Source organism: Chiloscyllium punctatum, chromosome 48 (assembly GCF_047496795.1).
Source record: "Chiloscyllium punctatum isolate Juve2018m chromosome 48, sChiPun1.3, whole genome shotgun sequence".
Classification (NCBI taxonomy): Eukaryota; Metazoa; Chordata; class Chondrichthyes; order Orectolobiformes; family Hemiscylliidae; genus Chiloscyllium; species Chiloscyllium punctatum.
In genome coordinates this window covers 18176898-18458149 of record NC_092786.1, presented here as the reverse complement: position 1 = coordinate 18458149, position 281252 = coordinate 18176898, and the positions used below count along the sequence as shown (strand labels likewise).

At 42.8% G+C, this 281252-nt stretch overlaps 1 protein-coding gene across 1 annotated transcript; it reads left to right on the top strand.

Annotated features, from left to right (window-relative positions):
• Positions 1–143660: 143660 nt before the first annotated feature.
• Positions 143661–273217, top strand: LOC140468760 (hepatoma-derived growth factor-related protein 3-like). Its single transcript, XM_072564782.1, has 6 exons — positions 143661–143808; positions 213369–213445; positions 218594–218732; positions 247773–247931; positions 261699–261854; positions 272704–273217. The coding sequence occupies exons 1-6, from the start codon at positions 143725–143727 to the stop codon at positions 272716–272718; spliced, it is 630 nt and encodes a 209-aa protein (XP_072420883.1). The 5' UTR covers positions 143661–143724; the 3' UTR covers positions 272719–273217.
• The last annotated feature ends 8035 nt before the right edge of the window (positions 273218–281252 follow it).

The following is a 281252-nucleotide window of genomic DNA, read 5'->3' as shown; positions in this document are numbered from 1 at the left end:
CCCTGCTGGTAGTGATGAAAGATTTCACGGCATTGTTCCAAATAGGGCAGGGGAGCTTTTCCTGACATCCTCGCCAATATTTAACCCCAAACAATCTCATTTTAAGTAAAAATTATCTAAATCATGATCGCATTTCTGTTTGTGGTAGATTACAAAAACCGTTTCTTATTGTTACTGTTTAGAAAAGGCTGTCAAGAAATGTGACAATTGTGTCACCAGATTGCCTACTGTAAATACCACAAGCTTCTAGAAATTCCTCAGCTCAATGCTGCAACTAACTAGCAAGTGCTCTCTCAAACACACATAGAGTTATAATTAAGCTGCCATCTTTGTTGGAGCTCACTGCTTCCATTTTGTTAATAATGGAATACAACACACTACAGCACAGGAAGAGGCCCTTCAGCCCACCAAGCCTGCACCAATTGTTAATCCTTATTTAGACCCGCTACTTATTGCCCATATGTGATTTCTATTCCTATGTTCATCTCCCACTCATGTGTCTATTGAGATAGTCCTTAAATGTTGTTAATGTGCCTGCTTCCACCACTTACAGGCACCCACCACCCTCTGTGTGAAAAGGTTTCCCCTCACTTCTCCCTTAAACTTTGTCCCTCTCACCTTGAGCCTGTCCCTCTTGTAGTTGAACTTACCACCCTGAAAAGAAACCTCTAATTATCCACTATATCTATGCCTCTCATGATTTGGAGATGCCGGTGTTGGACTGGGGTGGAAAAAGTTAAAAATCACACAACACCAGGTTACAGTCCAACAGGTTTATTTGGAAGCACTAGCTGTCAGAGTGCTGCTCCTTTTCCAATCACCTGGTGAAGGAGCAGTGTTTCGAAAGCTAGTGCTTCCAAATAAACCTGTTGGACTATAACCTGATGTTGTGTGATTTTTAACTTTATGCCTCTCATAATTTTGTAGACCTCTGTCAGGTCCCCCCATAAACTCCGTCTTTCCAGTGAAAGCAATCTGAGGTTATCCATCCTCTCCTCATAGCTGAAACCCTCCAGACCAGGCAACATGCTGGTAAACTTTCTCTAAAGCAACAGTGTCCTTCTGGTAGTGTGGCGACCAGAACTGCAAACAATATTCCATATGTGGCCTAACTGAAGTTTTGTACAGTTGTAACATAACTTGCCAACTTTTGGGTTTGATGTCCTGGCTGATGAAAGCAAGCGAACCAAAGAGCTATAATAGTTGAATAAAATTTTCACAGTGGTGTGAGACCCCCCCAGACATCATTCTTGCTAACATTTGTTCCTCACTATTTTGTATCCACTGTAGTACTCCATTTCTAAACGTTCACATTGAATTTGAGTGCTCAAGTCTTTTTTCTCTCACTTCAGGATTACAATCATGCAGTTTGGCAGAAGGAGTGGAGAAAGAAAATGATACTTTAAATCCGAAAGAAAAACAAGCCTTTCTTCGGAAATTAGCTGTATTTAATTAAAGGAATGATCTATAAAGCTGCTTGTGGTTGTTTAAAGTCACATTACATCATCATTACATCCATAAGTTGGGTTGACCATGATTAAATTAATTTGTTTACATTGGCAGGAAATATATTTCACGTGAAGAATTTCTAAATCCTAGTCATTTTAAAATATACTATTATTAATAATTAAATATAGTTAAACCATAGACAGCAGGACAGCCATTGGAATTACGCTTCAAACATATTGTGCAAGTCATATTGATCATGAACTCCCAATATGTTTGAACAAGATGATTTCATTCAAATATATGAAGTTCTGCCAGGATTGGACAGATTGAGCTGGGATGATGTCTCCCCTGTTCAGAACAAGGTGTCATGGTCTCAGAGTAAATCTTAGGCCATATGGACTGAGATGTCTTCACTGAGAGAGTGGTGAACCTGAGGAATTGGCTGCCAGGTCTAAATACCAAATATGTTTAAGAAAGAAATACATTGATTTCCAGAAGTTAAAGGTGTTGAAGGGTATTGGGAGAGAGTGGGAGTATGGCATTGAGATAGACGATCAACCATGATTATGTTGAATGATGGAGCGAGTTAATAGGACAATGCTCCTGCTCCTACCTTCTGTGTTTCCATGTTTCTCTAGTCATAAATGAAATTACTTCTGCAAAATAGTGCTTAGTTCATATTTTACTGAGGAATATCAAAACCTGACTGTGACTACCTTATTTCAAAATAATTAAGTTAAAGTTGTTTTAGAGCCCTGATTGAAATACTTCAATTACCAGAAATTTAATAGCCAGTCTTTTTTTTTCAGTCAGTTGTAATTAAAGTAAACTTAGCCCAAACTTTCCCTTTTTAACATAAAGTCAAATGTTTCTGCACATAGAATCATAGACATCAAGAGCACAGAAAAAGACTGGTCCATTGCATCTGTGACAGTCCAAAACAACCACCTAACTATTCAAATCTCATTTTCCAGCACTTGGCCCATATACTTGCATGCTTTGGCTTCACAAGTGCTCATCTAAATACTTCTTCAATGATATGAGGGTTCCTGCCTCTTCATTCTTACAGGCAGTGAGTTCCATAATCCCACCACCCTCTGAGTCAAAAGGTTTTTCCTCAAATTCTTTTGCTTCTCACTTTAAATCTATGCCGCTGGTCATCGATCCCTCCATCAATGGGAAAAGATTCTTCCTGACTGCCTTGTCTACACCCATTATAATTTTATGCATCTCCATTATGTCTCCTTTCAACCTCCTCTGCTCTAAGGAGAACAGCCCTAGTCTGTCAACTCTTCCTTCATAACTGAAATGATCTAGCCGAGGCAACGTTCTGGTAAATCACCTCTGCACGCTCTCCAGTGCAATCACATCCCTCCTATAATGTGGAGTCCAGAAATGCATGTGTTACTTTTGCTATGCACTTGGAGTTATGTTTAACCCACCTCCCCTCCTCCCTCCAACCAGACAGGAATAGTTGGCAAAATTAATAAAATCAGAAACAAAAACAGAAATTGCTGGAAAAGCTCGACAGATCTGAGGAGAGAAATCAGACTTAATGTTTTGGGTCCAATAACCCTTCCTCAGAACTGATGATAGCTAGAAAAATGTTGAGATTTATGCAGAAGGGGAAGGGATAAGGAATAAACGATAGGTGGACATAGAGTCCAAGGAGAGAGAGCAGTTGGACAGAGAAAGGAATGGATAATGGTCTGTCCAGGAGAATGAATGGCTGCTCATGGGGACTGTTAGTTGCTAACAATGGGGTGTGTATAATAACAGAGCATGTGATGATAAGGCCTGTTGTGTGGGGTTTAAGGTAAGGACAAGGGAGAAGGTGCCTCAAACCCTAAGTTTGTTGAATTCTGTATTGAGTCCTGAAGACTGTAAAGTTCCAAAGCGAAAAACGAGGGGCTGTTCTTCCAGCTCGCGCTGAGCTTCACTGGAGCACTACAGCAAGCCTGAGACAAAGATGTTGGCCAGGGAACAGGGTGGGCTGTTGAAATTGCAGGCAACTGGAAACTCAGGGTCTTTTTTTGCAATCAGAACGTAGATGTTCCGTGAAGTGGTTACCAGTCTTCGCTTTGTTTCCCCAATGTAGAGGAGACCACATTGTGAGCAGCGAGTGCAGTAGACTGGATTGTGAGAAGTGCAGGTAAAGTGCTGCTTCACCTGGAAGGTATGTTTGGGCCCTTGGATACTGAGGAGGGAGGAAGTAAATGGGCAGCTATTACACCTTCGGGCAATTGCGGGGGAAGGTGCTGTGGGGCTGTGGTGGGGTGTTGGGAGTGAATGAAGAATAGACCAGGGTGTCCCAGAGGGAACAGTCCCTGAGGAATGCTGACAAGGGAGGGGAGGGGAATATGCTGCTGGAGGTGGTAGAAATGGTAGCTAATAATTTTCTGAATGTGGATGCTGGTGGAATAGTAAGTAACGTTAAGGGGTTACCCATCACTGTTGTTGGAGGGATGAGAGGAGGTGAGGGTTGAAGTGCAGGAGATAGGCCATACCTAACTGAGGGCCCTGTCAACTATGGAGCTGGGGAACCCTCAGGTGAGAAACAGAGACAGACCGCCTTCTCGAAATTGGCATCACCAGAACAGATGAGGTGGAGATGGAGGAACTGGGAAAATGGAATTGAGTCTTTACAGAAAGCAGGGTGTGAGGAGGATTAGTTAAGGTATAGTCAAGGTTTGATAGTCAATCACTTGACCTGTCCACGAGCTGTGGAGTTGGTGACAATCCTATTGCAGTCAATTCAAGGAGTCTCTTTGGGCTTAGATCCCAATCCTGAAACTTGCTGCGCTGCTGTTGAGTTTCTTGGCTCCTGCCAAGGGACATCTCCCAGAATGAGTCTTCCCTGTGAGGTGGTGTCTGCCTCTGAGAATTGAGATTCAACTTGAGGCCGGTAGCTCTCTACTACTAACAGCGCCTTTGAGTGTGAGTGGCCACAGGTGGTACTGCAGTAAGTCGAAGGATGAGGAATGACTTGGAGATGCCAGTGTTGGACTGGGGTGTACAAAGCTAAAAATCACACAACACCAGGTTATAGACCAACAGGTTTAATTGGAAGCACACTAGCTTTCGGAGTGACGCTCCTTCATCAGGTGAGTGTGATGAAGGAGCGTCACTCCAAAAGCTAGTGTGCTTCCAATTAAACCTGTTGGACTATAACCTGGTGGTGTGTGATTTTTAAGGATGAGGAATGTTGCATTGGAATACAGGAGAGGGGGGAGTGGGAGGCAGAATCGCTGAGGTTGGTCAGGGAGCATCCAGGCAAATGAGGAATATGGTGAGAGTGAAGGGTTGGACTGCCTTTCTGCATATCGCACCCCAAATACAAAGGACACATGTATAAATGGCAGGGTTTGTTTATCTGTTGATAAGGTGTGGCTCCTAATGTTTCAATATGGTCGACTTTTCTACACAGCCTGTTCTGCTATAACATGGTAGTTGTGTTCTCGTACAGCCTTGTGTTAGAGAAAAGTGCACTATCAAAATAACAGGATCTATGGATATATCAGGGTTGGGGCAAACCACCAAAAATATCAGTATATATCAAAACAAAAATAGTAGTTAGCCTAATACAAATGATAGAACAGTCTAGGTAAATGTTAAAATCATATATTTTAATGAAATAGTATAATAAATGTAACACTTTAAGGGGTTTCTGAGTTTGCTGAGTGACAGTACTGTATTAAGACAGGGGCTGAGGGTCATCATCAGCACCATCATTCCTTTCAGATGCAGTTCTGGGTGCAGGGTTACAGCGAAATAAAGTATTTAGTCCAGAAGTGGGTGGCTGTGGTTCATTGTCGTCAGACTGTTTCTTGGGGGTTGGCTTAAAAAAGGCATCTTGTTTTTGCTGCTTTGCCATCTTCTTTCATGAAGAAGTTGCTCAGAGGGGGCCAGATAAGACTTTATGCCACAAACTGCTGTCCTGATGCTTTCTGCATTGTAGTCATTTCCTTCTAAGAGCTGCAACTGCTTCTCAGCTTCCCTCAGGATAGAAAACAAAAGGTAAGTGGAAAGCTCTCATGGTGCTGCACCAAAGACTTCTTCATCTTCATCTTGCGTTTCAATTTCCCTCGCAGTAACAAGTTGTTGTAGATCAGTCTCCACTTCTTCAAATCCAACTTGCTTTGCAAGAGCGACACAATGTTCATTGATTGCTGGGAGCTCCTTTGACAGTTCAATGCCTTTAAAATCATGAAGAAAATCTCGGAGCAGCTTCCACTAAACTGCATGCAAGCAGTCTTTACTGACATCTGCCCAGACCTCTACAATGATGTCAGTAGGATTCTTAGTGTTAAAACTCTTCCAAAATTGAAGAACACTGTCCTCATTATCCTCCTCAGCAGCTGCAATCAGCTTCCTGAATGTGCGTCTTAAATAATAAGCTTTAAAAGCTGCTATTGTACCCTGGTCCATGGGTTGAATGAACGAAGTTGTGTTCAGAAGTAGAAATGGCAGTTTGATGTTTTCTGAAAGCTCACCAATGGTGGGAAGTTGGCTTGGTATATTGTCCAGAATGAGGAGAATCTTGAAATCCAAATCTTTTCTTCCTCAATAATTTCTAAAAACATTCTCGAAAACATCAACAATATGGTCAGAAAAAAATTGCCCCGTCATCCAACCTGTCCTGCTTGACCTGAAGTAAACACCAAGAGTGAACTGAAGGGAACCGGGGATAGAATCGCTTAATAGCCAATGGGAGTTAGCGTTTTAAAAAATCATTCCCCAATTCACCAATCGCATTACAGCCAAATCATGTTGACAAAACATGCATTATAGGAGAATGGCCTGTATTCCACTAAGTATATGTCCAATCTACTCAACATCTCCTTACAAGATAGTCCCCTTATACTTGGTATTAGCCTAGTGAACCTTCTCTGGACTGCCTCCAATGTCAGTATATCTTTCCTTAGTTAAGGGGCCCAATTGCTCAATATATTCCAGCTGTGATCTGACTAGTGCTTTGCACAGTTTTAGCTCTGTAACCTCTTTCAGCTCTAACCCTTTCGAAAGCACTTTGTCTTCTAATTCTGGTCTCTTATGCATTACTTACTTCAATCCACTATTAGCAGCTATTCTTTAAGCTGTCTAATGCCTGAATTCTGGAATTCCCTTTGCAAACTTTTCTGCCTCATCTCCTTTGAGGTATTCCTTAAAATCAACCACTTCAGCCCAAGCTTTGGCCACCTTTCTTAATGTCTCCTTTTGTTTTGGTTTGAAGGCAGTCTTTAACTGACTGCGATCCTGTGAAGCATCCTGGACATCACACTAAAGGTACTTTATAAAAGCAAGTTATGATTGTTTTAAAGAATTCTCACTCTCCACAGATGCTGTCTAAACTGCTGGGTTTATTTTAGCATTTTCTGGTATTAGTTCAGACTCCCAGCCTCTACAGTATTTGGCTTTTCAAGTTATTTTTGCCTTTGAGTTTGTCTCCCAAATATTTTGTTATATTAAGCCATTAAATGCACACTATCAATCTATTCTTATTCTACAACTGTTTCCGTCTGTACAACCTTACGTTTACTAATTTAATTGCATGGTTATGATTTAGCAAAGGCTGTTGTTAGGGTTAGTTACAGTATGGTCACTGTTTTGCAGTAAGCCATGAACTTGGAGAATTCAAAAGATGTGTGACTATGTGAAAAGTGAAGATTTGAGCCCCCTGTTCCTGTTATTAGTGCAGCAGTCTTATTACAGCTGTGATACCTGTAAGTGATTAGCTGCCCATTCATTTTTGACATCTTTTGATGTGTCCCTCTCCCAGTGAGGTTCGCTTCAACTCTGCAAGCACTGGAACCCTTAGAACAAAACATCTAGATACTGGGAGGAGGGAGTCGCACAAAACCCTCTTATGAAGACATCAAACACCAATGTGCTAGCGTGTTAAATCGAACTAGCATTCCACAGTCTGTGTTGCAGCCAAGAAAGTGCACATAAATGTGGAAATGAAATGCATGAAAATAACCAAATGAATCTTTTCGAGTGGCTTCAAGAACTGATTGTAATTATAACCACCTGCACAGCAAGCATTCCACATTGGGGAAATGGAGAGACTCACTCTGTGCCCTGTGTTCGTGTGAACTGTCTATCCACAGTAGCTGTTCTTTTTTTTAAACACACAATGTGTCATCCAAATATATATTGCTAACAGAACTCATGATTGCAGAAGATAGATTGAGATATGAGGATATAATTTGCTGAGTAACAAAGATTTCTTTGTTCCTTTGCTCCCCCATATTTCAGGTCAAATATGTAATCAGCACAAACGTATTACCAGCGTGATTTAGACTCTGATTTGAATTGTACATGGAAAACACTCCAGGCAAAAGTATTCAAGTGAGATCATGCGCAACAGTGATACTGTCTTTGCAAAATCATTGCTCTTTTAAAAGCACCTTCTGACTTGTAGCATGTAGATTTTTTTTAATATCCTTAATCTACGGATTGTGTAAAATGATGTTTCAATTCAGCCGTAGCAGATTTGCATTGTTGTCTTTGATGGGATTTACACAATGGATAGTGGGCTCGTTAATGGTGATTGTCACGTTGTTGCATGGAGATTAAAACACAGTGCACTGGCATAATACAGGGTCAGAGGCCCTAGTTTGGATTACTGGTCAGAGTCGTGCCATTTTTCTTCAGAGCTGTCAGAAGGACAGAAGCATCAGTCTAGCTCCCTGCTCCTGAACAGTATGTAAAGATTGTTACATGTGAGTGTGTATGTATTGGGGGTGTAGGGGGGAGTCAGCGAAATGACTTAGCTCCATTGTTCTAGTCTCTCTGAGCAACTCCAACACAAGGGGTTGGACTCTGATCCAGAAAGTTGTAGGCCGGAGAGCTGGACTGCAGCAGTTTGAGAAGGCAGATCAGCACCAGCTCAAGGACCAATTGTGTTAGACAACAAGGATTAGCTTTGCTGGTGTCGCTTCCCATGAAAGAAAGTTCTGGCTCCAGGCAAGAGTCATGAGAATGATAATTAGACTGACACGCTGGCATTGCCAAAAGAGGGCCACGCTGTGGGAGGTACCATTTTTCATTGCCGCTTTAAAATAAGGCCTCTTCTAGCTTTTTGGGTGGGTGTAAAAGATCCCACAGCTCGATTTCAATGAGTAGGGCAAATTTGCTTGGACCCATAGAGTTATTGAGTTATACAGCGTGGAAACAGACTTTTCAGTCCAACTTGTCCATACCAATCAGATATCTAAATTAACCTAGTCCTGTTTGCCAGCACTTGGCCCATACCCCTCGAAATCTTTCCTATTCATATACCCATCCAGATGCCTTTTAAATGCTGTAATTATACCAGCCTCCACCACTTCCTCTGGCAGCTCATTCCATACATGCACTACCCTCTGTGTGAAAAGGTTGCTCCTTAGTACCTTTGAATTTTTTACCCCCTCTCACCCTCAACCTATGTCCTTTAGTTTTAGATTCCCCGAAGCTGGGAAAAAGACCTTGGCGATTTACCCTATTCATGCCCCTCAAGACTTTATAAGCCTCTATAGGGTCACCTCACAGTCTCCAACATTCCAGGAAAATAGCCCCAGCCTGTTCAGCCCCTCCCTCTAGTTCAAACCCTCCAACATCCCTGTAAATTTCTTCTGCACATTTTCAAGCTTGACAACATCTTTCCTATAGCGGGAGACCAGAATTGAATGTAGTATTCCAAAAGTGGCCTAACCAAGTTCCTGTACAGCTACATCATGACATCCCAACTTATATACTCACTGCACTGACCAATGAAAGCATGTGTCCCAAACACCTTCTTCACCACCCTGTCGACCCATGACTCCACTCTCAAAGAACAATGCACCTTCATCTCTAGGTCCCTTTGTTCAGCAACCCTCCTCAGGACCCTACCATTAAGTGTATAAGTGCTGCTCTGATTTGCCTTTCCAAAATGCAACACTTCACATTTATCAAAATTAAACTCCATCTGTCACTCCTCAGCCCACTGGCTCATCTGAACAAGGTCTCATTGTATTCTGAGGTAACCTGCTTTGTTGTCCACTCACCAACAATTTTGGTGTCACCTGCAAACTTACTAACCATATCTCCTATATTCACATTCAAATCATTTATATGAATGACAAAAAGCAGTGGACTCAGCACCAATCCTTGCAGTACACCACTGGTCACGGGCCTCCAGTTCAAAAACAACACTCCACCACCACCCTCTGTCTTGTACCTTCAAACTAATTTTGAATCCAGTTGATAGTTCCCTCGGATTCCATGTGATTTAACCTTGCTAACCAGTCTAATATATGGAACTTTGTCAAACACATTGTTGAAATCCATGGCTTTGCCCTCATCAATTTTGTTTATCACTTCTTCAAAAAACTCAATCAAGTTAGTGAGGCATGATTTCCCATGCACAAAGCCATGTTGAATGCCCTTAATCGGCCCTTGCCTTTCCGAATGCATGTAGACCCTGTCTCTCAGAATCCCCTCCAACAGCTTACCTACCACCGATGTCAGGCTCACCAATCCATACTTCCCTGGCTTTTCCTCACCACCTTTCTTAAATAATGACACCACATTAACCAACCTCCGATTTTCCTCATCTATGGTTATGGATGATACAAATATCTCTGGGAGGGGCCCTGCAAATCTCTTCCCTAGCTTCCCACAAAGTTCTGGGATACACCTGATCAGGTCCTGGGCATTTATCCACCTTCAGCACCTCCTCTTGTGTAATATTGACAATTTTCAAGATATGTCTATTTTGCCAAGTTTGTTAGTCTCCATTCCTTTCTCTACAGTAAATACTGATGCAAAATACTAGTCACCCATCTCTTGTGGTTCCACACATAGATCGTCTTGTTGAACTTTAAGGAGCCCTATTCTCTACCTAGTTCCTCTTTTTCCCTTAATGTATATGTAGAAATTTTTTGGATTCTCCTTCATCCTATTTGCCAAAAATATCTCATGTCCCCTTTTTGCCCTCCTTATTTCCCTCTTCAGGATACTCCTACTGCCCTTATAGTCCTCAAGGGATTCACTCATCCTAGCTGTCTATATCCTGACTTATGCCTCCTTTCTCTAGAGCCTCTAGCATTTCCTATACCTTACCAGCCTTACCCTTCACACTAATATACATACTGTCTCTGAACGCTCATTATCTCATTTTCAAACGCCTCCCACTTTCCAACGTTACCTGTGAATGACCTCTCCCAATCAACTTCTGAAAGTTCTTGCCTAATACTATCAAAATTGACCCTACTCCAATTTAGAACTTTAACTTTTAGATCAGGTCTATCTTTTTCCTTAACTATTTAGAACTAACAGAGTTATGATCACGGGCCCCAAAGTGCTCCCCCACTGACACCTCAGTCACTTGCTCTGCCTTATTTCCCAAGAGTAGATCAAGTTTTGCTCCTTCTCCAGTAAGTACATTCACATACTGAATAAGAACATTTTCTTGTACACACTTAAAAAATAGCATATACAACGTAGAACATAAAACAATACAGTGCAGTGCAGGCCCTCTGGCCCTTGATGTTGCACTGACCTGTGAAACCAATCTAAAGCCCATCTAACCATCTAACAGTAATTCATTATCATCCACATATTTATCCAATGACCACCTAAACGCCCTTAAAGTTGGCAAGTCCACTACTGTTGCAGGCAGGGCTTTCCATGCCCTTACTACTCTTTGAGTAAAGAACCTCTGACATCTGTCCTATTATCTATCACCCCTCAATTTAAAGCTATGTCCCCTTGTGCTAGCTATCACCATCCAAGGAAAAAGGCTCTCACTGTCCACCTATCTAATCCGCTAATCATCTTATATGTCTCTAGTAAGTCACCTCTTAACCTTTTCTTTCTAATGAAAACAGCCTCAAGTCCCCCAATGTTTCCTCATAAGACCCTCCATCCACACCAGGCAACATCCTGGTAAATCTCCTCGCCTGAAGAAGGGCTGATGCCCGAAATGTTGATTCTCCTGCTCCTTTGATGCTGCCTGACCTGCTGCGCTTTTCCAGCAACGCATTTTCAGCTCAAATCTCCTCTGCGCCCTTTCCATACTTCCCATAATGCGGTGCAGAACTATACGCAATACTCTAAGTGCGGCTGCACCAGAGTTTGTGGAATCCTGCTGTGCATGGAGTGGCTGGCATGCTTACTACATCACAACAGGCTGTAAAACATGATGGGCGATCCTGAGTTGTGGAAGGCGCTGTACGCTAATATTCATTTACTTGGCTCAAGCATGGAGATACCCAAGAGTGGCAGCGCCAGCAACTGCCAGAGGGGAAGAGAAAGCACTGGGGGAAATGAGGAACAGTCCTCCTCAGTAACTAATCATTCTTATAATCTCGGCTGATTATTGTTTGGTGGGAACTGAAATCTGCTGTATGGTCAGGCTACCATCAAACAAACTATCTCGTTTCACCATCTGAGTCAAGTGGCTTGGACTAGACATTAAATCATAGCTTTAAGTGAAAACTATTAGTTTCACTTTTGTTAACATTTAAATGGACTACAGGTACTTGGGTGGGCTGAGAAAATGTTGAGGTGATTTATAACATCCCCGAGGTTACCCTACTCAGATGTGAAATTTAACACCTGCTTGCTGTGCTCCTTATAAAATTGAATTATTCATTGAGTAGAGTACAAATTAACTAAAGCTCCTCTGCATTCCTAATGGAAGTTGCTGTTTGCTGCCTCCTGTACCTGGTGTCTTGTGCAGTAGAGGGTATTTTACCTTCCAAGACTTCCTGGAGTCTCTAGGAACTGGCGATCAGTCTCTCAGACAGTGTTGCGAGCAAGCCAGAAGACAAATCACTCCTCCATCAAAATCAAATTCTATTGAGTTCAAAGTTCTTTGACTGGCCAGATGGTATTTTGACTGAGGAACATAAATCACCCAGTTGGGTTAACTAAGCTCTGAATGCTAACCTGCAGGAGCACATGGGTTTGTCAGTGGATGGGAGGCTAAAGCCAGTGAAACTGACAGCCAGTACGTCAATTTCAGCAAAGAATTGTAACAGACTGGATGGTGCATGACCAACCCACTCAAGGGGGCCAGATTGTCAATGTGAATACATCAAGTGGTTCAGATGCACAATCATTAACATGACTTTTGCAATTTAACTGTGGGTCCGTGGCTTTACTGGAAAAGGCCAGGTAAAACAAGGCGAGAACACAGCGGCAATTGAGACAGCCAAAGACCTGACATGGAACTACACCAACAATTACAGAAACCTTCAAGCTGTTTTCTTGCCTGCTTGTGTGCACAGTTCACAGTACTTTTGCTGAGAGGTTATTTTACAACTTTGGAGACATTGTACATCTGATCTGTACTTTGCAACTCTGCTCAATCAGACCATCCATGGGAGTTAGTGACGCAGCATTGCTTGGGACCTCAGATGGACACCAAGAATGGCCAGCAGCAACAATGTCAATTATCAGGCAGAGCCTTCACAGGAACAGCCATAGCCTGCTCCTGATAGATCCACATCTGTATGGAGGGGAGGTGATCAACAGAGAGGTGGAACTCACAGAAACTGATAACCACAACACAAGATATAAAACTTGTGGAGGCACTGCCATAATATTAATATTACTAAACTAGCAATTGAGAAGGTAAAACAATGACTGCACATGCTGGAAACCAGAATCTGGATTAGTGGTGCTGGAAGAGTACAGCAGTTCAGGCAGCATCCAAGTAGCTTCGAAATCGATGTTTCGGGCAAAAGCCCTTCATCAGGAATAAAGGCAGTGAGCCTGAAGCGTGGAGAGATAAGCTAGAGGAGGGTGGGGGTGGGGAGAAAGTAGCATAGAGTACAATGGGTGAGTGGGGGAGGGGATGAAGGTGATAGGTCAAGGAGGAGAGGGTGGAGTGGATAGGTGGAAAAGGAGATAGGCAGGTAGGACAAGTCTGGACAAGTCAAGGGGACAGTTACTGAGCTGGAAGTTTAGAACTAGGGTGAGGTGGGGGAAGGGGAAATGAGGAAACTGTTGAAGTCCATATTGATGCCCTGGGGTTGAGGTGTTCCGAGGCGGAAGATGAGGCGTTCTTCCTCCAGGCGTCTGGTGGTGAGGGAGCAGCGGTGAAGGAGGCCCAGGACCTCCATGTCCTCGGCAGAGTGGGAGGGGGAGTTGAAATTTTGGGCCACGGGGCACTGTGGTTGATTGGTGCGGGTGTCCCGGAGATGTTCCCTAAAGCGCTCTGCTAGGAGGCGCCCAGTCTCCCCAATGTAGAGGAGACCGCATCGGGAGCAACGGATACAATAAATGATATTAGTGGATGTGCAAGTAAAACTTTGATGGATGTGGAAGGCTCCTTTAGGGCCTTGGATAGAGGTGAGGGAGGAGGTGTGGGCGCAGGTTTTACAGTTCCTGCGGTGGCAGGGGAAAGTGCCAGGATTGGAGGATGGGTTGTTTGGGGGCGCGGACCTGACCAGATAGTCGCGGAGGGAACGGTCTTTGTGGAAGGCGGAAAGGGGTGGGGAGGGAAATATATCCCTGGTAGTGGGGTCTGTTTGGAGGTGACAGAAATGTCGGCAGATGATTTGGTTTATGCGAAGGTTGGTAGGGTGGAAGGTGAGCACCAGGGGCGTTCTGTCCTTGTTACAGTTGGAGGGGTGGGGTCTGAGGGCGGAGGTGCAGGATGTGGACGAGATGCGTTGGAGGGCATCTTTAACCACGTAGGAAAGGAAATTGCGGTCTCTAAAGAAAGAGGCCATCTGGTGTGTTCTGTGGTGGAACTGGTCCTCCTGGGAGCAGATCCGGCGGAGGCGGAGAAATTGGGAATAGGGGATGGCATTTTTGCAAGAGGTAGGGTGGGAAGAGGTGTAATCCAGGTAGCTGTGGGGGTCGGTGGGTTTGTAAAAAATGTCAGTGTCAAGTCGGTCGTCACTAATGGAGATGGAGAGGTCCAGGAAGGGGAGGGAGGTGTCAAAGATGGTCCAGGTAAATTTAAGGTCAGAGTGGAATGTGTTGGTGAAGTTGATGAATTACTCAACCTCCTCGCGGGAGCACGAGGTGGCGCCAATGCAGTCATCAATGTAGCGGAGGAAGAGGTGGGGAGTGGTGCCGGTGTAATTACGGAAGATCAACTGCTCTACGTAGCCAACAAAGAGACAGGCATAGCTGGGGCCCATATGTATGCCCATGGCTACCCCTTTGGTCTGGAGGAAGTGGGAGGATTCAAAGGAGAAATTGTTAAGGGTGAGGACCAGTTCGGCTAAACGAGTGAGAGTGTCAGTGGAAGGGTACTGTTGGGGACGTCTGGAGAGGAAAAAACGGAGGGCTTGGAGGCCCTGGTCATGGCGGATGGAGGTGTAGAGGGATTGGATATCCATGGTGAAGATGAGGCATTGGTGGCCAGGGAAACGGACGTCTTGGAGGAGGTGGAGGGCGTGGGTGGTGTCTCGAACGTATGTGGGGAATTCCTGGACTGGGGGGATAGGACAGTATTGAGGTAGGTAAGTTGGAGGTTTTAAGCTATGGGGAAAGGTTGAATACGCTAGGGCTGTTTTCCCTGGAGCTTTGGAGGCTGAGGGTTGATCTTATAGTGGTTTATAAAATCATGAGGGGCATGGATAGACTAAATAGACAAGGTATTTTCCCTGGGTGGGGAAGTCCAGAACTTGAGGTCATCGGTTTAGGGTGAGAGGGGAAAGATATAAAAGACACCTAAGGGGCAACTTTTTCACGCAGAGGGTGGTGCATGTGTGAAATGGGCTGCCAGAGGAAGTGATAGAGACTAGTGCAATTGCAACATTTAAAAGGCACCTGGAAGGGTATATGATTAGGAAGAGTTTGAGGGGATATGGGCCGGGTGCTAGCAGGTGGGACTAGATTGGGTTGGGATATCTGGTCAGCGTGGATGAGTTGGACCGAAGGGTCTGTTTCCATATTGTACATCCCTATGACTCTATGACTACTTGTTCTGCTGTTGATGCCCTGCTTGGGGTTATTTTATCTGGTGTCAGCTGGGTTCCATGAAGCCTGAAAGGAAGAGGTGCCCAGCTGATCTCTCCCATTCCCATAAAGAAAACACTTGTGTTGTGTTCAAAGTGAAACCTAATCCATTCTTCTTGAAGAGTGATTGAAGGAACATTTCAATATTGTATTTCCCGAACAGACTGTGTGTGAAAGACTCCATGAACAACTGTGTGTGATCAGTGACTTGGCCACATGTGGTACCACATTGTAGCAACAGCTCTCGAAGCATTTATCCTTTTATCTTCCAGAATAACCCATTGGCCAAGTTGTCTCAGAACCCTTTCATAAAGTCAATCATTGCAGAGAAATCCATTTTTCCTTCTTTTGCTGAAGCATATGTCTATGACCTTTGGGTTATTTAATGGGATTAACATTTATATTTCTTTATGGCCAATTCTGTATGTTAACTGATTTCTTTCTCAATGAATAAGTTTTGTTTTAGCAATAAACTAATAATTGAGTCATTAAGAAATTTGGTTGATAGGTATTTAATTAGAATTTGATATAATTAATATCTTTAATGGACCTTCTGAGTAACTGGACAGCCGATGTTTATATGATATTATGACCAATGGAGAAATGGAACGAGATCAATAGTGCACTTCTTCAGTCTCAATGAGAACAATATGCACAAAATACCTAGAAAGCTTTCATCCTGTGGCAGTTCATTGGCCTCAGTCTCTTCCCAACTTGTAGTAGGTTTACCAGCTAGTTATTCAAAGCATGGCTGATGACACCCTGGGATGATTGCAATAAGCGAGGTCTAATGAAAGCTTACAATGTCAGTGTACAAGCCTGTGAGATGCTTGGTAGACTTGGATGTGTCGTTCAATATGCACCGCTGAGGGTCTCCAGAATCACTGTAATGTGCAGTCTTCCACACAACATCGTCCTGACATTTAAACCTACAGGAGGAACAAGATGAAGGGCACAGAATCTCTTAAGAGGAGAAGGAAATGGAGCATGACATGGCCGAGACACTGGCAGAGAGATCCAAGACCCAATTCTACAAAGGTCCAGTTATCCCCTTTATAGTGAGTTTCATAAGGGGCAAAGATGGTACTGTGGCGTTGTCACTGGATGAGTAATCCAGAAGCCTGGGGTAATGCTCTGAATCCTATCACGGCAGATGTAATTTGAATCCATTTAATAAAATCAGTAATTAAAAGCTAGTTCCTGTTGTCAAAATAACCCCATTATTGTTCATTGGAGGGAAACAAACATTTGGTCCCCTAATGTCTTTTCTGAGAAGGAAAATCTGTTGTCCTTATCTGGCCTGGCCTACACCTCATTCAAGGCCAAAGCAATGTTGTTGACTCTTGGTTTCCCGCTGGAATGGAATAAAAACCCATTTTGTTTAATGGCCATTAGGGACGGACAGCAGCACTCATCCCATCAGTGATGCCGATATCCCATGAAAGATTAAGAAGTTAGGTTCCACCAGTGAAGCCGCACATGCAAAGTCATTTCTTCCAGCATACTCATTCCCATTCTGAATGTGTAGCGCTCCTGCAAATAACCAAGTATCCCTTTCAGCCTCCCCCCTCCCCTCTCCCGCCAATCCCCTGCATTGCTTGGTATCAATTCTTCTCTTACCATCCTCTTCATGAAAAGGCTATTTGCAGGAAAGAAAGAATAAATGAGGTGGTGCATCCAGAAACAAAAACAATAATTGCTAAAAAAAAAGCTCAACAGGTCTGGCAGCATCAGTGGAGAGAAATCAGTGTTAACGTTTCAGATCGAGCGACCCTTCCTCAGAACTAGTTTGTCTCTGATTTAAGCATCCTCAGTTTCTTTCAGTTTTTTATACGGTGCATCCAGAGTGTGTGAGCTCCTTTGAGGATACATTATTGTCCTCTCAGACCCCTCCTTTGGTGGCCGCACAGGAGATTAAAGACATGAATTGTAACCATCAGAACAAAACTGTATTAAGCAATGATTATCCCCACTTGCTGCTGACAACTGAGTTAACATGAGTAATAGTCGCATGCCATATAATTCTTTCACCAAATAGCTTCCTCATCTCCCCATGTCCGACAGGCAACTACACAGTGCTGTTGACATCCTGCACCCTCTCCCCTGCAGCTGTGAGTTGGGATATGGCCATAGCCTGAACATCTCACAGTGAGGGGTGTTTATGTAATTGCCAACGTTTAACAGTTTGATTATGTAGCTCGGGGTCATATTCCCTTGTGATCTGAACTGAACATTTTCCCATGTTTGTTCCTTCACTCTCAACTCCAGCAAACAGCTGGGGAGCCATCGCCAGATTTTGAAGTTATTCACAGCTGGTGCATGTAAAGCAACAGATAGGATCAGAGTCATTTTGTTCAAACAACATACTACAGTTTTGCCTATCAAGACAAAATAATCAACATGCTGCACTTAGACAGACTAGGGAATCATCTTATTCGTTTTGAGTAAAATAACATCTAACTCCCATTCTGCGGACTAATCTAACAATACTGATCAGCTGCTTACTCAAAAATACAAACAGAAAATGTTGGAGAATTCAACAGATCAGGCACCGTCCGTGGAGAGAGAAACAAAGTTGACGTTTTGAGTCCTGTATACCCTTTCTAAAAATTCTGTAGAGTCATGGGACTCAAAACTTTTAACTGGTGTTTCTCTCTCCACCGATGCTGCTTTTCTCCATCTTTTGTGTTTTTATTTCAGATCTGAAGCATTTGCACGTACTTTGCTTTTATTTGAATGCTTTGTTACTTTCTTTTGAAAGGCTGACTTGACTTTGTAGGCTTGACTGGAGCTGACCATGCGCCTGTATTTTTGGTGCTGTTGCTAATCACTGCTCACAGCCAGAAGAAAGCAGAGGCTTCAACACATAATAACTCCGAGACTGATGGCGCAGTGCCTTTAACACGAGTTGACAATGGATGCAGAGGGTCCAACATGGAGGTGCAGCATTTTTGTCCTCAGTCTGTGACAGGTATACTCCATGTGTCACTTCTGTGATTGGAAATCCGAAGCCCAACATCTGTTTCAGGATTCCTCATGAGGATTTGATTGTGACTGACTCCTGTAAATGTCCTGCAGTCAATGTTCTCATGCAGGCAAACAAAAGCCAAACCTGGGGGACTTTGAAGGGATAACAGGAGGATGCCAACACTGTGGAAGTTAACATTTTCTTGTCTCTGATTTGCAGCAGCCGCAGTTTTTCGGTTTCTATTTTATTGAATTTGAAGCAGGAGGTGATGGTTTGATTTATGCCGCGTCAATATAACCAGAATGGTTTGGAGATGCTGGTGTTGGACTGGGGTGTACAAAGTTAAAAATCACACAACACTAGGTTATAGTCCAACAGGTTTAATTGGAAGCACTAGCTTTCGGAGCGATGCTCCTTCATCAGGTGGTTGTCCCACAATCACTTGATGAAGGAGCGTCACTCCAAAAGCTAGTGCTTCCAATTAAACCTGTTGTGATTATAACCTATGGTTGTGATTTTTAACCAGAATGGTTAATGGTTCAAAAGTCAGCTGGTTTAGTTATTTGAAAAACAGTTATTTACAACAACTATAGTGAGTTGTATCAACATGGTACCTTCAACTAAAAACATCACCAATAGCGGAATGATTAGAATTGGGAGTGAACTTGGGCAGAGAAACGATCTCATAGTGTTGGAAAATGTCGCAGAGGGTGAGCCATGGCAGAGATTGAAAAGATGGATGAGAAGTTTGAAGATTGAAGCATCACTCAACTGGGAGCCACCATAGATGAGTGAGCACATAATGGGTGAATGGGATTTGGTACATGTTAGCACATGGACAGCAGGATTTTGGATGAGCTTAGATTGCTGGAGGGTAGAAGATGGGTAGACAGCCAAGACTGAGTTGAAATGGTCAAGGCCTGGGGGGCTTCAACAGTGAATGAAGTGAAAAGGTGGAATGGAACTATTTCAGAGGTGCAAGTCGCTGGATACAATTTTGATAATATAAATAAAAAGTACAATTGGCCAAGACATTGTGGAAATATTAGGATGATCAGAGAGATGGGTTGTGAAGAAGGTCCTAGATCTATATGGACTTCAGTAAGGCTCCTCATGACAAACTGGTGAGCAAGGTTAGATCTCATGGAATACAGAGAGAACTTGCCATTTGGATACAGAACTGGCTCAAAGGTAGCAGACAGAGGGTGGTGGTGGAGGGATGTTTTCAAACTGGAGGCCTGTGACCAGTGGAGTGCCACAAGGATCAGTGCTGGGTCCTCTACTTTTCATCATTTACATAAATGATTTGGATGCGAGCATAAGAGGTATAGTTAGTAAGTTTGTTGATGACACCAAAATTGGAGGTGTAGTGGGCAGCGAAGAGGGTTATCTCAGATTACAACAGGATCTGGACCAGATGGGCCAATGGGCTGAGAAGTGGCAGCTGGAGTTTAATTTAGACAAATGCAAGGTGCTGTGTTTTGAGAAAGCAAATCTTAGCAGGACTTACACACTTAATGATAAGGTCCCAGGGAGTGTTGCTGAACAAAGAGACCTTGGAGTGCAGGTTCATCGTTCCTTGAAAATGGAGTCGCAGGTAGATAGGATCATGAAGAAGGTGTTTGGTATGCTTTCCTTTATTGCTCAGAGTATTGAGTACAAGAGTTGGGAGGTCATGTTGCGGCTGTACAGGACATTGGTTAGGCCGCTGTTGGAATATTGCGTGCAATTCTGGTCTCTTTCCTATTGGAAAGATGTTGTGAAGCTTGAAAGGGTTCAGAAAAGATTTACAAGGATGTTGCCAGGGTTGGAGGATTTGAGTTATCGGGAGCGGCTGAATAGGCTGGGGCTGTTATCCCTGGAGCGTTGGAGGCTGAGGGGTGACCTTATAGAGGATTATAAAATCATGAGGGGTGTGGATATGGTAAATAGACAAGGTCTTTTCCCTGGGGTCGGGGAGTCCAGAACTAGAGGGCATAGGTTTAGGGGGAGAGAGGAAAGATATAAAAGAGACCTAAGGGGCAACTATTTCACACAGAGGGTGGTACGGGTACGAAATGAGCTGCCAGAGGAAGTGATGGAGACTGGTACAATTGCAACATTTAAGAGGCATTTGGATGAGTATATGAATAGGAAGGGTTTGGAGGGATATGGGCCGGGTGCTGGGAGGTGGGACTAGATTGGGTTGGGATATCTGGTCGGCATGGACAGGTTGGACCGAAGGGTTTGTTTCCGTGCTGTACACCTCTGTGACTCTACGACTCTAATCAATTCTCCACTATGTAGGAGCTGAACGCATGCTTTGCTATTTCTTTACATTAGTAATGTTTACTGGGCTGAACAAACACATTCTCTGAACACTGGCCTCACTATTCTTGGTAAAAGAATCACAGAAATGTTATGTCACAGAAAACGGCCATTCAGCCCATCTTGTCTGCACCAGTTCTTAAGGAGCACTATCAATTTGTGCCATTCTATAGCATTTTCCCCATATCCCTGAGTGTTGTTTCTTATGAAATAATCATCCAACACCCTCCAGAAAGCCTCAGATGAACCTGACTTCCAGGCACAGCATTCCGAATCCGAATCATGACAGAGGTTTTTCTCCATGTTACTTTTGCTTCTTTTGCACTTTATGTTTAGGGTAGAATCTTCTCAGCCAATAAGCAACATGGATGTTGTGTAGAAGATCGCACAAGATCGACAGAAGGTGATGCCTGATTCAAGAGCAAAACATCCGATTTTCCAATCAAGTGGTGAATGGCTAGATAAAATGCTTGCTAGCGAGCAGTGAGAATCCTATCAGCATGCATTAACATCTCATTGTTCAGTTATCTTGCGTCGTTGATCCACAGGCTCCCACTCTCCCACCCATCGGAAAGGAATGGGACTGACAGTTCCCAACCTTGAAAGTTAAGCAAGTTCCTGGTGACTCTAGCCCATCATTTGCTCCTCTGGCTTTCCATCTTGGACATGAGTCCCACTATCTCCTCGCATGTTCCAGAGCATGTTCCTGGCTTGTTCCAATGCATGCATTGTCCATCTGTCAAACCTTCTAAGTCCTCATCAGCAGCGCAGGCTTCCAGTTTCCCTCTGTCCAATTTATTTGGGGCAATTGACATGAATCATATGAGATGGCTGCAAACTGGCAGCACTTGTACCCAGTGCACTACAGGGCTTTAAGACTGGCACTAGCCGCAGGAATCCTGGGAGATCCGGGCAGCAGCAAATACATCCGCCTTGGCGAGTGAGAAAGGTAATGAGGCCATTTGGGAAGAAAGCATGGGAAACCTCACTAGGGTTTGCAGGATCAATGAAACTGATCAAAATTGTTCTTAATCCTTTCGATTGGGAACAGTTTCTCCCTATCTACTCTGTCTAGCATTATACCCCATCTCCACTCCCCATGTTGCTGAAATCTTCCTCCTCTTAGCCTTCTTTCCTCCAAGGTAAAGAGTCCCAACTTCTCCAAGCTGTCTTCATAACTGAAGCTTCTCTTTCCTGGCATCATTCTCATCATTCTCATTGTTCCTTCTCCAACGTATGCATTACCTTTCTATGTGTATGCATTACCTTTCTATAGTGTGGTATCCAGAACTGTACATAATGCTCCAAAGTCAAGTCTTAAACAACTTCAGCATAAATCCCTTGCCGCTATTCCTTCAGCCCCAGTGGCCTAATGGATAAGTCACTGGCCTCCTGGGCCAGGGACTGTTGATTCATAATCCCATCTGGGGGGAGGCAAATTTTACAGTGGTATGGTAGCTCAATGGTTAGCACTGCTGCCTCACAGTGTCAGGGAACTGGGTTCAATCCCAGCCTCAGGCAACTGTCTGTGCAGTGTTTGCACATTCTCCCCATGTCTGTGTGGGTTTCCTCCCACAGTCCAAAGATGTGCAGGTTAGGTGGATTGGCCATGGGAAATGCAGGAATATGATGGGGAGTTGGGGGTTGGGTTTGGGAAGGATGCCCTTTGGAGGGTAAGTATGGACCTGATGGGCTGAACAGCCTGATTTCTCACTGTAGGGATTCTCATTAAATTTGCCTGTTTTATTAATTGCTCTCCCTAATTGTCTCGCCACATTTCGTGACTAATGCACATAAAAATCAGGCCCCTCTGTGCCTGCACAACCTGAGCTTAGTGTTTAATAGTGTACCTCCATGTTCTTTCTACCAAATTGTATCACTTCACACTTTCTTGCATTGAACTTCATTTGTCACCTCTTTGCCCACTCCACCAAATTGTATTTTGATGCAGTTTTATACAGTCTTCCTAGAGTTATAGAATCGTAATGTTCTACAGCATGGAAACAGACCCTTCAGCCCAACCTGAACATGCTGCCCAATTTTCACAATTAAACTAGTCTCATTTGCCTGTGTTTGGTCCATAACCTTCCAAACCCATCCTAATCATGTACCTATCTCAATGTTTCTTAAATGACAAAATTGTACTTGCTTCCACCGCTACCTCTACCATTCACTACCCTCTGTGTGAAAATATTGCCCCTATGGGCCCTTTTGTATCTCTCCCCTCTCACCTTAAACCTATGCCTTCGAGTTTTCCATGAGGAAAAGCTGTCTGCTATCTTATGTATGCATCTCATGAATTTATATGACTCTATAAGGTCACCCCTTGGACTCCTATGCTGCAGGGGAAAAAAGTTCCAGCCTATCCAACCATCCAACCTCTCCTTATAACTTAAACCTTCCAATCCAGGTAGCATCTTAGTAAATCTTTTCTGCACCCTCTATGGTTTAATAACATCCTTTCTGTAGTTTGAAATGCTCATAGTTTTGAACCTGTATAAGCTTGGAAATTATTTCCTGCATACCAAGATCAAGATCATTAGGATATATCAGGGAAAGCGAGGGTCTCAATCCTGATCCCTGTATAATCCACTACAAGCATTACTTCAGCCCTAAAAATATCCATTAATCAATGTTCCCCATCTCCTGTCACTCGGCCAATGTTGTAAGTATATCTCTGCTGTCCCACTTATTCCAGGAGCTGTAACCTATCTCAAATCTGTTGTGTGACATTTGGAGGTCCATTAACACTGCCTTTGTCAACTCTCATTGTTATCTTACAAAAAGCTCCACCAAGTTAGTTAGTCACAACTTTCCCTTAAAAAATCTTACAAATCAACCCACCTTTTTCCATGTGACTATTAATTCTAACCCAAAACATTACTCCAAGAAGTTTGTACACCACTGAAGTTAAACTGAGTGGTGTGCTGGGCTTATCCCTATCAGCTGTTTTGAACAAGGGTGTTACACTTGCAATGCTCCAGTTCTCTGGCACTATCCCTGAGTCTGGGGAAGACTGAAAGTTTGTTGCTAGTTCCACTACAATTTTCTCCGTTTCTCCTCTGTCACTGCCCTGGGCAGCACCTCCTTCCTTAATAAAGACAGATTAGAATGTATTCATTTACTACATCAGCCAGGCCAATGCCTCCAAGTGTAATTTACATACTTGGTTTCCATTTGGCCCTACACTTCCTTTTACCAGCCGTTTACTGTTTGTGGCCCTATGCATATCCCTACACATGACGTTCACCTTTTTAATTAGCTTCTCGCCTTTACTTATATTTCGTCCTCATTACTCTTATTCCCATTTGCTGGCAGTTTACAGATGACTCCAGACAAGGTAATTACACAACTTTTGTTCATTAATTCTAACCAAACCAAGTTTGTCCTTGAACCACTTGGGGTAGCTTCTTTCTACAACACTTCTTAACCAATACTGCAACTCAATAGACAATAGGTACAGGAGAAGGCCATTCTGCCCTTCCAGCCAGCACCACCATTCATTATGATCATGGCTGATCATCCTGTTCCTGCCTAATCCCCATAACCCTTGATTCCACTATCCTTAAGTGCTCTATCCAACTCTTTCTTGAAAGTATCCAGAGACTTGGCCTCCATAGCCTTCTGGGGCAGAGCATTCCATACACCCACCACTCTCTGAGTGAAGAAGTTTCTCCTCAACTCTGTTCTAAGTGGCTTACCCCTTATTTTTAAACTGTGTCCTCTGGTTCGGGACTCACCCATCAGCGGAAACATGTTTCCTGCCTCCAGGGTGTCCAATCCTTTAATAATCTTATACATCTCAATCAAATCCCCTCTCAGCCTTCTAAACTCAAGTGTATACAAGCCCAGTCGCTCCAATCTTTCAGCGTAAGGTAGTCCCGCCATTCCGGGAATTGACCTCGTGAACCTACGCTGCACTCCCTCATTAGCCAGAATGTCTTTCCTCAAATTTGGAGACCATAGCTGCACACAATATTCCAGGTGTGGTCTCACCAGGGCCCTGTACAGTTGTAGAAGGACCTCTTTGCTTCTATACTGCATGCTTGCTTTCATTGACTGATATACAAGAACACCTAGACCTTGTTGTACTGCCCCTTTACCTAACTTGACTCCATTTAGGTAGTAATCTGCCTTCCTGTTCTTGCCACCAAAGTGGATAACCACACAGTTATCCACATTAAACTGCATCTGCCATGCATCTGCCCACTCACCTAACCTGTCCAGGTCACCCTGTAATCTCCGAACATCCTCCTCACATTTCACCCTGCCACCCAGCTTTGTGTCATCAGCAAATTTGCTAATATTACTTTTAATACCTTCATCTATATCATTAATGAATATTGTAAAAAGCTGCGGTCCCAGCACTGATCCCTGCGGTACCCCACTGGTCACCACCTGCCATTCTGAAAGGGAGCCATTTATCACTATTCTTTGTTTCCTATCAGCCAACCAACTTTCAATCCAAGTCAGTACTTTGCCCCCAATACCATGCGCCCTAAGTTTGCTCACTAACCTCCTATGTGGGACTTTATCAAAGGCTTTCTGAAAGTCCAGGTATACTACATCCATTGGATCTCCCTTCTCTATCTTCAGAGTTACATTCTCAAAAAATTCCAGAAGATTAGTCAAGCATGATTTCCCCTTCATAAATCCATGCTGACTCTGACGTATCCTGTTACTACTATCCAGATGTGTCGTAATTTCATCCTGTATAATTGACTCCAGCATTTTTCCCACCACTGAGGTCAGACTAACTGGTCTATAATTCTCTGTTTTCTCTCTCCCTCCTTTCTTAAAAAGTGGGACAACATTAGCCACCCTCCAATTCGCAGGAACTGATCCTGAATCTATAGAACATTGGAAAATGATCACCAATGCATCCACGATTTCTAGAGCCACCTCCTTCAGTACCCTGGGATGTAAACTATCAGGTCCCAAGGACTTATCAGCCTTCAGACCTAACAGTCTCTCCAACATCATTTCCTGCCTCATATAAATTCCCTTCAGTTCAGGTCCTTCAGCCACATCAGGGAGATTGCTCGTGTCTTTCCCAGTGAAGACAGATCTAAAGTACCAATTCAACTCTTCTGCCATTTCTTTGTTCCCCGTAATAAATTCACCCGTTTCTGTCTTCAAGGGCCTAATTTTAGTCTTAACCATTGTTTTTACTTTTCACATACCTAAAAAAGCCTTCACTATCCTCCTTTATATTTTTGGCCAGTTTACAATTCGTACCTCATTTTTTCTCTGCATATTTCCTTTTTCGTTATCCTCTGTTGTTCTTTAAAAGCTTCCCAGTCCTCTGATTTCCCACTCATCTTTGCTACACTATACTTTTTCCCTTTTGTCTTTATATGGTCCTTAACTTCCCTCGTCAGCCACGGCCATCCCTGCCTCCCCTTAGGATCTTTCTTCCTTTTTGGAATGAACTGATCCTGCATCTTCTGCATTATACCCAGAAATATCCGCCATTGTTCCTCCACTGTCATCCCTGCTAAGGTATTGCACCATTGAACTTTGGCCTGCTCCTCCCTCATAGCTCCATAGTTCCCCTTATTCAACTGAAATATTGTCACTTCCAATTCTACCCTCTCCCTCTCAAATTGCAGATTACATCTTATTGTATTGTGGTCACTATCTCCTAATGGCTCCTTCACTTCGAGGTCCCTGATCAAATCCGGTTCGTTGCACAACACCAGATCCAGAATTGCCTTCTCCCTGGTAGGCTCCAGCACCAGCTGTTCTAAGAATCCATCTCGGAGGCGCTCCACAAACTCCCTTTCTTGGGGTCAAGTACCATCCTGATTCTCCCAGTCTACCTGCATATTGAAATCCCCCATAACAACTGTAGTAATATCTTTGCGATAGGCCAATTTCAGCTCCTTATTCAACTTACACACTACATCCAGGCTACTGTTTGGGAGCCTGTAGATAACTCCTATTAGGGTCCTTCTACCCTTAGAATTTCTCAGCTCTATCTACACTGACTCTACATCCCCTGATTCTAGGTCCCCCCGCGCAAGGGACTGAATATCATTCCGTACCGACAGGGCCACCCCACCCCTCTGCCAGTCAGTCTGCCCTTACAATAGCACGTATAGCCTTGAATATTCATTTCCCAGGCCCTGTCCACTTGAAGCCATGTCTCAGTTATCCCCACAACATCGTAACTGCCAATTTCCAAATGAGCCTCAAGCTCATCCACCCCATTTCTGATGCTTTGTGCATTCATATATAATATTTTTAATTTGTTACTCCCCTCACCCTTCCTATCAATCCCTATTTCACTTGACCTTATGGCAAGATCCTTTTTTGAGTTTTCTGCTCCATTGATTCCGTTGTCTTTCTAGACTTCTCTTGTTCTAACTTTCCGTTTAACTTCCTTCTTAAACTTGCAGTTTGTCCCCTCCCCCACCACCCCCCCCAGCTGTGTTGCAGTGGCAAACCTACTTGCCAGAATGCTTGTCCCCCCCCTATTAAGGTGCAACCCATCCCTCTTGTATAATTTATCCTTACCGGTAAACATACCCCAGTGATCCAAGAATTTAAATCCTTGCTTCCTGCACCAGTTCCCCAGCCACACATTCAAGTCCATTATCTCCCTGTTCCTGTCCTCTCCAGCCCGAAGAACTGGAAGCAAATCGCAGATAACCACCCTGGATGTCCTGCTTTTCAGCCTTCTTCTGAATTCTCCGAAGTCCCACTGGAGAATGTCCCTCTCTTCTTCTTCCCGACATCATTTGTGCCGACATGCACCACCACGTCTGGCTCTTCACCTTCGCCCTTGAGGATTTCCTGCACTCTGTCTGCGATGTCCTTAATCCTGGCACTAGGGAGGCAACACACCCGCCTGTTGCCGCAGAAACCCCTTTCAGTCCCTCTCACTACGGAGTCCCCTATTACCACGACTCTGTGTGATGTCTGACTCCTCGGCTCTGCCTCCAATTTCTGATTGGCAGATCTGACCGCCTCTCAGACTGGCAGTGACGTCTGTCTCTACGGTTTCCAAGAGATTCAACCTGTTCCTGACAGGTACTTCCTTCTCATTTTGTCCTTCCGTATCTTTTCTGAGCAGCTTGCAACCAGGAATATTTAACAGCCAGTTCTGCACTTGAGTCATGTCACTGCTATTGACACAACGTCATAGTTCCTCACGGACGTCTGCACCTGTAGCTCACCAGTCTTATTGATTACAGCCTATGTATTCACATACATGCACGGAAATGTTAACTTAAACTCAATTTCTTTCTTCTTTTCTTCAATTTCACCTATTAACATACTATTCTTTTTCTCCAATGCTGTCTCTCTCTCTCTCTCCCTCCAAATGTTTTGTGCATCTTGGTATTACTCTCTAAAATATTCCATTGGTTTCTGGACTCCCTACTATAGCAAAGGTGTTGTTAAATTTGAAAGGGTGCAGAAATGATTTACAAGGATGTTGCCGGGGTTTGAGGGTTTGAGCTACAGGGAGAGGCTGAATAGGTTGAGGCTGTCTTCCCTGGAGCATTGGAGGCTGAGGGGTGACCTTATAGAGGTTTATAAAATCATGAGGGCTATGGATAGTGTGAATAGCCAAGGTCTTTTCCATATGGGGTAGGGGAGTCCAAAAGTAGATGGTTTAAGGTTAGAGGGGAAAAAAATTAAAAGGGATCTAAGGGACACATTTTTTGGAGGGTGGTGTGTGTATGGAACAAGCTGCCAGAGGACATAGTGGAGACTGGTACAATTGCAACATTTAAAAGGCATCTGGATGTACACAAATAGGAATGGTTGAGAGGGCCAAATGTTGGCAAATGGGACTAGATTAATTTAGGATATCTGGTTGACAAAAATGAGTTGGACCAAAGGTTTTGTTTCCGTGCTCACAACTCTATCACTCTAAGTTTAAAGCTCCCCAACAGGATAAGTGAAACACTCACAAGGAACTCAGTCCCAGCTCTGTTCAGGTATCACTCTTGAAGGGGGTTATTTCCCCTAGTGCCAGTCTCAATGATTAAAAGGCCTCCCTCCTGCACCAAGTTCCATCTGTCTTGTCCTTCTATTTTTATACTCACTTGCACGTGGCACTAACTATTCCTTGTTTGACTCTTTCAGCGAGTGCTACTTTTGAGGTCCTGCTTGTTAACTTTCGACCAAACCTCCTAATTTCTGACACAAGGTCATGACCCCTTTTTACCTGTGCTGTTGGTACCAATGTGAACCATGACCTCTGACTGGTTATCCTTCCCCTGAAAGAACATCCTGCAACTGTTCTGTGACATCCTTGACCCTTGTGTCATACTATCCTGGAGTCACATCTTTGGTCACACAATTGTATGTCTATCCCCCAATCTAATTATCCCTCTCATGACTGCTCTGTCACTTATATTCCTTTCCTCTAGAGAAACTAGGCCACATGTGGACGCATGGGTCTTGCTGCATTCCTCCAATGAACCTTTTTTTTAATTCATTCATAGGATGTGGGCATCGCTGGCTGGGTCAGCATTTATTGCCCTATCCTTAGTGCAGACCTCAGGGGGTTCCTGCATTACCTGCCTGATTGTCTTTGCCTGCTGGTCACCCAGCTGGCTGCAAGCCCCTACCCTACACTGTAAACACCTCTCTGGATGGGCAATCCATGTAGCTGTCTGCCTCCTGCATGCACCAGCAGCCACTGTAACACTGAAACCCATAGCTTATGCTTGTGCAGCCAGCACCACTTCCTACACATCTGTTTGCGTAATTTGTATGAATGGTCCACAACTCCCCACATACCGCAGGATCGGACTTTCACCTGACCGGGCTGCCCCACCATAGCTGGGCACTCAACAGAGATCTTTGTACCCTCTCTGTATTGATGTAAGCACCATGGTGGGGCGACTTATAAAATTTTCCACTATACATTTCATGTAAAAGCACAACAGATAATAAATTACTATTCTATTCGATGCATCTTACTTGGGTGCTGTTCACTAGAAATTTATCTTTCTTACGCTAGGTTGTTTTTAAAACTTTTTGGCAGTGCAGAACAGCGGCAGTCAAAAAGGAACACCTGCTCTCCCCCCTCCCCCCACACCAGTGGGACTGCCTGTCCGTTCAGGTCTGGCACTTAGACACACTTCTGTTCTTTCATTCTCACATTTCAATCACTTAATCTGAACTGTCAACATCCTTTCTCCCCCAGCACTCCAACCCACTACTGTATTGCACAAATGCTGTCACCTCCACACTTCACCTTAGCTCTGATGAGGAATCATCTAGACTCGAAACGTTAGCTGGACCCTCTGTGATCTCTAGCACTTTTTGTTTTCAGTCCCCATTCAGCAAGTTTAACTTCTTGTGATAAACCTTGCTTAAAACATCTCTTTCCCTTTATATGCTGAATGCCCAGTTTGATTCAAATTCTCCAAATACTCAACTCATTCCAGTGTAGTTTGACTGTGCACCCCTCATAGATGGTACATTTTTTAAAACCCTGGGAAAGGGCGATGAACTGGGAGTATAGCAGGTAGGAACCCACTGGTCACTTTGTCATGTTGGTTTTGTACTTCAGCCCAATTGGATTTGGTGCTCTATTAAACTCTGGCTGTTGCATACACGGGGGGAGGCAATGGCCGAGTGGTTTTATCACCGGACTGTTAATCCAGAGAGCCGGATAATGTTCTGGGGAACCTGGCTTCAAATCCTGCCATGGCAGGTGGTAGAATTTGAATTAGGTTAGATTAGATTAGATTCCCTACAGTGTGGAAACAGGCCCTTCAGCCCAACAAGTCCACACCGACTCTCCGAAGAGTAACCCACCCAGACCCATTTACCCCTCACTAATGCACTTAACGCTATTAGCAACTTAACATGGCCAGTTCACCTGACCTGCACATCTTTGGACTGTGGGAGGAAACCAGAGCACCCGGAGGGAACCCACGCAGACACGGGGAGAATGTGCAAACTCCACACAGACAGTCACCCAAGGCTGGAATCGAACCTGGGTCCCTGGTGCAGTGAGGCAGTAGTGCTAACCACTAAGCCATTGTGCCATCCCAATACATTCTACAAAATTCTACAAAAAAAGGGGTCTAATGCTGACTGTGAATCAATTGTTGGGAAAATCCCATCTGGTTCACTAATGTCCTTTGTGGAAGGAAACTTCCATTCTCACCTTCATGTGACTGCAGACCCACAGCAATGTAGTTGACTCTGAGCTGCCTTTTGGGCAGATTAGGGATGGTGCCTAGCCAGCGCCACCCTCATCCCGTGAATGAATAAAGGGGAAGATAACATGCATTAAGGTGGGGCTGTTGTTGGAAAGAGATTAAATGACATTAGACTTGCCAAGTACAATGACTGAATGGTCTCCCTTTTGTCTGGAAAAGAAATGTACAATTCTATAATACTCAAGTAAAGACTTTGAACATTCCTTGTATAGTAATCAGTGTTAAACATTGATAGTCAAGGGTTAGGGGTGAAACACTGGAGGCTACATCATAAATGTAAAAGGTTGGCCTTGTAACCAGAATAGTTGATTTTCATGAAGAATCAATTACTTACATCTTGAAATGTAACTTGGCCTGTAGCTATGTAACATAGAGATGTTTTCAGCAATCATGACCACAACTGGTAGTTACTCATAGGTGGCTTACTTCCACCAGTCAAAATCACTTCAAAGTCTCCATTTTCTTTTCAACAGATAAATACAATGGAAAAGTTTACATTTCACTTCATGTGAAAATGTATCCGAAAAGCTGTTCATGATTATGGAAGTGCCCCTAACAAAATTGCACTGTCTGTGCCTGGCAGGATTCATAAATGTATATCCAGGCAATGTGCTGAAGCCCAGGTAACCTCTCGAAGCTGCAGGATAAAATAAACTCGAGTGATTTAACTCGACTTTAATTTGCACATTTTGGGCTTGCAGCCCACCATTGGGCTTGCTCCTGGTATCATTAACTTTAAAGTTTCATACCTACACATTATCATTTTATCGATGTTGACACACATAGTCATTAGATGGGGCAAGTTACACCTTTTTCAAATTTTTAAAGCCTAAATCTAGATTTTTTTTTTCTTTGCAAAGGTAGGAAAATGGATGTGAGGAATATAGGATCAGCCATGATCCTATTGAATGGTGGAGTCAAGAGGCTGAACAGCATATTCCCGTTCCTATTTCTTATGGCCTTAACGTAGGTCATTTTGCATTTTACTCTATTTTAGTCTTTATTTTCTTGTATACATCTTTGCTTCACAAGCAGAACCAGACAAAACTGTCTTATTCCCTTACTTTGCAATTCCCTCTGCCTGCTTTTCTGAGGGACTAATTGTTCTCCTTGTGGAATAGAATCCCTACAGTATGGAAACAAGCCCTTCAGCCCAACAAGTCCATATGAACCCTCCAAAAAGTAACCCACTTAGATCCATTCTCCTACATTTACTCCTGACTAATACACATAACCTACACATCCCTGAACACTATGGTCAATTCACCTAACTTGCCATCTTTGGATTGTGAGACGAAACCAGAGCACCCGGAGGAAACCCACGCAGACACAGGGCAAATGTACAAACTCCACACAGACAGTCACCCGAGACTGGAATCGAACCTGGGTCCCTGATGCTGTGAGGCAGCAATGCTAACCAGTGAGCCACCATGTCTTCAATTGCACCCATTCTTTATACAACAAAGTCCATGCACAGGAATCACTGATTAAAGAAATCAGCAAAAATTAATGTCATTCAATGGGCTCTAATATATTTTCTCCTCTTTCGTGGAGACAGTGAAAAATATGCTGCACTTAAATAAGGAGATAGAGTGAAGAGTATCTGATTCTGAAGAGGAGTGTCCAATGTCATTAGGTGCCTTACCCTATGCAGATTTTGTTTGAGGGAATTTTAATTACACACTCATCAGGAAATTGGTAGGATTGAATGGAGTGCTAATTTTACATCCTAAATGACTTTTCTCTTCATTTGTTCCTGAGTTTGGGGTATTGCTGGATGAATCCCATGTGACTTGGAGGGGAGCTTGCAAGTGGTCGTGTTGCTACGCTCCTACTGCCCTTGTCTTTCAAGGTGGTAGAGTTCACAGATTGGGAGGGCAAGTTGCTGCAGTGTGTTTTATGAATGTGCCCCTACAGCAAAAGTGAAAAGTTCAAGGCTTCTTCGTCCTGGATGGTGCCAAGCTTCTTGGCTGTTGTTGGAGCCATCTGATTTACTAATGTCTTTTGGGAAGGAAACTGCCATCTTGAACCTGATCTGGCCTACAAATGATTTCATACCCACAGCAATGTGGTTGACATTTAACTGCCCTCTGGGTAATTAGGGATGGGCAATACATGCTGACCCAGCCAGTGCTGCCCTCATCCTGTGATTGGATGAAAGAGAACGCACGGAGACAAGGTTCTTGTTGAGACATGTCTTGAAGTTTATGACCAACACTAATTATTTACATTTCTAGAATATCACAGACTTATAGACTGTGACTGTTTTTTTACTGTACAATACATACAAATAACTGTCTCACTGAAGGCACAACACTGAAATAGTATATTGAACAAACTTGGGTTGTTGTTAAGCTTTTCATCTTTTAGAATGGGTTGCGGGTTTTGGTTCATTAATATGTAAATCTCACAACTTCTTTTTAAGTCACCTTCCCGAGATAACTTAAGGTTTTATACCAAAAGGTGACATCTCAGCTCAGACCTGAGACATGGTATACTGGTGAGACCAAGCAAACATTACAACGGACACTGCACAAAAATCACCAGACAGGGCTGCTCCCTCCCAGTTGGGGAACACTTCAGCGGTCAAGGACAAGTGGCCTTGGATCTTTGGATGACCATCCTCCAAGGCAAAGTGGCCGAGCAGAGGCTGATAGCTAAGCTCAGTACCCATGAGGATGGTCTCAACTGGGACCTTGGGTTCATGTCACACCACAGGTGACCCTCATTACACTATACACTGTCTCACACACGTACATACAAGCACACATACATACACAGTCTTACATGTTAACACACTCACGCAGATCCTCTCTCACACACATGCTCTCTCTCATACACACCCACATAAACCCCCCACACACACCCTCTCACAGGCTTATACTCCATCACACACACACACTTTGCCAAGCTTTCACACATGCAAACACACACTCTGTCACGTGCACTCATACTCACATGCACACACTCACTCTCTCTCTCATGCACGCGCACACATATAGGTCTATGGGGTGAAGTTGTATTTGCCGAATTATATTTGCAAATATGTTCTATTTTGCACAAAAAATGCACAATCTGCAGGCAGTCAATCCATGTAATATTTTGTAAATTTCACTTTGGAAATAGAGCCAGTCTGACTCAAGGTTGGGACACAGACAGACTCTGACCTCACACCTTTAATGCATTGTCTGAGCTGAGATGTCACCTTTTGTTAGAAAACCTTAAATTATCTCGAGAAGGTGACTTAAAAGAAGTTCTGGGATTTACATATTAATGAACAAAAACCTATAACCGATTCTAAACAACCCATTCAAACTTAACAACAATCCAGGTTTGTTCAATATATCATTTCAGTTGCATCACACTGTCACCTTTTGCTATAATTTCTGTGCCTTATGATCTTACACTCCACAACCACCTGATGAAGGAGCAGCACTCTGAAAACTAGTACTTCCAAATAACCAGATGTTGTGTGATTTTTAACTTTGTCATGTAAGGGTCTTGCCTGCTGGGAATTATTCAAAATGTGTCATGTATTTATAGGCAGGCTCTACAAAATTTAAACTTTAGTTTCTAGATGAGAGTTAATAGAGAGTTGGTGAAGTCTTAGATAGTATCAAAACGTGCCTCAAGTCCTACTCAAGCCAACAGCAGCAAGTGAAAAATGAAATCTCAATGTGGATTGAAGAAACCCAGGTTCAAAGATAGGAACGCAACAGTTAGTTAGATTAGTGTCCACCATCCTAACAATCTAGGTGAAATTGCACATGAAACAGAAATGCAGAAACAGATAAACATCAAAACATACACATGTAGATGTCAAATGAGGACATGGTCCTTCATGTCTCCACAGCCAAGTATCCCCACTGTACAATATCATATAATGAATATAGGTCATTGAGTGAAATATCAGAGAGTGACTGGTGCCTGTGAAGTAACTCTACAGTACAGAATCAGCCCCAGCCACACAAGTACATGTACTACTCACAGCTGATATTATTTTTCATTGATTCATTTATGGGTTGCAGGTGTTACCCTTGAGAAGGTGACAGTGATCTGCCTTCTTGAACTGCTGCAGTGCACCTGCTGTGGGTTTCCCCACTATGTCATTAGGAAGGAAATTCCAGGATTTTAACTCAGCAACAGTGACGAAGCGGTGATATATTTCCAAGTCAGGATGGTGAGTGGCTTGGAGGGGAACTTGAAGGTGGTGATGTCCCCATATATCTGTTGCCCTTGTCCTTCTACATGAACATGGTTTTGGGTTTGGAAGGTGCTGTCTGAGGAACTGCAACAATGCTCCTTTGACAGCAAGACCCCAAGCTACCATCAAGTACATCGAGTACATGAGACGACCATCACTACCAACTGCCTCTCCGAGTTATTACAACAGCCCAATTTACACGCACATTAACATTATTCTCATCATCTCTTCATCAAAGTCTCAGAACCCCCTAAGTAACAGAACATTGAGAATTGGAAAGGTATGGAAGATGAAACCTGCTATCATGTTCTGAAGAGCAACTAGAAATCAGCATTGTCTTTGACAATGGAGTCCACATCTTTCAATTTTGTTTTAACATTGGTGAGTAAAACAGCAATAGCTTAAAGTAACAAAACCTTAAAACATTTGGTTTGGTGTGCAATGTTTTATGTTTGACATTCCTTTTTGACTGCTGGCCTAATTGTCAATTTGCAAAAGTTGGAATAAAATTAACAGTCTCAATAAATACAAATTATTTATACTGGGTGTCCTGTAGCTTTCTTCATGAATTTTGAACCACTACTTTCAAAGGTGTTCTATTCTGCAATGATTACTTTTTAATCCAAGTGATACAGTGAGTCTTATTAATTGTTAAAAAGGTTCAATAATACAGAAAGGGAAAGGGAAACAATATGTGAGGCATGCAGCGTTGATGGATTGGGCCTTCATTATAAGAGGCAGCTGAACCCTGAAAAGTAAATATTAAAGTGAATTTTACTTTTCCTTAATGTACAAAAGGTAAAAAAAATACCTTGGAGCAAATCCTAATGAAGCCACGAGAGTATTCATCAGGCAGACCATTACAGACTGCTTCTTTATCCTCTTGCTGTGCGTCAGTGTCCCTTGTTAATAATTCACGTCGGCCAGAATTTGCGACTTCTTCAAAAAATCGATTTATGGTTACACTACATAAACAATACAAAATCAGCAGCTAGGGAGTGAGTCGGACAGAAACTGAGCTTATTCTCCATTACACTGTTCATTGGTTATCTCTGGGTAGGCATAGAGAAAGGGGACTGCAGTGATGGAGTTTAAATGAAATAAGTTTGTGTGATAATGCAGTAGTTATTTCCAAAAGGCTAGACTTGATGCATTGGCTGATCGGACCAGGTCAGGGAGCTTGATAGTACTTTCTGCTGGTGTCAGATAATGGGGTCTATTTCAGCATGACAGTGACAATAGATGATATGTGAATAATGTTCACCCATTTATAAGTCTGGTTCAAACCATTGCCATGATTTGAACATGCCTGGAAGTGCGCAAACAAACAGTTCTACCTTTATCATCTGAGCATTGATTAGAAGCTGTTTTCATCCCTCTGCATCATCCACATGGCCACTTCTGCTGAAGACATTGAATGAGACTCAACGGAATATTTCAATGTAGCTTGTGGAATGAGGAAGAATGTGGGCTAGTCCCTGAATGCAGGAGTGGGGATCCTGGAGGAGGAGGTTCAGGAAGATAAACATCCTGCATCTGATGAGAGCATGCACACTTCAAAATTGTCTTGAAATATTCATATATCCATAGAAGAAGGAGAAGTAGATCAAGTGCAAGAGTTCAAGTACTTAGGAAGCATAGCTGAAGACAGAAGATGTGACAAAGCAACAAGAACGAAGAAAGCAGCGGGGAAAGCCATATTTGGTTGCTAACCATAAAGTTGAAGGAATAGCTTAAAAAAAGGGAGTTTGATTTGGAATATTGGTTTGTACGTGGACCTTATGGAAGGGATGACCCAATTGTTAAAGAGTTTGAAATGTGCGTTTGTAGGAGATTGAAAAGGATCAATTGAACAAATCAAAAATGACAAAGTGCCATGAGAAATTTGTTGCTTAGGGGAAGCCAGACCAAGAGCATGGCATTCCAACCAGAACTCTATCAACAAACACATCGAGTTAGACCCCATCTACCACTCCCTGAGAAAAGGAACAGGAAGTGACTTCACCACAGGAAATGACATCACCAACCCACGGAACCCCAAACATATAAATAGAAAGCAGGAATTTTCAGCATTGCTTCGTCTGAGGTCCACTGAAGATGTTACCTAGTAAGGCAACGAAATGTTTGGAAATAAACCTTTCAGCTCAGCGAGCAAACCTACATCCAAAACCTCGAACCTGAGCTACAAATCTTCTCAAAACTCACTAAGGCAGACCAATTGGGTAGGGCACATTTTAAGAGAAAATGGATACGTAAGAGACATTCTGAAGGGGAGATTTGAGGGAAAACATGGAAGACGAAGGAGATAGTATTAATGCTGGATACTTGAAAATTGATGTTAAGTTAGTGGCAAATGAAAGGATAGCACAGACATGGAAATATCACAATGAACCAAGGAGCTGCTTTCAAATAGATCACATAGAATGCTGAGGAGGCAGCATATCCTTCATTCATTACATTTACAAATAGTCCATTGGCTCAAACAAGTGATGCGACTGTCAATGTTATACAGGAGCCTAGCCCAACACTGCCTCACCTCACATTAGCATCACAACATCTTATTTATTTCATCTGTGTGTGATTATCTGGCCTCCATTTAAATGCAACTCACCTCAACCTCTCACCACTACTGAGATCAACTTTCCAATCATTAAGAAGTTTCTCCCAAATTCCTTGTAGGATTTATGACTATGTCGTATTGTAACGGCAGTTAACAAATGAATAATATAATGTAGCTCCAATGTTTTATAATAAAATTTAGAATCTAGGCAAGTACAGTCTGTAAAATATGTAAAAGAGTCATATAGTCAGATAATTTCCATAATTTCCCTCTAAAAGGATATGGTATCCAGTAATCACAGAACCAATCGATGAACATATGCCCAACTCATTATTCTGTCTCGAAGATATCTCAACCTTTCAAGATTCTCATCCAGTTAAGTTAGATTAGCAGGAAACTTACCTTGAATAATGTTGTCAAGCATGGAATGAGACATCGCCTGGAGTAAGAGGAGCTGTTGGAAAGATTTCTGTCTCTTTCTACCTCTGCAACGTTACAGATAGAAAACCCACTGCCCTGTGGCTAATGAGACGTCACTCATACAAGGCAAAAGAAAAATGTAATTAGTGGGCTTTTTGTTCCCCTAATGGAGCCAACCCATAGGCAGGGAGACTGACAGAGGAGTATAGAAATTAAGATATTTTTCTATGAGGTTTCTGCAAAACTAGGTAGACACGAGTGGAAAATGCTATGTATTAGAAAATCTGGAATTACTAACAATTGTCCCATTTTCGTTTTCTTATGTTCCTCACAATTGCACAGCTTGACTTGAGGGACTGATTTTCCTGCTTGTTGGTCATAAGACATATTGTGGTGATTTTGCTGGATCAATCAACTTGCAATACTTCTCAGCTGTTAAAAATGAATTTTAAAACATAAGGTTCCTGCTGAATGAACATTTTTGATTTGTTTTTCAGGTCAGTGAACAACTGCAAAAGTTCAATCCAGCTGTGGAATATTTTATTAAATATAGCTCAAACATTTGAATTGAGGAAGTAAGTTGTTCTTTTCTTACTTGATCGACGACCAACTTTTGTTTGATGATTATTTGCCATTGAAATTGGAACATTGACGGAGTAAATTCTAAATTTCACATCTGCACTGGAATCTATCAATGACTAAAGTTATATCAGAAAACACGGAGGTAAAAATTGACAGCATCCAAGCAGTCAGCAAAAGAGACCATTTGACCCATCGTGCCAATGCCTGCCAATGGAAGACCCAAACATTTAGTCCCGTTACCTCTTGACGACACTGCCATAAAAAAATAGGAGCTGGATAAAACCATTCAGCCCCTGAAGTCCACTCCACCATTCAATAGGATCACGGTTATTCTGACATTCCTCATATCCACTTTCCTGCCCTTTCCCCATGACCTTTGGTTCCCCTATATTCAATTCCTCCTTGAAATTATCCATCACATCTACTTCCACTATCCTTTTGGGGTGCACATTCCAGACCATGATAGATCACAGAGGGAAAGAAAGCAATCTGCTCCTGATTACTAACCCTTCTGTTAACCTTGGAGTTCTGCTGGACATTCCCAGGGGCATTTGTAGCCAGAGGGTCAAGACAAGTTGAGAGGGTCTTACCCAGATGTAGGTTCATGCTCCCTGCCTTGAATTCTCTCAGGGTTGAGTGTGGTAGGTAGGGGAGAAAGTGAGGACTGCAGATGCTGGAGATCAGAGCTGAAAATGTGCTGCTGGAAAAGCGCAGCAGGTCAGGCAGCATCCAAGGAACAGGAGAATCGACGTTTCGGGCATCAGCCCTTCTTCAGGAAGGTAGGTAGAGGAGTCAAGTATCACTGAAGTGTATTGAGAAGAGGTTTTGTGGGGGCTTAATGTAGTTCCTTCACTGGCTGGATGCCCATTGGCATTGCTCTGTCTCCTTGTGAGGAAGGGGCAGCTGAAGTGAGGTCAAGGGATCTCGGCCCCTTGTCTCTTTGCCATAGAGTCATAGAGTTTTACAACACAGAAGCAGACTCTTCAGTCCAGCTTGTCCATGCTGACCAGATATTACAAAATAATCCCATTTGCCAGCACTTGGCCTGTATCCCTCTCAACTCGTCCTATTCATATACCTGTCCAGATGCCTTTTAAATGTAACAATTGTAACAACCTCCACCATCTTCTCAGGTAAACTCTTTCCAAACATGCACCACCCTCTATAACAGAAAAGGTTACCTCTTAGGTCCTTTTTAAATCTTTCTTCTCTCACCTTAAACCTATGCCCTCTACTTTTGGACTCCTGTACCCTGGAGAGAAAACCCTTGGCTATTCACCCTATTCATGCCCCTCATGATCATATAAACTTCTACGAGGTCGCCCTCAACCTCCAACACTCCAAGGAAAATAGCTCCAACCTATTCAGCCTCTCCCTATAGTTCAAACCTGGCAACATCCTTGTCAATCTTTCCTGAACCCTGAAGGCTGGAAGAATAGAGTGCAGGTCAACGCACTTTACATTGAGCAGATCATGAGGTTGCTGGACTTAGCTCTCCATGTCAGATACCAACCTGTCTACACCAGGCACTCATATGCTGGAGGCAGCATGGTACAGATAGCTACAGTGAACTCCTCCAATGTTCAATTCAGTTTGTCCAGTGCTCCGACAAACCTGCCTGCTGCTCCTGGTCTACTTGAATGAAATTATTAATGGCTAACCCCATGGGGCCTGAGCTGATGAAGTGCCTGTTTCTGGCAGACCTTGAAGTGCTAGCGACTCAGGCATTTCCTCCTGTACCAGCTGTGGAGACATGGCAGTGATCTGTTCATCAAAACGTGCTCCTGATTCTAATCAGTGTACACATCCTCCGGGTGTCAGTACCTGAGCAGGTGAATGGCAGATGAGATGGCCATGCTGATGCATCCTGGGAAGAATCTGTGGCTTCTTCCTCAGAGGTGATGATGTCTTGAGGGGCTTGTGTCTTCAGCTGTTGGTGTCTGCTGGAGAAGGAGAGAATGGGCCACAAAGTCGAGGTGGAGGTTTGTTCATGTTGAGCCTACCTTTACAGTGGAGGCAATGTGAAGGCAGCTCAGAAATGGACAATGATGCTTACTTCACTGCTGGGTTATGGAGGTTTTGCCATCACCAGATGAGCAGTCACGATCTCTCCTGCTAAGGCCAGGGTCTTCTCCTTGTAGGAGGTCAGGAGATGAATATATATTACCCCACCCTCCTATCTCTGCTGGAATGAGCTAAAGGGAAGGATTGAGTGGGACAGAAGTGGCTGGCACAGTGTTGCTAAAAATGGAGCAAAAGTGTTGAGGTGCCCCGCGTGAGTGCATAGATGACACTCAGGATTAGCAGTGTAGGGATTAAAGTGGGTGAGAGTGAGTGACAGGAGACATTGCATGTGATAGTGGGAGTGGTAGATGTTGAGCCTTGGTGGGCAGTAGGTGCAACAGCAGATATTGAGTGAGGGTGAGGCAGCAGATTGCAGATGATGCATTTACTCTATGGAGCGCAGTTAGCTTCTTCCCACAGTGACTGGCATTCCTCCAGCATGTGGGCCCTGCACTTACCCAGCTGCCAATTTCGGACCAACAGGTCTCCTTCCATAATCTTCAGGAAATAAGGTGACTTTCCTCTCCATCACCCCTTTCCATTCCACCACAAATGATTTAGTTCAGCAACTTATTTATTAAAATACAGTAAAATGGGTAGAAGTCACCGTAATTAATCCAGCGCCATTCTAATTACATGAATGATAAATAAGAAATAACGCAGAACAATGTTAAGACAAATTTCATTTTTTGGTCCATCCAGGGCTCCTTGATTTCCTCAGTAGCTGCTGGACTCTTCCTTACTCTGCAGCCGCCAAAGATGTAACATCAAAGAGGGAGCACGCTGAAGCAACCCCCCGCTGCTGCTGACTGTACCCAGAGCACCGCCTCTGCCAAAGCTGTCTCATCACTGCCAATTGTCCAAACTCCCAACACAGCCTGGACCCTGTCCAACTCTCGAGGACTGGAGCCCATTCTCAACTTCCGAGGATAAAGGGACCGTTCAAATGAATTCCCGAGGGATCATTCACTCTGCCATGGTTTTGGATGTCGCCAAAACACCAGGAAAAGAAACTGACCCCAATCCATCGACGCTGGAGCAGTTGCTCAAGCCGTGACCTTCATCACCACGAGGAATGGACCAGATCCGTCACTCAACAGCTCCCCACAACCTCTCTCCACAGCTGCAGAAAGAAGAAAAGATTAATTGGATTCAAAAGTTAATCGTAGAAAAATAAAATTTTAGAAAGTGATGCGAAAGGGAGCAGACAGGTCAGGAGCCAAAACACCTTCTATCTTCCTGCCACCACCATCTTGAAAAAGAGGTATGAATTTTAAAAAGTGACAACTTGCCTCGGTTGGTCACTCTCAGGACAATTCCTTCCACATTGCAACTGGTCCTGGTTTGTATGCATTGAGCTGGTCACAGCTGCTGTTTAAACTTGGCCCCAGTGATGGGAATCTGAACAATTCTGGCATTAGCAAGTAAGGTTATAAGTTATGACACTAAGACATTGGAGTAGAAGTAGACCATTCAGCCCATCAAAGTTAGAGCCAAAAAAAACCAGCAGATGCTGGAATCCAAAGTAGACAAATAAGAGGCTGGAAGAACACAGCAAGCCAGGCAGCTTCAGGAGGTGGAGAAGTCAATGTTCCAGAGTCCTGAAAAAATGTTATACCCGAAATGTTGACTTCTTCACCTCCATTCAGCCCATCAAGTCTGCACCACCATTCAATGAGATCATGGCTGATCCTCAACTCTACTTTCCTGCCCTTTCCCCATAATCCTTGAATTCTTTACTAATTAAAATCTATGTATCTCAACCTTGAATATACATAATGGCCCAGCCTCAACAGCCTGCTTTGACAAAGAATTCCACAGATTCACTATCCTCCAAGAGAAGAAATTCCTCCTCATAAATAAAGTACCACTTACTCTGAGATGATGCCCCACAAGGGAAAGCAATCTTTCTGCATCTACCTGTCAATACCTGTAGTAGTTCTACTGTTGATAAATCTCAGATAGCACAAGGGTAGTGTCATAGAGGTATGGTGCATCGGGTCATAGAGTCATACAGCATGGAAACAGACCCTTTGGTCAAACTAGTCCATATTGACCATGTTCCCAAATTAAACTAGTCCCACCTTCCTGAATTTGGCCCATATCCCTCCATCAGGATTCCTGATGAAGGGCTTTTGCCCGAAATGTTGATTTTCCTGCTCCTCGGATGCTGCCTGACCTGCTGTGCTTTTCCAGCACCACACTAATTTTGACTCCAATCTCCAGCATCTGCAGTACCCACTTCCACCATATCCCTCAAAGCCATTCCTATTCATGAACTTATCCAAATATATCCACCATTTTCTTTGGAAATTCATTCCACACGTGAACCACTCTGTGTGTAAAAACATTGCCCCTCGTATCCTTTTTAAATCTTTCTCTTCTAACCTTAAAAATATGCCCCCTCTTTTTGAACTCCTCCACCCTTGCGAAAAGACCCTTGTCACTCACCTTATCTATGTCCCTCATGATCTTATAAACCTCAGTAAGGTCACCCCTTAACCTACTATGCTCCAGTGAAAAACATCCCATCCTATCGTTATAACTTAAACCCTCCATTCCAGGCAACACCCTGGTAAATCTTTTCTAAACCTGCTCCAGTTTAATAACATCTGTCCTATAACAGGGCGACCAGAACTGGACACAGTACTCCAGAAGAGGCCTCATCAAAGTCCTGTACAACCTCAACATCATGCCCCAACTCCTATACTGAAAGGGCTGAACAATGAAGGCAAATGTGCTAAATGCTTTCTTAACCACCCTGTCTCCATATGATGAAACGTTCAAAGAATTTGTTTAGCCTAAACATGGGAGAAAAGCATCAGAGCCTTGATTTCATGTTGCGTGTACAGGTAATTTCTTTAAGGACCCTTTGATAATCTTTTGATTGGCTGCATATGAGAAAGACGTGTGCACGGCCAGATTCAGATCTTTGGTTGTTGTGTGACACTGTATCCTAACAGGTAAAAGTATCTCATTGAATCACCAGCTTTCCAGTATCTGTACAATCACTGGTGAGACCACATCTGGAGTACTATATAGAGCTTTGGTCTCTCAATTTTAAAAAAAGATATAATTGTTGTAGAAATAATTCAGAGAAGGTTCACTCGAACCATTCCAAAGATGAATGGCTTATTTGACAAAGAAACATTGAACAGATTGAAGCCATACTTGGTGGAGCTCAAAAGAATGAGGAGCAATCTTACTGAAACATATAACATCTTGACGAAAAGGTGGACGCACAAATTATACTTCCTTTTGTGGGGGAGTTTATAACTGTGGGGCATAGTTCAAGAACAAGCAAGATCTCTTTTAAGATAAAAGTAAGAAGGTCTTCTCAGGGAGGATCTTCAGAGTGTGGAATTATCTTCTCCAGAAGTTGGTAGTGTTTGGGTCTTCAAATTGATTGAAGGTCGATTTCGATACATTCTGATAGACATGGAAGTTGAGGGCTATGGGCTTGGGGCAGAGGGGTGAGGAAGGCACATAGAGAAAAGAGGAGCTGGGATCAGAACCAGAACAACCATGAGCTTACTGAATGTGTGGGATTGAAGGACCTTCTCTTCCTCTGGTCCTAATCAATCAAGTGTTTTGCTTGGCAAAAGCAACCTTCTGCAGAAGAGATTATTAAAACCTGAGTTTTGCCTTTAAAAGGCAAGCTGGGACCAATTGTTGGGAGTGGTGGACATCTTGTGTTATATTAGGTGATGAGATACAGCCAGGATTATTAACATGAATTATTGTAAACTCCTGACGTTTGCCTGATTGCCTTTGGGACTTTGTGAAAAATTTGGTATTAATTTTGTTTTTCCCTCTCTGGCTTTTTGTCTTTTCAGAGGGGAGGTCCATCAATATTGGGGAGGAGCATTAATGATAGTCAGGCTCTCTGGCCTCGATGGAGTTTCCTGTCCTTCCTTCTCTTCAGCTCAAAATTCTGTACTTTAGCATTTATTAAACAGTGGCAGGGACTCAAAGATAATGGCTAGTCAACTACAGACTTACGAAAAGGCAGAATAATTCTAATAGTTACAAAGGTTTCAGGGAAACAAATACAGGCCTTGATTTTCCAACGTCCAGATAATCATTTCTGCAATGTGGATGGGAGGTGTGCATGTGGACCCTGAGGAATCCCCGTCATGGCATACTCTGAGGGAATTATCCCAGAAACTACTTACATAACTTGAATGAAATCATCCAATTCTCCAGTTAAAATGGAGACTTCCTTCAGCAACTCCTCTGCGGTTGGAACTATCTGGAAGTCTCCATTTTAACTGGAGAATTGGATGGTTTCATTGAAGTTAAGTAAGTAGTTACTCAGGAAAGGTTAGACTGTTATAAACCTAATCTAATTCCTGGGAAACTTTTAAACTGAATTCCAAATTACTTCACAGCCGTCCAAGTACATTTCCTTCAGACTCATTTCTACTATCTGCCCCTCCTCCAGATCTTGATCCAAAACCTTCTTCTAACTCCAAGACTCAAAGCCATAGCCCCCTTCATTGGATCTGACTCTACCCCTCTTCCCTGAAGACTTGACACCCTCCCCCCCTCACTCTAGATTCAAAGTCCCTACTCTCTGCCCAGAACACAACATCCCCTTCACCTCCCCAGGACTCAAAACCCTCCTCTCCCACCTCAACCCAGGATCAAATAATCCCCACCCTCTCCCACCAACCCCACCACCACCACGGACCACTGGACCCAACGCACATCCTAACTCACCCAGAACCTAAACCCCGTTTCCCCTGAGACGTGACACACGCCTCCACTCCAACCCCACCCCCACCCCACCTGAAATGCAACAACCTGTGCCCCTCAGACCGGACAACGTCCCACTGCCCTTGTTCCATAGTGTCCAATAGTAACCATCCCCCAAAACATCCTCACTGCCTACCTTCTCTGATCCATGAGAAAGACCCCCATCATTTACCTAACATTGACCTTGCCACTTTCCACTCCTGGTACCATATCCACATGGCAAGCTATTTACCTGGCCTCTGGCACCTTCCCCAGCCTGGTTGCCTACCCTCCTAACCCTCTAACCACTTATATGCTTTCCCTTTCACAGGAGATGGCTATGATTCTGGGCATTTAATTCACAGAATATGGCGACTGACTGCTGTGAAAAGGAGGATGTGATTTGCCTTGCTCTTGAGTATCTTGCACCATGAGGGATTTGTCAGATTTAAATCATTCTCTGCGTTTCTGAAGGAGACATAATCTGAAATCTTTTTAACGTAGCAGTGAAGGAATGGAGGATAATTGTCAGTGGTCAAACATTCAGCATATATTGATTGCGTTGACACTTTTGATAATATAAAAAATCTCGTCAAATATTAAACTCATCAAAATAATGAAATAATTAAGGAATTTGCACAGGGCAAGTCCCAAAAACAACACTGAACTAAATTAGCAAATTATCTGTTTTATGCATCAGCTGAACATTGAATATTGGCCAGAGATCTTCTATATCTACCTGAGAGACCAGGTAGAGGCACAGATATGGGATGTCCTGATGAATTCACTTAGTAATGCACTGTGTAAATCTCAAACTAAATTGTGTCCTCGTCTCTGCAGAGGGTGACTTGGACTCACAAGTTTCTGACCCAGAGTTATGTTACTACTGGACAAGTTGGATCCCAGACTGAAATCTTGTTACTAGACTGTATTTTGTTTCATTTTTTTATTTAAGAGGTGGTCTTTCACTGAAACAGAAGCACATAATGCTGCAGATTTGGTTTTAACAACGAAATCAAAGTTTATTATACAAAAGAAAAAGAGATAAAATAAAATAAACCAAACTATTTATACATAACACAATTTGAAAGATTTTGACAGTAAAAATACAATTGTATCTGTTTCAACACCATCACTTTAGAGGTGCTACCAGAGATAATTTTTTTCTCTATCATATCTATAGGTTTAACTTATTTGCTTCTCTGATTCCTGTTCTTGAGTGTTTGATAGCCTTTTTCTTGATTAGTCACCCAACTGAGTTCAAACTTTCTTAGCTTCAAATAGCCCCTTCATGGTTCTACCCAAAAACCTCTGGTCTTGAACGTTCAACCTAAACACTTACATCAGATAACCTATTTCCTAACTGTTCTAAATAAATTTCTTTCTCAGGAGAAAGTGTTTCTTAATTCTAACTTCAACCAGGACTTGTCTAAACAGCAACCAAAAATCTTTTTAAGTTATGGGATTTCCCCCTGAGCAAACAAATATCCTCAATCTTCAAGCAATGTTGGGGTAAGGTACCTAAAGCACTAAAATTATTGAACTTGCTATTGAGTCCAGAAGGCTGTTGAGTCTTTTACTCTTTCTCCAGTATATCAATGATATATTGGTGCTGCTTCCCCCTCTCATCCAAAATTGGAAAGCTTTATCAATTTTGCTTCCAATTTCCACCTTGCTCTCACCATCACCTGGTCTAAGTCTGACTCCTCGCTTTCCTTCCTACCCCAACTCCCAGGCACCAGGCCTGGTCTGCTATTACACACAACCCACTGTTAGCCACTAATAGTCACCATTAGTTGCTATTCATTCTGCTGACTGACCATTATCTATTCCTTTGTCTGTCCCAACTACTCTTCTCTCTCTTTAGGCTCTATCCCCACCCATCATTTACTCCTTATCCCCTCCCTCCATCCTATCTTCTGCTAAATACCAACCTTAGATTGAGGTGGATGGTGCAAGTTACTCTCATGCTACTCTGAAGGCCAGTAAGAGGGAAGGGCTCCATAGCTTGGTGAAGTGTTGGTCCAGTGAAGTCCAAGCATCTGGCAAAGCAGTCACGTAGTGACAACACTCACAGACAGAAAAATTGCTTTTCAAAGCAGTCCCTCACCTGGACATGTCTCTCACTCCTCTGTGTAAATGGTCAAAGTCATTACAGCTTAACTGAGGAAGGGTCACTGGATCTAGAACATTACACCTGCTTTCTCTCCACAGATTCTGCCGGACCTACTGAGCTTTTCCAGCAATTTTGGTTCTTGTTTCTGATTTACAGCATCCACAGTTCTTTCATTTTTTTTGTCCAAGATTATACATATCATTTTTGCACAGAAGTTAATAAGCAAATTGTAAGTGATTGCATATTAGAATTTGTTTTTTGTTAAAGAAATTTTTGTGTCCAGATCATATTATTTCTTCCATGATTTCTTTGCTTCATCCCAAAAGCCATGTCTTAGCAAAATACATTCCACTATACATAAACATAACTATCCTGCTTAATAAAATGTATTGAATCTTACAGTATAGCATCATGGTGGCAATACTACCTTAGGATACCACAAATATAATCACATCAGTAACTGGGCCACTCAGATGAATTAATTAAGGAAAAATAAAACTTTTTATACAATGTAAGTATTGATGCATCTCAGTACCGATAGGCCAGTATGGTATATTTTTACAGCTCATGTATCTGACCAGAAATAACACATGTGGCTGGTGTGTATGTTATTTGTACACTCATCATCTGACACCAGTAACCATGGAACACGCTATGCATAGCTTCAGTGAATGACTTGACCTTGACTCCCCATGAGGAATAAAGCTGTAAGAAGGTTTTCATGTTTGTGATAGGCTTGCAGATATACATATGGAGAAATCCTGCAAAGCAATGTTCCCAATTAACATTTTACCATAAATGCAGACCACCTGTATAAACTATACATACATTCCTCGACTGACAGTCCTTCCAGTTAATGAACATCAATTTCTCAGTCACTGGGGAAAGTGGTGTTCTGCCCCTGAATTAAGAACATTCAGACAAAAACATTGGGCAGAATTTGTTCCGTAGTACAGCTACTAAACCAGAAATCCTCTTACTAAGGAAAGTTACAAAAGCTGTTGAGCAACCACATATATTTCACATACATTTTGCACAATTCTGCATGTTAAACCTTTTAATTGTTCATCAGTTAACACAATTTCGCTCTATTCATTGCCCAAGTTTCAAGTTGAATATCCTGCAGTCTATGTCAATGGCTTGCTTCATAATTGTTGGATTGGTTTGAATTGGTCGAACACTCAATCTGCACTGGATACAGAGTTGTTAAATCATTTGCAGTTTACATAAGAACATAAGTACGTAGAAAGCGGGAGTAGGGGTAGGCCATCTGGCCCCTTCAGTCTGCTCCACCTTTCAATAAGATCATGGCTGATCTTTTTGTGGACTCAGCTCCATTTACCCATCCACTCGCCATGTTTTTTTACTGTTCAAAACTCCAAGTGGCTTTGCCTTAAGTACATTCAATGAAGTAGCCTCAATTGCTTCACTGGGCAGGGAATTCCAGAGATCCACAACCCTTTGGGTGAAGAGGTTCCTTCTCAGCCCAGTCCTGAGTCTTACTTTGAGGCTATGCCCCCTAGATCTAGTCTCACACGCCAGTGTAAACCACCTCCCTGCTTCTGTCTTATCTATTCCCTTCATAAATTTAAATGTTTGTCAGGTTGAAGTCTGTGAACTGATTATTGCAGAATATACATTTAAATAGTATAACTTGGACACATCAGCAAGGTTTAAGAGGGATACTGCAAGAATCTACTTTGAGACATCTCAGCCTCACTGACTGACCAGAGTTAGGAAAATTCGAATTGACTCAGGATCTGAACAAGCGTCCAGATCTCTTGGTAGAAAAGAATATTGCAGATTGTGCACTGCATTTAGATATGAAAGCTGTTGTGACACAACACAAGGATAACATTTTATTAAGTCAGTAAACTTAGTGCATTCAACTGTTCTACAACATTTCCAGCAGGCTGAAAATAAAATAATATTTGCTTAACAAGCTCATTCATAGTGTGATATGAACTAATAGGTTAAAAAGATACATCTAAAACTCTCTACATAGAGATGTACAGCACGGAAACAGACCCTTCGGTCCAACACTTCCCAGATATCCCAACCCAATCTAGTCCCACCTGCCAGCACTTGGCCCATAACCTTTTAAACCCTTCCTATTCATATTCCCATCCAAATGTTGTAATTGTACCAGCCTCCACCACTTCCTCTGGCAGCTCATTCCATACACGTACCACCCTCTGCATGAAAAAGGTGCCTCTTTCTGTGAAACAGTTACCTGTTTCAATACAATTTGTACATCAGAGCTTGGATAGTTTGCATTATTTGTGGTTTAGGTCTTCCGACAGAACAACCCCATGAATACTGAAAAGCAGTCAGAAATGTACAGTATGACACACAGTTAGGGTTGGTAGACCTTCCAGCCTAGAGGTAGAGGCACACTACTGTGTTGCAAGAGCTGTCATGCTGTGGAGTATGGCTAGACTAAAAATCTCTCTCTTGATAGTGGTTTATCTAGATAACTGGCTATCAATTATCAATGTACAATCAATGGGATCTAGGAATTTGTAATCCCAGAGATTTGTAATCATGCTCGCCGTCTAAAATGTTAAATACAAAAGAGCAACGACAGATAAGAAGGAGATCATGCAATCTCTCAAGTCATTTACCTTGTAGTCACTCTGTACTTGTTTTTAATTCCATTTATTTATGGGATGAGGGCATTGCTGGCTAGGTCAGTATTTATTGCCCACCGCTAACTTCTGTTAAGGGTCAGGTCTTCATTGCTGCAGGTCAGGAGTCACCTGTAGGCCAAACCAGGTAAGAATGGCAGTTTCCATCCCTGAAGGACATTAGGGGGACCAGATGGATTTTGCCTGATATTCGAAAATGGATTCATGGTCATCATGAGACTGGTAATTCCCGATTTTTTTTAAAAATCTGCCATGGTAGGATTCGAACTTGGGTCACCAGAACATGACTGGATCTCTGGATTAATCATTCAGCAATCCAGGGAGGAGTGTACAACAGTCAATATTGCTGTGAAACAGACCAGGAGGAGTGTGCAGCAAGTTAATATTCCAGTCAAGTGGGCAGGAGAAACTCCGTATCAACTAATATATGAGTAGAGCGGTGAAGTTGGTAAAAAGCAGTGCAAATGGAGAGTGGTAAATACGATGAGCTAGTGCTGCTGTGGGGGAGAGGGAGGAGATAGAGCTGTGGGGAGGAGGGGGGAGAGAGTGCTGTGGGGGGAGGGAGGAGAGAGTGCTGTTGGGGGGAGGGAGGAGAGAATGCTGTGTGGGGAGAGTGTGCTGTGGGGGGGGAGAGAGAGTGCTTTGGGGAGGGGGGAGAGAGTGCTGTGGGGGGATGGAGGAGAGATTACTGTGGGGGGGAGGGGGAGAGAATGCTGTGGGGGTGAGGGGGAGAGAGTGCTGTGGGGGGGAGGTGGAGAGAGTGCTGTGGCGTGTGGGGGTAGAGAGTGCTGTGGGGGGGAGGGAAAGAGAGTGCTGTAGGGGGGGAGAGTGCTGTGGGGGGGAGAGGGAGGGGGAGAGAGTGCTGGTAGGGTGCATCTTTACATAGCTCTACATTAAAAAGCATCCAGAGAACGGTTAGGTGAATACTTCTACATTTTGTACTGATTAAACTCCTGCAGTCCCTTAGCTTCATAAAGAAAGGGAGGGATTTTGGACTGGTAGTGGGAATGTCTGGAGTGGGACAAGGTCACTAGCATATTTATTATTCTTTAAAGGGTGTAAATAAAGGGCTTAGCCAAAAAAAAGTTCTGGCCAGCAGACCTCGTAAGTGTGATGTATTCCTCCTGCTCTACGTAGGAAGTCATGGACACCTCCTGTGTCTCCAGTGACCGTATGTGCAGGAGATGTGTCCAGCTGCAGTTATTGACTATATCTCAGAGCTGGAGTTGCAGGTTGGCTCACTGTGTAAACAGGATGGGATTACACCTGGGCAAGACTGAATCAATGGCCTTGGGAAACTGTTTGCTAATGGTACTGGGGAAGGTTTAAACTAGAATGGCAGGGCTTCACTATTTTTTTTAAAAAAGTGATCAAGTTGATTTAAATATCTCAGCCAATTTATATCCTTCTTAAGATAAACATTTATATACAGAACAAACAGAAAAAGTTTTATAACTACTCACAGTTGTCAATCAAACTGGAAAGTGCAGGCCTCACACTGCAATAATTCCAGGTTATGGAATCAGTCACAAATACTAATCAATTGTGGTCTCCTTGCTGTAGGAAGATGTTGTGAAACTTGAAAGGATTTGGTAAAGATTTACTAGGATATTACCAGTGTTGGAGAGTTTGAGCTATAGGGAGAGGCCGAACAGGCTGGGGCTGTTTTCCCTGGAGCATCGGAGGCTGAGGGGTGACCTTATAGAGGTTTATAAAATCATGAGGGGCACTGATAGGCAAGGTCTTTTCCATAGGGTAGGGAGTCCAAAACTAGAGGGCATCAGTTTAAGGTGAGAGGGGAGAGATACAAAAGGGAGCAAAGGAGCAAATCTTTCACGTAGAGAGGGAGTGGAATGAGCTGCCAGAGGAAGTGGTGGAGGCTGGTACAATTACAACATTTAAAAGGCATCTGGATGTGTATATGAATAGGAAGGATTTGAGGGGACATTGCTAAATGTTCGCAAATGGGACTAGACTAATTTAGGATATCTGGTTGGCATGGATGAATTGGACCGAAGGGTCTGATTCTGTGCTGCACATCTTTATGACTCTATGACTCTAATTATTCGAGGTTTTGGTGGGGCATTTTGTTGACAGCTGGGATGATGTCCTAAACACCGAGCTAGGCCTTTTCAACAGCCACCAGCAGATACTGTGGCAGTCTCCAAATCCTTTCACGGGGCATTGGGCCCCACTCCCATTAAAATCTGCTCCATGACCACACACTGCTGAATCAAACATCTGACTGGGCCACTTTCTCCTGAGTCTGAACTGGAAACTTTCAGTCTAAAGTAACAAAAGCAAGCTTCAGATGGAGTATTACAGACACTGGAACAAAGGGTCAATGTTTTATACATTGCACAGCTGTATTGGTTGTGATTTGTCTCTCGACAGCAACTATCTGCTCTACCTGTGAACATTGTGATTAATTCCTAACAAAAATCTTACTCTTAGCTCCTCTGTTCATGAGCCACAGACCCACCTCCTGCTTTCCTTTCCTGTCCAGTGTACTTGAACACATTGTGATTTCCACAATCTCTGGCAATTACCCACACAACATTTAACTGAGTTGCCTCACTTAGATTTCCATTCCTCCCACAGAAATAATTCAGGAGCAAGCAAAAGTCACAAGTGATGTTCTCTGTCATTGTCAACTGCCAGGCACCTTATAAAAAGGGAGAGGATGTTCATGTTATGCAGTGGATATCAGTCCTGCCTTTGAGCTTGAGACAAAAAGAAATGGCAGATGTTGGAATCCAAAGTAGACAGGCAGGAGGCTGGAAGAACACAGCAAGCCAGGCAGCATCAGGAAGTTGACATTTCGGGTGTAACTCTGCTTCAGGATTGAGCTCGCAGCTTCAGATTCAAGTCCCATTCCAGGACCTGATAAAAACTGAAGGTGCATTTGGGATGTGGCCAAACAGGTTATCAATCTGCAAATCCTCCAATATGCCTGTGACAGGCAGTAAGGCCTGAGTCTCCTGGTCAGCCAGAGCCCTTTGGTAGCTGCAGCACAACAGGGCACATGAAAAGACTCCACTTGTATGTTATTGCCTTGCCAGCAGGGTCCTTGACCAGGCCAACATGCCCAGCATCGAGGCACTGACCATCCTCAATTAGCTGCGATTGACTGAGCACATCGTCCTCATGACTGACACGAGACTCCCCAAGTAGATCTGTATTCCCAGCTCCGAAACGGCAGATGGACAGAGACCCTCAGGGCCTCACTGGTGAAGAGCAACATTCCCACAGACACCTGGGAATCACCAGCCCAAGTTTGTCCAAAGTGGAGAAGGAGTATCCGGGAAGGTTTCGAGGACCTTGAGACTTGCCATTGGGAAAAAGTGAAAGCTTGCTGAAAATAGCAAAAGTAACATGGTGCCACACCAACGCCCCACCCACCCCCTTCCCATGACCACCACCTGCTCCAAGTGTACCAGAGCCAGTGGAAGCCGCATTGATCTGTACAGCCACCTACCAACTCACCATGAGAATGGGAGAGAGTCATCCTCATCTGTGAGTGACCGCCAATGAATGATTGCCATGGGATGTGCACCATAGCCAGAGTCCTTCCAGCTTTCAGGGATTGGCAGAGACAGAGTACAGAAAGGGACAGGGAAGCTACTGAACATCAGAATCTTTGAATAATTGAGAGAAATTGGATATCCAAGTAGTTGCACAGAGTAAGGACTTTCCTGATCTCTTTGCCAAAAAAGTGTGGCGCTGGAAAAGCACAGCCAGTCAGGCAGCATCCGAGGAGCAGGAAGGTTGACATTTCAAGAATAAGCTCTTAATGAGGAATGCTGCTCCTGTTCCTCAGTTACTGCCTGACCAGCTGTGCTTTTCCAGCACCACACTTTTTGACTCTGATCTCTAGCATCTGCAGTCCTCATTTTCTCCCAGTTGATCTCTTTGTCAGCCACATGATGCCGTAAACATATGGGAAGCAGTGGAAAGTGGCTCCTGTTTAATACAGTGTAATTTGGCTTTTGAAAGTCAAATGTTTTATGTTATTAATTAATAAAATAAAGTTTGATACTTGTGATATGTAACAGGTTTGTGAATTTTCTAAACTTTTAGAATTAATAACTTTGCACAAGATCTGATGTAAAAATACTTGTAATATTCTGGGATCGAGTTGTTAATTCAGCATGTTAAGTCATTGGTCATTGGGGAAACTGATGTAACCGCTATCGTTATTATTCATCTCTTTCCAAAACGTATTTCTCTGGGATATTTCTACAACCAACGCAAAATAGCTCCCTAAACTTGCAATATGTTTAACAGTGTTCTCTGAATTCCGTCTAAAACTTAATCAATCGTCGTGTAAGATTTTTAACTGGATGCATGCCTGCTGCATGAGCAATGATACTAATGAATAACACACTCTATAATAAATAGGTTTGCTTCCTTATGCCAAAATGCAGGCACAGTCAACACAAAATAATTTCTGTTCGAACATTTCTCACACTGTCCCAACTCTGCTTGTTCCAAAATTGTGAATTTGTTGAATGTTTTGTGAGGCCAACAATGAGGGAGGCACAGTGGCTCAGTGATTAGCAGTGCTGCCTCGCAGGGCTAGCGATCTGGATTTGAGTCCACCCTCAGGCAACTGTCTGTGGAGTCTGCACATTCTCCGTGTGTCTGTGTGAGTCTCCTCCGGGTACTCTGATTTCCTCTCCTGGTCCAAACATGTGCAGGCTAAGTGGGTTTGCCATGGGGAATACAGATAGGATGGGGTGGTGGTTCTGGGTGCGTTGCTGTTCAGAGGGTTGGTGTGGACTCAATGGCCTGCTTCCACACTATAGGGATTCTATAATGATTCTACGATATTTTAATGGATTGACTTTACTATATTTAGCCCAGGAATGAGTTTGGCCATTGAACTGATATGCAATTTCTCACAGACCTTCTACAGGTTTGTCAATAAGAGATCTCTACTCTGCTGGTGTCTGTTGGAATGTAGCATCTCCACAAGCATCTGTGATATCTTTGAGCAGCGGGGAGGCATCTCAGCTGATCAGGTTGAGGCACACAACCTGCAAAGGACAAAGTAAACTAACAATTATAAAATATTGTACAGAAAGCAAAATAAATGTTGGGATATGCACATAGCATTTAGGTAAAATATAGATGATTAAAAACTACATTAAGACTAAATCTACAGCTTTGTTTTTCCCTGAGAGAATTGAGATTCCACACTTGTAAAATTGATTGTTCAGAGTTAGGGAGGTTTGCTGTGTACGTGCTGATGATGCTCGAGTCATAAAGCACAGAAACAAACCATTCAGTCCAACCAGTTCATGCCAATCATAATCCCAAATTAAACTAGTTCCACCTGTCTTGCCCCTTATCCCTCCAAACTTTCCTATTCATGTACTTATCTAAGTGTCTTTTAATTGAGGTTATTGCCCTTTTTACTCAGGAATAACAGAGTGATAGCTTGACAATTATATATCTGTCGTAAATGGAGAATCATGTACTCACTATGTGGAGGTGCCAGTGTTGGACTGGAGTGGACTTAGTCAGAAGTCTGATGACACCAAATTATAGTCCAACAGGTTTATTCGAAATCACAAGCCTGTGGAGCGCTGCTCCTTCTTCGGGTGAAGTGACAGAGCCCCATGGAGATGCTGCATTCAAACAGATACTCGAGAGGTAGCGACCTCTGCTCATGGCTCAGCAAAATGCTTGTGGGAAACTATACGTGAGGTAAATCAGGAAAGAATTCCTTTGCTCTTCACAGGAAATCAGAATTATTAAACGGTACGCAATCAAACTATTGTAGTCACAGAAAATTAATCAAATCCGTAACTTTGGAAGTCAACAGAGTTGAAACACTATAGAATGTCCTGGCAGAAATTTTGACTTAACAACGTCTGCACACTGACATAAAGCAATAGTCCCTGCAAATTATAGGAAAACTTATTCATCTGGATCAGTGATGATATTCCAATTAGAAGTATCCAACAGGTATATAAAAAAAAGGCCAAAAACATTATCATGAATCTAAAAGCAGTTTGAATTCTTGAAAAGATTCTTCTTTCTCCCTGACTATTTGAAGCTCAAACTGTTACATTTTTTATTGCTTTCTACGAGTTGGCTTGCTAGCAAGGATCACGCATGGATATACCATATGGAGGGTACATAGCTTTTTGTTGTTTTTGTGTCTAACCAGGCATATCTTTGATAATGCGTTTTATGAGAGCAGTGAGCAATATTTACTTTGTAAATTATTTTTGAAAAAGATGTCTTCACCATTTTTAACCAGTCTGGGCTTTGCTTGTTTGAGATAAACCAAAGTCCTTTTGATCTGAATTGAAATACAGGTCAATATAATACTGTTTTGAATTTAGTTCTATCCTCCTTATGCACCGAAAGGAGAAAACAAACAAAAAAAAATCAATCCCATGTACTGATACTTTTTTTACAAGTGGAATATAATCAGAGCAGTGCTTGACTAACTGGTTTGGATGGAAGCCACATTATATTGATGCCCATTTCTGTTGTTGGATCCAAGTTGGTGAAAATGTCAGCAAACCCACAATTGAAGAGATGATGAAGAATTAATATTTTCATAGCAGTATCATGGTATCACCGTATCACCGTACTTCATTTCCACTCCCACTGATTGGATTTGGAGGACTTGTTACTTTAAGTTAAGATTTTTGGCTTAGTGTAATAATTCCTGTTTTAACATAAATTTCTCAATGATTCAGGGTGAAGATGTGATTGACAAAGCTTTGTTCCCAGACTATAAGAAAGAAGTAATGTTCTGTGTACCTGGGTTTGAATCCCATTGATCTGAGTATAGATGGCCATGTTATCAGTGAGATTAGTAGTGCCATCTCTTCTAGTTTATTGCATTCTTCCCCAGCTTCATCTCACCCTGTCCACCATAGCAGCAGACGGAACATTCTGGAATACTGCAATCGACCAACAACTGGGATTTGGTCAATAAGCAACTGGGATTGCACCAAGCTGCACTGAAGTCAAACCAACCATTGATCCACCATACAGTGGATAATGAGATAGACATGTAATGCAATCAAATATTAAGACATTGAATGACAAATAACCAAAATCAATGCCATAACTAACCAAACACAACAGCCAAAGTCATTTGAACCATCTCCAAAACAATGATTGTGAAAATGAGCATGAATGTGGCTAAGGTCTTCCCAGCTCCATGGCAGCTACTGTCCACTTGTATCAATCCAGCCAAAACTGTTGGTTACCCCAATTCCAAAGCAATTGCTGTCAGTCAGTCCTAAAGAACAGCACAGAGATAATGTCAGTCTGCAGCGAATTCCAGGTTGTAATGGAGTAATTGACATGCTTTAGATGGTTGAGCAGTAAGGCAAGTCAAACCTTGTAAGCTTCAGGGTTAATCAACATTTCAGACTCCAATTTTGAGTTGACTGGTACAAGACTTCAGCAGGAAATGTCAAAATACAGCATTCATTGCACCATAATGTTGACATTAAAGCCCAGCACCTAAATGACCAGTTCAACTGAAAGCCAGTAGGAACTAAAGAGGGTATTGTATTCATCTCTCAGATGGGTATCTCCACCCCCACCCACTCTTCCACAATGGGTGCAACAACCAAAACCTTGTGACCTGTTACTCCTTCATCCTTCACTGATGTTTCTATTGAAGCTGTCCTCTGTTTTGGGCTAAGCTAGCATGCAATTCCTAGACACCACTCTCAGCCATTGGAATTTTCATGCCTTCCAGAGTCAGTGACTAATTTGTAAGAGTGTGGGATAGCTCTTTCTTGCTGTCTAGTAAATCATGCAGGCAAGTTCTGCAGAAAGAAAACACAGCAAGGACTGCTTCCTCTAAGGTTGCAATTGAGATGGTTGACTTTCTGATACCTTAGTAAAGGAAGCTAGATAAAGCAAGCCCGTTTTATTATAGGCCTTATATTAAATATGGTACATTAGAAGCAAAGTATTGGATAGATCTGTTTTTGATTCTTAACTCATGGGATGTGAGTGTTGCTGGCTAAACTAGCAATTTTTGCCCATTCCTAATTGCCCTGGGGAAGTTGGTGGTCAGCTGCCTTCTTCAACCATTGCAGACCTTATATACACCCACAATACTGGTTGAAACAGAGTTGCAGAATTCTAACAGAGCATCACTGAAGGAATGGTGATATAGTTGCAAGTCAGTATGGTGTGTGGTTTGGAGAAGGACTTGCAGTGCTGGTGTTCCCAAATATCTTCAGCCCTTGTCCTTCTGATTGGTAGAATTTGCGGATTTGGAAGGTGCTCTCAGAGCAGCCTTTGGAGTTACTGCTGCACACCTTGTAGATGGTACACATTGCTGTTACTGTGGGTTGGTAGCGAAAAGAGTGTTATAGGTGGTAGATGTGGTGCCAATTAAACTGGATGCTTTATGCAGAATGGTATTAAGCTTCTTGAGTGTTGTTGGCGCTGCTCTCATCCAGACAAGCGAAGAGTATTCCAACACACTTCTGATTTGTGCCTTGTAGATGGTGGGCACTGATTGGGTAAATGGAGGTGACTTACTCACCACAGAATTCCCTGACACGGATCTGCTTTTTATAGAATAATAGTATCCCTACAGTGTGGAAACCGGCCATTTGGCCCATTGAACCATCACTGATCATCCAGAGAGCATCCCACCCAGACCCATCCCCCACCCTATAACCCATGGCTATCCCACATACCCCTGGACACTACGGGCAATTCAGCACAGTCAATTCACCTAACCTGTACATCTTTGGATTGTGGGAGGAAACCGGAGCACCCGGAGGAAACCCTCACAGGGAATGTGCAAAACTCCCCACAGACAATGAGGGTGGAATCCTGAGGGTGGAATCAAACCCAGGTCCCTGGTGCAGTGAGGCAGAAGTGCTAACCACTGAGCCACTGTACCATCCCTGTTGTAGCCATAGTATTAAGATGATGGATTCAGTTTAGTTTCTGATTAATGGTAACCCTCAGGATGGTGAGAGTGAGAGAACATTGACTTTAATGCTATTGAATAGCAAGATTAGGTTGTCTCTTGTTACATTGCCTGGCACTTGATTGTGTGGGAGTTATTTGCCACTCATGAAACCAAACATGGGACTGCTCCAAGCTTTTCGGCCAAACATTTGCAGAAAACTTCTTCTGGTCTTTGCAAATTGATGTCCTGTGGTATAGAGTCACATGATGCGGTGGGAGGACATTCAGCCCAGCATGCCTTCTTTCAAATATAGTCCAGCTCCCCAATCTTTCTCTGTTGCCTGGTGGACGTTTTTCTTATTGTGCATGATCAATAAATAGCACTTGGCATTGAGTTTATAGAAATTGAATACTTTATTTGGCTCCCTACCTAGTAATACAGAGTTGTTTTAATTATTAGATTAGATTACTTAGTGTGGAAACAGGCTCTTCGGCCCAACAAGTCCACACCGCCCCGCCGAAGCGTAACCCACCCATACCCCTACATCTACATCTACATTTACCCCTTCACCTAACACTATGGGCAATTTAGCATGGCCAATTCACCTGGCCTGCACATCTTTGGACTGTGGGAGGAAACCGGAGCACCCGGAGGAAACCCACGCAGACACGGGGAGAACGTGCAAACTCCACACAGTCAGTCGCCTGAGGCGGGAATTGAACCCGGGTCTCAGGCGCTGTGAGGCAGCAGTGCTAACCACTGTGCCACCGTGCCGCCCACAAATTTAAGCATAAATGAAAGAGCCAGCATTTGTGCTAAACTCCAACTGTCCTTAAGAAGGTGATGCTAAGTAAATATTATTACAACACTGGCTAGAATCTCTTCTGCAAGTAATTTGACTTTAGCACTATTAAACCACACTCTTCCTGTATTTCCAATCCATGGTTGTGAAACATCCAATTGACTCATTTATGTCAATGACCATCTGGTTCCCTACAAGGGGTCTACTGGCACAAATCCATATTTTTAAGGTGCCAAACTGTGATTATGATTGGTTTGCTGTGACTGTGCTGCATTTAGTGCACAACTTGAGGCAGCTGAGAGGAAATAGCTGAATATTTCCAAACATTTTGAGGAAGAGTTAGGTTTGAGTTCACAACCCCACACTTTAAAACTTGCCCTTCAGGTCCTTAACCACTCTGTGATGAAGAAACATTGTTTTAAAAAATTAACACGTTTGAAAGGAAAATCAAATAACAGTAGTTAATTGGAATATGTTCATTTTAAAGCTGTAATTAGATTTGAAGGCTTTGCCCCTTGTTTTAACATCTATTCATTTGGTTTACAAAAATCATTTGTTATCCTATATAAAGACCAATGAAATATTTCTGTTCTCTATTGGATTCTGGCCAAATTCAAAGCAAAATATTTCACTTGCCCCATCAATCCTTTTTAAAACTCCCCTTTGAAGTCAAAATGGGGAATAGGAAAAATCATGGTAACAGTAAAAATGTCCCAATGGATTAAGATCTCACTGGATTAAAACTTAAACCTTATCAGTTAAAAGCCTAAATTTGTATAGTGCCTTTCAGAATCTTGGGGCATCCTTTAAAAGCCGACGAAATATGTTCTGAAGTGCCAATGCTGTCATGGTGGAATACAGAGCAGTCAAGTTTTTTGCAATGATAATACTTTTAGAGTCATAGAGATGGACAGCCCGTAAACAGACCCTTTGGTCCAACTCATCCACGTCAATTAGATATCCTAACCTAGTCCCACCTGCCAGCACCCGGCCCATATCCTTCCAAACCCTTCCTATTCATATACTCAACCACATGCCTTTTAAATGTTGCAGTTGTACTAACCTCCACCACATCCTCTGGCAGCTCATTCCATACATGTAGCACCCTCTACGTGAAATAGTTGCCCCTTAGGTCTCTTTTGTATCTTTCCCCGCTCACCCTAAGCCTATGCCCTCTATTTCTGGACACCCCCACTGCAGGGAAGAGACTTTTTCTATTTACCCTATCCATGCCCCTCATGACTTTATAAACCTCTATAAGGTCACCCCTCAGCCTCCAACGCTTCAGGGAAAACACCCCCAGCCTGTTCAGCCTCTCCCTATAGCTTAGATCCTCCAACCCTGGCAACATCCTTGTAAATCTTTTCTGAACCCTTTCGAGTTTCACAACATCCTTCCGATAGTAAGGAGACCAGAATTGCACGCAATATTCCAACAGTGGCCTAACCAATGTCCTTTACAGCCACAACATGACCTCCCAACTCCTATACTCAATACTCTGGCCAATAAATGAAAGCATACCAAACGCCTTCTTCACTATCCTATCTACCTGTGACTCTACTTTCAAGGAGCTATGACCCTGCACTCCAAGTCTCTTTGTTCAGCAACACTCCCCAGGACCTTACCATTAAGTGTATAAGTCCTCCTAAGATTTGCTTTCCCAAAATGCAGAACCTCACATTTATCTAAATTAAATTCCATCTGCCACCTCTCAGCCCATTGGCCCATCTGGTCCAGATCCTGTTGTAATCTGAGGAAACTCTCTTCGCTGTCCACTACACCTCCAATTTTGGTGTCATCTGCAAATATACCTCTTGTGCTCACATCTAAATCATTTATATAAATTATGTAAAGTAGAGGACCCAGCACTGATCCTTGTGGCATTCCACTGGTCACAGGCCTCCAATCTGAAAAACAACCCTCCACCACCACCCTCTGTCTTCTACTTTTGAGCCAGTTCTCTATCTAAATGGCTAGTTCTTCCTGTATTCCATGACACCTAACCTTGCTAATCAGTCTCCCATGGGGAACCTCATCGAACGCCTTACTGAAGTCCATATAGATCACATCTATTGCTCTGCCCTCATCAATCTTCTTTATTATTTCTTCAAGAAAACTCAATGAAGTTTGTGATACATGATTTCCCGTGCACAAAGCCATGTTGACTATCTCTAAACAGTCCTTGCCTTTTCAAATACATGTACATCCTGTCCCTCAGGATTCCCTCCAACAACATGCCCACCACCAATGTCAGGCTCACTGGTCTATAGTTCCCTGGCTTGTCCTTCCCACCTTTCTTAAACAGTGGCACCCCATTAGCCAACCTCCAGTCTTCCGGCACCTCACCTCTGACTATCGATGATACTAATATCTCAGCAAGAGGCCCAGAAATCACTTCACTAGCTTTGCACAGAGTTCTAAGGTACAGGTGATCAGGTTCTGGGGATTTATCCACTTTTATGCATTTCAAGACATCCAGCACTTCTTCCTCTGTAATATGGACATTTTTCAACATGTCACCATCTATTTCCCTACAGTCTATATCATCCACATCTTTTTCCACAGTAAACACTGACGCAAAATATTTGTTTAGTATCTCCCCCATCTTCTGCGGCTCTAGACAAAGGCCACTTTGCTGATCTTTGAGAGGCCCTATTCTCTCCCTAATTACCCTTTTGTCCTTAATGTACTTGTAAAAACCCTTTGGATTCTCCTTAATTCTATTTGCCAAAGCTATCTCATGTCCCATCTTTGCCCTCCTGATTTCCCTCTTAAATGTTGTGGTTCTGTTCGCTGAGCTGGGAATTTGTGTTGCAGACGTTTCGTCCCCTGTCTAGGTGACATCCTCAGGGCTTGGGAGCCTCCTGTGAGGCGCTTCTGTGATCTTCCCTCCGGCATTTATAGTGATTTGTACCTGCCGCTTCCGGTTGTCAGTTCCAGCTGTCCGCTGCAGTGGTCGGTATATTGGGTCCAGGTCAATGTGCTTATTGATTGAATCTGTGGATGAGTGCCATGCCTCTAGGAATTTCCTGGCTGTTCTCTGTTTGGCTTGTCCTATAATAGTAGTGTCGTTTCGTGACTAGTTGGTGTTCATGGATGCGGATCGTTAGCTGTCTTCCTGTTTGTCCGACACGACCAGCTATCCTTAGTAGCCACACATGCAGATGACAAGCAACATGAGTTCGACTGGGACAACACTACTATTATAGGACAAGACAAACAGAGAACAGCCAGGGAATTCCTAGAGGCATGGCACTCATCCACAGATTCAATCAATAAGCACATTGACCTGGACCCAATATACCAGCCACTGCAGCGGACAGCTGGAAAGGACAACCGGAAGTGGCAGGTTCAAACCACTACAAATGCCAGAGGAAAGATCACAGAAGTGCTTCACAGGAGGCTCCCAAGCACTGAGGATGTCACCTAGACAGGGGACGAAACGTCTGCAACACAAATTCCCAGCTCAGCGAACAGAACCCCAACAACAACAAGCACCCGAGCTACAAATCTCACAAACTTTGAACTCCCTCTTAAATATGCACCTACTGCCATTATACTCTTCTCAGGATTCATTTGATCTATGTTGTCTATACCTGACATATGCTTTCTTCTTTTTCTGAACCAAACACTCAATTTCTTTAGTCATCCAGCATTCCTTGTACCTCCCAGCCTTCCCTTTCACCGTATTGGTTGAAACCTTATTGGTTGAAATCCTCCCAAGCAGCTGTAGCAAATCTCCCTGCCAGTATATTAATCCCCTTCCAATTCAGGTGCAATCCATCCTTCTTGTACAGCTCACTTCTACCCCAGAAGAGATTCCAATGATCCAAAAATGTGAATCCTTCTCTCATAGACCAGCTCCTCAGCCATGCATTCATCTGCTGTATCCTCCTATTCCTACTCTCACTAGCTCACAGCACTGGGAGTAATCCAGATATTACTACTCTTGCAGGCCTACTTTTTAAATTCCTGCCTAACTCTCTATATTTTCCCTTTAGAATCTCATCCTTTTCCCTTCCTATGTCATTGGTTCCAATGTGTACAATGACCTTTTGCTGTCCCCACTCTCCCTTGAGAACATTCTGCACCCTCTCTGAGACATCCTTGACCCTGGCACCAGGGAAACAACACACCATTCGGATTTTGTTTGCTGCTGGCCACAGAAATCTCTGTCTGTGTCTCGGATTAGAGAGTGCACTAACACAATCGATCTCTTGGAACCCAAAATACTCTTCATTACATTAGAGCCAGTCTCAATACCAGAAACGTGGTTGTTCGTGCTACATTCCCCTAAGAATCCATCACCCCCTGTACTTTCCAAAACAGCACACTTATTTGAAATAGGGATAGCCACAGAAGACTCCTGTACCACCTGCCTATCTCTCTTACCTTTCCTGGAGTTAACCCATCCTTGTGACTGTATCTGCAACTTTTCCCCCTTGCTATAACTGCCATCCATCACACCCCCTAGGTCTTGTAAATTCTTCATTGCTTCTAACTGTCTCTCCAACTGATCCATTCAATCTGATAGGATTTGTAACCAATGGCATTAATTGCAGATATAATCCTCAGTAATCCTTGAACTCTCCCTAAACTCCCACATCCAAAAAAAAGAGCATATCACTCTACTAAAGGCCATTTTTGCTTCTTTCAATCTACAGACCCAGAAAATAGCACTGTTTTATTCCTCTACAAAACACTGCTCCAGGCTAACGTAATACTTCTGGCTTATGTTTTTAAATTTAATCAAGAGAAATATCTCAATTAAACATATAATCAAGAAAGAACCCACTCTACTCACTACTGCAGACTTACTGTAAGACCACACTCAAAAATATTCACTTACCTGTTTCTGGGCTGTGACCTCTCCCAAGCAGGTTCCTCCAAGATTAGTTGTGAATTTCACTGTTTGTTAATTTTCCCAGGCATATTCCAATGTCCAGCGATACATGAATTCAAACAGCAAAGGCATTAACTGCATAGGTTCACTACTGTGTCAGGGAACAATGTGGGTTTCTTTCTCTCTCTCTCTCTCTCTCTCTCTTGCACGGACTGACCACGTGCTTCCTTTGTCTGTTCCTTTCCCTTTTAAAAATGATGTTGTTTTCACTTTTTTTTTCCAAAGTTCCAAGACAATGCCACGGCATCTCAAACAGTAATTGCTGCTCCTGGAATTCGAGGATATCACTTCCAACTCCTAAAATACCTCAAAAAAGGAGCAGCCTGTTACAGCCAGAAATTGTTGCCATCCTCCATCTTGGCTTACCCAGAATTCTTCGTTGTGAGTTGTTATTTCATACTGAATTCCTGTGAGACAGTGCTCGATCTAAAGACTGCGGGGGCAGTTTGTGTTCATGTTTTCAAGTTCCTTGAGCCAGACCACCTGAGTTGAAGATGTTTGCTTCTATTTTTGCATTCTTCTGCATTGACTAAACCTTAAGGTCCCCACTGAGGCAGATTGTCCTCATAACCTGCCAGCCCTTCGATTGACAACAGCATAGAGATTCGAATACAAGCAGGACTTTGGAAAAGGCAACGTACCACCTTTTCAGCTAACCCGTTACAACTGATACATGGAATTCTGGAAATGGCATATGATAAAATGACTCACCCATTCACAGCTTAGCAAAAAACTAAACTTGTGCACATGTCTTCAACTTTGCGAGAAAGCCAGTTTCCATTGTAATTTCTCATATGAATTAATTTGCCACTAAAGGAGCGAAAGATTGAGATACAAACACGTTTTCACTTTCATCCGTAGAACGAAAATATTGCTTTTGATTTGTAATTTGTTTCAGATTTTGAATTGTAAGATGGAGCTATGCAGAAGCTACTGAGTGATAATTAGTGATATCTAGAAAACTGGTCACTACATGTCAGGAAATAGACAAGTGAGCATGGCAATCCATGACAGGTTTGTGTCTTCTGGTTGGGAATATGTTATTTTTCTGCATTTTCAAATGAATCTATCGTATCTCTTCTCAACACTTGTGATTTGTAGTTTGACTTATGCAGTCATGCTCAGTGACCACGGCAGGTGCAATGATCTTTTGTGTTTGTGGCTCTGAAGCAACGATGAGTTGCTCATTTGTGTTAAAACTGAGGAGAGTCAGTGCTCTCACTGGATGTCCCAGTAAAGCAGCCCAGATTTCATAGTCTAAGCCAATGTTGATTGTAAAAAGAAAGAAGGAAGCATTGTTAATGGGGGGGAGGGGGTGGTTTGAGGGTAGGCATGGGAAGAAGTAGGAGAGGGAGGGAGGAAGGATGCTGGTAAATTGATTAAACAAAAAGCCAGTTCAGCAACCACATAAAGCAGGTTCAAGCCCAGTGAGAGGACTAGGGTGGATTTGAAAGGAATTTAAGGAAGAGTTTCTAACAATTTGAGAGAGGTAGCACATTGTAGTGCACATTGTTCTGAGGAAGCTACCACATCAGTTAAAATACAGAACCTGTATCCACACGTCTATGTGTTAAATCTCTCTGTAAATCCAGTTTGCTGCAACATGCCAGCCATGGAGGGTAAGATATTGAAGTGTTCACAAATGTAAATTGATGGGTCACACTAATTGCAGCACATATGGCAATGAAAAGGAATGGAAGTGTACTGATCCCATGAATGAACAGAGATTACACATCCTGTCAATTGATGCCGTTTAATTCTCTATTCAAAGGCCAAATTGGCAAACGGTAAAGCACTGAGGAGAGGCCTAGGAGGTGGATCAAACACTCAGAGCGTGTTGAGCCAAATGAAAGAAGGATGAAGTTGCACCTGCAGACAGTGCAGAGCCGAGATTACAGAGTGATCCGAGCTTAATACAGCAAACAGCTACCACACTCTCAATACAGCTCCAAACATGGTACACAGCACAGGCAGTGCGCACAAGAGTTTGGGTCATGAGCTGAGTAATAAAAACCAATTGCAAGAGTTTACTAAGGGAGGACTGACATTGTACCAAGTGCCTAATAATGCAAGAAAAATGTTTTCAAAACATTGGCAATAATGAAAATAAGAGAGCACCTTTCATGACCACAGCATATCCCAGAGTTCCTTACATCTAAGGAAGCATGTAATAGGTTTTGCACAGAGATTGCACTAAGGGAGCACTGCACTAGCAGACGTGCCATTCTTTGGATGAGGCATTATAAAGGACCCTTTTCAGGTGGTCTGTAATTGTCCTGAAGGGATTCATGTTGGAGACTGCATTAAATTCGGATGACTGCAATCTGATAACTGCTGGGTAAGTGTAAGAGGGACTATTTTAAGATTGAGTGGAGCACAGAATACTCTCCCCATTGTCTTAGCATCAAAATTGGGTTAAGTACAGAATGGTAAGGTCCTAGGGAGTGTTGCTGAACAAAGAGACCTTGGAGTGCAGGTTCATAGCTCCTTGAAAGTGGAGTCACAGGTAGATAGGATAGTGAAGAAGGCGTTTGGTATGCTTTCCTTTATTGGTCAGAGTATTGAGTACAGGAGTTGGGAGATCATGTTGCAGCTGTACAGGACATTGGTTAGGCCACTGTTGGAATATTGCATGCAATTCTGGTCTCCTTCCTATCGGAAAGATGTTGTGAAACTTGAAAGGGTTCAGAAAAGATTTACAAGGATGTTGCCAGGGTTGCAGGATTTGAGCCACAGGGAGAGACTGAATAGGCTGGGGCTGTTTTCCCTGGAGTGTCGGAGGCTGAGGGGTGACCTTATAGAGGTGTACAAAATTATAAGGGGCATGGATAGGATAAACAGACAAAGTTTTTTCCCTGGGGTCGGGGAGTCCAGAACTAGAGGGCATAGGTTTAGGGTGAGAGGGGAAAGATATAAAAGAGACATAAGGGGCAACATTTTCACACAGAGAGTGGTACGTTTATGGAATGAGCTGCCAGAGGAAGTGGTGAAAGCTGGTACAATTGCAACATTTAAGAGGCATTTGGATGGGTATATGAATAGGAAGGGTTTGGAGGGATATGGGTCAGGTGCTGGCAGGTGGGACGAGATTGGGTTGGGATATCTGGTTGGCATGGACAGGTTGGACCGAACGGTCTGTTTCCATGCTGTACATCTCTATGACTCTAGACTATAATACTCTCCCCATTGTCTTAGTATCAAAATTTATCTTACTAATCGTACCCAATTGCTGTCATACAATGAGCTACATCTTGTTAAGAAAATAGCCTTTCCTCATGAAGACCTCAGAGAGGTTCATAGAATCCTCACAGGGTGGAGCAGGCCATTCAGCCCATTGAGTCTACACCACCTCTCCAAAGAGCATCCCACCCCCTTACCCTATCCCTGCATTTCTCATGGCTAACCCACCTAGCCTGGACACTGTGGGCAAATTAGCATGGCCAATCCACCTAACTTGCAGATCTTTGGACTGTGGGAGGGAACCTGAGCACCCAAAGTAAACCCATACTGACATGGGGAGAATGTGCAAACTCCACACAAAGAGTAGGTTGAGTATTGGGCTTGGGTCTCTGATGCTGTGAGGCAGCCGTGCTAACCACTGAGCTACCATGTCGTCCTGTGAGGCTGTTCCTGTACCACTGTGAACCAAGTGGGCTCTTAGACCCAGACAAGGGGCAGAGGGCTGGAGTCAGCATCTTTCTACTCATAAATACCACAGTCAGAACATCATAGATAAATGGAACAAAACAAGAATCAACAAGGAAGAACACCCGAGGGAATTTCTAGGGCAGGGAGGATAGTGTGCCATAAGTAATGAACTCAAATGCCACTTCACAAACTAACACAATGAAACTCACAGAAGGAGAATGTCCCAAAAACGCCATTGCACATCACAGACTAGGATGAGTGGCTGCAGCTGTGGAGAAAGTTATGTCAGATAAATACACAGATTAAAATGGCAGTGCAGGCATTTTGATGTTAGAGGAACAGTTGACACCAATGAGGGTATCAATCTTACAACCCCTTACCTCAGGGGCTGGAAAATGTCTGGGAAGCACCGGAGTTGAAGGCAAGAACAGCGAACATCAAAGAGGTGAGTGTGTCTTTCTTTTCCTGATGTTGACAGTTAGTGATGTTATCTCCACTCCTGAAAGCTGGCCCCAGTGACAGAACAATGGCACATGTTTGGAATAGTTACAGCAAACTCTTGTGTTATTTTCCAACAAGCAGCAGCCTGAAGCTTTAGACTGAGGAGTATTGTACACACAAACTCTAAGCACACTGCAATCTCTGAGGGAGTCACTATCTGGTTGAGCTCATTGCTGTTTTGTCGGCAAGGTTCGGAAAACTAATAAACATCTTCAAACTATTTTGGAATGGTATACATTCAGAAAGCCGAAAGTGTTGCATTGGACAGAATTTATGTTTAATGGTCCGAAACTTGTTTAGTTTCAAGTGAGTTTTGATTTGAACCAACTATCCAAACTTACTCATCACTAATAACTCAATAAAGGCAATTACTAGATATTCTGTTCATCTTCTGTCGAGAACAGAGAACAGTATTTTGTTCTTTGAAAATGTTTGGTTTCTGCAATGAATGGCAGCATTCAGTTTTAGCTTCACTATCTCCAAAATGCTGAGGTCTCTATCATTCGTCATAGCACCTGTCGACGCAACTTGTAGAACCATGATCAGACACCACGAAACATTTTTGGATAAGAATTTTCCGAGGTCGCTGGAGGGAGGTTTGGAGGTGTGATGGCTGGGGAAAGCTATCAGCGAGCAGGCGAGGATCCCAAGTCTTTCCATCTTAGGTTAGACCCGAGGTGGGAAGGCAATTGTAGTCAGTTAGCAAGCAATTAAAAAGGACTTTATCCTTAGATTCTCTCTTTCCCAATGGGGGATCAACCTACAATATGGCTCTGAATAGACAAGCTGGAGAAGCATAGAGGGAAGAGCATCTTCAGTTATGACCATTTACACTGAGGAGTGAGAGACATGTCCAGGGCAGGGATTGCGTTGCAAAGCAATTTTTCTGACTGTGCGTGCTATCACTATGCAGATACTTGGAATTCACTGGACCAATACTTCAGTTACCATGGAGTCCTTCAGAGTACAGAGACCATAGAACAGCACAGCACGGCACAGGCCCTTGGGCCCTGGATGTTGTGCTGGCCTTTTATCCTACTCTAAGATCAGATTAACCTACATACCCTTCAGTGTACTTACTTCCACTTGCCCATCCATGAGTTGCTTAAATGTCCCTGTGAGTAGCATGAGAGTAACTTGCACAATCCACCTCAATTCACCAGTGCATTTCATGACACTCTTGTGAAGTGATTAGTGTTGTTTACTACATTCCAGGCACTTTATAAATGCATGTTCACGTTCATGCTCATGTTCACGTTCATGATCATGTTCAAGTTCATGTTCATGTTCACCAGTTCATGCCCATGTTCACGTTCATGCTCATGGTCACGTTCATGTTCATGTTCACGTTCATGCTCATGTTCACCAGTTCATACACATGTTCACGTTCATGTTCATGTTCACGTTCATGCTCATGTTCACGTTCATGCGCATGTTCACGTTCATGCGCATGTTCACGTTCATGCTCATGTTCACGTTCATGCACATGTTCACGTTCATGCTCATGTTCACGTTCAGGCTCATGCACATGTTCACGTTCATGTTCACGTTCATGCTCATGTTCACGTTCATGCTCATGTTCACGTTCATGTTCATGTTCACGTTCATGCTCATGTTCACGCTCATGCTCATGTTCACGTTCATGCACATGTTCACGTTCATGCCCATGTTCACGTTCATGCTCATGTTCACGTTCATGCTCATGTTCACGCTCATGTTCATGTTCACGTTCATGCCCATGTTCACGTTCATGCTCATGTTTACGTTCATGCCCATGTTCACGTTCATGCTCATGTTCACGTTCATGCTCATGTTCACGTTCATGTTCATGTTCATGTTCATGCACATGTTCACGTTCATGTTCATGTTCATGTTCATGCTCATGTTCACGTTCATGCTCATGTTCACGTTCATGCTCATGTTCACGTTCATGTTCATGTTCACGTTCATGCACATGTTCACATTCATGCTCATGTTCACGTTCATGCACATGTTCACGTTCATGCTCATGTTCACGTTCATGTTCATGTTCATGTTCACCTTCATGCTCATGTTCACGTTAATGCTCATGTTCACCAGTTCATGCCCATGTTCACGTTCATGCTCACGTTCACGTTCATGCTCATGTTCACGTTCATGCACATGTTCACGTTCATGTTCATGTTCACGTTCATGCTCATGTTCACGTTCATGCGCATGTTCACGTTCATGCGCATGTTCACGTTCATGCTCATGTTCACGTTCATGCACATGTTCACGTTCATGCTCATGTTCACGTTCAGGCTCATTCACATGTTCACGTTCATGTTCACGTTCATGCTCATGTTCACGTTCATGCTCATGTTCACGTTCATGTTCATGTTCATGTTCATGCTCATGTTCACGTTCATGCACATGTTCACGTTCATGCCCATGTTCACGTTCATGCTCATGTTCACGTTCATGCTCATGTTCACGTTCATGTTCATGTTCATGTTCATGCTCATGTTCACGTTCATGCACATGTTCACGTTCATGCCCATGTTCACGTTCATGCTCATGTTCACGTTCATGCTCATGTTCACGTTCATGTTCATGTTCACGTTCATGCCCATGTTCACGTTCATGCTCATGTTCACGTTCATGCCCATGTTCACGTTCATGCTCATGTTCACGTTCATGCTCATGTTCACGTTCATGTTCATGTTCATGTTCATGTTCATGTTCATGTTCATGCTCATGTTCACGTTCATGCTCATGTTCACGTTCATGTTCATGTTCACGTTGAGGCTCATGCACATGTTCACGTTCATGTTCAAGTTCATGCTCATGTTCACGTTCATGCTCATGTTCACGTTCATGCACATGTTCACGTTCATGCTCATGTTCATGTTCATGCACATGTTCACGTTCATGCCCATGTTCACGTTCATGCTCATGGTCACGTTCATGCTCATGTTCACGTTCATGCTCATGTTCACGTTCATGTTCATGTTCATGTTCATGCACATGTTCACGTTCATGTTCATGTTCATGTTCATGCTCATGCTCATGTTCACGTTCATGCTCATGTTCACGTTCATGTTCATGTTCACGTTGAGGCTCATGCACATGTTCACGTTCATGTTCAAGTTCATGCTCATGTTCACGTTCATGCTCATGTTCACGTTCATGTTCATGTTCACGTTCATGCACATGTTCACGTTCATGCTCATGTTCACGTTCATGCTCATGTTCACGTTCATGTTCATGTTCACGTTCATGCTCATGTTCACGTTCATGTTCATGTTCACCTTCATGCTCATGTTCACGTTCATGCGCATGTTCACGTTCATGTTCATGTTCACGATCATGCACATGTTCACGTTCATGCGCATGTTCACGTTCATGTTCATGTTCACGTTCATGCACATGTTCACGTTCATGCTCATGTTCACGTTCATGTTCATGTTCACGTTCATGTTCATGTTCACGTTCATGCACATGTTCACGTTCATGCACATGTTCACGTTCATGCTCATGTTCACGTTCATGCTCATTTTCACGTTCATGTTCATGTTCATGTTCATGCTCATGTTCACGTTCATGTTCATGTTCACGTTCATGCTCATGTTCATGTTCACGTTCATGCACATGTTCACGTTCATGTTCATGTTCACGTTCATGCTCATGTTCATGTTCACGTTCATGCTCATGTTCACGTTCATGTTCATGTTCACGTTCACGTCATGTTCACGTTCATGCTCATGTTCACATTCATGCGCATGTTCACGTTCATGTTCATGTTCACGTTCATGCTCATGTTCACGTTCATGTTCATGTTCATGTTCATGCTCATGTTCATGTTCATGCTCACGTTCACGATCATGTTCATGTTCACGTTCATGCTCATGTTCACGTTCATGCGCATGTTCACGTTCATGCTCATGTTCACGTTCATGTTCATGTTCATGTTCACGTTCATGCTCACGTTCACGATCATATTCATGTTCACGTTCATGCTCATGTTCACGTTCATGCACATGTTCACGTTCATGCTCATGTTCACGTTCAGGCTCATGCACATGTTCACGTTCATGTTCACGTTCATGCTCATGTTCACGTTCATGTTCATGTTCACGTTCATGCACATGTTCACGTTCATGTTCTTGTTCATGTTCATGCTCATGTTCACGTTCATGCTCATGTTCACGTTCATGCTCATGTTCACGTTCATGTTCATGTTCACGTTCATGCACATGTTCACGTTCATGTTCATGTTCATGTTCATGCTCATGTTCACGTTCATGCTCATGTTCACGTTCATGTTCATGTTCACGTTCAGGCTCATGCACATGTTCACGTTCATGCTCATGTTCACGTTCATGCACATGTTCACGTTCATGCTCATGTTCACGTTCATGCTCATGTTCACGTTCATGTTCATGTTCACCTTCATGCGCATGTTCACGTTCATGTTCATGTTCACGTTCATGCTCATGTTCACGTTCATGCTCATGTTCACGTTCATGCTCATGTTCACGTTCAGGCTCATGCACATGTTCACGTTCATGTTCACGTTCATGCTCATGTTCACATTCATGCGCATGTTCACGTTCATGTTCATGTTCACATTCATGCTCATGTTCACGTTCATGCTCATGTTCACGTTCATGCTCATGTTCACGTTCAGGCTCATGCACATGTTCACGTTCATGTTCACGTTCATGCTCATGTTCACATTCATGCGCATGTTCACGTTCATGTTCATGTTCACATTCATGCTCATGTTCACGTTCATGCTCATGTTCACATTCATGCGCATGTTCACGTTCATGCTCATGTTCACCTTCATGCACATGTTCACGTTCATGCTCATGTTCACGTTCATGCTCATGTTCACGTTCATGGACATGTTCACGTTCATGTTCATGTTCACGTTCATGCTCATGTTCACGTTCATGTTCACGTTCATGCTCATGTTCATGCACATGTTCACGTTCATGCTCATGTTCACGTTCATGCACATGTTCACGTTCATGCTCATTTTCACGTTCATGTTCATGTTCACGTTCATGCACATGTTCACGTTCATGCTCATGTTCATGTTCATGCTCATGTTCACGTTCATGCACATGTTCACGTTCATGCTCATGTTCACGTTCATGTTCATGTTCATGTTCATGTTCACATTCATGTTCACGTTCACCAATTCATGCACATGTTCACGTTCATGCTCATGTTCACCAGTTCATGCCCATGTTCACGTTCATGCTCATGTTCACGTTGATGTTCATGTTCACGTTCATGCACATGTTCACGTTCATGCTCATGTTCATGTTCATGCTCATGCTCACGTTCATGCACATGTTCACGTTCATGCTCATGTTCACGTTCATGTTCATGTTCATGCTCATGTTCACGTTCATGCGCATGTTCACGTTCATGCTCATGTTCACGTTCATGCGCATGTTCACGTTCATGCTCATGTTCACGTTCATGCTCATGTTCACGTTCATGCGCATGTTCACGTTCATGCTCATGTTCACGTTCATGCGCATGTTCACATTCATGCGCATGTTCACGTTCATGCTCATGTTCACGTTCATGCGCATGTTCGCGTTCATGCTCATGTTCACGTTCATGCTCATGTTCACGTTCATGCGCATGTTCACATTCATGTTCATGTTCACGTTCATGCTCATGTTCACGTTCATGCTCATGTTCACGTTCATGCGCATGTTCACGTTCATGCTCATGTTCACATTCATGTTCACGTTCATGTTCATGTTCACGTTCATGCTCATGTTCACGTCATGTTCATGTTCATGTTCACGTTCATGCTCATGTTCACGTTCATGTTCATGTTCGCGTTCATGCTCATGTTCACGTTCATGTTCATGTTCACGTTCACGTTCATGCTCATGTTCACGTTCATGCTCATGTTCATGTTCACGTTCATGCTCATGTTCACGTTCATACTCATGTTCACGTTCATGTTCATGTTCACGTTCATGCGCATGTTCACGTTCATGTTCACGTTCATGTTCATGTTCACGTTCATTCACATGTTCACGTTCATGCACATGTTCACATTCATGTTCATGCTCCTGTTCACCAATTCATGCTCTTGTTCACGTTCATTCACATGTTCACGTTCATGCACATGTTCACATTCATGGTCATGTTCACCAGTTCATGCACATGTTCACGTTCATGTTCATGTTCACATTCATGTTCATGTTCACGTTCATGTTCATGTTCACGTTCATGTTCATGTTCACGTTCATGTTCATGTTCACGTTCACCAGCTCATGTGGAGTTAAAAATCCATGATCTTGGGACCTTTCTTTATTGATCTAAGAATCAAATATTTTAGAGTTTATTAAAATTCTGTCCAGCTTAAAACTAGATTATCACAATATTTAAAACATTAATAGGTAATCAGTTTCTTCACATCAATTTCAGGCAAATCCGTTTGCAAACTATTAAGACAATTCCAGCTTTCACAGTGTTGAGAACAAATCATTTCTTTTCAAGGGATGTTGGATAATTAATTTAAATTAAGACAAGAGAGCTGAGTCCATTGAAGCATTGATCACTTTGAAATGCCTGCTCAGAACACTTCAGCTGATTAACCCATGATTGGCTATACATTGTATTTTCCAAATTGAGAGTGTGGTGCTGGCAAAGCACAGCAGGTAGGAAGCAGGAAAATTGACTTTCAGGGAATGAGCCCATCATTAGGAAGAAGGTATGTGAGCCGAGGGGGTAGAGAGATAAATGGGAGAGGGCTTGGGCTTGGGGGAAGGTAGCTGAGAGTGTGACAGGTGGATGGAGATGGGGGTAATGGTGATAGGTCAGAGAGGCAGGAAGGAAGATAAACAGGTAGGACAGGTCAAGAGGGTGGTGCTGAGTTGGAAGGTTGGAACTGGGATAAGGTGGGAGGAGGGGAAATGAGGAAATTGGTGAAGTCCACATTGATGCTCTGGGGTTGAAGGGTGGAAGATGAGGCGTTCTTCCTCCAGGTATCGGGTGGTTAGGGTGTAGCGTTAGAGGAGACCCAGGACCTGCATGTCCTTGGTGGAGTGGGAGGGGGAGTTGAAGTGTTCGGCCATGGGGCAGTGGGGTTGGTTGATGTGGGTGTCTTGGGGATGTTCCCTGACGCGCTCTGCAAATAGGCATCCTGTCTTCCCAATGCAGAGGAGACCACATCGGAGCAATGGATACAATAAATAACATGTGTGAAAGTGCAAATAAAACTCTGATGGATGTGGAAGGCTTCTTTGGGGTCTTGGAGGGAGGTGTAGGTGCAGGTTTTGCAATTCCTGAGATGGTAGGGGAAAGTCTGGGAGGGGAGGGTGAGTTGTTGGGGGGCATGGACCTGACAAGAGAGTCGTGGAGGGAATGGTCTTTACGGAAAGCAGATAGGGATGGGGAGGGAAATATATCTCTGGTGTGGGGTCCGTTTGTAGGTGGCGGTAATGGTAGAAGACGATGCAATGTATTTGGAGGTTGGTGGGGTGGAAGGTGAGGACTGGGGGGCGGGGTTGGGGGTTCTGTCCTTGTTGTGGTTGGGGGGGTGGGGTTCAAGGGCAAAGGTGCGGGAAGTGGATGAAATGCGCTGGAGGTCATCATCAACCATGTGGGAGGAGAATTTGCGGTCTTTGAAGAAGGAGGCCATCTAGTGTGTTCTGTGGTGGAGCTGCTCCTCCAGGGAGCAGATGCAGCCGAGACGGAGGAATTGAGAATAAGGGATAGCATTTTTACAAGAGGCAGGGTGGGAGGAGGTGTACTCCAGATAGCTGTGGGGGTTGGTGGGTTTGTAGAAGATGCCCATGTTGAGTTGGTCACCGTTGATGAAGATGGAGAGGTCCAGGATGGGGAGGGAGGTGTCTGAGATGGTCCAGGGGAATTTAAGGTTGGCGTGGAATGTGTTTTTGAAGTTGATGAACTGTTCAACCTCCTCATGGGAGTACAAGGTGGCACCGATACAGTCATCGATGTAGCAGAGTAAAAGATGGGGAGTGGTACCAGTGTACTATGGAAGATGGACTGCTCTATGTAGCCGACAAAGAGACAGGCTTAGCTGGGGCCCATACCGGTGCTCATGGCTACCCCTTTTTGCCTGGAGGAAATGGGAGAATTTAAAGGAGAAATTGTTGAGGGTGAGGACCAATTCAGCCAAACAAATGAGAGTGTCAGTGGAGGGGTACTGGTGGCGGCATTATAGAGGAAGACACGGAGGGCTTGGAGGCCCTTGTCATGATGGTTAGAGGTATATAGGGACTGGTTGAGGTGTTGATGGCTAGGGAAACAAAAGTCTTGGAGGAGGTGGAGGGTGTGGGTGATGTCCCGAAAGTTTGTGAGGAGCTCCTGGACCAGGGGATAGGACAGTATTGAGGTAGGCGGAGATGAGATCGGTGGGGCAAGAGCAGGCTGTGACGATGGGTCGGCCGAGGTGGTTAGGCTTGTGAGTCTTGAGAAGGAGGTAGAATCGGGTGGTGCAGGGTTCCCGGACAATGAGGTTGGAGGCTGTGGGTGGGAATTCCCCAAGGTGATGAGGCTGTGTACAGTCTAGGAGATGATGGTTTGGTGATGGGGGTGGGTGAGGTCATGGTCAAGGAGGAAGATGTGTCTTCAAGCTGGTGCCTGGTTTCAGTGGTGTAGACGTCAGTATGCCAAACTACCATTGCTCCCCCTCCACCCCTTGTCTGCCAGTTTGATAGTAAGGTTGGGTTTGGAGCAAGGGGAGTATAGGACTGTGTGTTGTGAGGGTGAGAAATTGGAATGGGTAAGAAGGGTGGACAGGTTGAGGTGGTCAATGCCCCGGCTTTGGGGCACAGTGATGGTTTGGCGCACTGACCTCCACACTGCTGAAGACTTGTCCTACCTGTCCATTTCTTTCCCACCTATCTGCTCCACCCTCCTGTCCGATCTATCACCTTTACCCCCACCTCCATCCATCTATTACACTCTAAGCTACCTTCCCCCCACCTTCTCCCATTTATCTCACCGCCCCTTGGCTCACAGCTTCATTCCTGATGAAGGGCTTTTGCCCAAAACGTCGATTCTCCTGCCCCTGGGATGCTGCCTGACCTGCTGTGCTTTGCCAGCACCACACTCTTGACTCTGATCTCCAGCATCTGTAGTGCTCACTTTCTCAGAGTTTTCCAACATAGTCATTAAAAAACAATTCAAATGTTGCGATTTTCGATAGACCCAACTGAAGCCTTCATCAGCTGAATAATTGTTCGGGTGGGATGGAAGGATTTCAGCTCCCCTTTGGATAACTGAAAAAGTCTACGGAGCTAGTTGATGGTATGCTGTGGAGAGTGTGTCAGGTGATAACCTTTCCAAACCATTTAACATGTTATATGGAGGTCAGGTTGTGCAGTGTTTTTTATACTTGAGTCTTTTCAGTTTCTTCTTTGCTGAAGTGATTAATAATTCCACAAAAGCTCTGAACAAAGGAATGATGATCAAATTTCAGACATCTGGTAGGGCCATCAACTTCCACCCCCCACCCCCCCCCCCCCCCCCCCCACCCCCCACCCACCCCCCAGTACCTCCAGTGAGGTCAGCAAGGAGCATGCTTATAACCTCCAGTTTGCACTTGAAATACCCACCGAAGAATATCTGCAAATAAACAGAAACTGATTGATATCCATCATGTAGTATCACAGTCATATGATGGACTTAAAGACTGCAATACCAACGTACCAATGCAATGAATAGGAAAGCTGTGGCCATGCTATTTATTGACCTTCAGCAGGCTTAGAAGGACTCTATTCAGGATTTGTCCCAATGGTACAGAACTGATAGCTTGCTGGCATTAGGATGACTGAATATTCCTTCAACGGGTTGGAAAGATAGATTCCATGGAGTCAAGCCAGACCAAGTTCATCAGAAAACCCCAACCTACAGTGGTGCCCTTGAGTCTTTGAGATGTTGCAAAACTTGCCTCGTCTCGAATAAGAACTCAACACACCCAGATGAACAGGTCACACTGCTGTTTATAATATGCTGAGCTATAGAAAATCAGTGTCAGGATAATGAAGACATAGCTCTACATTTGATTTGAATGAATGATAATGTATCGAATGTGAACACATAGAGTGTGAACTTGCAGTGTGGGAAGGTGAAACTTTTTCAGTATGTTTTGAATCATTGATATAAACCATAGGGAAATGCTAATGGCCAACCAGCCACAAATGTTATTCAATATTCTGACACATCTCTGGAATTGTACTGTTGCCAATGAAAGTAACTTCTGTGGCCACATTGCAAACAGCAGTAATCTTCCGAAATGGGACTTTAGCCCCAAACGACCCAGCAAAGACCAACCAGATAAGCAATTAAAATGCTTCACGCTAATTAATCAATGGAAAGCTGCCCATTTCCTCTCTTTCTGATTTAAAAATGCTCTCCTCCTCAAGCTCTCCTGATCTGCACCCCCAAAGCTAAGATCCTCTTAAATTATAAATGCTGTTGGGACAGGATCTGATGATGCCACTGTGCTTTGATGACAATTTCAACTTTGACTTACTACAAAAATCTAGAACAGAGGGATCTAAGGATTCAGGTATCTAATTCTTTGAAGTTTATGTCATATGCAGGCAGGGTGATTAAAAAGGTGTTTAGTGCACTTGCTTTCATTGCCCAGTCCTTTGAGTATAGAGGTTGGGAAGTCATGTTAAGGTTATTCAGGATATTGGTGAGGCTTCTTCTGGAATACTGTGTCCAGTTGTGGTCACCCTGCTATAGAAAGGATATTATTAAGCTGGAGAGGGTTCAGAAGAGATTCACCAGGTGTTGCCAGGTGTGGAGGGTTAGAGTTATAAAGAAAGGCATAGGTTGGAACGTTTTTCACTCTACCCTAGGAGGCTGGAGGGGTGACCTTATAGAGGTTTATAAAAATCATGGGAGACCTAGACAAGGTGAATAGCTCAGGTATTTTCCCGAAGGTGGGGGAGCTCAAAACTAGGGGACATATTTTTGAGGTGAGAGAAGAGAGATTTAAACAAGACATGAGGGTCAAATATTTTTACACAGAGGGTAGTTTGCGTGTGGAATGAACTCCTTGAGGAAGTGGTGGATGTGGATACAGTTACAACATTTAAAAGACATTTGGATAAGTATAGAGATAGGAAAGGTTTGGAGGGATATGGGCCAAGTGCAGGCAGCTGGGACCAGTTTAGTTTGGGATAATGGTCAGCACGGACTGGTTGGACCGAAGGGTCTGTTTCCATACTGTATGGTTCTACGACTCTATAATGGCTTTTCCCCAACAGGTGAAGGCCAATGTGAAGAGGATTGTAGCTTATGATGTCTTGGGATTCTAACATTCTATGATGAGAAGTTTCCTTTTTGAGGTTGGATGGAAGCAGTGATACAGTGCTGAGTTAGTAATCCAGTAGCTACTAATCTGGAGTCAGGGGTTCAAGTAGCAACTGGGAAAGTTTGGACTATTTCACTAATGAAAACCTGAATCTAAAAAGTAGTGACCATACAGTTCCCAGATTATTGCAAAGGGCATCTGATTCACGGATATCCTGGAGGGAAAGGGCACTCTGATCTTAACTGTTTTAGCTTATAAGTGACTCCAGCTGGTAGAATGGAATTCAATTAATAAAATCTGGAATCGAAAGCTTGTCTCCGTAATGGTTACCATGAAACTATCATCGATTGCTGTAAAAACCCATTTAGTTTACTAATATCCTTCAGGGAAAGAAAGCTGCAGTATAGGCAGTTCCTGGGTAATGAATGGGTTCAGTTCTGGAGTCCAATGGCAGGTTGTCATGCCTTACTAAAGAGCTACCATTATTTTTGTCTTTATACCCAACCCTGCCACATGGTATCCCGTCTGTCACAAATGTCCTGTACCTTTACTATTCACATATGTCTCTTTAAAGGCTATATCAGGGATGCTCATTAGTGCAGAATTGGAGAATCTCAAATATCTTCAAGGATTGTGGTGCTGAGGGAAATCGCACAGATGTGGATGGACAAAGGACATTGCTTTTAAAACCAAGACCTGGTGAACCAGAAGCCAATGTAAGTCAGCAAAGTTCAAGGTTGATGGTAAAGGTTGAGATTTGAACAACAGAATTTTCGTTAAGCTGAAGTGAATCCAGGGTGTAACAGGAGGAGAGGCTCAGTCATATTTCAATCTGCTTTCTCTGGCCTTGTTCAGGCCAATGGACAGCAAGACTCTACGACTGGTCTTTGATCATCTCCTTTACCCCAGGCCAGCTTCTGGTTTGCTTCTTAACTGCACTATGTAGGATCTCCCTTTTATTCAGGTCTCACCTTCTTGTTGAATCTGGTGGCATCCATTCAACTGCCACATTGGCAAGGTATGGATTGGGTGGAGAACCATGTGCCCTACCTGTCTCAGTCATCGCTCTGTCATGATGTCCCAAAGATGCCTCTGGCCAGTCCTCTGTAGCATTCCTTCATTGGCAATAATGCTATCTCTTTTACGGATGTCATTCTCCACATCACTGGAGATGTTGCTTCCTGCACAAGGGAAGTGATTGAGGTCCTCAATGCTCTGATTTCCAATCGTGATGGGTCGGGGTGGGGGTGGGGGTGGCGTGGGGGGAACCTTGTTGCCATCAAGCCATCATCGTCTTGGTCCTCTTGCAGCCAATGTGTAGACCAGTCTTGGTGTCACTGCTGTTGACCATGTCTTGGAGCAACTTCTTTGGCCAGCAAGACAATGTCATCTCTAAATTCCAGCTCTATCGACTAGTGGTAGTGCCATGGGATGCCAAAGTCTGCACCACCGTCACCTTCCTCAACATAAAATCAATAATGAAGAGGAAAAGAAATTGATAGAGTATGTACTCTTGCTGGGCTATTACAACTGAGATTGGAGGAAGGTACTCTACTGATCTAGTCGCACCACTCCATTGGTCACAAGATATATGTAAACTATTTACCCAGTTATCAATGTGACCAATTGTATAAATTCTATATATTAGATTCAGAATAAAATGATCCATTAACCATATTTCTTTGAAAAGCAACAAAATTGTTGATTTATTATAGCAAGACTTACTCAACAAAGAAACAAGACTGCCTAACACATAGCTTGGAATATGAAGGCATGAAAATTTAATTTTCTAAATAACCTCAATGTATGCACACACACAAAAACACTTATATGTACACATACACACACATAAACACATCCAAACACATACTCTCTCACACACATACAAAAAAGTACACTCAAACACATATACAGTACACATACATAAACACACTCAAACACACCCACAAAAAGCACATATAAAAACATAATACTCAAAAACATACACACACACCCATACACACACTCACTCTCTCAAACATACACACTCAAACCCATACATAAACACACACAAACACTCCTATTTTCTTTGCAAATATTAACTTTGGTAAAGTTATTTTAACTAAAATAATTGTCATTTATCAAAGAATAAATGGATAATATATCAAGTGTTTCCAATCGCTTTCAGTCTTGTGGCCTTGTTAATGTAGACAGGACCACTGGACACAGACAGATGTCACTAGTTGCATGTTGGTGTGCCTCAAAAATGTCTTCAGATGCAGTTCATTCAGCAGATTAAAAAGACAGCTTCTCGAGGGCTTCCAAGAAGAACAGAAGCTTTGGTTTATCAGGTCTTGCCTGGGCTCCTGGAAAAAGATTTCTCAGAAAGGTGGCAAAGGTACCTTAATGCTTTATACCCTACTCCCCAAATGAACTATTTAAAAATGCCACTCTCCTGATGGCTGTAAACTCAGACACGTGACTTCCAATAAACCCAAGCAGTCAGCTGAAGACTTGACTTCCAGGAAGTGTCTCTTTTTTTTTAAGACAAGTGTTGCACAATATCTATTTAGTGACTTGAAGAAGAAACAGGTTCAGTTGTCTTTTCAGTAATCAAAATGAATCAATTTCCAAAATCCTTTAGATGTGAATCCTCAAAACAAAAATCACGAAAAGGAAAAACCTTCACAATAGTATTCCTGCATTGACATTGAAGGAGTGTGTGCTGCTTGTGCTGGTCACGACACAGCAGTTGGAGTTCTAGCATAAAGCTTTGAAGCATCCCGCTACAGGATGCCATGCTGTCTTGTGATAATCTGGAGTGACTGCCAATGGACACTATCAAAAACCTTCTTGGAATCAATGAAGTTTTTAACAAGTGCTTTGAGGTCAGTTCAGTTCTGCAGAAAAAGCAAGTAGTGGCCATTGATGCATTCATGTGAAATTCTCAGTGGGTTATTTAAATTACAGCTTTAAGCCACTTCTTTTAAAGAGAAAGTTGTGGCAACAGCTTTCTCCTTCCAGGTACACTTCAAAGAAACTAAACATGCTGCAACAGTCCATCTGGCTGAGTTTTATTTTTTTGTCAGCTCTCAGTGGTTTGTTTCCTGTAAACTTACTCATTTTATTCTTAATTATTTTGCCCTACTTTTTGCCATTTTCCATTATCTGCCTATTTTCTGTATAATTTCATCTTCAATTTTCTTCCTTGCCAAAACCAAAATCAAGGAGAACAGATTTCCTGGTTATTCATCCATTCACTGTCTGTGGGACGCATGCTGAGTGCACATTGACTGCTATGTTTGCTGACGGAACAGCAATGACTGCATTTCAGAAAATAATCAATTGGTTCTGAAGTGTTTTGATATGGCAGTGTAACAATATAATCCATAAAGGTCAGTGCAATCAACTGGGGGGGGGGGGGCAATTCATAAATAATGATCGTGGGGGGGCGGTGTCAGTCTGGAAGGGGAGAAGGGATTCTGTAATTAGGAAATCACAGCCATAAATGAGAGAATGGTGATTGGAAGGTTAAGGAATAGTTGGCAATGTTCACTGCTCTTTGAATGTAGCCCTCCAGCTCCTTATTCATGTAATTATACTATAATCACTTACACTTGTGGGTAGCAACCTGCAATGGCTCCTTTCAGAGAGCCCCAACCAGGTCATATTTAAGTCCTGTTTTCCAATGTGTAGGCACCACAAACTATAGAGCAACCAAAGTTACAGCAGAGGCTTCAAATAGATGTTAAGCCGCTAATGTCCATGTACCAAGGCATACACACATCTGACTGTAAGCTACCTTATTATCTTTCACCAATGTAGCACAAAACACACATCTGGGGTTGTAATGGTGGGAATTTCCTATCTGACATTTTGAAGAAAACAAAATCCAAGAAACAAACCCCTCACAATCAACTTTCTCAGCCATTAGATCACAAGACAACTCTTTACACATATTGACAATTTTTTGGGAAATCAATTCTACCATTAACAATTTGTTTTGGAAACTCCATAACCTTGATGGCTTTGGCAATTTAAGGCAGATAAACATCATCATCAATGAGAATGTTTCAACTGTTCCCTAACAGAGAGAAGAGTTGTCCTGACCAGATATTTCTACATTTACTTTCTTAAAAAGCTTTGATCTTCAAGCTGATCTTAAAAAAACTATTGCTCTCCAGGCAACGATTGGAAAACTGAGCAGAAGAAATCTGTCTGAGGGGGGTAGGGATACACATCTATTCAAACTAGGTCATCAATGTATTCCCTTGATTTGAATCTCACAATCTGTTAGAACTCTCCAATTTGAGAATGCAGCATTTACACTGCAGAAGGCAATTATCGTGCAGATTCACAACAGCTGAATGTGAACAGCCAATGGGGAGCTATGTTGCATAATAAATCACCATCATGAAGCATTCATTCACTTTTCTGTTTACAAACCCAATTACAGGCTGGAAATTTAGTGTAGGGAATGGGAGTTTTCAGAGGGACCTCTGGCCACACTAAAGATCCACAAGGCAGACTTAGAAAGTTCTATTGAGAGTCTGCATGGCACTAATACAATGTGCTTTCTGAATAAATAACATTAAATGTCAGAGTATGATCTTCATCACTAAGAAGAGTACTTTGATCAAAGGGTCACTTTGCTCACTTTCCCTTCTTTTGAAGTCTCTAAAGGGATTACTTGTGTTAACCCAGAACAGCAACTCTGAGGGCTACATTGGTGAGCTTGAATTATTGCTGAGGTTAGGAGAGAAAGGGACCAGCCTTGAGCATTGGGTCAATGATAGAGAGGGCTGAGCCCATGCAACATTCGGTGGTCTGTCAGGGATGTTCAAGACACTGGGAGCATCCATGAGTGGGGTCATGGAGGAAGAGGTTGGAGATGATGTCCTGCCCTTTGGAGTGTGAAGCTTCTTTTATTATGAAATTCAACATGAGATCTATACCCCTTAACATGCCCCTGGAGAACTGGGCGTATGATAAGTTAGGTGCCCAAGAATTTTCCTATCTGCTCCCATTACTGGTGAGGCTCTGCCCTGCTGTCAGTCGCTGGGGAAATCAGCTCTTAGAGCTATCCTACCATCACATTGATTTGAGCACAAAATGGTGAAGCATAGATGCATGTTGCTAACAATGTGAACAGGAACTTAACTAACTGCCTTGGTTCTCTAACAGTGCTTGTGTTACATTTCTGAACAGTTGTATTTGATTTTTCTGACCATGTCATTGTTTGTCAAGCCACAAAAGGAATAAATAGCTCTTCTTCCATGCATCAAAAAGGATGTTATTTTTGTCTGGAAGAGAAGCCAAAATGCCGATGTGTGGTAATGTAATGAGACTGTGAAGGAATGTAAACATTGTCCCTAGTGTATCATAACAGTCTGTCACATAGACACTGCAATTTCATCTTAAGTTTGCTCATTGTCCTGTGTATGGATTACTGATGGTGTGATTTACCTCGATTTACATCACAGGAGGCCATTCAATCTATCGTACCTGTGCTGGCTCTGTCACAGTTATCAAATTAAACTGATTTCTGATGTTCCTTCCCCACAGCTCTGCAAAGTTTCCTTTTCAAATGTACGACTCCTTCCACATTACAATTGAAACTGTTTCTGACTCTTTTCAGTCAAATCATAATAACCTGCTGCGCAAAGAAAATACCTTCCTCATCCTCAGTTCAGAGGTGCCTTGCCAATTGTCATAAATGTGTGTCCTCTGGTGAGTCTCATATAAGGTACACAATATAGGGTTCGGTTAGCTCAGGTCATTGGTTTGCAATGCAGGGGATCAGCAATAGCATCAGTTCAATGACTGTACTGGCTGAAGTCAGCCTGAATGTCCCACCTCCTCAACCTTCAGATTAAAACACCACCAACACTTTTCTTTCTAATGAATTGTTCAGCTTTCTGGGATGTTAGCAATGTTAATAGACATGAGAGGGTTAGTCTCGGAGCTGTAGAGAAGCTTCACCCACTCTGATATATAACAGAGCCACTAGGTGGAGCACCGGGCAGTTTTAGGCTTCTGTGCAGTTGAAGTTGGACACAGACATTTCTTCTATTAGTCATGTGGCTCAGCAGTTAGCACTGCTACCTCACAGCACTAGGGTCACAGGTTCAATTCTAGCTGTGGGTGACTGTCTGTGTGGAGTCTGCACATTCTCTCCATGTCTGTGTGGGTTTCCTCCTGCAGGCTAGGTGAAGTGGCCATGCTAAATTGTCCATAGGTGTCAGGTGCATTAGTCAGAGAGGGGTGGGTCAGTGTGGATTTGTTGGGCTGAAGGGCCTGTTTCCACACTATAGGGAGTCCATTCTAATAATGTAACCTGTATGTGGTTCCTAAGATTCACTAAAATATATCTTATTACATAAAGTAAGTGTTTTTTTCTGCAAAGACTTATTTATGGTTGATCCTTCCCTATAAACCAGTGGAAAGCCCCTAAAGAAGCATAGGAAGAAGGATTGGGACAATGCTCTACCCAATGCACCAGGCCTTATAGTTAGAACAGTTGCCAACCCACACACTGACGGATATAGGATGCTCCTGGTGTTCTTCCATATCAGCCTGGTTGTGAAACTAGTGAACTGTAACTCAGAACAATCCTTATTTCAACAGAAGGTTCAGAGCAGGCTCTTTTATACAATATAAAGTCATGCAATTGCCTACCAGTCAAGCTAGTGCACCAGGGAAGAAATCCAGATCAAAGACACCTGGCCCAGAAACACCATTCCCTCCAGTTTTTACTGTCAAAAACCTCCAACAAAAATGCCTTGCATTCATGTAGCACTTCTAACATATCAAATGGCCCCACGGTTTTTGGAAGATGCACAAGGAACATGTCCCTGAATCCACAGCCCAGTGTTTGTCAAGATTTTGAAGTGAACCATTCTGGCAATGCAGGTGTTGCCTAACCTCTGGTATCCATCACCATAGATTGTTTGAAGTGGTAACATTGAAAATAATCAGAGTGAAAGACAGGAACACACATACCATTCAATGAGGTTGGCACAGCAAGCGAGTCTGAAGCTGCTTGATATCTTGTATTTGGAAGAATGATGCTGATGGGTTTGTGAATATGGATTGTTAACCAAGTGCGCGGAACTTAGACTTAAACACCTAGAATTGAACGGAGGTCCTCAACAACCTCCCTTTCCTTCTCTACCAATATTTTGGGAAATAATGGATAATACTTGGCTTTTTGTCTGAATAAATTAAAAATGCTTTGAATATTTCTTGTTCCTATAATAGATTTGCTTAATATATAGATGTAAAAATACATATTACAGTTTGCAACTATGATAAAATATGCTGGTTACACAAATCATAATGAATTTATGTTTAGTCAACTCAGGCAACTTAATAACTTTCCACATTTCAGATTGACAGTCCAGCAATAAATGAGGATCTACTGACCTCTCCTGGTGGTGTCGACTTAAAAAAAAATCTCTATCAGAATTTTTCAAAATATACCTTTCACAATTTAATGGACAATTGAAGATGTTTTACAACCAACTTTACATAGTTTTATGGGTATTTTTCTATGTAAACTCTTTCTTTTTCATGTGTTTATTTAACTCTAATTGGATAGCAGTATTTAAGACATGATTGAGTGAGTCAATGTATTTTAAAAATAGGTGAAATGCTTTTTTTCAAGCAATTTAATTAAGTTACTTTTGTGGGTTTTGATTAGTTGGGAGGGGGTTGGGGGAAGAGTTATGTTGGTTACTCCATCTTCATTAGTTCCTTATTGTAGTTTCATTACTATCATTGAAGAAAGTGGAGTCACAGGTAGGTAAGACAGTGAAGGAGCCTTTCCATGGTTACGCTGTCCTTTATTGTTCAGAGCATTAAATACAGGAGTTCAGAAGTCATGTTGTGCCTGTACAGGACATTGGTTAGGCCACTTTTGGAATATTGTTTGCAAGTCTGGTCTCCCTCCTATTGGAAGGATGTTGTGAAACTTGAAAGGGTTCAGAAAAGATTTGCAAGGATGTTGCCAAGGTGGAAGATTTGAGCTATAGGGAGAGGCTGAATAGGTGGCTGTTTACCGTGTAGCGTCAGAGGCTGAGGGGTTTCCTTATAGAGGTTTATAAAATCATAAGGGGCATGGATAGGATAAATAGACAAGCTCTTTTCCCTGGGTTGGGGGAGTCCAGAATTTGAGGGCATAAGTTTAGGGTGAGAGGGGAAAGATTTAAAAGTGACCTCAGGGGTAACATTTTTACATAGAGAGTGGTACATGAATGAAATGAGCTGCCAGAGGAATTGGTGGAGGCTGGTACAATTACATTTAATTGGCATCTGGATGGGTATATGAATAGGAAGGGTTTAGAGGGATATGGGCCAAATGCTGACAAATGGGACTAGATCAGGGTAGGATATCTGGTTGGCACGGATGAGTTGGACTGAAGGGTCTGTTTCCATGCTGTACATCTCTATCATTCTATGTGTAGACCATTCAGCCCCTCAACCATGCTGCACCATTGATGGCTAAGCTGATTGTGGCCTTAACTTCTCTTTCTGCCCACTCCCATTAACATTTCATTCGCTTGTTCATCAAGAAACAATTTACCTCTGACATAAAAGTATTCAGTGGCCCTGTCTCAACCAGTCTTTAGGGAAGAGAATTCCAAGGGCTCACCTCCCTTTGAGAGAAATAAAAATCTCCTCATAGCTGTTGAGAAGGTGGGTGATATTTTTGCCTTTATTTGTCAAGGCATAGAGTTTTAAGATCCGGGAGGTGATGCTGATAATCTATAAAATGTTGGGTAGGACACAGCGAGTGCAGTTCTGGAATCCACATTATAGGAGAGATTAGATTAGATTAGATTACTTACAGTGTGGAAACAGGCCCTTCGGCCCAACAAGCCCACACCGACCCTCCGAAGATCAACCCACCCAGACCCATTCCCTTACATTTACCCCTTCACCTAACACTAGGGGCAATTTAGCATGGTCAATTCATCTAACCTGCATATTTTTGGACTGTAGGAGGAAACTGGAGCACCCAGAGGAAACCCACGCAGACACGGGGAGAATGTGCAAACTCCACACAGACAGTTGCCTGAGGTGGGAATTGAACTCAAGTCTCTGGCACTGTGAGGCAGCAGTGCTAACCACTGTGCCACCATGCCGAGAGATGAGATAGCTCAGGACAGGGTGTAGAGGAGATTTACCAGGATGTTGCCTGAACCGGAGAATTTAGTTATGAAGAGAGATTGTACAGACTAGGGTTGTTTTCTTTAGAGCAGAGGAGATTGAGAAGGAAACATGATTGAGATGTGTAAGATTATGAGGGGCATAGATAAAGTAGACAGGAAGAAATATTTCCCCTTGGTGGCCAGGATCAATGGCCATGGGGCATAGACTTAAGTCAGAAGGTTTATAAGAGTATGTGAGGAAAATAGTTCTCACCCAGAGTCCCCGAATCTGGAACTCACTGCTTGGAAGGATGGTAGGTGCAGAAACCCTCATAATATTGAAGAAGTATTTAGATGTGCACTTTTGAAGCCAAAGCAGAGAAAGGTATGCACCAAGTATTGGAAAATAGGATTAGAACAGTTGTTTTTAGTCAGTTGTTTTTGATTGGTGCAGACTTGATGGGCTGAAGGGTCTTTCTCTGTACTGGAGACCTCTACGGCCCTAAGGCTTTAGTCATCTTAAATAGGGGGCCCCTTCTTCTAAACTTTGTCTGCTAGTTCCAGTTCTTCCACAAGGGAAACGCCCTTTCAGTATTTACCCTGTCAAACATTTATCCTCAGAATCATATGTGTTTCCATTAGATCACCTTCTGAATTCCAATGGATATAGTGTGCAACCTTTCTTCATAACATAACCTTCCCATTCCAGGAATCAACTGAGTAATCCTTCTCTGAACTGATTCTAATATATATATAATAAAATACACGTTTTAAAAACAAGAAAACCAAAACTGTACATGGCTTCCAAGGTGTTGTATTCCTAATATCTTTTAGAACTTAGAACATAGAACAATACAGCGCAGAACAGGCCCTTCGGCCCTTGATGTTGTGCCAACCTGTGAACTATTCTCAGCTCGTCCCCCTACACTATCCCAAAGTCATCCATGTTACAAAGGCAACAAAACAACCCTACTGCTTTATTCCATTCACCTTGCAACATTTCATTTGCCTTCCTAATCACTTAATGTTCCTCCTTTTTAACTTTATGACTCAAATTCCAAGACCACCAGACCCCTCTGTTCTTCCAAGTTCTGCCTCATTATTGCCCTTATTTAAAATACTAGTCTTAGAACCATGTTTCTCTCCCTCAAGCTGAATGTGATATTCAGTCATGTTACGGTCTCTGCTACCTTGGGACACCTTGAGTATGAGGCCATTTCTTAGTCCAGTCTCGTTCTACATTATTAGCACCAGTATAGCCTGCTCTCTGGCTTACTCTAGAATGTGCTACTCTAATAAACTTTCCAGAAACACTTCATTAATTCTTCATCTGGTCTGCAGTGTGGTTCAAGAAGGCATCTCACCACCACCTTCTCAAGGGGAATGAGGGACGGGCAGTAAAGGTTAGTTGGCCAGCGATGCCCATGTCCCATGAACAAATACTAAAAGGTTGCCAATCTGATTCATTCAATCTAAATATGGATTAAAATCACCTTCAATTATTGCCACACTTTTCCAACAAGAGTCTATTATTTCTGTCCATTTACTACATCCTACAGTTTAGTTGCTGTCAGGAGCCCTATAAACCACTGCACCAAAACCCTTTACTATCTTCCATCGCGAACAACTCAATCATTCTTTAAGAACTTAATTAAATGGCAGATCTTTATGGTCCTATTGTACTGAAAACTGTTCCCTTTTTGTGTGCATTTGATATATTTTATTACTTTTCTTGGGGTTAGTTAGCAATAAAATTCCTTTCTCTTTCATTCAAGAAAACCATATAATTAGCTCCTTATAATTAATAAATTAATTTTGACGAGTACCCCATTTTAATTGAAGCGAGATACAGCTGCAGGTAATAAAGAATAAAATACATTTGTTATGTCTCACCCAGGAGATTAAACAGAGAGGCCAACCCCTCTTCTCCTAGTCATAATGATAAGTGAGCTGTTAACTGCAACAGAGCATTGTGACATGGTTTTTAGGATCACAAGTGGGCCTTTTAATTTGTCATTTAAGACTCAGCCTAGTTTTACTTAAAGCAATTACAACAAAATTAGTTTTAACAGGCACCTTACGAACTGCTATTCTTGATAACTCGGCAAAACATTATATACCTCGAGTGCCATGAAATTTACTGTCCAATTATTATAGCATTTAATTTATTTATTTCATTGTAAACATACATGGTGTTCAACCGAATGGCCACATGAAATGTCAACAGCTGATTCAATTTTGAGTTGTAGAGTCATAGAGACGTCTAGCACAGTAACAGACTCTTCGGTCCAACTTGTCCAAATATCCCAAATTAATTTCGTCCCATTTGCCAGCACTTAGCCCATATCCCTCTCAACCCTTCCTATTCATATACCATTCAGATGACCTTTAAATGTTGTAATTGTACCAGCCTCCACCACTTCCTCTGGCAGCTCATTTCATACATGCACCATCCTCTGCATGGAAAAGTTATCCCTTAGGTACCTTTTATATCTTTCCCCTCTCACTTTAAACCTATGCCCTCTACTTCTGGACTCCTGCAACACATGGAAAAGACTTTGTCTATTTGTCCTATTTATGCCCCTTATGATTTTGTAAACCTGTATAAGGTCATCCCTCAGCCTCTGATGCTCCAGGGAAAATAACCCCAGCCTATTCAGTCTTTCCCTATAGGTGAAACTCTCCAACCCTGGCAACATCCTTGTAAATCTTTTCTGGACCCTTTCAAGTTTCACAACGTTCTTCCTTTAGGGGCGAGACCAGAATTGCCCTCAATATTCCAAAAGTGGCCGAGCCAACATAATGTACAGCCACAATATGATCTCCCAACTCCTATACTCAATACTCTGACCAACAAAGGAATGAATATAAAATGCCTTCTTCACTATCCTATCTACCTATCAAGGAGCTATGAGCCTGCACTCCAAAGTGGAAAAGGTTGAGACTCTGAAGGGAGATTACAGAGAGCTAGGCAGAAATTTAAAAAGGAGGTCCTCGAGACTAGTAATATCTGGATTACTCCCAGTGCTATGAGCTAGTGAGGGCAGGAATAGGAGAATAGAGCAGATGAATTCATGGCTGAGGAGCTGGTGTATGGGAGAAGGATTCACATTTTTGGATCATTGGAATCTCTTTTGGGGTAGAAGTGTTCTGTACAAGAAGGATAGATTGCACTTAAATTGGAAGGGGACTAATATAATGGCAGGGAAATTAGCTAGAGCTGCTCGGGAGGATTTAAACTAGTAAGGTGGGGGGTGGGACCCAGGGAGATAGTGAGGAAAGAGATCAATCTGAGACGGGTACAGTTGGGAACAGAAGCAAGTCAAACAGTCAGGGCAGGCAGGGACAAGGTAGGACTAATAAATTAAATACAAGGGGCCTAACGGGGAAGGCAGATGAACTCAGGGCATGGTTAGGAACATGGGACTGGGAAATCACAGCAATTACGGAAACATGGCTCAGGGACGGGCAGGACTGGCAGCTTAATGTTCCAGGATACAAATGCTACAGGAAGGATAGAAAGGGAGGCAAAAGAGGGGGGGGGGGAGGGGGAGGGGGTGGCATTTTTGATAAGGGATAGCATTACACCTGTGCTGAGGGAGGATATTCCCGGAACTATATCCAGGGAAGTTATTTGGGTGGAACTGAGAAATAAGAAAGGGATAATAACCTTATTGGGATTGTATTATAGACCCCCTCTAATAGTCAGAGGGAAATTGAGAAACAAACTTGTAAGGAGATTTCAGCTATCTGTAAGAATAATTGGGTGGTTATGGTAGGGGACTTTAACTTTCCAAACATAGATTGGGACTGCTGCAGTGTTAAGGGTTTAGATGGAGAGGAATTTGTTAAGTGTGTACAAGACAATTTTCTGATTCAGTATGTGGATGTACCCACTAGAGAAGGTGCAAAATTTGACCTACCCTTGGGAAATAAGGCAGGGCAGGTGACTGAGGTGTCAGTGGGGGAGCACTTTGGGGCCAGCGACCATAATTCTATTAGATTTAAAACCGTGATGGAAAAGGATAGGCCAGATCTAAAAGTTGAAGTTCTAAATTGGAGAAAGGCCAATTTTGACAGTATTAGGCAAGAACTTTCGAAAGCTGATTGGGGGTAGATGTTTGCAGGTAAAGGGATGGCTGGAAAATGGGAAGCCTTCAGAAATGAGATAACAAGAATCCAGAGAAAGTATATTCCTGTCAGGGTGAAAGGAAAGGCTGGTAGGTATAGGGAATGACTAAAGAAATTGAATGTTTGGTTAAGAAAAAGAAGGAAGCATGTGTCAGGTATAGACAGGATAGATCGAGTGGATCCTTAGAAGAGTATAAAGAAGTATACTTAAGAGGGAAATCTGGAGGGCCAATAGGGGACATGAGATAATATTGGCAAATAGAACTAAGGAGAATCCAAAGAGTTTTTACAAATACATTAAGGACAAAAGTGTAACTAGGGAGAGAATAGGGCCCCTCAAAGATCAGCAAGGCCGCCTTTGTGTGGAGCCACGGGAGATGGGCAAGATATTAAATGAGTATTTTGCATCAGTATTTACTGTGGAAAAGGATATGGAAGATATAGACTGTAGGGAAATAGATGGTGACATCTTGCAAAATGTCCATATTACAGAGGAGGAAGTGCTGGATGACTTGAAATGCATAAAAGTGGATAAATCCCCAGGACCTGATCAGGTGTACCCTAGAACTCTGTGGGAATCTAGGGAAGTGATTGCCGGGCCCCTTGCTGAGATATTTGTATCAACAATAGTCGCAGGTGATGTGCTGGAAGACTGGAGGTTGGCTAACATGGTGCCACTGTTTAAGAAGGGTGGTAAAGACAAGCCAGGGAATTATAGACCGGTGAGCCTGACTTCAGTGGTGGGCAAATTGTTGAAGGGAATCCTGAGAGACAGGATGTGCATGTATTTGGAAAGGCAAGGACTGATTAGGGATAGTCAACACGGCTTTGTGCATGGGAAATCATGTCTCACAAACTTGATTGAGTTTTTTGAGGAAGTAACAAAGAGGATTGATGAGGGCAGAGTGGTAGATGTGATCTATATGGACTTCAGTAAGGCATTCAACAAGGTTCCCCATGGGAGACTGGTGAGCAAGGTTAGATCTCATGGAATACATAGAGAACTAGCCATTTTGATACAGAACTGACTCAAAGGCAGAAGACAGAGGGTGGAGTTGGAGGGTTGTTTTTCAGACTGGAGGCCTGTGACCAATGGAGTGCCACAAGGATCGGTGCTGGGTCCTCTACTTTTTGTCATTTACATAAATGATTTGGATGCGAGCATAAGAGGTACAGTTAGTAAGTTTGCATTTGACACCAAAATTGGAGGTGTAGTGGACAGCGAAGAGAGTTTCCTCAGATTACAACAGGATCTTGACCAGATGGGCCAATGGGCTGAGAAGTTGCAGATGGAGTTTAATTCAGATAAATGCGAGGTGCTTCATTTTGGGAAAGCAAATCTTAGCAGGACTTATGCACTTAATGGTAAAGTCCGAGGAAGTGTTGCTGAACAAAGAGACCTTGGAGTGCAGGTTTATAGCTCCCTGAAAATTGGAATTGCAGGTAGATAGGATAGTGAAGAAGGCATTTGGTATGCTTTCATTTATTGGTCAGAGTATTGAGTACAGGAGTTGGGAGGTCATGTTGCGGCTGTACAGGACATTGGTTAGGCCACTGTTGGAGTATTGCATGCAATTCTGGTCTCCTTCCTATCGGAAAGATATTGTGAAACCTGAAAGGGTTCAGAAAAGATTTACAAGAATGTTGCCAGGGTTGGAGGATTTGAGCTATAGGGAGAGGTTGAAACAGGTTGGGGCTGAGGGGTGACCTTATAGAGGTTTACAAAATTATGAGGGACATGGATAGGGTAAATAGGCAAAGTCTTTTCCCTGGTGTTGGGGAGTCCAGAACTAGAGGTTTAGGGTGAAAGAGGAAAGATATAAAAGAGACCTACAGGGCAACTTTTTCATGCAGAGGGTGGTACGTGTATGGAAAGAGCTGCCAGAGGAAGTGGTGGAGGCTGGTACAATTGCAACATTTAAGAGACAGTTAGATGAGTAGGAAGGGCTTGGAGGGATATGTGCCGGGTGCTGGCAGGTGGGACTAGATTGGGTTGGGATATCTGGTTGGCATGGATGAGTTGGACTGAAGGGTCTGTTTCCATGCTGTACATCTCTATGACTCTATGACTCCCGAGGACCTTACCGTTAAATGTATAAGTCCTGCCCTGATTTGCCTTTCCAAAATGCAGCACCTCACATTTATCTAAATTAAATTCCATCTGCCACTCCTTGTCCCATTGGCCGATCTGATCAAGATCCCGTTATACTCTGAGGTAACCTTCTTCGCTGTCCACTACACCTCCTATTTTGGTGTGAGTCAATTTCTTCTCAAATACCATGATGTCAGTTGAGGGTGTGAGTGAGAAGGCTGTCTGCTGGTAAGTTTTATTTAAGGTAAAGTTGCATTACTATTTAAGCGATTTATGCTGTAAATAAACTACAACAGTGACATGTGTACTTCCTGCATTAAGTTTCTATCATGTCGTGTGTGTTTTTATGTTGATTACGTGAACCTCTTGATTCTCCGGAATATTTGATCAACCAGTACACTCCTGGTCCCATAGATGCCAGATAATAAAAAGCTCCCTGTACTTTATTTCAAGAAGCTCAATCTGACAATATTTCACTCTGGTGTTTTACAAGTATGATCATCATCAATAAGATGGTTGAACAGTGGCATCGTGGTTAGCACTGCTGCCTCAGAGTGCCAGAGACCTGGGTTCAATTCCTGCCTCAAGCAACTGGCTGTGTGGAGTTTGCACATTCTCCCTGTGTCTGTGTGGGGTTTGCTCCAGTTTCCTCCCACAGTCCAAACAGGTGCAGGTCAGGTGAATTGGCTGTGCTAAATTGCTCATAGTGTTAGGTGAAGAGGTTAATGTAGGGGAATGGGTATGGGTGGGTTGCTCTTCAGAGGGTCAGTGTGGACTTGTTGGGCCAAAGGGCCTGTTTCCACACCGTAAGTAATTTAAATCTAAGATACATGCCTACAAACCATTTCTTGAAGAGTGTGGTGCTGGGAAAACACAGCTGGTCAGGCAGCATCCGAGGAGCAGGGGAGTCGACGTTTCGAGCATGAGCTTTTCAAGAGCTTATGCTCAAAACGTCAATTCTCCTTCTCCTCGGATGCTGCCTGACCTGCTGTGCTTTTCCAGCGACACACTTTTCGACTCTGGTCTCTAGCATCTGCAGTCCTATGAAACATTTCTGCCTTGCCTCATTACAGTGCTTATGGTGTAGATTTCTACACTTCCCATTTAACAGAACATCCAATAACACTGCCCCCTGCACCCCTGCCCCCCAATTCATGGTTTGGCCGCTTCTGGAGAGACACTGACATATTTAATTATTTTATTGTTCATTCACAGAATGAGAGCATCACCAGCCAGGCCAGTATTTATTGCCCGTCCCTATCATTCTCAATAAACCATCAATAGAAGATCTTCAGTTCTTGAAATGAACTAGACGAGATGATAAAGCGACAAAAAGTTTGAAAACGTCAACCCAGAAAGCTGACTGATCAAAAAATGACCCATTTACCTTCTGACCAATATTTTGAAGGAGGATTTTTCAAAATTCTTTCAGTGCTGGAATCCTCAGAGGGAGCATCACAGAAAAGCTGTGCCTGATGGGCTATGACACAATGCTATTGGCAGCATGGTTCTTGTTTTGTGAGTACTGTACGCATATGCATGGGTTTGCAAACCAGAGCGGTGAGCCAACTCAACAATGGATTCTTTATCTTCATTCATGAGATGTGGGTGACACTGGCTTGGCTAACGTTTATTGCCCAGCCCTAGTTGTTCTTGAGAATATGGTGGTGAGCTGCCTTCTTGAACTGGTGAAGTCCATGTGGTGTAGGTTGATGCACAAATGCCATTAAGGAGGTACTTCCAGGATTTTGACCCAGTGGCACTGAAGGAACAGAGATATATTTCCAAGTCAGGATTGTGAGTATCCTGGACAGGAACTTGCAGAGTGTGGTGTCCCGTTGTACCTGCTGCCCTTGTCCGTCTACATGGAAGTGGTCATGGGTGTGGAAGATGCTATCCAAGGAGCTTTGATGAGTTTTGCAGTGCATCTTGTAGATAGTTAACACTGCTGCTACTGAGCATTGGTGGTGGAGGGAGTGGGATGCTTGTGGATGTGGTGTCAATCAAACGAGCTGATTTGTCCTGATTCCTGATGAAGGGCTTTTGCCCGAAATGTCGATTTTCCTGCTCCTCGGATGCTGCCTGACCTGCTGTGCTTTTCCAGCACCACTCTAATCGTGTCCTGAATGATGTCAAGCTTCTTGAGTGTTGTTGGAGCTGCACTCATCTCAGCGTTGGGGAATATTCTAGCAGATTCCTGACTTTATAAGTTCATAAGACATGGAAGCAGAATTAGGCTATTCAAACATGACTGATATGCTCCCCACCCCCATTTCCCTGCCTTCTCTCCACATCCCTTCAACCCATTACCTATTAAAAATTTGTCTAACTCCTCCTTAAATTGACTCAATGTCCCAGCATCCAACACACTTTGAGGTAGCAACCTGTGCCTTGCAGATGGTGGGCAGACATTGGAGAGATTTCTTCTAGCTGTTTGTGAGATTCTTGTTTTTTTTTGGTGCTTTCCATTTGTCTGAAGTTTGAAAAAATCTACAATGAGGTGAGTGTGACAGCTGCTGGTCTTGAAGTTTCTGCACAAACCAGTTGCTCCCTGACTTGGACACATGGGTAGGTTTCCTCCTGGGAATAGAGTGCGCAGGGAGAAAGAGCAGAGGCCATGCAGATCAGGACGAGATACTGGAAGAAGGAGTAGGAAGAGAGGGAGAAGCGTTGTTTCCAGTGAGTGATGAGAATGCTCACGGATCCATTTACCAGTCTGAACCACCGAGACAAACAATGTGTGAGATATTTGAGCTTCAGTAATGTCATTCATTTTTAAAATTTGTCATTTTGCTGCCACCACAATAGCAAAAATAGATTTTTTTAGTATTACAACAAATACAAAACAATACAATTCAAAACAATACAAAGAAAGAACTCGAAAAAAGTTTAAAAATCCCAACCCGCCCTCATGTACAAATGTATAAATATATATTGAAAAGTATATAATAAAAAACCCAACTAACTATTTAACTAAATAAATGATAATAATCAACACCAAACTAATAGTTAGTAATAACTCAACTCAGCCAAACATGACACTCATATGTTCCTCCTCCCTGGATATTGGACTTGTAAAACACAGTCGTTACGGTTATATAAAAGCCCTTGTTAGTGTGGCAGATAAATCTGTGACCAGGTACTCCAAAAAGGGCTGCCATGTCTTATAAAAATTCTCAGTTTTGTGGTGTACCATACTTGTGAGAAAATACAAAGGAATATGCTCTCTAACAATCTTCCGTCAACCCGACAGGCCTGGGGGGGTTTTGGGTGAAGCTCGCAAAATATTCTTTCTTGCACCAAGAGTGGGGATGTTGAAAAGTTTTTTTCTTATGAGCATCTGCAGGGAACACACTGGGCAGGCCCAGAAGAAGAGAGATCAGGTCCTTCGCCACCTTTACACCCAAAATCCTCTCCATTTGCACCCGCCACAGTGCTCCAGTACGTTTGAAACCTACTACAGGACCAGAGTCAATAGGTAAGAGTGCCCATACAGACCTTGCACTTGGGTCATGTTGAAGATACCCCTGGTTTGAATTTTGACAAGTGGTATGGAGCCAAGTGGACCTTGTGGAGAATCTTCAACTGTAAAGCATGGGTCCTATTGAAAATTGATATCTTTCTTGGGTTTTCCCAAATATCTTCCTATGCCTCTGAGGGGACCTTAACACTGAGCTCTCTCTCCCACACCCTGCAGAGTCGATCAAACTCATCTGAGGGGCACTCCCCAATTGATGATATAAAGTGCTGACTCTTAGCACTGAGCACCCTCCTCTCTATGTTGGATTTGTAGGGATCAGTCAAAAGTGTAGTCTTTATTTGAATAAAATCCCTAACTTGAGAAAAACGAAAGAGGTCCCTGTTAGATACTCATATTTTCATGCTAACTGATCAAAAGACATCATTGTGTCTCCCTCAAATAAATTGCCCATGCAAGACACACCTCTAGCTGCCCAATGTTTGCATCCTGAATTTATCATCGCCAGTTAAAAATCCAGCATACCTTCTATGGGTGTAAGAGAAGATATTTTGCCAATATTGCCTTCCCTCTGCTGAACTGCCCTCCATGCTTTAATAGTATTGATATTTATTGGGTTATGGCAATATTGCCTAACTGTCCTCATTTTGTCCAAAAACAGCAAGCTAGTAAAGGGGTACCTTGCCTGGAAGGTTTCGATATCTAACCATATTGAAAGAGGGTCCCCACAAGCCCAATCACTCACATAGGATAAAAGCAGGTCTAGTTGGTAGCTTTTACTGTCGGGAGATCCACTTCCCCCAATCTGTGAGGCAGTTGAAGTTTAGCTAATTTAAAATTGGGGGGAGCATTCGTATTTGGGGTATAACAAATGGGGGAGAATATTCATCTTAATAAGCACGATCCGACACAAACCTGAGACCGGAAATGCCTCCCATCTTTGAAGATCTTGTTCAATTTTTCCAAATAATTGGATAAAATTGGCTTTGAACAGCCAATCCAGAACTGGATTGATGAATATACCCAAATATACAAAATCCCCCTGTGACTACTTAAATGGGAATAGATATTCGCCCTCAAGGCTTAGCTCCTTCATAAGACCACCCATCGGCATAGTCTCTCATTTTTCAAAATTAATCTAGTACCTCAAAAAGGCACCAAACGCACCTGATGCATTGTATCAGGTGAGGCACTGAAACTGCTGGATTTGACAAAAAAGTTAGGACATCATCCATGTACAACTAAATCTTATGTAATTTTGACCCCACTTCTGGAGCTGATATATTGGGACCCCTACAAATGGCCTCTGCCAACGGTTCAATCACGAACGTAAAAAGCAATGGTGAAAGGGGACAGCCCTGCCGGCTGCCCCTAAAAATATTAAAATTGCTTGATTGCACCCTATTGGTGATGACCGCAGCAAGAGGGTCACTGTAGAGAACCTTTACTCATCCTATAAAGAGTTCACCAAGCCAAAACGCTCCAGATTATAGAAAAGGTACAGCCACTCAACTTGGTCAAATGCTTTCTCTGCATCTAGAGAAATCACCAATCCCTATATTGACTGTTGTTGACATGCTTGAATTACATTAAGCAGCCTGCGAACATTATTGGAGGATCTGTGGCCCGTTATGAAGCCCGTCTGATCCTCTTTAACAATAGAAAGTAACACTGTCTCCAGCCAAAACGCAAGAGTCTTAGAGAGAATTTTAAAGTCCACATTTAAGAGTGAAAAGGGCCTGTACGAAGCACAGTCCTCCAGGACCTTCCTTTTTTAAGAATAAGCGAAATATTGGCCTCGCTCAGAGATAGGGGAGACAATCATGGCTATGTGAGTCATTAAACATGTTGAGCTTCAGGCCTGACAGTATACTTATAAATTCCTTATAGAATTCACTAGAAAGTCCATCAAGACCGAGCGCCTTTCCACTCTGAAACTGCTTCACAGCCTCTTGTCCCTCTTGCTCTGATAAGGGGGCATTGAGAAAGGACTCTTGATCGGGGGTCACGCCCGGGAGTTCCAGATCCTTAAAAAAAGACTCCGTTTTGGCTCGCCCCTCCTCAGATTGGTATAACTTAGAGTAAAATCTCTGGAATGTCACATTTATTTTTTTGGAGTCATCTATTAAGTTCCCAGACCTTTCCCGAATTGCCGTCATGGCTTGAAGGGCATTCCTTTTCCTTGTGAGATATGCTAAGTATTTACCTAGCCTGTCACCATGCTCATATAACCTTTGCTTTGCAAAAGTAAGCTCCTTCTTTGCTGTCTGCATGAGCATGGAATTCAATGCAGACCGCTGCGCCGTAATCCTCTGTAGCTTGTCCAACGAGGGCCTGTCAAAGTAAGCCTTCTCGGCTGCCTTCAACCGTTCTTTGAGGAGATGTTGCTGCTCACCCTTCTGCCATTTCCTACTGGCAGAGTAGGAGATAACTAACTCCCAAGGCATAGGCTTTGGCAGTTTCCCAAAGGACGGATGGGCTACTAACCGAGCCTGTGTTAATGTCTAGGAACACCCGAAATTCCCTAGAGAAATAATCCAAAAGCTTATTACCTTCAGGATAAAGGGATCCATTCGCCAGTGCCTTGAAACCACTGTAACATCCTTAATCTTAACCAACAGGTACACGGGGGTGTGATCACAGATGGTAATATTACCAATCGTACAAGATGCCACCATGTCCAGGGTTGCCACGGGGTCAGAAAAAAAATCAATCCTGGTGTGACATCTGTGCGGATTGGAACAAAATGTAAAATCTCTGCCTGTAGGGTGGAGACGCCTCCAGACGTCCACTAACCCTAACTCCCCACACAGATTCACTAAATGTTTGGTTTGTTCAGAGAGTATCGGAGGGCCTTTGGGCAACCTGTCTACTTTGCAATCCATGAGACAGTTAAAATCTCCCCTTATAATGATATATCTCCCCGGGACTCAAATTTAGAGAACGCATCAACCAAAATTTGAGGGGATGGGCAGAGGGCAATAAACATTTAAAACACCATATTCTTCCCTGTTTATCAGGGCTTTGAGAATTACAAGCATCCTGTGTGTGTCTTTAACACACTCTAGTAATTTAAACGGGAGATACATGGGAAATAACCAATATAGCCACTCCCCTACTTCTGGTATTAAAAGATGAAAAGTAAACCTGATCAAAGCTATTCTGCTGTAGTTTCAGATGCTAGTTGTCATCCAAGTATATCTCCTGTAACAAAGCAATATCCACCTTCTCCTTTCTAAGACTCAAAAGTACCTTCTTCCTCTTAATTGGTATGTGACTCCCCTTGCTAGTCCAGGTACATCATGAGCCATAACCTTCTGCATTAACATTTAAATTCCAGAGAGGAGGAACTGAAACCACAAATCACTGAGCCTTAGTGACACAAGATCCATCAGACTTAAAAACTACATAAACTAAAACCACTACATTTAACTACATTCTTTTCTGGATCACCGCCACTGAGAAGTCCTGGAAGAACATGATCTTAGAGCCCTTGTAAATTAGCGCCTTCGCATCCTTACCCTGGATTCTGGAAGCTTCCACGATTCTCTCCTTATCTCTATAATGATGGAGCCGCACCAAGAGAGGACGAGGACATTGAGCCAGACCTGACATCTGCGCCGTGACCCGGTGAGCCCTCTCAATCTTCAAGCCTCTCATTCCAAACTCCAAGTTAAGGAATTTTGGCAACCAATCCTCAATAAATTCCACCGGCCGCTCACCTTCCTTACCTTCCAGCAGACTGACGATCCAAATATTTTTTTCTCCTGTTCTCAAGATCATCCATTTGGTCACACAAATTACAGACCTGCATCTCCAGGGCTTGGATCCTATCCTTAGAGGAACTGGTATCAGCTTCCACCACTGTGACACCGAGTTCAACTTCATCCGCCCTTTTCTCCAGGTCTCCCAGCTGCTGTTCACGCTTCTGCAGCATGATAGAGATCGGGGCCAGCCTCTCCTCTATCTGCTTACCCAACATCTCATGAGATTTCGCCAGCTCCTTCACCAGGGCCTGGTAGGTAATCGAGTCCGAGGATGGGCCATGGGCCTGGCCTCGGACACTCCTCCTCCCTTCTTTGACATCTCTGGATGGCGAAAACGCAGGTGAGTTGATTTTTCACAGTTTCCTGAGACTCCATGACCTTTCCAGGGTATCGCAATGCTCCGGGTTGGGTGGGTTAGAAGTTCAGAGTGGTGCTGGAAAAGCACAGCAGGTCAGACAGCATCTGAGGGCTTTTGCCAGAAACGTTGATTTTCCTGCTCCTCGGATGCTGCTGACCTGCTGAGCTTTTCCAGCACCGCTCTAGTCTAGACTCTGATCTCCAACATCTGCAGTCCTCACTTTTGCTGAGTTAGAAGTTTGTCCCACTTGTGCTGTGGTGCGAAGCTCTGCAACGCGATCCTCCTAGATCACCGCCATCTTGGATCCCCCCATCCTGATTCTTTTTAAAAGAGATGTTGAACGTGAGGTACCAAGCTGTCTGTAAGAAAGTAATCTGCTTGTGAGGACTTGGGGCTTTTTTTAAAAGTTGGAACGATAGAAGCAGCCTGAGTGGGTGTGATTCAGCTCCCACAGAGCCAGCGATTTAGCCTTCAGTGGTTGCTATTGGGGTCTTGAAGAAGCGGATGCTATTTTTTCCCACTTTCAATTACAACTGGGGGTTCTCTGCCTATTTTCTGATTTTGCGTTTTTTCAAGGGCGTGTTTATGGGATATTACTATATTAGAACAATTAATTAGTAATATTCTGTTAAGTTTTCAAATAGATTTAAATTATTCCAATTCCTTCTACTTATGTTTTATTTTAACTATAATGGATGAATAAAGTATGTTTTGCTTTAATCAGCATTTTTCGCATAAGCCCTTCATCAGGAATGTTGGGGGGGTGGTGAGAGGGGGATAGGGGCTGGGAAATAACCAGGAGGTGGGAGTGGGGCTGGGGAGAAGGCAGCTGGGAAGGCAATAGGTAGATGGAGGTGGAGGATGATGATGCTAGGTCAGAGGGGAGGGTGAAGCCGATAGGTGGGAAGGAAGATGGGTAGCTAGGGCAGTTCAAGAGAGCAGTGCTGAGTTAGAGGGTTGGATCTTGAACAAGGCGGGGGGAGGGGAATTGAGGATACTGGTGAAATTGACGTTGATACCGTGTAGTTGAAGGGTCCCAAGGTGGACGATGAGGTCAGGATAGTGAGTGATTTGGAGGGAAAGATGCAGATTGTCATGTCCTATGTACCTGCTACCCATGTTCTTCTTGATCTATGTGTTTGCAGGTTTGGAAGGTGCCATCTAATGTTGAACTTCATTACTGCATCTTGTAGATAGCACACGCGGCTGCTACTGAGCGTTGGTGGTGAAGGGAGTGGATGTTTGTAGATGTGGTGCCAACCAAGCGGGTTGTTTTAACCTGTAAAGGGCAAGTGGGGAAGATATCACACCACTGCCTTGTGTCGAGTAGATGTGACAGGATTTGGATAATCAAGAAGGATTCCTAGCCTGTGACATGCTCGTGTAGCCATAGTATTTAAATGGCAAGTCCAGTTCAGTTTCTGATCAATGGTAAGACCGAGGATATTTGTAGATTGAGGTTCATAAAATGAGTGATGGTAATGCCATTGAGTGTCAAAGGATTCTCTCTGTTGCTGATTATCATTGTCCGGCTCATGTTTGGTGCAAATGTTACTTGCTGTTTGTCAGCACAAATCTGGATATTATCCAGGTCTTGGTGAATTTGGACATGTACTGTTTCAGTATCTGAGGAGTGGTGAATGGTGCTGAACATAATACAATCATCAGCAAACATCCCCTACTCTGTCGTTGTGATGGAGGCAAGGTGACTGATGAAGCAGCTGAAGATGATTGGGCTTGGGATGCTACCCTGAGGAAGTGCTGCAGAGCTGTCCTGGAGATGAGGTGCCTGACCTCCAACAACCACAATCTTCTTCTTTTGTGCCAGATGTCACTCCAACCAGCTGAGACTTATATATCCCTGATTCCAATTGATTCCACCACCATGTATAGAATAAGATTGCAGAGGTGAGGTTTAATCCATTGGTTGTGGGATGCCTCTGCTTTTGCAACTCGGCCCACAAGTAAGTCCATATTTTAGTTTCATCAAGTTGACCCCTCATTTTCAGGAATGCCCTGGTAATGCTCCTGGTATGACCTCCTACACTCTTCATTGAAATAACATCGACTTTAGTTTTGCCAATAGAATTGCATCTGGAACGCAAGACCTTACATTCGCATGTCAAATAAGAAAATGTTAGGGTCTAAACAACGTTCTGAATATTTTGGCCAGTTTTGGTCTGGTCCATAACAGCATGAACAGCATTGCCAATGGGCATATGGTGGTGACCATTCTGATGGGTCATTCAGCATCTGGCTAACCTGAAGTTTATATGGGGGATATTAACATTACCATCTTCTAATTGTACTGAGGCTCTCTATTCAATGAGGATAAATTCATTTCATTCCTTCTTGTGAGATACACACAGACAGAGAGAGCATGACAATTTCCCATGATTGTAGGATCCCCCAGGTGAACATTGACAGAGTTCACAGGTGAGGCATACCAACGCTGCCATGACCATTGTTAGCCCATCATTCAGGTCAATGCCCTGTATCAACACCCTGTGGGCAGCACGGTGGGACACAGTGCCAGGGACCAGGGTTTAATTCCAGCATCGGGCAACTGTCTGTGTGGAGTTTTCACATTCTCCCCGTGTCTGCGTGGGTTTCCTCCGGGTGCTCCGGTTTCCTCCCACAATCCAAAGATGTCCAGGTTAGGTGAATTGGCCATGCTAAATTTGCCCATAGTGTTCAGGGATGTGTCTGAGATGCATTAGTCAGTGGAAATGTTGAGTAAAATGGATGGGATATTCTTCAGAGGGTCAGTGTGGACTTGTTGGGCCAAATGGCCTGTTTTCACACTGTAGAGATTCTATTCTATCCTGGCAGCAATTGTGATTTCTTCATTCTGTGGCAGTGCCAACTAAGCAGTAAGTAGTTTATGATCCCTCAAAATTGTGTCGGTGGCAGTGGAGGGTCTTTCCTGCAGCTATTCAAATGTATCAGCAAGAGCACTGAGCTCTTAAACGGCATCAAATCAGAGTTACACGCTAAGCAGGGAGATGATTTGCATACTTCCAGCTGGCATTACCTGCCCACCTCAACATATCTCACATCTCACATCAGAAGCGTGCATGCACACTTTGGGCATCATTTTAGATTCCCAGTGAATCCGAATAAACAGACTCCACGACACCTAATTGTTAATGGCTGGTAACTGCACCAAGGTAAGTTGTGTGTATGAGCATCCTCTGCTGGTAAAAATGGTTAAGTATTTCTGGACAGTACTTCTGTCCAGGTTTGAATCAGATGCTGACGAGTTTATACAACTTTACCAGAATATCTATTTCTCCTTGAACACAGGGAATGTCAAAGCCCTACGGATAACTCTTAAATATCCTCTGAAATGGCTGAGCAAGCCACTCAGTTGTAACATATCATTTACAAAATGTCTCAAAGCGATTAAACCAGACAACGACCAGCATCAACCTCAGCACCAGAAATGCAAGGGCAAAGGCAGCCCCCTTACGACACTGTGTAAAACCCTCCTTTCTGTCCAATGAGGGCTACAGCCATAATTGGGAGAGCTGTCTCACAGACTAGTCAAGCAACAGCCTGACATACTTACAGAATTATACCTGACTAATCATGTCTGAGCTATCCCCAGCACTGAGGGTGGCAAGGATGCAAAATGTACTCTGGGTAGGTGATTTCAATATCCTCCACCAAGAGTGGCTCGGCAGCAGTACTGATTGAGCTGGTCAGGTCCTAAAGGACATAGCTACTGGATTGGGTCTGCAGAGGGTGGCAAGGGAAACAACAAAAGGGAAAAACATACTTGACCTCACCCCCACCAATCTGTCAGTTGCGAATGCTTCTGTCCATCTCAGCATCCATTAGATTGATTGCTGTACAGTTCTTGTGAAGATAGAGTTACATTTTCAAATTGAGGATCATTTGTAGTATTACCACATCCTAAATTCAGCAGATGTCAAACACCATCAAGCTACTCAAATCTAGACATTTACAACTGATAGTGAGCCATCAGCAGCAGCAGAATTGTACACACACAAATCTGCAACCTCATGACTCTCCCTCTACTGTTATCATCAAGTCAGGAAGTCGATGTTATTTCAATGAAGAGTGTAGGAGGTCATACCAGGAGCATTACCAGGGCATTCCTAAAAATGAGGTGTCAACTTGATGGAACTAAAATATGGACTTACTTGTGGGCCGAGTTGCAAAAGCAGAGGCATCCCACAACCAATGGATTAAACCTCACCTCTGCAATCTTATTCTATACATGGTGGTGGATTCACTTGGAATCAGGGATATATAAGTCTCAGCTGGTTGGAGTGACATCTGGCACAAAAGAAGAAGATTGTGGTTGTTGGAGGTCAGGCACCTCATCTCCAGGACAGCTCTGCAGCACTTCCTCAGGGTAGCATCCCAAGCCCAACCATCTTCAGCTGCTTCATCAGTCACCTTGCCTCCATCACAACGACAGAGTGGGGGATGTTTGCTGATGATTGTATTATGTTCAGCAGCATTCACCACTCCTCAGATACTGAAACAGTACATGTCCAAATTCACCAAGACCTGGATAATATCCAGATTTGTGCTGACAAACAGCAAGTAACATTTGCACCATACATGAGCCGGACAATGATAATCAGCAACAGAGAGAATCCTTTGACACTCAATGGCATTACCATCACTCATTTTATACCTCAATCTACAAATATGTTCGGCCTTACCATTGATCAGAAACTGATCAGCCATGATCATATTGAATGGCGGTGCTGGCTCGAAGGGCTGAATGGCCTACTCCTGCACCTGTTGTCTATTGTCTATTGTCTATTGAACTGGACTTGCCATATAAATACTATGGCTACACGAGCATGTCACAGGCTAGGAATCCTTCTTGATTATCCAAAGCCTGTCACATCTACTCGACACAAGTCAGTGGTGTGATATCTTCCCCACTTGCCCTTTACAGGCTAAAACAACCCGCTTGGTTGGCACCACATCTACAAACATCCACTCCCTTCACCACCAACGCTCAGTAACAGCCGTGTGTGCTATCTACAAGTTGCACTAACAAAGTTCAACATTAGATGGCACCTTCCAAACCTGCAAACACATAGATCAAGAAGAACATGGGTAGCAGGTACATAGGACATGACAATCTGCATCTTTCCCTCCAAATCACTCACTATCCTGACCTCATCGTCCACCTTGGGACCCTTCAACTACACGGCATCAATGTCAATTTCACCAGTATCCTCAATTCCCCTCCCCCCGTCTTGTTCAAGATCCAACCCTCTAACTCAGCACTGCTCTCTTGAACTTCCTTCCCACCTATCGGCTTCACCCTCCCCTCTGACCTACCATCATCATCGTCCACCTCCATCTACCTGTTGCCTTCCCAGCTGCCATCTCCTGAGCCCCACTCCCACCTTCTGTTTATCTCCCAGCCCCTATGCCCCCCCAAAAAAATTCCTGATGAAGGGCTTATGCACGAAACTCCGATTCTCCTGCTGCTTGGATGCTGCCTGATCTGCTGTACTTTTCCAGAGTCATATTTTTTTGACTGGAAATATATTGCCATTCCTTTACTATCGCTGGTAAAAACCCTGAAACCTTCTCCTTAACAACACTCTGGGTGTACCTACACACCCTGTAGTGGTTCAAGATGGCAGCTCACCACTGCCTTCACAAGGACAGTTACGGATGGGTTACAAATGTTGATCTAGCTAGCAATGTCCACATGCCAGGAACAAATAAGAATGAATGTCATCAAGAAGGTAGGTCCATCAGCAAAGAAAGCAGAACCATCAAAAGGACAGGAAAATTCTCACTGACTACAGTAAACACTGGAGAGATGGATGGAACACTACCTTGAGTTAATGTCTCCGGAGTACACTGTTATTGAGAAAGCTCTAAATGCCACTGTAAGCCTGCCTGTCTTGACAGAGTTGAATGTTGACCCAACAGTGGAGGAGCTGAGAAAACCATTGATCCTCTTGTTTTGGACAAAGCTGAAACTATACTACTAGACCTCACGAAGCCCAGAAACCCAACACTGCAAGCTCCTCTGTCTCTGCAGCAGTAAAGGGGCAGTCAGCCAGTACTTAATTGATGCAAAGTTATAGAGCCCTTTAGTTCAATGGCAATTGCAACATCGATTGAGGACACTCCCAGCTAAGTACTGTGGGGAAGGTATTTGCATGTCAGACTGCAAAGCCTGGCTGAATGCTCCTATCCCAAAATCCCAGTGCAGTTCCAAACTGGATGTTCCACTGTCAACATGATCTTCTCATGTCACGCAACGACAAAAGAAAGTATCATGAACAAAGGACAGTACTATATATCACTTTTTAAGGTGGATGACACATCCAGTGAGGTGCATGGATATCTTGTGATACTGGCAGGAGAAGCTAATCATATCAGAGCAGGCAGGGGGCACAGCTAGATAAAGGACAGAACTCAGGCCTTCTACTCACTGTCCTAATCAGAGGGCCAACCCCTCTACTGTCATAGGAACGTGACCTAGAGAGGTGCCACTGCTAAGACAGCAGAGAAAACCCCAGTGAGAAAACTCCATGAAAGCCGGTATTCCATCACCAAGTCGCCCTTTATTTAAACATGCAGAGGGTATGACACTGACCCAGCTAGCTCAGAGCCAGCTTCTAGAGTGTTTATATCTGTTTATATCTGTCACTCCTGTGCATATCTGTCCACCCGGGATCCCTGATTGAACCAGGTTAACAGCCCCAATCAGGGAACTCATAATCTATGAGATTCACCTGGTTGACAGCATTACAATCGCTACACCTGGAGTGCTGTTCCATAAGATGTCCAAAAATGTGCAGGTTACGTGAACTGGCCATGCTAAATTGCCTGTAGTGTTGGGGGCAGGGGTAAATGTAGGGGAATGGGTCTGGGTGGGTTGCGCTTTGGTGGGTCGGTGTGGACTTGTTTCCACACTGTAAGTAATCTAATCTAATCTAATCTATAAGGTATTGGTCGTGGAAACAGTAATGTTGGAGACCATATAAGCACCACCCAAAATACCAATGCCTAAACCTATTAATGTAGCTTATACCTTAATACTATTATGCAATAAATTCCAAATTGTTTAAGACAAAGGCATCTTGTTCCAAATCACTAGTGCTTTTCCCCCAGAAGGCCTTTAGACCTACCCAAGGAGAGAGGATAGTGGCAGCAAACTATCTGCACCATAGGCTGATAGTGATTTGCAACGTATGGAATTGATCCCTCCATTCACACAGTTGGCCAGAGTTATTTCTTATTGCTGGAAAAAACTGGCAGGTCCTGATGATTAGAGGGAAAGCACCTTCTGTAACAGCATCAGGCTGTGAAGGATGAACTTTGGGTGTGATTGACACATGGAATTTTGAAATTGCTGCAATCACAGAGGCTTGGTTGAAGGAGGGTCAGGATTGGCAAGTCAACATTCTGGAGTACAGGATTTTCAGGCAAGTCAGGGAAAAAGAGGACATGGTACTGCATAATTAATTAACGAGTCAGTTACTGCAGAAAGAACGATTGATACCTTGGAAGGGTATTCAAATGAGGCTTTGTCGGTAGAGTTAACAATTGAATGGGAGCAGTCACACTCCTGCGATTCTATTATATGTCCCCAAAGGGTCAGTGGGCAGTAGAGCAGCAGATAGGTGGGAAATTCACCAAGGTGTGCAAAAACAATGATACAGTAATTATATGAGGTAATTTCCACCTCTCCAACATTATTGCATAGTAGAAAGGATTTAGAGGAGATGGACCTCTTAAATATATTCAAGCAACATTTTTATCTCATCATGTAGAGGGTCCATTCAGGGCTGGCCTAGTGCTGGACCTAATTCTGGGACCAAAATCAGACACTATTTAGCAATAGTGACCACAACGTAGTATGATTTAAGCTTGTTATGGAAAAGTAAAAAGATAGTCTGCACAAAAGTACTATTTTGGATTTGGGGAAGGCAGATTTCATTAGAATAAGGCATGATCTGACCAAAGTAGAGTGGGAACAGCGTCTAGCGAGAAAATCTACAGCAGAACATTAGAGGAATGGGGTGGTGTCATCAAAATGGAATTGGCTCGAAATGTTCCCTCAATGACGAAAAGTAGGAGTAACATAGTCAGAGAACCTGTGAGGAGTTAGGATTCTGCATTAGTGGTGCAGGAAAAGCACAGCAGTTCAGGCAGCATCCAAGGAGCAGCGAACTCGACGTTTCAGGCAAAAGCCCTTCATCAGGAATAAAGGCAGTGAGCCTGAAGCGTGGAGAGATAAGCTAGAGGAGGGTGGGGGTGGGGAGAAAGTAGCATAGAGTACAATGGGTGAGTGGGGGAGGGGATGAAGGTGATAGGTCAGGGAGGAGAGGGTGGAGTGGATAGGTGCAAAAGGAGATAGGCAGGTAGGACAAGTCCAGACGCCTCAGCTGAGGGCCACACTCTCTCAGAATTGCAAAGGACCCACTCTGTACTACATCCTCAGGAGAATTCATACTCTCAACAAACAGTATTTCAATTCCACCTCCAGTGCTCCTCAAACATTCCAGAAGATTCCCCTGGCCTCGGAATCTACTCAGACGCCATTAGCCATGCGGCTGATGCAGCTGCCATCCCCACGCTGATTGATGATGTCACTTCCACCCCCATCATGGCCACTCCCACAACCACTTCCACCCCTCACAATTCCTCATGCATCACACGTGACATCACTTCTGCCCCTCACATCATCGCTGATGCCACACGCTCAGTGACTTCTGCCACACCTACTGCTGTGGTCACCACCACTTCCACCCCCACCAGCGCCACTCACCTGCATTCTGCTGACACACCCCCCACAGACCCCACTGTCACTATCCCCACCCCCCCAGAACCCCGAGGGGAACGTATACCCCTGCTCCTGACTCCACCCCCATTCCCCCCACCATCACACCCACTCCAGTTACAGGTTCTGCCCCCACTCCCAGCTCTACACCCACACCAGATCCCAGCTCCCAGCCCTGCCGAGTTTTCACCATCCCCCCAGACCTCCCTGTCACTGAGGACGAACGATCAGTCCTCAGCAAAGGACTCACCTTCATCCCCCTCCGTCCACGCATCAATGAATTTAATACACGCCGTGACATCAAACAATTCTTCTGTTGCCTCCGCCTCCAAGCTTACTTTCACAATCAGGATTCCCGCCCACCTTCCGAGGACCCCTTCGACCATCTCCAACACACTGCATCCACCTGGACACCCCGCGCTGGCCTATAACCTGCCCTCGACCTCTTCATTTCCAACTGCCGCCAGGACATTAACAGCCTCAACCTGTCTACCCCCCTCCCCCACTCCAACCTCTCACCCTCACAACGTGCAGCCCTCCAATCCCTCTGCTCCAATCCCAACCTCACCATCAAGCCAGCGGATAAAGGGGGCGCAGTGGTAGTCTGGCGCACTGACCTCTACACCGCTGAAGCCAAACGCCAACTCGAGGACACCTCTTCCTACTGCCCCCTTGACCATGACCCCACCCCCCATCACCAAACCATCATCTCCCAGACCATACAGAACCACATCACCTCAGGAGATCTCCCACCCACAGCTTCCAACCTCATAGTCCGGGAACCCCACGCTGCCCGGTCCTACCTCCTTCCCAAGATCCACAAGCCTGACCACCCTGGCCGACCCATTGTCTCAGCATGCTCCTGCCCCACTGAACTCATCTCTACCTACCTCGACACTGTCCTATCCCCCCTAGTCCAGGAACTCCCCACATACATTCGAGACACCACCCACGCCCTCCACCTCCTCCAAGACTTCTGTTTCCCCGGCCCCCAACGCTTCATCCTCACCATGGATATCCAATCCCTCTACACTTCCATCCGCCATGACCAGAGCCTCCAAGCCCTCTGTTTTTTCCTCTCCAGATGTCCCCAACAGTACCCTTCCACCGACACTCTTATTTGTTTAGCTGAACTGGTCCTCACCCTTAACAATTTCTCCTTTGAATCCTCCCACTTCCTCCAGACCAAAGGGGTAGCCATGGGCACACGTATGGGCCTCAGCTATGCCTGTCTCTTTGTTGGCTACGTAGAGCAGTTGATCTTCCATAATTACACCGGCATCACTCCCCACCTCTTCCTCTGCTACATTGATGACTGCACTGGCGCCACCTCGTGCTCCCGCGAGGAGGTTGAGCAATTCATCAACTTCACCAACACATTCCACCCTGACCTTAAATTTACCTGGACCATCTCTGACACCTCCCTCCCCTTCCTGGACCTCTCCATCTCCATTAATGACGACCGACTTCACACTGACATTTTTTACAAACCCACCGACTCCCACAGCTACCTGGATTACACCTCTTCCCACCCTAACTCTTGCAAACATACCATCCCATATTCCCAATTCCTCCGCCTCCACCGTATCTGCTCCCAGGAGGACCAGTTCCACCACAGAACACACCAGATGGCCTCCTTCTTTAGAGACCGCAATTTCCCTTCCCATGTGGTTAAAGATGCCCTCCAACACATCTCATCCACATCCCGCACCACCGCCCTCAGACCCCATCCCTCCAACCGTAACAAGGACAGAATGCCCCTGGTGCTCACCTTCCACCCTACCAACCTTCGCATAAACCAAATCATCCGCCGACATTTCTGCCACCTCCAAACAGACCCCACCACTAGGGATATATTTCCCTCCCCACTCCTTTCCGCCTTCCACAAAGACTGTTCCCTCCGTGACTACCTGGTCAGGTCCACGCTCCCCTACAACCCACCCTCCCATCCTGGCACTTTCCCCTGCCACTTCAGGAACTGTAAAACCTGTGCCCACACCTCCTCCCTCACCTCTATCCAAGGCTCTAAAGGAGCCTTCCACATCCATCAAAGTTTTTCCTGCACATCCACTAATATCCTTTATTGTATCCATTGCTCCCGATGCGGTCTCCTCTACAATGGGGAGACTGGGCGCCTCTTGGCAGAGCGCTTTAGGGAACAACTCCGGGACACCTGCATCAATCAACCACACCGCCCCGTGGCCCAACATTTCAACTCCCCCTCCCACTCTGCCAAAGACATGGAGGTCCTGGGCCTCCTTCACCGCTGCTCCCTCACCACCAGTCGCCTGGAGGAAGAACGCCTCATCTTCCGCCTCGGAACACTTCAACCCCAGGGCATCAATGTGGACTTCAACAGTTTCCTCATTTCCCCTTCCCCCACCTCACCCTAGTTCCAAACTTCCAGCTCAGCACTGTCCCCATGACTTGTCCGGACTTGTCCTACCTGCCTATCTCCTTTTCCACTTATCCACTCCACCCTCTCCTCCCTGACCTATCACCTTCATCCCCTCCCCCACTCACCCATTGTACTCTATGCTACTTTCTCCCCACCCCCACCCTCCTCTAGCTTATCTCTCCACACTTCACTGCCTTTATTCCTGATGAAGAGCTTTTGCCCAAAACGTCGATTTCGCTGCTCCTTGGATGTTGCCTGAACTGCTGTGCTTTTCCAGCACCACTAATCCAAAATCTGGTTCCCAGCATCTGCAGTCATTGTTTTTACCTCTGTGAAGAGTTCGGAGCCAAGTTAAAAAGTAGGACCTCAAAGGTAGTAATCTCAGGATTGCTACCAGTGCCACATGCTAGTCAGGATAGAAATGAAAGAATAGGCAGGATAAATGCGTGGCCTGAGAGATGGTGCAGGAAGGAGGAGTTCAGATTTTTGGGACATTGGGATCAGTTCTGGAGGAGGTGGGACTATTACAAATTGGACGGTTTACACCTGGGCTGGACTGGGACCAATGTTCTTGGGGGTGCTTTTGCTAAAGCTGTTGGGGAGGGTTTAAACTAATGTGGCAGGGGGATGGGAACCAAATAAGGAGGTTAGTGGACAGTAAGGAGATAGTAACTAAAGCCTGTAAGGTTCTAGATAATGAAGTCAGCGTGACTAAGGGGAAGAATATACAGGAAACAGATGATGAACGCAAAGGGACTGGTGGTCTGAGGAGCATTTGTTTTAATGCAAGAAGTGTAGTAGGTAAGGCAGATGAATTTATGGCTTGGATTAGTACCTGGGAGTAAGATGTTATTGCTATTTGTGAGATTTGGTTGAGGGAAAGGCATGACTAACAACTAAATATCTCAGGATATAGATGCTTCAGGTGGGATAGAGAGGGAGGTAAAAGGGGTGGAGGAGTTGCATTACTGGTCAGAGAGGATATCACAGCTGTGCTGAAGGAGGGCACTATGGAGGGCTCAAACAGTGAGGCAATATGGGCAGAGCTCAGAAATAGGAAGGGTGCGGTAACAATGTTGGGGCTGTACTACAGGCCTCCCAATACTGAGTGTGAGATAGAGGTACACATATGTAACAGATTATGGAAAGATGTAGGAGCAACAGGGTGGTGGTGATAGGAGAATTTAATTTTTCCAACATTGACTGGGATTCACTTAGTGTTAGAGATCTAGATGGAGCAGAATTTGTAACAAGCAATCAGGAGGGTTTTCTAGAGCAGGATGCAGATAGTCCAACTTGGGAAGGGGCCATACTGGACCTGGAGTTGGGGAATGAGCCCGGCCAGGTGATTGAGGTTTCAGTAGGGGATTACTTTGGGAATAGTGATCACAATTTTGTAAATTTTAGAATACTCATGGACAGGGTCAAGAGTGGTCCCAAAGGAAGAGTGCTAAACTGGAGGGGGGGGGGGCAACTATAGCAAAGTTCAGCAGGAGCTAAGGAATGTAGATTGGGAGCAGCTGTTTGAAGGTAAATCCACATTTGATATGTGGGAGGCTTTTAAAGAGAGATTGATTAGAGTGCAGAAGAGACATGTTTCTATGAAAATGAGGGATAGAAATGGCAGGATTAGGGAACCATGGATGATAGGTGAAATTGTGAGACTAGTTAAGAGGAAAAAGGAAGTGTACATAAGGTTGAGGTGACCGAAAACAGATGAAGCTGTGGAAGAATATTGGGAAAGTAGCACCAATCTGAAATGAGGAAGTGAGAGGGCTAAAAGGGGTCATGAAATATCTTTTAGCAAACAGGGTTAAGGAGAATCCCAAAGCCTTTTATTCATATATAAGGAGCAAGGGGGTGACTAGAGAAAGGGTTGGCCCACTCAACAACAAAGGAGGGAAGTTATGCGTGGAGTCGCAGAAAATGGGTGAGATTCTTAACGAGTACTTTACATTGATATTCACCAAGGAAAGGGACATGGCTGATGTTGAGGTTAGGGATAGATCTTTGATTACTTTAGGTCAAGTCAGCAGAAGGAGGGAGAAAGTGTTGGGTATACTAAAAGGCATTAAGGTGGACAAGTCCTTAGGTCCAGATGGGATCTATCCCAGGTTACTGAGGGAAGTGAGAGAGGAAATAGTTGGGGCCTTAACAGATATCTTTGCAGCATCCTTGAACATGGGTGAGGTCCTGGAGAACTGGAGAATTGCTAATGTTGTTCCTTTGTTTAAGAAGGATAGCAGGGATAATCCAGGTAATTATAAACTGGTGAGCCTGATGTCAGTGGTAGGGAAGCTGCTGGAGAAGATGCTGAGGGATAGTATCTATTCCCATTTGAAAGAAAAGGTGCTTATCAGTGAGAGGCGACATGGTTTTATGCAGGGAAGGTCATGTCGTACCAACTTAATAGAATTCTTTGAGGAAGTGACAAAGTTGATTGATGAGGAAAGGGCTGTAGATGTCATATACATGGACTTCAGTAAGACGTTTGATAAGGTTCCCCATGGTAGGCTGATGGAGAATGTGAAGTTGCATGGGGTCCAGGGTGTACTCGCTAAATGGATAAAGAATTTGCTGGGCAGCAGGAGACAGAGAATAGTAGTGGATGGGAGTTTCTCAAAATGGAGACCTGTGACCAGTGATGTTCCACAGGGATCCGTGCTGGGACCACTGTTGTTTTTAATATACATAAATGATTTGGAGGAAAGTGTAGGTGGGCTGATTAGTAAGTTTGCAGATGACACTATGATTGGTGGAGTAGCGGATAGTGAAGGGGACTGTCAGAGAATACAGCAGAATATAGATAGATTGGAGAGATAGGCAGAGAAATGGCAAATGGAAACGTTCTGGTGAAAATTGACGTTCAGGTCCATTGTTCCATGAAGGTGGCAACGCAGGTCAATAGAGTGGTCAAGAAGGCATAGGGCATGCTTTCTTTCATCGGACTAGGTATTGAGTATAAGAGTTGGCAGGTCATGTTACAGAGTTTGGTTCGGCCACATTTGGAATACTGCGTACAGTTCTGGTCACCACATTACCAAAAGAATGTGGATGCTTTGGAGAGGGTACAGAGCAGTTTGGTATGGAAGGTGCTAGTTATGAAGAGAGGTTGAGTAGATTAGGATTATCTTCATTAGAAAGACGGAGGTTGAGGGGGGACCTGACTAAGGACTACAAAATCATGAGAGGTATAGACTGGGTGGATAGGAAGAAGCTTTTTCCCAGAGTGGGGGACTCAGTTATTAGAGGTCATGGTGAGAGGTCTGAGGGAAAGGTTTAGTGGAGATATGCATGGAAAATTCATTACGCAGAGGGTGGTGGATGCCTAGAAAGTGTTACCCAAAGAGGTGATAGGGGCAGACACGATAGTGTCATTTAAGATATATCTAGACAAATACATGAATGGGCAGGGAGCAAAGGGATACAGACCCTTAGAAAATAGGCAACAGGTTTAGATAGACGATCTGGATCGGCACAGGCTTGGAGGGCCGAAGGGTCTGTGCCCTATGCTGTAATTTTCTTTGTTCTTTGTTCTTAACTCTGAATGTCTAAAAATAATCAGGACTGGATAACTTAGCTCAAAATGGGAATTGTAGTCTACATTCAGAAGGAACTTGATTTCAAACCAGGGGGAGAATCTGGAGGAGGACTGGAGTTCAGCGTTAGCATCACATGGTCAGTCCACTTTCTGGTGAACAGCTTTGTGAAAGGTACAGTGCTGTAGTCAGTGATTTTAGTATTAAAGTGTTACATTTCCTTAAGATATATGATTTCAAGATTTAATTAGACTGTGCTATCGTTTGTGTTAGACTAACTACTATTTTTGTTTTGATTTTTACTGATATTTTTGGTGGTTCACCCCAACCCTGTTTCTCCAATAGGCCCCATTATTTCTATTGCACAATTTTCTATAACATGGTGTTGGACAAGAACGCAACTACTGCGTTATAGAACTACCTGTACCCATTAGGCACCAAGGATGCAATCTGTCCTTGGAGCCACAGGACTTTGGTAGGGTGCGAAGTGAAAACCTCTGTCTTCACTCAAAGAAGGAGGACATAGCTACAGAATTTGGGAAGAGGGACTATGGGGTTCTGAGCAAATTGAGACAGGAAGTGAGGAGCGTTTGGACGTTTAAAAGTGGACAACTCCTCAGGTCCAGGTGAGCTGATTTATTTTTGTCACACGTACTGAGATACAGTGAAAAGTTTTTTTTTGCATATTATATAGGCAGATCATACCATACAAAGTGCATCAGGGTAGCAGAGCAAAGTGCAGAATAGACTGATACAACCACAGGGAAGGTGCAGAGAGAGAGAGATCAGAATTAATATTTGAGAGGTCCATTTAGGAAGTCTGATAACAGTGAGGAAGAGGCTAGTTTTGAATCTCTTCCTATGTACATTCAAAGCTTTATGTCTTCTGCCCAATGGAAGAGGATGAAAGAGAGTTTAATTGGGGTGGGAGGAGTCTTTGATTATGTTGGTTATTTTCCCAAGGCAGTGGGAAGTACAGATGGAGTCAATGGATGGAGGGCTGGTTTGTGTGATGGACTGAGCTGTGTTCATGACTCTCTGTAGCTTCTTGTGATCTTGGGGGGAGCAGTTGCCAAACCACACTGCGATGCATCCAGATAGGATGCTTTCTATGGTGCATTTACAAAAACTGGTAAGAATCCTTGTGGACATATGAAATTTCCTTAGCTTCTTGAGGAAATAGAGATGGTGTTGTGGTTTCTTGACCATCACATTGATGTGAGTGGACCAGGACAGATTGTTGATGATCATCACTAGCAAGAACTTGATACTTTTGACCATCACCACCATTGATTCAGACAGGGGTGTGCCCTCCACTCAGCTTCCTGAACTCAGTGACCAGCTCTGTCATTTTGCTGATGTTGAGGGAGAAATTATGGTCTTTACACCCTGTCGCTAAGCTCTCTATTTCTTTCCTATGTTCTAACTCTTCATTGTTTGAGATCCAACCCACAATGGTGGTATTGTCAGCAAACTTGTAAATGGGTTGCATCCTAGATGAGTTATATCCCAAGCTGCAATGGGACGTGAGGGAGGAAATGACAGTGGGTCTGAATCCCTCTCTGGTCATAGAGGAGGTCCCAGAAAGCTGGAGGACGCAAGTGTCCTTCCACTTTTTCAGAAGGGTGGTCAGGATAAACCAAGGAATTACAGACCAGGAGAAATTGAAGACTGCAGATGCTGGAGATCAGAGTCCGGTGCTGGAAAAGCACAGCAGATCAGGCAGCATCCAAGGAGCAGGAGAATCGATGTTTCGGGCATTCCCTTCATCAGAATAGACCAGGGAATCACAGACCAGTCAGTCTCACATCAGTGATAGAGAAATGATTGGAGAAAAGTCTGAAGGAGAAAATTAATCTCCAAATGGCAGTGTAAGGTTTGATTAGGGATAGTCAGCATGGCTAAGTCAGAGGGAAGTCATGCCTAACAAATTTGATAGAATCTTTCAAGGAGGTGATCAGGTGTGGAGATGAGGGTGGTGCCATTGATGTAGTTGATCTGGACTTCAGCAAGGCCTTTAACAAGATACATATGGAAGACCTATAAAGAAGGTAAAAGCAAATGGGATCCTGTGCAATTAAGCAAGTTTAGGTCTAAAATTGGCTTGGTCGTAGGAAACACAGGGTGGTGTTTGAAGGCTGTTATGTGACTGGAGGTCACTGTCCAGTAGCATATCACAGGGATCAGTACTGGCTCTATTACTGTTTGTGATAGATATAAATGATATAGAAGAGAATGTGAAGGGGATGATAAGTAAATTTGCAGAAGATTCGTTGGACAGTTGACAGTGAGGAAAATGTCACAGGTTACAGGAGGGTATAGCTTGGTTAGTCAGATGGACAGATCAGTAGCAGATTGAATTTGACCTTGATAAATGTGAGGAGATGCTCTTTGGAAGAATTAATAAGATAAGGGAGTACTCAAGGAATGGCAGAACATCAGGAAGCTTGGAGGAAGCTTGGATATTTCTTCACAGATCCCTGAAGGTGGCAGGACAGATTAATAAGGTAGTTAGGGCATACAGGACACGTGCCTTTACCAATCATGGCGAGATTGTAACAGCAGGCAGATTATGTAGGGATCCTACAAAACTTTGGTTAGACCTCTGCTGGAATATTGTGTGCAGTTCTGGTCACCACACTATGGGAAGGATGTGATTGGAGTGGAGAGAGTGCCGAGGAGATTCACTAAGATGTAACCTGGAATGAAGCATTTCAGTGATAAAGAGAGGCTGGATAAGCTTGTGTTGTTTTCTTGAGAGCAGAAAAGGCTGAGGAGTGACTTGATCGTGGTGAATATAATTATGAGGGGCATGGACAAGGTGGTTAGAAAGCAGCTGTTCCCCGTAGTTGAAAGGTCAATAATGAGGGAATATAATTTTACAGTGAAGCACAAGAGGTATAGAGGGGATTGAGAAAAGGTTTTGTCACTCAGCGGACAGTGAGGGTCTGGAATGCACTGCCAGGGAGGGTAATTAATGCAGGAAAACCTCACAATCTCTAAAACATACATGGATGACTATTTGAAATGTCATAGCATTCAAGACCATGGGCCAATTGCTGGAAAGTGGGACAATGTAGATAGGTCAGTGCAGACTCAATGGGCCTCATCTATGCTGTGTGACTCTAGGAACTTGCCAGTGGAGAGTTCCACTTTGAGTCACAGAGTTCCCAGCTTCGATGGATTTGCCAGTCTCTCTTGGGAAACCTCAAGGGGAACTGCCACCTTGCAGTCATGGCTTCCCAATGTATCAAGTTGGGGGGCAGTTAGTACAGTTCTTCCTCAGTAACTCAGGAAAAGAACCTTCGATTGAGTCTTTAATTGTATTTGATGGTCAGGAGAAAATGAGGACTGCAGATGCTGGAGATCAAAGTCGAAGAGTGTGGCGCTGAAAAAGCACTGCCGGTCAGGCAGCATCCGAGGAACAGGAGAGTTGACATTTCGGGCATAAGCCCTTCATCAGGAATGTTGTCCAAATGCAGGTGGCTGAGTCAATGCCATTCCCAGCTCTTGAAAATAATTCTCTGCAGTGTCTCTTTGTGGGAGCTGTCCCAATATTACAGGATCAAACAAACCTCACGGTTACCAAATATCAATCCAGTGGCAGATTCTCATTTTTCATCCATTGGGTTAGTTACTAATTCAGGTGAGTTACAATCTCTATTAGATCTGAGAAGTATAAGCAGCCATTTAATTGGAAATGGAATATTAGCTGTGATTCTCATTTCGGTGTGTGTCATTTCTGCTCTGGAACTGCAGTGAATCGAAAGGTTAATAGTGGCTCTTGCAGCAATGCTCAAAGTCAGAGGAAGTGTGTGGGATTGTTTGGGTTTGCATTTGAAAAAAGAGGAAACTGTTTCTAGTTAATCATAAATGCCTTGCAGTGTGAATAAGAACATGGTGGCTTTGAAGCCTCCCTTCCTGAGCAGTTTTGAGAATTTATCATACATTATACACAGAGATGAACTATGATGCAGTAAGTTTTCAAAATAAATCCATTGCTTTGTTAATTATTGCTGAATATGAATCTAGTGCACCATTACACTAACAGTTAAATTGATTTGTATGGCACAAATTAGAAACCTGATTAGTTATTTAGAAATCTGACTATTGAGTTTATTACCAAGGAGAGGAAATAATATCAGTCTTTCCTCATCTTGTTAAATTATGTTGATGTTTTTTATCCCTTTGTCAATTAGTCCAGTTTGCCATATCTATGGAAGTTCTGATATTATGCTTACTGAAAGAGGTCATTAAATATACAATTACCCCAGAAAATGTAAGAGCTGACACTGCCAAAAGTGAAATGAATTATTTGGAGCCATAACATGCCTTGACCTCAATGAGGCCCAAGTTGGTGCAAAAATGAATCCAGTTTTCTGTGCTATTGTAAAGAGCATATCTTTTTATTTTTCTGCATTTTGACTGTGGACTGAAATGGGGGAAATACTGTGTTGAAACGAAGGATTACTGCAGTCTTTAAAAGCAAGTTAACTGACACTTGAAAGTGTTGTTTACACTGTTGAATGTTCAAACAGTGGGGGAAGTCTATCTGCTGATGAGCTAGAGACGTTGGGGATGTGGGGTGTCTGAATGGAGATTCGGCTGGCAACAAGGATCTGATTGGTCTGGGGAATGTACCTTATTGTTGATGACAAGGGCCTTCTGCCTGCCAACAGCTATATGATTCGTTCCCAGGTAGCAGAACTGCTTATGATTAGTCAGAAGCCATCAGACCTTCTAAAAGGAAGGAGCTGTCCTTTTTAGAACCATAGAATCCCTTCAGAGTGGGATCAGGCCATTCAGCCCATCCAGTCCGCCCCAATCCTTCAAAGAATATCCCACTCACACCGTCTCTGCATTTCCATGGAAACTTCACCTAATCTGCACATGTCTGGACTGTTTGCTTTGGAGCAGTGAAGATTGAGATGGGACATATGGAGGTGGAGGACATTGATAGGAAGATAACTTTTGTTCCTCCTCCCTTAGTAGTGCCAGGCTTCCTAGATTGTAGGCAAGTACTATTTGGCTCAGAGGAGAATTGAGGGGTATAATGCTTTCCACTCAGAGGGATGTGCAAGTTTGACATTCACTTCCTGAAAGGCTGTTGGAACCAGGAACAGTCAAATCATCAAAGCAGTATTTCAACTTTCAGTGGGGAGTACCCAGAGGAAACCCATGCAGACATGGGAAGAATGTGCAAAGACCACCCAGACAGTCGTCTGAGGTTGGAATCGAACCCAGGTCCCTAGTGTTGTGAGGCAGCAGTGTAAACCACTGAGCCACCATGCTGCTGCTGCAGGTTTTCGCTGCTGTATAAACTAAATAAAACCTGAAGAAAGCCACTTTATTTGCTACAGGCTCAAAGTGAGCCAGGTCTAAGAGCAGCCAGGAAAAGAGAGAAGCAGCCTGTCATTGGATGAACTGCTCCTCACTGACTCCAGTTCTGAAGAAGAGTCTTATTGGAGTGGAAACATTAACTCTGCTTCTCTCTCCACAGATGATGATAGAGCTGCTGAGATTCTCCACTATTCTCTGTGTTTGTTTTAGACTCCAGCAACTGCAAAATTTCATGTTTATTCTTCACTGATTCCATGTGTTCCACCCACAGTGGGTGGCTTTTCCCTCGTTGGTTGCACCAATGAGTGACTTTTCTAGAGCGATTTCAGACAGATTTGCCCTCCATTACTGTTTGTTTCAAGTGTTGCTTCAAAGGTTCATTCACCTATTAAATGTATGGTCAGTATAAATTGTTTTTGCTTGTCATTGCTGTTGCAGATATGATGCAATTGCAACCAGCATCCAATGTCGGAGCTTCATTGGCAACAACAAGATATTTATGCAGCTCCATTAATGGAATAAAGCAGGTTCACAGGGACTATTAGAGAGCAGTAATTGAAACTGAGCCACAAACAACAATTTTGAGGTACATGGCCAAACAAATTGGCCAAAAAGATAGATCTTAATTGAGATGGTTTGTCCCCAGAATAAAGCTTGCCAGAAAGGGACTTTGCTTTAGAAATAGTTTGTCCTGACAACGCATATTGCACTTCAGATTCTGTGTCAACACGAAGCAGTTTTTGGCTTCACTTAGCCATTGTATGCATTGTGGGGTGTGCATCTTTAAATTGTCATGGTTCATATTTTCTTTGTTTAATGTTCTCTGTTGCTTTTAAGCACTGACATTTTTTATTTGACATTTTCTTATGTTTATAATTAATATTTAGTTTTTGAGAAATAAAAGGGATGATTTTGTCACTCAGTGCGAAATGTCAGGAAATCAACAAAATGTCGGACAATGTCAACCCAAGTCCTCTTGCTGCCTTAGTTTTTTATACTGTTTACTTGGCAGTTCTTTGGATCACCAGCCATTACTCCAACAGGAAACCTGGAGAATTTCAGGGCCTTAGTCATCACACTTCTGAGAATATTGTACTTCAGGGCAAGGTAGTATCAAGATGAGAGTGGGAACTCTGAAAAGCTTCACAGACTCATAGGTATTTATGGCACAGAAGGAGGCCATTCAATCTATAATGTCTGTACTTGTCAACAAAGATCTGACTACACTCATCCTATTTTCCAGCCCTTGGCCCAAAACCGTGGAGGCTATGGCAACACAACTGAATATCAAAATACTGCTTTGATGCTTCAAATGTTTCTGACTCCACCAGTCTTTCAGGAAGTGAGTTCCAAACTTCCACCACACTGTGAATGACAAAAAACCCTCTTAGTCATATACCACTTATCTTAAATCTACACCCAATGGTTATTGACCTTTTTATTAATGGAAAAGAAAACTATTGTTCTATCCACCTGATCAAAGTCCCTCACCTCCATATGGTCCCCTCAACCTTTACTGCTCCAAGGAAAACATTGCCAACCAATCCAACCTTTCCTCAAAACTCAGCTCCTCCAAGCCAGGCAGCTTCCTGGGAAATCTCTGCTGTACTCTCTCTAGTATATTGACATTCTTCATATAACGTGATCAGATATGCACTCAGTACTCCAGCTGTGAAAAGTTGAGCTGGAGCCTAATTATATCTGCAAATTGTGGATGTTCAAACTGCCAAATGTCAACAACAATTGCCTCAACTTGTTCTGTAACAAGAGGGTGACTGACTGTGTGGAGTTTGCACATTCTCCCCGTGTCTGTGTGGGTTTCCTCCGGGTGCTCCGGTTTCCACCCACAGTCCAAAAATGTGCAGGTTAGGTGAATTGGCCATGCTAAATTGCCCGTAGTGTTAGGTGAAGGGGTAAATGTAGGGGAATGGGTCTGGGTGGGTGCGCTTCACCGGGTCGGTGTGGACTTGTTGGGCCGAAGGGCCTGTTTCCACACTGTAAGTAATCTAATCTAATCAAGAGGGCAAGACTATGCAACAAAGGGAAGACTGCACAAAAGTCTGGAAAAATCATTGCTACCCTCAACTGTTGTGCTTTTTGAAGCAAAATGCTGCAGCATCAATGAATATAATCTCCAAATAAAGCTCAAACAAGTGACTGATATATTAATTCTTACTGGGTGCACTTACAACACCCATTGCACTAAATCAAATCAAGGTGCTGTTCAGAGTGATTGCAAAACTGGCAAGGATCAATGATTATGTTCATACGGTTGGTGCCACCAAGTTTAAAGTCTTGAATGTCCATGGAAGGTGTGAGTATTGAAGATCCGTCATTTATACATTGCATCTTAAATAAAGGATGACCATGATATCCAACTACAGAATTGGGTTTTGCATAGATTGACAATAAATATGGTCCATGCTGCATTTGGTGACATGAAAACCTGGATTATCTATTTGGTAAGTGACATTTTTAGATATCCTGTTCATAATCAATCTCTTATCTCCACAGCTTGTGTTTGTGAACAATGATCCATTGCTACTCACTCACTTGTGAACTAGTCCATAGGCATAAGCCATAATTACAATGGCTCTTAGATTAGAAACTCTATATTCTCCGAGATGGGCCTTACTACTAAGAAGACATCTTTCTTTAACACCACATGTCAACAACAATTTCAATAGCTTGATCAATAGCTTGATTAACAACAATTTCAATAGTTTTCAAAAGCTTGATCAATATTCGTAACTCTATATAACTTATCAAATATAATTTTGTCTTCTCTATCAAATTCCACACAAGTCTCATTCTGTTTCTAAGTTTCTTAAATTTCTAAATGTTTACCTGTGTGGCTCGAGCACTACCTCATTGGTTTTAAGAATAGCCGTCTTCACAGTATCACAGTGCTGATGTGAAAGTAACAAATTTACTTGCATTGTTTTCTTCATGAGTACACTTCACATTAATGGCAATCAACTTCCCTTTGCCAGTATAATGTTGCAGCAAGTTTCTCAAATGAAACCAAATAATTTTAACTCAGCCCTCACTCAATTTAGACATCAAGTGGATTTGCCTTGTCATTTCAAAACCAATGGTTAAATCTGATTGAAAGCAGAAAACTGTGGATGTTGAAATCTGAAACAAACCCAGAAAATGCTGGAGAAATTTGACAGGTCTGGCAGCATCTGAGGTGAGAGAAACAGAGTTAATTCTTCAGAAGTTGGTATGACGATTCTTCAGAATTTCAGAAACATACTAAACAATTGGTTATGTTTCCATGCTATCCCTATACATGTAATCTAATGTAACTGAATCCTTTGCTTTATCTAGCTCAATTTTTTGGGTTCCGACTGTCTTTGCAAGTCAATTTTTCTCCACCCTCTCCTCTTTAAAATTCTAATTCAGATTTTATTTTATTCATCTCTCTTCTGCATGTTTTTGCCTTTCACAGTCAACATTCAATGGTTACATTTTCAACTGAATTCTAGCTAACTCTCAACCTGTGGCGCTATCAGGATTGCTTTTCTTTTTCCTCAATGTTCAGACGTTCAATCCTTCATCAATTTCTGCCTTTTTTGTACTTTCTTTCAAATCTACTTCTAATTCATCAAAAGATCCTCCCTATTGAACAACACTTCAGCAATATAAATAGCTTTTAAAATGAATGCAGAAAAGGTATCTGTGAAATCTTGTTCATTTAAACTCTGGAACATTCCTCTGTTGTCATCCCAGACCCAGGAGCCCTCCGTGTTGTCATGAACCCTGTTGAGATTAACAATTTAAACCAGAGGTTTCAACTCCCAATGATCAAATTAAAGGAAATACTTACCAAGATTTCTTACATTTTAAGACTTTTACTGCAGAAGATCAATTAAATACAACATTGACTAACTATAACTTAGTATGATTTGGAGACGCTGGTGGTGGACTGGGGTGTACAAAGTAAAAATCACACAACACCAACGCTGTTCCCTCATCAGATGATTGTGGAGAATAAGATTATAAGACACAGAATTTATATCAAACATTTACAGTGTGATGTAACTGAAATTATATATTGAAAAAGACCCAGATTGGACCTGGATTGGTTACGTCACACTGTAAACTTTTGCTAGAAATTCTCTATCTTACAATCTTATTCTTCACTACCACCTGATGAAGGAGCGCCGCTCCGAAAGCTAGTGCTTCAAGTAAACCTGTTGGACTATAGCCTGGTGTTGTGTGATTTTTAGCTTTATAACTTAGTAAGCAGCTAATAAATGTTAAGCATTATGAATGCTTTAAATCAACTGATAATTCCATACTGCAGTCATATACATTATAACATGCTTTCCACAGTATACAGCCTTTATAGGGAAAACTCCACATCCACTCCCAACTTCCATTGGGTTCACATCTCACTGTTTTGCTGAGTCATAATATTGTGAAATTGTGATGATACTATGGCTTTAAGAGTTGTTTTTTGTTCTTTTGTTTGAAGAGATGTTTTAAGACAGAGGCACTGAGCAATCTATTTGAACCCAATAAAGCAATCAACTTGTGAGGCCTTGGGGTTTTTTTAGAGTTGGAATAGTAGACGCATCCTGAATAGGTGAGGTCAAGCTCCCACAGACCTAGGATTTTTAGTTCTAGCTTTTTTCAGGAGCATTTGTTGCTGTGTTCTTGAAGGTGGATTTGAAAGCTGTAGTACATCTTTCCCTGCTACTCTCTCTCTCTCAGAGCTTTCTCTTGATGTTTTTCTTCTCAGAATAGATAATTACATGTGAGAAAATCTATTTTTTCTGAACTTGACTTTGCCAAAAGTATGTTTATGAGATTTTACTGTATTGGAACAGTTAATTAATAGTAGTTAATATATCTATTTTTTTGTTATGCATTTCAATTGAGTTGCAGTTAAGCTAAGTCTTTCTTTTATTTTGTCTGCATTTTAACTGTAGTGTAAAAATGAAGTTAAAAATCACACAACACCAGGTTATAGTTCAACAGGTTTATTTGGAAGCACAAGCTTTTGAAACGCTGTTTCTTCATCAGGCAGTTGTAAAATGAAGTGTGTTTTGCTTAATTTTGAGTAGTTTGACCAATCAAATTGCACAACACCTTACACTTATCTTTAAAATAAGAAAAGGTTAGAGTCTAGACTATCTTTTGAATATATTTTGAGGAGTTTTTTTTTATCTATAGCAGTGACCATCTGAATAATTTCCTTCAGTGAATTTTTAACCGACAACAATTCCTCCTTTTAGCCTGACCAAGGCAAATCTTCCAAAATCATTAGATTGTCACAGAATGAATCTCTACAACAAAAGTCCACCTTTCCTCACAAGTTCTGACTGGTAGCTCACAGAAAACTGGAAGATTTATTCTCCCTGGTGATTATAGCAGTCACAGTCTCTTGTCTCTCTATGTGACTTCTGTTTCTCTGCTGTATGCAAACCTCAAGAGATGAAAAGTCTATCCACAGTTAGTTCAATAGCTTCTCTTGTTGTTAAAGGTGTGGATGTTTGCACCTCCCTTCATGTGTGTTTCAACCTGTGCATCCCTGTCCCCATGGTAACCATGCCACACAGATTTCTTATTGGACAGGGCTATGTCTTTCCTACTGTATTTTACTTTAATTTCTAGGGATGGTTTAAAATATCACAATTTTATAAATTCTCAGATTCTTCTTGGGCAAGACTGTTTTTTGTTCATTTACAAGTTTCTTTGTTATCAATTAGTTTGCTACTTGTTTGATGGTAATCAGTGCCTCAAGATTATTACCTTGCATAGCCTGAAGCAGATAGTCAAGACTCCTGTTTCTCCAAACAGTGAATACATTGCTTATGAATGCTGATTATCTGCAGGATGATGATGTTCCTTCACATGGCCCTTATTGCACATCTGCTGTGCGTGCATGTGTTTGTGTGTGTGTGTATGTTTCTCACCAGAATCGTGAGCCATGTCAGCAGTATATAATCCTTCTGGTCCATTTGTCAGCCACTAACCCAGAGTCCTGATGATAGTACAGAGGTTCAAAGTTTGGGAGAAGATTTGTAGTTCGGGTGCTCGTTGTTGTGGTTCTGTTTGCCGAGCTGGGAGTTAGTGTTGCAAACGTTTCATCCCCTGTCTAGGTGACATCCTCAGTGCTTGGGACCCTCCTGTGAAGCGCTTCTGTGATGTTTCCTCCGGCATTTATAGTGGTTTGTCTCTGCCGCTTCCGGTTGTCAGTTCCAGCTGTCCACTGTAGTGGCCGGTATATTGGGTCCAGGTCGATGTGTTTGTTGATAGAGTCTGTGGATGAGTGCCATGCCTCTAGGAATTTCCTGGCTGTTCTCTGTTTGGCTTGCCCTATAATGGTAGTGTTGTCCCAGTCAAATTCATGTTGCTTGTCATCTGTGTGTGTGGCTACTAAGGATAGCTGGTCATGTCGTTTCGTGGCTAGTTGGTGTTCGTGTATACGGATCGTTAACTGTCTTCCTGTTTGTCCGATGTAGTGTTTTCTGCAGTCCTTGCATGGGATTTTGTACACTACATTGGTTTTGCTCATGTTGGGTATTGGGTCCTTCGTTCTGGTGAGTTGTTGTCTGAGAGTGGCTGTTGGTTTGTGTGCTGTTATGAGTCCTTGTGGTCGCAGTAGTCTGGCTGTCAGTTCAGAAATGCACCTGATGTATGGTAGTGTGGCTAGTCCTTTGGGTTGCGGCATGTCCTCATTCTGCTGTCTTTCCCTTAGGCATTTGTTGATGAAATTGTGAGGGTATCCATTTTTGGCGAATACCTTGTATAGGTGTTCCTCTTCCTCTTTTTGCAGTTCTGGTGTGCTGCAGTGTGTTGTGGCCCTTTTGAATAGTGTCTTGATGCAACTTCGTTTGTGTGCCTAAGGGAAAGACAACGGAATGAGGACATGCCGCAACCCAAAGGACTAGCCACACTACCATACATCAGGAGCATTTCCGAACTGACAGCCAGACTACTGCAACCACAAGGACTCATAACAGCACACAAACCAACAGCCACTCTCAGACAACAACTCACCAGAACGAAGGATCCAATACCTAACATGAGCAAAACCAATGTAGTGTACAAAATCCCATGCAAGGACTGCACAAAACACTACATAGGACAAACAGGAAGACAGCTAACGATCCGTATCCATGAACACCAACTAGCCACGAAACGACATGACCAGCTATCCTTAGTAGCCACACACACAGATGACAAGCAACATGAATTCGACTGGGACAACACTACCATTATAGGGCAAGCCAAACAGAGAACAGCCAGGGAATTCCTAGAGGCATGGCACTCATCCACAGACTCTATCAACATACACATCGACCTGGACCCAATATACCGGCCACTACAGTGGACAGCTGGAACTGACAACCGGAAGCGGCAGAGACAGGCCACTATGAATGCCAGAGGAAACAGCACAGAAGCGCTTCACAGGAGGCTCCCAAGCACTGAGGATGTCACCTAGACAGGGGACGAAATATCTGCAACACAAATTCCCAGCTCAGCGAACAGAACCACAACAATAATACAGAGGGCACAAATGACTGCCATGGAAGAAAGAGTTGCAACTGTTGGCAATATTGTGATGATACTGTGGCCTTAAAAGTTTATTTTGTCCTTTTTTTAAAAAAAGGAGCGATTGGGTGACAGGAGAAGAGCAGTCTATGAGAGGACAAACAACTTTTGAAGCCTTGGGTTCTTTTTTAAGCTGGAACAATAGAAGCAGCCTAAATGGGTGTGGTCAAGCTCCCACCCAAAGAACCAGAGATTTTAGTTTTTTATTTTTCAACAGCAGTTGTTACTGCGGTCTCAGCAGGTTTGGAAGGCAGTGAATCACTTCCAGCTGCTACACTCCCTCTCAGGATTGTCTTTTGATGTTCTTTCCTCCTGGTTTGAAGAATTACATGTGAGACAATCTGTTTTCTGAATTTGCCTTTTGTCAAGGGTGTGTTTATGGGATGTTGCTATATCGGAATAGTTAATTAGTAATAGTTACTGTATCTATTATTCTGTTAAGTTTTCCAATAGAGTTATTATTCCTATCCTTTCTTTCTTTTGTTGAATGTTAACCAAATTGTATGTGTATATTGTATTTTGCTTAATGTTGATTAGTTTGACCAATTGAATTGCAAATGGAATCCAGGCCCCTCATGATTTTATAAACCTCTATAAGGTCACCCCTCAGCCTCCGACGCTCCAGGAAAACCAGCCATAGCCGATTCAACCTCTCCCTATAGCTCAAATCCTCCAATCCTGGCAACAAACTTGTAATTCTTTTCTGAACCCTTTCAAGTTTCACAACATCTTTCTGATAGGAAGGAAACCAGAATTGCATGCAATATTCCAACAGTGGTCTAACCAATTACCTGTACAGGTGCAAAATGACCTCCCAACTCCTGTACTAATAAGCCCGTCTTAGAGAAATTTAAAGCAAGGGTCACCTTAACATCCCCAGATAATGCTGCCCTTGTACATCTAGGTGGTAGAGGTCATCATTTGAAAGATATTGTCAAAGGAATCTGGGTGAGTTGCTGCAGTGCACCTTGTTAATGGTGCTCATTGTTGTGTCTCTGTAATGGTATTGGAAGGAGTGAATGCTCATGGTAGTGCCAGTGAAGCAGGTCGCTTTTTCTTCAACAAAGTCAAACTTCTTGAGTGTAGCTGGAGTTGCACTCATGGAAGAAAGTGGAGAGTATTCTAACAGATTCCTGACTTGTGTCTTCTAGATGGTGGACAGCCACGGGGTCTTCGGAGTAATGTTGCCTTTAATCTACATCGCCACATGGCCACAGAGCAGCCATTGCTCCTCAGAGCCCAGACACATTGATTGGCAGCTGAAACACAACATCTCTGAGGTCCATGCAGTGGTAGGAAATGTTAGAAGGAACATAACTTAGAAGGTGAGACTTGCAGCACAGAATTCACAGCATCTGACCTGCTCTTTTGGCACAGATCTATGTGGATGGTCCAGTTCAGTTTCAGATTAATGGTAAACCTCTTACCTTCCATAAAGTGTTGAAAATAGGGAAATCAGTACTGGTAACAGAATTACATTTAAAGGGGATATGGTTATTTCCCTTGTTGGAGATGATCATTGATTGGCACTTGTGTGGCATAAAAATTATTTGCCACTTATCAACCCAAGCCTGAATACTTTCTAGGTCGTGCAGCATTTGAATTGGGTTTTGTCACAGCCATATCCATGATACAGAGAGCCACCTCTTTCTTAAGGCTCAGGTAATGCAGATATCTTTATCTTCTCATTGGTCTGCTCATTGTGTGATCTGCAAAAAAAGTAAAAGTGTCAATGATTTCTTGCACTCTTTTTGAGTGATGCACCTGCCACAGCTCAATAACTAAAGGCATGAACAAGATATGGGAGCCAGATCTGATACTGGCATCACTGCAATGTATGTGAGTGTGTGATGGAAGTTTCTAGGCTTTTCGTATGACTCCTCAGTGCCAGTGACTGGTGGTGGGTAAGTAATTGTGCATTGAGCTGCATGGGAGGTTAATGTAACAATGGGTAGAAACCATGGCTAAAAGTTTTGTAAGCCAGTGCTCATTCTCTCTCTCTCTCTCTCTCACACACACACATGCAGACACACACACGCTCCCTAAGCCAGTATGTTATTTACTCTTGTATTCAGCACTTTGAATAACATGCCTGTTTTCTATTTCATATCAGCATGTAGTAATTGTAACAAAGTCAGCCAAGTGGACCTTATAGAATATGAGTTCCCTGACTGGGGCTGTTAATCTGGTCCAATCAGACAGTCCTGGCTGACAGTTATAAACAGGAGTGTCAAAGGCTCTGTTCATTCTGAGTGCTGGCTCTGATGAAGCTAGACCAGTGTCAAGTATTATGTACGTATAAATAGAGGGTGACATAGTGACAGGAAATCAGCCTCTTTGGAGTTGCTTCAACTGACTGTAATCTGGTTGTGCTGGGTCTTACGTAATTGAAGGAGAAATGGTACATTGTCTGAAGAACTGTTTTGTGGATATGAGAACAGGAAGACAGAATTGGAAAACAGTGACCAAGAAACAAATGTTTGTTAAAGTTCTGCAAAGAAATTTTGACACAGATTGCAGATGTGAGACAATTGTACCCCATTGTTTCCATGACCATTAGTATGCCTCTCCACACTGGTATTGAAGACTGGCAATGCATTTTGAGGTTACAATCCAGACATAACTTGAGCATAACTTTGAGAATAAGATCAGAGAAATTGTATCTGTAATTCTCCATATAATTAATATGGGTAGTTATGGTAATTATGGATAGTGCTCACTGCTGTTATTTGGGATTGGTTGATTTCTTAACTTCCTGAGGTTTCTCATTAAGTTACGTCTCTGCTTACCTGTCCTTATTTCACACTTACCCCCTCCTTTATACAGGTACAATCAGAAATTCCAAAGAATATGTTACCTTGCTGATTCTATGAGATTCTGTTTTTTTATGTAAAAATTGCTATTGGGAGAAGTATGTTTGAGATTGAAATAACTGCACAGAGGCCAGTATCCCTTCATCAAGTCATCCTTTAATTATTTGTGCTCAGTACACTGGCTATGGCCAGCCAGCTTGGAGTCAGTCACCTGAACTGAGGAGCTTCTAATCTCCTGGTTATATTTTATTATACAATTAACAGTTAACATTAACAGCTGTATACAGAGAAACAGCAATTTTACAAAGGAGAGGAGCAGCAAAACCATGACCCAAATCCTACCATTCAACTAGTTTTCAGGGAAATGAGGACAAACCTCAAATCCTAGATTCAATCATCACAAAACAGTAACAATGGGGCCAATTACATTTTTAAAAAGTGCATATAATAGTCCCCTATGGCAACTAAGCAAACCACCCATCCCTCCCACTGGGCGGCACGGTGGCACAGTGGTTAGCACTGCTGCCTCGCAGCGCTGGAGACCCGGGTTCAGTTCCCGCCTCAGGCGACTGACTGTGTGGAGTTTGCACGTTCTCCCTGTGTCTGCGTGGGTTTCCTCCCACAGTCCAAAAGATGTGCAGGTCAGGTGAATTGGCCATGCTAAATTGCCTGTAGTGTTAGGTAAGGGGTAGATGTAGATGTAGGGGTATGGGTGGGTTACGCTTCGGCGGGGCGGTGTGGACTTGTTGGGCCGAAGGGCCTGTTTCCACACTGTAAGTAATCTAATCTAACCTAATCTTCCGACCACTCTAAGGCAACCTGCCCATACGCCCCTTCCGGCTCTCTCCTGGTTTTGTTTTGTTTTTTCTAATCTTTTTTCTCCACATTACCGCCTAACAGCAGTAGTGCTTATATTCTCCTATTCATACATATTTTTCTTTTTTTTTCCAAACCAAGGAGACTCTAAATCTCCTGGTTATAATTGTTTTTTCTAGGTTATTTTTTTTTTAAATCCCCCACACTACCACCTAGGTAGTGCCTTTTCTCCCCCCAGCACCCATGTTGTGTGTGTGCAAGTGTGAGACACAGTAAAAGCTCTCCTGGTTATTTTTTAAAGATGTTTAGCACCCACTTCTTTTTTTCTCTCTTTTTTCAGCTCCCTCAGAGGCAGCTCTCAAGAGTGAACAGAACCTCTGACCCTCCTGTTTTTTATTCATTCTTTTTTTTTGTTTATTTTTCCACACTACCGCCTAACTGCAGTAGCGCTTATTTTTCTCCAGCATTCATGTCGTGGGTGTGCAGGTGTGAGACACAGTGAAAGCTCTTCTGGTTACATTGGTCAGCCAGGGCTTTTCTGATATGTCCCGGTTAATAATCCCAATCAACAACCTCTTGGTCAATGAGGTCAACCAGGTTCCAATCACTGCAGCGATCATGCAGGAATTTGAATGGTGGGCATAACACTGAATTGTAATAAAGTTCAACCATTGAATCTGCCTATCCAGCACTTAGCACATCCTTTCATATGTGCCAATATCTCACAACTACCAAAGCCAAGTAATCTACTGGGAGAGTGAAAACAAAAGAATAGAAAAGGGGAAAAGCATCATCCACTTTAGGAAAAGAAAACTCTGGCAAATTGCTTTCAAACCATTGGCAGTTGATCCTGGAGAACACCAGACTTGACATCACGAGCCCATTAAATGGTGATCCCTCCCATTCACCAAAGTTCCGTGGACAGCAGCTTCCAACCCCATGACCTCTACCTAACCAGAAGAACAGGGAAAAAGATGCATAGAAACACCACAGCCTGCAATTTCCCCTCCAAGCCTCTCCTATCCTGACTTGGAAATATATCACCAATCCTTCAATGATGGTGAATCGACATGCTAGAATTCTCTTCCTACTAAAATTATGGGTGTCCTTACACTCCAAGGAACTGCAGTGGTTCAAGAAGGTAGCTCACCACCACGTTCTCCAGGACAAATAGGGATGTACAATAAGTGCAGGCCTAGCCAGCAAGTCCCCCTCCCCATGTGTGAATATAAAGAATCCTGTCAAGGTTCCTGATTAATGCCTGCAATAATTCAATGTTCACTAACAGGTCTAGAAGGTAGTCCTTCATAAAAATAAACTTACCGGCATCTTATCTAATCCTACATAACTGTAGCTTAACTGATGCACTTGAGTTCTTCTGCTTATCTAACTAAAGTAACCCATTAACCTGAACAGAAGGATTGAAAGTACTGATTTCTCAAGATTCTCCTGATAACAAAGGGTTTTTAAACTAGATACAATCTTTCATGAATCTTTCCTGGAATCTTTTTAAATCCACCACTATATGAAGAACCCACAGCTGGAGCATCTATCCTAGAGGCGGCTTGATTAGATACTTTAGCTTTGCCTTTATATGTCCCAGGTAGATGTAATAACATTATTTTGCTCCCTTTACAGTGTCTATCATCAACCATCAATGGCTCATTAATTGCAATCAAAGCTCATTTTCCTACTCTCTTACTGTGAACACAGACTGTTGCCAATATGTAGGTGCACACAAGAGCAATGATCCTAACATTGCGAGATACCATTCATGACCATCTCCCTGTCAATCAGTTGCTTCTACTTTAAAGTCAATGCTCCTTGTTGATTTATCCTTCAACATAACTAATTCCTGAAAATAGATATAAAATTTAATAATGTCATTATTATTTGGATGGAACAGCTCTTATTGGCAGCCTATGCATTTGGCAGGCACTCAAACTACTAAGATACCTGGTTTGCACTCAGGGTGAGTTATTTATGATAATATGGGTCATAATTTCAGGTGGACATCTTTTAAACAAATATTCATCTTTTGCCTTTCAGATGTTGCTGGACACCTAGTATTTCCATAGCATGTTGCTCTTTTTATTTCAAATATTAAAAGGCAAAGTTGCTGCAGCCCTACTGGGCCATAGGATTGTTCTCTCATTGGAGAGAGACAATCGGTGGTGCTTTAACCTGAGCAATACTATGTTTCAGGTGAAGGGTGCAGCTAAGAAGGAGAATTCTTCATGAAAAGCCCTTCCTCAATCAATGCAGGAATTTAACCCACACCATTGGTATCAGTCAGAATTACAAACCAGTCAGCCAGCCAACTGAGCTAACCAACCTCCCTGTAGAGATGAGGTTCTTGTGATGCTAGAGTAGCTTAGTAGCAATCCTCATTCACACATTTGAAGTATATTGTGGGTTGCTTCTTCCTCTTGAACCATGCCTAATATGTGCCACAATGTCAGAATAAGGAAATGGTCATTTAGCTCTGAAGTCCGGAAACATTTTTTCACCCAGAGGATTTATGGACATTTATAATTCTCTAACCCAGAGTGCTGTGGATATTCGGTCATTGTGTTGATCCAAGACATAAGCCAATAATCTTTTGGGTAGCAAGGGAATTAAGAGGTATGGGGAGGGTGTTGGAAGATGAAATTGAGGATAAAGATCAGCCACAACTGTAATGAATGGTGAAACAGGCTTAAAGCATTAACTGGCCCACTTCATTCCCACTTTGTAAGTTCTTATGTTTTGTGTCTTTGTTAAGGAGGGGCAAGAGAAAAGAAATTACACTAAAAATGAGTTAACTGCCACTTATGCAAATATACACTCGAATACCCCTAACTGCAGGTATTCTGGTTTCTCTTTAGAAGAGCAATGCACACATCCAAGTTCTGTTAGTAATGGAGTTTTTAATACTGTAGCTTTATTGCTAATTGCCTACTAAATTATGAGAAAGAATATTGAGCATGCATAAGCATCCATCAACTTGATGCATGGGACATATTTCACAACAGACTTACTGTTATCACAAGCTGGTTCAAGCCAACATTGCCTTCAGAAGCAAACTATCAACCAAAAGGAAAAGACCAGAAACAAGGGAAGTAAAAGTTTATTAACTGTACCTATCAGAAATGCAAGCAGACTTCTAAAGAAAATTTGAAGTTAGGCACTTAAGTACTCTGACTCTGGACAGTAATAATAAAGTAGAGCAAGAAAAGTTGTTGAAAATCATTGTATAAGAAACAATTGCTACATTGGTTAGTTTCTTAACTAGAAGAAACCAAGATTGCTTTGGTGGAAGTGACATGGATATCCAAAAGCTTTTTCAAAATGGCCACTGCAGCTTTACTAGACAACTTGGACATTCTGATGACCGGGCTACAAAAGCAACTTATTAGGAAATCCTAGAACAGTAGGCAAACTAATCTCCCAATCATCCAAAACAATTGGTGGACATTGTTTAACCATAAGACCATGAGATGTAGAGGCAGAAGTTTGTCTGACATAACGACTTTGCCCTGTTGTTCAATGAGACCATGTACAATCTGAAAATTCTCAACTCCACGTTCCTGCCTCCTCCCCATAACCCTTGATTCCCTTAATGATTAAAACTCTGTCTATCTCAGCCTTAAATATACGTATTGTCCTCACGTCTACACCTCTCAGTGGTTAAGAATTCCATCGGTTCACTACACTCTAAGTGAAAATATTCCTCATCACCACTGTTTTAAATATGTGACCCCTTATTCTGAGATTATGTTTTCTTGTCCGAGACTCTCCTGCAAAGGGAAGTAATCTCTCTGCATCTACTCTGTCAAGTCCCCTAAGAATCATTATGTTTCAATAAAGTCTCTTCCCATTCTTCTAAACTCCAATGAATACAAGCCTAATCTACTCAATCGCTCCTCATGACCAAGTCCCTCAATACCTCGAATCAACCCAACTGCACCTTCTCTGAACTGCCAACAATGTATTTTCTTTGATGACAGGTCCAAACTGTTCACAATATTCTAAGTGAGTTCTGACTACTGTCTTGTATAGTTTTAGCAAGACTCCTCTGTATTTATAATCCATTCCCTTTGAAATAAAAGCCACAGTCCATTTACTTTCCCTATTACCTGCTGAACTCAGATGCTGGCTTTTTGTATTTCATGCATGAGGACTTTCAAAATCTTCTGTGCTAAAGCTTTCTTCAGTCTTTTCCCATTTAAATAATACTCACTTCTTCTGTTCTTCCTGCCATGGAGCATAAGCTCCCACTTTTCCTAACATTATATTCTATTTGCCAAGTTTTTGCCATACATTGCTTATGGACGTCTCTGGGCTCTTCATGTAATCCTCACCACTTACCTTTCCACCTATTTTTGTGATGTCCACAACTTTTTGGGTATGGTGTATTCACTTCCCTCATCTAAGTCATTAATATATTATAAATAACTACAGATGCCAGTGGCATTCCAATTGTTACAGGTTACCATTCTGAAAGTGCCCCTCTATCCCAACTCTCTGTCTTCTACTAGCTAGCCAATCCTCAACCCATGCTAATATACCAACATCATGAACTCTTATCTTAACAGCCTTATATGAGGTACATTGTTGAACACCTTTTGGAAATCATTATATGCTACATCCAATGGTTTCCTTCTATCTATTCTGCTTGTTACTTCCTCAAAGAACTCTAAAGCATTTTCTGAAGTGTGATTTTCCCTTCAGGAAGACATGATAACTCTACTTGATTATATTACATACTTCTAGATTCTCTGCTGTTACATCCTTGATAATAAACTCCAACACTTTGGGAGGGAACAAAACATATGGTGATATAAATATCTCGTAAGAAACCTTGAGATCTGGACCATCCTTGCATTAAACCTTTTGTTGACAAAATCCTTCTCACAGATAATGTCCAACTTGTGTCAGTGGTCACAACATTTACAGCTTACTTGATCACCACTGCTTGGTGCAGGAGCTGTCCATTGCAAAGATCTCCCAGAGGGAATTGAAATCTGAGCTGGATGAACCACTAACCCATGATCACCACATACAATTGAATCCACTTAAAGACCCTGAACTGAATAAGACTCTAGCCAAAGTCTATTAACAAGGAGGAGACTGTATCATTTCTCTGTTATGAACAAAACTTTTAAAACTTGCCTATTGGCGCCTGTGCATCTATGAAAATTAATACAATTTGATGAACATTTCCAAATCACTGCAATCAACAGGAATCCTATAATGTCACCCTGCGGTATGGCCAGTTTAACAGATGTAACTAGGTCTAGATGAACTGAATCTGGTCAGTGCTGTCTCCATGGTGTCTGCAGTAATGGCCAGCAAAAGGTCATCTACTTTCTCCCGTTTTCCAGGTTAAATGCCACCTTGCTACCTCACACTCAGTCTATCTCTGTACCCTCATCATACCAAGGTCCTACCAGTCTTACTATTGCATTTAACATCTTCCCCCACTTCGATTCATTCCCTGCAAAGCTCCCATGCCAAGAATCCTGCAGACCTTCTGTGCTGCCATCTTGCTTACCCATGACGCCTTTTGACCAGCTGCACTAGCACTAATAGTCATGGCACCCAATTTTATCTCATTTCAGGAGAAAACAGCTAATGATAGGGTGTAAAGAGCCAGGATGGGTGAAGAGATGCCCAACATCAGGCTCCTCACCTATTCAGATCAGAGTGGTGCTGGAAAAGCACAGCAGGTTAGGCAGCATCTGAGGAAAATCAACATTTCAGGCAAAAGCCCTTCATCAGGAATAGGGACAGGTAGCAAAGACTCCCCCCCTCCCCCATTTATCTCTCCACCCTGGAGACTTCCTGCCTTTATTCCTGATGAAGAGCCTTTGACGAAATGTCAATTTTCCTGCTCCTCGGATGTTGCCTGACCTGCTGTGCTTTTCCAGCACCACTCTAGTTTCCAGCATCTGCAGTCCTCACTTTTGCCTAGTTGATCCTCAACTATTCAGTACTGTCCTTTACAGGAGAAAACCTGGTCTACTCCTGTGGGGATGCCAAACCATCCATGTCCTGCCAAATGAATAAGTACCATTCATCATTCCATTGCAACTCCCACATTAACTCTGCTGTTAATGTTTTGTTACGTTTTTGTCAGGATGCTGGGCAGAACATGACACTATATGTGAAACCTGAACTCAACAAGACTAATCAAACTCAATGTGAGTTGATTCCAGTTTTGCCAGAGCAAACTTGCAAATGAGTAATGAACTTGTACAATAGTTTTAAATAGTCTTGAAGGACAAATGGTGTTGGTTGAACTGTAAAATTGTCAAATTATTCAAGTGTCAGCTGTTTGAAAAATGTTGCAAAACTATGTTCTAACAGGTAGATTTCAGAGTATCTTTAAGCATTATGAATGATTAGGTACTTTCCACAATCTATTATTATCACAGTGGGGGCATTGTAATTTCACATTGTGAATAACAGTTCAAAGTGTTTTTGAAGGATTAGCTGGTTTTGATATAGGGTTACAAATACAAATATTTGTTTCCATATGGCATTAAGTACTTGAGGGGAGTTAACTGTGTTGAGTGGGCTTTTGTGAGTGAGATATTTTTATATAGTGAATTCTGTGTTAGCTATTTGAGCATTATTCTATTTCATCTCAGCAAAGGTTTACCTGAGCTTTACCTTTGGTGGATATTGAGTGAGTTAGTACAGAGATAGTGATGCCAATAAGTGAAGAATGAGAAGACATTAATTGGTTTGGGGTTATATGGGGCAATAGGGATGGATGGGAGATCATCAGCTGGCACTAAGTTGACATGGGGACTAGGAGGGGCATTTGATGTGGAGGATGTGAGGGGACCTGGAGTGTGGATAGGAGAACTGTTAGGTACACAGGTTATCAGAGGCAGTTGGAGAGAGTGAAGGCACAGGGTTGGCATGAATTGGCAGGTATGAACGAGGAGTGGGGATGTTGTTGAGGAGCTGTCGGGATAAGGGCTAAAGTTTAAGAAAATAATAGGAACAAAACCTTTTAACCAGCCAACCTGAAGCCTGGTAGCTGCAGTAGCTATCTGCAATTTGAGCCCTGGGATGGTGGCATCATGGCCACACCTTTCCTGTTCAGGTACATCGTCATTAATGTAAGACTTACTGAGAATACAAAGGCGGTAAGTGTGTTTTTTCCAAACTTAAATTTCACTTCTAAATACTTTACATTGATATCACTTTATTCACATGTGCATCGTGATTATTTGTTGAGTCCAGCTAAGAGTAATGCACACATTGGTAGCTACAAGGAAATGAACAACATCTCGATTGAGGAGGAAACAATTGTTGTGGTCGGTGTTCACTCTTTATTGATGGTCCCATTAGTGTCCAGTGTTATACTCAACACACTATGGGACATTGCTGACTTGGCACACTCAGTTGGCCCTCTGTTCTACATATTACAAGAACATGATCTGAGATCACTTTCAGTGGATATAATTATAATGGTGTAGATGAACTCAAAACTCTGAGATGCACCAGAGATGTACAGTTTTGATACTATTAATTACGTAATTAATTTATTTTCCTTGATGGACTACCCTGCAAATCCAATTCCATTACCAGGCCCAACCCCAGCACAGTGGCCCCCATCTCCAACCCAAGTACAGACCCCTCCAGTCTAGTTATTGAGTACTGGTAAACTCCCACCTCATTGGTTTCCGCCGCACCCTGAACACAGGGTCTTCCCACTTCACACCTTCATGAACCTACCCCACCCTCCGTCTTAGATTCCTTTTCTAGTTCTCCACAACCATCCCCTGCCCTCAGAACTGAGGCACTCCTGCCAGTGCCAAGGCTTCCATGCAAACTGCTGTGCGCCTGCTCCCCTCCCTGTGCTATAGACTTCAAGGACAACCATAATCTCAAGCACAATGGCACAAAGCCAACTCATGCACACCATTTATAAACAAATGTGAGCCTGGTGTGACGAGATTCTTTTGCATCACTGATGCTATCTTCAAGTTAGATCTTTATTAACAATATGAATTTTCATGAATACAAATTAACTACAAGTAAGCAATACCGATGCCTGACACACCCTAAACATGCCATTGACTTCATCTCTGGCCAACAGGATATCCACATCTTGCATCCCACCTCATTAAGTCACCTGTTTATCACACTTCCTGCTAATGGGGGGAAAGCACCAAAATATCCCCTTCCCAACCATGTCAATATTTCAGATTAATGCCCTTTCATCAGAATTTGTTTTATCCTTGCTTAATTGAAATTGAGTGTCAATTCTGACGCAAAGTTCCCAGCTCACTGTTTCTTACTTCATTTATTTAATTGCAAACACAACCAACATTGAATCATTACAGAGTTGGCTTTACTGTCGAGAGATACTCGTAATTTATTCGATTACACCTCTCTGAAAGAGCACAATTAAATAGATGATCCTGACTCCAGAAATCTTGAACGACAAAAGGCATCCCTCTTTGTTTATGACGGTGTTCGTGTAAACGTTACTTCCTTGACACGTCTGAGCAATTGTTTTTTTTTGAAAAATACAAACTGCCTCGAACTGGGTAGAAATAAACCCTTTCACCTCTCGGGCGAGGATAGAAAATAATAATTAGAGGAACAAAAAATCGCCTCCGACTGAGTTTGGACAATGCTTTGGGATTTTTTTGTGTGTTTGGGGGGGGGGGGTTGAAAGGAAACTTGTCAGGAATGAGACAAAGGCAACATTGTAACCAAACATAAAATGTTGCAAAATAAGATCAAAATAGTATCTCCTGAAACATTAGCTCTGGTTGTGTGTGCCTGAGAGAGAGATCTGATGTGTTTTTTTCTTCCAGAAAAGAAAGGCGAATGAATAAGCGCATGCGTTTGTAGTGAGGGGGGTTGGAGGGAGATGAGAGAGAGAGAGAGTCCGGCCGCTTGTATCTTGGAGCGGGCACCGACTGTACCGTCTCGCCGCCAAGGCAGCTCTCTGCATTCTAGGGGAAATCAAGGAGACTGGGGTGGGAGAAGACCTTATTTGTTTTCGAAAAACAGATTAAGAAAATAAGGTGTTGAGGGGAAGCTTTTGAGCCAAGGCCCCCCCCCCTTGTCCTCTTCATCCAAGCCTGTCTCCTTAGAAGTGGGTCTAGTCGCTCCGTGAAACCCCTAGTGTCAAGGCGAAGGTGTGTTTCTTTTTGTTGGGGGGGGGAGGGGGGTGGGGAGAAATACACACACACACACACACACACACACAGATGGCGCGACCGAGGCCGAGAGACTACAAGGCTGGCGATTTGGTCTTTGCTAAGATGAAGGGTTACCCGCAGTGGCCGGCGAGGGTGAGTACAGGAGTTCAAGGAGGATGGGCTGGGGGGGTGGGTTGGTGAAGCTGTTTGACCGCTTCTGGGGGCGGGGGACACGCTTGTCGGGGGAGGTGAGTGGATGGGGGTGGGGGCTGGAGGCGGACAGCGACTCTGCCTTTCTCCGTTCCCCTCGGCCACTGATGCTCTTCCGTGTTGGAGCTGACGGGCCAAGCTGCTCCCTCCCGTCTCTCTCCTCTCGGTTGACATATTTTCTGTTGTTGTTGTGCGAACAAACGATTATATAACCATTAGCATCTGGAGTGGTCGAAATGATCTTGAGCAAGGAGAGGGTTGAAACGATTGGGCGGCGTTGAACTGTGTGTGTGTGTAAGCTTGCTTAATAACAACTGCAACTGGGGGGATAACGTGAGCACCCCAGCAAATGCATCAGTTCATATGACTCATTCTCACAATTGCTGTACAGTCTACTCGGCTCTGAAATAAGTATGCCTGTAATTGAATCTAGTATTCCAGGTTTGTTGGTAGTCACAGCTCCCTAGCAGGTATGGCACACATCTTGGCCTGGCTCCCAATTTGTATGGCACTAGAACCAATCCCGTAGTTGTCAGGTATTTTCATTGGTCCTGGGTAAATAAAGATGGTGATTAAACGTTGCAGCGTTCAGTGGGTGTAGTAATGTTTTGGAACATCATGTGTAAACGTTGTCGTGTGTGTGTGTGTTTTTGTTCTGCTTTGACAAGTGGTAAACAAGAAGCAAGGTAGGGTGTTCATCATTCTGAAATCAATATCACGTTGCTATGACTCATGTTGTCACACACAGAATGCTTGCAGTCAGGTGTTGTTGGCAAGGTGGCGAGGAAGTGTGACCGAAAAGCTAACATCAATCCAGGAGACATGATGTTTGAGGCCAGCTTTTCCTGACAGGAGTTCAGTGTCTGTTCTGTAATGAGGGGAGTAGAAGAATTTGTCTCCCAGACAGCCAGACTTAATGTAAAGTGTGTCGTGCAACTTACTCACCAACCTTTCCCACTTTAATGTGTAAAACAGAATGTGAAAGAGCTTATTTGTGTGCATTTAATCATTCAATTGAGGATGCTGATGTATTATTTTCAGAATTTACTTGCCTGTCTTGTCAAACACTAATTTTCCACCTTCAGATTAGCTGAAGAATTATTGATTTCCTGAGGTGATATTAATATTCAAGGTAATTCAGAAATATCGAGACACATTTTTGTAAAGTTATAGAGGTCCTTGGACCTTTATAAATGGTTGGCAGGACCCAAATCCATTCGAGATGGCGATAAGTTGGCATAGGGTCTGTAAGGGGCCGTGGGGCTATTGGAGCATGAGTTGTCATGTTTTGGCATGTGTGAACATGGGGAAGGGTGGGATTGTGAGGAAGCCAAAGACTAAAGTACCGAGACTGATCTCTTTGGCATACCATTGGCTGCACCTTACCAACCAGAAAAAGTCCCATTTACACCTACTCCCTGTTTTGCATTAGCTAGTCAATCTTATACCTATGGAGAAAGTGAGGACTGCAGATGCTGGAGATCAGAGTCAAGAGTGTGGTGCTGGAAAAGCGCAACATCCACAGAGCAGGAGAATCAATGTTCCAGACAAGAACCCTTTATCAGGAATGAGGCTTGTGAGCGAGGGGGGACAGAGACAAATGGGAGTGGGGTGGGGCTGGGGGAAGGTAACTGAGAGTGCCTTGTAGAGAGAGGAGGAGAACTTCTTATACCTATGCCAGTGTGACGCCATGACATTTTGTTGTCTGCAATAAAATTTGAAATGGCATTTTGTCTAATGCTTTGTCGTAATCGAAGTTCGGTGTATTCATCGTTTGTGAATAGCACATTTTATTTCCTTAAAAAAACTCTAAAAGAATGGTTAAGCAGGAATTCATTTTCAAAAATCAAGTTGACTTTCCTTGGTTACCTTGAATTTATCTCATTGCCCTGCTGTAACTTACTATATAACAGCTTCTACCATTTTCCCTGTGCACTAAATGGCCTGTAGTTTACTGCTTTCTGTCCTCCATTTGCTATCTTCCAATTTAATTGGACCTTCTCCTCCAAATCTAGGAAGTTTCCAAAAATTAAAACAAATGCATTGACTATATCACTTGCTACTTCTTTTAAAAGCCAAGCATGTAGTTCCATCAGGACCAAACCACTTGTCAGCCAACCACTACCAACCAAACAATTTACTTATTATCACTCCTCTGATGATTGCTGTTTTTCTGAGTTTTTCATTTCCTGATTTAAAAAAAATGTTGTAGGATTAGATTTCCTACAGTGTGGAAACAGGCCATTTGGCCCAATAAGTCCACACTAACCCTCTGAAGAGTATCTCACCCAGATCCATTTCCCTCTGACTAATGCACCTAACGAGGTAAAAACAATGACTGCAGATGCTGGAAACCAGATTCTGGATTAGTGATGCTGGAAGAGCACAGCAGTTCAGGCAGCATCCAAATAGCTTCGAAATCGACGTTTCGGGCAAAAGAATAAAGGCAGTGAGCCTGAAGCGTGGAGAGATAAGCTAGAGGAGGGTGGGGGTGGGGAGAAAGCAGCATAGAGTACAATGGGTGAGTGGGGGAGGGGATGAAGGTGATAGGTCAAGGAGGAGAGGGTGGGTGGATAGGTGGAAAAGAAGATAGGCAGGTAGGACAAGTCCGGGCAAGTCAAGGGGACAGTTACTGAGCTGGAAGTTTAGAACTAGGGTGAGGTGGGGGAAAGGGGAAATGAGGAAACTGTTGAAGTCGACATTGATGCCCTGGGGTTGAAGTGTTCCAAGGCGGAAGATAAGGCGTTCTTCCTCCAGGCGTCTGGTGGTGAGGGAGCGGCGGTGAAGGAGGCCCACGACCTCCATGTCCTTGGCAGAGTGGGAGGGGGAGTTGAAATGTTGGGCCACGGGGCAGTTTGGTTGATTGGTGCGGGTGTCCCGGAGATGTTCCCTAAAGCGCTCTGCTAGGAGGCGCCCAGTCTCCCCAATGTAGAGGAGACCGCATCGGGAGCAACGGATACAATAAATGATATTAGTGGATGTGCAAGCCCGAAACGTCGATTTTGAAGCTATTTGGATGCTGCCTGAACTGCTGTGCTCTTCCAGCACCACTAATCCAGAATGCGCCTAACACTCTGGGCAATTCACCTGACTTGATATCTTTGGACTGTGGGAGGAAACCCACGCAGACATTGGGAGAATGTCTGTGTGGCGTTTGCACAGTCATCCGAGGCTAGAATCGAACCCAGGTCCCTAGTGCGGTTAGGCAGCAGTGCTAACCACCTGAGCCACCGTGCTGCCCTATTGTAGTTACTTCTGAGGTATTACTTCTATCCTCTGTGATAATAACTGATACGGAAAAGCTTTTTCTATTACCTCTTTTTTTTCTGTTTTCGAAAGAAAAATATTCTTGAGTCTCACTTTCTGTAAGACGAATGCTCAGGGCATCATGATATGTGTCAGGAAGGCTGCTTAAGCAAGTGCCATTCACCTTGTGTTCATTGACCTGTGGCTTCCAGTCAAACAATTACGTGATTTGAAAATTCTCATCCCGTTTACTAATCCCTCTATAGACTCTCACCTCTCTATCTTTTGTATGCTTCTCCAATCCTACATGCATCATCCGTGCCTGTACAATTCAGGCAATTCCCTGATTTATAGGGGGTGTTACTTTTATTGTCTGTAGTGAAGACTGCATAAAATAATTTTCCAATTCATCTGCTGCTTTGTTTTTTCGAAAACAATTCTCAGGACTAGTGCTCACTTTGTTAACTTGCTTTTAAATTCTACAGAAACTCTACTTGTTTTTATATTGCTCTTGTACACTAAATCTCTGATCTTAATCACTTGTGATTGGATGGACTTGCCTTTAATCTACCCAGCTGTACGTTTTGTGTAAAACTTCAAGTAAATGACTAATTAAGTTCTAAAACTCTCACTTATTACAACCTCCACCTCTCTTTTGTCACACACCACTTTGCACACGTTTTTTATCATCTGCCCTACAGCTCCTTAAGTGGCTCAGAGTCAGATTTTGTTTGCTCTTATCTGGAACAGTTTACTCTTTTAAAGACATTATATAAAAGCAAGTTGTTACTGTTTGTTATTATAAATAGCTGTTTCCATACCAGCAGTTATAGTACTTTCATTCTCATCGCTCCAAAGTCAATCAAACTTGTCGTCCTTGGAGAATGAGGCCACTCAACTGAGGCTTATAACCATTGCAGTTGGAAGCACAGAATAAATATCGTGCAACAATCAGAATTATTAGAGAGTACTTCATTAGAATATTGACACAAAGCTCCAGAGGCCTGTTACAGTGAAATCCTTTCATTGTACAGTCATGCAGAACAGTAGGAGGCCATTCAACCTATCGGTTCGGTGTTGGCTCTTTGAAAGAGCTATCCAATTAATTCACAAGTTCACAGCAACATAGGAAATGGGAAAACAAATAGGACATTCAGCCCCTTAATTCTGCTCCACCATTCACCTGGATCATGGCTAATCTACCTCAACTATTTTTTGCACTATTCCACATGTCCTTTAATACATAGAAATCTTGACAATACTCAATGATTGAGCCCTCACAGACCCTGGGGTAGAGAATTCTAAAGCCTCCAGATTAACAAATGTCTCCCCATCTCAGTCCTAAATGGCTTGTCTTTTATTCTTAGACTCTGTCCCACAGTTTGAGACTCTTCAGATGAGGTGGAAGAGCATTTCTTAATCTCCCCAGCTGAGTCCTGAAAGAATTTTACATTTTATTCTCCTAAATTCTGGTGAATTTAGACTGAGGGTCTTCCTGTGGGACGGTAATGCCATCCCAGGAAGCAGTCTGGTGAACATTTGTTGCACTTCTCTGTGGCATGTATATCCTCCCTGGGGTGAGAAGACTAAAATTGTGCATGATGTTCCAGGTGCAGTCTCACAATATCAGCAAGACTTTTGTTTTTACTCCTGAACTTGCATTGGGTGGACAGCAGCTAAGTTACTCGCTGCAGATGTTTGCAGGCTCTGACCTCCTATTGTAGCATATATTTACAGAGCCACCTCGGTTATCCGAACACCAATTATCCAAGTCTCCGATTATCTGAACAAGGTCTCAAGGTCCCATTAAAAACGTTTTCCATTATAGGAACAATCAGTTATCCGGACAAAATGCTCTCTGTCCGTCTCATTCAGATAATCAAATAAGTTCTGTATATGGCCAGTACAGTTCAGCTTATGGGCAGTAGTAACCCCCAAGATGTTATTAGTGAGGGATTCAGTAATGTCAAGGGGCAATGAGTTGGTTGTGTGGTGCAAAGTCATAGATGGGGTGCTGACCAAACTGCATGCTTTGGCCTGAAAGGTTTTGAGATCCTTCAGTGTTGTTGGAGATGCATTCATTCGAGCAAGAGGAGAGTATACTTGAGTTCAGTTGAGGCTTTAGGAAGTCAGGAGGACACATACTGCAACTTGGTCCCGCATCAAGAAAAAAGCTCCATAGATTTACTAGTCAGTTTTTGGTACTTGAATGTGAGTTTATTGTTTCCCTACCCTGGTTTGTTGTGTATTTTTGCAATGCTATCTAGTGGTTAGAGTATGTGAGGTGATAGGCAGTCAGCTGTTGACGGGACCCTCTTCGATTGAGGCAGTGCAAAACATCCTTTGAGTGGAGTCACCTGGTGTCTATCACCCATGTGTGCTGATGCTGTGACTACTCAGTCCTGCTGCCCTCTTACATTATTTTAGCGTCTGGAGCTAAGTGGAGAATGGCAGCAGAGTTCATGGGATCAGTTTTTATTACTTTGCAAGTTTGAGCTATACCAGCTCCTGTCATGTCCCTTTGCTGAACATTCACTCTCATGTGGTTGTGATGTGCAGGAGGAGACTGTTGGGAATGTGGAACTTTGTTATGGCTCCCTCCATCCAACTTGTCAACATATTCAATCTGGCTATGATTAGAGACACCTTATAAATGACATCTGTTGCTGTTGTAGGTACATGGTCTCAAGCTAAAAACCTGATCATACTTGAGCGATATTCTGTTTATATGACCCTGTCCCCCTGGGCCTTACTCTTGATGCCTATAAAGTTGCAGCATGACAAACATTGGACTACGTCTGCAAAGCGACATGGAATATGTTTTGCTTTTAAGGGTGTTATATAAGAAAGAATGTATGTTTGTATATGTACCGCAACATGGAGACGTTTGAAAATCTTTTACAGACAATGACATTACATGTTGCTACTACCTGTCCATAAAACTGTACAGAGTTAGGAATGGTCTTCACACTCCCCAGTATACCTTTTACGGGGTTTGGTGGACAGTGACAAATTACTCTAGATCTTTTTTCTCAGAGTGCGTTCTTGTTTTCCCAAGAGGCTACTAGGGATCTGATTTCTCCCAGGAGAGAACTGTGCTCCTCCACATCCCTTACTGGCGACATTTCACTCATGTTTGATGATTCACTCAAACCTCTCCATCCCCCATCTCTTTCATTTGCTTATGTGCTGCTGTTCTAAGAAATTGGCTTGTTCTGACTTCTACTTGGTGTTCTTTGAGAACAACAACCAATATTAGAATTCTGCACACCGAATATTACTATGTCCCATTAACAATAGCTGAAGTCCTATCTGCTGAAGTAAGGCAGGTATAATGTTAAATAGTTAAAGCTAAGAGGACAAGGATAGAAATGGCTCTTTCCCTGCTTCCGTTAAGTTCTCTTCTGTTATTTACAATATATCTGGAACAGAGGCAACAGCTGAGATTTCTTGTCCTTCTTTTATGTGGGTTCACTCTCTTTGATGTAAATATAAATATTTGCATTTATATAGCGTCTTTCACAACCAGAGGAGATTCCAATGTGCTTTGCAGTGATATGCACTGAGTAGCTGATGTTGTAAAGAAAATATTTGAGCTAATTGATACACCGGTAGCTCCCACAAACAGCAGTGTGACAATGACCACATCATCTGTTTAGTGAAGCTGATTAAGGGATAAATATTGGCCAAACGCTGAGATTGACTCTCTGCCCTTTGTCACAGTAGTGCTGTGGGCTCATCTTGTGCCCATCTGAATGGGCAGACAGAATGCCGACAGGACAGCATTCACTCAATAATATACCAGGGTATCAGCATGGAGTTTTGTGTTGGAGTAGAACTTGAACATACAGTTTTATAACTCTGAGAATGCTACCAACTGAGCAGCCTGGTGCTGAAAGTGAGAGAGTAGTATTGAGGTATGTGCAACTACAGCTTTCAGAGCAAATGTCCATTCTATGTCAAGGCATATATGAATTGCAGATAGATCATACTACTGCCTTGTTTTATAAAATATAGTTGTGGTGCTCTTTCCAGTATAAGCCATTCCAGTATTGGCTGCAGTGAGTTCCCTTCTGTTTATGCTCTTGCTTGGTAAGGTTAGCTAAAAACTCTGCTGAGCAGCCTAAGGCAAAAGTCAATCCAGAAAGGTTATGAGGAATTTTACTCATCTAGTTAGTACAGAGCTGTCTTAGCGCAACTTGTGTCTTTTGAATAAATCCATGTATCCTCTCAAGTCGAAATTTAAAAAAAAAACCCACAACACTTTTTTTCAAAGCAGAGCAAAGGTATTCTCCCAATGACCTGGCCAATACTTATCCCTCCACCAACATCAATAAAAACAGATGCTCAGTTCATTCATCATATTAGTGTTTGTGAGAACTTACGGTGTACAGTTTGGCAGCAGTGTTTCCTCTGTCACAAGAGGGAGTATACTTCAAACGTCCTTCAACATACAATACTGAATACTTCATTGGCTGTAAAGTTCCTTGAGCTTGTAAAAGGACCTATATAACTTCAGCTATCTATTTTTATTATGCTAAGTAGTTTTCAACTCTGGAAACTGCATTTGGTCTATCTCTAGGGTAGCTCAGATTTATTCTTGCCATATAGGGTGTAAGTTTGCTCGCTGAGCTGTAGGTTTGATATTCAGATATTTCATTACCTGGCTAGGTAACATCATCAGTGGTGACCTCCAAGTGAAGCGAAGCTGTTGTCTCCTGCTTTCTATTTATATCTTTCTCCTGGATGGGGTTCCTGGGGTTTGTGGTGATGTCATTTCCTGTTCATTTTCTGAGGGGTTGATAGATGGCGTCTAGATCTATGCGTTTGTTTATGGCATTGTGGTTGGAGTGCCAGGCCGCTAGGAATTCTCTGACATGTCTTTGCTTAACCTGTCCCAGGATAGATGTGTTGTCCCAGTCAAAATGGTGGGGTTTTTTCATCTGTGTGTAGGGCTACGAGGGAGAGAGGGTCGTGTCTTTTTGTGGCTAGCTGGTGTTCGTGTATCCTGGTGGCTAACTTTCTTCCTGTTTGTCCTACGTAGTGTTTGTGGCAGTCCTTGCATGGAATTTTATAGATGATGTTGGTTTTGTCCATGGGTTGTACTGGGTCTTTTAAGTTTGTTAGTTTTTGTTTGAGAGTGTTGGTGGGTTTGTGTGCTACTAGGATTCCGAGGGGTCTTAGTAGTCTGGCTGTCATTTCTGAAACTTCTTTGATGTATGGTAAGGTGGTTAGGGTTTCTGGCTGTGTTTGGTCTGCTTGTTATGGTTTGTTCTTGAGGAATCTGCACACTGTATTTTTTTTTAAGTATCCGTTCTTCTTGGATACGTTGTCTAGATGGTTGTCCTTTGTTTTTCCGAAGTTCGTCTGTGCTGTAGTGTGATGTGGCTCGTTGGAATAGTGTTCTGATACAGATTTGTTTGTGTGTGTTGGGATGGTTGCTGGTGTAGTTAAGTATTTGGTCAGTGTTTGTCGGTTTTCTGTATACACAGGTTTGTAGTTCTCCGTTGTTCTTTCTTTCGACTGTGATGTCCAGGAATGTGAGTTTGTTGTCGGTTTCTTCCTCCTTGGTGAACTTTATGCCTGTGAGGGTGTTGTTGATGATGTTAAATGTCTCTTCTATTTTGTTTCGTTTTGTGATGACAAAGGTATCATCTACGTAGCGGACCCAGATTTTTGGTTTGATGGTTGTTAGGGGGGGCTGTTTGTTCTAGTTCTACTACAAACCTTCACAGACCTTGCAAAAAATTCTTGCCATATCTTCGTCCTAGTTTTGCCACATTGAAGTCTTGAAAGGAGGGTCTAACAGGGTGTTGAACAGTATAACCGTTCAGTCACAAGTCCCGTGTTGGTGCTCGATACACTCTTAGTGAACAGCCACTACTGTAGTACCTAAACAGACGCCACATTTCTAATTATGTTTTTATTAAAATACCAGTCGTGCGATAACAATGAATCTTCTCATTGTGCACATTGTAATCTTGCAAATCCTCATTTATTCTGTACTTTGGAAGATGAGCTGATTACCACTCTAGTGAGTCAAGGTCATTTGTAAACCTACACCCTGATATATTTTTACAAAAAGAACATGAACAAACAGAATACCATTTGAGTGAATTTCGAGCCATTTCTCAGAAAATAACAAAGGTATTGCAATATCCTTGCCTGCCTCTGATAATAGGTTAAATTCAAAACTACAGACTAACAACAATCCTGAACCTAGTTGGATCTAATCTCCTGCTGAGGTGATCAGAGTAATCAGTGATTGGCCAGCTCAGCACCAGTGGAATCTCTTGCTCCATGGGTTCCATTGGCAGCTTTTGTGTCACTGGACTGAAATGAATGGAACCGTCCCAACATTGGCTGTGTGAATGATACTTAAAAGGTATTAATCAACCTCTGTCTCAACCTGATGTGATATGTAAGAAATACAATTTGAAGGTAGACCTTTTCGGAATGTAGCCCTTACTTAGCGAGTTTTGAGAAGATTTGTAGCTCAGGTTGAGGTTCTGGATGTAGGTTTGCTCGCTGAGCTGGAAGGTTCATTTCCAGATGGTTCATCACCCTACTGGGTAACATCTTCAGTGGGCCTCAGGCGAAACTTTGGACGTTACCTAGTAGGGTGACAAAACGTCTGGAAGTGAACCTTCCAGGTTAGCGAGCAAACCTACATCCAGCAGTCCTACTGTCAGCCACTTGTGTGGTTTTAACCCTTGAGGTTCATGTACCTTAATGAGGGCAGGCTCACTTTTTTTTTTCATTCACCTGCTGTGAACTTCACTGGCAAATCCAGTATTGATTTCCATCTTAATTGCCCATGGGAAAATGTTGGTGAATCACTTCGTTGATGTGCTGCAGACTGTGTATAGGTGGGGAGTTGAAGGAGAAACATACAGGTGATTGTGTTCCTACACATCTATTACCCCATGTTGTTCAAAATTTTAACCTCAACTCCACATTTTCACTTAACTCCAAAAGCCTTTCGCACCTTTGCTCTCCAAAAATCTATCCACCTTGGCCTTCAAACTATACGAACTCTGCTGTTTTTGCGAAAGAGAATTCAAAAGGCTGGCGACCCTCAGAGAGAAAAAGCTCACCTCTGTCTCAATGACCTCCTAGTTTTAGATTCTCCACAAACAAAACAAAACGACCAGGCACCCTTTCAAGCCTCCTTGGGATTTAAAAAAAATGTATTCATGGGATGTTGGCTAGACTAATATTTATTGCCCGTCCCTAGTTGAGAAGATAGTGGTGAGCTGCCTTCTTGAATCACTGCAGTCCTTCAGGTGTATGATCACCCCCCACCCAATATTTTCAATCAAGTCATCTCTTGGACTTGCTATTCTTGAATTGCCTTTATCTTCTGTTTCATAACTATTCTGAATCTAGCTAAATAATACCACTAAAGTATTCTTTCACTTGTGTTCTTTCTGCCTGTCCAAATTTTTTCCCCAAACAGTGTCCAAAGCTGTTCCTCTTACCAGGTATTAGCTGTGGAGATTCTTCTGGATGAATTTGAAGGACCTTTTACACTCTGTACCTTTTTCCACTAAATATATTCCATTAAGATTAGAGTATCTGAAATCCCATACTCTTACAACCTGCTTATTTTTGGATTTTTTTATCAATTGGACTGCATATTTCCTCTTCCACCTTTTGGCTATTTAGGGATCTATACTCCCAGACACATGATTGCCTCTTCAAGTTCAACTCTTTTTGGCTTTGTTTATTCAACTGATACTGTTCTCGCCACCCCCACCCATCCAAATGGAAAAGTCAATGTGGTGGCAACCGATCATAGAAAAGTCTTTCCCATAAGTAGAGCTGTCAGAATCTCTGAGGAGCTGCTGCTCTAGTTATAGGCTGGTTCTCTCTCACACATTTACTGCTGATAGGTTCACTATGAACATTCTATGAATGTGGGAGAGAACCAGCCTGTGATTGGAGCAGTGGTAAGAAGGAATGTCAGCAAGGCTGGGCACAGCAGAGTGAGGGAAAGAGTGGAGCTGGGGAAACATAGCTGTCAAGGCAGCACCCCAAACAGTGAGGTTATTGGAGGCAGTGACTAGGAGAAAATGAGGACTGCAGATGCATCTGACTGCAGATGGATCAAATAATGTCCATTCCTGATGAAGGGCTTATGCCCGAAATATCAATTCTCTTGCTCCTCAGATGCTGCCTGACCTGCTGTGCTTTTCCAGCACCACATTTCGACACTTTTTGGAGGCACTGGGGCTTCAGAAAGGGGTAATGGTCTGAAAAAGGGGGAAACAGTTTTAACATTTTCATAAAGGAAACTCTGCTAACTGGGAACAAGGAAAACAGGTTTTGAATTAATTGCAATTGGATGTGGAGCCTGTGGCTTAATGCTGCAAGGGTTCAGGAGGTACTATATGGGGAAAATGTAGTGGGCGCTGTTGCAATGAGCACTGTGTCAATTAGATAATTTAGTAAACAGCGTCTTTTATAAAGATTTGTGTTTTTATGTTGTCATAGTTCAGAGTGTCTCATACTGTGATTTACTTCAGGGACAGTGACTCATTGGAGACAAAAATGCAACCATTTGGTCACTATATGAGTCTGCAGAGAGATGTTTTGGGTGATGGCTTTTTGTATTTGGAGTGGGCTAGTTGTTTTACATGAAAAGCAATTGTTGCTAAATTGTGGTTGTAACCTTGGGATATTTGAATACTATGATGTCAAGAGAATTTATGCTTTCCTTGTGTGTTGTGGCTTTACACATCAGGCAGCATTGATTAATTACTGAGGGCACAGAAAGAATTCATCAAAATATAATGCCCTTTACATCACAAATACAGATGGTATTTTTACAATGTGACTACATCATGCAATGAAGGCATAGAAAGAGTGAACATTGGGGCCCCTCAAACCATGAATTATCCCTCCAGGAATTAAATGTCACACTCGAGAAATGCCCATGAGAAGCCCTTGGGGCTGGGGGTGGATGGGGAGAGAAATGGACTTTGTGCCCTAGATACCGATTATTTTTGAATCCCATCTGAAAGCCCTGCAGCCAAGAATGCTGAGCTGCTAATCCTTCCCTTCTTTAAGTTAGATTAAACATTACTGCTGGTGGATTATCTGCTGAATAAACAGGCTGTTTTACTCAAGGATGGAAGCAAGTTCCATGAATAATAAATTTTTACTAATGCTGGCAAGTGGGAAGTATAACTCTCCAAACTGAACTTTCGCTACAAAAATGAAGAAAAGACGTTGTGGCGTAATGAGTTGGGAATTTTGGAACAAGAGTCATTTGGCCTTTGTGCCTCACCATTAAGTAAAATCATGGCTGATCTGATTGTGGTCTGAGTTCTGTTTTCCTGTCTCCCGTGTCCTAGCCCTTGACTCCTTTATTAACCAAAAATCTATCTAACCCTACTTGAGTAAATTTAAAGATCCAACCTCCACTATCATCTAGGAAAAGGAATTCCTAAAGACCCCTTGAGAGGAAAGAATTTCTCCTCATTTCTATCAACTTTTTCTTCAACTCTGTCTTCTAGTTTTAGTTTTCCCTAAAAGAGCAAACATTCTTCCAGTGTCCAACTTGTCCCGTTCCATCAAAATCTTGTGTATTTCAATAGGATCACCTTTCATTCTTCTAAATGTCGGTGGATATACGTCATAACTGTTCAACCTTTCCCTGTAAGACAAGATGCTAAAGGAAAGATGTTATGAAATTTGAAAGTGTGCAGATGAAGATTTACAAGGATGTTGCCAATGTTGGAGGGTTTGAGCTATAGGGGAATGACGAATAGGCAGGGGCTGCTTTCCCTGGAGCATCGGAGGCTGAGGAATGACCCTACAGTGGTTTATGAAATCATGAGGGACATTGATAAGTTGAATAGTTAAGGTCTTTTCCCAGGGTAGCCGAGTCCAACACTAGAGGGTGTAGGTTTAAGGTGAGAGGGGCAAGATATAAAAAGAATCTAAGGGGCAACTTTTTCACACAGTGGGTGGTATGTGTATGGAACAAACTGCCAGAGGAAGTGTTGAAGGCTGGTACAATTGCAACATTTAAAAGGCATCTTGATGATTACGTGAATAGGGAAGGTCTAGAGGGATATGGGCCCATTGCTGGCAAAAGGGATGAGACTAGCTTAGGATATCTAGTTGGCATGGATGAGTTGGACTGAAGGGTCTGTTTCTATGCTGTACATCTCTTTGACTTTGAGTCCTTCATCTTAGGAATGAGTCAAGTGAACTGCTTCTAAAATAACTTTTTTTTTCAGAGAGAAAAACAGCGTACAGTAGACAGTTCATGCTGTATTCTGCATTCAAATGTTTCTACTTTGACATGCCATTCCCTTTTCAATAAATTACAACATTCCATTTGCCTTCCTAATCACTTGCTGTATCTACATAATAACTTTGTGATTTGTGGGTATCCCTTTATACTATTGAGTTTTGCAATCTCTTTCCATTTATATGGTATATTGCTTTTCTGTTCTTCCTGTTAAAGTGAACATGTTCAAGTTTACTCATGTTAGACTCCATGTGTCACTTCCACTCTCTTAACCTGTTTGTACAACTTTGCAGACTCCCTATCCTCTCCTATTGACAACTTAATTTCCTAACTATCTTGATGTCATTGGAATATGTAGGTACTGTAAGTTTTGATGCCTTCCTCCAAATTGATCCCTGTGGCATTCCACTAGCTGTGGCTTGAGAATCCCAAAAAAAATCCATTTATGTCTAATCTGTGCTTCCTATTAGTTATTCAACGCTTTATCCAAACAAATATGTTACCCTCCTTTCAATGTGCTCTTGTGCAACAGCTTTTTGATGCAGCAACCTATCAAGTATCTTTTTGGAATTGAAGTATATCACGTCTATTAGCTCTTTTCTATCCACCATACGTATCAAATAATTTGTTACTTTGCCAAATAACTCTAATGAATTATTTAAACAATATTTCTCTTTTACAAAATATTGTTTGCCCTCCCTGATCATATTGTGATTTTCTAAGTATCCTGCCATATTAATGGATTCTACAACTTTTTCAGAAGTTAGGCTAACTGATCTATAGTTTTGTTTTTTTTATTCTTTCCTTTCTTGAACAAAGGTGTTACATTAGTTGGTTTCTAATCCTCTGGGTCTCTTCCAGAATCTGAGAAATTCTCTGAAGATTTTAATGAATTCATCTACTATCTGCAGTGTGACTCTTTTTTTTTGAAGATCCCTGTCACCCTTTTGCCTACTGTCTCTTCCATGGTGACAGTAACTGTTCTTCCCTCACTCTCACCCCTTGATTTTCAGTCATCTTTGGGAGGTTCTCCAAGACTCTCATTGAAGATGGGCACAAAATTTTCAAAGCCTGTTCGGAGCTTCAATCATTTGTTTTTTTTGTTTACCATTATCAATTCCCCAGAGCCACTCTCTGGGGAAACTAGCTTTAGCTACTCTTTTACTATTCACATACATGTAAAAAGTCTTACTATCTGTTTTTGTACTACTAGCTAGCTCATACATTGCCATCCTGTATATTCACTCATACCCTGCTTTCTGCTTTTGCTTTTTAAAGAAGAAATAATTCTTTGTTCTGTAAAATCCATCCAATCCTCTGACAATCTTTGCAGATGTGTACGATGTTTTCTTAAAAAGTTAAGGATAGAGTTATAGAGTCATAGAGATGTACAGCATGGAAACAGATCCTTCGATCCAACCCGTCCATGCCGACCAGATATCCCAACCCAATCTAGTCCCACCACCAGCACCCGGCCCATATCCCTCCAAACCCTCTTTATTCATATACCCATCCAAATGCCTCTTAAATGTTGCAGTTGTACCAGCCTCCACCACTTCCTCTGGCAGCTCGTTCCATACATGTACCACCCTCTGTGTGAAAAAGCTGGCCTGGAGGTCTCTTTTATATCTTTCCCCTCTCACCCTCAAGCTATGCCCTCTAGTTCTGGACTTGCCGACCCCAGGGAAAAGACTTTGTCTATTTACCCTATCCATGCCCCTCATAATTTTGTAAACCTCTATAAGGTCACCCCTCAGTCTCCGACGCTCCAGGGAAAACAGCCCCAGCCTGTTCAGACTATCCCTATAGCTCAAATCTTCCAACCCTGGCAACATGCTTGTAAATCTTTTCTGAATCCTTTCAAGTTTCACAACATCTTTCCGAGTGTTAAATTTATTTAGTCGTAGATATAATATCCTCCTCCCTTCCTTTCTCACTGGGACGTACCTTTGCTGTTATTAAATATTTCCTTAATAGTGTCACTACAAATCTACTGTCTTACCTTTTTAGCCTAGTTTTCCCATTCACCTTAGCTGGCTGTGTTTTTATACATTCGACATTACCTTTATACACCAGTCATGGACCACACTTATCCCTTTCTGAAGGGAAATGAACATGAAATTCTATCGTGGTGTGATCACTGTCACTTAGGCTCCTTTACCACGTGGTGATTAAATAATCCTGTCTCGTTGCAAATTACCAGGTATGGGCTGGATTGCTCCCTGGTTGAGTTGACAGTTCACTGTTTGAAGAAATTATCTCAAAAAAAACTCTTGATTTTCAGGTTACCTTTGCAGGATAATTCTTCCAAGCTGCATAAAGATGAAAGTCCTCAGTGATTATTGTGTTGCCTTTCTTACATGTCCCATTTATTTCTCCCCGTATGTTCTGTACAACAGTGTAATGGTCTATTAACTACTCCCACACATGACCTCTTAGTTTATGTAGTGATGGAAATACTGATTGTACAACTTGATCTTTAAATCTTATTACTCTGCTAATAGCATCCTTAAGTAAAAGAGCTATCCTGCCAAGTGTTTCTTGTTTTCTGACATTCCAACATGTCAAATAACCTTTGATATTCAGGTCCCAGGCTTGGACACTTGTGACTCAAGTCTCTAATGCCTATCAGGATATATAAATTTATCTATGTGTGGTAACAAATCATTCCTTTTGTTACAAATGCTACATACATTCAGATACAGGGTCTTAAACTCTGTTACTTTTTACAATTTTTATAATTTCTGGCCTTATCTGTGATTGTGCTCTTACATGCGTGGTTCTGTCCCTTCCTGTCTCGTTCTAGTAAACACGATCCTGATTTTTGCCCTGCTGTGTTTGGGAGGCTTGCTGACACAGTGGTTAGCACCACTGCCTCACAGCGCCTCGGCCAACTGTCTGAGTGGAGTATGTACATTCTCCCTGTGTCTGTGTGGATTTCCTCCAGGTGCTCCAGTTTCCTCCCACAATCCAAGGATGTGTAGGTTAGCTGGATCTGCCATGCTACATTGCCCCCTAACAAGGATGTGCAGGCTAGATGAAAGTCTTCACCTTGTCATATTTAATCTTGAACACTTTGAAAAATGATTGACAGGGACCTATTGTAAGCTGCACCCAGCACTCCTAATCTTGGATGATTCCATTGAGAGAGTAGGTATCTCATACCCACCTGCAATATTTGTGGAGCCTGGCTAGCTTCTCAAGGAAACTTCACAAGGCTGTTTAAAAGGCCTTACTTAGGCCTCTCCATGCCCACTGATCCAGTATGAACTATGTACAGAACCAGAGAGTCCAAAACTAACAACAAAGTTTTGAAATGGCAATGAAAGAAATTGCCCATTCAGAAACTGAATTTAAATATTAATTATAAAATTAATTACCAATTAAAAATTACTGCTCTTATACCTCTACAACAGAGTCAACCAAGCATTACCTTTCACAGTTCTAAAACAGAAGTTTTATCCCTCATCATACCGCTTAATCTTATGCAATAAATAATAAACAATGCACGCAATGAAAATAAAGATGAGGAAAAAAATAATGTATCATGACCTCAAATATGTCAATCAATCAAAGCTAACACTCCAGTTCTTCATGTATAAACAAATCGCTGCTAAACCAATCCATTAGAGGGCCTTGGAGCTCAGCCAAGAATTCATAATGAGGCCATCTGGAGAAACATGTCTGGCTGTCTATTTCTGTTGATATAAATTCCAAGTTTGTTATTGAAAATACAGCTTAAAATATTTGTTCAATATCTGTGCGATTTCTTAATTCCCATAATAGTTTCTACAGTGGGTGTTTAAGGGAACAATCATGACTTTAACTATTTTATTATTTATGTATAAAATCTCTTACAAACATATATTTTATATTCCTGTAATTCCTATATGTTTTACTTTTTAGCCTAGTTTTCCCATTCACCTTAGCTGGCTGTGTTTTTATACATTCGACATATAAAATATTACAGGAATATTTTATATTCCTGTAATTCCTATATGTTTTACTTTTTCCCTTTTTAATGCCTTAATAAAATTTTGTCTTCTTTTTTCCATAAGATTCTCAATCCTCACTTTTATTATTTTTATTCACAGAATTCTGAGTCTTTTAATCTCGTATTATCCTTTAATGGTCTTACTAAACCATGATGGATCTTTCTTACTGAGTTTTTGTTGTGGGATGCTTTTTTTTAACATTTCAAATTGTTTCTTTAAATGTGCCCCATTGTTTACTTGGGGCCATGCCTTTTCATTTTAACCAATCAAGCATAGCCTGTTTTCCCTTCATGCCTCTGAAAATGACTTTGTTTTTAAATTTAAGGGTTTGGTTTGTATTTGGGCTATGTTCCTTTCGATCTGAACATCACATTTACTTGTATTATGATAACTAGTACCAAGGGGATTTTTTTATTTTGAGGTTACTAATTAAGGCTGCCTCATTACAGAACACTAGATCTGAAATAGCTTTATCCCTTGTCAGTTCCACAATACATTGCTCCGGGAAACTGTCACAACAATATCCTGCAAACTCATCTTCTGGAACATGCTTGCCAATTTGATTTGTCCGGTCTTCATGAAGACTAAAATTTCTTACAATTGTTATGTTACCTTTATTACATGTTTCAGTAAATTGTTGTTTAACATTTTGTTCAAAAGTACAAAGTAAGGGGTCCAGAATTGTTTCCCACAAGTGTTTCTAATGCTTTATCTTACTAATCAGGACCTATACTGACATGATCTTCTGAACTAAGATCATTTCTTAATCCTACCCTTACGTCATCATGTACTATCATGACTCCCTGTGTTCTCTTGCCATTCTCTCTGTCTTTTTCAAAATATTTATGTCCTGGAGTATTTATTTCCCAACCTTATAACCTCAAAACTATGATTCTGTACTGACGATTAGATCTAAAGTTAGATAGCTAGTTGTGCCACTCGTTCATCTACCTTCTTGTGAATAGTTCATTCATTCAGATAGAGAGCTTTTCAATTTCATTTTTTACTATTATTCCTTGCATTGATCTTACTTTGTGTACAGCATTTTTATTTGCACCATACATTGTTAAACTCTCACAGAAGATGTTATTTATAGAAGCATAGAGATATACAGCATGGAAACAGACCCTTCAGTCCATGCTGACCAGATATCCTAAATTAATCCAGTCCCATTTGCCAGCATTTGGCCCATATCACTCTAAATCTTTCCTATTCATGTACCTATCCAGATGCATTTTAAAAGTTGTAATTGTACCAGCCTCCACGGATAATTCTGCACATGCACCACCCTCTGTGTGGAAAAAGTTGCCCTTGGGTCTCTTTTAAATCTCTCCCCCCTCTTTCCCCGCCACCCCCAAAAAAAACCTATGCCCTCTAGTTTTGGGCTCCAAGAAGACCTTGATTATTCACCCTATCCACGATTGTAATGGTTTTATAAGCCTCTGTAATAGTCATACAGTCCTACAGTACGGATACAGACCCTTTGGTTGAAATTGGTCCATGCTGACCAAAATGCCCATCAGTGCTAACCCCATTTCCCTGCACTTAGCCCATATCCTAATCCTTACCTGTCCATGTATTTGTCCAAATGCCTTTTAAATGTTGTTAATGTACCCACCTCAACCACTTCCACCGGCAGCTCATTCCATATCCGCACCACCCTCTGTGTAAAAATGTTGCCTCTGAGGTTCCCTTTTATTCTTTCCCCTCAACTTTAAACTGATGCCCACTGGTCCTTGATTCCCCAACCCTTGGATAAGGACTGAGGTCACCCCTCTGCCTCTGATGCTCCATGGAAAACAATCCCAGCCTATTCGGCCTCTCGCTATAGCTCAAACCTTCCAACCCCAGCAACAGCCCTTGTAAATCTTTTCTGAACCCTTTTAAGTTTCACAGCATTTCTCAGGTTAGGTCTGTTGTTTTTTAAGTGCACCACAACAAATGGATTCTTCTTTTTCGATTTCCAAGTTCATTCCCAGCTGTGAGGAAATGTGCTTGACCCTGGTGTTAGACAGACCTTAGAGTCATCAGAAGTCTCGGAAATGGCCACACTAAGCTGTCTGTTTCCAGCCTCTCCTCTCCCCAGTCACTACCATGTTACTTTGATTCCCCCTCATTTGAATGGCATCCTGAATGAGAGCATCTTAGCTCATCCATCCAGCAGTCTTGTCTCCTCATCTATATAAGCTGCAAATAGATTGTTGCTAATGGTTAAAATCCAGGGCTTCGGCTCTTCCGTCACTGTCTCCTAGAATACTGTATTTAAGGAGAGGTGACAGCATGGTGGTATTGTCACTGAACTGTTAATCCAGAAGCCAAGATAATGTTCTGGAGGACCAGGTTCAAATCCTGCCATGGCAGGTGGTGGGATTTGAATTCAACAAAAATCTGGAATTAAGAGTCTAATGATGACCATGCATCCATTGCTGATTGTCAGGAAAGGTTCACTGATGTCCATTAGAGAGGGAAACTGCCTTCCTTACCCAGTTTGGCTACATGCGACTCCAGACAAATAACAATGTGATTGACTGTTCACTGCCCTCTGGACAATTCGGGGTGAGCAATAAATTCGACACCTTCAGCAACCCAAATCAGCTACAGCTTCCTCCCCCGAATAAATAAAAAGCTTTCCAGACTTGCAATCTCTGTCCTGTCCCTTTTCCAAATTTGCGTGAGCTCTCTCTCATTATTGAGTATTTTCAAGGTGTTCAATTATCCAGAATTATCCTTATTTTTAATCATAGACTTTAGCAATTCCCTGACATCAAGTGTTGAGCTAACTGGTTTATACTTCCTTGCTTTTTCTCCTTTACCTTCCTTGACCAACAGATAGAAGCATTTTCCCAATCTAGTAGAGCAGTTTAAAGATACCCTAACTATAATCTTCCAGTGTATCTACATTTATACACGAACATTGCCAACATTGCTCAGTTAGATCTGCTTACCACGTTACTTTGAATCAGTAACTGTATTTTTTGTTGCTCTTGACATTCCATTCCAAAGCTCTTTAGGGGCATCTGTAAGCTTTGCTCTAGGACTGACTGGAGCAAGTACTCGCAACACCTAAGGCCATGTTACATCAAGATGGCACCCAGCAGGACAAAATTCCTCAGATGGGTCCTTCCAATTTGGATATGGGCCAAATACTGGCTCAGGGATTAATTATTCTCAAATTTTTAAAATGGAATCAAGCTAAGAAGTTGCTGGTCATCTGACATTGAGCCATATGCTAATCAGATGCCAAAGAGAAGGAATATCGAGTTTTGAGAAGATTTGTAGCTCAGGTTGAGGTTCTGGATGTAGGTTTGCTCGCTGAGTTGGAAGATTTGCTTTCAGACGTTTTGTCATCTTCATTCGGAGGCTCACTGAAGACATTACCTAGAATGGTGATGAAACGTCTGAAAACGAACCTTCCAGCTCAGTGAGCAAAACTACATTCAGAGAAGGAATACGTTGGAATGAAGCATGGCCATCATTTTAATACGTTGACAAATTGATTTCGGGCAGGTTGGGGGAGCTACAATGTTAAAGTTTCCAAAGAATTGAGAGCTGTAGCATACCTTCCAGCAGGTTTTCCTGCTCGTTCTCCTGTGTTGTCGGTGAAGTATAATGTCACAATGCTACAGATATTCCCTGGTACATGAATTAGTGCTCCACTCACATTGAGGAGAAAAGATACAACAGGAGAAAATTGCCACAACGCAGGGAAACATACACAGCTCACTATAAGCTCCTACCATTATGCAGTGCTTTGGGCCTATCACCAAAGAATTGTGTACTGGAGACTGATAGATGCCTTTGAGTATCTCTGCTTAGTCCATCTGTCTCGTCTCATTTAAAGTCCACTCAAGTGCCATACCAGTTTTTTTAATGCTTTATCTTCACTTCTTTCTTCCCTCAAACTCTGTCACAAGACCTCTCCTCTCCCCCCTTCCATATCAGCTCCACAAACAATATTCATGTCTGTCTGCTTGAGTTTACCAGCTCACTGTTGCTAAGTCTTAGTTAGGGCTAAGATCATCCCTGATCACTTGCCCAATATTCTGCTGAAACTTGCTTCCTTTGTGTCAGCTCTCAAATGCTCCCTGTTTACTACAAAGCACATTCTCAAATTGCCAGTCATCAAGCCCTTAGTCTTTTGTGTACTATGACATGTCTGCGATTACCAATCTGCACAATCGCACCTCCTCTCCACCCTGATTCCCATTTAAAAGCTTGTTCCCTTTAGTCCTGGCTGTTCCTCCAGTGTGCTATTTGACTCCACTGTCTTAAATTCAAGAGCTGCAGAAGTGAATGGATGTGCCTATGATGGCTTAGCCATTCACTATCAGGTCTAACTGAACCATGTAAAAGACAATCTGCCCTGCTCTGTCAGTGAAAACTGCTTTCTATTCCAGGATGAATTCAAATTCAAAGAACACTTGGCTTTTGTCCCTTCTGCAAGTTGTCTTCTTAAGCCTTGTCACTGTCTCATCCACCCTCTGTTCCAACAAGTGTAATCATGAACTCAATGATGCCAAAGTTCATTTATCCACCTCTGCCTCTGCCACTTCCCTCCCTTCCCCAACCCACTTTGTCACATTTCTTCAGGACACTTTGCAAGAACTAACAGCATGAAGAGAAAACTCCTTATACTGTGTGAAGTGTATTTTGGTGAATTGCCCTGATGAGTACAAAATGGAATGTTGCAACAAAATACATATTTTTAAAAAAATTTGATCTTGCAGCTGATTGATAAAACCATCAAATATTGAACTGACACCATTGGGTGAGGGTGCGCATAGAGAGTCAGTCATTCCAGCCAGTTTTATCATCAAGTAAATCCACAAATCATATTTTGTGCTTGTTCCAGGTCGTGGTCACAAACCGACCCAAACTGGTTACACTATTCCCCCAAAATTATTCAAGACTGATGTAAATGTGCACAGCATCCTGACATCCTAGCTGCAAAATTCTGGATGCAATTTGAAGGAGTTTTGTATTGTTTATACAGTACCATCCAAAAATGATTCAATGATTAATAAGATATTTTGGCAGGTACAGCTTAATTGTATTGTTTTATTGTCTACTTTATGAAATCCTTATTGATGGGTTTTGCTACCTACTGTCGGGACAGTCATTTGGTTTAATATTAGATATTTGATTGTAGGAGCTATATATGTCTATAAAGTTCAGTAAACTTGATGTTTTATGTATGGCTCATTTATCATTTAAGGGCTAAACTGGGCTGATTGTTTTCAGATTTCCAGCATCCACAGTATTTTGCTTTTACTGGTCTGATTGTATGTTGTTCCCACCTAAAAAAAATACAGAAGTCCAATATTAAAACCATATAGTGCATGAATTTCTGAAGTTTATTTTTGCAAATGATATGGAAAACGCTGAGAATATACAGGATGTTATGATCCCAGCAGCTGGTAATACTGCACCAATCAGGTTTCAGCGTGAAACCTGGCTTAATAGAAAATGTAGTTTTTTAAATTTGTCTACCTGGGTGGTCAGTCACTGAGCATGTTCACATGAGGCTGTCAGTGTTCTTTTAACAGAAGAATGTAAATGTATTACACAAAATAAAAATAACACAACACAAAGTTATATAAGACCGTTTAGATCAATTGGGTCAATGGGTTTAGGAGGGGCAGTTGGAGTTTAATTTGAATAAATGTGAAGTATTGAATTTTGGTAATACAAACAAGGACAGAACTTATGTAATTAATGGGGTGCAGATAAGTAATTCTTTGAAGTTTGCATCACAGTTTGACAGGTAAGGTCGTTAAGAATGCATTTAGCATGCTTGCCTTCATTTCTCAGACTTTTGAGGATAGAGTTGGGCCCTTTTGCTGAGGTTATACAGGACATTGGTGAGGCCTGTTCTGGACTATAGTAAGCAGTTCTGGTCACCCTGTTAAAGGAAGGAAATAATTAAACTGGAGAGGGTCCAGAAAAGATTTACCAGGACATTGTCGGGAATGAAGACTTTGAGATATAAAAAGAGACTGGAAAGGCTGAGACTTCTTTTGCTGGAATATGGGAAGTTGTAGGGTGACCTTATTGAGGTTTATGAAATCATGAGGAGCACAGATAAGCTGAATGAAAAGGTCTTATCCATAATCTGCAGGAGGTCAAAGCTATGGGACACATTTTTGAGGTGAGAAGAGAGAGATGTTTAAAAAAAGTTATGAGGGGCAAACTTTTTATAAAGTGTGTGGAATGAACTACCAGAGAAAGAGATGGATGCAGGTACAGTTACAATATTTAAAAGGCATTGAGCTAAGTTCATGAATCGGAAAGGCTTGGAGGAAAGTGGACCAAATGCAGGCAAGTGGGACTAGTATAATTTGGGAATGTGGTCAGCGTGCATTGGTTGGACCAAAGGCTCTGTTCCCATGCTGTATGATGCTGACACTCTATCATCATAACCAGTTAAAAGAAATGTTCAATCCCTTTCCCAGCAATATCTTTTACAGACACTCAACCCCAGTGATCTATCATTCCTGATGGGAGACAGTAACGGAATGAGTTACACCTGGTCACTTTTTTTAAAATCTAATATCTCATCGGGTGGAACACTGGTCTAAATCCCTCCCTGATGTCATTGTATTCTCTTTAACAGAGAGTAAAATTTGGCAAGCTATAAAACTAGCATTTCTTTCCCACCCTGTGGGCACTCTCGACTGATTTCTGGAATTAGAGCTCCTACAATGTGGTTGTCAGTATCCGTTAGAGTTTAGAAGAATGACAGGTGATCTCTTTGAAGCATAAAATATCCTGAGCAGACTTCACAGGGAGAATGCTGTCAGGATGTTTCTCCTAGGGGCACAGTTTCAAAATAATGGATCTCCCTTTTAAAATGAAGGATGAGATTAACTTTTCTTTTCTCTCTGAGCATCATAAGTTTGTGGCACTCAGCACCCAAGGGAGGCTGGGTCATTTAGAATTCTTAAGGCGGAGTTGGATAGGTTGTTGGCTAACCAGGGAGCCTCGGGGTAACAGGAGATTGGAAAGTGGTGTTGAGGCGACAGTCAGATCAATATGATCTTATTGTATGGCAGAAATTAGGCTTGAAGTGCTGAATAGTCGATCTTGCCCCAATTCATACACCTCCTCAGATTACAATTGCCCAAACATTGTTTATTCCCTTGTTATAGAGTCATGGAGTTATAAGCCTGGAAACAAACCCTTTGGTCCAACTTATCCATGCCTGGTCTTTCTTAATTGAAATCTGCTGAGTATTCAAATTTGCCGTACACAAAGTGCTAAATTATCAATGACATACTAAATTGACCATTTCTTTGTAACTTACTATTCAGATGAGATTCACTGCTGTGATAGAGAGATGATCAGCCTCAATGTTAACCTCACTATACTTGTGGGGGAGGATGGAGTGGATGGGAGCCGTCATTGGGAGAGAGGGTTTAAAAAATGAAACACATAAGATGCGATCCCAGTGCACCAACCATTTTCCACGTGGAAAGTGGGGCATTCGAGTGTCTCGCGGTAAACTTACAAATACAAATAACTTGCATTCCTGCGGTGCAGCTGAAATATTGCAAGGTAAGGCAAGTATCAAGTCGATGTTTTCCCTCACGCTCCCAGTAGATGTGTAGAGGAAGTTTCACTTCCAGCCTCCTTAGTAATTTAGGTTCGGACAACTAGTATTTATTATCTGCTGAATTGAACAGCTCCAAATGCAGGAGACAAAGGCAAGTATACAAGAAGCTAGAAGGATTGGGCCAATGGGCGGAGGAGTGGCAGATAGAGTTTAATTTAGATAAATATGAGCTGTTGCATTTTGGTAAGATAAATCAGGGCAGGAGTTATACAATTAATGGTAAGGTCCTGAGCAGTGTTGCTGAATAAAGAGACTTAGGGGTGCAGGTGTATAGTTCCTTAAAAGTGGAGTTGCAAGTAGCCAGGGAGGTGAAAAAGGCATTTGCCTTCATTGGTCAGTGCATTGAGTGTAGAAGTTGGGATGTCATATTGTGGCTGTACAGAACATTGGTGAGGCTAGTTTCGAATACTGCATTCAGTTCTGGTCTCCCTGCTATTGGAAAGACGTCTGAAGTTCTTAAGAAGATTTGTAGCTCAGATTCTGGATGAGGTTGTTGACCTGCTTGCTGAACTGGTAAGTTTGTTCTCAGACGTTTTGTAACCATACTAGGTAATATCATCAGTGTGTCTCTGGTGAAGTGTTGGTGTTCTGTCCCTCTTGCATATTTATATGTCCCGATTTGCTGAAGTGGGTGGTAGCATTTCCAGTTTTGTTTTTTAGAGGTTGGTATATGGAGTATAACTCTACATGTTTGTTAATGGAGATCTGAGTTGAGTGCTAGGCCTCCAGGAATCCTCGTGCATGTCTTTGGTTTGGCTTGTCCTAGGATGGATATGTTGTCCCAGTTGAATTGGTGTCCTAATTTGCCCATTGTGTATGGACATAAGTGATCATTGAGTATGACTCTTGGTTGCTAGTTGGTGTTTGTGTACCCCGATGGTTAGTTTTCCTCTGGTTTGCCCTATGTAATATTTGTGGCAGTCTTAACATGGTGTTTTGTACAGAACGTTGGTTCTGTTAGTTGTGGCTCCTTAATACTCGTCAGTTGCTGTCATAGTGTAGTTGTCAGTTTGTGAACTACTATGATACTTTGGGTCGGAGTAATCTGGTGGTCATTTCCAATATGTCCTTGATGTATGGCAGGGTGACCGGTGATTCTGGACATGGTGTGTAGGTAACAGCGGGCTACACTTTTTGGGTATAGGTGTGCTTCTTTGGCTTTGTGCAGCTGTGGGGTGCTGCAGTGTGTTACGGCTCACTTGAACAATGTTCTGATGCAGCTTTGTTTGTGGTTGTTGGGATGGTTGCTGTTGTAGTTGAGTACTTGGTCTGTGTGGGGGGCCTTCCTGTGTACACTGGTCTGGAGCTCACCATTGGCCTTGTGTTCAACCATTACGTCCAGGAAGAGAAGTTGGTTGTTGTTCTCTTCCTTGGTGAATTTTATGCTAGTGAAGATGTTGTTCATGAGTTGATGGGCTTCTTCCAGTTGAGCACATTGGGTAAAGACAAAGGTGTCATCCACATAGCGGATCCAAAGTTTAGGTTGGATAGTGAGAAACGCTGGCCATTCTAGTCTTTGCATTACAACATCTACTATTAATCTTGACATTGGTGACCTATGAGTGTTCCGTTATTCTATCTGTGACTCTGGCTGTTGACAATGAAGTTGGTCGTGGGGCACAGATTCAGTAGTTTGAGGGTGCTGTCCTTGCTGATAGTATTGGTGTTGTAGGGTGTCTGTATCACTGGTCTGTCTAGTAACGAGGCTAGTGTTTCCTTGGCTAGGGAGATGTCTGTAGAAGTTAATGGTGCAGTTACGTTGAAGGAGATCATAACCCCATTATCCTCTATTCTGATGTCTAGATGATGTTGAGGAATCCTTGGGCAGAGTGGATGGAGTGGGTTGAGCTGTTTACCAGGTGTTTCAGTCTCCTTTGTAGTTATTTTGCTAGTCTGTACGTTGGTGTACCTGGAAGGGAAACTATGGGTCTGGGGAGGGGGGGGGGACTTCTGGGGAGTCCATAAAAATGGGGTGTGTTGGATCCCTCTGGCTTCACATTTTGATGATCAATCTTGTTAATAAAAGGATGATGTTGTTAAACTTGAAAGGGTTCAGAAAAGATTTGCAAGGATGTTCCTAGGTTTGAAGTGTTTGAGCTATAGATCCTGAATAGACTGGGCCATTTTTCCCTGGAGCATTGGAGGCTGAGGGATTACCAGATCTTGAGGGGGTATGGATAGGGTGAATAGCCAAGGCCTTTTTCACAGGGTAGGGGAGTCCAAAACCGGAGGGCGTAGGTTTAAGATGAGAAGTACTATGGAGCAGACCAAATCCCCTCAAACAGTTCAGAAGATAGTCTAGACCCCAACTTTTTCTTATTTCAAAGATAAATATAACATGTTGCATCCCAGATGCAATTCAGTTGATCAAACTGCTGGATTTAAAGCAAAACACACTTTATCCATCCACTACAGGTAAGATACTATAATAAAAAGAAGGAATTAGAATAACTTAACAGAATAATAGATACTGTAATTATTACTAATTAACTATTCCAATATAGTAACATCCTATAAATACACCCTTGGAAAAGACAAAGTCAGACACAGATTGTCTCACATGCTACCTGTATAGCAGGCAGAGAACCCCCAGGATTTGGCTGTAACCGAGAGAGGGACAAATATAGCTTCCACCTCTTCAACATCCCAACAGTAACTGTTGAAACCAAAAACTAAAAATCCTCATTCTGTGCATGGGAGGTTGACCACACCCATTCAGGCTGCTTCTATTCTTCTACCTTTTAAAAAAGAAGACCCAAGGCTTCATAAGTTGGTTATCTTCTCATAGACTCCTCATCGGCTGTCCCCCAGTCTCCCTCGACAAGAAACCAGGACATACCTCTTAAAGCGGGGACTGCAAATGCTGGAGATCTGAGTTGAGAGTGTGGTGCTGGAAAAGCACAGCCGGTCAGGTAGTATCTGAGGAGCAGGAGAATCAACGTGGTTTCCTGATGAAGGGCTTATGCCTGAAACATCGATTCTCCTAATCCTTGGATGCTGCCTGACCTGCTGTGCTTTTCTAGCGCCACACTCTTGATTCATATCTCTTAAAGTCACAGTATTGTCACAGAGTGGGGGAAAGGTTTAAAAGGGGCATGAGGGGCAACTTTTTCATGCAGAGGCTGGTGCATGTAAAAAGCAAGGAAGTGGTGGAGGCTGGTACAATTCCAACATTTTAAAAGGCATTCGGATAGCTATACAAATAGGAAGACTTTAGAGGGATATGGCCCAAATGCTGGCAAATGGGACTAGATCAGTTTAGATAGCTGAGAATCAAAGTTTCGGGCAAAAGCCCTTCATTAGGAATCTTCCTGATGAAGGGCTTTTGCCCAAAATGTTGATTCTCCTGCTCCTCAGATGCTGCCTGACCTGCTGTGCTTTTCCAGCAACACCCTCTCGACTCTGATCTCCAGCATCTGCAGTCCTCACTTTTGCCCAGTTTAGGATATCTGTTCAGCGTAGATGAGTTGGACCAATGGGTTTGTTTTGGAGCTGTACAACTCTGACTCTATAACTATTCCCATCCTGCATGCTTCTGCAACTCCTGTTCAATTATACAACAGCGAGATTCACAACTTATTCCATCAAACCTCGAGATGATGGAGACAATATTAAGAACACCAAAAGAAGGACTTTGGTCTACTGTTTTTGTCCTAAGAATAATTTATTCAATATTTTAACTAAACCAGAATAACTTTCATATAAAGAGCACCCTGAACATGTCAAATGTTCTCCAAACCAAGCCACTTTAGGAGATATTTAGATAGATAGTCATAGGTTTCAAGGAGCATTTCAAAGGAGCGATCAAGCTCTGCGTGTGGGCTAAATGAGCTCCTGGTGGGACTTCTCCCTCTCACCAGGGGGAAATCCCACCTTCAGGAGCTGATTGGCAGTGTAGAACTGTTGGAGCTGTGAGCCAGAGTTCTGTATTGGGTGCATCTGGATCCGAATGCAAAGGCTGCATGGATTCTGGAGGAATGCAAGTCTGGGGTTTTGGACAGGTGTTCCTCAACAGCTTCAGGAAGAGGAGAAAGATGTGGATTTTATACGATAGCAGTGTTAGAAGGAAGGGGATGCTATCTTTTTGGGGTGTGTTCCTGATGGGCAAAAGGTGCATTACAATGTTAGTAAATCCCACTTCCTTCCTGTCCTTTTAAACACTTTTTTGGTAAGAAAATAACCTTCCTGCTCCTGGCTGTCTGTCTGTAACAACCATTTTACGACAGGAGCAGTGTAATATTGGGGTCTTGAACTTTTACTGAAAATGTGTTGCTGGAAAAGCGCAGCAGGTCAGGCAGCATCCAAGGAACAGGAGAATCGACGTTTCGGGCATCAGTCCTTCTTGAACTTTTAGTAAGCTTACTGGAACCTTCCTTCTTTATTTCCATATGGTGTACAGCTGCTGATTTCTGTGCGCCATCACCCCCCCCCCCCCCCTCCGTCTGTCCAATGTCGATGAGTTTTGGTGATGGTGGGAAGGTGCTGGGCCAGATGCGGCACGGTGGCTCAGTGGTTAGCAATGCTGCCTCACAGCACCAGGGACCCAGGTTCGATTCCAGCCTCTGGCGACTGTCTGTGTGAAATTTGCACATTCTCCCTGTGTCTGTGTGGGTTTCCTCTGGGTGCTCCGGTTTCCTCCCACAGTCCAAAGATGTGCAGGTTAAGTGGACATGCTAAATTTCCCATCGTGTTCAGGGATATGTAAGCTTGGTTCATTAATTGGGGAATGGGTCTGGGTGGGTTTCTCTTCGGCGAACCGGTGTGGACTTGGGCCAAATGACCTGTTTCCCCACAGTAGGGATTCTATGATATATGTGCCCCTGAGCATTGGTCCCTTTAATTTTCCTTAAGGTCTGTGTGAGGCAGCACCAGAAGCTAATGTGTTGGTACCCTGGCATGGGCATAACCTCAGTGTAGAGAGGGCACTGCACCTGAGGGCGAAGGAGAGAAAATCAACCAAGCATCCTGTACCCTGCTGATGCCGAGCTGGATGTAAAGTGGGTGGCTGTCCGATGAAAGCAAGTTTGCATTTGGATGTCGCCTTATTCTTTACTTGCTGCCACATGAAAATAGCATAGTGACAGTGATTGAAACAGTACAGGATTTATTCACTAGCCTTTAATTCCAATAATTTGTAGACAGCTGTAAAAGAAAAAGTATTTGCACGATAAGCTGTTTCTTTAGAGCCAGTTAACACCCAGGTCCAGTGTATTGGGCAGGGATGTGTGGGGAAGTATTTGAGTGTAACAACCCCAGCCATATTTGACTGAGGCATGTAATATCCAGCCCATGCCAGATTTCAGAATTTGCATTGCTACAAACTGCAAATCTAATACTAAGAACATTTGAATGAACCAGTAATTTCTATTAAATGACTTTGACCAGGTTCGATTCCAGCCTCAGGCGACTGTCTGTGTGGAGTTTGCGCATTCTCTCCGTGTCTGCATGGGTTTCCTCCGGATGCTCCGATTTCCCCCCACAGCCCAAAGATGTGCCGGTTAGGTGATTGGCCATGCTAAATTGTCCATAGTGTTAGGTCCATTAGTCAGAGGGGGGTGGTTGCTATTCTGAGGGTCAGTGTGGACTTGTTGAGCCAAAGGGCCTGTTTCCACACTGTAGGGAATCTAATCTAAAAAAGGAGTCCGACAGGGCTTTCAACTTGTTGTCACATTCCTTCTAATCTGAGATTGGACACACACCGTGCACAGCAGATCAATAAGTGACTTTTAATAATGAAAACATGGGTGTGACAATTAATAACCTGATTTGGATGTGTGTGTGAGCAGGGTAGATATTATTCAGTTTTCCAAAATGTTTGAATGAGATTTGTTGGATAAGAACAGGAATTAGTGTGCAGTCTGTGGAACTTGTTCCAAATTCAGTGAGGTGATGGTTAATCTGTGAAGAACTCCACATGCACCTTAATACATTTGGATAACAAACACTTCAGAGTTGAAATGAAGCATTGCTATTTGCTGAAGTGAATTCCAAAACAACACAGTAAACAGTGAACAGAGACCCAAAGAGAGAGAAACAATCCTGTATACACAGCATTATTCAGACTAATCAAAAATTAATCGTAGGAAGAATACAGGGTGTTGAACACTCTGGTGAATTTCCTTCCACCTTCTCCTGTTCTATCAGCATAACTGTAGAAAATTTTGTGGTTGAAGTTTCAGTGATGTGCAAGAGGACTCAATGAATTTCACCCCAGGATACTGTTTTAAAATTGTTAAAGTTAGTTGAGATTAAAGGTTGACAAGTATCCGTCTTCATAAAGTTAGGTCACGTGGCATTCAGGGTGAGCTTGCCAATTGGATACATAATTGGCTTAACAGCAGGAGACCGAGGGTAATGGTGGAGGGCTGCTTTTCGGACTGGAAGCCTGTGACCAGTGGTGTTCCACAGGGATCGGTTCTGGGTCCTCCTCTGTTTGTCATTTATGTAAATGACTTGGATGAGAATTTAGAAGGCGTGGTCAGTAAGTTTGCAGATGACACCAAAATTGTTGGCATAATGGACAGTGGGTTTTCTAAGCTTACAAGGGGATCTTGATCAAATGGTCAGTGGGCTGAAAAGTGGCAGATGGTGTTCAATCTGGATAAATGTGAAGTATTGCATTTTGGTACAACAAACAAGGGTTTGGCTTATACAATTAATGGAGGGGCCTTGGGTAGTGTTATAAAACAGAAGGACCTAGGGACACAGGTACATAATTGAAGTTTGCGTCACAAAGAGAGAAGGTAGTTAAAAAGTTGTTTGGCACACTTGCCTTCATTGCTCAGTCCTTTGAGTATAGGGATTGGGACGTCATGTTGAGGTTGTACAGGATATTGGTGAGGTCCCTTCTAGAACACTTTGTCCAGTTCTGGTCACTCTATTATAGGAAGGATACTGTTAAGCTGGAGAGAGTTCAGAAGAGATTTACCAGGATGTTGCGGGGTATGGAAAGTTTGAGTTACAAAGAAAGTCTGGCTAGGCTGGGACTTTTTCACTGGATCCTAGGAGGTAGGGAGGAGACTGATAGAAATGTTTCAAATTATGAGGGGTATCGATAGTGTTAATGGTAGGTGTCTTTTCCCTTGGATTGGGGATTTCAAAAACAGAGGGCATATTTTTAACATAAGAGGAGAGAGATTTTAAAAAAAAAAGACACGAGGGTCCGTTTTTTTTAAAACAGAGGATAGTTCCCATGTGGAATGGGCTTTCTGAGGAAGTGGCAGAATTACAATGTTTAAAAGACATTTGGATAGGTACATGAATAGGGAGGGTTTGGAGGGATATGGGCCAGGAGCAGGGAGGTGAGACGAATTTAGTTTGGGATTATGTTCAGCATGGGTTGTTTGGACCGAAGGGCCTGTTTCTGTGTTTTATGACTCTATGACAGAAATTAAAGAAATATTTCTCGGACTTGCCAGTTTTCTGCATTCTCCGAGGTATTCTTTTGCATTTATGCAGAGGGAAAAGGAGTATTCACCATTGTCACAGTGCAGCACAGAATTAAACAACAGCATTCATTTGTCTCATTTCATACACTGTCCTTTATTTCACCTTGAATTTAACTGAAAATCAGAAGCACAAATTGACAGCTTAAAATGGTAAACTTAATTGTTAAATGTTTATAACAAATCTTTTATGGTTCATATTAGCATATTTTACTATATTCTGCAAAGTTAATGGTTGTCACTTTTGTATATCCATTGTGCTGCTCGCCATGTTGTATGTGGTCCCTATAATATTACTCAGTCCTGCTACTATTGAGTGACAAAGCAGCAGTGGGAGGAGGGGGAGCGTGGGAGAGAGTTTATGGGGAGCTGCTGAGTGGTGGGATATGGCTAGTTCCTCATGTTAGTGGTGGTCACAGGTTGACCAACTATTCCAGTGTCAAACTGAGGTCAGTTCTTCTCCTCTGGTGTTTCGGTGGCTTCTGAAACAGTGGCAGAGTGATTAATCCCTCTGTCCTCGCGAATTAATTTGAATGGTCCCTCTATACCTCAGAAGTTGAGATGGTCTTTGAGAGTAGGGACAGTCTCCTGAATGTGACAGCAGCTGGAATATTGACAGCGATGAGATGGCTTTGGCAGAGATGTCATTCTGAGTCCAGTCCGCGATGGCAGGGGCTGGTTCAGCATGCATCCCCCCCCCTTGCTGTTGTGACCTCAGGGATAGTTCTGGAGGCTGTGCAGTTAGACACGTCCCATAGCCACTTAAAAAATCAAGAAAGCATGAATGGAACAAAAAAGTAATTTGTCCTTATGTTGTGTGAATTATTTCATTTTGTAGTTTATATAATTAAAATGGCACTGGATTACGGTGATTTATACACATTTTACTATATTTTTATGAATACAAGTAATAATAAATTACTACCCAATATATTTCAACTTCTCAGATAACGAAGCAGTCTGTAGCCAAATGCAGCAAGACTTGGACAATATCCAAGTATAGGCTGACAAGTGGCAAGTAACATTCCATAAGTTGTAGGAGCAGAAGAAGTCGGTCATTTCCCCACTACTGAGCCATTCAGTGAGGTCATGGCTGATTTGATTCGCACCACGCAAATGCCAGACATCGGCCTCGTCAATAAGAGAGAATCTAATTATTGCCTCTTGATGTTCAATAGCATCATCATCGTAGAAACCCCCACTTTAAAGTGCTGGGGTTACCACTGTCCTGAAACTGAACTGGACTAGCCATATTAATATTCTGGCTACAAGAGCAGGTCAGAGGCTAGGAATACTGTAGCGAGTGACTCACCTCCTGTCTCACCAAAGCCTATCCAACATTAATAAGGCAAATGTCAGTGTAATGGAATACTAAACAAAAAATAATAGAAGAACTGCAGATGCTGGAACTCAGAAACAAGAACAGAAATTGCTGGAAAAAATCATCAGGTCTGGCAGAGAAATCAGAATTAATGTTTTGAGTGCAATGACCCTTTTTTCAGAACTCTTGCATTACCTGCAAGTTCCCCTGTGAGCTTGAATTGGAAATGTATTGCCTTTCCTTCAGTGTCACATGGTCGCATATCTCGAATGATAATGTGGATACCTAAGACAAATGGACTGCAGCAGTAGGACTTTAAACTTCTGAGTTGGGGGGAAGGGAAAGTGAAAGCGACAGGGAGTATGGAGTTAAATGGAAAGATAAGCGGCAGGATAGCATATGTGCAGGCAGATTTAAACTTGAGACAGACTGGGAATGCAGCAAAAAGGAAGGATAACTTAAGACATCTTATGACTTTCAATATCTCTAATGATAAGAAAGTTAGTATTAAGGCACTTTACCTGAATGCTCGTAGCATTCGTAACAAAGTAGATGAACTAATGGCACAGATCATCGTGAATGATTATGATGTGGTAGGCATCACAGAGACATGGTTACAGGGGGGTCAAGGCTGGCAGTTAAACATCCAAGGATTTTCTACTTATCGAAAAGACAGGGAGGTGGGCAGAGAGGGTGGGGTTGCCTTGTTAGTTAAGAACAAAATTAAATCTATGGCACTGAATGACATAGCGTCGGATGATGTGGGTGGAATTGAGGAACCACAAAGGCAAATAAACCATAGTGGGAGTTATGTACAGACCTCCTAACAGTGGTCAGGACCAGGGGCGCAACATGTACTGGGAAATAGAGAAGGCATGTCAGAAAGGCAAGATCACGGTGATCATGGGAGACTTTAATATGCAGGTGGACTGGGTAAATAATGTTGCCAGTGGATCCAAAAAAAGGGAATTCATGGAATGCTTACAGGATGGCTTTTTGGAACAGCTTGTCATGGAGCCCACAAGGGAGCAGGCTATTCTGGACCTAGTGCTATGTAATGAACCAAACTTTATAAAAAATCTTAAACTAAGGGAGCACTTAGGAAGCAGCGATCATAATATGGTAGAGTTCAGTCTGCAGTTTGAAAGAGAGAAGGCAAAATCGGATGTAATGGTGTTACAGTTAAATAAAGGTAATTATGAGGGCATGAGAGAGGAACTGACAGAAATCGACTGGAAGCAGAGGCTAGCGGGAAAGACAGTAGAGCAAAAATGGCAGGAGTTTGTGGGTAAAATTGAGGACACTGTACAGAGGTTCATCCCCAAGAAGAGAGAGATTATCCGGGGAGGGATTAGACAGCCATGGTTGACAAAGGAAGTCAGGAAATGTATCAAAGAAAAAGAAAGATCCTGTAAAGTGGCCAAGAGCACTGGGAAATCAGAAGATTGGGAAGGCTACAAAAACAAATAGAGGATAACAAAGAGAGAAATAAGGAAGGAGAGGATCAAAATGAAGGTAGGCTAGCCAGTAATATTAGAAATGATAGTAAAAGTTTCTTTCAATACATAAGAAACAGACGGCAGGTACGAGTAGACATTGGGCCACTTCAAACTGATGCTGGAAGCCTAGTGATGGGAGATAAGGAAATAGCAGGAGAACTTAAGTACTTTGCATCAGTCTTCACAGTGGAAGACATGAGTAATATCCCAACAATTAAAGGGAGTCAGGGGGCTGAGTTGAGTATGGTTGCCATTACAAAAGAGAAAGTGCTAGAAAAACTAAAAGGTCTTAAAATTGATAAATCTCCTGGCCCCGATGGGCTACATCCTAGAGTTCTGAGGGAGGTGGCTGAGGAAATAGCGGAGGCGTTGGTTGAGATCTTTCAAAAGTCACTGGAGTCAGGGAAAGTCCCGGATGATTGGAAGATCGCTGTTGTAACCCCCTTGTTCAAGAAAGGATCAAGGCAAAAGATGGAAAATTATAGGCCAATTAGCCTAACCTTGGTTGTTGGTAAAATTCTAGAATCCATCATTAAGGATGAGGTTTCTAAATTCTTGGAAGAGCAGGGTCGGATTAGAACAAGTCAACATGGATTTGGTAAGGGGAGGTCGTGCCTGACAAACCTGTTGGGGTTCTTTGAAGAGGTGACAAGTAGGTTAGACCGGGGAAACCCAGTGGATGTGGTCTACCTAGACTTCCAAAAGGCCTTTGATAAGGTGCCACACGGGAGGCTGCTGAGCAAGGTGAGGGCCCATGGTGTTCGAGGTGAGCTACTGGTATGGATTGAGGATTGGCTGACTGACAGAAGGCAGAGAGTTCGGCAGCCAGTGACAAGCAGTGTCCCACAGGGTTCAGTGTTGGGGCCGCAGCTGTTCACATTATATATTAATGATCTGGATGAAGGGACTGGGGGCATTCTAGCGAAGTTTGCCGATGATACAAAGTTAGGTGGACAGGCAGGTAGTACTGAGGAAGTGGGGAGGCTGCAAAAGGATCTAGACAATTTGGAAGAGTGGTCCAGGAAATGGCTGATGGAATTCAATGTGAGCAAATGCGAGGTCGTGCACTTTGGGGGAAAAAAGAATACAAGCATGGACTACTTTCTAAACAGTGAGAAAATTCGTAAAGCCAAAGTACAGAGGGATCTGGGAGTGCTAGTTGAGGATTCTCTAACAGTAAACATGCAGGTTGAGTCCGTGATTAAGAAAGTGAATGCAATGTTGTCAATTATCTCAAGAGGGTTGGAATATAAAAGCACCATTGTGCTACTGAGACTTTATAAAGCTTTGGTTAGGCCCCATTTGGAGTACTGTGTCCAGTTTTGGTCCCCACACTTCAGGAAGGACATACTGGCACTGGAGCGTGTCCAGCGGAGATTCACATGGATGATCCCTGGAATGGTAGGTCTAACATATGAGGAACAGCTGAGAATCCTGGGATTGTATTCATTGGAGTTTAGAAGATTAAGGGGAGATCTAATAGAAATTTACAAGATAATTATATGGCTTGGAAAGGGTGGACGCTAGGAAATTGTTTCCGTTAGGCGAGGAGACTAGGACCCTTGGACACGGCCTTAGAATTAGAGCCGGCAAATTCAGAACAGAAATGCAGTGACGTTTCTTCAGCCAGAGAGTGGTGGGCCTGTGGAATTCATTGCCGCAGAGTGCAGTGGAGGCTGGGACGCTAAATGTCTTCAAGGCAGAAATTGATAAATTCCTGATGTCACAAGGAATTAAGGGCTACGGGGAGAATGCGGGTAAGTGGAGTTGAAATGCCCATCAGCCATGATTGAATGGCGGAGTGGACTCGATGGGCCGAATGGCCTTACTTCCACTCCTGTCTTATGGTCTTAAGGCAGCTCATCACCAACCTGCCAAGTAAAAAGGGATGGGCAGTAAATGTTGGCCCAGTCAACATTGCCTGTGTCCCATGAATGAATAAAAAAGTCGCTATATGGTAGAATTTTTGCCACAATTCTCGTTCTGGACTTGTTCTGGTGTGACGGGGAAAACCACTTTGTAGTCTTCTGAAGAGGCTCTTGACTTGAAAAATATTTAATTTATTGCATGCTAGTAATTGTATAAGTTAGATTTTTATCATAGACATTGTTGCAGAGGTCATGAGGAAGATCAAACGGTAGTCTTTCTCATTCAAGATCTGTGGAAGTCATTGTATTCCCATATGTGGGGACATTTGATCATTTTGGTCAGATGACTGGGGGCAGTTCCACTCCCTCATTAAAAGGAGCAGGTTTTTTTTCCCCCATTTAAAAAAAAGTCTATAAGGTGTTACAAAGGAATGACATGTTCAATGGTGGCAATCTAAATGCTGAGATCAAAACATTATCAGTGATGATTCAGTGGCAAAAGGTGTCACTTCCTTGGAGTGCAAGTCATTGTGTTTGATTCTATTCGATATCATTATATTGAGCATGGTAACTTGTTCTATAAGGATTATATCTTGCAGACTATTCTGCTATTAAGATGAAAATAGACCCTTATATCCTCTAGGTATAGAAGCCAGCACTCCATGAGCTGCCTTGATTATTTTCTGCACCTGTTTGTGGAATTTCAAAGATCTGTACACCTGAATCCCCAAATCTCATTGGACATTCACTGTATTTGTCTTCATGTTATCTGGAAAGGGCCCTGGTTTTTGTTTGATCCAAAATTGGTAACCTCACACTTGATTACGTTGAACTCCATCTTCCACAGTTTTGCTCATTTAATATCCCTTTGTAATTTGATGCTATTATTTACACTGTCTACAGTGCTGCCTAACAAGGTTCCTGACAAGTGTGGGGAATGATTGTAATTTTACAGCGAATGAAGGCGAGGTGGCATGTTGAACGTGTCTCATACAGTCATTGGTTTTCCAAAGCCTATTTTGAACTCCCACAAATTGGAAGGGGGTAATTCTATAACTTATTCTTTGATTTCTATGTCTCTGTCATTCCTTAGAGATATATGAAACTGCTGGAAGCGGCAGGGCATTATGGATCATAATGTTCATCAAGACCATAAGCCTAAGACATAGGAGCAGAAATTAGGCCACTCAGTCCATCGAGTCTGCTCTGCCATTCAATCATGGCTGATAGGTTTTCAACCCCATTTTCCTGCTTACTCCCTGTAACCTTTGATTCCCTTTGGCAATCAAGAACTCATCTATGTCTGTTTTAAATATACACAATGAGCTGGTCTCCAAAGCCTTCTGTGGCAATGAATTCCATATATTGCCCACTCTCTGGTGAAAGAAGTTTCTCCTTATCTCCATTCTAAAGAGTCTTCCCTTTACTGTAAGGCTGCACCCTCGAGTCCTCGTCTCTCCTCCCAGTGGAAACATGTTCCCAATGTCTTCTCTCTCCAGGCCATTCAGTATTCTGCAAGTTTCAAACAGATTCCCTCTCATCCTTCTGAACGCCATCGAGTATAGTCCCAGAGTCCTCAAATGTTCCTTTTATGTTAAGCCTTTCATTCCTTGGATCATTCTCGTGAACCTCCTCTAGACCCTCTCCAGGGCCAGTTCATCCTTCTTGATGTATGGGGCCCAAGATTGCCGACAATACTCCAAATGTGGTCTGACCAGAGCCTAACAAAGCCTCAGAAATACATTCCTGCTTTTATGTTCTAGTCCTCTTGAGATGATTGACAGCATTTTATTTGCCTTCCAAACTACTGACTCAAACTGCAAGTTTCCCTTAAGAGAAACATGAATAAGACTCCCGAATCCCTTTGCACTTCAGATTTCTGAATTTTCTCCCCATTTAGAAAATAGTTCATGCCTCTGTTCTTCCCACCAAGTGCATGACCTCACATGGGCGGCACAGTGGTTAGCACTGCTGCATCAAAGCGCCAGAGACCCGGGTTCAATTCCCGCCTCAGGTGACTGTGCAAACTCCACACAGACATTCTCCCAGTGTCTGCATGGGTTTCCGGGTGCTCCGGTTTCCTCCCACAGTCCAAAAATGTGCAGATTAGGTGAATTGGCCATGCTAAATTGCCTGTAGTGTTAAGTGAAGGGGTAAATGTAGGGGGATGGGTCTGGGTGGATTGTGCTTGTTGGGCTGAAGGGCATGTTTCCAAACTGTAAGTAATCTAATCTAGTCTGCTATTTCTTTGCCTACTCTCCTAACCGGTCTAAACCGTTCTGCACCCTCTCTGCCTCCTCAATGCTACCTGTCCCTGTACTTCTCTTTGTATGATCTGCAAATTTAGCCAGAATGCCCTCCGTTCCTTCATCTAGATTGTTAATGTATAAAGTGAAAAGTTGCGGTCCCAATACCGATCCTTGTGGAACACCACTAGTCACCGGCCTCCATGTTGAGAAGGGCCCTTTTATCAGCACTCTCTCCTTTCTGCCAGACAGTCACGTTTCTATCCGTGCTAGTTCCTTGCCTCTAACACAATGGGCACTTATCTTACTCGGCAGCCTCCTGTGTGGCACCTGATCAAAGGCACTCTGGAAGTCCAAATAAATAACATCCATTGGCTCTCCTTGGTCTAACCTGCTCATTGCCTCCTCAAAGAATTCAAACAGACTTGTCAGGCGTGATCTTCCTTTGGTGAAACCATTCGGACTTTGCCTTATTTTACCATGCACTTCCAAGTATTCAGAAATCTTGTCCTTCACAATGGACTCCACAATCTTATCAACCACTGAGCTCAGACTAATCAGCCTGTAATTTCCCATCTTTTGCCTTACTCCCTTTTTAAACAGGAGGGTTTCATTAGCAATTTTCCAGTCCTCTGGGACCCTCCCTGTCTCCAGTGATACCTGAAAGATCACGAGTAAAACCTCCGCTATCTCCTTCAGAACTCTAGGGTGTAGTCCATCTGGTCCAGGTAATTTATCCACTTTTAGATTTTCTAGCATCTTCTCCTTGGTGATGGCCACCAAACTCATCTCTGCCTCCCAACTCCCATTTGTATTTTAGAGATATTATTCGTGTCTGCTACTGTGAAGACTGACTTATTCAGTTCCTCAGCCATTTCTTTGTTCCTCACTACTACTTCTCCAGCATAATTTTCCAGTGGCCGAATGTCCTCTTTTGCTCTTTATATATCTTAGGAAACTCTTGCAACCTTTCCTAATATTATAGGCTAGCTTACAGTCGTATTTAATCTCCCTCCTTATTTCTTTCTTCGTTGTCCTCTGTTGGTCTTTGTAGGCTTCCCAATCCTCTGGCTTCCACTGCCTTCCACCACATTGTATGCTTTCTCATTTGCACAACAACTGTAGGGGGCTGGTTCTGTGAAACAGCTGGCAGTGTGCAGCATCTTGGTACACTCCTTTAAGATCCTAGACATTAATGGATTGGGTTAGGGATCATTGCTTCCAAGGCTGAAGATAGCAATTGGGGCTTTCATTGTTTTCAGGTTTGATTTACAAAATCCCATCCAAACATTGCAGCGCTGGGGTCAAATTAATGTTTTTCTAACTTCAATTTTGTATTTAAATCCAATATGAGCAATTTAGTTTGATTAAAACAGTGGCAGGCAGCAAAAGTTTACTAGATCTGTGGCTCGCATTACGTTTGTTGGATTCCGCATGACACTGTTCAAGGTAAGTCAGATGATTTGTGGCAGTGTCACGCTAATACTGCTGCATCATATGAAGTGGAATGTATTATTTTGCTGCTAAGATTGTACTGTGCATTGTAGGTGTGCAGCAGCTAACTGTGCAAATAGAGCAGCGCTTTCAGTCGGTCAGTATCTCATTGTTGGGGGGAATGATTCACGGTGAGGTTAATCAGAGTTTGCTTGCCTTTCAGCAGCTGAGAACACAGGCTATTTTGTCCAGCTCTCCTTGTCTTTTTTCAGTGTGACTGACGTCCGATGTTATTTTCTGTTTGTTGGAGGATGTGTGATTTCTTGTGTTCCCAATGGCTGGTACAAGGACAATGGGCTGAATAGTCTCCTATTATGTATCTTGCTATGATTCAAAACTGTGAGAAGAAATTTGTAGGAATCTGTAAGAAGGTTGTCTACAAAAAGGTGGCGAAAGTGAGGACTGCAGATGCTGGAGATCAGAGTTGAGAATGTGGTGCTGGAAAAGCACAGCAGCTCGGGCAGCATCGGAGAAGCAGGAGAATCAACATTTCTGGCATAAGCCCTTCGTCAGGCCTTTTACTGATGAAGAGCTTCTCCTGCTGCTCGGATGCTGCCTGACCTGCCGTGCTTTTCCAGCACCCCACACTCGACTCTGTTTATAATAAGTTGTGATTTACCATGTGTAATGCAGCCAGGAGATTTGTTTTGTAGTGGTTTACACAGCTATCCAATTTCAGATTTCCACCAGCTGACTTGAATATCTGGCAGAGATTTATGCACATACATTAGGGACATTTAAGCAACTCTTGGGTAGGCACATGGAAGATAGTACAACGAAGGAAGGGTATGTAAGTTAGTTTAATCTTAGAGTAGGATAAAAGGCTGGCATAACATCAAGGTCCAAAGGGCCTGTATTGTGCTGTATGGTTCTATGTTCAATGCATGAATTATGGTGTTTGTTAAGATTGCCACCAAAGGATCCTCTCACAAGCCAGCTTGCCCGGAATCAAAGTACGAATCAGTGAAAAAACAGCTGCACTAGGTGGGGCTTGTCATTCATAAGCCTGATACTCAGAGTCCCAAATTCTACTCAGAGCTTGGTTTTGGTGGGAGACTTTGAGGGGGACAGCAGAAAGACTTCAGGGTTATCCTCCAAGCAACCTTGAGGGAATCGGTCAGCCCTTGTGACTTGCTGGAATGGCTGGCTCATGACTGACCAAAGTGGTGACTTCAGGAAGCACATCAAACTGTTGGGAATGTACAGAGGTGAAGTTGAGAGAGAGAGAAAGCACCTCATCTACCTGTCACCTCAGGCAAAATGTTGGCAATATGTAGCACAGTCCACAGATCACACATTGGACCGAGCAGCCATCTTAGAAGCAATTGAACTGAAGAGGAAGTAAGTCTACCTCAATCCCTGGAAACTGAGGAAGACAGGAATTTTATTTAATTAATTAATTTAATTAAATATCTTACCTAACACACATGAAACACCAATTACAGACAGAAATACAGTTAAATATTAATGTGCCACTATCAGCCAGAAGGAGCAACTTTGACCTCCTTATTTCCTGTAAGCTAAATCAGGAAAGATGCCAAAGAAACCAGAGGAACCAAGTTTACGCCCACACTAAGCACATTATGATTAGGCCACTAGATGTGCTCTACAACTTGACAGAAACCTGTCACCTGTTGGAGTGTGAGGAACACGTGGAAGATTAATGGAGCTGTTTTACTGCTTATGTATCCTATATCTAGATAACTATGCAGATACCTATGGGTTCGATGGAAGACTCTTGTGATGTATTGTCACCCACTGGAGTATACTATGCGACCTCCTTGTGAGAGTAACTGCATAATTTATCACTCCCTCAGACTGTCTGAAACATAACTTTAATAAACAGGTGAATGGACTGTATTTGTGGGTCTACTATTGTTGAAGCTTTCACTGTCCTCATTGCAATATCACAAGGCATTGACCACAAGATCAAGGAGGTTATGATGGAGCTGTATAGGATGTTAGTGAGGCCACAGCTAGAGTACGGTGTTCGGTTCTGGTCACCACGCTAGAGGAAGGATGCGATTGCACTAGAGAGGGTATAAAAGAAATTTATTAGATAATGTCTGGGCTGGAGTGGTTCAGCTTTGAAGAGAAATGAGATAGGCTGATGCTATTCTCCTTGAAGGAGTGAAAACTGTGGGCGTCCTGATTTGAGGTTTACAGAGTTCTGAGAGGCATAACAGGGTAGACTGGGAGAAACAGTTCCCCATTGTCGGGAGGTCAGTAACCAGGAGGTGCCATTTTAAGGAAAAGTGCAAGAGGCTTAGAGCCGGTTTGAGGATTTTGTTTCTCACTCCGAGGGTGGTGGGTGTCTGGAATCTAAAAAGGTGGCAGAGGGAGGTACTATCACAAACTATTTAGGTGAACACTTGAAGCACCAAAATACAGGTATCCAGGTTTACAGGCCACATGCTAGAAAATGTGGTTAGAATAGATGATGACCAGTGTGGACATGATGAGCCAGAGAACCTTCTTCCATGCTGCAAAACTTTGACTCTGACAGTAAAATAACAATGTTGCATGGAATTTGACAGCATGCCGGGGGCTTTGAGGACAGGCCTGAAAACCAGAGAGCAATCCTACCATGCCCTCTTGGGAAACCTCAGACCCACTTTCATCCATCTGGCTAATAACTGGTTGTTGGCAAAGCTCCAGTCCTGTTAAAAATACGGTTCCCACTGCCAACACTTGCCAGCCAATCAAACATCTCATGGTTCAGCATTCTCAGCAGCACCATCAGGAGCAGTGACCACTGCTGGGACTGCGTCCAGCTGAAAGTGTGCTATGTAAATGCATGTTGGCCTCTTTACCAGGTAGGTGGCTGAGGGAAGCTGGGCCAGTCAGGCAGCCTCAGTGAGGTGGGTGGGAATGTTAGTGGGAAGATGAAGGGATTTTCACTGGGGGCTGGGGCAGCCAGGAGAATTAGCTGATGCATGAGGAAGCACATCTGTAGTGATGTCAAGCAATGGAGGGGTTTGCTGTGATTAGGTTTTATGGTTGTGGGTTTGGAAGGTGTTGTCCAAGGATCTTTGAATTTCTGTAGTGCATCTTGTAAGCAGTACACACTGCTGGCACTGAGCATTGGTGGTGGAGGGAGTGGATATTTGTGGATGTGGTGCCAATCAAGCAGACTGCTTTGTCCTGGATGGTATTAAACTGAGTGTTGTTGGAGCTGCTCGCAGTCAGAAAGTAGGAAGTATTGCATCATTTAATGCTCGGGCAGGTTACTTAATAAACTCAAGTGGTTCACTTGAACTCTGGATTCTAACTACTAGTAAGACAGCATAATGGCATGGCAGAAGGCAGACAATAGGCATTCCATGTCCAACCTTCCCTTGCCATTTTATGGGTGCAACCATCTCCAGCCCATACCTACAGGGTTGGTAAAGTGCACCTCAGTGATTTGCCTGTTTAGTCTTAAACTGAAATGGATCTATTGTTATGGACCAGACCCGAGCCCTCAACACATTTTCAGGCAGGTAGCCCAGACCATGACTTTGCTATTTGTTTCAGGTAAGTGTACAGTGGATATTCCCAGAGTGAATTAGCTGGTCCAACTGCCAAGTTTTAAACAAACAGAATTTATTTACAAAATACGGAATGAAACACAACAAACCAAAAATAGAATACCTGAACAACTTATCCTATCCAAAAACCCAAGAGATTATCCCGACCTGATGATGCTGTTCCAAAGATACTTCCAACAGTCCCAATAAACAGACCCCTTAGCATAAAGTTTGCAGGTTTCAAAGTCAGAAAGGCAGAGGAGAATGGGAGCTTCCAGTTTCAACTGTGACCCTGAGTAAACTAACACCCGAACTGAACTGACCTGCGCAGTTAGAGAGCTGGCTACACCCCTTTGATTATATCGTTTTTTTAAAGACATCAAAGCCTTAGGCCGGATGCGTTATCTGTTAAGGGTAAACAAAGAGGGCCCCAATAAACCTTTCAAACCAAGTTGGAGCCTGGCCAATTATCCCCTCCCTGGGGGGGGGGGGGGGGGGGGGGAGAACTCAAGGGCGCAGTAACCTTATAAAAGGACCAGTTTTGTGACATTGTGAAACTGAGCCATTGACCTCTCCCATGGTAGCATGCTTTCTCAATCCCTGTGCTGCCAGTAGACGACTACTCAGACAGCACCTTCCAAAGTTATGACCTCTACCATCAAGAAGGACAAAGGCTGCAGATTCATTGGAACACCACTACCTTCAATTTGTCTTCCAATTCACATGACATCCTGAACTGGACATATATTGGCATCTTCCACTATCACTGGGTCAAAATCGTGCATCCCCTTTCTAATATATGTGTGCGCACGCACACGCACACGCACACGCACACACACACACACACGTTCACCACAATCTTATCAATCTTTTTCCTTTGAATTTCAGAGAACAATAGTTCAATCCTTATTTTGGAGGCTTACTACTTAGTTTCACTGTCACTTTTGCATTGTTTGAAATTCAAAAATCTTGACAATATATGCCATAGTCACTCAGAAATAAATATCAGCACGTTTAAAAATTGTTTATTTTCTGATCTGCTCTCCTTGTGGAGACCAGTTTCACCCTGTCTATCTTTTTAACAGGCTTTAGTACCATTTTCATGCATGGAAAATGTTCATGGGCCAAGTTAGAATCTCCCATGCGTTTGTAGATTTTTAGTTAAATACCTTGGTCTTTTAATAATCTCAATCAAGCAACTGCCATTTGATAAATGCCTCGTCTAATAAAATGAAATCTCTTGTTTGTACCCAACCATGATGTTAAAATAACCAATTTAAATATTTCATAAAACATTTATTGACAGTTTTTTGGTTAGGTAACATTCAAATGTCCATGTTTACAGGGAATATGATGTGGAAGGAGAATTTAGAAGGCAATACAATCAGTTCCACCAAAACATGGTAGCTCTGTTCTCGTGCAATCCCATGTTATAAGAAAATCACGTAATAGCAGCACCATTTAAACTAATGGGGCTGAGGGGTGACCTTATAGAGATTTACAAAATTATGAGGGGCATGGATAGGATAAATAGACAAAGTCTTTTCCCTGGGGTCATGGAGTCCAGAACTAGAGGGCATAGGTTTAGGGTGAGAGGGGAAAGATATAAAAGAGACCTAAGGGGCGACCTTTTCACACAGAGGGTGGTACGTGTATGGAATGAGCTGCCAGAGGAAGTGGTGGAGGCTGGTACAATTGCAACATTTAAAAGGCATTTGAATGGGTATATGAATAGGAAGGATTTGGAGGGGTATGGGCTGGGTGCTGGCAGGTGGGACTAGATTGGGTTGGGATATCTAGTCGGCATGGACGGGTTGGACCGAAGGGTCTGTTTCCATGCTGTACATCTCTGACTCTATAATTACGTTACAAACCTTACATGCTTTAAAAGTTTGCACTTTAGAAACAGTGTCCCCAATTCAACAATTGCGTTATAGCGAATATATGTTGACGGAACACACATTGTAACAGAACAACCTGGAATTAATTGAAAAGACAGTCACCTTTAAATTCTCCTTTAGAAATGAAGACTTCTCAACTTATACAGATATTACCTTGCCTTGACACTGTTCAGATTGCTGGAATTACCTTCCCAATTGTATGATGCAACAATCTTTACTACTTGGATTGCAAAGAGTCAAGAAGAGGACTAACTAGTGCCTTTTCAAGGACCACCATGGAGACTCAATAATATCAGTTTTGATGGCAATGGACAGTTCCCAAGAACTAATTTTAAAAAAACCTACTGAAGCAGCTATTGATTAGTGTTGCGGTGTATGGTGTATTTGAAGTGACCTGTTTTGCTTCCTTTTGTGCAATGTGTAATTTCTGTACTTGCAGAACCAGCTAACAAAAGTCTAAATTAACTCTGCGTATGATGTGCTAACAGGAGAGATACCAACAGAAAGCCTAAGACTGGGAGATTGTTGTGATACTAATTGATACACAGAAGGAGTAGTGAAAATCAATATTTAAGTTGCATCTCTTCTATTTAATGACAACTTCAATAAGCTGTAAAGGGGAACAAAATCAACTAAATAATTGGAGAAATAAAGTATTAACAGGGATATAAGAAGAATAAAGAAAGAGAGGTGGTACTTACATTGTAAGTACTTTGTGTAAATCAAAAAGATAAGTTTAGAAAAAATTGATTTTGTAATAAGTGATTTCAAGAAGCGTAGAATACCAACCAATTTGCATCTTAAAAGAAATGTTATCAAGTGATAAGTAAGTAGTTTGACAAATTTGTGTATGAAGCACTTCATCATTCAGTATTGACAAGGTGATTAATCAGGACCACTTGAATTATGTGACAGATCAAAGCCTATTCCTGCACTGGTTCAAACCAAATTCTGTGGAATGAGAATATGCATTCTATGTCAATGTACATAAGGTTTGTGGATTCTTCAGTCTTGCTGGGCCTGGATAATCACAAGTTTGGTGACAGTTACCATTATGTATGTGAAAGTCATCCATCAACTTGTGGTGAGAAAGAGGGGCTCTGTAAGTTAAGTATTGCCACAAATTGCTGGGCGAGTTGTGCCACTTGGTGGTTTTGCTCTGAAAAAACAGAAGCTTGCCTTCACCCCACTCGAGTTTTGAATAATATTGCTGTATTTGGATATAAATAGCCAAGGAATCACATCAAGAGAGGTGCAACTGGTAATTAATGTTTATAATGAGCAGGTTTCTGATTCAGCAATGCCACTTAATCTCTTCCCCCCCCCCCCCCCCCCCCCAGAAAAGTAACAGTTTAAACTTGGGGATCTTTTATGCAATTGGTAAATTATTTCTCAAGATCTTGAGAAAAATGCCTTACTCTTTGTTCTAAGCTTTTCTCTCCTCTCTCTTCATTTACAGTACATGTCCATCTTCAGTCCTCTTTGTACCTGATTTGACTCTAATTCACTTTATTTCCTTCTCCATAAATTCTCTATCTCTGGCTTAGTCCTTCATTAGAAGTGAGTATTGGCTCAGCCAGTAACTGCGGTCCCAGATGTCTTGTTAACCTTGCTGTATTCTTATCAATTTGCATTCTAGCATGTTAGGATGGGTTTGAAGGAGGGAAGAGCACTTTAGAGTGGGGCTTGTTGCCTTTTAGCAAGTCATAATGAAACACGAATATCACACATCAACAAAGCTTTTCCCTCACTGAACAATGTCAGAATTTCTTTTGCATATTTCCTATGTAGTGTATTGCATAAAAACCCAAAGCAATGGAAATAAGTGATTTTAAGCTCATTAAAATCTGTTTACTGTACTAACCAATTGTAACAGCTGTAATTTAATGCCTACCTGCCTCTTCACCATCTGATACCGATGACTATTTTAAATGCTGGAAATTTGAATTCAGGGGGCTGAAGAAGTAGTCAGATGCTCCAACAGTATTTATAAAGAGAAAAGGCAGGCATAGTGTCGCAGACATGTGCTCATCACTTCATACATGCTAAACATCTCGCAGTGATCAGTGAGAATCCAGCATCTGCCTCTTCATCCAGCTAGGTTGAGCATCTAGCTGGGATGCAAATTGTCACCAAATAAATATAATGTAATCAATGTAAGTGGACAATCTGTGCTCAGAATTGAAGGCAAAGACTTCAAGAAAAGATAAGCCGGAAATGGGTCAGGTCAGAGAGTGGTGGAATTTGAAAACTAACTGTTTTAATTCTAATGGTTCCAGACAGTAGCAGGTAGCACAGCAAAACAGTCATTGAAAAGTAGGACAAAAACAGGAACGTGGTACATAAATTAAAAAAACAAGTAACTGGGTTCCACACGGGCTCTTAATGCCATTTTACTTGGAGGAGGTGAGTCAACTTAAAGGAGAAATCAATAAGAGAACAAGATTACTCAGGTGGAGGAAGGTAGAAATGGATGAGGACATTTTTGGATCTCCTTTGCGAGAATCTTCAGACTGTCTTGGTGGAGTGTGGAGGTGTAGAAGTTTTGGAAGTTCCAACTGGACATCTGCGTCAAAGACAATCAATCATAAGCACTTTGATTTGTCCACTACAGTTATGATAGACAGTGAAAACAGCCAAACATTAGTGATAGCACTTAGGGTTACATCAACAAATGGCTATTATAACTGACTGAGCGGATTCATTTCAACTTGCACAGGCTAGTAGACACACCCCAAATGTGCGTACTCAGCCCCCTACTGTACCCGCTGTATACCCATGACTGCATCGCCAAATACCAGACTAGTGCCATTTACAATTTCACTGATGACACCACCATAGTCGGTCAAATCTCAGATGGAAACGAAACTGACTACAGATGGGAGGCGGAAGACCTGGAAAAATGGTGCACTGAGAATAACTTAGCTCTCAATTCCGGCAAAACCAAGAAAATCGTTATTGACTTCCGGCAGAATGTTACTCATGCCCCGCTACACATTAACAGCATGGAACGAATGGAGAGTGTCAATCTCCTGGGAGTGATCATCCACAACAAGCTTTTTTGGACTCTTCATGTGGATGCATTGGTTACAAAGGCCCAACAATGGCTCTTCTTCCTCTGGCAGCTGAGGAAATTTGGCTTGACGGCGAATACCCTTGCCAACGTCTACAGGTGTGCCATCGAGAGTATTCTGTCTGGATGTATCACTACCTGGTATAGGCAAAAGTGAGGACTGCAGATACTGGGGATTCGAGTCAAGGTTAGAGTGGTGCTGGAAAAGCACAGCAGATCAGGCGTTCCTGATGAATGACTCCTGCCCGAAACGTTGATTTTTCTGCACCTTGGTTGCTGCCTGACCTGCTGTGCTTTTCCAGCACCACTCTAATCTGGACTCACTACCTTGTATGGCAACTGTACCATTCAAGATCAGAGACGGTTACAGAGAGTGGTGAACTTGGCCCGGGCAGTCACAAAGGTAAAAACAATGACTGCTGATGCTGGAAACCAGATTCTGGATTAGTGGTGCTGGAAAAGCACAGCAGTTCAGGCAGCATCCAAGGAGCAGGAAAATCTGACGTTTCAGGCAAAAGTCCTTCATCAGGAATACAGGCAGAGTGCCTGAAGGGTGGAGAGGTAAATGAGAGGAGGGTGGGGGTGGGGAGAAAGTAGCATAGAGTACAATAGGTTAGTGGGGGTGGGGATGAAGGTGATAAGTCACGGAGGAGGGTGGGGGAAGATAGCAAAGAGTACAGTGGGTGGATGGGGGTGGGATGAAGCTGATAGGTCAGAGAGGAAGGTGGAGTGGATAGGTGGAAAAGAAGATAGGCAGGTAGGACAAGTCATGGGGACAGTGCTGAGCTGGGAGTTTGGAACAGGGGTGAAGTGGAGGAAGGGGAAATGAGGAAACTGTTGAAGTCCACATTGATGCCCTGCGGTTGAAATGTTCCAAGGTTGAAGATGAGGTGTTCTTCCTCCAGGCGTCGGGTGGTGAGGGAGTGGCAGTGAAGGAGGCCCAGGACCTTCATGTCTTTGGCAGAGTGGGAGGGGCAGTAGAAATGTTGGGCCACGGGGCGGTGTGGTTGATTGGTGCGGGTGTCCCAGAGATGTTCCCTAAAGCGCTCCGCTAGGAGGCGTCCAGTCTCCCCAATGTAGAGGAGACCGCATCGGGAGCAACGGATACAATAAATGATATTGGTGGATGTGCAGGTAAAACTTTGGATGTGGAAGGCTCCTTTAGGGCATTGGATGGAGGTGAGGGAGGAGGTATGGGCGCAGGTTTTGCAATTCCTGCGGTAGCAGAGGAACGTGCCAGGACAGGAGGGTGGGTTGTTTGGGGGCATGGACCTGACCAGGTAGCCACGGAGGGAACGGTCTTTGCAGAAGACAGAAAGGGGTGGGAAGGGAAATATATCCCTGGTGGTGGGGTCCATTTGGAGATGGCAGAAATGTTGGTGAATGATTTGGTTTATGCGAAGGTTGGTAGGGTGGAAGGTGAGCACCAGGGGGGTTCTATCCACGCCCCACCTACAACCCACCCTCCCGTCCTGGCGCCTTCCCCTGTCACCACAGGAATTGCAAAAGCTGCGCCCATATCTCCTCCCTCACCTCTATCCAATGCCCTAAAAGAGCCTTCCACATCCATCAAAGTTTTACCTGCACACCCACCAATATTATTTATTGTATCCGTTGTTCCCGATGTGGTCTCCTTTACATTGGGGAGACTGGGCGCCTCCTAGCAGAGCGCTTTAGGGAACATCTCTGGGACACCCGCACCAATCAACCACACCGCCCTGTGGCCCAACATTTCAACTCCCCCTCCCACTCTGCCGAGGACATGGAGGTCCTGGGCCTCCTTCACTGCCGCTCCCTCACCACCAGACGCCTGGAGGAAGAACGCCTCGTCTTCCCCCTCGGAACACTTCAACCCAAGGGACTTCAACAGTTTCCTCATTTCCCCTTCCCCCACTTCACCACAGTTCCAAACTTCCAGCTCAGCACTGTCCCCATGACTTGTCCTACCTGCCTATCTTCTTTTCCACCTATCCACTCCACCTTCCTCTCTGACCTATCAGCTTCATCCCACCCCCATCCACTCATTGTACTCTTTGCTACCTTCCCCCACCCTCCTCCCTGACTTATCACCTTCATCCCTTCCCCCACTCACCTATTGTACTCTATGCTACTTTCTCCCCACCCCCACCCTCCTCTCGTTTATCTCTCCACCCTTCAGGCACTCTGCCTGAAGGACTTTTGATGAAGGACTTTTGCCCGAAACGTCGGATTTTCCGGTTCCTCGGATGCTGCCTGAACTGCTGTACTTTTCCAGAACCGGGCAATCATAAAGGCCAACCTCCCATCTATAGAATCCATCTACCAGGCCCGTTGTCAAGGAAAGATCGCCAGCATTCTTAAAGATCCATCCCACCCTGGCAAGATTTTGTACAACCTCAACCATTGGAGAGAAGGTATAGAAGCCTGAACACGCACCAGCCAGTTTTGAAACAGTTTCTACCCTACTGTTGTCAGAATACTGAATGGACTCACAAATTCTTAACATTCGCCTGTATCTGCCACTGTTTACCTATTATTTACTATCTGTGCTACTTAACTCTGTGATCTGCCTGTATTGCTTACAAGACAAAGCTTTTCACTGTGCCTTGGTACATGTAACAATAAATTCAATTCAATTCAATGTTTTTTACTGTTTGAAGAGCTGGGGACTTAAATAGTTTGATGACTTGGTAGTTCTGTAAGCCTTATCTGCCCATCAGCACTGGGTTCAAATAGCCTGCTGAGTCCAGATTTCTCACAATGGTGAATCACTTCCTGCAGTTGACTTAGCCTCCCCACACCTTACACTCCCAGTGAAGATGATTTCTGTCAAATATAGGGGCAGAACACTGGACCCATTTTAGATAAACAGCATAGATTGACTCGGTGAAAATCCAAGGCTTTGTTTAATCCAAATTTACACACCCCATGCTTTAATATTCTGCATTATGTAAGCAGTGTTTACCATGCTAAACTAATCTCCATATTTACAATTGTTTATGCCCAGGAAACAGACAGTCATTGAATTGACATTTCAATTCACAGAGCAGTGCCAAAATGCACTTGGGAGTGTAATCTGTGGCAAATGCCTCTTCGAAGCTGTTTGAGTTTTTTTTTCCTCTTATATTATGACTGGATGCTAACAGCACAAACTGGTAATTAGTGTGCCATACAGGAGCAGTTTCAATGATCAGGTACAATGTGGCTAATTATAGGATGAAGCCAATTTTTTTTTCCCAATTTTCAACAGACTTTAACAAAACTTATAATCTCAAATGGTGATGAATACAGATGTATAGTTACCATAAATCAAAACTAAATTGTGTGCAACAGCAAAAGTACACAATCATTAACACAATTTGAAATAGTGAGAGTCCCACTTTCTAAACCCTTAACAAGTGTGTTTTGAGACCTCCACCAATACTGAGGCACTTAATCAATTCAATTGGCTGCAGAACAAGGCAAATCGTCTTTTGTATGTGTGCTCTAATTTGAAAGGATATATTTAGCTGCTATGTTGATTTAATTTTGGTTACTGTTAGAAATAAAATCAAAGGTTGTTTATTAAGAATGTTTGTTTTTCTTTTACAGCCATTCATCTCTCCATTTAAAATTCAATTACATTTTCTCTTTGAAACATCTTTAAGGCTCAGGCAAGCAATTTATTACAGATCTGGACACCGTACAAACTGTGAAGTTTTGACAATTTTACGTGGATATTTTGTTTGCTAGTTTATGGAGTCTCATAGTAAATGAAGGTTGTTTAAGCAGACAAACTCTCGAAGCAAAGTGAAAGCTTGTGCTCCTTTGCTGCTGGTCTCAGCTCAAGTACAGATGAGGAAATAGCACGCCCCAATACGGTTTTGCAATCCATTTTAAGAAAGCTTACTGCTAAAAGGGTTATGTAAAAAGAACCAGCAATAAAGGTGGGAAAGATGAGTCAATGTCATTGGAATTCCCTGCCTAACGTTTCTGGGTCCACCCGCGAAATGCAACAGATTGGATCTCCGCATCTATCATGGGCATGGATGGTAAATGCAGCTTACCCAATAATAATCCCATCATGAAAAAAACATTATCTTTTCAAATTGCATTTTGTTAGTATAGCAACAAGAGTTGGCTGTTTGTCTCCTTGTGCCTCTCCCATCTTTCTCTGAGATCCTAGCTGATCTGTGTTGTGACTGCAGTCAAATGCCTTGGTTCCATAGCCTGCTGAGCACTTATTACTAGCTGGCACAGAAACAGTAGCAATGCTTAAGGTGCAGTCAAACAACACCCTCAACATCAAAGGGAAGTAGCTTATCATCATAACCACCACCTTAAAAGTGATTTGGTGTGAAGATCCAATCTGAGAGCAATTTATCCAAGAACTTTTACTCTGTCATCAGAGCAGGACCAAATTCTGAATTCAGCTGGCTTTTCAACTAGCCCTGCAGTGTTAGTGCAAAGCAAATCTAGTTGACAGTGAAGCCACGATCTGAATGTGTGTGTATCTCCAAGTACAGTTTTGTCTAAGTTATCTAAATCCCTGTTGGAAACCCCGTTCAGACAGAAGCAAATAGTGTGGTAGCAATCAGAAACAGATGGAAAAATCTGTCTGACATAATTGCTTCAACATAAGGTCCAAATGTAGAACAGTAGGAAGTGTAATCTTAGTGTCCCAGTGCCATATATTGCATGTTATCCAAAACTATTAATGCCAACTGCAGAATATGCATTTTCTGTTTTGCACATTTTCCCAAAGTGATGAAAAAGGAAATTCTGCCACTTGATACCAAGAGCTAAAATTTAATACAGACTTGTATTTGGAAGGAAGGTTTGGTTTTTAAATATCTTCAGATGCATTGCTATGGTTCATCAACAACTTTATTATTGTTGTACCATTTGACAGAAGGGAGATGATAGCTTAGTGGTATTATCGTTAAACTATTAATCCAGAGACCCTGGTAATTTTCTTGGGGTTCAGTTCAAATCCTGCCAAGGCAGATGGTAGAATTTGCATTGAATAATTATGTGAACTTAGGAGTCTAACAGTGACGATGAAATTATTGTCAATTGTCAGAGAAAAAAAAAGGATTCTGGATTAGTGGTGCTGGAAGAGCACAGCAGTTCAGGCAGCATCCAAGTAGCAGCGAAATCGACGTTTCGGGCAAAAGCCCTTCATCAGGAATAAAGGCAGTGAGTCTGAAACGTGGAGAGATGAGCTAGAGGAGGGTGGGGGTGGGGAGAAAGTAGCATAGAGTACAATGGGTGAGTAGGGGAGGGGATGAAGGTGATAGGTCAGGGAGGAGAGGGTGGAGTGGATAGTTAGCAAAGGACATAGGCAGGTAGGACAAGTCCAGACAAGTCATGGGGACAGTGCTGAGCTGGAAGTTTGGCACTTGGGTGAGGTGGGGGAAGGGGAAATGAGGAAACTGTTGAAATCCACATTGATGCCTTGGGGTTGAAGTGTTCCAAGGCAGAAGATGAGGCGTTCTTCCTCCAGGCGTCTGGTGGTGAGGGAGCAGTGGTGAAGGAGGCCCAGGACCTCCATGTTCACTGATCCTCTTTAGGGAAGGAAACTGCTGTCCTTATCTGGTCTGGCCTACACGTGACTCCAGATTTACAACAATATGGTTGACAGGTAGAAGATAGAGGGTGGTGCTGGAGGGTTGCTTTTCAGACTGGAGGCCTGTGACCAATGGTGTGCCATTGGTTCACTGCTTTTTGTTATTTATATAAATGATTTGGATGTGAACATAGGAGGTATAATTAGTGAGTTTGCAGGTGACACCAAAATTGAAGTGCATTGGATAGCAAAGAAGGTTACCTCAGATTATAATGGGATCTTAATCAGATGGGCCAATGGGCCGAGGAGTGGCAGATGGAGTTTAATTTAGATAAATCTGAGCTGTTGCATTTTGGGAAGGCAACTCAGGGCAGGACTTATACACTTAATATTAAGGTGCTGGGGAGTGTTGCTGAACAAAGAGACCATAGGGTGCAGGCTCATAGTTCCTTGAAAGTGGAGTTACAGGTAGATAGGATAGTGAAGAAGGTGTTTGGTATCTTTCCTTTATTGGTCAGAACATTAAGTATAGGAGTTGAGAGGTCATGTTGTGGCAGTGCAGGACATCGGTTAGCCACTGTTAGAATATTGTGTGCAGTTCTGGTCTCCTTCCTATCGGAAGGATGTTGTGAAACTTTAAAGGGTTCAGAAACGATTTGCAAGGATGTTGCCAGGGTTGGACAGTTTGAGCTGTTGGGGGAGGCTGAACAGGCTGGGGCTGTTTTCCCTGGAGCATCAGAGGCTGAGAGGTGACCGTAGAGGTTTATAAAATCATGAGGGTCTTGGATAGGATAAATAGATAAGATCTTTTCCCTGGGGTGGAGAAATCCAGAAATAGAGGGCTTGGGTTTAGGGTGAGAGGGGAAAGATGTAAAAGGGACATAAGGGGCAACTTTTTCATGCAGAGCATGGTGAGTTTATGGAATGAGCTGCCAGAGGAAGTGGTGGAGGCTGGTACAATTACAACATTTAAAAGGCATCTGGATGGGTATATGAATAGGAAGGGTTTAGAGGGATGTGGGCCAAGTGCTGGCAAATGGGACTAGATTAGATTAGGATATCTAGTCAGCATGGATGAGTTGGACCAAAGGGTCTGTTTCTGTGCTGTCTATCTCTATTACTCCATATCTCTTAACTGGTTCTGGGAAAATAAGGATAGGTAATAAATGCTGCCTGAAATAACTCCACGGAGGCTGGTATCCCATTACCACGTCACTCTTTATTTACACTTAAACAATCATAGAGTCATACAACATGGAAATATATCCTTCGGTTCCCTGATTTGACCAATCAGGGAACTTGTATTCTGAGGTCAAGCTGGCTGACTTCGCTACAATCATGACACTGGCCTGGCCAGTGATACCCATATGTCATAAGTACATTTTTACAAAAAGGAAGATAGAAGACTGGACCTTGATCTGCACTAATTTGCACATTAACACTTAGCTAACAACACCATTGTCTGCATCCTCCTTGCATTCACTCTCCCACAGAGCTTTGACCATCTGCAAACTTGGAACCACACTTTTTCATAGATTCATTCATAATACTGAGAGACCACGATGCATTGTTTAGTCTACTTAAATAATTTTTCTTTCTGTTTATTAATTTTCCACATAAGTGCTTTTATAAAATGCAGTTCATTTATTTTATACTTGCGTGTGCGTGAAGGCTCAGTTTAATGAACAGAAGTAGATTAAGTTCTCAATGTGAAGACTCTTTTAGCCTTGATTATAAAAGTTAAATAAATATCATAAGTATATTCTTCAGCGTTGCACCATGGTTACAGGAAACGTTGTCAGGCCGTGTGTTCACTTTGTATTTCTGGAAGCCCCTGTTTTTAGAATTCAAGTTTGAGCTATTGGCCAAATTTCAGAATATCCTACATGCTAATATATAGTGAAATCCACCTTTGTTGCCTTACCTTGGCTTGTTAGCTATACAGGCATCAGTGTTGGAATTTGTGCAGGAATCCATAGTCTGTTAATGGCAGAGAAAGACAAGGGGAACTTTGAAGAATAATAAAAAAGAAAATAACATTTTTTCCCTTATTTTCCACTACACCTCTGCCCAATCCTTGCTTTCAGGTGCCCCTGTGACCTCACCCTTTTCCGTCTCTATAATGCACTGAATTCCTAGGATGAGGCGATTCTCCCTTGAGGAATAATTGAGTAAACTAAGTCTTTATGACCTAGAATTTAGAACAATGGGAGGCAATCCTATTGAACAGACATTGTTTCCCCTGTTGCTCACAGTCTCATTTCAGAGTTGCTGAAATGTTTTCATTCAGTGAATTGTGAACCTTTGGGATTTTTCTATCCCGGAGATTTATATCGGCACAGTCATTTTGTATTGGGATTGAGCCTATTTTTGAATTCTAAGGGAGCCTCGGGATATGAAATAGTGTGGTCAGACTACATTAGGAATATTGTGAACAGCTTTGGGCCCTGTAAGGAAAAGTATGCTGACATTGGGGAAGGTCCAGAAGAAATTGACAAGAATAATCCACCTGATGAAGGAGCAGCACTTCAAAGGCTAGTGCTTTCATATAACCTGTCGCACTCTAACCTGGTGTTGTGTGTTCTTTAACTTTGTACACCCAAGTCCAACACCGGCACCTCCAAATCAAAAATAATCCTGGGGTTGAAGCACTTGTCATATGAGGAGCAGATGAGGCCTCAGTGGAGTTTAGAAGGATGACAGGAGATTTCATTGAAACTCACAGAACACTGAGAGACCTGGATAGAGTGGGTGTGGAGAAGACATGGGAGAGACTTGAACCTGAGGGCACAGCCTCATAGTGAAAGGGCAACCCTTTAGAACGGAGGTGGGAAGCATTTCTTTAGCCAGAATCTGGCGAATCTGTGGAACTAATTGCCACAGAAGGCTTTGTATTTCACAGGGATCGGTACGCTCTTGATTAGTAAGGGGAGAAGGCAGGTGAATGGGATTGAGAAACATATCCGCCAAGATTGAAATGGTGGAGCTGCCTCAATGGGCCGAATGACCTAGTTCTGTTCCTATATCTTGGGGTCTTATGGTCTAAGATGGGGCTGAGGTAGAATTATTGAGCCCCAGAGCAGGCTCTAAAGCACTGAGTGGTGTGTTTCTGCTCCAATTGTGTAGGTATGAGATCACCAGAAAATCCACTTTATTGCCCAAGTTTTTAGTCATCTGCTGTAGTTCATGGATTTCTCTATCCACTTTTATGCTTCCTTTCACCACCTTTGGACATTTTTACTTTGTAAAATGCATGTTGTGGTTTACAGAGCAAATTTGGTGTCCTGAAATCCAGAGGGGCTGCCGATTCACTTATTCTTATTTTACAGGACTGCACAAAGTCCAAATGTACCCCACGGCCTTTTATTTTTGGTTTCCTGCAGATAAAGGTTTGAATTTCTTGCGGAGTGCAGAAGCATGTTTTCATGTGCAAACTGCCATACCTGGGGCCAACCCTTCCCTTAGACTCAGGAAGGATGCAATCTGCGTATTTCTGCTATAATCCAGCGTGTGTGACTTCATACACCATTCGGGTTCACAGTGCAGTTTGTGATTCCCGCTGAAGTATATAAGCAATGTGGCTGTGCAGACAAGGTTTCATTGAAGCTTATCCCCTGTTTTCCAATGCAGTGTCCTTGTATATAAAGGCTCCTTAAACTTCCTCCCTTACCTTTGGTGCCAGATCATGCCACCTCTAACCATGCAGTAGCTATGCCCCTGTCAATCTTCGATTTCCCCACAGATGGTCTGTATATCAAGGGCGGCACGGTGGCACAATGGTTAGCACTGCTGCCTCACAGCGCCAGAGACCCGGGTTCAATTCCTGCCTCAGGCGACTGACTGTGTGGAGTTTGCACGTTCCCCCTGTCTGCGTGGGTTTCCTCCGGGTGCTCCGGTTTCCTCCCACAGTCCAAAGATGTGCAGGTCAGGTGAATTGGCCAGGTTAAATTGCCTGTGGTGTTAGGTAAGGGGTAGATGTAGGGGTATGGGTGGGTTGCGCTTCGGCGGGGCGGTGTGGACTTGTTGGGCCGAAGGGCCTGTTTCCACACTGTAAGTAATCTAATCTAATATCCCAGACACTTCTCACCCCCATAAGTATCCTCTATGCCCCTTCAGATCACCAATACAACTTTCATACCAACTCTGTGCCCCCACTCTGTCCTGCTTCCACTGTGTATTCTTCATAACCACAATATAGAATCCCTAGATTGTGTGCAATTATTGCGAAAATATTTTTAATTCATTAGGACAGAAGCTTCTCACTATCTAATGAAAACCTCTGTGTCCTTGATACTAAAGGCAAACAGACCCTTTTGGTCCAACCCGTCCATGCCGACCAGATATCCCAACCCAATCAAGTCCCACCTGCCAGCACCCGGCCCATATCCCTCCAAACCCTTCCTATTCATATACCCATCCAAATGTCTTTTGAATGTTGCAATTGTACCAACCTTCACCACTTCCTCTGATAGCTCATTCCATACATGTACCACCCTCTGTGTGAAAAAGTTGCCCCTTGTGTCCCTTTTATATCTTTCCCCTCTCACAGTAAACCTATGCCCTCTCATTCTGGACTCCCCCACTCCAAGGAAAAGACCTATCCATGCCTCTCATGATTTTATAAACCTCTGAGGTCACCCCACAGTCTTCGACGCTCCAGAGAAAACAGCCCCAGCCTGTTTAGCCTCTCCCTATAGCTCAATCCTCCAACCCTAGCAACATCCTTGTAAATCTTTTCTGAACCCTTTCAAGTTTCACAACATCCTTCCAATAGGAAGGAGACCAGAATTGCATGCAATATTCCAACAGTGGCCTAACCAATGTCCTGTACTGCTGCAACATGACTTCCCAACTCCTGTACTCAATACTCTAACCAGTAAAGGCAAGCATACCAAACACCGCCTTCTCTATCCTATCTACCTGTAACTCCACTTTCAAGGAGCTATGAACCTGCACTCCAAGGTCTCTTTGTTCAGCAACACTCCCTAGGACCTTACCATTAAGCGTATAAGGCCTGCTAAGATTTGCTTTCCCAAAATGTAGCGCCTCGCATTGATCCAAATTAAACTCATCTGCCACTCTGATCTCATTGAGTTTTGCTGTCCACTACGCCTCCAATTCACTTAACCTGCACATCTTTGGAGTGTGGGAGGAAACGGGGGTACCTGCAGGAAGCCCACGCAGACTGGGGGCAGGTGGAGGAGGTTTTGCGCAAACTCCACGCAGACAGTGCGTGAGGCTGGAATTGAACCCGGGTCCCTAGCACTGTGAGGCAGCAGTGCTAACCACTGAGCTACATACTTCCCCAGGATAAAAGGATCATGACCACAGCCATTCAAACAATAGACTGCTCTCTTGAAAGGGATAAACAGCATACACAGCAAGCGCTCATTTCAATTTTAAAGTACAGTTCCTTCAGTCAGTTTAAGGGAATAGGTTGCAATACTTTTCAAGTGTTGATTTTTTTTTTCATCAGCCAGTGACATTTCAATCACTGGAACAGATGACAGCACAGGCTGGCAGGGCATTTTGTAACAGTTTCATTGCATTATGCTCATATATTAATTGGTAAAGCACACATATGTGAACAAGTAGTACAAGACTAATCAATATAAGGCTCAACTGCAGGACAAATCCCTATGGTAGATCACTTTTTTAAAACTGCATCTATGTTAGAATGCATTATCTAATAGTGGTATTTGAAGGTGTGAAAATATTGACCTTTCAAGGTGTCCCAGACTCCAGAACAGGTTTTCCATTTTCTTCACAAGCTCTCAAATCTAATGGTTTTCAAAGGAATTCCAATTCCCATATGTCCAGACAAAAATGACATGCAGGTGAAATCCAGTTTTTTTTTCCTACTTTTCAATCCAGACTTGATGGGTGTGTGTTTTGCACACTAGTCATCCCAACCTGCACAAAAGTCCAGGGAAACTGATACAAGGTCAAGAATGCAGAAGGAAGTCTGATTTTGTCCAGAAAGTTCAAATTGCTCATGTTCGTACACAGAAAACCACCTTTGTTGAGATTTAATGGAAATTTGGAACCTGTTGGGAAAATCCAGGTTGGAATTCCAAAGGACAGAGCTTGTTATGTCCACATTGCTCACTCTCACTGCAGCACATCTCACAACCTGCCTTGTAACCGTGAAAGTGTGAAAACCCAGGATGGTATATCATGTCACATGTGGCTCAAGTGTACAGTTTGCACGCCTGTGAAAGTGCAGGGATGGGGTTTCCCTGGCCTACAGGAAGATTTGGCCCAAAGTGTTCTGGACAGTCTCTTCTGGAGTACTGTGTTCAGTTCTGGTCACCCTGTTATCTGGAGGAAATAATTAAGTTGGAGGAGGTTCAGAAAAGGTTTACCAGGACGTTGCGTGAATGGAGGATTTGAGTTATGAGGAGAGGCTGGATAGGCTGGGACTTTTTTTTTAACACTGGACTGTAGAGGTTCATAAAACCACAAGAGGTATAGATAAGGTGAATGGCAGCCATCTTTTCTGTAGAGTGTTGAATTTCAAGAATAGGGGGCATACTTTTAAGGTGAGAGGAGAAGGATTTAAAAAAGACATGAGAAGCAATTTTTTTACACAGTGGTTCGTGTGTAGAATGAACATCCAGTGGAAATGGTCTATGCAGGTACAGTGACAATGTTTAAAAGACATTTTGATAAATTCATGAGTAAGAAGTGTTTGGAATGATATGGGCCAAGCACAGGCAGGTGCAACTAGTTTAATTTGGGATTATGATTGGCATGGACTGGTTGGACCGAAGGGTCTGTTTTTGTGCTGTGTGACTCTGTAATCTTATCATCTTTTATCACTGCAAATTACTTGAGGTAATTTGAATTAATTGTGATCATTCCCGACGCACTGCTTTAAAAATTATTCCTATTGCTGGTGTAGGTACAATTAAACTCTTGCTGAAACATAACCAGCAGGAACTCTGTCACGATCCACAGAATGGGTTCCAGAGAATGAAAGAACTTGTATTTCCTTTCTTCTTTTAGTTAACTAAATTACTTCTAAGTTTTGTGGTTTCCCCACAAATTCTCATGTGAGTAGAATTGTAAACGCTGCTGTGTAGTTTCTCAGAGAGATATTTTCTCAATGTCCTTGGTCATAAAAGTGGCACATGTAAAGTACACCAAGGATATCGCATTGAGATTTTCAGTAATTAAACAAAGTAATGGGCTCCACGTGACATTTTTATGGCTAAACATCAGTTTTGTTGAGTTTCACGGAGGATTTCTCTGTGCAAGACTTTGTGAGCTCTCTCTCCATATCTGACCAAACTTGACCCATTAACTACCAACCTGGTCCTTGTCACATGATTCTCGCCTCATTCTACCATTTGCTATATCCGGAGCAACTCCCCATTGCTGGGATATCCCGGAATGGACTGGTAACTTTAGCGCCATAGCCATCCTTTGTGCACCTGGGCAAATTCTGTCAGTGTGGAACTGATATTTTCCCCAGACAAGGCAAATTGAAGCCTACTTATTGGGCAGTATCTAGTGGATGGCGTGGTCCACACGTGGGATTTCCACTACTTGTGAGACGAGCAGAAGAGACCATGACACCAGGCCATACCAGCCTGATCCAAGGTTGCCTCCTGGGTCATTGCAGTCATAGCCATTTAAAGGAATGTATTGCCCTCAATGAGCTTCTCCATTGTCAGCATGTGTAGCACTACCTTCTCGCTGATACCTCACACTTTATCTCTGCTACTGGGCCCCTCCCACCAAGGCTCATGCACCACCACTCTCGTTATACTCTGCAACATCTTCCCTCCCTCACTGTCACCCTCCCCAACTCCTGACACCACTAACCCTGCATGCCCTATGCAGTACCTAATCACTTGCTTACAGTGGCACAGTAGTTGACACTGCTGCCTCACAGCGCCAGGGATGTGGGTTCGATTCCACCCTTGGTTGACTGTGTAGAGTTTGCACATTCTACCCGACTTGGGAACACAGTCAATGCTGAGGAGAGGCTGTCCCATTTTGGGAATGCTAGGGATCGAGAAAACCCAGCAAGCCAAGGGTGGTGGAAAGGTATAAACAAAGTGGCAAAAGAGAAAGGAGCACAATGAGAGATGTTACAATGGCTTCATATTTAATCATCTTTGTGGACTTTTTCAAGGATTGTGCATACTCCAATTATTTTTTTGAAAGAAATTGAAAGGAGAGTGGAACTTTTTGATGAGGCATTTCTTGGTAATTGTTTGCTTACTGATGACCACCTACTTCAGTTTAGTGTCAGGTTGCAGTATATGTTTTGGATACTATTTCAAATAGTTGGTGACCAGCCTTCCAAAGGCAAGAAGCACCCGACTCAACTCTCCTGTTTCTGAAAAAAATAATTCTTATTGTGAGTCCTGAATTTCCTCTAGAAGAGCAATTAAACAGTTTTTCAATACTATGTTTCCTGAGCAAACTGTGTCTGCCAAGATCCCAGAGACGACTGTCTATTTGGTGACATCTGCCTACATTTTCCAATATATCTTGTCAAAAGAGAGAGAGATTGATTTTCTTTTTCCTTTACCCTTATATTTTCATGTTACAAACTAAGTGGGTTAACCAGTTTTGCATTTTCACTCAATAAGTTCTGGGTTTTTTTCACAAATCAATAATGTGCGTTTTATGAAAGAAACCTAATTTTATTTTAATTCTAATATGGATAAAGCATATGATTGACTACAGCAGGAACTGGGTAAAACAATTAAATTTATGTTGTGAACCATGGAGTAGTGAAAGAGAAAATCATCTCCTCTTGGTCATTGTAAAAGGGGGTGCATTTAATGGTCAGCAACAGGCCACTAAAGAGAATGAATGCTACCCAAACCAGGACACAATATATCGAGGGATTTTGTTGCAATTTTCTTGAGGACTGCATTTTGTTTTTTTTTTAGTTTTAGACTCCTTTTCTATTCTGAATAGATCATTTATATGATGGAGTCAGTTGCCTTCTGTGTCTTTATTGACATATGCACTAGTTAGACTTTAGAAACAGAACTTTAAAAATTCTTCATTTATTTCATTAATTACAGATGTAGCTGCGTCTGTGAAGAGAGAGAAAGTTAAGTCTGACTTCTTCAGAACTTCTAAAGAAGAGTTTTACCAGACTCGAAACGTTAACTGTATCTTTTTCTCCACAGATGCGACCAGACCTGCTGAGTTTCTTTAACATTCTCTGGTTAGCACTTCCAGCATTGGCAGTATCTTATCTTTATCTTTCCTCAATAGTTCCCAACCGTCCATTAAGATTAAAGCCAATATATACAGGAAAGCATGAATTTATTTAAAAAGCACAGTATTCAAATTGTTGCAACGAAACAGCAGGCACCAGTTAGCAATTAATGTTTTTTGAAATAACTGACGCACACTTACACATAAATCAACCATCACACTAAACGTACCTTCCTTAGGCTCATGAGGTTACAGCTAACATTACACACACATGAAACTTGAATAGGAGCTAGATATGGTGTGAGTAAAGAAATGAAAGATAAATCCAAAGGCAATGGAAGTTAGTAGTATATATTTAGTTAGGCAGCTGAAGACTGATGTCACCAGGAAGATTGTGTACAGCTCAAGTTCTACAAACTGATGCTGAAAATTACCAACAAGTTCTTGCAACTGAAGTAGAACCACTCTTTGTAAATTCAGGCTCACATCTGCTGCAGGAAGCAGTAGTCACTGTTTATTTGCAGCTTGCCTGAAAATTTCATCAGCCAATGGATGGGCAAGTAATTGTTTCTCTGCTTTCAGCTGCCAGGTGCCCCATTTTCCCAACAGTTGGATTTCAATATTTTAATGAATTTGATGACAAATCATGAGGATAAACTCTGATCAAATCACCTACATTTTAGTTTTAATTAGCCATCTGTTGTAACTGACTGCCCTTCACACAGTTGCTGTTTCTTGGATTTTTGGCCTGTCAAAGAGACTTACTGGGATTGCATGGAAAACTCTTGCATTTGAAATGTATTCAGTGGTTTGATTTGAGTCAGTAATACACAATAAATGTCTAAGCTTGGTTCCACTACTTTGATGCACATTTTACTGAATAAAATCTCAATATATATTTGTTTCCACGATCATCCTTAACATTTTAATAGCATAATTTTTCACAATTTTTGTTAATGGACAGATGTCAGTTAGTGTCGAGAGTGTGGTGCTGGAAAGGCACAGCAGGTCAGGCAGCATCTGAGGAGCAGGAGAATCAATGTTTTGGGCATAAGCCCTCCCTTCATCAGGATTCCCAGCATCTGCAGTCTTCACTTCCTCTGAGTAGATATCAGTTAGTGTGTTTTTTTTTTGAAAAATGTGCTGCTTGTATTCTAGGGGTTGATTTGGTTGAATTGAGTGGTTTATGCTCAGCAGATGCAGAAATTCAGAACTGTGCTAACACCTAGAGTGGTGAAAATGCTAGTCAAAGGGTTCCAAGCAGTCAAATGTTAGTGAAAAGATTGGAGGACATTGTGGGGGAGTAGAGTGCTTTGGAAGGGGGCAGGAGGTGGGGAGCAAAAGACCTTGGAAGATGAAGCTTGACGGTGTCAGGAGAGTGGTATGGTGGGACACGTGGGGCAAGGAAGACCATGGGGAAAGGGAGGTTTGGGATGTTGGTAATATAGGTAGGATGGAGGAGGATCTCGCTCTCTCTCTCTCTTCTCCACCCCCTCACCCAAACATATTTTGAAAGAAGGACCACTTGTAGAAACAAGGGGCTTTCTTCCAGAGCTGGTCAGTTCCACAATTTCACCAATGGAAACTGAGTAGGCTTTAGATTCCATGGATAGTTAGGTTTAAAGGGATATGGGTTAAATGCAAGCAAATGGGACTAGTTTAGTTTGCAAATCTTGGTCAGAATGGATAGGTTGGACCAAAGGGTGTGTTTCGTGCTCCATGACTTGAGTTTAACTGTTCATTTGGATGTTGCAGTGAAAAGTGGCAAGACTATGCATATCATTTAAAATATGTCATTTCGGTTTAAATCGGAGCAAACTACTGCGGATGCTGGAGATTGGGAATAAAATCAAAAAGTGCTTGAGAAATTGAGCAGGTTTGGTGGCACTTTCAGAGAGAGACGAACAAAGTTAACATTTCAAGTCCAGTGTGACGCACCTTTGGAATAGGGAAAATAACTCCTATCAGACTCAGAACATCAGCTCTGTTTCTCTGATGCTGCCAAACCTGCTGAGTTTCTCCAGCACTTCCAGTTTTTTATGTGATTTAGAATTCCTAATTTAGATTTTTGTCAAATAAGGCTGTTTGTATTATTTAAATCTGAAACCAATGGAAGTAATAATGGAGTATTTTTTATTCTAACCTATGCTTGGCATTTGATAAAATTGGATGCAAGACCACTTTTCCTTCTAATGGAATTATACTTTACATCAGTGTTGAAGTGAGGTGGGAGAGCAGTGATTAGCTCAGTTGGCTAGATGGCTTGCATGTGACTCAGACTAACACCAACAATGCAGCATTAGGTAGCCTAGGGGCGTGCCTTATTATCTTACCCTGCATAAACCTTGGTTTAGCAATCCTTGAATAATCAAGAATGTTATTGGAGAAGAGACAAAGATGTCAATAGAGAGTAATATCAGATTAAATGGTCAGTTGGCATTCCACCTGATCACTGGGATCCCCATCTGAAGTGTTTAGATTATAATCAATACACATGATTATATTTGATTCTTACTTTGAAAAATGGACAATCGACATTGTTTTCATTGCTGGTTCAAAATGTTCACATCCAAAGACTCGACAAAATAATCCTGCCCACTATGATGCAATCAGAGGGTAGTGCTCCTTGAGTAAGGTGTATCCAGTAATGAATACCATGGACTGCATTCATGGATGACGTGTATGCTAAGTGCCTCTGAGACTTGTGGAGGAACTCTGTGAAGCTCGATCATTCCCGGAGCACGGGCGTAAAGACAACTTTCAATTGACTTACTTATTGTATGGGGATGTTCAATATATGCAGTAGTCTGTGATGGAAACAATTGAATCAGCAATCTCAGAATGGAATTGGATTATTGTAAGTAAGTATCTGGCAACTCATGAAATTTGAATCAAATGTGAAAAAGAAATCTGTAGCTAAAAGGTAATCTAATAGCATCCATGTTATGACTTGCGACTGTCATAAAAGTCCATCTGGTTCACTAATGTCTCTCCAGGGAGAAAAATCTGCTGTCCTTGCCCAGTCAGACCAACAGCAACGTGGTTAAGCCTGAAACAGCCTGAACAGGTCACACAGGTCAATGGCAATAAGGAATAGGCAACAAATACTTAATTTGTTAGTGTTGCCTACGTCTTGTGCAGGGATAAAAACAACATAAAGCAAGTGTTTTATAGGTATGGAATATGATATTTTGTAAGTACTAGGGACAGCTGATGGGTCTGCTGTGATCTTTTCCAATTTGTGTTTCCATCATTCATATCTGCAAAGTACCCGTGAAAGCCTGGCTGAGGCTCTGGCACCTTATTAAGGTGGGGATGGAGTGCTGGGTGGGATACAAGAAGAGACAGTCCAGAGTAGTGTTGATCAGAGATGTGAGAGAGGACATGCTTTGTGGGCTATGGGTCTAAAACCCCAGAAATTGGTTAGGCCACTGTTGGAATATTGTGTGCAATTCTGGTCTCCTTCCTATCGGAAAGATGTTGTGAAACTTGAAAGGGTTCAGAAAAGATTTACAAGGATGTTGCCAGGGTTGGGGGATTTGAGCTATAGGGAGAGGCTGAACAGGCTGGGGCTGTTTTCCCTGGAGCATCAGAGGCAGAGGGGTGACCTTGTAGAGGTTTACAAAATTATGAGGGGCATGGATAGGGTAAATAGACAAAGTCTTTTTCCTGGTGTCGGGAGTCCAGAACTAGAGGGCATAGGTTTAGGGTGAGAGGGGAAAGATATAAAAGAGACCTAAGGGGCAACATTTTCAAGCAGAGGGTGGTACGTGTATGGAATGAGCTGCCAGAGGAAGTGGTGGAGGCTGGTACAATTGCAACATTTTAAGAGGCATTTGGATGGGTATATGAAGAGGAAGGATTTGGAGGGATATGGACCGGATGCTGGCAGGTGGGACTAGATTGGGTTGAGATAGTTGGACTGAAGGGTCTGTTTCCATGCTGTACATCTCTATGACTATGACTCTAAATGCAGTGAATAAACAGGTCCAGGACCAGCTAGCAAAGGGAAAGCCTTGTGATAGTAGACATTCCTGATGAAGAGCTTATGCTTGAAACATCTATTCTCCTGCTCTTCGGATGCTGCCTGGCCGGCTGTGCTTTTCCAGTGCCACACTTTTTGACTCTGATCTCCAGCGTCTGCAGTCCTCACTTTCTCCCTGCGATAGAAGGGTCCTTCAGGAGCAAAAAGAAAGGAGGCAAGGGGTAGGGATTGTGTGTTGGCTTGTCCGATCACAGCAGGGGAAAATAGATTGGCTAGAAAAAACCAGGAAAGGTCATTCTTGCTCTTCCTGGTCTTACAGCGATGAGTGAGAGGTGCCTTTTCATGAATCTGCTGTTTGCACCTCCATTCACCTGCAAAACCCAGACCACAGTGATTAAAGGTGGAAACTCTGGACCTTATTCCTGTAAGTCTGATCAAAATTGAAGCACACAGCATCATTAGCATCTCAAAAGCAAATTAGTTCCTGCCTCTATTAAACCCATTAATTGTTAGCTTTTAGATCTTTGAAATTTTAATCTCATCTTTTGATGGTGGGTTAAAATTCCAACCTCTGTGCTAAGAAAATATAATAGGTTTTCTGAAGAAAGGATTGAACTAATGCTGACATAAATTAGATTCAATGGTTTGTGTCTCCGTCTGGTCTCAGCGTTCATATAAATGCATGTAAGCCACAGTTGGCAAATTTAATTAATGAGGATCAATGGTTGGCACAACATTGTGGGCTGAAGGGCCTGTTCTGTGCTGTGCTGTACTGTACTGTTCTATGTTCTGAGTTGAGCATCGAGGAGTGTGAAAACCTGTGAGCTTGGTTAACTTTTCGCATCTCTTGACTCCAAAATAAAGTCCAGGTCAGGTGAATTGGCCATGCTAAATTGCCCATAGTGTCAGGTACCTTAGTCAGAGGGAATTGGGTTTGGGTCGGTTACTCTTCAGAGGGTCGCTGTGGACTTGTTGGGCAGAAGGGCTTGTTTCCATACTGTGCGGAATCTAATGAAAGAAGTGAAACCATCACTGTATCCTAACAGATGAAAGGCTTAATAGACAATCAATTTTTCAATGTATAATTTCAGTTACATCACACTGTAAATTTTTGCTGTAAATTCTGTTAGGATTGAACCCTCCACAATCACCTGATGAAGGAGCGTCGCTCTGAAAGCTAGTGTGCTTCCAATTAAACCTGTTGGACGATAACCTGGTGTTGTGTGATTTTTAACCATAAACATGTGGATATTGAAAATCTGAAGTTGTCCAACGGAAGCTTCTGTTGACAGTATTAATTATATTCAATCCTCTTCTCTTGCTCAACAGATCGATGAGCTCCCAGAGGGAGCAGTGAAACCACCAGCAAATAAATATCCTATTTTCTTCTTTGGAACTCATGAGACGTAAGTACACTTCAAAGGTAAAAGGATGATGGCGGTCAGTGTTGTATATTTTATTGCATGACAGATTTTCGTTATTATGAAAGTGAGTCTGTCTAAATGGATCTGAATGAAAACCTTTCTCTTTGAAAATATTCTAACCAAGTTTATTTGGTCTGTAAACGTAAATAATGTACAGTGAGAGATTTGAAATTTTGGGTTAACTCCATCCAGATTTTAGTGAAATTATGATTTCTGGGTGGCAAATGTTGCTGAAATGTGGTTCGTGTAGGTATGCAATGTTTGAATAAAAACTGTTTAGGCTCTTTCAATGAGGCATATGTTCAAATGATCAGTTAGTTGTTAGAGAGCAGCAGAGATTACAGTTGCAGTTTGGGTCCATGCAAAATCATCACAGCCGCCTGTCTGGGAGTTACCCAGAAAATTGAACCTTCTAACAGGTAAATCTCCATGTGTCTGGAACCCTCTCAAAAAGCCCCCCTTAAGTTGGAGAATTCAGAGGGATCCAGCTCAACTTAAGCTTAATAGTTATTTAGGAAGAGTTAAAGAATTCAAATCCAACTGTATTTCCCAGTACACCGAATCTAAACTCTGCATTGATCCTTTCCAACCACACCCATCCCAACATTTGACAGCCTATCTGACAGTGTTGGACCCGACACCCACGGCCCCCATCTCATACCTGATGCCAACACTCCTCCCTCGCTAGCATGACCAGATCATGCCAAATATAGCACACTCAAGCATTGAACTAAGGCTGCCAGAACAGACACACTCACTGCCAGGCCAACACCCTTACCCCACACTGGTCCATCGACCTATCCCCAGCATTGGGTGGCATGGTGCCACAGTGGTTAGCACTGCTGCCTCACAGTGCCAGAGACCCGGGTTCAATTCCTGCTTCAGGCGACTCTCTGTGTGGAGTTTGCGCTTTCTCCCCGTGTCTGCGTGGGTTTCCTCTGGGTGCTCCGGTTTCCTCCCACAGCCTGAAAATGTGCAGGTTAGGTGAATTGGCCATGCTAAATTGCCCTTACTGCTAAGTGAAGGGGTAAATGTAGGGGAATGGGTCAGGGTGGGTTGCTCTTCGGTGGGTAGGTGTGGACTTGTTGGGCCGAAGGGCCTGTTTCCACACTGTAAGTAATACATCGACTTGTTTTGCACTGGACCCACACCTCTCCGTCCATCTGACACTGTATTCCCCCTCACATTCATTGTAAACTTGCTTTTCTGCAGTCACTGTCCAAGTACCTTTGGAAGGGAGAGCATTTAACTGTTAAAATGTGACAGGAAATGTAGTTTAACAAAAAACAGTTTCAGCCTTCGACACTACTCCCACCCTGAGTGGATTTCTCCGTGGTTTCCTCCAATGTTTGAGACAGCCCAGATTCAGGATCTTAGCCATAAAAATTGCCAACAGGTGAGTAGGTAATTTTAAAGAGGACTATTTTTGGTGGAATCTGTTCTAACTGTAATCAGAATATCTGGGGCAGTGAGATGATCTGTTACTTTCATCATGCTCATACCCATGAGGGGCAATTCTGCAGGATCTCACTGTCAGACCTGGGAGAGGATATGAGGGAGTGGGTTAAATATCCCCTCTTGCTTTACTTCTCACAAAGGAACTGAAGGAGAGCAGAGGGCAGTGGTTAACATTTCTGCTGCCAATTACTGCCATGGTCACCCAACTGAGATGAGTACTTGTGATAGACAGCAATTTAACATTAGCATCTATTTAGTTTTGCCACTTAATTTCACAATGTATTTGCATGATGATAATGACGAACCTTGAAGTACTTTTGAAGTGCACTTGCTGCAGTAAGGTATAGCAGCCGATATATGCAGAGTAATCTCCTCAAACTGCAGGTGTTGTGTGAGAGATGATCATTAACCAAATCTTCAGGGAGAAATCCTCTAATCATCTTCAAAATAGTGACATTGAGTCTTTTATATCGATCTGAGAGTTTACATGAGGACCTTGGTTTGGACTAGTCCAAAAGATAACCTTCCAATAAAGGCATATTCCCTCAGTAGTGCACCAGGTTATGTTCATATCTCTGGAATGGCTTAATGGGCTCGAGCAAGAGGCAGGAGAGTAGCCCATTGAGTTTTAGTTAAAAATCATACAACACAAGGTTATAGTCCAACAGGTTTAATAGGAAGCACTAGCTTTTGGAGCGCTGCTCCTTCATTAGACAGTTGTGACGACCACCTGATGAAGGAGCAGGACTTCGAAAGCTAGTGCTTCCAAATAAACCTGTTGGACTATAACCTGGTGTTGTGTGATTTTTAATTTTGTACACCCCAGTCCAACACTGGCACCTCCAAAAGTCTTGATTGCCATAATGGAGCAATAGAGGCAAGCTATGTTGATTTTGTTTTTTGAAGGCAATGTATGAAACAATAACTAAAAAGTCAGGCGGAAAAAAGGTAAACGAACGGGAAAGCCTGAAGGATCCAATCCTGAATTCCCAAGATGCATTGTCAGCTGATAAAGCTCTGATGGGAATGAGAATTTGTAGAATAAGTTGCTTTAAGATAATAAAAAGGGTAAAGCATTACCAATGTTAGAAACCAAACATAGACATGGAAACACTAGGATTTATTCAGTAGGGATGGGGAGGCAAGACAAGAAAAAAAGGTCTCGCGGCCTCTATTTCAAAAACCTGTTACATCTCTAACATTCTCTGATTCACAAAAAGTGTCCCCAGCATTTCCTGTTTTAATAATTGCTTCTTTAAAAGAATATGCTTCAGTTGGTATAATCAGTACAAAACCTTTTAATTGGAAGTGATCTGAGTGTTGTTACTGGTTAGAGTTAGAGGACAGTACAGAATATTTTGTGATTTTTTTTTGTGTACATTGGTTTACTCTATGTGTATTACATCTTTCTTGCTGAAATTCTCTTCTCGTCCTCAAAGGGTGAAACCTGTCTCCTTGAAACAGTTGGCAACCACTTTCCAGATTGTTTGTCAAATGCAGAACAGCTGGTAATGAAAAGTCAGCAGTTAAAACTACCCCTTTCCTGCTAGTATATTGTGAGGAGCTCATGTTTATAGAACAAAGCCATCAACATTTTTCCAGTCAAGTGCAAGGCAAACTGATTAATGTCAAAGAGAAAAGCAAGCTTTAGAAATCACCTTCTCAACAGAGATCATGGACCATCTCTCTAAGCCTAACCTTGGAAAAACTCTAATTAAATCACATTGCAATGTTAATGCAAAACACGCAAAGAATCCTTGAATGAAGTTATTTTGTCCACAATTTTAAGGAGATGTTAATTGTTTGAAATGAATAAAATATTTTTATTTCGGGGAAATAATGTTATGTTAATGCTCTACTTAGCATATACAGGGCAGTTTTAGTTTATCCGTAGAGAATTGCTTGATTTTCACTTCCAATTATTAATTCATGTTGCTTTTTAAAAAAAAACACGTAATATTTGCCTGCAAGCCTTCAATGGTAAATGCATTGCCAAATGAACTAACTCAGACACAGCTTTATTATCCTGACTGACACAGGTTTGTTGATCCCACTTGGGGCAGGATCAGGCTGTAACTAATCCCTTCACCAATTGGCTAGGAATGGGGAAGAATGGACCAGGCTCCCGAGCCTTGTTTCCCCCTCTTTGACGCAGCTAGAATGCGAATGTCGGCTGAGGCAGAATGGTGTCTGCCTGTTTATGATAACGTTTGTAGCTTGGCAAACACTATTGGAGCGCAGGACTCATCAGTGACTTCAGGAGAGAGGAAGACAGATTTTTTGAAAAAGGCAGCAGAAATTAGAACCTTCACACCCTACCCTCCACCACCAACACCACCACCACAGCCCCCCCCCCCCCCCCCCCCCCCACCCCCACCAAGCTGTCCTTAAAACTATTCATGCCAAGACCTGAAAGAACAAATGCGAAAAAGTGAAGTAATTAAATCTTGGGGATATTTTACTTAAAATAATCTCCTTTGGTCTAAGATACTAGAGTCAAATCCTATAATAAGTTGTTAAAATTACAATTAAATTTTTAGTGCCAATAAATGGAAATTTTAAAACTTAAATGTAGCCTTGAGAAGTTCGCATTTGATGGTATTAGTGAACAAGCTGTGTATGCTATACTGTGACCTCCTTCTATCACTGTTACCACAAATGTCAGTCTGTTTATTTTAACTCTTTTAATGTCTGTTAAAATAGCAATGTTATACATCCCAACAGTAATGACCATTCATATACTCCATTAAATGAAAATTCTATTTGTTTCTCCAGGAGATAATTTAATGCATTATTAAGAACAGATAACATCATAATAACTTAAACGCCCTTCACCAACCCCAGTCCAAATGTGCTGAAGCCTTTATCCATGCCTTTCACCACCACCTGATTCTAGTGTTCTGCTATTCCTACCCTTGCCTCTCCATAAATCTCAACTCATGTGAAACTCAACTGCCGTTATCCTCTTCTTGCACCAATTTCCACTCTTTCATTCACATACGTTGACTGTTAGCCCTGCAAGCATCTTAAATTTAAAACTCTCATTGTTGAGTTTAAAAACGCCTTCATTGCCTTGCCCCTCTTTCTGAGCTTTTGTGGCCCTGCAGGATGATGACCTGATTGGTACATCGTGTACAACCTCCCTAACTCGCTCAGGTCACTTGTGCATCTCTCCTTCCCTTTTGCCCTCCATTGGTGGTCACGCCTTTAGACACCTTGGTTCTACACTTGCGTGTTCCCTCCCTGAAATCCTTTGCTTCTCTCACTCTCTCTCTCTCTCTCCTCTTTAAAACCCCCTCCTTCACATTTACTAATATCTCCTTTCTTTATTTAGTGTTTATTTTAACCGTAGAACCTCTACAGTATTGGAAGGCTTTCGATCTATATTAAAGGCACCACATAAATTAATTTCTCCCATTGTTGTCAGCCTTCGATTCAAACAGTCCTTGGGATGAGCCTTGCCCCAGGGGAAGACTTGATTAAATGATCATGGGAGCATTCATTAAAAAAAATAGAAAATTGGCTAACCAACAAGAGTCCAGCCTTGTGAGATGTACCAGCCAGGGTATCAGTCTGTTATATTGTGGTTTTGTGTTTTGATCTGTCCTTTGTTTAACTGACGAAGCTGGTTGAAAAATCTTTTGAGAACAGCAATTGAATTTTCTGTTGCAGTGCCTTCCTGGGACCTAAAGACCTTTTACCTTACAAAGAATATAAAGATAAATTTGGAAAGTCTAACAAGCGAAAAGGTTTCAATGAAGGTCTGTGGGAGATCGAAAACAATCCTGGAGTCAAGTTCACAGGATATCAGGTAGCGACTATTTTTGGTTGTCCCACTATTTTAACAATGCACCAGTATACTTGGACAAGTCAAAGTTAATTGGCCATTTATTATCAGCAAATTCAAGCAAGGCTGCCAATTCATTACTGGCATTGAAATGCAGTGCAATGGCTATACAACATAGGATTGTGAACGTGTATATATCCCAACATAGCTTTTTATTTTGCCAATATTTGTGAATTAATAGTTATATTTCACATTTGAGATATATTTTATAACTATATATACAACACCAAAACTTAACTAATGGCCCAAGAAATTCAAAACTAAGTTAACCAAGCTGTGTAGCACATTAGTGTGGAGTCAAGAGATGCAAGCAGGAGAATCCAAGTGCCCTCTTGCCTCCGGGATCTGGGTTTGAACCCAGGTTCCTCTCATTGTGAGAAAATTCTTAAAGGGATACGCAGTGTAGATGTGGAAAATATGTTCCCCTTAATTGTGGGGTCTAGAACCAACTGACTCAGGTGAAGAGGAACCCCTTCACTCGCAGGATAATGAATTTTTGGAAATCAGTCAGATTTTTGTTTGGTACTAGAGGGCTTTGGGATGTGGCATTGCAGTGGATTATCAATCGTGGTCTAAAATAACTGGGCTGCATGGCCTACATCTTCTCCTGTGTTTCTGTGTTTCCATTTGAGTCTACCTTTCCATTCATAAAGATCACCACAGCTGAACTGGCGCCAGCCCATCTTCCCTCAATATCCCCTTATTGTCAATCCCCTTGTCGTCAAAATAATCTGTCTAACTCCAACTTGAATGTTGATGATTACCAAATTGAAATAGTTGAGTATTTAATGTTATCAAGGCAAGAAAGCATTGTTCTCAATCTATCGATTAGCTCTGGCTCAATTGATTTTTTAAATTAAAAGTCATGTTTCTAGAAGTATGGAGACCACAGCAAATTATAGTGTATTTGATCATCCACCCCTTCCTCTATCCTGATAAATTACCTGCCTGTTTTTAACAAGGAACAGTATTCTCATTTGGAGATATGGACCCTGCCATTGTGACCATTTCTGGGTCCCTGCCCAGGTTGGGGGTGGATGGTGTCAGTGTAGTCACAGCTTGTAATTTTCCCCAAGTCGACAGCATTGGAAGACAGGTTTGGTAATTAATGAGAGGTAGCAGGACCGGGATGAAGGTGGGCCCAGTTATAAAAGCATCCATGGCAGCCATTGTGGGAACAGCAATATTGAACATCATTGAAAATCAGAAATCGGCAAAAGGAGAGGCAGGGGCATGGCAGAGTGAGAGCTGCACTGTGGTTTCCTTTATTTTTATTCATTCATGAGATGTGGGCATCGCTGGCTGAGTTGGCATCTACTGCGCATCTTAGTTACCCTTGAGAAGGTGGTTGTGAGCTTCCTTTTGAATTGTGAACACAATGTGCTCCAGGTTGACCCGTCATGTCATTAAGGAAGGAATTCCAGCATATTTACCCAGTGACAGTGAAGGAACGGCAATATATTTCCAAGTCACAGCAGTATACGGGTTGGAGGGAAGCTTGCGGATGATGGTGTTTCCGTGTATCTGCTGTCCTTGTCTTCCAAGATTGAAGTGGTCATGGCTTGAAGGTGTATGTAAGGAGTCTTGGTGAACTTCTATTGTGCATCTTGTAGGTATTACATAATGCTGCGACTGAAGGTCAGTGGTTGAGGGATTGGATGTTTTGTGGATGTGGTGCCAATCAAGTGGGCTACTATGTCTTGGATGTCAAGTTTCTTGAGTGTTGTTGGGGTTGCACACGTCTGGGAAAGTGGATAACATTCCATCACAACTCCCAACTTGTGCCTTATGGATGGTGGACTGGCTTTGTGAGTCAGGAGATGAGGTACTTGCTACAGGATTCCCAGCCTCTGACTTGTTGTTGTAGCCACGGCATTTATATGGCTGGTCCATTTCAGTTTCCCGTCAATGGTACCAGGATGCAGCGCTCAATGTGTGATCATTAAAGTGTTTAGTTCTCAGTGTAAGACAAGACGATGAAGCAGACCTGGCTGGAGGTAACAGAACACGTCAGTAGCTGCAACGTTGTCTGGAGAATTTGGTAAAGGGTCATAAAGGTTCATTCTGCTCAATGTGCAATATGATGGTAAGTTTTCCAGCTTCCAGCCCCTCAGTCCCTATGCAGCCAGCTCCTAACATGCGAGTCCAGTGTACTTCCTGACCCATCAACAAGCTTCAGAGGGTAAGGACCTGTTTGAACTGATGCATGCGGCTTCTTATTTGTATAAAGTCCCCAATATTAATGAGAGAGGCCAGTATAACGTTATCTTTCTCTCATATCTTCATCCTTGCAAGAGAAAGGGACGCACAGTCCCAGAGAGAGAACGTACATTGGAGGAGGAGTCACCATCTTGACTGCTGTGGAGGAGGAGGCAAAATGGCATTACATCAACTTTGATGGAGAGATGAGAATGCCTGAAGGAGAGGGTGAGAGGGTATTGAATTACATCAATGACATGCACTCCACCCTGTCTGAAAGCTCAAAAGGTTCAGCTGTATCAGGATGCTTCAGCCTTTCAGAAGAATCCACTGTTGCAGTTATGCTCTGATGATTTCTCCCATCTATCTTCCATGGAGCTGCTTTTGGAGCAGGCGAATGTCCTGTGGCACTATTGGCACAGTGCCACTGCTGACACAGTGATGTTTGGAATGGATGCCAGTTTGTACCCTACCTGGTGGTCCCCTCCAGCAATCCAGAGCACCATCCAAGGGCTGAGGCAAACAGTGAGGATGCCAGTTCTCACAGGGCACCACCAAAATCATCATCCTCCATGTCCCCTCTGTTTTGGGGGTTATCTATGCATCAGAGCCCTTTAACGCAGACAATCCCTGTCTTGATGCCAGTGTAGCAGCTGCCTCTGGTGTTGCTCCCATTGGCACCTTCACATCAAGGACATTGTAACTTCAAGCAGACTACACAGCCAGGCTGCCCCTATGGTCTGAAAGGGAGAACAGTGTCGAAATAGCTGAGATCGAAGGTCGTCTTGTTAGTCATTGCTCCAAGTGGTTAACTGGGCCTAACTCTGCTGGTGAGTGTATGTGCAGTAATTTTTTTAAAATATATTTTTAAGAGGAGAGAAAGAGAAGAATTTTTTTTCGGATATTTCAACACATACAAAACAAACAATTCAAACAAGGATAAATAGACAAAGTCTCTTCCCTGGGGTGGAAGAGTCCAGAACTAGAGGTCTTAGGTTTAGGGTGAGAGGGGAAAGTTATAAAAGAGACCTAAGGGGCAACTTTTTCACGCAGCGGGTGGTACGTGTATGAAATAAGCTGCCTGAGGAAGTGGTGGTGGCTAGTATAATTCCAACATTTAAAAGGCATCTGGATGGGTATATGAATAGGAAGGTTTGGAGGGATATGGACCAAATGCTGGCAGGTGGGACTAGATTGGGTTGGGATATGTGGTCAGCATGGACAAGTTGGACCGAAGGGTCTGTTTCCGTGCTTTACATCTCTGACTCTAAATAAATAATAACTAATAATTAACTAGTAAAAACATGACAGTAATAAAAATAATAATAATACAGCTCAACAAAGTAAAATAATAGCCCTTGACCATCAAGAGCATAAATTTATACATATTCATGTCTTTGTAATTCCTCCTGTCTGGATACCACACTCCTTAAACAAAATTGTCATGGCTATATCAGGCCACTATTAGTATGGTAAACAAATTTGTACCGAAGTAGTCCAAACAGAGCCGTGAGGTCTTATACGAATTCTGTTTTATGGTGCACCATTTTTGTAAGGAAGTCCAAACGGATGTGTTCCATGACCAGCTTACCCCAGCCCAACAGCCCCGGGGAGTTTTCAAACACCCACCCAACAGCGTGTTCTTTCTTGCACAAAAAAATGAGGAGACTGAAAAGTCTTTTTTTTTGTGCACGTCTAATGGAAGTGGATTAACATGGCCAAGAAGAAGAGATACCGGGTCCATCTCCACCTCCGTCCTCTAGACCCACTCTATTTTGTCTACCACAGTGCTCCAGTATGTCCACAGCCTGTGGCAGGACCAGAGGCAGGGAACGGACCCATACTCATTTTGCATTTAGGACACTTTGGAGATACTCCCACTTTAAATTTCAAAAGGTGGTCTGGAGCCAAGTGGACCATTCGGAGAATTTTCAATTGCAAGGCACGGGTCCAGTTGCAAGTCGAGATCCTCCTTGCATTTTCCCAGATGTCCTCCCATACTTCAGAAGAGATCTCAACGCCCAGCTCTCTCTCCCTTACAGAGCTGTTCAGACTCGTGTGAGGGGCCCTCTCCCAACAGGTGATAGACATTACTGACAGAAAGTGTGTTCTCAGTACTGAGCACCCTCTTCTCCATGTCGGATCTAGAAGAATCAGTTAGACGTGCTTAATTGATAGTTTTTGATATTTGGGAGGTCTACTCCTCCCAGTCTGTGGGGTAGCTGCAATTTAGTCAATTTATTTGGATGCGAGCATGAAAGGTACAGTTAGTAAGTTTGCAGATGATACCAAAATTTGAGGTGTAGTGGACAGCGAAGAGATTTACCTCCGAGTACAACAGGATCTTGATCAGATGGGCCAATGGGCTGAGAAGTGGCGGATGGAGTTTAATTCAGATAAATGTGAGGTGCTGCATTTTGGGAAAGCAAATCTTAGCAGGACTTATACACTCAATGGTAAGGTCCTAGGGAGTGTTGCTGAACAAAGAGACCTTGGAGTGCACGTTCATAGCACCTTGAAAGTGGAGTCGCAGGTAGATAGGATAGTGAAGAAGGCGTTTGGTATGCTTTCCTTTATTGGTCAGAGTATTGAGTACTGGAGTTGGGAGGTCATGTTGCCGCTGTACAGGACATTGATTAGGCCACTGTTGGAATATTGTGTGCAGTTCTTGTCTCCTTCCTACTGGAAAGATGTTGTGAAACTTGAAAGGGTTCAGGAAAGATTTACAAGGATGTTGCCAGGGTTGGAGGATTTGAGCTACAGGGAGAAGCTGAAAAGGCCGGGGTTGTTTTCCCTGGAGCGTTGGAGGCTGAGGGGTGACTTTATAGAGGTTCACAAAATTATGAGGGGCATGGATAGGGTATATAGGCAAAGTCTTTTCCCTGGGGTCATGGAATCCAGAACTAGAGGGCATTGGTTTAGGGTGAGAGGGGCAAGATATAAAAGAGACCTAAGGGTCAACTTTTTCACAGAGGGTGGTACGTGTATGGCATGAGCTGCCAGAGGATGTGGTGGAGGTTAATACAATTGCAACATTTAAAAGGCATTTGGATGGTTATATGATCAGGAAGGGTTTGGAGGGATATGGGCCGGGTGCTGGCAGGTGTGACTAGATTGGGTTGGGATATGTGGTCGGCATGGATAGGTTGGACCGAAGGGTCTGTTTCCATGCTGTACATCTCTATGACTCTATAATAAGGGGTCGCTTGCGATACCAGATAAAGGAACTGAACCAGTCATTCAGTCTTCTAAATGTCTGCTTAGTAAAAAGCAGAGGAAGCTTTCACATAGGATACAGCAGGTGGGAAAGAATGTTCATTTTAATGAGGACTATCCGACCTAGCCAAGAGATCGGAAGTGCCTCTCATCTTCTTGACTGATTCTGTCAAATAAATGGGCAAAATTGGTTTTAAATGGCCAATCAAAGATAGGGGTAATGATTATACCTAAGTGAAAAAAGCCCTCCTTCTAAAAGGAAATCAAGATTTGTCCTCAGGATCAGGGCATGGCCTCTAAATTTGCAAAGTTGATCTTGTAACCCAAAAAGCCACCAAATGAATTAATGCATTGTGTCAGAAGTGGCACCGAAACTGTTGGGCTTGATAAATAGACAAGAACCTCATCTGCATACAATACTATCTTATGTGTTTTTGTCCTCACTTCAGGAACAGATATATTGGGATCCCTACATATTGCCTCTGGTGATTGAACCACTGGCAATGTGAAAGGCAACAGTGATAAGGGACAAGATTAGAGTGCTGCTGGAAAAGCACAGCAGGTCAGGCAGCATCCGAGAAGCAGGAAGATCAACATTTTGGGCAAAACCCTTCATCAGAAATCAAGGGCTTTTGCCCGAAATGTCGATTTTCCTGTTCCTTGGATGCTGCCTGACCTGCTAAGTTTTTCCAGCACCACTCTAATCTCCAGCATCTGCAGTATCCACTTCTGCCGAGGTGATAATAGACATCCCTGTTGACTGTCCCTACGAATACTGAAATTGCTTGACCGCACACCATTGGTGAGGACTGCGGCAAGAGGGTCACTACACAAAACCTTTATCCATCTGATAAAGACCTCATCCAAGTCATACCCCTCCAAAGTATTAAAAAAGATATGGCCATTTGACCCAGGCAAATGCCTTACCACATCTAAAGAGATCACCGATCCCTGTACCAATCGTTGTTGACGTACTTGGATCATATTAAGTAACCTCCTGACCTTATTCGACAACCTGTGACCTTTTATTAAACCCCGTTTAATCCTCCTCAATGATGGAGGGGAACACAGTCTCAAACCTTAGTGCCAGGATCTTAGGATTTTAAAATCGACATTCAGGAGTGAAATGGGCCTATAGGAAGCACTGTCCTCCGGGGCCTTCCCTTCTTTAAGAACATGAGAGATGTTTGCCTCTCTTAAAGATGGTAGGAGGAGGCCACAACTATGTGAATCGTTAAACATACTCAGCGTCGGTCCTGACCGTATACTTAAAAATTTCTTATAAATCTCACTGGGAAGTTCATCAGGACCAGGCGCCTTTCTGTTCTGAAGCTGCCTCACAGCCTCTTGCATCGACAACAGGGCATTAAGGAGAGACTCTTGCTCAGGGGTCACTCCCAGGAGGTCCAAGTTCTTAAAAAGAGATTCCATCCTAACCTGCCCATCCTCACAACTTTCAAACTGGTATAGTTCAGTGTAAAATTTCCAAAATGCCACGATAATCCTTCTAGAATCATGGGTTAAATTTCCAGTATCCCCCCTGATTGATGTAATGGCTTTGGGAGCACTCCTTTTCCTGGCAAGGTACGTTCCTGCCTCCATTCCTGATGAAGGGCTTTTGCCCGAAACGTCGATTTTCCTGCTCCTTGGATGCTGCCTGACCTGCTGTGCTTTTCCAGCACCACTCTGATCTAAACTCTGGTTTCCAGCATCTGCAGTCCTCACTTTTGCCAAGATACGTTAAGTACTTGCCCAGCCTATCCCCATGCTCAAACAGCCTTCGGTTTGCAAATGTAAGCTCCCTCTTAGCTGTCTGTGTAAGGATAGAGTTCAGTGTAGACCGAAGCGCTACAATCCTCTGCAGTTTAGCCAATGAGGGCCTATCTAAGTCTGCCTTCAGATGTGTCTCTAGCAAGCATTGCTGCTCACCCTTCTGCTGTTCCTCACTGGCAGAATAGGAAATAACTAACCCCCGAGCATAGTCTTTAGCAGTTTCCCAGAGAATGGACGGATTACTGGCTGAGTTTAAATTAATGTCTAAAAAAGCCCTGAATTCAGTAGAAAACAATTCCGTAAACTTGCTATCCTTAAGGATAAAGGGATCCAATCACCAATGCCTTGAACCTACCATAGTCCTTACCCTTGGCCAATAAATACACTGAGCGTGATCAGAAATGGTGATATTGTCAATTGTACGGCTCACCATCCAGCCCAAATGTGCTGCGGGAGTCTAAAAGAAATCAATCCTGCTGTGGCATTTGTGCAGATTTTTTTAAAAAATCCCTGCCAGAAGGGTGAAGGTGCCTCCAAACATCTACCAATCCTAGTTCAACACACAAATCCCTGAATCACTTAGATCGCAAAGAAGATATTGGGGGACCTTTGGGCAATCTGTCCACTGTAGGATCTATTCGACAATGAAAATCCCACCCACCCCCCACCAACCCCATGATAATATGCTGAGATGCGAGGTTAACCACTCTCTAGAAAGTCTTGAGGGGGTGGGCCGGGGGACAGTAAGCATTTCAGATCCTGTATTCTTCCCCATGTACCAAAGCTTTAAGGACCACAGATCTCCTGTGTGTGTCTTTAATGCACTCTAACAACTTAAATGGGAGATTCTTCCCAACAAGATTGGCCACCCCTCTACTCCTTGTATTGAAAGATGAGAAATACCCATTCTGTTGCAGTTTCAAATGCTCTGCATCATTTAGGTGTTTCCTACAATAAGGCAACATCCACTCTCTCCCTTTTTAAGACTGGAAATTACCTTCTTCCTCTTGACTGGGGAGTGACGCCCCTTAATGTTCCAGGTACACCACTTGAGCACATCCTTAGCCATAACCTTCTATAGCACCAATTAGACTCCAGAGAGGAAGAACTTGAACTATGAATTGCTGAGCTTCAGTACAAGGAAGTCCACAAAACACAAAAACTACACAAAATAAAACAGCTACAAACCCACAAAACTTGCAAAAACTATATACACCAAAAATGGAAAAACAAAAAAGCACCAACGGCACTTATTAGGGGAATTCAAAGGGAGCACTTACGCCTCCCACAATCCTATTGATCATCCCAAACATCCTCTTAACTCCTAGCAGCTAGGGTCACATCATACACACAGGCAACCCAGTAGGAGAAAAAAAACAAGATTAGTAATATACACAAATAAGTTAAAGGTAAATATGTCACCGATCCCTTAGTATAACTAAGAAACTAAACTAAATACTCTATCCATCCCAAGCATAATTTAACATAATTTATTCCCAACATAAGGAGACTTCACCATGCCCTCTCTAAAAAAGGTCAAGCCCGAACAGCTCTGTCATCTGTGCCTATTCAGTTGTCTGGCTTAAGTTAGCATGTCCACAAAGTTCCTCACTTTCTCTGGTGAGTCACATAAATGTACAGATCCGTTATAATTTACCCAAAGCACCGCTAGATATCTTGGGGAGTACTGGGTTCCGAGGTCTCTCAATCTCTTCTTGATGCCATCATAGGACTTCCTTTTCCAGATCACCAGCACTGAAATGTCTTGGAAAACATGATCCTGGAGCCCTTGCATACCAGCGTCCCCGGATCCTTCCGTTAGGCTCTGGAAGCTTCCAAGACACACTGTTTGTCTTTATAATGATGGAACCATACCAGGACAGGGTGAAGGTGCTAGTCCATTCCTGGCGTTCACGCCATGACCCGGTGGGCTCTCTCCATCTTTATCCTTTGCTTTTTAGCCTCCAAACTAAAGGAATTCCGGGAACCACTTCTCAAAGTATTCCACTGGCCGCTCACCTTCCGTCCCCTCCGGCATGCCAGCAACACGAAGGTTCCTTCTTCTGCCCCTGTTTCCAAGATCATCCACCAGATCCAGCAAACCCACGGACGTGTGTTTCCAGGGCTTCAGTCCAACTCTTGGATAAATCAGCCTCTGCCTCCATCCCTGTGGCCCGATGCTCGAGCTCATCAGTCCTTTCTCCCTGGTCTTGCAGCATAGCAGAGACTGAGAGCCAGCTTCTCCTCAATTTTATCTTCAGTCTGCCACCCCAGGGCCTCACGAGATTTGGCAAGCTCCAGGCCTGGTGAGGAATCAAGCCCGCCACCTCAGTGAGTTGGCCTGACACCCCAGTCCCGGCCCCATGCAAGCTTTCTCCTTTCTTCGACACTCTCCTGCAATAAAAACAAAGGTAAGTAAAATTTTCAAGTTCTATAGATCTTTTACTGTATTTTCACTCACATTAGCGTGGATGGGATGGCCTCTAGCTCTGTCCTGCTGGTGTTGTGGCTCGGAGCCCAGCAAACATGATCTTCCAAGGTGGCTGCTGGTTTGGATCCCCTCCACGATAATTTATTAATAAATTTGACAATGTTCAGCCAAGATCCTTGATGAGTGAGCTTCTGTGATTGAACGGCAAAGTGTGAAGAAGTGGTAATGGGTAACTGTAGTGTTTAAACACCGAATCCAATGAAGAAGTGTGTCCTAGGTATCGCTGGTAAAATTGGATCCATTTTCAGATGTGTGTCTAATCAGTATGTTCTCACAGGCAGATCAAAGGTGAAGAAACCTGCCTGGATCAGATGTGCCCAGGTATTAGTGCCACCTTGGTAAGAGCTTTAATTTAAGCTGGCCCTGGCCACCTCCCTGCAAAGCAATTGGATCTTTTCTTGCTCTGATGAGCTGTGCTAATCTAGCACATGCCCCTCATCAAGGTCCACACCTCTCTGGGAACGCCACGTTTTGGAGAGTTTGCCAGCCCACCCCAGTGCAGGAAGCCCATGGCAGAGTGCACTTTGAGTTCCCAACCAACTGGACCAGGCACCAAGCCACATTATCAGAATCTTCCTCTCCTCCTTGGTGCTGGACCATGTGAATTTATGATTTCAGTTGTGGTGATTCTCTAGCTGTATCCTGAGGTGTTATAAAGGGATGGGTAGGCATCTCCTCTTCAAGGGATATTCCTTATGTTTTGGAATATTTCTGTGACCTCTTGCTGGTAGCTTGAAGAACCCTGGACTGTTGGAGGACAGTGAAGTGATGGCAGCTGCCAGCAGTCATGGGCTCACTGCCGTAGTGCCTCAGTGACTCAATGGGTGTAATCAATGATGCCCGAAACCGAGCGATTTTGGAAAAGGAGATGAATCCCATTTTTTTTGTCCTTGCAAGATCCGGACTATTTGAAATTGAATGCCTTCCCAAGCGCTCACAAGAAAGGCCTCAGTGACCTGCAAGATACAATGGTGTGCTGTTAGCTCATTCCAAGAGATTGACAGCTGATCCTAGGAAAAAATGTCAAAGGCAAAGAAGTTCAAGGTTTCAATACCTTTAACAGAGACTGGCAAGGCACGGTGGGTAGTGCTATCCAACCTGACCTCTTCATCAATGAGGGGACAAATCTCAATGACCATTTGCCTAGATTGATGCAGTCTTCTGTATCCTCAAGACTAGAGGTTGAAAGATTAGTTCGACCAGCGATTCCCAACCTTCTCAGTACAAAGGCTTACTTCAATGAGACAAACAATTCCATGGCACACCTACTTTTTTCAAGTGAATAGATTGCTAATAAAAGTCACATATACTGGCATTTACTGCGGTTATGCCCTTACGAGAGTTTACAACGAAGTAGCAAGAGCATTCGTGTTTCAAATCCAGTGTACCAAATGGGCAAAAGTGCTTTAACCACTAATGTGTGTGTCCATACATATCTGTGAAGTGATAATATTTCAGTTTCCAGTTGGTGGGAGTGGTTGACTGGTTGGGCTGAAGGATCTGTATGGCTCTATGATGAGCTCACCCTTGGTGATAATGAGCCATTATTCTCTTAGCTGTACACTGCAGCTGTTCATAAATATAAACCTGGCATGTTTTTTATTGAAATGTTAATAAATGGCAGATAATTTCAACTCTCCTTCCTAGTATTCTAGGTGACTAACAGGTGACCTAGAACAAACCTTACCTTTTCTATTTCTCATCACCCATATTTCCAATAGTCAAATCAATTTCCAGTCCTGTTAATTAACCTGCTCCTTCTGAGATTTCTGTTCTTAAACAGATCCTTAAATACCTTTTATTATGCCAATGCACATCTCAAAACAGCTGCCTAGTTTGAATCATAGAATCCCTACAGTTTGGAAACAGGCCATTTGGCTCAACAGATCCACACCTACCCTCCAAAAGAGTACCCCACCCAGACCCATTCCCCTGCCTAATGCACCTAACCCATGCATCCCTGAACACTATGGGCAAGTTGGCATGGCCAATTCATCTAACCTACACATCTTTGGACTTCAACAAAATAATGTATCAGATTTTAAACTTACGTTTTCTGCAGGTGATTGTCAGATCAGAGTATACAAGCACTGTGACCAGGTTTTTAAACTTTTCAGGAATGCCATGCAATCATTCTTATAGAAAGTTAACACCCAAATTTAGTACTTGCAACCAAAAGCTCACATTAATCAAAGGAAAGTTGCATCATACTGGAGTGAAACCTTTGCACCTTCTTCTCTGAATGTTTGTGAAAAGCCTCTGGGGGCGAAGAATAGTGGGAGAACTTGGTAAAGCTGATGTTACACATCCTTAAACCACCAAGGGCAATGTGCAACAGTGATAGACACTGAGACGCAATTTGCAAATGGAAGTACAAGACCCATTCTGACCCATGGCCCAGTTTCCTGATCAAAGCCTTAGGAAAAGTACACAAGACAAGCCAAAGTTTCTAACTGCACAAAAGGCATATGTTGGGAAATGGGATGTATGTCATTTTTGTTTTCCAGTGTCTACATTGTTTAATGTCTTGCACATGATAAAGTTTATACCTTAAGGGTAAATTACAAAATGTAGTCTCTGAAGAATCTCATCTGATGGAGTACTCAATTTATTTACTTGCAAATTAATATATTCAAACGACACTTCAGGGACTTGGATATTTTAGACCATGTACTGATGGAGTTCTGCATGTTGGGTGGTGCCACCTTTTAAAGGATATATTGATGCAAAGCTGCCTCCTCAGTTGGATGTGTGTTGGTATCCTTTCCAATATAATCCCTCAGCAATTTTTACTCTGATTAGCTGGTCATTAATGCATTGCTGTAATGGAACCTTGCTTAAGTTGTGTTACATAAAATAGTGACTAATCTTCAAATGTACTTCACTGAGATAAATCACTTTGCGACGTCCTGAAGTTGTGAAAGGCACTGTATAAATGCAACTTCTTTTCCATCTTGCTTGGAAAATCCCATTCCACTCAATTTTAACTTAGAGAGCTAAAATGCCTTTCAGTTATTTTTGCCAGTCACTGACCAGATTGTAAAGCACAACTATTTTATACAATGGCAATTTAACTTGGCTTGAAAGTTGTTATTCAATCATTTTACCTATAACCACACAATTCAGAAATGATGGCTAACCTCCATCATGTAAATATTCACAGAGCCTGAAGACTTGTACATGTCACATATTAACTGTCCTGACTCTCAATGTTTCCCTATAGAATGAAGAGCTGCTCCATCACTTCCATTCTACTTGTATATGATCACATGATTTCCTCTAGTTGTAACAGTTACTTGCTTCCCCTTGCATCTTGGTGGAGAATCCATTAAACGTCCTATATTCGACAAAGCAGTATTTGCTAAAGCTTTGGAGACTTTTTTTTGCAAATTGCTTGGAGGGTCATTTTTGTTGGATAATCACTGGTTATACGATTTCCTTTTGCAACATTGGCAGACTGAATCAGAACCAATAGCAATTCCATTTTTTTTGCTATCACTTGTTGCAATCCTCATACAGTATCCGTGTTTAGATTTAACAACAGCACATTGCTCGTATCCATCCAAAGTTGCTGCAGTCAGGACTTAATTTTCAACTTTTCTATCTGACATCTGTTCTGGTGGTATAGAGCAGGTGCCATTTAAAAACACACCTAATTTTCAAAACCGTCAAAAGTTTACCCTGTAGTATAATGGACACCCTGACTCCTGAATTATACTGCCCTGCTAACCTGCAGTTTATTAGTTATTAGATTCCCTACTGTGTGGAAACGGGCCCTTCGGCCCAACAAGTCCACACCAACCCTCTGAAGAGTAACCCACCTAGACCAATTTCCCTCTGACTAATGCACCTAACACTGTGGGCAATTTAGCATGGCCAATTCATCTGGCCTGCCCATCTTTGGACTGTGGGAGGAAACCCACACAGACAATGTGCAAACTCCACACGGACAGTCGCCCAAGGCTGGAATTGAACCTGGGACCCTGGTGCTCTGAGGCAGCAGTGCTAACCACTGAGCAACCGTGCTTGTGGGATGCTGAATGAAAAATACTAGATTTCCCATCTTATAGGATGACCTGTATTCTTTGAACTGTATCCTCTGCACTCTTTCTGGTGCAGGCTGATTGGTGAGACGAGAAATTTACACCAGTACTCAGTTTCTGTTAATGTCAAATCCAAATTAATTATCACAAAGGCGCCAGTCCTGTGGTTTTATACAACTTAGGATTTGGCCACAATCGCAACACCATGAGAACGTTGAAGAAACTTTTACAAGATAGTTAAACTGTTGCTTACTGCTGTTTTCTTCTCCGCTTCAAAATATTTACTTGTGGTTTTCTCATTAAACATAACATCCAAAGGGAAATATGGTTATGTAGCTGGAAAGAGATTGTTGTCAAACTCTCCGAATCTCTGCTTGATGATTACAACACATTCAGAGTCTTCCATTTCCATTACGGGTTACATAGTTTTATTTCTTTGAAATTACCTGTGATGAAATAAATAATTTATGAAGCTTTCTACGGTAAGCCTGCAAACAATATTAAATATATATTGCTACCATGCACGATTTGTCACATCCATCTAAATTGGGAATGATTCTTAGACTTGAGATGGTAAAAAAAATCACAGCGACTGGTTCTATAAACATGGTTCTTATCTGTCTAAACATTGGACACTGAGGGATGGTTGAACTTCAAATTATTTATTTGGTTATTTACAAACTACACTTATCAAAAAACCAAGTACCTTTGAATTAAAGCTTGACTATATGGGAGCAAAGTCAACAAGCAACTTTGCACACAAAGGCAAGTTGAACTCTGAAGTTAAGGTTGCTCTAATACATAAGGTTGCTAAGATACTCATTTGAAATTTTCAAAACTGAGTTCACTAGACTTCACTTGGGCATGGTTATCAAGGCTTAGGGAGTAAAAGTGTGTAAATGAAATTGAAGATCAGTCACCACCTAATTAAATAGAAGAGAGCAGTTGAATGCTATTCTCTTCCATTAGTTAATCTCCTAGTATTAAATGTGGTGAAGAAAGACCAAGAGTAGAATTTAGATGAAGCAGAGTTAGAGGGTAGGGGATAATTGATCTAGGGTACTTCTGTAATTCATTCACTGTCATCAGTGATTACAATAAATACTTTAAGATCACAGGATTTATCACTAATTAACTAAATGTATGATAGTTTTGAAAGCCATAGATAGAATAGATTGGAGCTAAGGAGATTCTCTGCACTATAAACCAGCAGGCTGATAATACAAAACCCAAGTATGTCATTTACAGAATATCCTTTATTGTCACATGTATTCGGTATGAAGTACAGTAAAAAGTGTGTACTGTTGTCCAAATATAGGCATCATTCGCATTAACTTAGAATAAAATTTTAAAATATATAACCTAGAGAGTCCAACTTTTACCACCTGACGCCCATTCTGGGCTATCTCACTCTGGGATTCCCACTCCACGCCATACCACAGAGGGAGTGTCCTGCTCTGGGCTATCCCACCCCTCTCAATGCTGCTGAGGGTGTCCCGCTCCGGGCTATCCCACCCCTCTCAATGCTGCTTAGTGTGTCCTTCTTTGGGCTATCCCTCCCCTCTCAATCCTGCTGAGTGTGTCCTTCTTCGGGCTATCCCACCCCTCTCAATGCTGCTGAGTGTGTCCCGTTCTGGGCTATCCCACCCCTCTCAATGCTGCTGAGTGTGTCCTTCTTCGGGCTATCCCACCCCTCTCAGTGCTGCTGAGTGTGTCCTTCTTCGGGCTATCCCTCCCCTCTCAATGCTGCTGAGTGTGTCCCGCTCCGCGCTATGCTATCCCATCCCATGCCATGCCACTGAGAGAATGTCTCATTCCAGGCTATCCCACCCCACGCCATGCCACAGTGTCTCATTCCGGGCTATACCAGCCTATGCCATGCAACCCCCAGGGGCTCTATGTGGAAATGAGACTCCCACTTTAGGCATTCTCAACCTGCATTAAGGCTAGTGGGTACTGACCTGGGGCTGACCCTGTGGCCACACTGCCTCTGAAGTCGCCACTGCTGCTCCGGAGCCCATTGGAGTTGCCTCTCGCCGGAGAGCTCTCTTTATTGGGTAAGACTGAGGTAAAAGAAGCGGAAGAAGGAAAAATGAAAAGATTTTAAAAATGCAAACAAAGAGGAGGACAAGTCCAGTGACAGGAGCCCATACACTGTCTACTCTGCCACCGCCATCTGATAATACCATTACTGGGGAAAGGATGTAGTTACAGCATTACATTTTCATTGCAAATGACAAGTTATAATAGCAAACCTGTTGCCACGAAGTATGTGCAATGCAGGGTACTTAACAGCTTAATCTATTTACACACTTGGTGCAAGTACATTTTTTATTTAATTCCCATTGCAGAGCTTCTATTGTGGAAACTTCTGAAGTCAATGCTCCATGATAATGGAAGAATACTTTCAAATCCTCACATTTGTTTCTGGGTTAACTTACAGTTCCTGTCATTAATTTGGAGGAGAGCAAAGTTGGTTAGCACAACATAGAGATGCCAAATAAAAGGATACACATTATTTCTATGTGCATGATATCTTTGGTGTATGATATTCACCCATGACTACCTTATGATTTCACCCCTTGGTATAACCATCCACAGTGGGTTATTATGGGTACTTCTTTAAGCTATTATGTCATAACCCATGTCTTTCAGGAACCAAACATTTAGTCCTTGTATTCCATGGAGCAGTAGGGAACTGCACAGCTGGACAATAAATGTGGTCATAACTTTTTGTTGTAGAGAAAATGCAATCCAGGTGTTCCTACAAGTATCAGAAGTTACAGAAAGTGACACAGGTCAGGAATTGAGTCATGATTGAGATATAGTATTCTTGCACATTGTCCCTGACCAAGATCAGCAGAACATATATATTATATTCATACATTAGGTCAAAAATTGTCCTATAAAGATTGCTGCTTATGTCCTCAAACAGATGCACAAGGTTTTCCTGTATCTTCACTTCCAATGACACTTGAAGTCCAAGTTTTTCTTTGGTTGCAGAGGCAAGATTTGACACGTGAAGTATGACACTTTGAATACATCTGAAGGAAATCCAATTTTCCAGTCATTTTCCACAGCCTTTTTGCAAGTTGAGAATGCCTAGTGTGAAAACCAAACAATGCCTCTGCTCAAGTCATGTTCCCTATTGTATGGAAATGGCAAAAGACAATCAGATTTCCTCCCATGAACCTTTTCTGCCTGGTGGTTAAAGGTTTTGGAAGACCATTAAATCCAGGCCAGGATTGAGAATAAATACTAAGGAATCTGAAACATTCTGAAATAGTATTATGTTGCATTATAATGTAGATGTGCTTTTAATGCATGTAAGTTTGCTTGCAGAGCTGAAAGGTTTGCTTTCAGACGTTTCATCACCATACTAGGCCACATCATCAGTGAGCCTCTGGATGAAGCACTGGTGGTATGGCCCGCTTTTTATTTATATGTATAGGTTTCCATGGGTTGGTGATGTCATTTCCTATCATGACGCCATTTCCTATTCTTTGTCTCAGGGGGTGGTAAATGGGATCCAAGTCAATATGTTTATTGATGGAGTTCCGGTTGGAATGCCATGCTTTTAGGAATTCTTGTGCGTGTCTCTGTTTGGCTTGTCCTAGGATGGATGCATCATCCCAGTCAAAGTGTTGTCTAACCTTATCTGTATGTAAAAATACTAGTGAGAATGGGTCATGTCTTTACATGATCAGCTATCAACAAACATATTGACTTGGATCCCATTTACCACCCCCTGAGAAAAAGAACAGGAAATGACATCGCCACTGGAAATGATGTCACCAAAGGGTGGCACGGTGGCTCAGTGGTTAGCACTGCTGCCTCACAGCACCAGGGTCCCAGGTTCAATTCCAGCCTTGGGCAACTGTCTGTGTGGAGTTTGCACATTCTCCCCGTGTCTGCATGGGTTTCTTCTGGGTGCTCCAGTTTCCTCCCACAGTCCAAAGATGTGCATGTCAGGTGAATTGGCCATGCTAAATTGCTCATAGTGTTACTTGCACTAGTCAGAGGGAAATGGGTCTGGATAGGTTACTCTTCAGAGGGTCGTTGTGGACTGGTTGGGCTGAAGGGCCTGTTTCCACACTGTAGGGAATCTAATCTAATCCAAGGAAACCTAAACTCAGAAATAAAAAGCGGGCCATACCACCAGTGCTTCACCGGAGACTCACTGATGATGTTGCCAAGTATGGTGACGAAGCGTCTGAAAGCTAACCTTCCAGCTTAGTGAGCAAACCTACATCCAGAACCTCAACCTGAGCCACAAATCTTTTTAAAACTCGCTACTGTGCTTGTAATGCAGTCATTCCTATAGGGATCTGTCCTACTAAGATAAAGCTAAAGACTGCTCAGTACCTGGACCTGATGGAGTGCTTCCTAGGATATTAAAGGAAGTAGCTATAGAGATAGTAGATGCACTGATAATAATCTTCCAGGAATCCTTAGATTCTGGCAAAGTCCCAGTGGATTGGAAGACTACCAATGTAACACTTTTTTTTAATAAGAGAAAGAGGTAAAATACAGGTAACTGTAGGCCAATTAGATCAATGTTTAATATTGAGAAGATGTTAGAGTCTATTATAATGGATGTAATAGTATTATATTCAAGCAAGTGCGCCTTCATGAAGAGGAAATCATGCCTGACAAATTTACTAGAATTCTTTTGAGGATGGGTAAAAGCAGAATAGATAAAGGGGGAGCAGTTCATGTAATATATTTACATTTTTCAGAAGGCATTTGATAAGGTACCACACATTAAGCTACTCAATAAGATAAAAGCTCATGATGTTGGAGGTAGTATGTTAGTATGGGGAGATGAGGAGGGCATTTTTCAGACCTACAGTGTGTAACTAGTGCTGGGCCCACAATTATTTACCATATATATTAACGACTTAGATGAGGAAAGTACATGTACTGTAGCCAGGTTTGCTGATGACAAAAAAATAGGTGGGAAGTCAAGTGGTGAGGAAGACCCAAAGCGTGTGCAGAGGGATACAAACAGATTAGGTAAGTGGGCTGCAACTTGGCAGGTGGAATATAATGTGGCAAAATGTGATGTTATGCATTTTGGCAGAAAGAATAGTGGAGCTGCAGATTATTTAAATAGAAAAAGACTGCAGAAGGCCACAGAACAGAGGGATATGGAAGTCCTCGTCCATGAATCACAAAAAGCTAGCGACAAATTTAGCCCTAATAATGAAGGCAAATGGAGTGTTGGCCTTTATTTCAAATGGCATGGAGAACAGAAGTAGGGAGGTTGTGCTAAAACTATTCAAGGCATACACAGATCTCAGCTGGAAGACTGAACTGTTTTGGGCTCCTTGTCTACAGAAAAAATATACTGGCTTTGAAAACTGTCCAAAGAAGCTTAACCAAGCTGATACAAATTACAGAGGGACTGTCTTATGAGGCAATATTGAGTAGATTGGGCCTGTAAGGGTTGGAATATAAAAACATGAGAGGGGACCTTATTGAAACCTATAAGATTACTAGAAGACATAACAGGATAGATGCAGAAAATTTATATCCCTTTGTGGGAGAGTCTGGGACCAGAGAGAATAATCTCAGAATAAGGGGTCACATATTTAAAACCAAGATGAAGATGAATTATTTCTCTGAGAGTTAGAATCTGTGGAATTCTTTACCACAGATGGCTGTAAGGACTGGGTCATTAAGCATATTTGAGGGTGAGGTAGTTAAATTTTAATCATGGGTTGAGAGAGAAGACAGGAAAGTGGAGTTAAGGGTTATCAGACCAGCCATGAATGGCAGAACAGACTCAGTGGGCCAAATGGCCTACTTCTGCTCCTGCCTATTTTGGTTTTATGGTACAGTTTTAGATCAGAGTGGTGCTCGAAAAGCACAGCAGGTCAGGCAGCATCCGTGGAGCAGGAAAATCGATGTTTTGGGCAAAAGTCCTTCATCAGGAATAGAGGTAGGAAGCCTCCAGGGTGGAAGGTAAATGGGGGGGGGGGGGGGCACTGAGGAGAAGGTAGCAAAGAGTTCAGTAGGTGAATGGGGGTGGGGATGGAGGTGATAGGTCAGAGGGGAGGGTGGAACGGATAGGTGGGAAGGGAGATTGGCAGGTAGGACAGGTCATGAGGACAGTACTGAGCTGGAAGGATGGAACTGGGGTAAGCTGGGGGGAGGGGAAATGAGGAAACTGGTGAAGTCCACATTGATGCCCTGGGGTTGAAGTATTCTGAAGCAGAAGATAAGGTGTTCTTCCTCCAGGCATCAGGGGGTGAGGGAGCAGCGGTGGAGGAGGTCCAGGACCTGTACGTCCTCAACAGAGTGGGAGGCGGAGTTGAAATGTTGGGCCATGGGGTGGTGGGGTTGATTGGTGTGGGTGTCCCAGCGATGTTCCCTTAAGCACTTTGTGAGGAGGCGTCCAATCTCCCCAGTGTAGAGGAGACCGCGTCGAAAGCAACAGATACTATAAATGACATTGGTGGATGGTAAGCTGACCCTGGCCTTGAACAGCATTGTATACTTGTGCACATGCAAAATAGTGCTCTTCAATAGAAAAGCTACCAGAGCGCAGTGAAAAGTGACCTGTCAGCCTGTTTCCCCAATTCAGGCGGTTCTTAAATGAGGTTAGGTGTTGTGCTGCTGGGGCTGGGAGTGAGGGCAAGACTTCTCATCAGCCCACCTCCAGTACGGGATAGCAGCATGTAAACTGCACCATGAATCTGAAGCCTACTGGGGCAAAGTCACACGTCAATCAGGGTTGCAATTAATGGGCCCTGAAATGGGCAGACTTACAGAATGTGCCCCAAATATAAAATCCAAGCCAAGGTGCTCCAACTACCAAAACCCTTCTCCTTGACACATTTTCTTTACTATTTTTCTGCCATGTTTTCCTGTTCAAGTCCATTTGATCATTCTGGTGCTCCCTCCACAATTTCCATTGCTGGAAATTGGAACTGTGTGTAAATTTAATAAATCTGGATTAATTTACACATTTCCTGTTGATAGTGCCTAATAAAGTCTTGGGCTGGCTTACTTTTAGAAGCGATATTACAAGCATTGGCCAAAGTCAGCAGCCACTTCATTAGTACTAAGTAGAAACTGCAGTTTTGTAAGAGTTTGTCAGCTATAAAGCATGCATCAATTCATTTTATTGTTTAAAAAAAAACTTTAAATATATGTTCAGTTGCAATTTTATAAACAATATTGTGCATATAAAAACATGAATGCCTTATATTTACTTAGTATTGTTTGCTTTCTCTTTACTAGTTTCATATTTTGTCTCTTGAGTCAGTTTTCATTACACAGACAAGGTGTTGCCCATTCTCTTTTTTTCTGTTCTCATTCTTTGTCATAGTCTCCGGAATGTTCCATCTCTTACAATTCACTGTTATCGTTTGGGTTCTGTTGCTATTAATATCATCATGTGGAATTGGCAAACCTGTTTTGAGTTAAAACAAAATGATGTCGATTGTGGAAATGAAGGTATAAAGGTTTAGTTTCATCTAGGACTATTTTCAAGCCCAGAATCTTGAAGATTCAAGCCTAACCTGAAATTGGGCTGTGGGCCTCATTTCAATAATTCAGGTAAATTTCTGGGCACACTTCCGATGTCCGATAGGGCCTATTTGTTTTCATTGCCAGCTTTTGCCAATTTTGATGGGGCAATGAAATAGAAACATTGCTGAAGAGGGAGGTGTTGCTGAAGCTGTTTTTGTGATGAATTCGTCAGGACCCACTGCAAGAATTAAATTTGAAACAATTGTAATACTTCATACTACGGGACAAAAACACGCTGATTTAGTTGGCAAGTCAACTGATTGACTGAGGTGTTGCCGTAATGAAAACATCAGAGAACTGTAAGCTTCCTCCCAACTCCCGGGTAATTCAAAATGGCAAATGCCTTGTTGTATTTCTTTTGTTTACAGAAGCCAAGCGCCTGCCTATAAATGTACGTCACTTGTGGCAAGCATAAATGAGCTATGTTATGCACTTGAGCAATTGCTTTTAAGTGTTTGTTAATGTAATTATTGCCAGACACAGGATTGTTCAGCAAGTGCTGCCTAAATGCAGAATTTCAACGACCAATTGACATTTTATTTTTGGGTTTTGAAAGGATGGACTGGTTGAGTGCAGACTATACTTTATCCTTATCAAACAACAGAAGGAACATGCTGTTTGATCCAACCAGTAGGTTGGGATATACAACCTATGTACCTGGCATCACTCTGACAGTCTCGAGTATTGAATGCAGTCAGGTAACTGCAAAATATCTTATTTGTGAAATGGATCCTGTGCAATTAAAAAGGCATTAGCAGTATTGGTACAAACATGGCTGAGTGACAAGATACAGAAATATGGCAAACAATTGTTCTTCGGAGTAAAGGACAGCACATTGTGGCATTTACAGATAATACACAACTTGAAATTATTGTCTACTATGAGCGGGAATAGTGTTAGACATAAAGAGGCTTGTGGATGTGAAGGCAGAGAACATGAACATGGCCAATGAACGTGAAGGCAGAGAACTGTGAAGTTGTACATTTTAGTGGGAAGAATGGAGAACAGCACTGCAAAGTAAAGGGTACGATTCTTATGAGGTACAGGAATAGAGGTACCTGAGAGTGTACGAGCATAAATCATTGAATCACTCAGGATGGATTGAGAAAGAATCATTATAGAATCCCTACAGTGTGGAAGCAGGATATTCGGATCAAGTCCACACTGCCCCTCCAAAGAGCAACCAACCCCCCCCCCAACCCTATCTGTGTAACCCTGCATTTGCCATGACCAGTCCATGTAATGTGCACATCTTTGGAGTGTGGGAGGAAACCCATGCAGACACTGGGAGGATGTGAATGCTCCACACAGACAGTTCCCCTGAGGCTGGAATCAAATCCGGGTCCCTGGTGCGGTGAGGCAGCAGTGCTAACCACTGAGCCACTGCACATATATAATCCTGGACATTAAATAGAGATCTCGGGCCAGACTTTGTGTTTGGGACAACCTGACATGCTCAGTTTGACACTTTGAAATGCACACCCAACCCATGTGCAACTTTAGGGGGATTCATTTTGGACAGAGATAGTGTTTGCAATGCAATTAGTAAGCCGTGATAGTACATGGGGCGTTCTGGTGTGGAGATGAGCTGTATGGGAGACCCACCTTGGTTTCTTAGCATCATTTACAGGCCACTTAAAAATCAAGGTAACCACTCACCCCCTTCCCATCCCATTCACATACTCCCATCTGTGCTACCCCATATCCCAGGTCATTGCCACTCACTGCATAGAAATATTTTTCATCACATCCTACTATAATGCTTACCAAAAATCTTAAATCTGTGACCCCTGATTCTTGTATATCAGCTAATGGAAATAACATTTCTACACCTACCTTATCTAAACCTGTTATGATCTTGTACAGAGTCAAAAAGGAAAAGCATCCAAGGAGCAGACGAGTCGATGTTTCGAGCATAAGCTCTTCACCAGGAATATGGGGAGGCCCAAGGAGGCTGAGAGATAAATGGGGTTTGGGAGGGAAATAGGGCTGGGGGGAGGTTGGTGAGAATGGCTCAAAATCCCATGTATGTTACTGTCTGCTCTCTTAATAAGTCCTAACACCTTCAAAGATTTATGTACATGAGCCTCCAGGTCTCTCCATCCCTGTTAAGAATTTTATAGGGGCATATTGCACTCTTCTCTAATACACGAGTTAGATCCAAGCCAACCAACCAACTGTCTCCAGCAATAACACATTGCCACTGGTCTTAATGAACAGAGAGTGAGACGTTCAGTGGGAGAAAGTCCTGACCTCAGGACTGATGGCCAACCTGGTAGAAAATCTTTGTGTTTTTCCCTATGTGAGCTGAATTCTGTTCACACTTTATATTAGTCAGTGTTACTTTCTTCATCACCCCCCCCCCCCAACTTACAGTAGGTGGCCCTGTTCACAGTTGAAAGATTCACTTTGTTTGCTTGCCCACCCTCTCTTTAGTTTTGTCTCATCATATTCTCTCACTCTCTCTCTGTCCTAATTTAAATGGATAAAAAGTCACGGATACGTACCTGTGAATTCCACACGTCATTCACTGCTTGCTTACTCCATGTCGGGAATGTGATTGTGTAAGATTGACTCTTTAAAATGGTCCTAGCATATTCATTTATAATTTTCTTATTTCATTTTCTCCTAATTTCAGAGAATATTTTTTGAATGGCCCTCAGCTACAGTTAATGTACATGTATGGTTATTTTTAGCCATTGCTGTTGTTCTAACATCAATTTAACTCGATGGCAGTAACTTCCATTTGAGTAATCTTTGCAGAACTCATAATCAAGCAGACCTTAATCTCCTGCTTCAGATACGTGGGACCCAATCCCTCATTACCTCACCTAACATTGCTTGACCTTCACATGCACTTTTGTGAATTTTTGGTTATCCTGATATTCTAAAGTCATCCCCATGTTTTTGTAAATTCTAGAATTGTTGTAACCTCGTCTGTATACCAGCTCTGTTTATCAAGAGTTTGTGATCAGTGTCACAAGTGCTAATAATCAAGGCTTGGATAAATAGAATTTGATCTTTCTGAAAATTGAGGCACACAAGTGACAGGAAGGAAGGTGGTGGTGACGCACAGGATTAGCTGCAACCATTTTAAATGGCAGCGCAGACGTGAGAGGCCGCAATATGGTCTCCAGCTCCAATCTCCTATGCTCACTGGCTGATTGCATTCTTGCCCTTTCACTAATTTCTAGTCAGATTAATTCTACCAATGTTGGAACTGTTATCGGATTAGTCTGAGTTTCTATGAACCCCATAGCTGAACATTGGGATTTCCTGGTTTCTGTATAAGGTTTTCCTTTGGCAGAAGTGTGTCTCTTAAAATATCAGATATCGCCAGATATTGGCATGTGATCATGACCACTCCAGGCTCACCTATTGCTGTCCAACCCACAGTGCTTAAAGCTAGCAATCACTAATACAGACACTGTGCACTGAAGCAGATATTTGAGTAGTTGATTTCAGAGGAAAATAATGGTGCGGTTATAGATTTGTTTACAGCAGTGCATGAGGCCATTCAGCTCATCAAGTCTATCCTGCTCCCTGTGGAGCATTGTGGTCTAACCCCATTCCTTGCTGCACCCCTGTAAGCCTTCCAATTTCTTTGCTTCAAGGACCTGTTTAATTTTGAAACCATTCAGTACCTCTGCTTCCAACATGGGATAGCAAGTTCCAGATCATTACCATTCACTGTGAAAACAATTCTTGCACACATTCTCACTACATCTCTTGCCCGAAACCTTAAATCTGTATCCCTCATCAGCTAACAGGAACAGATTTTTTTTTTGAGTATCTTATCTAAGCCTGTCATAATCTTAAGCCCTTAATCAAAACTCCCCTCAATCTCCTTTACAGGGAGTAAAGCATATGATGCATGGTCTACTAATTTAGTTCACTATTATTAATGGTGGCATGAGAAAGTTGTCTGATACAACAGATTGTTAGGTTGGAATGCACCGATTTACAGGATGTTGGATATTAATTCATTCGCAGCCTTGAGAAGATTCTTAGATGAAAGAGTTGAAGCTGGAATATGAAGGAAGGTGAGGGGAGTATACTGTCTCGATTGCTCTGAAAGAACTAGCACAGGCAATGGGTTGAATGGCCTTTAGTGGACCTTTTGCACATCTAAAATCTGTATTCCCTATGTACAATATCAATTTTCAAAACAGTTACAGCTCCCGGTAAAGTGAACTAAAATTGAAAAAACATTGCACATTGAATTGGAGTGCAGCAGTTGGGTAAAAGGAGCTTCCAAGTCCAGTATGGCCTGTGGGCAGGCAGCCTGTTACATACTGCTGTGTGGTAGGATTGCTTCCATTTCATGCTTTAGCCTTACAGAAACACCAAATGTGTTTGCAAATATACACCAAGCAAAATGCCCTTGAGACTTGCTCTATGTTTGTTGTTGTGTGAAGCCCTTTGAAGATGTCATTTTGGCAAGGTGTACCCAACTGATTTTAGAGCGCTGTAAGGCTGTGCAAGGGCTTGACATAGCTGAGTAATTCTTTGTAGAACAAGTTATAGTGTGGTCGTTTGTACCTGCTGCATCAGTATTGTTGTGTAGTTGAATCTCTTCTATGCATGTAACCATGCTCCAACTGATGTAAAGTTTAAAAAAAAGGTAAATTTAGAAATTAGGAGATCAAAGCAAAATGGAAAAATCAAATAGACTTTTGCACACAGTGTAATGTAGTCATTTGGAATGAGTAATCAGAAAACACTGGAAGCTAAGTCAGGGTCTGGTTAGGCAGCTGTGCTAAAGATCCTACAAAGCCTAGGTCAAATGGCTGCTTTATGGGTTATATCATTTTACAATCTTATGATGAACAGTTTAACCGTGGTGAATAAAATCACAGAACTGCAGATGCTGGAGACACGAAATAAAAACAGCAAGTGTTTGAGAAATACAGCAAGTCTGGCAGCATCTATGGAAGAAAGAAACAGAGTTAGCACTTTGGGTTAGATTACAGAGAAGACTCATATTCAACATTAATTCTGTTGTTATTCTTATAGATGCTGCCCGATCCACTGGATTTCTCCAGTCCTTTCTGCTTCTTTCTATAGCTGTGTTGAATCTCTCTGAGTATTTCAATTGAACTTATATTTTGCACATTTGCAGGAACACCCATCTGCTCTGTGCATGTCTATATGGTGCAGCTAAAGCAAAACTGAACTTGTACTCACATTTGTTGAACATTCATTGATCAACAGCCTTTAGAGCACGTAACATTACATGATACATTTTACTGTGCAAATTTGGGGATTCACAAGTCTACATTTGAGATTGAGCTCCACTTACAGGATGGGGCCCAGACAGAGCTTTGAAAGGTGAAAGATATGAATGGGTCAGAAGGGCAACTAAATACCTGATATGAAAGCAGAGGATTCAAAATTAAAGAGACATGAATAAAGGGTGGCTGATCCCGTATCTGCCTCCTACACAATGGCCTACAGTTGAAATTAATACCCTGCTCCTGGAGCTGTAAATACACAACAGAACAGAATGGTTACATTAGTGATCCCGAAATGGGCACCCACAGAACAGCACAATAATGTAAACCAAAAACTAGTTATTTCAGCACTTAATGTTTTTAATTGTTTTCTATAATCCTGTAACAAGTAATAATATAGCAATTCCTAATATAACAATTCCTAATATAAAACCTTTTGAATTAAAAATGTTTGATATGAATGTGTTTTTAAATTCTCTAATACTTTGCCTATTCCCATTCATTTCCTGTTTACTTTTTCCATCATTAACCATGATCCACTATAAGGGAGGTGGTGTTGACTTTCATCTATTTTGCTGAGTTTTTAAAAATTCATTCATGGGATGAGAGTGTTACTGGCAAGGCAGCATTTATTGCCCATGTTAAGAGTCAACCACATTGCTGTGGGTCTGGAGTTACATGTGTGCCAGACCAGACAAGGATGGCAGTTTCCTTACCTAAAGGACTTTAGTGAACCAGATGGGGTTTTCCCCCACAATTGATAATGAATTCATGGTCATCATTAGACTCTTAATTCCAGATTTTCTTTTATTATTGAATTCAAATTCCACCATCTGCCATGGCAGGATTCACACCTGTCTCCCCCAGAACATTATCTGGATTTATTCCTGATGAACGGCTCTGGTCCAAAACGTTGATTTTCCTGCTTCTTGGAAGCTGTCTGACCGGCTGTGCTTTTCCAGCAACACACACTCCTCTCTGACGTAACAGTCCAGTGATAATACCATTAGGCCATTGCCTCCCTTCTATGAATATGAATATTTATTTTCTAGGCTGTTCATGGTCATCTCAAATCCACTGTCAATCTAGTTAAAGTCCGCTGTGAAAAGTAAAAGACAGTAATTTGTAATGGCAAAAAAATCTATTTTTTGGGAAACCATTGTAATATCTGTTTGGGCTAATAGTAAGTCAATCACCTTGAAACAGAAATAAATAAAGTATCCAGAAAAGCAGAAGATGGCAATTGGGAATAATCAAAGCTTGTCCATGGACTGATATTCTTAAAGGAACAAAGTTCAGTAATGCGTAAACATATTTGAGAGTATAGATAAATGTTAGCTGGCAAATACAGAGTTGATAGTTTGGTATAAAAATCATTGAGCTACAGAATTGGGCATTGTAACCATTTATTAATGTAAATAAACTTTGTATGGACAGCCAGAATGGACAAGAACTAAGTCAAGTTGGTATCACCCTAACTCTAGGTTGTCATTCTAGTGCATTACTGAAGAGCTGCTGCAGTGTACTCTTGCTTAGAAGAAATGTTAAACTGAGGCCTGCTTCCAGGGGAACATAAAAGACCCTATGACACACTCAGAGGATGAGAGTTATCCACAATGTCTTGCAATATTTAACCCAGAACCAGCATCACCAGAAGATAGATTAGCTCATTGCTGTTGTGAGAACTTGTGTGCAAATATTGGTGTCATTTTCCTACATTCCAATAAAAGTACTTAATCAGCTAGAAAGTGCTTTGAGGCTACCCTTACGATGATCAAAAGCATTTTTCACAATGTTTCCCCTTTATGCACTCATAATCAATTTAACAAAAATTTAATTAAATTTCTGGATCATTGCAAGATAGCATTAATGTGGGTTTGCTTTGGGAGGTAAAGGCACTATTGAAGCATTGGTGAAGGTTTCTGTGAGTTCACGCTGACACATTACTGCAGATTCTTTAGTGTGCAAAAGTCAACTTAGAATATTCTCTACAGGAATAACTTACAGTGTCACTTTCATAAGATACCGGTCACAAATCCAGCAATTTAAATAGACTGTATCCATTGTAACTAGGGTGGCATGGTGGCTCAGTGGTTAGCACTGCAGCCTCACAGCACCAGGAACCCGGGTTCAGTTCCACCCTCAGGCGACTGAGTTCGAGTTTGCACATTTCCCCCTTGTCTGCGTGGGTTTCCTCTGGGTGCTTTGGTTTCCTCTCACAGTGCAGCGCATGGCTATGCTAAGTAGAACCCCTAGTGTCCAGGGATTTGCAGGTTAAGTGGATTAGCCATAGGAAATGCAGGGTTACAGGAATAGGGTAGGGGGTGCGTCTGGGTGGGATGCTCTGTGGAGGGTCACCGTAGGCTTGATGAGCCGAAAGGCCTGCTTCCACATTGTAGGCTCTCTATGAAATGTAGACGGATACAAATTCAGCTGGTGTTATTTTTGGGAGTATTCAGTTTGGTACCGTATGTCATGTTTTCACAACCCCACTGTGTTTTTGTTTCAGGCAATACAGCAACAGAGTTCCTCAGAGACAGAAGGAGAGGGAGGAAATACAGCAGATGCCAGTAGTGAAGGTGAAGGGGGTGAAATAATAGATGAGGAGGGAAAAGCTAAAAGCAGAAATGAAAAAGGAGGCTCCAAACGAAAAAAAGCTGCTTTTAAGGTAAAGGATTAGAACCTTTCTATGGACTGGAGGTAAATTGTATTGTACATGTTTCTGTGTTGTTTTAGGTTAAAGCCATTCTCTCAAGGTTTAATAAAACAAAGAATTGCGAATGTTGTAAATCTGAAACAAAAACATAAGTTGCTGGAGAAGCTGAGCAGTCTGGCAGCATCTGTGGAGAGAACCAGATAACGTTTCGAGTCAATGATCCTTCTTCAAAACTAATAGCTTGTAGGAGAATGTGGTTTCATGTTGATAACAGGAGATTGGAAAGGGAAAGGATTGAGCAGACAGGTGGAGATGAAGCCCAGAGAGAGAAAAACATCAACAGACAAAGGGATACTTGATGGTAAGTTGGAGAAGAAGAAAAGCTCGATAAGAACTGGGTGGAGGTTTGCTCGCTGAGCTGGAAGGCTCTTCTCAAAACTCGCTGAGCTAGGTAAGAGGTAATGGGGACTGTGAGTGAGTAAAAAAGGATTAGCTGTGCTGAAAGCAACTCATGAGTACAGGGCCTGGGGGTGGGAAAAGGACATGGAAGGAAGCGTTCAGCCTCTAAAATTATGAAGTTCAATATGGAGTCCTGAAGGCTTTAGGGTTCCCAATTGGAAAATGAGGCGCTGTTCTTCCATCCAGCTTGCTCTGAACTTCATTGGAGCACTGCAGCAGGCCCAAGACACATATGTTGGCCAGGGAACACAGGAGTGTTCTGGATATAGGTTTGCTCACTGAGCTGGAAGGTTCATTTCCAGACATTTCGTCACCATACTAGGTAATGTCTTCAGTGGGCCTCAGGTGAAACACTCAGGAGTGTGTTGAAGTGACAGGCAACAGGAAGCTTGAGGTCAATTTTACAGACAGAATGTAGGTGTTCCACAGAGCAGTCACCAAGTCTGTGTTTCATCTTCCCAGTGTAGAGGAGACCACATGGTCAGCAATGAATACAGTAGACTGGATTGCATGAAGTTTCCCACCTCCCTACCAACTGTCCAAAGCCCCAGACACAGCTTCCTGGTAAAGCAGCAATTTACTATCATTCTGCACTCATCTGAAATTGATCCTATCCCATATTTTTAATGTGCAGTAAACAGAAATAGTTTTGTATTTGTACATCTCGATCTTAAGTTTAGTTGGACCTACCAGAACTGCAGAGTCAAAACGTGTGGTGCTGGAAAAGCACAGCCAGTCAGGCAGCATCCAAGGAATAGTACAGTCGACATTTCGAACATAAACCCTTCATCAGGAATATGAGGGTGGGCTGAGAGAGAGATGGGAGGGAGGGTGGGGTGGGAGTAAGTTAGCTAGGAATGGGATAGGTAGATGAAGGTGGGGGGAGATGGACAGGTGGAGCGGACAGGTGGGAAGGAAGATGGACAGGTAGGACAGTTCAAGAAGGTGGTGCCAAGTTGGAGGGTGGGATCTGGGATAAGGTGGGGCCAGGGGAGATCAGGAAACTGGTGAAATTGACATTAAAACCATGTGGTTGGAGGGTCCCAAAGCGGAAGATGAAGCATTTTACTCCAGGCGTCGGGTGGCTAGGATTTGGCCATGGAGGAGGCCAAGACTTGCGTGTCGTTGGCGAACTGGGAGGGGGAGTTGAAGTGTTCAGTCACAGGGCAGAGGGGTTGATTGGTGCATGTGTCCCGGAGATGTTCTCTGAAATGTTCTGTAAGTTGGCATCCTACCTCCCCAATGTAGAGGAGATCACATCGAGAGCAACAGACACAGTAGATGAGGTGCTGGAAGAGCACAGCACCTGAACTGCTGTGCTCTTCCAGCACCACTAATCCAGTATTTGATTTTCAGCATCTGCAGTCATTGTTTTTACCTACAGTAGATGAGGTGTTTGGATGTGCAGGAAAATCTCTGATGGATGTGGAAGGATCCTATGGGGCCTTGAATGGAGGTGAGGAGGGAGGTGTGGGCACAGGTTTTATACCAGTGCCAATAAAGAAGCAGGAATTTTTTAAACATTAAGGGTGAGCCATTTTATTTTCTTCTGGCAGTCAGACAGGTTTTGATCCAGGCACTTTAAGAATGAGTGGTAAGATTATGCATTAAACCACGCCAGTATTTACTTTTCACGTTTACTAAGAGGCTCTATTCACTTTGAATGACTTTGTGCCACTGTCTGTGTTGTTGTTGGGACAACAAAACCTGCCCAAGCAGCAATTCAGGTTCTATAGAAAATCTAAATAATGCAGAAACTGGAATTCTAAAACGAAATGAAAAGTACTGGAGAAACCGAGCAAGTCTGAGAACGTTGGTGGAGCAAGAGAGAGAGAGAGCAGAACGAGAGAGTTAAGGTTTAAAGTGCAGTATGACTCTTCTGAAGACACAAAATGTTAATTGTTTCTGTCTCTCTACAAATGCTACCAAACCTGCTGAGTTTCTCCAGCACTTCCTATTTACAGTTCAGGTTTCCTGCCTTTGCTACTCCAAGTGGAACTGGAAGAGGACAGCACTGAAGTCCTGTGACAAGGTGTTACCAGTATAGACTGGAACCTGACCTCCTCTCTCGGTCCTCATTTACTCTCCTGGTCTTACCCTATTCCTGTCAATCTGAAAGTGACAATGTCCTATAAGGCCTGTGTATTTTCCAGCCCCTCAGTTTATCAAGTAGCAAAACCCAACCATTATTGTCTTATTTTACTATATCAGTCATTTATAATTACTTTTTGCTTTTAATCTAGAAAAATATTTCAGAGTGCATTGCGAGTGTGTAAGACACTAGCATGTATTGCCTCCTTGGTGAGGTATTTCTACCAGTCCACTTGTGCCAGTAGGAAGCTATGTAGCTTAAACTGATTACTATTGTACATGACATCATTCATGAGAATTGGCTTTTCTCCCAACAGCCTGCATGTGAGATAGCTCAGGAACTGTGCTTTGATCTCTCAGATGATTGCGCCTTCCCCCACTGCTGGTTCCCAGGCTGGTGAAAACAGCCCAGTCCTGAAAGAGCCATTTCTCCACAAGTCCACATTTCTCTGAAGTATCGGTCCTGCTGAGCAGATTCACCTCCTCTCCATCTTCTACAGTCGGCACACTCCAACACAATGAGCATTCGTTAGAATATTCTCAGCGTCTCTCCAGAGGGTAAAATAGGTTATTCCTCAAGGTCAAAGGTTATACTCAGGGCAGATATTTTCCAATCCCACAGGAAAAACGGTGGGTGACTCAACTTCATCAGGAGAGAGATTAAAAAAAAACTGTGATTCTACCATCAGGACAACTTTCACTGATTAAATTTCTTCCATCTCACAAAACAGGTTGACCTTCTCACCAGATGGTCTCCAGAAGGTTTTCTGCATGTATTAACATCTCATTAATAGCATAATTCCTAGAGATTACATTTACCTTCCCAATTATTTTCTACTCCAGTAAATCACCTCGACAATTCAGAAATTGAGCTGCACACTGCAGGCTTGCACTTCCACTTTATCCTGGCATTCGGGTAAGATTTCCTGCCTTGTCTTTTATGGCTTTTAATGATGTTCCCACTCAGTCAGTCTCTAAATTCTTCAGTTAGAGTCAACATGTCCACATAGAAGAAGACAGGCCATCTCCCTGGGCCATCTTAAACCCCATTGGACGAAAGCAAACAGAGAGCCCCTTCTGGCTGAGGGGCAAGGTCCAAATGGTCATCAGAGAGTACATGTGACTGACTGACATAGAACCACAAGAATAGTCAGGTAGGAAGGGTTCGTGGGGCAAGAATTTGCTGTAGTCACTCCAGACAGGTTGGGCTACTATTAGTCTGGGGTCTTGGCCCTTCCATAAGTACAGTGGTGGCCTGATCTGTATCTGTTGTTGTCCCTGCTGAGGGTACCTTATATCTGAGAAGTCTGTCTATTGGTATTAAGCAGTGGGGGAAACAGACATAGTTGTAGGATGACATTAAATGTGGAGAAAGTGAGGACTGCAGATGTGGAGATCAGAGCTGAAAATGTGTTGCTGGAAAAGCGCAGCACGTCAGGCAGCATCCAAGGAACAGGAGAAGAAGGGCTTATGCCCGAAACGTCGATTCTCCTGTTCCTTGGATGCTGCCTGACCTGCTGCGCTTTTCCAGCAACACATTTTCAGCTCTGACATTGAATGTGGTAAGGTAAGACTTGGAAAGCAAGCGTCAAGGTCTGATGGAGCTCTTAAGGAATGTAGGGGAAACCGTGGTCACAGCAGCGGGTGAGAGTCGACAGGACTTTGGGACCTGGACTCTAATAACTTATGGGGGCAAGCTGGAGACATCAGTGGTGAGGAAGCCTCAGACCAACATCCAGGGGAGTTACAATACAGTGCATGCTTCCAGAAGGATCACTACATAGCAGACTATAGACCGCCTGAAAATGGTTTTCAGAAACTTGGATTAGACAGTTGATGTAATGCAGTGCAGCATGTCTTTCATTTGTAGATGTTGGCTACATCTCCACATTCTCTCTCGACAAAGGGAGGATGTGTTGGGCAAGAAAGAGATGCAGAAATAGATTAGATTCCCTACAGTGTGTAAACTGGCCCAACAAGTCCACACTGATCCTCCGAAGAGTAACCCACCCAGACCCATTCCCCTAACTAATGCATCTAACACTATGGGCAATTTAGCGTGGCCAATTCGCCTGACCTGCACATCTTTGGACTGTGGGAGGAAACTGGAGCACCCAGAGGAAACCCACGCAGACACGGGGAGAATGTGCAAACCCCATACAGAGAGTCGCCCGAGGTGGGAATTGAACCCGGGTCCCTGGCACTGTGAGGCAGCAGTGCTAACCACTGAGCCACCATGCGCCCCAGGCATGGTTCAAATAAGATAAAGTCTCTGGTGAGGAAGGTAAAGGTGACAATCCTGAGATGGGCCAGGAGGTCACTCATGGACAAGTTGGTGCCTGGGACTTCGATGTGGTGGCCATTTTGGAGACATGGATAGGGCAGGTACAGGAATGGTTGTTGCAGGTTCCAGGGTTTAGATGTATCAGTGAGATCAGGGAAGATGGTAAAAGAGGAAGCGGTGTGGCATTGTTAGTCAAGGACAGTATTACGGTGGCAGAAAGGACATTTAATGAGGAGGCTACTGAGGTAGCATGGACTGAGGTTAGAAACCGGAAAGGAGAGGTCACCCTGTTGGGAGTTATCAATAGGCCTCTGAAAAGTTCCAGAGATGTAGAGGAACGGATTGCAAAGATGATTCTAGATAGGAGCGAAAGTAACAGGGTAGTTAGGCAAGAGTAAGGATGCATAGGATGGGGAAGGAAGCTGCAGGGGATGGGCACAAGTGAAATGTGGAGCTTGTTCAAGGAATAGCTACTGCATGTCCTTGGTAAGTATGTACCAGTCAGGCAGGGAGGAAGTGGTCAAGCGAGGGAACCGTGGTTTACTAAAGAAGTTGAAATTCTTGTCAAGAGGAAGAAGGAGGCATATGTTAGGATGAGACATGAAGACTCAGTTAGGGCACCTGAGAGTTACAAGTTAGCCAGGAAGGGCCTAAAGAAGGGTCAGGAGGGGACATGAGAAGTCGTTGGCAGATAGGATCAAGGAAAACCCAAAAGCTTTCAATAGGTATATCAGGAATAAAATAATGACTACAGAAAGATGAAGGCCAGTCAAGGACAGTAGCAGGATGTTGTGTGCAGAGTCTGAGGAGATAGGAGAGGCGCTAAATGAATATTTTTCATCAGTATTCACAAAGGAAAAAAGACAATGTTGTCAAGGAGAATACTGAGATACAGGCTACTAGACTGGACAGGATTGAGGTTCATGAGGAGGTGTTAGCAATTCTAGCAAATGTGAAAATAGATAAGTCCCCCAGGCCAGATGGGATTTATCCAAGGATTCCCAGGTAAGCTAGGAAGGAGATTGCAGAGCCTTTGGCTTTGATCTTTATTTCATCATTGTCTACAGGAATAGTGCCAGAAGACTGGAGGATAGCAAATGTTGTCCCCTTGTTCAAGAAGGCGAGTAGAGACAACCCTGGAAATTATAGACCTGTGAGCCTTACTTCAGTTGTTGTTAAAATGTTGGAAAGGATTATAAGAGATAGGATTTATAATCACATAGAAAGGAATAATTTGATTTGGGAGAGTCAACACGGTTTTGTGAAGGGTAGGTTGTGCCTCACAAACCTTATTGAGTTCTTTGAGAACGTGACCAAACAGGTGGATGAGGGTAAAGTGGTTGATGTGGTGTATATGGACTTCAGTAAGGTGTTTGATCAGGTTCCCCACAGTAGGCTGTTGCAGAAACCACAGAAACATGTGATTGAAGGTGATTTAGCGGTTTGGATCAAAAATTGGCTAGCTGTAAGAAGACAGAGAGTGGTGGTTGCTGGGAAATGTTCACCCCAGAGTTCAGTTACTAATGGTGTACCACAAGGATCTGTTTTGGGGCCACTGCTATTTGTCATTTTTATAAATGACCTGGATGAGAGCGTAGAAGGATGAGTTAGTAAATTTACGGGTGACACTAAAGTTGATGGAGTTGTAGACAGTGTAAGGCTGTTGAAGGTTACAGAGGGACATAGATAAGCTGCAGATTGGGCTGAGAGGTGGCAAATGGAATTTAATGCGGAAAAGTGTGAGGTGATTCACTTTGAAAGGAGTGACAGAAATACAGATTACTGAGCTAATGGCAGTGTGAATGATTAGAGAGGTCTCTCTGTGTCCACGTGCATAGATCCCTGAAAGTTGCCGCCCAGGGTTGCTAAGAAGGCATACAGTGTATTAGCTGTTATTGGTAGGGGGATTAAGTTTTGGAGTCATGAGGTCATGTTGCAGCTGTACAAAACTCTGGTGCAGTTGCCCTTGGAGTATTGTGTACAGTTCTGGTCACCGCATTATAGGAAGGTTGTGGCAGCTTTGGAAAGGGTGCAGAGTAGGTTTACCAAGATGTTGCCTGGTATGGAGAGAAGGCCTTATGAGGAAAGGCTGAGGGACTGGAGGCTGGCTTCGTTAGAGAGAAGAAGGTTAAGAGGTGACTTAATAACGGCACACACAATGATCAGAGGATTAGATAAGGTGGACAGTGAGAACCTTTTTTCTCAGACGGTGATGGCTAGCACGATGGGACATAGCTTTAAATTGAGGGGTGATAGATTTATGACAGATGTTAGAATTAGGTTCTTTACTCAGAGAGTAGTAAGGGTGTGGAATGCCCTACCAGCAACAGTAGTGGACTCGCCAACATTAAGGGACATTGGATAAACATATGGATGATGGTGGAATAGTGTAGGATAGATGAGCTTCAGATTGGTTTCACAGGTCAGCGCAACATCAAGGGCCAAAGGGCCTGTACTGCACTGTAACGTTCAATGTTGTGTGTTCTAAGAGGTCAGGACAATGTCTCTGAGTGTGAGCTACAATGAGAAATGGCAGCATGGTAGTCCTTGACCTCCAGTCTGGCCAGAGTTGTGTCATAACCCTCCTGAACTGTTTGATTAAATTATAACTACAATGAGAACTTATGTCGCCTACTCTTGCAGAGAATAGAAGGTCATTCTTCCTCTTCCCTGACTGGGTTCACATCGTTTGGCGATCTCAGCCCATGCTGTCTGGATCTGATGGGAAGCCTTACCAATGCTATCCAAAGAGGGGAGCACCTCCTCTCTTTCCCAGATGGCCCAGAGCATAACCTCTCACTGGCCATTGCGAAATCTTGCCACCCACCACACCTCTCCCACAACTTTGCTTCTCCTGATGTGCTCCTGAAATGCTGGAGTCTGTGTGGTGAAGGAAATCCCATAACACTCTAAGAGAATTCCAAGATTTCTGACTCTGTGACGAAGGATTAACAATTTTCTGTCTGGTCGGGATGGTGTGTGACTTGCAGAGGAAGGTGCAGGTGGTGGTATTCCGACTTATTGTTGACAGTCAACCCAATAACCTGTCCATTACTAACAGCTCAGGAATGTTGATGGGATACTTGCCAGTTGTCTGGATGGCAGTATGACTCTAAGAAGCTTGACACCATCCAGGACAAAGCAACCCTGCCTCAATTGGTATCCATGTATCATAAACATTCATTCCCTCTATCAGGAACATGGAGTAGCAGCAGCATGTACTACCTACAAGATGCACTGAAGCAACTCACCAAAGCTCCTTCAACAGCATCTTCCAAATGCATGACCACCTAGAGCAACAAGATCTGTTATCTCGTTAGGAATGTTGTAAAGCAGGCTTTGTGAATTACCAAGGCATCAGTTCTGGTTCAGTGTGCAGCACTGCTAAACGTTAGCAATAATGAACTCAGGTTTTATTAACTACAATACCTGAAAGCAGCTGCCTCAGAATCCATCATTATTTTCTATCAATATTACAGAACATGGAGTTCATGTTCAAGGCATTAAACTCTTTATAATGGGCACCATACTAAAATACTGCCATCTGGTGGCTGTCTCCATGTAAATGCAAGAAAGAGTCTTCATCCTTGTCTGACCTGCTGCACTTTTCCAGCAACACAGTTTTAAGCTCTGATCTCCAGCATCTGCAGTCCTCACTTTATCCTTGTCCACAGCCAATCAGAAAGAATAAATTAAACCAGTGTTTGAGCAAGGTCATCAGAGATATACACACACTTGTGTAGCAATGGATATTTATTAAGTAGCTCAGAAATTGCGATTAATATTAACATTTAACAGCTCTCTAGATTTGAAACATTAGCTTGCTCTCTCTCCACGGATGTTGCCTGACCCGTTGTGATCTTCAGCATTTATTGTTTTCAGCCAAACATTTAACAGATTGGCTGTAAACATTACATTTTCTCACAAAAACGCTTTAATGTTTTACATAAAACCGAAAGAACTACAGATGCTGGAAATCAGAAACAAAACCAGAAATTGTTGGGATGACTCAGGTTTTGCAGAATCTGTGGAGAGAAATCAGAGTTAACGTTTCAGGCTTAGTGACTCTTCGTCAGAATTGATGGACGTTTGGAAAAGGTTGGTATTTATGCAGAAGATGGACTGGGGAGGGTGAGAGTAATCGATAGATGATGATAGAGCCCAAAGAGAAACAAACAGTTGGACAAACAAAGAAATGGTTAAAGGTCAGTCTAGGGGAATGAGTAGCTACTAGTGGGGACTGTTAGTAGGTTGTGTGTGGTAGCAGCCCATGTGATGGCCTGATGTGTGGGGGTTTAGGCTAAGGACATTGGACCCCCAAAATTGTTTACCTCGATATTGAGTCTAGTAGGCTGCAGAGTTCCCAAGTGGAAAATGAGGTGCTGTTCTTCCAGCTATACTGGAGCACTGCAGCAAGCCTGAGAAAGTGATGTTGACGAGGGAAAGCAGTGGTGTGTTGTAATGGCAGGCAACTAGAAGCTCGGTCATTTTTGAAGACAGAACACAGGTGTCTGTACTTTATTTCCCCAATGTAGAGGAGATCACACTGTGAGCATAAAATACAGTCGACTAAATTGAGTGGAGTGAAGTGAAGTTTTTCATTTTTGCTTAAAAACAGGTGAGGTGGAATGAATCCGTCCCCTCTCTAACTCCAATAAAAATGTAGTTACCTGTGTCTAACATATCAGTAACAAGCCGAATGCAAGTTTTCTTAAGTGAAAGAAGAAACAATTTTATTACTTGCTAATCCTGTGAAAAAACTGAGTAACCCATGTCAAGCACACAACTACAAAATTAAACAAAAAGAAAATGAAAGGAATATGCAGCTTAAAGCCGTAATGGTGTATGTATACCATATGGTTTTAACCCAAGACCATGGTTGTTTACTTGATGTCTTGGATCCTCAGTAGTAAAGAATATTTCAGTGTTCTTTGAGGCTGTGGTATTCTGATATTTGTTTTTAATCAGCTCTGTCACTGGGCACGTTTCCTTCTTGAGAAGCAGAGACAGCCCTCTCTCGAATTGGTTTCAGTTGGAGTTAAATATCTATCTCCTAACTCAGTGCCATGCCTGAAGCAGTACCTTGCAATGAAAGCTGATCTGTGTATTTCAGTGTCTGAATTTAATTTTCCACGCTTTATAATTGGATATGATGTCTTTCATATCCAATGTGTGAAGCTTATCATACAGGTGTAGATGAGGAGGACAGGAGATGAGGACCTGACTCGGTGGACTGTGTTGCATCAGGTAATGGTTCTGAGGAGTTATTGTTCCCATTATGTTGAGAACCATTTCATTTGCTGATTCACACACAGTCATTGGATGGAGACAATGAGGACTACCCTAGACTTTATGGGGGAAGATCTATTCTGTACAGCTCCCAAAAATCCTGGTAATTATATCTGACTAAAAATGTACTTTTACTTATTACTAAGAACAGTCCCTCTGTTGTAAAGACTCTATAGTGATATATCCTCTGTCACTGGTCACTAGATTATCAGACACATTCTAGGTACAGTATTAATAAAGGAGGAATGGTGGCAGCGAATTGCTGCAAACAACTCTTATTCAAACTACAAGCGGGCAGCAGTGGTAGATACCATAATGTGGCAATCAGGGTAGTAGCACAAAGTAGTTTTGACGTCTTTTTGAAAAATTATCAATTTGTTCCACATTGGTTTCATGAACCAATGATCTGTGTGTTTAGTTGATTGGTGTAGCCATTTTAAGTTAATGTTCATTTTTTAAAAAAGTCAGTCCATGCAAGTCCCAGGTATTAAAATCAGGTGATGGAAACAATCAGTGGTCAGTATTTTAACACTAGCACGACAACAGCAAGAAGCTGCCCTTCAAACCATTCAAATTGCACTGTTACTGGGTTTCAACTCCATTTATTCCTCTTTCTCCATATGCCTGAATACCCTTACCCAAAACAAATCTCAACTTGATGGGCATACAAGCCCAGTCAATGCAACCTGTCTCTTCATTTAACCCTTTAGGTCCTGTTACAATTCTGATTCAAAAATTCTAATTCTGGAGCTCCGTTGCCTAACAGCACTGTAGGTGCTCACCGCGACCTTCTCAAGGACAATTAGGAAAAGACAGTGACTGCAACCTTCCCAACAGTGCTCATCCCTGAAAGAAAATTCTTAAACATGTGTCTTGTGCCCACTCCAAAACCACTGTATCTTTTCTGAGGATCCAAATGGACAAAGTGAGATGCTGTATGATTCAGAACAAGATTTTTACAAATAACTGGAATCTTTCTGAATCAGTCAAATGATTCAGCTTGATGCTAAAGTCCACCCTGCATCAATGTTCCATCTTATCATAGAGTGCTTACAATGCACATAATGGCCATTTAGCCTTCTGAAGAACATCCCATCCTACCCCCATAATCTTGTAATTGCTGTGGCAAATCCACTAGTCTACACATCCCTAGACACTCTGAGCAATTTAGCATGGCCAATCCACCTAACTTGCACATCTTTAGGCTGTGGGAGGAAACTGGAGCACCTGGAAGAAACACACACAGACACAGGGAGAACATGCAAACTCCACACAGACAGTCGCCCGAGTGTGGAATCAAATTAGGGTCCATGGCAGTGTGAGGCAGCGTGCTAACCGCTACGCCACAGCGCTGTCTTGTTTACATATAACAGAGTTGAGTTTCTGGCTAATCCAACAGACTTTGATGGAAGATCAGGGCAATTGCGGAGAAAACAGCATAAATTGGCCATCCCCTCTTACTTGGAGGGCTGAAGTCTCGCAGAACGCTGGCTCAACTAGGGAAACCCATGTTTTCCCAGATATTGGCCCTCTCTGTTAAACAGGAGTGAAAGCTTCAGCATTCCTTTAATGCTCAGAGGCAGACTCAAAGTGAGCAGAAATCATCAAGTACTGACTGATTGCCCTGAAAATGTAATTTGCCTGGCCGCCAGTAATTTGAGTTGGAGTCACACTGGTTGCTAGAAGCTCCTGCTCCCTCTGGGTTTTAATGAGGAATTTATGCTGGTGCAGGCAACAGTGGAAAAGTCACATTTATTGTCCATTGCTCCTTCCTTGAGGAAGTATTGGTGGCCCTAGCCCTGGAATTGCTGCAGTCTTTATGCCACCTGTACCATGTTGGCAACTGTTGAGGCAGGTCCAAGTTGATTATCTTTTAATTCCTGTTAGATATGGGGTGGTACCAGAGGGCTTGGTGCATTGGAAATGTTACACCTGTGACCAAGGAAAGGGGAGAGGGATCAACCAGGACAGTCAGCTCAACCATAGCAGTGGGGAAATGTTTTAAAGGTAATGATTTAGGATCAAATTAATTTTCACTTGAAAGCCAGGAATGAATTCATGACAGCCAGCCCAGATTAGTTAAATCTTAAGGCACACAATGACCGAATGGTATTATCGCTGGACTGTTAATTCTGAGACCTGCAGAACCATGTTCTGGGGAGCCAGATGGTGCAACAGATGGTGCAATTTGAATTTAATAAAAATTTGGAATTAAAAGTCTAATGATGACCATGAAACCGTTGTTAAACGTCAGAAAAAACCCATCTGGTTGAGTAATGTCCTTCAGGGAAGGAAACTGCCATCCTTACCTGGTCTGGCCTATAGAGCTGCCAGCAATGTGGTTGACACTCAACTGCCTCCTGGGCAATAAATGCTGGCCTAGCCAGTGACGCCCTCATCATGTGAATAAATTTTAAAAAGTGAATGATGTTTGATTAACTTCATTTGAGTTTGTTAATGAAAGAAGGCATGGTGACGTGGACATGGATTTGTATAACATTTTTGATGAAGTACTGTTTGGATGGCACAATGAAACAGAGGGAAGTAAGAGGACTTAGAAAGTATGGAAAGGAAGATCGGTAAGCTAAGTGACTGGGCAAAAAAGTGGCAGATGGAGTGTAATGCAAGAACTTGTCCATTTTATTGGGAAGAATAAAAAGCAACTTTTTTAAAAGTGGAACAATGTATTAGAACACTGATATGTAGTGGGTATTGGGTATCCTAGTACATGAATCACTGAAAGTTAGAATACAGGTGCAGTAAATGATTAGGAAGGCAAATGGATTGATTTCTCTGTACTGCTTGTAATGTATACATATCCTTTCAAAAGCCGATAAAAACTTCACAATACTTCAGATTTAGTCACACCAATTCCCTGTATTACTGTAACAAAACATCACTATTTTCTTATCCCCCTGCAATGAACAAATCATTCCGTTTGCCTTCTTAATTACTTCCTGTACCTGTATGCTAACTTTTAGTGATATCATCTTCCAGGATTCCCACTCTCAGTCTCTCTCCACAATCTGTCATTCCGTCCCTATGGAAGTTTTGGTGGTCCTGCCCCGGGAGTTGCTGCAATATTTGTGCCACATCAAGGTGTAAACCAGATGTCCAAAAGCAACTTTTTTGAATGAGAGAATGTGATCAGTTTGTTCCCACCGGAGTGGTCAGCCAGTGAAGTTTGATGACATATTTGAAATAGGTAAACCAAGTTGTCAGTGTGCTGAAATTGTTCTCTAACTGCAACTGGTTAGTTAAATTCTCAGGTACACAGCATGAACCCCTGTACCACCTTGATATTAAATTTACTTTTCTGAGTATTCCAGGTTTGGGGAGTTACTTCACCCTGTTCCCCAAGAAAAGAAAGTTCCACAGATTGACATTCAAGAAGAACTACTAACAAATAAATAAATTGGAGAACAAATGATTACCAACCTCATTTTCTGAAATTGCTTTACCAATCAGAAGGACCGAATGGTGTGAATGATTGAGAATGCATGAAATGCATCTTTTGGTAGATTATGCTGCAATTTCACATTTTGGCCATCACCCTTTGCTTCTCCAGCTCACACTCATAACTCTGGCAGATGGATGGGGGCAACACTTACCAGGAGAGCTCCGTTTAATTTTACTGCTGACAATGTGTTTTCCAGAAATCTGCAAAGCAGTTGCGGAAATCCTCTGATCAGGAAGGCAAAGACGAAGGTGATAAGGACGTCAAGGAGGAGGAAAGCAAGAGTGGCTCAGAAGCAGGAGAGGCAGACGGTGATACAAAAAATGTTGGCGAACATCAGAAAATGAATGAAGAGGTAAGGCGATTGACTCTGCCAGCCATAGATTTCTCTGGAGGATTCTGAGGATGAACTAAAATTCTTGATCAGCCACTGGTTTGCTGTCTTTCACGTGTCATCGATGCGTATGGGAATGGATAAACATTGACACATGATCTGAGTGTCTTTTTACTCATCTTTGTCGAGTCGTAGGGTATGAAGTTCCCTTCCCAGGAGATGGTGAGATGGGAACAATTTTGGGCTCATTGGCTCTGCACAGAAAGCTCTGACTCACCACCTCATTAACAATGTGCTGGGCAACCTTCTTGACTTGGCACCAGTTAAGGCCCTTAAGTGATCAATTAATGGCCTCTTTAAGGGACTTTACTCACTACCTTCCTAATCTCTTGCCTCCCCAGTGGGTAAGAAAGGTGTCTTGTTTCTGACTAGGAAATCATGGTGGCCTGCTTGCCAATTTATGGGAAGCCTCCATTTGCCCCAATGGAGCCAATCAGATTGGCCTTTAAAAGCCACCCCCTGCCCTTGCTGCCAACTCTCTCAATCATCTTCTCCCTCTCTTTCTGTTCCCACCTCAGGATTTCCCAGGATTTTTATTTCTAAGGAGTAGAACTGAACTGGCAGAACTTACGATGCAACAGATGGTGACCTCTGATTGGCCAACTCCTGGCAACCTGGATTGCCAGTGTTAAGACCTGTGATTCGCTGAAAAACTCCCCCATACTTATCCATCAGTTCTTAATGATCTGATTGGACAAGGTTTCTCATTGGTGGGAGGGATATGTTAGTCACCACCCAATGGGGGCAGCACGGTAGCTTAGTGGTTAGCACTGCTGCCTCACTGTGCCAGGGAGACTGGTTCAATTCCACACTCAGTAAAAAGGGTAAAAACAATGACTGCAGATGCTAGAAACCAGATTCTGGATTAGTGGTGCTGGAAGAGCACAGCAGTTCAGGCAGCATCCAAGTAGCTTCGAAATCGACGTTTCGGTCAAAAGCCCTTCATCAGGAATAAAGGATTCCACACTCAGGCTGTGAGGAGTTTGCACATTCTCCCTGTGTGTGCATGGGTTTCTTCCGAGTGCTCTACTTTCCTCCCACATTCCAAAGACGTGCAGGTTAGGGTGGATTGGCCAGGCTAAATTGCCCCACAGTGTTCAGGGATGTGCAGGCTAGATGGGTAAGCCATGGGAAGGGCAGAGTTCTGAGGAGAGGGTAGCGGCTGAGTCTGGGTGGGGTGGTGTTCAGAGGGTCAGTGTAGACTCAGTGGGCTGACTGGCTTTCTCCTACACTGTAGGGATCCTATTCTCTTGTGTATAATACATATGTCCTCACAAATAACTAAAATACAGGTGAATTCTGGCCCTGGACTGTTATAGATTAGATTACAGTGTGGAAACAGGCCCTTCGGCCCAACAAGTCCTCACCGACCCACCAAAGCGCAACCCACCCATTTCCCTACATTTACCCCTTCACCTAACAGTACGGACAATTTAGCATGGCCAATTAACCTAACCTGCACATCTTTGGATTGTGGGAGAAAACTGGAGCACCCGGAGGAAACCCATGCAGACACGGGGAAAATGTGCAAACTCCACACAGTCACCTGAGGCAGGAATTGAACCCAGGTCTCTGGCGCTGTGAGGCAGCAGTGCTAACCACTGTGCTACCATGCTGCCTATCAAGAGAAAGTCCATCCTTACTTTGTGGCATAACTGACAAGGGAAATCAGGGACAACGTGAAAGAAAAAGAAACATACACAATATGTTGAAGATTAGTGGGAAAAGAGAGGTTTGGGAAGCCTTTAAAAACCAATGTGGATAACTAAAAAATGCAGTAAGGGGAAGGAAGATGAAATATGAGAGTGAGCTAGCTAGTAATGTAAAAGCAGGTGGCAGGAATGTTTGGGGTTTTTTTTAGATATCTATAAAGTAAGAATAGACATTGGACCACTGGAAAATGAGGCTGAAGTAGTAGTCATGATGAACTAAGAAATGCATGAACTGAATAGGTACTTGGCATCTGTGTTCACGGAAGATGACACCAGCAGCATACCACAAGGCAAGAGAATCAGGGGACAGAGGCGAGTGCAGTGGTCATCACTGAGGAGAAACTGGTGGGAAAGCTGAAGGTGGGTAGATCACCTATACTAGATGGACTACACTCCAGAGTTCTGAAGGAGATAACTGAGGAGATTACAGAAGAAATGGTGGTGATCTTTCAGGAATCACTGGAGTCAGGGAGGGTGCCAGAGGACTGGAAAATGGCTAAAGTAGCACCCCTGTTCAAGAAGGGAGGGAGGTAAAAGAGAGGCAACAATAGGCCAGTTAGCCGGACCTTGGTCATTGGTCAGATTTGAGAGTCCATTACGAAGGATGAAACTGTGGAATGCTTGGAAGCACATGGTAAAATAGAGTGGAGTCAGCACAGCTTCCTCAAGGGGAGGTCATGCCTGACAGATCTGTTTGGATTTTTTGAGTGGGTAACTAGCTAGTTAAACAAAGGAGAGTCAGCGAACATGATCTATTTGGATTTCCAGAAAGCCTTTGACATGGTCCTGCACATGAGGCTGCTAAATAAGTAAGAACCCACAGTGTTAGGGGCAAGGTACTGGCATGGTTAGAACATTGGCTGGCAGAAGGCAAAGAGTGGGGATAAAAAGGTCTTTTTCAGGATGGCAGCCACTGACCAGTGGAGTTCCACAGGGTCAGTGTTGGGACCACAACTATTCATGTTATACCTTAACAATCTGGATGAAGGAACTGAGGGTATGTCGCTGAATTTGTAGGTGACACAAAGATAGGTAGAGAGAGAAGTGGGGAGGCTGCAGAAGGATTTGGACAGGCCTGCTCTCTCTTTGAGAGTGGGCGAGGAGGGGCAAATGGAATGCAGTGTGGGAAAGTGCAAGGTCGTGTAAGGAAGAATTTTCATGATGGAGAAAGGCTTCAGGAATCTGAAGCACAAAGGGACTTGGGAGTCTTAGTTCAGGATTCTCTCAAGGTTAACGTACAGGTTCAGTTGGCAAATGCAATGTTAGCATTCATTTCAAGAGGGTCAGAATATAAGAGCTGGAATGTATTGCTGAGGTTCTGGTCAGACTGAATTTGGAATATTGTGAACAATCTTGAGCCCAGTATCTAAGGAAGGATATACTGGCATTGGAGGGGGTCCCAGGGATGAAGAGCTAGTCATATGAGGAGCAGTTGAGGACTCTGCGTTTGTACTCGATGGGGTTTTGAAAGATGACGGGGGATCTGATTGAAATTTACAGAATACTGAGAGGCCTGAATAGAGTAGACATTTCCAGTAGGTTTTTCCCAGTAGGTGAGACTGGAACCCGACGACACAGCCTCAGAGTGAAGAGATGGACCTTTAGAACTGAGATGAGGAGGAATTTCTTCAGCCAGAGTATAGTGAATCTGTGGAACTGATTGCCACGGAATACTGTGGAAGCCAAGTTACTGAGTGTATTTAAGACGGAATTCTTGATTGGTAAGGGTTACAGGGAAAAGGCTGGAGAATGAGTTTGAGAAACATATTGACCATGGCGGAGCAAACACGGTGGACCAAATGGCCTAATCTTACTCCTATATCTTGTGGTCTTATGGTTCTTTGAACACCTATCCAACTAGTCTGACGCCCCCTGCTGTTTCCCCTTCGCAAATGTTTCTTCTGTCGAAATTCCTTTGAAGGTTGTTGTTGAATCTATTCCTACCATTCTTGACATGCAGCACATTCCAGATCGTAACACGTGATCGTCGCAAATCATAACCTTTTTATGTCTGGCCTTGCTGCTACTTCATAAATAACATTCCTCATTGGAACCCTGAATCATCAAAATACAAATCCTGAGAAAATTACAAACCAGACTCTAAAGCCATTTTGCCTCCAGTATCATTAAAATGAAAAACATTTCTCAACAGATTTCACAGGAGAGTGTTCTGACATTCAGTTTCCAAGCTGTCAGAAACACATACACTAGCTCCTGAGCCTTCTCAACAGCTTGTGTTGGCTGTCCTTATGTTTGAATGGTACTGTGATTCCCACTGTCAGTTCTCACACATAAAGATGGCTGATGACATACATGGAACTGCCTGAACTAGCACATGTTCCTATCTCCAGGAGAAAACAAAATGGAAGAATGGTTAACCTGTAACTCATTCTCCAAAAGGTATCAGGAAGATCCATCAGCCAGTGGGTGAAGTTAACAGAAATTTTTAAGTTTTGTTTATCCAGCAAATGAGCTAATTCAAAGAATGACAAAACTGTTATAACGTAAAATGTGCAATTTCATTCAAATGTAATTCTTTGCCGTATGAAGGTGTTGGGACTGGCACTTAAACCAATATCAGACTCCATTTCATTCAAAGTTGGCATTTATCCAATTGAGAATAGTGTCATGTTTATGATGCACTTTATTCTCGGGCAATCCATTATAACTTTAATTACTGTTGATAAATTACAAGCCTGTTTTTGACTTTTTTTTGACGCTTGAAGTAAGTAAGATGATGTCAAAATGGAAAACAGGCAACCGAAAAATTTAAATATTTAATCATTTGAAGCTTAACTTTGAGTTAAACACAAATTGTATTCCTTCGTTTGAGAGCATTTTTTTAAAACAAGACTTACTTCAAATAAAATAGCTACTTTTAATAAAAAGAACTCTGGAACATTAACCAGTTCAGGTAGGATTGTTAAAGACTGAAACACAGATTGAAAAAAACAGGTTTTGGCAGACACACTGAGTTGCCTCTTACTCGTTCGAGAACTGACAAAATTCTTTATCTCTTACCCTCTGTTCCATGAGGTAGGCTCAATCCCATATGGCCACCAGTCATATGCTGGAGAGTTTCCACTGCTCAACTGCTCTCCCAAGAGGACTGACAGCAGCCAGAATTGCACAAGGGACCTCAAGTTAAAGGACATGATGGCGTTCCTCAGCTCTGAGGAAGAGCCACTGGACCCAAAACGTTAGCTCTGATTTCTCTCTACAGATGCTGCCAGAGTTGATGAGCTTTTTCCAGTAATTTCTTTTTTTGTACATGAGGGTAGGATGAGAATTGCAGAATATGTGAATGATAGAATCCCAACAGTAGGGAAACAGGCCCTTTTGGCCCATTAAATCCACACAGACCCTCTGAAGATTATCCCACCCAGATCCATTGCCCTACCCTATTACTCTACATTTACCCTTGACTAATGCACCTAACTGACACATCCCTGAACACTATGGGCAACTTAGTATGACCAATTCACCTAACCTGCACATAGAGCCATAGAGATGTACAGCACAGAAACACACCCTTCAGTCCAACGTGTCCATGCTGACCAGATATCCTAACCTAATCTAGTCCCATTTGCCAGTACTTGGCCCATATTCCTCCAAACCCTTCCTATTCATATACCCATCCAGATGCCTTTTAGATGCTGTAATTGTACCAGTGTCCACCAGCTCATTTGTAACTACAAATTGAGGGGTGATAAGACTTAAGACTGATGTCAGAGGCAAGTTTTTTACACAGAGTGGTAAGGGCTAAGGTAGTCAACTCAGCCACATTAGGGAGATTTAAACAATCCTTAGATAAGCTTGTGGATGATTTTGGGATAGTGTAGGGGGATGAGCTGAGAAAAGTCTACAGGTTGGCGCAACATCGAGGGCTGAAGGACCTGTTCTGCGCTGTATTGTTCTATGTTCTATACATGCATCACGCTCTGCATGAAAAAGTTGTCCCTTAGGTCCCTTTTATGTCTTTCCCCTCTCACCCTAAACCTATGCCCTCTAGTTCTGGACTCCCCCACCCCAGGGAAAAGACTATTGTCTAGTTATCTTATCCATGCCACTCATAGTTTTAAAAACCTTTATTAGGTCATCCCTCAGTCTCCAACACTCCAGGGAAAACAGCTCTAGTCTATTCAACCTCTCCCTGTAGCTCAAACCCTCCAACTCTGCCAATATCCTTGTAAATCTTTCCTGAACCCTTTCAAGTTTCACAACATCTTTCCGACAGGAAGGAGACCAGAATTGCATGCAATATTCCAAAAATGGCCTAATAAATGTCCAGTACAGCCACAGCATAACTTCCCAACTCCTGTATTCAATACTCTGACCAATAAAGGAAAGCATACCAAACGCCTTCTTCACTATCCTATCTACCTGCAACTGTACTTTCAAGGAACGATGAACCTGCACTCTAAGGTCTCTTTGTTCAGCAACACTCCCTAGGACCTTACCATTAAGTTTCTAAGTCCTGCTCTGATTTGCTTTTCCAAAATGCAGCACCTCACATTTATCTGAATTAAATTCCATCTGCCACTCCTCAGCCCATTGCCCTTCTGATCAAGATCCCATTGAACTCTGAGTTAACCTTCTTGCTGTCCACTACACCTCCAATTTTGGTGTCATCTGCAAACTTACTAACTATACCTCTCATGCTCACATCCAAATCATTTATATAAATGATGGTAAGTAGAGGACCCAGCACCGATCCTTGTGGCACTCCACTGGTCACAGGCCTCCAGTCTGAAAAACAATCCTCCACCACCACCTTCTGTCTTCTACCTTTTGAGCCAGTTCTGTATCCAAATGGCTAGTTCTCCCTGTGTTCCATGAGATCTAATCTTGCTAACCAGTTTCCCATGGGGAACCTTGCAGAATGCTTTACTGAAGTCCATGTAGATCACATCCACCACTTTGCCCTCATCAATCCTCTTTGTTACTACTTAAAAATAACTCAAGTTTGTGAGACATGATTTCCCACGCACAAAGCCATGTTGATTATCCCTAATCCGTCCTTGCCTTTCCAAATACATATACATCCTGTCCCTAAGGATTCCCTCCAACAACTTGCCTACCACTAATGTCAGGCTCACTGGTCTATAGTTCCCTGGCTTGTCCTTAACAACTTTCTTAAATAGTTTCACCACATTAGCCAACCTCCAGTCTTCCAGCACCTCACCTGTGACTATTGACGATACAAATACCTCAGCAAAAGGCCTAGCAATCATTTCCCTAGCTTCCCACGGAGTTCTAAGGTATACCTGATCAGGTCCTGGGGATTTATCCACTTTTATGTGTTTCGAAACATCCAGCACTTCCTCCTCTGTAATATGGACATTTTGAAAGATGTTACCATCTATTTCCCTACAGTCTATATCTTCCATATCCTTTTCCACAGTAAATACTGATGCAAAATACTCATTTAGTATCTCCCCCATTTTCTGCGGCTCTAATCTTTGAGGGGCCCTATTCTCTCCCTAGTTACCCTTTTGTCCTTAATGTATTTGTAAAAACTCTTTGGATTCTCCTTAATTCTATCTGCCAAAGCTATCTCATGGCCCTGTTTTGCCCTCCTGATTTCCCTCTTAAGTATACTCCTACTGCCTTTATACTCTTCTAAGGATTCACTCGTTCTCTTCTGTCTATACCTGATATATGCTTCCTTTTTCTTCACCAAAACCTCAATTTCTGTAGTCATCCAGCGTTCCCTATACCTACCAGCCTTTCCTTTCACCCAAACACTGTCTCTGGACTCTCGTTATCTCATCTCTGAAGGCTTCCCATTTTCCAGCCATCCCTTTGCACGCAAATATCTGCCCCCAATCAGCTTTTGATAATTCTTGCCTAATACTATCAAAATTAGCCTTCATCCAATTTAGACCTTCAACTGTTAGATCTGGTCTATCCTTTTCCATCACTATTTTAAAACTGATAGAATTATGTTCGCTGGCCCCAAAGTGCTCCCTCTCTGACACCTCAGTCACCTGCCCTGCCTTATTTCCCAAGAGTAGGTCAAGTTTTGCATCTTTTGTAGTAGGTACATCCACATACTGACTCAGAAAATTTTCTTATACATGCAATTCTGGTCTCCTTCCTATTTGTGAAACTTCGACGTTTCGGGCAAAAGCCCTTCATGCCCGAAACATCGATCTTACTGCTCCTTGGATGCTGCCTGAACTGCTGTGCTTTTCCAGCACCACTTATTCAGAATCTGGTTTCCAGCATCTGCAGTCATTGTTTTTACCTATTTGTGAAACTTGAAATGGTCAGAAAAGATTTACAAGGATGTTGCCAGGGTTGGAGGATTTGAGCTATCTGGAGAGGTTGAATAGGTTAGGACTGTTTTCCCTGAAGCCGAGGGATGACCTTATAGAGGTTTATAAAATTCATGAGGGGCATGGATAGGAAAAATAGACAAGGTCTTTTCCCTGGGGTGGGAGAGTCCAGAACCAGAGGGCATAGGTTTAGGGTGAGAGGGGAAAGATATAAAAGAGACCTAAGGGGCAACTTTTTCACGCAAAGGATGGTACGTGTATGGAATGAGCTGCCAGAGGATGTGGTGGAGGCTGGTACAATTGCAACATTTAAGAGGCATTTGGATGGGTATATGAATAGGAAGGGTTTGGAGGGATATGGGGCAGGTGCTGGCAGGTGGGACTAGATTGGGTTGGGATATCTGGTCAGCATGGATGGGTTAGACCAAAGGGTCTGTTTCCTTGCTGTACATCTCTATGACTCTCCATCTAAATATTTAACACTATAGCAGTCCTAGTAAATGTTTGGAAAGTTAAAATCCCACCCTATTATTCTCACAGATAACTGAAATCCCCTTACATATTTGTTTCTCTATTTCCTGCTGACTGGTAGGGGGTCTATAATACAATCCCAATAAGGTGATCATCCCCTTCTTATTTCTTAGTTCCACCCAAGTAACTTCCCTGGATGTATTCCCAGGAACATCTTCCCTTCTTACAGCAGTAATGCTATCCCTTATCAAAAACGCTGCTCACCCTCCTCGCGTATTCCCCTTTCTATCCTTGCTGTAGCATTTGTATCCTGGAACATTAAGCTGCCAGTCCTGTTCATCCCTGAACCTCATTTCTGTAATTGCTATGATATCCCAGTCCCATGTTCCTGACAATGCCCTGAATTCATCTTTCTTCCCTGTTAGGCCTCTTGAAGTAAATGCAGTTTAATTTATCCATCCTACCTTGCTCTCTGCTTTGTTCCTGCAGCCCTGACTGTTTGATTCATTCCCTTTCTGAACTGTACCAGTCTCAGATTGATCTCTTTCCTCACTATCTCCCTGGGCCCCACCCCCCACCTTACTAGTTTAAATCCTCCCAAGCAGCTCTAGCAAATCTCCCTGCCAGTATATTAGTCCCCTTCCAATTCAGGTGCAATCCGTCCTTCTTGTATGGGTCATTCCAACAATCCAAAAATGTGAACCCTTCACCTCTGCACCAGCTCTTCAGCCACACATTCATCTGCTCTATCCTCATACTCCTACCCTCATTAGCTCATAGTACTGACAGTAATCCAGATATTACTATCCTTGAGGACCTTCTTTTTAAATTCCTGCCTAACTCTATATTTTCCCTACAGAATCTCATCCTTTTCCCTTCCTATGTCATTAGCTCCAATGTGTACAATGACCTCCTGCTGGTCCCTCTCCCCCTTGAGAACATTCTGCACCCTCTCTGAGACATCCTTGATCCTCACACTAGGGAGGCAACACACCATTCTGATTTTTCACTGCTGGCCACAGAAACATCTATCTGTGCCTCTGACTAGAGAGTCCCCTATCACAATCAATCGCTTGGAACTCAATGTACCCTTTAATACATTAGAGCCAGTCTCGATACCAGAAACCTGGCTGCTCATGCTACATTCCCCTGACAGTCCATCACCCCACACATTTTCCATTGCAGCGTACTTGTTTGAAGTGGGGATAGCCACAAAAGACTCCTGTACTACCTGCCTACCCCTCCTACCTTTCCTGGAGTTAACCCACCTACCTGACTGTCTCTGTAGCTTTTCTCCCTTACTATAACTGCTATCCATCACACCCACTAGCTCTTGTAAATTCTTCATTGCCACTAACTGCTGCTCCAACTGATCCATGCGATCTGATAGAATTCACAACCAAAGACACTTCTTGAAGACATAATCATCAGTAACTTAGAAGCACTCCTTAAACTCCATCCAGTCCTCAACTCCAATACATGATCGAGGGACCTAGCACAGGAACGAGAGTGTGGGTGAGGAGGGGGCTGAAACTAAGGGCAGCTGGCTTTCAGCTCCACCATCTCATCTACACTGTTGTTCCTATGCTCAGATCCCTCAATCATTTATTGGAGTCGAGGATTATCAGGTCAGCTTTGATCTCATTGAATGGTGTGGTGGGCTGAAAGACCTGCTTCCTGCTCCTGTGTCTTGGGGTCTTATGATTATAGTGGAATACCTGGTAATGAGAGACTGCAAAGGGGGCCACTACCAAACCAGACATGGTTTGCTGGATGATCTTCAGGAAGTGCAAGCAAGCCACATGTCTTTAGAATTATTGTGGTGAGCTCAGGGAAATTAGGCATGAAGTTATTACTTAATGAGCCTGACATTCCACCGTCAAATCTGAATCAAAGTAAAGCCTTGCCACCATCTGAGCAGAGACTAATGCAGGGCCCGCTCCCACAATTAAGTGAACCAAACAGACATGTTTCCTGTTGCACAGAATCCCGCCCAATGTTTCAACTTGCCAGCTTTTCATCAGCCTTGAACCTAAAACACGACAGAGGAACCTCGATTATCCAAAGTACACAGGTGGGAGTATTTTGGTTGGTTATCGAATTCCAGAAAATCGAATGCTGGATAACATAGTTGAACAGAGCATCAGGACATTGCAACCTTACCAGATAATCCGATATTTGGATTATCGAATGCCACATAAATCAGATTCCTCTGCAATTGTTTAGCTTCACAGATACTACCCGGTGTTTCCAGCAGTCTTTTTGGAGGAGGGAGGTTTGTTTCAGTTCTGCAGCATTTGCAGTGCTGTGCTTAACACTTTAATTGCTTTTAATTCTTCATTTCAGACCTTGATCATCTGAATCCTGGCCACTAAACATGGAGGGTACACTTCTTGGCTGTCAAGTATTGGATATTTTACAAATGATCATTCCTTCTGCCACTGTCGACATCGGTTTGCAGTTTGTGCCGGCTTTTCTTCATTGTGTTACTGATTATAGTTTTGCGCACATGTCAGTCAGTAAAAACAAACAGAAAATGTCTTTTATTTTATATTCCCCTCCCATGTGGAATGTTGTGAGCAACATCCCACCCCACCCCCCCAACCCATTTCACAGCACTTCATTCTTATAATCGCCTTGCTGTTCCGTCATTGAGAAAGGATATGATATTTATTTTTGATGCTTGCTTTAAATGTGAAAAATAACTTTTATTCTCGTGTTCAGCTCAGTTTTATTCTCCCTGTGCCATCTGTTCTATGGGATTTTTTAAGCATTTATTTAGTATCTTTACACAAAAAAAATGTCTGTTCTACGGCTGTTCAGAAATGACTGCCTAGTAGAATAAAATTTATGGAATGCACGAATGTTGGTGTCGATTTGTTTACTGCAAACTGGGAGATGAGACCCCTTGCATAGGTTGTGGCGTATAAGAAGGACTTTGACCCAGTAGCACATCCAGCTGACCATAGCTGCAGTGTTGGTGAATATAAATGAAACAGTTAAGTGACCTTCCCCAGGCAGAATCAGTCATTGCCACTGAAGCAGACTCTGAGGGTAGTCTCACAACATGTCCCATGATGCTAGTGTACTGCCAAGCCTGTCTCCAGCTGATTGTTGCCCTCTCTGAAATAAGCTTAGCCTCGTAATACAGTAAACTTCCTATTATCCAGCACCTACCCAGCCAGGAGTGTGCCAAGTGATCAAATATTCCGGAAAATCAAGAGGTCCACACAATCAATGTAAAAAACCACTTTAAGTAATAGAAATGTAATGCATAGCGTATATACATTACTGTTATGCTTTCTTATTTAAATGATTTATGCTGTAAATAATGCAACTTTGTCTTAAATAAAACTTACTGGCAGACAGCCTTCCCACACTCACCCTCAACTGACTACACAGATGTCAGTGTGGTGCTGGAAAAGCACAGCAGGTCAGGCACGATCAGAGGAGCAGGAGAATCGATGATTCAGGCATAAGCCCTTCATCAGGAATTAAGGCAATTCTCCGCTTCATGTTCAAAACCCTCTGCAGCCTTAATCCTTCCTATTTCTGTAATCATCAGTACCTCGACCAACTTCTGAAAGCGCTGTTGTCTTGACTGCTCGGACATCATGGTAGCTTGTGGCATTTGAGAAATTGACTCGAAATTGAATCAACCATTGATTTTTCATGTGGTCATTCCATTGAGCAACAAGTATATTTACATTGAGGTAAATCAATTGCAAATTGTAACAATTCGACACAATAATGCAGTAAACTTCGCAGCATTTAAGGTATATAATTTTTGCCAGTTTATCAAGAATGGCAATTTATAAGGTGTTGGTTAAAACAAAGTTTGCTGTACTACAGTATGAAAGGGAAGCCAATGCTGCAGCGTCACTGTGCTGTCCAGGGGAGCTGCCCCCACACCTTAACTATAAAAGGGAAGTTCCTGGCATTATCTTGAACTGGCAAAAGGCAATATTCCAAGGCTCACAATTATGAGGGCCCGGTATAGTTGCTGCTACCTAATTTTTTTCACATCAGACTCTCTTTCACCAGATACCAACAAGGACATTCATATAATGCCCTAAACACGGTAAAATATAGCAAGGTACCTCACTGAAATAGAATCAAATGACAACTGACACCAACGTTAAGCAGGAGACCCACGGACTTTTGGCCAATTGTTTGGTCAAAGAGGAAGGTTGTGAAGAGTAACCCAAAGGAGGATGGGAAAAAGCAGATATTCAGATTGGACATGTTAAGGTTTCTGATCAAGAAGGCTGAATGAATGGTCACTGGTGAAACAAAGGGGACAAAGTGAAGAGACTTAGAGGACAACAGCGCTCTCAGAAGCTGGTTGAGGTACTGATTACAAAGATAGGAAGCAATAAGGCTGCAGAGGGTTTTGAACATGAAGCTGAGAATTGGCTTAATCCCAGTTGCTTCCAGCTCACAAACAACATTTAGTGATGTGTGATTTGGGTTTGGTGTAAGTTAGACAAACTGCAGAGTTTTAGATGGATGGAAGACAAGATGTCAACAGAGTTGAAAGGTCAAATTTGAAGATAATGAAAGCATGGATGCAGGTTTCAGAAGAAGCTGGACATGGACAAAGGTGGATTCTAAAGGAGTGGATATCAGATGCAGATGTCAGAAAATATCTAATTTGCTCTGTGTCGGTGACCAGGAACAGGAATAGAGTCAGGTGACTTAACGTGTATTGGATACTAGATGTACAATTGTATCTGAATAAGGTGACAAATGCAGAGCAGATGATAGTTTAAGATGGTAATCTTCACATTAATTCACTACTAATATAGGAGTAAGAGAAGACACAGGGTGACACTGTGGCTCAGTAATTAGCAGTGCTGCCTCAGAGAACCAGGAACCCAGATTCAATTCCACCCCCAGGAATGAGCTGCCAGAGGAAGTGGTGGAGGCTGGTACAATTACAGCATTTAAAAGGCATCTGAATGGGTATATGAATAGGAAGGGTTTACAGGGATATGGACCAAATGCTGGCAAATGGGATCAGATTAGGTTAGGATATCTGGTCAACATGGAGTTGGACCAAAGGGTCTGTTTCTGTGCTGTACATCTCTATGAATGTGTGGAATTTGCACATTCTCCCCATGTCTGTGTGGGTTTCCTCCCATAGCTAGAGATGTGCAGGTTCGGTGAATTGGCCACGCTAGATTCTCCACTGTGTTCAGGGATGTATAGGTTAGGTGCATTAGTCAGGGGAAATATAAAGAAATAAGCTAGGGGAATGGGTCTGGGTGGGTTGTGCTTCGGAGAGTCGGTGTGAACATAGAACATTACAGCACACTTTTGGCCCTTCGGCCCTCGATATTGCGCCGACCTGTGGAACCGATCTGAAGCCCATCTATCCTACACTATTCCATTTTCTTCCATATGTTTATCCAATGACCATCTGAATGCCCTTAAAGTTGGGGAGTCTACTACAGATGCAGGCAGGACATTCCATGCCCCTATTACTATTCTCTGAGTAAAGAAACTAAATCTGACATCTGTCCTGTATCTATCACCCCTCAATTTAAAGCTATGTCCCCTCATCACCATCTGAGGAAAAAGGCTCTCACTGTCCACCCTACCTAACCCTCTGATTATCTTACATGTCTCAAGTCACCTCTCAACCTTCTTATCTCTAACGAAAACATCCTCAGGTCTCGAGCCTTTCCTCATAAGGTGTTCCCTCCATACCAGGCAACATCCTAGTAAATCTCCTCTAAACCCTTTCCAAAGTTTCCACATCCTTCCCATAATGTGGTGACCAGACCTGTACGCAATACTCCAAGTGCGGCCGCACCAGAGTTTTATACAGCTGCAACATGATCTTGTGGCTCTGAAACACGATCCCTCTACCAATTTAAGCTAACATACCATATGCCTGCTTAACAACCCTATTAACCTGGGTGACAGCTTTCAGGGATCTATGTACATGGACACCGAGATCTCTCTGCTCATCGACTCTCCCCAGAACCTTACCATTCACCCAGTACTCTTTATTTCCATTGCTCCTTCCAAAGTGAAACACCTCAAACCTTTCGACATTAAACTCCATTTGCCACCTCTCAGTCCAGCTCTGCAGCTTATCTATGTCCCTCTGTCCACAACTCCACTGACCTTAGTGTCTACGCAAATGTTAGGCCAAATGGCCTGTTTCCACACTGTTGGAATTCTATGATACATAAGCCTGTTCTAACACTAAAGTAGATTGTGGCTTATCTAGACCTTGGTTCCTTTCATTACTATTACTGCACACACATTACCTAAATGAACTTATCAATCTTACATTTACAATGTGGAATTTCCATTTGCTGCACACTACATTTATATAGAGTTCTAGAGGACCATGTCTCTCCATATAAAAACATATGTCCTGAATTTGCTCCTAAGTGACCTTGCTCTAAAGATTCTGCATCCTTCTTTACAAAACTCCCTCATGTGGGAAATAGTTTCCTTTTATCTACTTTATCAAAACTCTTCATCACTTTAGATGCGGTGCTGGAAAAGCACAGTAGGTCAGGCAGCATCCAAGGTGCTGGGGAATCAACGTTTCGGGCTTAAGTCCTTCATCATTCCTGATGAAGGGCTTATGCCCGAGACATTGATTCTCCTGCTCCTCAAGTTATGGAGAGAAAGGAGGCAAAATCAAGTTAGAAGTCCAACGAGGATCAACTCAATGTCGGGAGGAATTGGCTGCATCTTTTAACCAGGTTGCAGGTGTTGAGTGAGATTCTTGCCTACTAAGGGGGATTATCATGTGTTAATGATCTTATTAATTGCACATCATGGCACATTGCTATGCAGCATTGCGTTGTACCACGTGCTGTTAGTAGGTTTGATGTTGAAAATTCTTGATGTGGAAGTCAGAGTAGTTACCTGGCAACCTCAGCTAGGAAGTGCTTCCATGTTGCTCATCTTGCAACAGCCTCTCAGGGCATGATCCATGAGCACCAGCCCTCATTCACAGACAATGGCATCGAATGCCAACCCCTCAGGATCCTCATGGCACCTCTCTGATCCACTTGCAGGATACTTAGAAATACAGACAACACATTGTGGGGTCCACCAGCCACCAGCTGCTGCAAGGACATACTGTGTATAGAGACGGGCACCCAATTTTCACACTGGCACAGCTCTCTTAGTATTCGCACATGCATCTTGAAGGTGTCCATGCCTTGCTGTGCCCTACCTGCTTGCCTTTGGCTCTGGCTGAAGTTGCAACATATCATCAGTGCTGTCGTTATTAATGTATTGTTTTGCATAGACACATGAACAGTCTGCACATGATTAAGGATCTGTCCAGGTAGGGGATAGCTTGCTGGGCAGCACACTGAGACTTCAACTGAACATCTGCAAGGTGTGCCAGCTGCCATTTAATAGCAAACACACTTCACATTTACCCCACCAGGGCTACATTTACAATGTGGAATCGTCCTCAGTCCAATCTAGGGGCAGGGGGGAGATGCTGCTGCAGTCAGGGAGTCAAGATGCCATCAACCAAGGGCTCAGTCCACACACAGTCCAGCCGTTTGGTCATGGTTAGTTGTCCACTCGGCCTGCCCACTGTCAGTGGACCTACAGTCCAACTACAATCCAAGGAATGGACAGTGGTCAGTCCTGTAGGGCCAGCTCCAGTAGTCAGGGGAATTGTGTTCAGGGCTCTTTGGACTACTCATTGAAGTTAATCAAAGGTCTGTGGAAAATATAATGCGGTGGTCCTTGTGTTGATTGGTGAGGAGAGTGCAAAGGGAGGTTCATTGACAAAAGGAGATGAGGGGGGTCAATGGACAGGGAAGCAGAAATATCTGTCAAGTTGGGGACATGGATGATGAGACAGGCAAGACAAGGTATAAAGGGATGATATGGAATAGCATCAGAGAGCATGGTAGGCATTGAGATGAGGATGGAGTATTAGCAGTGACCACCATCTTGGCCTCCACAGGGGGATCGTAGAGGAGGAGGATGGGCATCTGGGAGATGTTATTGTCAGGGTCAGGGCCGGGGGAGAGCAGTTAAAGGCAAAGTTCAGTGTGGTGGCATTTGTTGGTAAATGGGTGGAAATGGGTTGCTGGGGTACTGTGTGGTAAAACAGGGCACAGAGGTTCTGCAGAGTTATCTGGTGGCTAGTAGAGCTCACTGCTGATAGTGTTCACCACAAGGTGTGTTTTCCCTGTCATCACTTGTTGTTCACTAGGTGAGAAATGCAACTGGAAAATGGCATGGTCCTGGTTGAGGGAACATGAGAAGTCATTGGCAGGTAGGATCAAGGACAATCCTAAAGCTTTCTAAAGGAATATCAGGGATAAAAGAATGACTATGTAAGATTAGGGCCAATCAAGGACAGTAGTAGGAAGTTGTACATGGAGTCCAAGGAGATGGGGAAGCACTAAATGAATATTTTTTGTCAGTATTCACACTGGAAAAAGACAATGTTGCCCAGCAGAATACAGAGATACAGGCTACTAGACTAGATAGGATTGAGGTTCACAAGGAGGAGGTGTTAGCAATTCTGGAAAGTGTGAAAATAGATATGTCCCCTAGGCCAAATGGGATTTATCCTAGGACTCTCTGGGAATCCAGGAAGGAGATTACAGAGCTTTTGTTTTTTTTTTATCTTTATGTCATCATTGTCTACAAAAATATTGCTAGAAGACTGGAGGATAGCAAATATTGTCCCCTTGATCAAGAAGGGGAGTAGAGACAACCCAGGTAATTATAGACCTGTCAGCCTTACTTCAGTTGTGGGTAAAGTACTGGAAAATGTTATAAGAGATAGGATTTATAATCATCTAGAGAGGAATAAGTTGATTAGGGATAGTCAACATGGTTTTGTGAAGGGTAGGTTGTGCCTCACAAATCTTATTGAGTTCTTTGAGAAGATGACCAAATAGGTGGATGGGGGTAAAGCAGTTGATGTGGTGTATATGGACTTCAGTAAAGTGTTTGATAAGGTTTCCCAGAGTAGGCTATTGCAGAAAATACAAAGGCAACGGATTGAGGGTGATTTAGCGGTTTGGATCAGAAATTGGCGAGCTGAAAGAAGACAGAGGGTGGTGGTTGATGGGAAATGTTCATCCTCGAGTTCAGTTACTAATGGTGTTCCGCAAGGATCTGTTTTCGGACCACTGCTGTTTGTCATTTTTATAAATGACCTAGATGAAGGCGTAGAAGGATGGGTTAGTAAATTTGCAGATGAGACTAAGGTCGGTGGAGTTGTGGACAGTGCTGAAGGATGTTGCAGGTTACAGAGGGACATAGATAAGCTGCAGAGCTGGGCTGAGAGGTGACAAATGAAGTTTAATGTGGAAAGATTTGAGGTGTTTCACTTTGGAAGGAGCAACGGAAATAAAGAGTACTGGGTGAATGGTAAGATTCTTGATAGTGTAGATGAGCAGAAAGATCTTGATGTCCATGTACATAGATCCCTGAACGTCACCACCCAGGTTGTTAGGATTGTTAAGAAGGAGGAATAGAGTTTCGGTCCCACAAGGTCATGCTGCAGCTGTACAAAACTCTGGTGCAGACACACTTGGAGTATTGCATACAGTTCTGGTCACCGCATTATAGGAAGGATGTGGAAGCTTTGGAAAGGGTGCAGAGGATATTTACTATGAAGTTACCTGGTATGGAGGGAAGGTCTTACGAGGAAAGGCTTGTGACTTGAGGTTGTTTTGGTTAGAGATAAGACGGTTAAGAGGTGACTTAATTGAGACATACAAGATAATCAGAGGGTGAAATAGGATGGACAGTGAGAGCCTTTTTCCTTGGATGGTGGTGGCTAGCACAAGGGGACATAGCTTTAAATTGAGGGGTGATTGATACAGGATAGATGTCAGAGGTCGTTTCTTTACTCAGAATAGTACAGTCGTGAAACACACTGTCTGCAACAGTAAGGAGAAAGTGAGGACTGCAGATGCTGGAGATCAGAGCTGAAAAATGTGTTGCTGGAAAAGCACAGCAGGTCAGGCAGCATCAAAGGAACAGGAGAATCGACGTTTCGGGCATAAGCCCTTCTTCAGGATTGCTGTGTCTGCAACAGTAATAGACTTGCCAACTTTAAGGGCATTTAAATGGGCATTGGATAAACATATGGATGAAAATGGAATAGTGTAGGATAGATAGGCTTCAGGTTGGTTCCACAGGTCAGCGCAACGTCAAGGGCTGCAGTGCCTGTTCTGTGCTGTAATGTTCTATGAGTAGAGCCAGGGTCAGTTTGATGGATGAAATTGTGGGATCCACATCTGCTGGATGCTAGGACAAAGAAGGGGCAAATACATTTGCAAACCCCATCTAAATTGCAATCATTTCATCGTCCATTTGTGATGCAGGCAGAGGAAAGATGCTCAGCACGCAAACTCTGGTCAAAGATGATTTGCAACATATCATGGCTCCTTGCAAATTGGACGTCGGCATGTTACCGATGCTGAGGTCAGCAACAATGAACTAAAATGAAAGAAATGCTGCCATAAATGATCCATGACTTGTGAATTTTGACGGAGTGGTGTGGGGTATGGAGATGATTGCTTCATAATCTGACATGTAAATATGACTGTGGGCTGTACTGAATGCAATGATTAAGTTTCCAGGATGGGAAGGGGTGAGAGAGTCTTTTGATACATCTTTCCTGGGATTCTGTGTCCCACGCTGAACACAGTACTTCTAACAGAATCTGACTACAATTCTGTGCAATGGAAATATCACTTCCTCAATTTATATTCCAGCCACTTTGAAATAAAGATACATACCCACTGGCTTTTGTGTTGTTTCCCGCACTTGTGCAGTAGATTTTCGTTCTTTTTGTTTTGAAATGCAAGCAAAATCTTTTTGTTCCTCCACAGCTCCCGATTTCTCATCATTCAAAAGATATTTTAATTTCA

Excerpts from the sequence above, each read along its gene's own strand:
- LOC140468760 (XM_072564782.1), top strand. The coding sequence starts at position 143,725 with ATGGCGCGACCGAGGCCGAGAGACTACAAGGCTGGCGATTTGGTCTTT. Across the intron at positions 218,733-247,772 it reads TCAAGTTCACAGGATATCAG|GCAATACAGCAACAGAGTTC; the intron begins GTAGCGACTATT and ends TTTTTGTTTCAG. Across the intron at positions 247,932-261,698 it reads GAAAAAAAGCTGCTTTTAAG|AAATCTGCAAAGCAGTTGCG; the intron begins GTAAAGGATTAG and ends TGTGTTTTCCAG.